The 288,358-nt window shown below is 38.3% G+C and overlaps 4 protein-coding genes and 4 pseudogenes across 5 annotated transcripts in view; 3 read left to right on the top strand and 5 right to left on the bottom strand.

Annotated features, from left to right (window-relative positions):
* The window catches only part of LOC110302547 (methyl-CpG-binding domain protein 3-like 2B), a 6,543-nt gene extending 3,436 nt beyond the window's left edge, over positions 1–3,107 (bottom strand). The window contains exon 1 of the mRNA XM_021173356.2: positions 3,063–3,107. Within this exon, the coding sequence (XP_021029015.1) occupies positions 3,063–3,107 (45 nt within the window). The remainder of the gene's footprint in view (positions 1–3,062) is intronic.
* A 12,019-nt stretch (positions 3,108–15,126) lies between these two features.
* Positions 15,127–15,538, bottom strand: LOC110302550 (microtubule-associated protein 1 light chain 3 beta pseudogene; annotated as a pseudogene).
* Positions 15,539–38,164: 22,626 nt separating this feature from the next.
* On the bottom strand, positions 38,165–39,460 carry LOC110301448 (upstream-binding factor 1-like protein 1). The gene has a single exon (XM_021171915.1). It carries the CDS (start codon positions 39,458–39,460, stop codon positions 38,165–38,167), a length of 1,296 nt encoding a protein of 431 aa, XP_021027574.1.
* A 60-nt stretch (positions 39,461–39,520) lies between these two features.
* LOC110301447 (upstream-binding factor 1-like protein 1) lies at positions 39,521–48,596 on the bottom strand (annotated as a pseudogene).
* A 10,966-nt stretch (positions 48,597–59,562) lies between these two features.
* Positions 59,563–128,704, top strand: Naalad2 (N-acetylated alpha-linked acidic dipeptidase 2). Its single transcript, XM_021172007.3, has 21 exons — positions 59,563–59,625; positions 63,682–63,802; positions 66,161–66,276; positions 66,908–67,019; positions 71,030–71,216; positions 72,003–72,104; positions 73,272–73,397; positions 75,603–75,789; positions 87,517–87,610; positions 88,488–88,586; positions 98,497–98,582; positions 98,836–98,955; positions 99,059–99,141; positions 101,096–101,159; positions 102,500–102,567; positions 108,703–108,794; positions 114,156–114,246; positions 118,271–118,535; positions 123,473–123,554; positions 124,625–124,717; positions 127,241–128,704. The coding sequence occupies exons 2-21, from the start codon at positions 63,738–63,740 to the stop codon at positions 127,428–127,430; spliced, it is 2,322 nt and encodes a 773-aa protein (XP_021027666.1). The 5' UTR covers positions 59,563–59,625; positions 63,682–63,737; the 3' UTR covers positions 127,431–128,704.
* An 8,870-nt stretch (positions 128,705–137,574) lies between these two features.
* On the bottom strand, positions 137,575–159,850 carry Chordc1 (cysteine and histidine rich domain containing 1). Its single transcript, XM_021171825.3, has 11 exons — positions 159,629–159,850; positions 156,249–156,298; positions 150,478–150,534; positions 149,385–149,542; positions 147,178–147,281; positions 146,203–146,261; positions 142,761–142,831; positions 141,658–141,763; positions 139,523–139,642; positions 139,014–139,076; positions 137,575–138,800 (listed from the first exon to the last, which is right to left on the bottom strand). Exons 1-11 carry the CDS (start codon positions 159,690–159,692, stop codon positions 138,657–138,659), a joined length of 996 nt encoding a protein of 331 aa, XP_021027484.1. The 5' UTR covers positions 159,693–159,850; the 3' UTR covers positions 137,575–138,656.
* LOC110301373 (amyloid beta precursor protein binding family B member 1 pseudogene) lies at positions 150,713–152,798 on the top strand (annotated as a pseudogene).
* Positions 159,851–161,111: 1,261 nt separating the features above from the next.
* On the top strand, positions 161,112–196,043 carry LOC110302640 (ARL14 effector protein pseudogene; annotated as a pseudogene). Its single transcript, XR_002378827.3, has 3 exons — positions 161,112–163,238; positions 176,063–176,156; positions 195,879–196,043. The product of XR_002378827.3 is annotated as an ARL14 effector protein pseudogene (transcript).
* Positions 196,044–288,358: the final 92,315 nt, after the last annotated feature.

Here is a 288,358-nt window from a genome sequence, read left to right as displayed (position 1 = left end):
AACATAAATAATGGAAAGCCAACATTCACGTGGAAACTGAACAACACTCTTCTCAGTGATACCTTGATCAAGGAAGGAATAAAGAAAGAAATTAAAGACTTTTTAGAGTTTAATGAAAATGAAGACACAACATACCAAAACTTATGGGACACAATGAAAGCATTTCTAAAAGGTAAACTCATAGCTCTGAGTGCCTCCGAAAAGAAACTAGAGAGAGCACACACAAGCAGCTTGACAACACACCTAAAAGCTCTAGAACAAAAGGAAGCAAATTCACCCAAGAGGAGTAGATTGCAGGAAATAATCAAACACAGGGTGAAATCAACCAAGTGGAAACAAGAAAAACTGTTCAAAGAATCAACCAATCAAGGAGCTGGTTCTTTGAGAAAATCAACACAATAGATAAACCCTTAGCCAGATTCACTAGAGGGCACAGGGACAGCATCCCAATTAACAAAATCAGAAATGAAAAGGGAGACATAACAACAGATACTTAAGAAATACAAAACACCATCAGATCCTTCTACAAAGGGCTATAATCAACAAAACTGGAAAACCTGGATGAAATGGACAAATTTCTAGACAGATACCAGGTACTAAAGTTAAATCAGGATCAGGTTAATGATCTAAACAGTCCTATATCCCCTAAAGAAATAGAAGCAGTCATTAATAGTTTCCCAACCAAAAACTCCCCACGACCAGATGGGTTTAGTGCAGAGTTTTATCAGACCTTCAAAAGAAGAACTAATTCCAATTCTTCACAAACTATTCCACAAAATATAGGCAAAATATACTCTACCCAATTCATTCTATGAAGCCACAATTACTATGATACCTAAACAACAGAAAGACCCAACAAAGATAGAGAACTTCAGACCAATCTCCCTAATGAATATCAATGCAAATATCCTCAATAAAATTCTCACTAACCAAGAACACATCAAAACGATCATCCATCCTGACCAAGTAGGTTTCATTCCAGGGATGCAGGGATGGTTTAATATACGGAAATCCATCAACGTAATCCACTATATAAACAAACTCAAAGACAAAAACCACATGATCATCTCATTAGATGCAGAGAAAGCATTTGACAAAATCCAACACCCATTCATGGTAAAAGTCTTGGAAAGATCAGGAATTCAAGGCACATAACTAAACATAATAAAAGCAATCTACAGCAAACCAGTAGCCAAGATCTAAGTAAATGGCAAGAAGCTGGAAGCATTCCCACTAAAATCAGGGAGTAGACAAGGCTGCCCACTTTCTCCCTACTTATTCAACATTGTACTTGAAGTCCTAGTCAAAGCAATTCGACAACAAAAGGAGATCAAGGGAATACAAATTGGGAAGAAAGAAATCAAAATATCACTTTTTGCAGATGATATGATAGTATATATAAGTGACCCTAAAAATTCCACCAGAGAACTAAACCTGATAAACAGCTTTGGTGAAGTAGCTGAATATAAAATTAACTCAAAGAAGTCAATGGCCTTTCTCTACACAAAGGATAAACAGGCTGAGAAAGAAATTAGGGAAACAACACCCTTCTCAATAGTCACAAATAATATAAAATACCTTGGTGTGACTCTAACTAAAAAAGTGAAAGATCTATATGATAAGAACTTCAAGTCTCTGAGGCTGGTGAAATGGCTCAGTGGGTAAGAGCACCCAACTGCTCTTCCAAAGGTCTGGAGTTCAAATCCCAGCAACCACATGGTGGCTCACAACCATCTGACACCCTCTTCTGGTGTGTCTTAAGACAGCTACAGTGTACTCACATATAATAAATAAATAAATCTAAAAAAAAAAAAAGTAGTAAAAGAACTTCAAGTCTCTGAAGAGAGAAATTAAAGAAGATCTCTGAAGATGGAAAGATCTCATTAAAAAGAATTGGATGGATTACAGGGCCCCCAATGGAGGAGCTAGAGAAAATACCCAAGGAGCTAAAGGGGTCTGTAACCCTGTAGGTGGAACAACAAAATGAACTAACCAGTACCCCAGAGCTCATGTCTCTAGCTGCATATGTATCAGAAGATGGCCTAGTCAGCCATCATTAGAAAGAGAGGCCCATTGGTCTTGCAAACTTTATATGCCTCAGTATAGGGGAACTCCAGGGCCAAGAAGTGGGATTGGGGGTGATTGGGGGGGGTGTCTGGGTGACTTTTGGGATAGCACTGGAAATGTAAATGTAGAAAATACCTAATAAAAAATAAGAGTAAAAAATAATAATTAAATAAATAAATAAGAGTGTGATCCTACTCTAGCTCTCCAGCTGATGGCCATACAATCCATGGTGAATGGACACCTTAAATTGGAGTTTATAGGTTTATTTTTCTTTATACGTAGGCCACAAATTTTTGAATAGTTAAGGGACTTGGATCTTGGTGGAGTTGGGTGAGGTGTGTTTATGACCCACATATATTGTATGAAATTCTCAAAGTGTTAGTAATAAATAAACAAATAATAATAATAAAAAAAGTTGATCTCAATAAACCCTTTCCTACCCCCCCCCAAAAAAAAGTTTATGTATCTTCTACCAACTTTTTTCTCGGAAGAACTAGATCTCAGATCACAGCATGGCCTAGCTTCCCAAGACTGCTCCAATAAAGATTCTATTTCCCAGGCTTTTAGGATATCTAGTTCATGTGACTATCAAGGATAGGAAGTTGAGAGTCTCTATAAAACATGTTACACACAGATTTCCTCCATCCTCCTTTAAGGATGCTACTCTTTTCTTTGTTATGGTCACTGTGTGCTGATGCTCCAAACCTACCTCAGTGACACACTGGCATCTCTAGTGTCAAAGTACACTATTTTGTACAAGAACATTAGATATTCATACAAGGTCAAAAATCATCCGACAACAGAGCAAAGTCTGGTCATTTTAGACTGATGAGTACATTTTACATTTATCCCAGCAAATATTATCAAGTATTAACAGTTGTTCAAAGGACATCGACTTATGTCAAGTACAACTATGCACTAAATTAAGGAGGTTTAAATACAAAGAAAAAGGACAAGGATGAACAATCTACAATTAATGTGAATTAAGTACTCACTATCAAAGTCTGGCTTGAAAATGAGTTTCTTGAAGGCTCCTCCATGGTTGTAGAATTTGTCCTAAAGGCTTCACTGCAGAGATGCAGACAAGTCTTGAGTTGCTGGAAATGGCAGCGTCTATCTCACTTAATTCTCCTTTTATGTAAGAAAAGAGAGAGATAAGATAATCATCAGATAATCTAACCCAAAATAACCCAAAAACTGTCTATAAGGCAGGTGTGGTGTACACACCTTTAATCTCATGCACTTGGGAAGCAGGAGCTAGTGGATCTCTGTGAGTTCGAGGACAGCCTGGTCTACAGAGCTAGTTCAACTACATCCAAACTGTTACATAGAGAATCCCTGTCTCCAAAACCAAAATCAGAAAACAAGAGAATTGTCTATAAAGAATGATTCAATATTCTGTTCTATGTATACAGAGCAAAGACACAACTAACTACTCAGCATACACATTACCTCAGTGATGTTTTTATATCAACATTATATACCACCCATTTTTCTTTATGGTGCATTATCTCTAAATACATTCTAAAAGAATAGAAATAATTGTTTCTATATAAATAAATTTTCATACACATTTTTAAAACAGATTCCTCTGGGCTGGAGAGATGGCTCAGCGGTTAAGAGCCCTGAATGCACTTCCAGAGATCCTGAATTCAATTCCAAGCAATGACATGATAGCTCACAACCATTTGTGATGGAGATCTGATGCCCTCTTCTGGTGTGTCTGAAAACAGGGACAGTGCACTCACATACATGAAATAAATAAATCTTAAAACAACAAAAGTTTTATTAAAAAAAAAAAAAAAAAGACAGGTTCTTCCCATGGTACTCAGGCTGGTCTGGAACTCACACCAACTCCTGCTTCTGTCATCCCAATGTGGAGATTAAAGGTGTGCAGGGCCACACTCACGCTATCAGTTTTGTACAAGATAAAATTAGAAAATATTTTTATGCCAGGCATGGTGGCGCATGCCTTTAATCCCAGCGCTCAGAAGGCAGAGGCAGGTAGATTTCTGAGTTCAAGGCCAGCCTGGTCTACAAAGTGAGTTCCAGGACAGCCAGTATGTTCATTAGTGTTGGAGGTGGTGTTATACTCCTTTAATCCCAGCAATATGGAGGAAGAGACTGACAGATCTCTGAATTGACCATCCAGAGCTACATAGTGAAACCCTTTCTCAACAAACAAGCAAACAAAGAAACAAAATTAAAAAAAATAAATGCTTATTAATAAAGTACTTAAAACACTATATACATTATAGAAGTAACATATAGATATGTTAATATAACACATAGGTATTACAAGAGAAATTGCTTTTTTTCTATATTGACATTTCATGTCATTCCTGGTAAATCATGCTCATATCATAACCACTTATGAGTCCCTTGGTCAATTTTACTTTAATCCAACTTAGAATTATATACATATTTGGCTGTTCAAACATAGTTTCTCTGTGTTGCCCTGGCTGTTCTGAAATATACTCTGTAGACCAGGGTGGCCTCCACTGCTTGCCTCTGCTTCCTGAGTGCTAGGGTTAAATGCATATACCACTACTGCCCAGCTAGAATTACACATTATTATTCTACTTTTCGCTATATAAATATGGTATAATTATATACAGATCTATGTTCTTACCCTAATAACTAAGTCATTAATCCTTTACATACCTAAATACAAACATTTTAAAGACCCATGTCTAATGTTAAAGCTGTAGAAAAATTAATCCTATTTTGATCCTTCTTGATATCTGAATTTATATTATTATGAATCTTAATTCTAATATAATTTAATTCCAAAAGATCTAGAACAAAAAGAAGCAAATACACCCAAGAGGAATAGACAGCAGGAAAAAAAAAAAATCAAACTCAGGGCTGAAATCAACCAAATAGAAACAAAAGAACTATACAAAGAATCAACAAAACCAGGAGCTGGTTCTTTGAGAAAATTAACAAGATAGATAAACCTTTACACAGACTAACCAGAGGTTATAGAGACAATATTCAAATTAATAAAATCAGAAATGAAAAGGCAGACATGACAATGGAAACCATGGAAATTCAAAAAAAATCATCATATCCTACTACAAAAGCTTATACTCAAGAAAATTTAAAATCTGGAAGAAAGGGACAATTTTCTAGACAGATACCACGTACCAAAGTTTTAAAAAAATCATATAAACCATCTAAACAGTCCTGTTACCACTAAAGAAATAGAAGCAGTCATTAATAGTCTTCCAACCAAAAAATGCCCAGGACCAGGTAGGTTTATTAGAGAATTCTATCAGCCCTTCAAAGAAGACCTAATACCAATACTCTTCAAACTATTCCACAAAATAAAAACAGAAGGAACACTATCCAGTTCATTCATTCTATGAAACCATAATTATGCTTCTACCCGAACCACACAAATACCAGATAAAGAGGAAAAATTTCCCTTATGAACATTGATGCAAAAATACTCAACAAATTTATTTATTAGACATTTTCTTTATTTTCATTTCAAATGTTATCCCCTTTCTTGGTTTCCCCTCTGAAAACTCCCTATGCTATCCACCATCCCACTGTTCACCAAACCACCAGCCTCTCTTCCTTATTGGACATCAATGGGAAGAGAGGCCCTTGGTCCTGAGAAGGCTTGATACCCCAATGTAGGGGAATGCCAGGACAGGGACAAAGACACAATTCACAGACCACATGAAGCTCAAGAAGAAGGAAGACTAAAGGTGCTTTGGTCCTTCTTAGAAAGGGGAACAAAATACTCTCGAGAGTAAATATGGACACAAAATGTAGAACAGAGATTTAAGGAAAGACTATTCAGAGAGTGTCCCATCTGGGGATTGATCCCATATATAGTCACCAAACCCAGACACTATTGTGGATGCTAAGAAATGCTTGCTGGCAGGAGTCTGATATAGCTGTCTCCTGAGAGGCCTAATAGATCCTTACAAATACAGAGTTGGATGCTCTCAGCCAACAATTGGATTGAGTGTGGGGTCCCCAATGGAGGGGTTAGAGAAAGGACTGAAGGAGTTGAAGGGATTCACAACCCCATAGGAAGAACAACAGTATCAACCAACCAGAACCCCAGAGCTCCCAAAGACTAAGCCATCAACAAAGGAGCACACATGACTCCAGCTGCATATATAGCAGAGGATGACCTTGTCATGCATCAATGGGAGCAGAAGCCCTTGGTCCTATGAAGAGTGGAGAAATGCCCCAGTGTAGGGGAATCAAAGGTGGGGAGGTGGGAGTGAGTGGGTACGTGGAGGAACACACTTATAGAAGCAGTGGGATGGGGATGGGATAGGGTGTTTCCAGGAGGGGGGCACTGGGAAAGGGGATAACATTTAAAATATAAATAAAGAAAATATCCAATAAAAAAAATATTAAAAAAAAAGGAATTCAGATTTACATTTTTTCAGGAACAAAAAGATCCCTCTGAATGCCCCAATGAAGTAAATCTTTGTTTTTAGTTGTACCAAACATTGGTTTTCTGAAACATGGTCTCATAATCTCGTATTAGTACTTCCCCAAGTACAAGAGCTATTTGGAAGCCGGGTGTGGTGGCTCACTCCTTTAATCCCAGCACTTGGGAGGTGGGGACAGGCAGATTTCTGAGTTTGAAGCCAGCCTGGTCTACAAAGTGAGTTCCAGGACAGCCAGAGCTACAAAGAGAAACCCTGTCTTGAAAAAAAAAAAAAATTGTAGAGGCTCAGTCAATCATCCTCTCTCTGACCAAGGGTCATAGCTTCTCATGGTGACCAATCTCACTAGATCTTGGACTCTGTCTTTTTCAGCTGGAACTTTATCATATGTCACCACACATTGGAACCAGCATTGCCACTTTTTAAATTCCTTTCTGAAGTTTTTGAGAGTACCATTGTTAGAGTTGTGAGTAATCAGAAAATACATATTCCCACAGTAGAATTCCACAAGGGAGTGGCTCATTGTGACAAGTAAAGCCATGAAGATGTGTGACAGTGTAGTGAGAGGATTGCCAAAATAGGCCATGGGAAAGTCCACTACAGGACCCGTTATTTAGTACTGCTTTCTATTTTGTCTGTTTTGATATAGGGTCTCTCTTCAAAACACTGCCCAGACTAGGCTGGACCTCATAGAAATCTTATATCTGCCTCCTGAGTACTGGGATTAAAGTCTCCAACCACCACACCCAGCTGGCTACTACTTTCTTTATTCAGCTTGTTTATCCTGAGCCAGGTGTGGTGGCACATACCTTTAATCCCAGCACTCAGGAGGCAGGGCAGGTAGAGAGCTCTGTGAGTTCCAGGACAAGCAGAAGTACATAACAGAGAGACCATCTCAGCATACACACACACACACACAACGTAGACACACACACACGTAGACACACATGTACACACATGCACACAGTCCAAAGCCTTTACTACTTTTAAGTACTAAAGAGACAAGTTGCCTCAGCTGCTTTCTACTTTTGTTTTCCTAATGCCTAATTTTACTGGAATCATTAAAAGAAATATGCCTGCAATAAAAAGAAAATGAAACCAACTACTTCTGAGGTCAGTTGAGGTGGTTAGGGTCTTCAAAGCAATGCTAATGATGGTGCAAAGAACACCCAAGCTCATTTGTCAGTGCTGAGTCTTGACAGAAATCTGACATCAGTCTCAGAATTGCCATGTGTACAAAACACAGATTAATGAAAATTCTGGCTCCACTGCCTTTCATTGGAGTTTTGGGGGCATGCCTGGCCACTGATTTTGTCTCATGATCTATTGGTCTGGGATTTCAGACTGAAGTCCTGACATAGGCACCATCCTTGAGTGTGTACTAGGAACCAGCTCCCATGTATCTGTCTTTTGAGGTCAATATTGCTACTAGGTATAGAATTTTGTTCTGGTAAATTGTGTCTCATACTTTTATCTAATGTTAGCCACCAGTCCTTGTTCAGTTGTGTGATCAATGTTGTCTCATATTCCGTAAACACTTTATCATCCATTGCTATATCAGATTGTCATTGTCATCATCATCATAACAAATTGAACCCAGACCCTCCTGAGTCCTAGGAATAATGTCACTGACCCATGTCTCCAGTTTTCATTAGCATTGGTTTGTAGAACACAATATAGTTCAATATTGTTAACCTGGACTCCTTGAATTAGAAAATGTGGACTTGACTGAACACTCTGTTATTTCCCATGCTTTGGAATATACTTGTCTGTAGTGGGTTGTCTGTCTGTTTTGGCAATGGAGGAGTTTGAGTTTTACTTCTGGCTCATTTTATGTAGGACAGGGTTTCCCTCAATCTTGTTATAATTCCCATGTAGCCAGAGATGACCTTGTATGTCTGGTCCTCCTGCCTACACTGTCCAAATGATCAGATAAATGGCAAATAGTCTCTCATACAGAATGCTTGGGTATTTTTGTCATGATACTCAGTCTTTACCTTTAATCACATCTCACAGAATAACAAGTCACCCACTTCTAAATTTTAAATGGCCTTCATTCATTACTTTGCAATATTACAGATTGTTCTGCTTTCCAAACTTATGTCCAGATCAATCTCTTACTAATTTCTTCGTTAGAATTTTGGTTCTAAATAATCAATAGCTTTAATTTAAAAACAGAAGAATAGAAACTTTTCAATCAATGAGGAGAACATAAAAGCCTTGGGCACAAAAAATTAAAAAGACATAGGCAAAATTATAACTTATAACACATTAAGTATAATAGTGCTAATATTTATCAAACTAGATAAAAACAAATGTTATGGTCCGAACTACCCCTCCCAACCCTCCCCACCAGAGCAGCTGTAACCATTTTGTTCCATGCCTGCCAGCTATTTCATATTGTTGCTGTAACATGCCTGCCAGTCATTGACATAGAAAAGTGACTTGGCTCAAGGACATCCTGACCACATACTCTGTTTTGTTCTGTATGCTCTGAATGTTCTTTATGAGTTTTGCTAATCTTAATTCCACAAAGCTTTATCATCAAATCAAAGGTCAATATAAACTATTGTGTCTAAAATATCTAGATTCAGAGCTGACCACCAGGCTGTGGTTTTTGTGGCTGACACTGAAAAATGCTAATAAGCCAAAAAGTTATGATTATAATACTCACGCTCTGTTATCAATATGCTCTGAAATTGCTCTGTTCAACACCCCTCCACCATCTCCCTTACCTTACTCGGGACCAATCAGCTTAAAGGTTAGCTGATAATAATTTGTTTTGAGAGCCAACTGCTTCCCTTCTTGCACTTTCAACTTTTGAAGCTGTTTTTTTTTTCCCCCATAAAAAGGCCTACCCTGAGGGCAGACTAAGACTACAGTTCATTTTGAGATCCCAGACATTCAGTATTACGGTGTGTGTTCACCAAACTGCTTGCTTAAGTGAGATTGGTATATGTATACATGACAATTTCCTGGACCCAACATATCAAATAAAGTATATCAACAAAAATCATGAGAAATGATTTGGAAAATGGGTGGCAAATTGTTTAGTCCCTCCACAAAAGAAGAGAAAGGTGATCAATAAACAATGTTAAACTCTTTAAATTATGACAAATGTTTTTTAAAAAGTCACAGTAAAATCCTATTATACAGACATGATTTAGCTAAAATGAAAATGATAGCAATCATAAATGCTGAGATTATTCAAAGGAGGCTGGTGGGAATTTAGTTAGCCCATCTACCCTAACATTTGAGTAATGTTCATTAAAGCTATATAAACAATATAAGTAACTTATACCAGGCAAGGTTGGTTACGGCATCATCGGAAGGATAAGTGGCAGGGAAACTGCATGTTCCATTTCTCCCTGAGCTACATAATGGAATCCTGTCTCAGAGCTATACCATATTTCCTTACACACAGCCAGCCATCACTGCCAACACTGTTCTCATTATGCTTTGGCCATGGAAACTAGAATCATAATAGCCGTGAACTAGAATTTAAACAAAAATACTCAACAGCAAGAGAATGGATTTTAAAAATGTATCTATAACAGACAGAACTCCGAACAGCAAGAATTTACATAAAACAAGTGATGTAATATTAGGACAATCCGGGTCCATATTTCTCTTTTCTGGTCCTTCCCACTGGAGTACCTTTCTTCAGTCTGGACTTTGCCTTCTCTCTGCTCCTGCTTCATTTACACTAATGACAATGCATACACTAAACCTTCAACTGAGAAAGGTTAGAAGGGAATCAGCTCTTACTAAGGGCACTGGAATAGGAGTACTGTATTCTTAGTTAAATAGTACTAAGTACAAAATCACTGTTTATGATAGTGAAAAGACTTTATTGTAAACACCTCCTTTACTGTAATGTTTTTGTTAGGAAAGAGAAGATGTTGGGGGTGGGGATAATTTGCCTCCCTAACAGTCCTTTAAGCCTCAGTGCTGCCACAGCTGCCTTGATTAAAGGATTAGCACCCAGAGCAGCCAGCTTGACTACTCTGAGGCTTTGAAGTGTCCTAAGAAGCCTGAGTTCTGCAGTAGCACACTGACTGAACTACAAATGACCCTACATCCTATTTTACTCAGGTCAGAGGGGAGCACTTCCTGGACAGCCGCCAATGGGATGCATGTAACTGCTACAGTCACAGTGTTTTGATTTCATAAGGGGCAGTGCCAGGCTTGCTGCAAATTCTGCCCTTCCTTCACTTGAACATCGGCTATGTTTGCGGCAAATACCTCTATGGCATCCTCTTCTGGTTCTATAAGATATTCAGCTGAAATTACACCTTAGCTGGGAACCTTTCCTGCATTACCCTATGATAGTTCATCATTTTCTCAAACACCTTTTCCTGCCTACTTTTATTTTGTTTTGTATCACTGGCAGCCAACTCTGCCAGTGTCTGCCCGGTGTGTGCTTCATCTTAGCCAGCCCGAGCTCTACCGGGCGGTCTCTATCTCGACTAGCTTTGCCAAGCCAGAACTCTGAAATCACTCTCTCACCAGCCAACTACCCCAGAGCCAGCTCTGTCAGTGTCTGTCCCAGGCTGGCTCAGCTCCAACAAATAACTAGCTTAAGTTTTTCTCGAGAAAACTGCCTGTTCCTTCGTGCCCTTCCTCCAGCTGCCCGTTTCCTCTTCCAGCCCAACTTAATACCACAAATTGAAGACACCAGACAGTTTTAACACTATAAAACCAGCCAGGCCGAGCGGTGGTAGCGCACTTGGGAGGCAAAGGCAGGCGGATTTCTGAGTTTGAGGCCAGCCTGGTCTACAAATTGAGTTCCAGGACAGCCAGGAACCCTGTCTCGAAACAGCAAAAAACAAAAACAAAACAAAACACCAAACAAACAAACAAAAAACAGCCAGATGGTACAACTGCTGGGTGAAGAATATCCTGCCCCAACTTCCGTGGCCTCCGCAGGTTGCAGAGACCATAATCTATCGGTGCCTCCGGAAACCTACATGTCTGCAACATCTCCTCAGCCTGTGCCTGGTCTGACTACTAATGCTCCATCTTTCTCTTCCTGTCCTGCTCTGAAAATCTCTTCTCCGTATCTTTGCTCAGTGATTGGCTTTTGTCCTCTATGTTAGCCAATCAACAATTAGGGAAAGAATTAGGGAAAGAATTAAAGCAAATCTCCCTACAGGCTGATATAACTGGTCTCAGGTATTTAATAACCATACTTGTAGGTTATTCTAACATGCTTATAGAGATTAAAAGAGACTATTTTCCCCTTGCCCTCTAAGATCAGTGAGGCCCCAGGGGACTGTGAACCAACCCTATAAGGATTCCGGAACTGTAGGAAGTCACCTGTTCTCTTGTTCAAGAACATGGAGAGCCCACTCAGTTAATTCTAATCACTACCCTATCTATGAAAAGGAGGGAAACTCAGAGGAAAAATTCTCTCAGTACTTCTATGGACAGATAGAGCCTGGCTAAACAAGGCCTTTAACTTATTCTCTCATAGATAGACAGATGGTAAAGAAAAGCTTGAGGAGTCAGAGATGCCTCCAAAGACCAAATGACTTTGTCTTAGGGTTTCTGTTGCTGTGACAAAGCACCATGGCCAAAAAACAAGTTGGGGAGAAAAGGGTGTATTTGGCTTACACTTTCATATTATAATCCATCAGTGGAGCAAATCAGGACAGGAACTCAAGCAGGGCTAGAAGCTAGAGGCAGGAACTGATGCAGAGGTGATGAAAGGTTGCTGCTTGCTGGCTTGTTTCCCATGGCTTGCTTAGCCTGGATTCTTATAGAATCAAAGAAAATCAGCCCTGGGATGGACTGAGCCCTCCCCTGTTAATCACTAATTGAGAAAATACCTTACAGCTGGATCTCATTTGCTCGACCTTGGGTCCTTTCTTTCTGATAACTTTAGTGTCAAGTTGACACAAAAAACCAGTCAATACAGATCCCCTAAGGACTCGGTCTACAATTGATCCTAACAGGACAAAAACAAAGAATAATTTTGGTTACCTACAAGACTTTAAACATCCAGCAGAAAGATATAACCGAGATTAAAATTTTATACAGAGAGAGAGAGAGAGAGAGAGAGAGAGAGAGAGAGAGAGAGAGAGAGAGAGAGAACTAGCCTGCCTCCATATTGGATGATTCCCAATCTGTAACTTTAACTATAAATGGTTCCATGCTGTCTGTCTCAGCAATAGCAATCATGCCTTCCTTTCAAAAGTTACTTATAGCCATCTTACAATCCTACCTTTGTTTCAAAGGGTTATAAGACTACTTATGACTACCTTGTTAAGACTACCTTTCATGATTACTTTTTTTTGACCACCTGTTATGTTCTGCTCTTGTGAATTCACCTATATTTCCCCATTTAGAAACTCCCCTGCTCCTGAGGTATAAAAGCCTTGTTTCCTTCACATCTGCTACTGACTTCTCAAACCCTACCTTAGGGGGAGGCAGCCCGAGCACATGAATTAAAAAGCTTGCTTTAATTAATTGCTTTTTAAAATTAATTTGGCCATGATTTGGGTGAATGATCTTTCTTCTTTCATCTTTGGATTTACAGCACACACACACACACACACACACACTCGAGTGTACATAAAATCTCCCAGATATAAGACATGACTTATATAATTACCACTGTGTCTATCCACAGCTTAGAAAATGGGCTTATCTCCTTTAAAAAAGAGGTCACATCTAAAAGTTATTATGAAAGCACAAAGAGTTGAATGGAAACTATTCATGATGTGAAAAATAGAATTTAATGAAGAAATTGAAGCACTAAAAAAAAACCCAATTTGAAATAAAAGTGATAATGAAAGAATTAGGGAGTCAACAAAAAAACCTTAGCAGAAACCTTAGAGGAAACTCAACATCAGAGTAGAAGACATGGAAAATAGTATCTCAGGTGTTAAAGAACAGGTAGAAAAAATGGATACCCTAGTCAAAGAAAATGTTAAAAATAATAAAAGTCTATAGCAAAAATTATGGGGAAATATGGAATGCTATGAAAAGACAAAATAGATAATAATAGTGGAACACATGTACCAGATGTGCAACTCGGTCTTCATACAGATCCCCTAACAACTGGAACAGGGGATGTCCTTGAACCTGTTGCCTGCCTGTAGATCCAGTTCCCCTGGCTTGGCCTCCTTGTTTGGCCTAAGGTGAGGTAGTATAAGTGAGGGGGGTGCTCACTTCTCAGAGGATAAGGGAAGGAGGAATAGGGAAGAGTTGTATGTATGAGGAGGGACTAGGGGGCTGATATGGGGAAATGGTGTGAATAAATAAATTAATGAAAAGAAATAATAATAGGGGGAAAAAGCAAGGTTGAAAGCACAGAAAATACTTTCAACCAAAATCATAGAAGACAGTATCTAGATCCTTTTTTTTTTTTAAAGATTCACTTGTGCCTTTATTGACTTAGCACATCAGAGTGAACAGGTGACCTATAATGGAGGCCACCCTCCGAGCAGTATCTTTAAAGCAGTATTACAGGAATCCTTACTGATCGAACCATAGTTATAAAAACCAGGGACATAATGACGCACACAACCTACACAAGACAGAGCAGTGAGAATTTACAGTGTAAAATAACATTGAGGGTTAGCAAAGACAGCTGCATGCAGGGAAGGTGGGTGCCTGTGGGGAGCTAGTTGGGAAGTGGCTATGCTGGCTTCAGTCCATGACAGCAGGCAGCTCTGAGATCCTCAGACCACGAGTGAGTGAGTGACCAGGGATGGCCTGGTGTCACACAGCAGGCCACATGCAGGAAGCAGAGGCTAGCTTTAGCTGAAGTGGCATGTCTATCAAGAGCATGTCTCCTGTTGCTGTTGTCCTCACAGCTGACATATATGTACTGACATGAAATGGGGAAATCTCAACAGCTGTCAGAACCGCCCTTACAAAGACAGTTACACACCAACAAAGAGCTGTGAGCCAAGTCCAGAGCATTGGACTTCCAGTCTATCACTTGACAACCACATCCTAAAGCCAGCACTGCACACCTGCTTGCTCTCCCTGAAGCAGGCATGGACCAGACAAAATTCAAACCAGGAGAGAAACGCTTAGCTCTGCAGTCTCTTAAGCTGGATCAACAACCCCTGGACAAGCAGAGACCTGGCCTCAGCAGAGGTGTGTGTGGTAACATCTAGACAGCAGCGAGCACATGTCCCTGCACTGCTAAGTGAAAGGGTGTGACTGGGGTCAGGACCAGGACCCGGCTTAGAGCTATATCCTATAACACCAGACCTGTTTAGGGCAAAGCCAGAGCCCTCTGGGGGCCTCTGCTAGGCAACCTAGGCCTTTAAAGGGACTTCTCTCCTGAGTGGAAGCCCTTTTAGAGAAGGCAGCAGGTCCCACGAAGAGACTGCTCCTGACACTGCTCTTCTGTTTTAAGTCCCTACTAGGGAGAAAAATGTCAAAATAACTTGATCTTTTTATTGGCAACTTAGGATACAAAAAGTATTTTATTTTTAAACTCCTAAAGTTTGAACACAAAATAGCCTAATTTAGACGAGTTTCCAAGCTGAGTGCACTTGCACGGAGCTCAGTTTCTGGCTGATGAACAGTTCCTAATACCCTATGTGGGTGCCTACATTCTCATCTGTGGGTAGTGAGCCGTCCAGCGTCTGCTGGTAACATCCCTTTTTGCCTTGGTAAGGGCTTAACAACCATTAGGCGTTGTTGTAGTCTTACACAGCCATAGCTGTCCCGAATGTCTCCTGCGAGGCATAAATCATGTACAGGAAGCCGTCTTCATCTCTCTCACTCTCGTACACTTCGGAGATGGGCGTGGACACACTCACCATGTTGTGCCCATTCACCAGTAGGAAGAAGGCTTGGTTAGCATTGAGCTGCAAGCGCTGTCTAATTATCTTGATGAGCTCGCTCATGTTCACGTGATTAGGTACCAGGAACTTCGTCTTGTCCAGGACCGGCAGCTGCTTCTCCCCCTTGTATCGCTCTATAATCACTGGGATCTTGGTGGGGTGCTGCTCCCGGATGAGCCGGACATCTTCCACTCTTTGTTCAAAGCTCCTGCGCTGCTTGAAGGTCTTCTGGGACGGCATACCTCGCGGGGGTCCCGAGTCAGACGATCTGGCTCCGGCGACGATCACTTCCCTTGTGTGTGTCTCAGCCCGTAGCCGAGTCCAGTTTCTAGATCCTTAAGGAGATGATTATAAAGATACAAGAAACATCCCAAACACTAAATAAACAGGACAAGAAATTTCCCACAACACATAATAAAAACACTATTGATACCAGATCAAGTAATATATATTAAAAGCTGCAATGGGAAAAAAGTAACATACAAAGGCAGACTTATTAGAGAATAACACCTGACTTCTGAAAGGAGACTCTGAAAGTCAGATGTCCTGGGTGGATGCTTTATAAACTCTAAGAGACCACAGGTATCAGCACAAACTACTTCCTATACCTATCAAGAATATCAACTGCAATAAATGAGGAAGATAAACATTTTAAGATAAAACAAAATCTAAGCAGGATTTATCTACAAATCCAGCTCTAATAAAAACAAAACAAAACAAAACAGCAACAAAAACAAAAACCTAAAAGGAAAACTTCAGTTTGAAGAGCTAAACATTGGGAGGCCAAATCTTTTAAATTCAGACTCCATTTTAGACAACCTGACCTAAGTTTGAACTAAGGAAAACTAACATGCACCTCGCATTGGTTTCCAAGTTACCCCCCAACAAAACCCGAACCTAGCTCCAGTCTCTAGGCTCACCCCCAACAAGACCTGTGTATATAGGTTACACCCTGAACAACAACAACATCCCCAGGTTATAACCACAATAGATCTATATCCCCACCCTATAAGCCCACCCCCTGCCTAATGACCAGTAATGCAGAGGGAAATAGAAATTAAATTTATAATATGACTCCCAACACCAGGCAATTATGTTAAAAGCCATTGCAACTTCCCAAATAGATTGGGAACAACAATCTTACTTGCCGCTTACTATAACGTCTTATGCCAATAGACATTTGGGACTCCTCATCACCAAAACCATCATGCAAGACAGTAGTGTCCTGGTGCACTGAGGGGCCCAAGCTAGCTCAAATAAAAAGGCCTTACTGTAATTGCATTAGAACGGCCTTTTGAGGGGATGGCTAACATTTTCCTGGCACTACACCATATCAAATAAAACAAACAAATAATCCCAGACCAGTAAACTAAAGAAAGGGGAATATCTCCACACAATAACAAAATAACAAGAATCAATAAACAATACTCATTGATAACTCTCAATATTAATTGTCTCAATTCCCCAATAAAAAGTCACAGACCAGCCGGGCGTGGTGGCACACGCCTTTAATCCCAGCACTTGGGAGGCAGAGGCAGACGGATTTCTGAGTTCCAGGCCAGCCTGGTCTACAGAGTGAATTTCAGGACAGCCAAGGCAATACAGAGAAACCCTGTCTCAAGAAAGAAAAAAAAAAGTCACAGACCAGAAAATTCAATTCAAAACAGAGTCCATCTTTCTGCTGCATTCAAGATGCACACCCTATCATCATCAGTAGATATTATCTTAGGATCTAAAGATTGAAAATGAAATTCCAAGCAAATGGACTCAAGGCTAAGCAGACATAGCTATTTTAGGATTCAACAAAACATACTTTAAACTAAAAGCAATCAAAAGGTATAGGGAAGGATACTACACACTCTTGCAGAAGAGGAGATGGAAAGATTATAAGAGACGGGGAAATGGATGACCCCAAGAAAACAATGTTTTCCAGCCACAGCATGATTGCTGCACATTTGAATTCACAGGAACTAGAACAGCATACACAAGGTCAGCACAGGTTCAAGTTAAACAGGGTCCTGTCTTAGGGATTTCTAGACTCACAGAATGCATGGGATGTTTGTCTATATTGAAGGAATTTATTATGATGACTTACAGTCAATAGTAGTCCAACTCCCCAAAAACAGTCAGCTATGAATTATAAGTCCAAGAATCTAGTAGTTACTCAGTCTCACAAAGCTAGTTGTTTCGGCTGGTCTTCTGTAGAAGTAGATTCTAACGGATGTGCTGGCAAGTAAATGAAATCTGGAAAGAAGAGCAAATCTTCCTTCTTTCAGTGTCCTTATGTAGGTCTCCAGCAGAAGGTGTGACCCAGATTAAAGGTGTGTACCACCATGCCTGGATCTGGGACTTGTTTTGTTCCAGGCTGACCTTGAACTCAGAGATCTCCTTGCCTTAGTCTCCTGGGATAAAAGGCATATATTACCTTGCTGGGCCTAAGATTTTCATAGCCACTATGCATCAAGAACTTCATGTCGCCGGACGTGGTGACACACACCTTTAATCCCAGCACTTGGGAGGCAGAGGCAGGTGAATTTCTGAGTTTGAGGCCAGCCTGGTCTACAGAGTGAGTTCCAGGACAGCCAGGGCTACACAGAGAAACCCTGTCTCAGAAAACAAAAAAAAAAACAAAAAAAAAAAAAAAAAAAAAAAAAACTTCATGTCAAGATCCAGGTTACAAACCTTTTTTTTTTTAATTTTTAATATTTTTATTACATATTTTCCTCACTTACATTTCCAATGCTATCCCAAAAGTCCCCCATAGCACCCCCCACTTCCCTACCCACCCATTCCCATTCTTTTGGCCCTGGCATTCCCCTATATTGGGGCATATAAAGTTTGCAAGTCCAATGGGCCTCTCTTTCCAGTGATGGCCGACTAGGCCATCTTTCCATACATATGCAGCTAGAGACAAGAGCTCCGGGGTACTGGTTAGTTCATCATGTTGTTCCAACTATAGGGTTGCAGATCCCTTTAGCTCCTTGGGTACTTTCTCTAGCTTCTCCATTGGGAGCCCTGTGATACATCCAATAGCTGACTGTGAGCATCCACTCCTGTGTTTGCTAGGCTCCGGCATCATCTCACAAGAGACAGCTATATTTGGGTCCTTTCAGCAAAATCTTGCTAGTGTATGCAATGGTGTCAGCGTTTAGAAGCTGATTATGGGATGGATCCCTGGATACGGCAGTCTCTAAATGGTCCATCCTTTCATCACAGCTACGAACTTTGTCTCTGTAACTCCTTCCCTGGATGTTTTGTTCCCAATTCTAAGAAGGGGCACAGTGTCCACACTTTGGTCTTCATTCTTCTTGAGTTTCATGCGTTTAGCAAATTGTATCTTATATCTTGGGTATCCTAAGTTTTGGGCTAATATCCACTTATCAGTGAATACATATTGTGTGAGTTCTTTTGTGATTGTGTTACTTCACTCAAGATGATGCCCTCCAGGTCCATCCATTTGGCTAGGAATTTCATAAATTCATTCTTTTTAATAGCTGAGTAGTACTCCATTGTGTAAATGTACCATAATTTCTGTATCCATTCCTCTGTTGAGGGACATCTGGGTTCTTTCCAGCTTCTGCCTATTATAAATAGGGCTGCTATGAACATAGTGGAGCATGTGTCCTTTTTACCAGTTGGGACATCTTCTGGATATATGCCCAGGAGAGGTATTGCTGGATCCTCCGGTAGTACTATGTCCAATTTTCTGAGGAACCGCCAGACTGATTTCCAGAGTGGTTGTACACGCTTGCAATCCCACCAACAATGGAGGAGTGTTCCTCTTTCTCCACATCCTCGCCAGCATCTGCTGTCACCTGAATTTTTGATCTTAGCCATTCTGACTGGTGTGAGGTGGAATCTCAGGGTTGTTTTGAGTTGCATTTCCCTGATGATTAAGGATGTTGAACATTTTTTCAGGTGCTTCTCTGCCATTCGGTATTCCTCAGGTGAGAATTCTTTGTTCAGTTCTGAGCCCCATTTTTTAATGGGGTTATTTGACTTTCTGGAGTCCACCTTCTTGACTTCTTTATATATATTGGATATTAGTCCCTTATCTGATTTAGGATAGGTAAAGATCCTTTCCCAATCTGTTGGTGGTTTTTTTGTCTTATTGATGGTGTCTTTTGCCTTGCAGAAGCTTTGCAGTTTCATGAGGTCCCACTTGTCAATTCTCGATCTTACAGCACAAGCCATTACTGTTCTATTCAAGAATTTTTCCCCTGTGCCCATATCTTCAAGGCTTTTCCCCACTTTCTCCTCTATAAGTTTCAGTGTCTCTGGTTTTATGTGAAGTTCCTTGATCCACTTAGACTTGACCTTAGAACAAGGAGATAGGAATGGGTCGATTCACATTCTTCTACATGTTAACAACCAGTTGTGCCAGGAACCATTTGTTTAAAATGCTGTCTTTCTTTCACTGGATGGTTTTAGCTCCCTTATCGAAGATCAAGTGACCGTAGGTGTGTGGGTTCATTTCTGGGTCTTCAATTCTATTCCATTGGTCTGCTTGTCTTTCACTATACCAGTACCACGCAGTTTTTATCACAATTGCTCTGTAGTAAAGCTTTAGGTCCGGCATGGTGATTCTACCAGAGGTTCTTTTATCCTTGAGAAGAGTTTTTGCTATCCTAGGTTTTTTGTTATTCCAGATGAATTTGCAGATTGCACTTTCTAATTCATTGAAGAATTGAGTTAGATTTTTGATGGGGATTGCATTGAATCTGTAGATTGCTTTTGGCAAGATAGCCATTTTTACAATGTAGATCCTACCAATCCATGAGCATGGGAGATCTTTCCATCTTCTGAGATCTTCTATAATTTCTTTCTTCAGAGACTTGAAGTTTTTATTATACAGATCTTTCACTTCCTTAGTTAGAGTCACGCCAAGATATTTTATATTATTTGTGACTATTGAGAAGGGTGTTGTTTCCCTAATTTCTTTCTCAGCCTGTTTATTCTTTGTGTAGAGAAAGGCCATTGATTTGTTTGAGTTAATTTTATATCCAGCTACTTCACCGAAGCTGTTTATCAGGCTTAGGAGTTCTCTGGTGGAATTTTTAGGGTCACTTATATATACTATCATATCATCTGCAACAAGTGATATTTTGACTTCATCTTTTCCAATTTGTATCCCTTTGATCTCCTTTTGTTGTCGAATTGCTCTGGCTAGGACTTCAAGTACAATGTTGAATAGGTATGGAGAAAGTGGACAGCCTTGTCTAGTCCCTGATTTTAGAGGGATTGCTTCAAGCTTCTCACCATTTACTTTGATGTTGGCTACTGGTTTGCTGTAGATTGCTTTTATCATGTTTAGGTATGGGCCTTGAATTCCTGATCTTTCCAAGACTTTTATCATGAATGGGTGTTGGATCTTGTCAAATGCTTTTTCCGCATCTAACGAGATGACCATGTGGTTTTTGTCTTTGAGTTTGTTTATATACTGGATTACGTTGATAGATTTCCTTATATTGAACCATCCCTGCATCCCTGGGATGAAACCTACTTGGTCAGGATGGATGATTGTTTTGATGTGTTCTTGGATTCGGTTAGCAAGAACTTTATTGAGGATTTTTGCATCAATATTCATAAGGGATATTGGTCTGAAGTTTTCTATCTTTGTTGGGTCTTTTTGTGGTTTAGGTATCAGAGTAATTGTGGCTTCATAGAATGAGTTGGGTAGAGTACCTTCTGTTTCTATTTTGTGGAATAGTTTGTGAAGAACTGGGATTAGATCTTCTTTGAAGGTCTGATAGAACTCTGCACTAAACCCATCTGGTCCTGGGCTTTTTTTGGTTGGGAGACTATTAATGACTGCTTCTATTTCTTTGGGGGATATAGGGCTGTTTAGATCATTAACCTGATCTTGATTCAACTTTGGTACCTGGTATCTGTCTAGGAACTTCTCCATTTCATCCAGGTTCTCCAGTTTTGTTGAGTATAGCCTTTGGTAGAAGGATCTGATGGTGTTTTGGATGTCATCAGGATCTGTTGTTATGTCTTCTTTTTCATTTCTGATTTTGTTAATTAGGATGCTTTCCCTGTGCCCTCTAGTGAGTCTGGCTAAGGGTTTATCTATCTTGTTGATTTTCTCAAAGAACCAGCTCCTTGATTGGTTGATTCTTTGAATAGTTCTTCTTGTTTCCACTTGGTTGATTTCGCCCCTGAGTTTGATTATTTCCTGCCGTCTACTCCTCTTGGGTGAATTTGCTTCCTTTTGTTCTAGTGCTTTTAGGTGTGTTGTCAAGCTGCTAATGTGTGTTCTCTCTAGTTTCTTTTTGGAGGCACTCAGAGCTATGAGTTTTCCTCTTAGAAATGCTTTCATTGCTTCCCATAAGTTTGGGTATGTTGTGGCTTCATTTTCATTGAACTCTAAAAAGTCCTTAATTTCTTTCTTTATTCCTTCCTTGACCAAGGTATCATTGAGAAGAGTGTTGTTCAGTTTCCACGTGAAGGTTGGTTTTCTATTATTTATTTTGTTATTGAAGATCAGCCTTAGTCCATGGTGATCTGATAGGATGCATGGGACAATTTCAATATTTTTGTATCTGTTGAGGCCTGTTTTGTGACCAATTATGTGGTCAATTTTGGAGAAGGTACCATGAGGTGCTGAGAAGAAGATATATCCTTTTGTTTTAGGATAGAATGTTCTGTAGATATCTGCCAGATCCATTTGATTCATAACTTCTGTTAGTTTCACTGTGTCCCTGTTTAGTTTCTGTTTCCATGATCTGTCCATTGGTGAAAGTGGTGTGTTGAAGTCTCCCACTATTATTGTATGAGGTGCAATGTGTGCTTTGAGATTTACTAAAGTTTCTTTAATGAATGTGGCTGCCTTTGTATTTGGAGCATAGATATTCAGGATTGATAGTTCCTCTTGGAATATTTTACCTTTGATGAGTATGAAGTGCCCCTCCCTGTCTTTTTTGATGACTTTGGGTTGGAAGTCAATCATATCAGATATTAGAATGGCTACTCCAGCTTGTTTCTTCAGACCATTTGCTTGCAAAATTGTTTTCCAGCCTTTCATTCTGAGGTAGTGTCTATCTTTTTCTCTGAGATGAGTTTCCTGTAAGCAGCAAAATGTTGGGTTTTGTTTGTGTAGCCAGTTTGTTAGTCTATGTCTTTTTATCGGGGAGTTGAGTCCATTGATATTAAGAGATATTAAGGAAAAGTAATTGTTGTTTCCTGTTATTTTTGTTGTTAACGTTGGCATTCTGTTCTTGTGGCCGTCTTCTTTTAGGTTTGTTGAGGGATTACCTTCTTGTTGTTTCTAGGGCGTGGTTCCTGTCCTTGTATTGGTTTTTTCCTGTTATTATCCTTTGAAGGGCTGGATTCGTGGAGAGATAATGTGTGAATTTGGTTTTGTCGTGGAATACTTTGGTTTCTCCATCTATGTTAATTGAGAGTTTGGCTGGGTATAGTAGCCTGGGCTGGAATTTGTGTTCTTTTAGTGTCTGTATAACATCTGTCCAGGATCTTCTGGCTTTCATAGTCTCTGGTGAAAAATCTGGTGTAATTCTGATAGGCTTGCCTTTATATGTTACTTGGCCTTTTTCTCTTACTGCTTTTAGTATTCTATCTTTATTTAGAGCATTTGTTGTTCTGATTATTATGTGTCGGGAGTTATTTCTTTTCTGGTCCAGTCTATTTGGAGTTCTGTAGGCTTCTTGTATGTTCATGGGCATCTCTTTCTTTAGATTTGGGAAGTTTTCTTCTATAATTTTGTTGAAGATGTTTGCTGGTCCTTTGAGTTGAAAATCTTCATTCTCATCCACTCCTATTATCCGTATGTTTGGTCTTCTCATTGTGTCCTATATTTCTTGGATGTTTTGAGTTAGGATCTTTTTGCGTTTTACATTTTCCTTGATTGTTGTGCCGATGTTCTCTATGGAATCTTCTGCATCTGAGATTCTCTCTTCCATCTCTTGTATTCTGTTGCTGATGCTCGTATCTATGGTTCCAGATTTCTTTCCTAGGGTTTCTATCTCCAGTGTTGCCTCATTTTGGGTTTTCTTTATTGTGTCTACTTCCTTTTTTAGGTCTAGTATGGTTTTGTTCATTTCCCTCATCTGTTTGGATGTGTTTTCCTGTTTTTCTTTAAGGACTTCTACCTGTTTGATTGTGTTATCCTGTTTTTCTTTAAGGACTTGTAACTCTTTAGCCATGTTCTCCTGTAATTCTTTAAGTGAGTTATTAAAGTCCTTCTTGAAGTCCTCTACCATCATCATGAGATATGCTTTTAGATCCGTGTCTAGCTTTTCCGGTGTGTTGGGGTGCCCTGGACTGGGCGAAGTGGGGGTGCTGGGTTCTGATGATGGTGAGTGGTCTTGGTTTCTGTTAGTAAGATTATTACGTTTACCTTTCGCAATCTGGTAATCTCTGGGGTTAGTTGTTATCGTTGTCACTGTTTAAGGATTGGAGCAGACTCTGTGTTCCACTCACCCGAAGTCTCAAAATCCTGTGGCGGGTGTCGTGGGTAGCTGGCGGGTGTCAGCCGACCCTGCGCCCTAGCTACCCTGGTGCTTTTCTGACTGGAAGAGGCTTGTGGCCCTACTCAGGCCGGATTTCTGCCTCCCCAACCAAAGCAGTCTCAGGTCCCGCGTGATTGGACTGGAGCAGAAGCTGTGTTCCACTCACCAGAAGTCTCAAAATCCTGTGGCGGTGGTCGTGAGTACCTGGCGGGTGTCAGCGGTCCCTGCACCCTAGCTACCCTGGTGCTGTTCTCCAGGTTACAAACCTTATAAACAGCTTCAGTGCATTAGCTGGATATAAAATTAAATCAAACAAGTCAATGGCCTTTCTCTACACAAAGGATAAACAGGCTGAGAAAGAATTAGGGAAACAACACCCTTCACAGTAGTCACAAATAATATAAAATACCTTGGCGTGACTCTAACTAAGGAAGTGAAAGATCTGTATGATAAGAACTTCAAGTCTCTGAAGAAAGAAATTAAAGAAGATCTCAGAAAATGGAAAGATCTCCCATGCTCATGGATTGGCAGGATTAATATAGTCAAAATGGCTATCTTACTGAAAGCAATCTACAGATCCAATTCAATCCCCATCAAAATTCCAACTCAATTTTTCACTGAGTTAGAAAGGGCAATTTGAAAATTCATCTGGAATAACAAAAAACCTAGGATAGCGAAAACTATTCTCAACAATAAAACAACCTCTGGTTGAATCACCATGCCTGACCTCAAACTGTACTACAGAACAGTTGTGATTAAAAACTGCATTGCATTCCAGAAAAAAGTTTGGAGCTGAGAAGAAAGAATGGACCATCCAGAGACTGCCCCACCTGGGGATCCACCCCATAATCAGCCACCAAATGCAGACACTATTGCATATACCAGCAAGATTTTGCTGACAGGACCCTGATATAGCTGTCTCTTGTGAGGCTATGCCAGTACCTGGCAAATACAGAAGTGGATGCTCACAGTCATCTATTGGATGGACCACAGGGCCCCCAATGGAGGAGCTAGAGAAAACGCTCAGGGAGCTGGAGGTGTCTGCACCTCTATAGGTGGAACAACAACATGAACTTACCAGTACCCCCAGAGCTCGTGTCTCTAGCTGTGTATGTAGCAGAAGATGGCTTAGTTGGCCATCATTGGGAAGAGAGGACCCTTGGTCTTGCAAACTTTATATGCCCCAGTACAGGGGAATGCCAGGGCCAAGAAGCAGGAGTGGTTGGTTTGGGGAGCAGGGCAGGGCAGGGTTATAGGGGATTTTCAGATTAGCATTTCAGATTAGAAAATGTCTCTCACTTTCTGGCAATGATGAGGGAATTCAGTTTTATTAAACTGTTTTCTTCCAAAAAATCAAAAACAAAAACAAACAAACAAACCCCAAGATCTAGTTTACAAACTTGTGTCTTCCAGCCTCAAGATCTGAATCACAGGTGAGCCCTCCAATTTTGTGTTGTAGCTCATTCCAGATATAGTCAAGTTGACAATCAGAAATAGCCATTACAGGTCCTAACACTGAAAAGAGCAACTAAACACAGGCTGCCTCCCCTAACCAAGAAGGTATCTCCAGTTGACATCTACTTGAAAAGGAAAAATTAATTCTCTCCAACAGAGTTTCACAGGGTATAGTTACCACTCTTTAGAGTAGGTAAGCCCCGTTCCTAGCAGTAGGTGGCCAACATAAAAGGACAAAAATATTTTCACTCAGTAGTATTTTTGCAGATCCTTTTTGGTCTCATATTCTTTTGCTTGGGTATTTTTTTTTTTTTTTTTGTCTTGCTGCCTTGAATACAGTTTTCAGTTTTGTGCTTTTATGGATTTTGCTTTTGTAAGTGTGTGTGTGTGTGTGCATGTGTGAGTTACTTGGATTTTTAACATTATATTATTTTTGCTTGTCTTTAAAGAGAGAGAGAAAAATATAAGTCATGGAGTTGTGTGTGGGGGAAAGTGGGAAGGTAGGGTTGAGAAGGATTTGAGGGAGGGGAAACTGTGATCAGCAAATATTCTATGAACAATATTTTCAGTAAAAAAGTAAAAAAAGAAAAAGATGTTATCATGAAAACCATATATTTACAATTAATTACAAGTAAAAAGTTAGAAATATCTAAAGAAAGATAATAAGGATATGGAAGACTAAAACCTTCTGATATTAATAAACAATTGGAAGCTAGGCATGCTGTTGAATGCCTTAATCCCACCAGTATGGAGGCTTAGGCTGGAGAATCACAAGCCTGAAGAAGATCTGAACTACAACATAAATTGAAGGACAGTCTGAGCCTTGTCTCAGAACAACAACAACAAAAAAAAAAAACCATAGATACAATTCTATGAGAAGATAGGGTGCTATATGTTTCTCTATGTGACAGTGCACGTGTGGGACCTTAATTTGAAACATCTGTGAAATGCAGTCTGAATGTAACTCTTGTGGACATGTAGAGGTTTGGGTTTACAGCACGTATTGTAAAATATAACTCCCAAGACCCTCATTTCACAGGTAGGAAAATGGAGTTTTCCCCCCACTTAGAAACTGGGTGATGCACTGGACTCCAAAACCCAGCCCTTTCCTTCTTTGCTCTATACCAGAGAAATTTAAAACCAATTAAGGCCTAACACAGTTGCTTTGCATTAGGGAAGCATATATATTTACTCCAAGCATTTAGTCCCTGTGACTTTAAAATAGGCAAATTTCTCTTTCTGTGACTGTTATTGTGCCCTGTGCAAGATGTGAGAAAGTTAGTTGAGCTACCCATCTTGAGTCCTGACTCTTCCAACATTGGCCTGTGTTCTCTTTAGGCTATGTTTTACTAAGAAGCTTCCTTCTTTAGTGAGAATATACGGATTAAATTTGTGTTTTTTGGTTTTTTTTTTTTTTTTTTTTTTTTGGGTTTTTGATTTTTGGTTTTTCGAGACAGGGTTTCTCTGTGTAGCCCTGGCTGTCCTGGAACTCACTCTGTAGACCAGGCTGGACTCAGAAATCTGCCTGCCTGTGCCTCCCAAGTGCTGGGATTAAAGGCGTGCGCCACCACGCCCGGCTAAATTTGTGTTTTGAAGTTTGTTTGTTCATTGAGACATTGTCTCTTGGAGTTTAATCTGTCCTTGAAGTTGCTAGGTTTCTTAAGATCAACTTGAATGTCTTTATTCTCCCATTGCCACCTTGGAAACAGAGGCTTTTGGGTTTCAGAAGTCCAGAGACTTTCTCAGACTGCCTTTTGCAACTCAGGATATAAAGTTCTCAGCTACTTCACCACCATACATGCCTGCCTACTGCCATGCTCCCCGCCATGATTTTAATGGACAAACCCTCTGAAGCTGTAATCAAGTTCAGAATTAAATACTCTCTGTAAGTTGCTATGGTCATGGTGGTATCTTTTCACAGTAATAGACACTGACTAAGCCACTCTCAGCAAATGTCTATAAATTTGTCATGGTAAGGGACTGATGGTTTAAAGGACTGGATTTTTAAAAATAAGAGGAAAGAAAACCTTAGATACTTAAAGAAAGAAAAAAACTTTTTAAAAAAATACAGATATGGCCGGTTGTGGTGGAGCACAACTGTAGGATTTGTTGAAGGAGGCAGAGGCAGGAGATCACGAGTTTGAGGCGAGCCTGAATTACACATTTTTATAAGGGCTAGAGAGATGGCTCAGAGGTTATGAGTACTGACTGTGAAAGACCCACGGAGGGAGACCCTCACTCAAGTCTCGGGACAGCCGCGAACCCAAGAAGACGCTGAGACCGAACTCAGAATATAGGAAGGAAAATTTAATAGAGCAACAACAAGCAAGCACATGAACCAGAGCTCTGGGGCCGAAACTCATACACCAAGCATGGTGTAGAGGAGAATCGACCCCGACACAAATTTTTCACAGGCTTATATAGGAAAATACCAAGGGGGAAGCAGGGCAGGGAAAGTACAAGTTTGCGTCACTAAGGGGTTTTGCCAAGGGTTTTTCCAAGGGGCTTTCCAAGGGGCTTTCCGTAACCAAGGGGTCGTGTCCTATATTTGGCAATGTACCCGATCTATTGGAACATTCTGAGGTTGTTCTCTTATCTCAAAAATGTTCTTGGGGTTGCTCCAGGAAGCCTTTATCTAAAAAATGTTCCTGGAACAGTCCTCAATTGGGAGGGGGTCAAACTCTGAGTTGAAGAGTTCAGGAATGTACTCTGGGGTGAAGAGTTCAGGAGTGTTCCGGGAACAATCTCAGATGGGAGGGGTAGGACTCTGGGGTGAAGAGTTCAGGAGTTCAGTAATTTTCCTCCTTCAACTGCTTTCCAGAAGTCCTCATTCAGTGCTCAGCAACCACATGGTGGCTCACAAGCATCTATAATGGGGTCTGATGCACTCTTCTGGTGTGTGTCTGAAGACAGCTACTGTGTACTCATCATATAAATAAAAATAAATAAATAATATTTTTTAAAAGTACAGATATGTAAGCTAGGCGTGGTGGCACATGCCTTTAATCCCAGCACTCAGGAAGCAGAGGCAGGCGGATTTCTGAGTTCGAGGCCAGCCTGGTCTATAAAGTGAGTTCCAGGACAGCCAGGGCTACACAGAGAAACCCTGTCTTGAAAAACCAAAAAAAAAAAAAAAAAAAAAAAAAAAGTACAGATATGTAGGTTTAATAGCAGATGGAAAATGGCAGGACAGGCTATGGTTGTGAAACCTGGTTCTCAGGCAGGCTTGAGGAGCATCAATAAACCTCAGAGTCTTGAGGGGTTGATTGGCAGCCAGGGACCAGAGCTCTGGACATTAGTCCTGTCTTTCCTACTCAGTCCTGCTTGGCAGGCCATGTGCTGTCATCCACCACATGACTATTTTAAAGAGAACGTATGTGGGTAAGGAACAGAGTGCATGGCTCAAATTCCTATCCTTCACATGAGACACAACGTTATTAAATTTCTCATTGAATATACGCCTATTACTAAAATAAAGTAAGTCCCAGGGAGTTTAAAACTAATCACCAAGGACACTCCAAATCCTGCCAAATTAAAAGCAAATGGCTATGGCTGCTCTCCAGCTAAGTTCCAGTAGTGACGGACTAGGAGGTAGATTCCACAAGGTGGCAGAAAGGGGCCATGACTAGGTAAAGATGGCAAGCTTCCAAGGTATCTAGCTGTTTCCTCCTCAGACAAATGTCTGGCAGCTTGAAACTAAGGCCTGATGGACTCTTCTGGTAGCAATCCAACCCTCTCCCTGCTACTGTCATTGTGGGCCCAGCAGAGGAAAATAGGCCAGGGAGTGTTCCTACTGGGACCCGTATAGCATGAGACCAACCTGGAGGGAAGATTCAAAAGCCCCACTTCTAGCTAGAACTTAGGCCTGGAATATATTGTTTACCGGTGTTCTCTTCAAACACTTTCTCTGAAAAATATGGGGCTGCTCACATTTGCTTCCTAGACCTTTGCATGGAACTAAGGATAGCGCTTGCCAGAGGAGCCACCATAGTTACAAGTCTGGAGGTTCCTGATCACCTCTCCTACTCTCATATATCAATTAAACATCTCCACTTTCCTTCTTTATTTCTTTGGGGAAAAGGATGCACTCTTGGTGATGCCTCCCAGTCTTTCAGAGTATATATACAGCACCAGGGGGCAGGAACCCCATTTTCAGCTAGCCCTTGTCTTAACCAAACATAGGCCTTGCCTCCCCAGAAACATGAAATGAGGAGTCTCTGTGTTTGAAACATGTAGAAGTGACCTCACCTGCTATGAAGACATTTTATGATGCTGGGATACATTTTTGGTTATTGAGTTGTGAGGAGAAGGTATCTAACATTGCTCTGATGTCAACAGAGACAATGACTGATACATAGTCATTTATGTGCCTGAGGCATTCTTTCCAGAGTACATGACTTGGACAAATACAGAATTCTTGAGTTCAGCTCAGAAGATAGTTTAAGGACAAGCTTGTGTGAAAGAAAGGTACAGTTTATGGAAAGAGGATTTAATACAGATTTCAAGCACAGGAATTACAAGAAAGAGGCATGACACACCCCAGAGTAGGTATGTGGAATTGCCAAGGATAATAGTATCCTTTTCCTTTCTTCTTCTTCTTCTTCTTCTTCTTCTTCTTCTTCTTCTTCTTCTTCTTCTTCTTCTTCTTCTTCTTCTTCTTCTTCTTCTTCTTCTACTTTTCTCTCTCTCTTTCTTTTCTTTCTTTCTTTCTTCTTTCTTTTCTTTCTTTCTTTCTTCTTTCTTTCTTTCTTTCTTTCTTTCTTTCTTTCTTTCTTTCTTTCTTTCTTTGATACAGTGTCTCCCTCTGTGACCACAACTGTCCTAGAATGCATACTGTAGACCTGGCTGGCCTTGAATTCATGGATAACTGCTTGCCTCTGCATCCTGACTACTGGGATTGAAGGCTTGTGCCAAACAGTTTTTATTTTTTTTCTTTTTACCATTTTTATTGGATATATTTTTATTCCCATTTTAAATGTTATTCCCTTTCCTCATTTCCGAACCAAAAACCCCCTACCCCCTACCCCTGCTCACCAATCCACCCCCTCCTGCTTCCCGGCCTTGGCATTCCTCTATACTAGGGCATAGAACCTTCACAGGACCAAGTGCCTCTTTTCCCATTGATGACCAACTAGGCCATCCTCTGCTACATAGGCAGCTAGAGCCGTGAGTTCCATGATATGTTTTCTTTAGTTGGTGGTTTAGTCCCAGGGAGCCCTGGGGATACTGGTTAGTTTACATTGTTATTCCTCCTAGATGGCTGCAACCCCTTAAGCTCCTTCGGTACTTTCTCTAGCTCCTTCACTGGGGACCCTGTGATCTATCCAATGGATGGCTGTGAGCATCTACTTCTGTATTTGCCAGGCACTGGCAGAGCCTCCCAGGAGCCAGCTATATTAGGCTTCTGTCAGCAAGTTCTTGTTGGCATTCACAATAGGGTCTGGTTTTGGTGGTTGTTTATGGGATGGATCCCCAGGTGGGGCAGTCTCTGGATGGTCATTCCTTTAGTCTCTGTTCCATGTCAATGTAATGCTTAACACATTTTAAGCATAACAGTTTAAGGGAAGAAAAGATAGTCAGAGAAGTGGGTGTGGGCTTCTCAAGAGAATTCAACTGTGTCTTAGTATTAATAATTATATATTCTATTTTGTTGACTCTCAAGTTATATCTCAAAGCATTGCTAAGAAACTCTCTTCCCATTCTTCCTTTTTCAATTTTTTTAGAGGGCTAATCTGATGGCTAATTTTGTCATTTGACCACATCTGGAATCAAGCAAAACCCAAGCATCTGGGCACAATTATGATGGATTATTCTTGCTTTTTTGTTTTTGATTTGTTTTTCAAGACAAGGTTTCTCTGTGTAGCTCTGAATATTCTGGACCTAACAAAGTAGACCAGGCTAGCCTTGAACTCAGAGATAAGCCTTCCTCTCTTCCTAAGTGCTGGGATGAAAGACAGGAGGCCACCACCTCTCAGAAATGGATCGTTTTTGATCTGATCATTTGAGGTTGTAAGACCAACCCTAAATCAATCTGCATCCCACCTTTTTTGGTAGCAGCATACATAAAAGGAAATTGAAAAAGCTTTTGCTTTCTCCTAATTCTCATTCTTGTCCTCACTCTCATTCTTTTCCTCACTCTCATTGCCAAGTTCATTTATCCTCCTTCTAAGGCATTTCTTAGCTAGTGTTAAAGACTGAGGTATCAAATCTTTTAAGTTCAGACTATTTTAGAGAACTTAAATTCAGGTAAACTAAGATGCCTAGCTCCCATTGCTTGGCTAACTCCATCAAGACCTGCCTCTCCAGGTTAATATCTCCTCACAAATTCAGCATTTCCAGGTTAATCCCCAACAAGCCTGGCCCTGACTAACACACAGCAATGCAGATGGTGGCAGAAGTTAAGTTTATGATTTGATTCCCAGCATCCCAGCAGTAAACAATTATGCTAATGGCCATAATAGCTCTTTAATTGGATGATTGCCAGGCTGGAAACACTCTCACTCCTATTTGAAGCTATCTACAAAACCTTATCCTATATATATATTCTAGACTCCTCTCCTCCAAAACCTTCCTAAACTTGAGATTGAATAAAAGCCCTGGTGTGATTGCCTTAGGTTTGCTTCTGTCTGGTCTTTTGAGGTTCACTAATACTTCCTTGGCAATACAAGACTACTTCACAATTCCAGTGAATACTGAAGATCAGCTGAGGTATTCACACTCACTGAAGAACTGAACAACTCTTGTATTCTTGTTCTTATTAAGGAGGAGACAGCTACTGTTCCCCTAGCCAAACCATAGACTGGAAGTCATGCTAACAAATCTTTTATGCTAGACATTGTAGCACATCCCTTTAATCGAGCACTTTGGAATCAGAGGCAGGTGAATTTCTGAGTCTGAGGCCAGCCTTGTCTACAGAATGAAATTTAAGACAATCAGGGCTACACAGAAAAACTTCTCTTGAAACACTGAATAAATAAATAAATAAATAAATAAATAAATAAATAAATAAATAACCTTTAAAAATATTTTTTGATTTCCCTATCATTTATGTTCCTCTAGAGAATGCAGACTAATTGAGAGGGTCTTGCTGTTTGGAAATTAGTTTTATTCTTGCTCTGCAGACCAAGCTGTTGTCAATTTTACAGAAATTTACCTGTTTCTGCTTCCTGAGTTTTTGGATTAAAGGCCTGTGCTACCATACTGGGATCTCTTCTGTCTTTTTGATATCAGATTGTGGGATGATTCTGTAAGTTCTTTGCCTGGGAGTACATAAAGGTTAAATAACACCAAGGATCACTAGACTTACCCTAGTAGTTAGGACATCCAATTGTTGCTGTGCCAACACTTTGAGATGTTACAATTGCTCACCATTTATTGACCACTATCAACTCAAATAGGGGAATCAGTCAACCATATTATGAGAATAGCATGAATCTGTATTTGTGAATTATCAATGATCATTTTTATAAATTTGGCTATCTTTTACCAAATCTACAAAACCCTAAACCATCTTCAACTTTTTCCAAACTTAGAAGCAAAGGTATATTAATTCTATTGAAAGATAGTAACTTCTATTTTAGACGACATTTTCCCCCCATATTTTAAAGAAATATCTGCTACAAATGGTTGTATGGGTCCCATACATTTTCATCTCTCTATTTTAGTATTTCAGAACTTTTTCTTATCAAGACTGGTGAACAAAGGCCACTTAAAATGGAAGATGGTCACCGAGTAGGCCATTTTTGTGGGCTTAAAGGACAAACAATAATAGTATTATCAGTAATAGTATTGGTAAGACTAGAAAAAGGTTTGTCCTCTAAGTACAGAGTTAAAGAAGGTTGTTCCCTCATAATGTATTGTGGTCATGTGATATGACAGCTTCCTCTATTTCTCTCTGGTACTCTTTCTAAACTTTTGGTTCTTGGGAACATGAAGTTAACATCAGTTGAGGAATAGAACATCCTTTGTCAATAGAAAATGTTCTACTGATAGTTAGAAGATATTACTATTTTAAATTTTTTTTGGTTATAGTCTTCATCAATTACACCAAGAACATAAGTAATTAGACTACTTTCCCACAGTTAATCCCATTGTTCCTGGGACAATAGATCCCCAAATTCCTATAGACATGGTTTGAATGCCCATTGCAAATGTAGGAACCACATTTCTAGAGCATGTCAAGTCTAATGCTGCACACACTGGAGTTGCTAGTGAGAGAGATAAAATACTCTTTTGTCCACTGGCTATACCCCTGAATTGTTGCTGACCCTTGGAGACAGCACTTGAAGTTACATTTTAATCTCAGGGGTCAAAGGGGGTTGACATCCTCATCCAATTTGAATGTATTGATTAGCTCAATGAGTCTCCTTATGGCACATGGGCACATCTCTGGTGGGGGATGTACAGAATTGGGCATGTTAAACTTAATATTGGTCTTGGAACCACAAGGGCATTTTTACAATCGTTTCACAGGTGTCTTAGCTTCCCACTATTCATGAAAGCTGCTTTAGTCAGTCTAAGTGCTTTCCATAGTGCTGAAGCAAAGACAGTGTTATATGTTGCTGTGTTACAATTAGTCTTACTCAGATGTAATTCGTGATAGTGCCTTTTTGTCCAGAATATGGCCAAAACTCCATGGACACTCATAGTAATGTTTTTTTAAAAGATTTACTTATTTATTTATTATATGTAAGCACACTGTAGCTGTCTTCAGACACACCAGAAGAGGGCTTCAGATCTCATTATGGATGGTTGGGAGCCACCATGTGGTTGCTGGGATTTGAACTTGGGACCTTTAAAAGAGCAGTCGGTGCTCTTAACTGCTGAGCCATCTCCCCAGCCCCCATATTAATGTTTTCTAAAGCTAATTGTTTTATTAGGATACATACTGACTGAGAAATGGCTTTTCCTTTTCTTGCTTTTGTAACTTATTAAAGAAAGTTAACAAAATTTTTTTAAAGAGCCCTGTAATATTTTAGGAAGATTTGTGTAGGCACCAGGGTTCAGGCATATTTTGATATGCTCTTGTTGAAAACTATGTCCATGGCATTTGCTATATCCATTGTAATATTTTTAGTAACCACAGCCTCCATTTATTTAAACAGACAGTGCAAGGGAGCCAATTAATGATGGCAATGTAATAAAATTCGTTTTTTCAGCCCCATTTTTACATACCAATCAAGCCCATGTTCATGTGCCATTGTGATGCAGATAGCAGAGCTCATTTCATGAAATATGACTCAAGAGTATAGAATTCGAAGTTTCAGGAGGTTAAGTTGGTCACCAAAAGAGTCTGCAAGATCATCAATGGATACAGAATATTTTTTGTTCTGAACTCATCTCAGGAGTAACTACATGCCAAGATATTATATAACCCTTTAACCAAGGTTACTAGGTGTAGAAGATCCTACTTAATAGATCACCATGGAGAAAAAGACAAGTAAATGTGAGTACAAAAATATATGGGAATATAACAAGCCTGTACATCTTAGGAAATCACTCATTCCAGATTTCTAAAGTACTACATCTCTTGTACACATCATTCCCCTTTGCCCTTCTATACCGTGCCTTTGTCATGGTATTTTATCAAAGAAACAGAAAATTAACTAATACAGAAGTTGGTACCAGAGACTATGTTATTGTTTTTATTGTTGGTGGTGGTGTTTGTTGTTGTTATGGTTGTTCTCTTGCCTCCACCCACCAAGGATTGTGCAAGTCTTTTTGAATTTTGGACTAGAAAAATAATGGAACACTGCCAAAAGCTGTTCTAGTAGAGCCTGGAGAAATGTAATGTTAAGCAGAGTGGGAACTTTGGAGCTATTCCTCCAGAAGTAAGTTTCAATAGTAAACAAAATTGAAAACTGGACTGGGGAGAGTTCTCATGTTTTGGCAAAATATCTAGCTGCTTTCTGCTCTCAATATAATAGTTTGCCTGGAGTGAAAGTAAAGAGTAATGGACTAATTTCTTTAGGCACACAAAATGTCAAGTCTACATAATGATTGATGCCAGGTACTGTGATACACACTGTGTTAATCCTATCACTTGGGAGGCAAAAGTAGGTGAATCTCTGTAAGTTCAAGGCAAGACGGGAAAGCCATGGTTATGAAATACCATGGGATTTGTCTAAAAATCAAACAAAAGACTCTAGAATGCTGAATCTTTAATATGGGTTTATTGATAACACACTGGTCTACAGTAAAAAGGAGAAAATATGGCAATACAAAAAGAAATAAATCACATGCTGGAGAGAAATGAGAGCATGAGAAATCTTTTTACAATTTTTATCTACTTATTTTATTATTTCCATTTCAAATATTATCCCAGTCCTGGTTACCTCTCCACAAATTCCCTCTCCCATCCCTCTCTCCACCCAGCTTCTGATGGTGGTCCCCCACCCACCCACCCACCCAGCCACTCCTGCCTCACTGCCCTAGCATTCCACTATACTGGAACATATAGCCTTCACAGGACCAAGGGCATCCCCTTCCATTGATGCCAGACAAGGCTTCATATGCTTCATATGCAACTGGAGCCATTTGTCCCTCAGTGTGTATTCTTTGGTTGGGATCATCAGGAAATTTAATGCCACAACTGAGGTATGTGCTAGAAGAAAGGCTGGAATTTTTAAGGAGATTATCATCTTAAGAAAAGGTTGTTTCGGGGGCTGGAGAGATGGCTTAGTGGTTAAGAGCACTGATTGCTCTTCCAGAGGTCCTGAGTTCAAATCCCAGCAACTACATGGTGGCTCACAACCATCCGTAATGAGATCTGATGCACTCTTCTGGTGCATCTGAAGACACCTACAGTGTACTTAGATATTATAATAATAAACAAATCTTAGAAAGAAAGAAAGAAAGAAAGAAAGAAAGAAAGAAAGAAAGAAAGAAAGAAAGAAAGAAAGAAAGAAAGAAAAGATTGTCTCGTTGGTATACTCAGCCCTAAATGGGATGTCTCTCGCAAATCCCTCCCCTTAGAGCTCAGGGAACAGAATAGATGAGGAGGCAGGAGAATGGGAAAAATACTGGGTGGCTGGAGAAAAATAAGAAAACAAGTCCCTCAAGGTCAACATGATCAATTTTCATGTGAACTCAGAGACTGAGGCAGCATGAATGCATAGGACCTGCAATGGTCTGCACAGGTCTTCTGTAGGCATGTTGTGACTTCCACTTTGGTGCTTTTAGGGGACTTTGCAGTGTGGTCTCTGATTCTTGTGCCATCTCTTGGTCTCTTTTCTGTTTGTCTTGTCCAACTCCAAGGTTTTGTTTTATCTTATTGTATTTTACTATTGTCCTTTAGAAGCCTGTTTTCTAATGAGAAAAGGAGAGTGAGTGGATCTTGATGGAAGTGGATCTAGGTAGGAACTGGAAGAGTAGATTGGGCGATATATGAAAACATATTCAGAATAGATGATGTGATAGGAAAAAAACTATTTTCAATTTAAAAAAAATCTTGTTTTTGTATTGGAATAAAGGGAAGGATGCACTCAAGGCAAGACTTCATGTAGCTAAGGTTCCAAATTCTGGAAAGGAGCCTAAAATTCCTCTGTTTCTGTTAAGTACTGGATACACAAGCTATTGTTAATGTGGCTCAAGGATGGCATGGTCCAACTGAGGCTGGCAGCTGCTAGACAGCCAGAATTCAGCATGGACATTTTATTTTACTTGACCTTAGGCTACGATTTATATCACAGTCTCATTCCCAGGCCTTCAGAGGCAAACTACACTGAATGAATGGCTCTCACTAGGAAGTAGATAGTAAGGTTTCTCAACCTTCATAATTATAGTTCTCAACATGTACCCATTGACCTTTTCACTCTCTGTGTATCTCCAGAGTACACTATAGAGAAATTCCATCCTTATATGTTTAAAGTAGGACAAAATTAATAATCATCATTTATTAAAGTTCTTTAATTGTATAAGTAAATTGTATAAGTAAATGCTATAACTTAATTCAAATTCATATATCAACACAAATTTATGGTAGCAAATCCTGTAAATTTTAGCTAAAATTAAAAAAAAAAAACAGGCAGGAATTTATCACTATTATCTTTTGATATTGTTATTTATACTTAATCCAACATCTCTGGAAGACTAAGCAATTCAGAGGTAAAAAATTAGAAATGTTGCAAAATATACATAAAGATAATTATTTCCTTGAGAGAACAAATAAACAATGATTCATGAATATATGAGGGATAATGTACTATAAATTTTAAAATGTAAATTTCAACTTAAATATACAAACATATGAAGAGAAACACATTTAACCTGATTTATACATTATACTTTGTAAATATTTATAAAAATATTTTAATGATCTATTAATATGTACAAATTTTAAAACATAGGTGAACTAAAATAAAGAAAATGAATATTTAGACACAAAAATAAAATTTCAAAGGTTTATAACTGTTCTAAAGTTAATATTCATAAAAACAGCTTGGCGTATTTACAAGCAAAATGGTGAGAAGTTAACATTAAATATGTTTAAGATTCAACTAATCAATTTAATTACAGAAATGTGGTACTGGAGAATGTATTACAGACAAATCAGTTATGGCCATAAAATAGGATTTATCTATATCTAAGTCTTTGTGTTTTTACTTACTCTGAATACCAGAGGTGATATTTACCATTTGCAACAGCAAAGATTAAGAGACCTTCCTAAAATCTATATGCAGTGCTTCACTTTGTAAGACCTGTTTTATAGTTTGTTCAAATAAAATGTAAATATTTTATATGCTGTTTCCGTTGGGTCTCTCCCTAAGCCTAGGAATCTGATGTAGGCAGTACTATGGCAAACTCTCTTCTCCCCAAACTAAGAGAGAAAAGCAAGAGAGTACAACAATACAAAGAGGACAGAATCTGTTGAGAATGTCCTGGGTTTTGCTTGGATGGTTCTAAACAATGACTTAGAATATGAAAGTGGCTAAAATGGAGTCTAAATCTGAGGGTTCCCCTGAGGAAGATTTTCATCATCTTCATCTGTACTACTAGAAACTGAGGAGGTGCTAGAGTCTTCCTCTTCCCTATCATCCTGAGGAAGATTTTCATCATCTTCATCTGTACTACTATAATCTGAGGAGATGCTAGAGTCTTCTTCTTCACTGTCATCCGTGATATCTTGCCTGGATGACTGGGAGCCATCATGATGACCCTGAATAGTCTCTGAGGAATCTGTCCCAGGATCTAATAGCTCCTCTACCTCTCCAGGCTTTATTTGAAGCCCTTTCTCTGAGGAGGACTGCAGATCATCTGTTCGTCCAAACTTGGGGCTTCTGCCTCCAGACATGCTCATGTTCTTTCGCTTACCACAGGTAGCCTTTGCCTCTTTGTATGCAGCATATTCCTCAGGAGATAATCTCTTGAGCCAGCGATCCAGCTTCACCCTGTATTGTTTCTGTAGCCTCTTAACCTGATTGCTATAATGCTCTTTCTCGTTCTCTGGGACTTGATGCCAACGCCTGCTAATTTCAACCCAGCGCTTCCTAAAGGACAGATGCCTCAGCTCCGGACTTGACCATGAATCTTGGTGAAATTTGTGATATGCATTCATAGGGGGTTTCCTGGGTTCTCCCTGAAATTTCATATCTGAAGAAACTGTTTTGGGAGATTCTGTTTTTACAAGAGACTTTACATTTTTTATATCTCCTTGTGACTTCATAGGGACTTTGGTTGGGTGACTGTGGGGCACCACAGATTTCTTAGGATACCCTGAAACAGGATGGTTTTTCTTGAATTGACTCATCTTTTCCTGAAAGTCTTGTTTCTCCTTCTTGAAGTCCATGATATATCTCTGCTTTATCTCTGCTGGCAGCTGATGGTATTTCTCAGCCAGGATTTTGGTCAGCTGTGCGTTGTTGTACTTAGGGTACATCTGACAGTATTTGGCTCTCTGCTCCTTGTAAAAGCGCAGATAGGCAGTCAAGGGTCTTTTGGGTCGGTCAGGATGCTCCTTGACGGTTTTATTTTTGTGAGTTTTTTTTGTAAGTTCCTTGGCTTCTTGCACTAATTCTCTCAGTGTGCGGAACGTCCTTAAATTACAAGAAATCTCCATCCATTTCTGCTTGCACATTTCTCCTGAAAACAGCCCAAAAGCTACTTTGCTCCAGTCGAGATCAGCCTGGCTCTTTTGGAATTCTCTGGAGTCATCTGATGGGATATTATGCTTCATGCATTCCAGTAACTTCAGAATGTCTTTTTCAGACCAAAGGCCTTGCTTATCAAGTGATGTCATTAGTGCAAACAGGATAAAACAGTAGCTTGAACTGATTAGACACACACACAGGGAGACAACTTAGTAGATATCTTCTAAAATCCACAGTCTGATGAATCTGTATTTCTGAGGTGAAACAAAAAGAATGTTGGACTTTATCATTGGAATTTATGAAAAAAAATTCCTTTAAAATGTGTTTAAAATTCCTTTAAAATATAATTAATTTACTATTAACAATATAAGTGGATAATCACCTTTTGAAATAAAAGTTGTTTGCTTATATGTGATACAGGTATATCCTCTTTTGCTTTCTTTTGAAATCTTACTAGAACTTGCCTAAAAATTAAGGGAATAAAGTTGGTTGTGGTGGTGCATACCTATAATCCCAGAACTATGAAGGCAGATCTCTGTAAATTCAAGGGCAGCCTGGTGTATATCTCAAATTCTAGGACAATCATGATGACAAAGAGAGATGCAGAAAATAAAGGAAAACAAAGTAAACACCAGGCTGAGAAGACAGAGAAGGAGGAGGAGGAGAAGAAAGCAAAGCAAAGAAAAAGCAGGCCTGGGATTGGAATAAAATGACAAAATAAAAAGAATATGACTACAAGGAAAAGAATAGAGCCAAGACGTTCATAAGTTACACTCAAATGAGCTGAAAACAGGAGGCAAGACACTGAAGTTCCTAGACATCGATCTATGGCATTTCCATGGTTTGAATGTGAAATCTGTAATAAAGGATGGATTTACATAGTCTTCAGGACTTTGCACGCATATAAGAGCTTTATGCTGCCGGGTGTGGTGGCACACGCCTTTAATCCCAGCACTTGGGAGGCAGAAGCAGGCGAATTTCTGAGTTCGAGGCCAGCCTGGTCTACAGAGTGAGTTCCAGGACAGCCAGGGCTATACGGAGAAACCCTGTCTCAGAAAAAAAAAAAAAAAAAAAAAAAAAAAAAAGCTTTATGCTGAATCATCTTGTGTAGGTTTCAAAAATTCATTTGCAGTTTTCTTTGGCCACTCATTCTACAGACATCAGCCTCCATAAAAGCATTGCCTCTTTCATAAAGATTCTGTAAAAGAACTGGAACCTAGAACTTGAACACATAGCAACAGCTCTGAGGGTTGTTATTCTTTCACCACTATTGTTCTTTCTAGTGTAATTTTTCTGGAATGTAGTTCAAAAGAACACTCTGAATATTCTCATAATTTTTTAAAAAATGTGCTCTGAAACTTAACTAGTCTATGTTATAAGCAATTTGCTGAGTCCGTTGTTGCTTGTGTATATATAGTTTCAGGGATAAATGCTCTGCGTTGGTTAACCTATAAGAGGGATCATCCCTGCAACAGACTCATTCTCCTGAGGGAAAAATCTTAAGAGTAAACTTCTGAATATTTGAGAAGAACACTGCAAATTATTTTTAAGTAAAACAACGTAAAAACTATACATATATCCATTATTTTAAAACTCCCTATAATGAGAATTGATTTCAACATCAGCTAGATCTAAATAGAAAACTTACCTTAAATTTTGAAAATTGATTCAAAATCAAAATTATCACCAAGCTTGCTTCATATTCAGGATTTCCTGCCTGAACCATACAAGGAGCAACCAACAAAACTGAGTGGTTTCATTTATTTTTTGTTTCCTTTTCTTAGTGGTAGGGACAGAGCACAATATGTGCTAGGCAACCTATTAATGAGCTAAGTCCACCAGAAGGAGCTCACTAAATATATAATGTCACTAAACAAATGTGTCATAAAATAATGCACAGTAAAATATTCTTATGGATTTGAAAAACAAGACTGTAACTTCTTTTTCTGTGGAAGGTTTTATACACTCAGCCCTTCTACAAATCCTGTAATGTGCAGTGGTTCAATACCATGCTAAATATAGAAATGCATGGTATAGCCATACAATTAAAATTCAGATTTACAAGGAACATAAAATAAATGGAAAAACCATATTAATCTTAAATTTTAAAGTCATAATAGATCAAAATTTTGTAGCTCAACATCAAACTGAAAATGGTCACATTCTCTTATATTAGCTATAATCACTAATTATTTATTTATTTATTATACATAGATATACTCTAGCTGCTTTTAGACACACCAGAAGAGTTTGTCAGATCTTATTACAGATGGTTGTGAGCCACCTTGCGTTTGCTGGGATTTGAACTCAGGACCTTCTGAAGAGCAGTCAGTGCTCTTAACTACTGAGCCATCTCACCATCCCTAAAACCTTGTTTGGTTTGGTTTGCTTTTTCAAAACAGGGTTTCTCTGTGCAGCCCTGGCTGACCTGGAACTCACTCTGTAGACCAGGCTGGCCTTGAACTGAAGAGATCCACCTGCGTTTGGAATTAAAGGAATGTGCCACCACTGCCCAGCACTCTTACTTGAGAATCTTTGAAGTCAGAGAAAATAAAAGTATATGTATCCAGGATTTCAAATTACCTCTAGATCCTCTGGTCTCCTCAATGCTTGCAGGAAAGTTTGCTCTTTGCTTCAGGGATGATATATATTCTGGACTCTCTAGATGACAGTTGTGACTTGAAGAAGGTAACCACAGTAGTCACCTTCATGTGCCTCTGAACTGAGTTCAGAAGTCTTTATAGAGGAGAACTGGAAGCCCCGCCCTAAGGTGGAGTCTTTACATATTTGCATGAATCAACTAACTTTTATAAAGTCCTCCCTTAACCCTCTGCCCCCCCATCCCTGAGTGGTGTGTTAGTCTCACCCTATCTTCCTGTTGTGCTATGGAGGATGTAGATCCTCTCATCGATGAGGTGTTAATAAATTCAAAGAAACTTACTGTATGATGGTGAAGCCATCTAAGCCTGTGGGCACTCCAGTAAGGAGTTCTCTGTAGACTGACTTTAACTCAGTGATCTGCATACCTGTCTCCTAATGAAAGATCCTGACAGAATGTAAAAGGACACAAAAGCCCTGAAATTGGCAAGATAGATGTCAGTGTTAGCAGAACTAGCTTCACTGATTTAGAAAAATAGAGGTACACAATGCTCTGGCCACTCCTTGAACCTGTGTGTCTGCCAATGTTTTGACCATTCCTTGACCCATGTGTGTGCCCACTGATGAAGCCCATTGCCAGGTGTTTGTGATATTGGTTGCTGAGAAAGAGTCAGAAAATCTCCCCAGCAACCACAGCCCGGCCAATCCTGAGTTGCTACACCTGCACCAGACTCTTTCCTTGTACCCCTCCCATACCCATTTCTTGAGAATAGACATTGTTTAGATCTGGAAATCCCCTACTCCCCTCTTCTCCTTTCCCCCCTGAGGGCCTATAAAAACTGGGACCTCTTTCCCCTCGAAGTCGACTCCTCTACCCCTGCATGGGATATGAGTCCTCCCCAGAGCTCTGGCTTTCCCCGAATAAAGCCTCATGTGGTTTGCAACAAGCTCAGTCTATTGTGAGTTCTTGGGTGTCCGCTTTGTCCTGAGGCCTGAGCGAGGGGCTCCTCTCAGAGTCTTTCACTACCACTGGGATTAAACGTGTTGGCCACCAAACCTGGATTTAAGTTTTTCTTTACCTAGAACTTGCTCTGTTCTAGGCTGGCCTTGAACTTAAATATCTTGTCTTTGCCTCCTGGAATTAAAGGCTTGTACTACCATGCCTGAATCTAAATTTACCTGGGTGGAATCTTGCCACAAGGTCAGTACTCCTATAATCTCCTAGAACACAGCATCCAACTCCATTTAACTTCCTGATGTCCCTTTAATACTCAAACCATATATTTTATATTTTTTCTTTCTAAGCTGGCTACACTTGTTCAAAATGCTCTTCATGAGACTTAATCAGAGAATGAAGTCTCTGCTGGTTTTTGTTTTTTTTTGTTGTTGTTGTTTTGTTTTGTTTTTTTGTTTTGGAGACTTATTTTGTCAATGCAATGAATAAAAATCTCTTTACCTTAGTCTGTAGTAGATTTTTCAGACAAGGGCAAAAAGCAGCCACATTCTTCACCAAAATACCACAAAAACAGTCTTTAGCCTACATTCTGAAATTCTTCTCCTCTGAAACCTCTTGGGTCAGTTTAGCACAGTTTAAATTTCTCCCATCAACAAAGTCTTCCATATTCCTACCAGAATGACCCATTAAGCCCCATTTAAAGCAGTCCACTGCTTTCCAAATCCAAAGTCCCCAAATTCACATTCTTCCAAACAAAAGCATGGTTAGGCCTAGCACAGCAATACCCCAGTCCCTGGTACCAACTTCTGTATTAGTCAAGGTTCTCTAGAGTCACAAGTAGTAAGAAATTTATGACTTACAGTCCATAGTCCAACTCCCAATAATGGTCAGCAGCAAGTGTGAATGGAAGTCCAAGGATCTAGCAGTTGCTCAGTTCCACAAGGCAAGCAGTTGAAGAAGACAGTGTTCTAGACTGGACATTGTGAGGAGAGTTAGTTTTAACTGTTGTCTTAGTTAGGGTTTTACTGCTGTGAACAGACACCTTGGCCAAGGCAAGTCTTATAAAGGACATTTAATTGAGGCTGGCTTACATGTTCAGAGTCTCAGAACAGTATCATCAAAGTGGGAACATGACAGCATCCAGCCAGGAATTGTGCAGGAGGAGCTGAGAGTTCTATGTCTTCATCTGAAGGTTGCTAGCAGAATATTGACTTCCAGGCAGCAAGGCTGAAGTCTACATCCAAAGATACACCTACTCCGACAAGGCCATACCTCCTAAGAGTGCCACTTCCTGGGTCAAGCATATTCAAGCCATCACACTCCTTGATGAAGCTTTCCCATGAAGGGAGGTGAAATTTAAAACTAGATCATGAGACTTTGGTACCCACTGTTACAAGTCTGGATTTTGATTATAAATTTAGAGAGAGGCTTTGGAGTAAGCTGATTGTTGCTTTAGAAGGAACATTAACTTTAGTCAAATATTGGTGCTCTCTATATGCAGTAGCTAGAAGAATGCTGGAAAAGGTGGCAAGCAGCTGTGGTTTGGATTGCAGAATCATTGCAGCCTTCTGAAGGTTTGGATATGAGATGTAAAAGAAACTGAGGAGTAGGTCTCTATCACATGGCAAATGTACTGCATAGAGATCTCAAGTCAGCTAATCTTTTTTTTTTTTTTTTTTTTTTTTTTTTTTTGTCTTTTCGAGACAGGGTTTATCTGTGTAGTCCTGGCTGTCCTGGAACTCACTTTGTAGAGTAGGCTGGCCTCGAACTCAGAAATCTGCCTGCCTCTGCCTCCCAAGTGCTGGGATTAAAGGTGTGCGTCACCACACCCGGCCAGAGCATCTCATCACAGATGGTTGTGAGCCACCATGTGGTTGCTGGGATTTGAACTCAGGACCTTTTGGAAGAGCAGCCAGTGCTCTTACCCACTGAGCCATCTCTCCAGCCCCTAATCTTTTCATTAACACTGAAGACTTGGTGCTGAAGATGGGTGACTTTGGCCTGGAACGGATCGTGGATCCTCATTATTCCCATATTAGTCATCTTTCTGAAGGACTGATTATGTGGTGCCAGGGAAATGTTAATGATCTCCCAAAAGCAGACAGGAGTCAATCTGATACAACTCACAGCAAGGTCTTTATTCCATTTGAGCTACCTCACCTCCTACCCCCCACCCCCATCCCAATGCACCACCATTACACAGGACAGTTTTGGTGGAGGGGGAGCCCCGAATGTCTATGGGGCAAGGCTTTATATTATAGTAAGCAGCAAGCAGGGAATATGTGTGCAAGTATCTAATTGGAAAGTTACTGTGGCCTTTAACATAATTGGCTGGTGCTGGGAGTCACATCACAAACTTAACTTCTGTTCCCCTCTGCATTGGTGGTCAATAGGCAAGGGGTGGGCTTGTGACCTGGTGTAGTGGCTATTCCTGGTTGTCAACTTGACTATATTTGGAATGAACTACAATCCAGAATTGGAAGGCTCACTGGTGACCCTTATCTGGAGGCTTGGAGATAGAAGTTTCTGATCTGGATCTTGGTATGGAGATCTTGAGGCATTGTGGCTATGGATTCCAGAAGATTAAATCTCCGAGTTTAAGGTCATCTGGGATTAAAGGTGTTGTGGAACACACCTTTAATCTGGGCTACACCTTCTGCTGGAGACAATATAAGGACATTGGAAGAAGGGAGTCTCGCTCTTGCTCCCTCACCTGCTTGCCTTGTGGGACTGAGTAACTGCTAGATCCTTGGACTTCCATTCACAGCTACTACTGAACCATTGTTGGGAATTGGTCTGCAGACTGTTGTGAGGAGTGGGTGTGGCAGCAGTCCCAAGATGGCGCCCGGGACTGCAGCTAAGTCTTATGACTTGCACCTGACTTCCTCATACACCTGAAAATAAGCCACGACCATCCTGAGAGCTGTGCAGGTGCACCATGTTACTGGCGAATCCATATTTGGTGGAGACATGCTCCTGCCACCCTGATTAGCTGAAGCTGCGTGCCTGGTGAGGTGACGTGGCCTGCCGTGAGTGGATGGGGGCTGAGAGTATCTAAGAGTGAGGGGCCCGGGTTAGATAGATAAAGTGGAAGGATAAAGCTGAAGCGAGAGAGATGAAGACTAAAATTTGATGAATAAACTGCTGTTAGAAGGACTGGTGGTCGTGTTGTTCTTGCTGGTCGAGAGCGGACGTGACAGACTGTAAGTCATCATCTGTTCGTCCAAACTTGGGGCTGCTGCCTCCAGATATGCTTATGTTCTTTCATTTACTACAGGTGGCCTTTTCCTCTTTGTATGCAGCATATTCCTCAGGAGACAATCTCTCTCTCTCTCTCTTTTTTTTTTTTTTTTTTTTGGTTTTTCCAGACAAGGTTTCTCTGTATAGCCCTGGCTGTCCTGGAACTCACTTTGTAGACCAGGCTGGCCTCAAACTCAAAAATCCGCCTGCCTCTACCTCCCGAGTGCTGGGATTAAAGGCGTGCGCCACCACGCCCGGCACAGGAGACAATCTCTTGAGCCAGAGGTCCTGTATTGTTTCTGTAGCCTCTCAACCTGATTGCTATAATGCTCTTTCTCATTCTCCAGGACTTGATGCCAACGCCTGCTAATTTCAACCCAGCGCTTCCAAAGGTCAGATGCCTCAGTTCCAGACTTGACCATGGATCTTGGTGAAATTTGTGATGTGCATTTATAGGGGGTTTCCTGGTTTCTCCCTGAAATTTCATACCTGAGGAAACTGTTTTGGGAAATTTCTTTTTTACTGGAGACTTTGTTTTTCATATATCCTTGTGACTTTGGTTGGGTGACTCCAGGCACCACAGATTTTTTTTTTTAAGATATTTTCTTTATTTACATTTCAAATGCTATCCCGAAAGTCCCCTGTACACTCCCCCGCTCTGCTTCCAACCCACCCACTCCTGCTTCCTGGCCCAGGCTTTCCCCTATACTGGGGCATATAATCTTCGCAAGACCAAGAGTCTCTCCTCCCATTGATGGCCGTCTAGGCCATCCTCCGCTACATATTCAACCTAAGACACAAGCTCTGGGTTCATATTGTTGTTCCTCCTATAGGGTTGCAGACCCCGTTAGCTCCTTAGGTACTTTCTCTAGCTCCTCCATAGGGTGCCCTGTGATCCATCTTATAGATGACTGTGAGCATCCATTTCTGTATTTGCCAGGCACTGGTATAGCCTCACAAGAGACAGCTATATCAGGGTCCTGTCAGCAAAATCTTGCTGGAATATGCAATAGCGTTTGGATTTGGTGGTTGTTTATGGGATGAATCCTCGGGTGGGGCAGTCTCTGGATGGTCCTTCCTTCTGTCTCAGCTCCGAACTTTGTCTCTGTAACTCCCTCCATGGGTATTTTGCTCCCCATTCGAAGAAGGAGCGAAGTATCCACACTCTGGTCTTCCTTCTTCTTTATTTTTATTTTATGTATGCATTTATTTATTATTTGGTTTTTCGAGACAGGGTTTGTCTGTGTAGTCCTGGCTGTCCTGGAACTGTAGACCAGGATGGCCTCAAACTCAGAAATCTGCCTGCCTCTGCCTGGCAAGTGCTGGGATTAATGGCATGTGCCACCATGCTCGGCTGGTCTTCCTTCTCTTGAGTTTCATGTGTTTTGCTTTTTTTTTTTTATTTTTTTGTTTTTTTGTTTTGTTTTTTGTTTTTATTTGTTTGTTTGTTTGTTTTTGGTTTTTGTTTGTTTTGAGACAGGTTTCTCTGTGTAGCCCTAGCTGTCCTGGAACTTACTCTGTAGACCAGGCTGGCCTCGAACTCAGAAACCCACCTGCCTCTGCATCCCAAGTCCTGGGATTAAAGGCGTGTGCCACTACTGCCCGGCTATGCTTTGCAAATTGTATCTTGGATATTTCAGAGTTTTGGGGCTAATATCCACTTATCAGTCAGTGCATATCATGTGTGTTCTTTTGTGAGTAGGTTACCTCACTCAGGATAATATCCTCCAGAACCATCCATTTGCCTAAGCATTTCATGAATTCATTGTTTTTAATAGCTGAGTAGTACTCATTGTGTAAATGTACCACATTTTCTGTTATCCATTCCTCTGTTGAGGGGCATCTGGGTTCTTTCCAGCTTCTGGCTATTATAAATAAGGCTGCTATGAACATAGTGGAGCATGTGTCCTTATTACAAGTTGGAACTTCTTCTGGCTATATGCCCAGGAGAGGTATTGCTGGATCTTAGGATGCCCTAAAACAGGATGGTTTTTCTTGAATTGACTCTTTTCCTGAAAGTCTTGTTTCTCCTTCTTGAAGTCCATGATATATCTCTGCCTGGCAGCTGATGGTATTTCTCAGCCAGGATTTTGGTCAGCTGTGCGTTGTTGTACTTAGGGTACATCTGACAGTATTTGGCTCTCTGTTCCTTGTAAAAGCGAAGATATGACGCCGCAGTAAAGGATCTTTTGAATTTGTCAGGATGCTGCTTGACTGTTTAATTTTTGCAAGTTTTTTTTCATAAGTTCCTTGGCTTCTAGCACTAATTCTATCAGTGTGCAGAATGTCCTTAAATTACAAGAAATCTCCATCCATTTCTGCTTGCACATTTCTCCTGAAAACAGCCCAAAAGCTACTTTGTTCCAGTCTAGATCCGCCTTGCTGCTTTTGAATTCTCTGGAGTCATCTGATCAGATATAATATTTCATGCATTCCAGTAACGTCACAATGTCTATTTCAGACCATAGATCTTGGCTATCAGATGATGCCATTAGTAGCTTAACTTCTGTGCCCACTAATATCTCAGTTGTACAAACAGGTCCACAGCAGCTTGAAATGCTGAGACACTCAGAGAGAGGACCTAGTAGATAGCTTCTGATTTCCATAGTCTGTGTGAATCTGTATTTCTGAGGAGAAACAAAAAGAATGTTAGACTTCATCATTGGAATTCATGAAAAAAAATCAGATATCCATTTACAATGTGTTGCTTATACATTTAATTTACTTTTAATAATGTAAATGGCTACTTTCTCTTTTTGAAATGAAAGTTGTTTGCTTTTATGTGATATAGATATACCCTCTTTTGCTTCCTTTTGAAATCCTACTAGAAGCCTGGTGTATATCTCAAATTCTAGACAATCAGGATGACACAGTGCGACTCAGAAAATTAAGGAAAAGGAAATAAATACCAGACTGGAGAAGCTTAGCTGACAAAAACAAAACAAAACAACAACAAACAGCTCTGGGGGTGGAATAAAAGGATAAAATAAATAGAATAAAAAGGATATGACTAAAGGGAATAGAATAGAGCCAAGATGTTCATCAGTTACACTCAAATGACCTGAAAACAGGGTTCAAGGCATTGAACTCCCTAGACATCCACCAGTGGCGTCTCCATGGTTTGAATGTGAAATCTGTAATAAAGGAAGGATTTTCATAGTCTTCAGGACTCTGCACACATATAAGAGCTTTATGCTGAATCATCTTGTGTAGGTTTCAAAAATTCATTTGCAGTTTTCTTTGGCCACTCATTCTATAGACATCAGCCTCCATAAAAGCATTGCCTCTTTCATAAAGAGTCTGTAAAAAACTGGAATCTAGAACTTGAACACATAGCAACAGCTCTGAGGGTTGCTATTCTTTCACCACTATTGTTTTTTCTAGTGTAATTTCTCTGGAATGTAGTTCAACAGAACACTCTTGAATATTCTCATAATTTTTTCAAAGAATGTGCTCTGAAACTTAACTAGTCTATGTTTATAAGCAATTGCTGAGTCTGTTGTTGTTTGTGTATAGATAGTTTCAGGGATAAATGCTCTCTGTTAGATATCCTGTAAGAGGGCTCATCCTAGAAGAGACTCATTCTCTTTTTATTATTATTAGATATTTTCTTTATTTACATTTCAAATGTTATCCCCTTTCCTAGTTTCCCCTCTGAAAATCCCCTATTCCCTTCCCCCTTCCCCTGCTCCCCAACCCACCCACTCCCATTCCCAGTCCTAGCCTTCCCCTATCCTGGGGCATAGAACCTTCACAGGACATAGGGCCTCTCCTCCCATTGATGACTGAGTAGCACATCCTCAGCTACATATACAGCTAGAGCCACATGTCCCACCATGTATTTTCTTTGATTGGTGGTTTAGTTCCAAGTAGCTCTGGGGTTACTGGTTAGTTCATGTTGTTCCTCCTATGGGGCTTCAGACTCCTTCAGCTCCTTAGGTACTTTCTCTAGCTGCCTCATTGGGGAACTTTGTGCTCAGTCCAATGGATGATTGTGAGCATCCACTTCTGTATTTGCTAGGCACTGACAGAGGCCCTCAGAAGACAGCTATATCAGGCTCCTGTCAGCAGGCTCTTGTTGGCATTGGCCATAGTGTCTGGGTTTGGAGGCTGTTTATGGGATGGATTCCCAAGTTGGGCAGTCTCTGGATAGTCATTCCTTCAGACTTTGCTCTGAACTTTGTCTCTGTAACTCCTTCCATGGATAATTTGTTTCCCCTTCTACGAAGGATTCTGATCTTCTGGGCTAATAGCCACTTATCAGTGAGTGTATATCATGTGTCACCTTTGGTGACTGGGTTACCTCACTCAAGATGATATCCACCAGATCAATCCATTTGTCTAAGAACTTCATAAACTCATTGTTTTAAACTGATTAGTACTCCATCATTTAAATGTACCACATTTTCTGTATCTATTCCTCTGTTGAGTGACATCTGGGTTCTTTCCAGCTTCTGGCTATTATAAATAAGGCTGCCACATAAAACCAGAGACACTGAAACTTCTAGAGGAGAAAGTGGGGACAAGCCTCAAAGATATGAGCACAGGAGAAAGATTCTTGAACAGAATGCCAATGGCTTGATATGTAAGATCAAGAATCGACAAATGGTACCACATAAAATTGCAAAGCTTCTGTAAGGCAAAGGACATGGTCAATAAGATCAAAAGGCAACCAATATATTGGGAAAAGATTTTTACCAATCCTAAATTTGATAGGGGCCTAATATCCAATATATATAAAGAACTCAAGAAGTTGGACTCTGGAAAATCAAATAACCCAATTAAAAAATGAGGTACAGAGCTAAACAAAGAATTCTCAACTGAGGAATACTGAATGTCTCAGAAGCATCTAAAAATAACGTTCAACATCCTTAATCATCAGGGAAATACAAATCAAAATAACCCTGAGATTTCACTTCACACCAGTCAGAATGGCTAAGATCAAAAATTCAGGTGACAGCAGATGCTGTCTAGGATGTGGTGAAAGAGAAACACTCCTTCATTGCTGGTGAGACTGTAAGCTGGTACAACCACTCTGGAAAATCAGTTTGGTGGTTCCTCAGAAAATTGGACATAGTTCTACAAGAAGATCCAGCAATACCATTCCTGAGCATATACCCAGAAGATGTTCCAACATGTAATAAGGACACATACTCCACTATGTTCATAGCGAGACTCACTCTCTTGAGGGAGAAATCTTAAGAGTAAACTATTGAATATTTGAGAAGAACACTGCAAATTATTTCTAAGTAAAACAATGTAAAAAAACTATACATACATCTATTATTTGTGGGTTGGTGAGCAGGGCAGGGGGAGGGTATAGGGGGCTTAGGGGATAGCATTTGAAATGTAAATGAAGAAAATATCTAATAAAAAATACCTTTAAAAAAAAAGCCTCCCTATGACAAGAATTGATTTCAATGTCAGTTGGATCTAAACAGAAAACTTACCTTAAATTTTCAAAATTGAATCAAAATCAACACTATCAAACTTGCTTCATATTCAGGGTCTTCCTGCCTGAACCATATACGTAGCAACCAACAAAACTGAGTGGTTTCATTTATTTGATTCCTTTTCTTAGTGCTAGGGAAGAGCACAATATGTGCTAGCAACCTATTAATGAGCTGAGTCCACCAGAAGGACTAAGAATGTCACTAAACAAATGTGTCATAAAATAATACATCAGTAAAATATTTGTTTAATAAACTTTTTTAAAAATGCATTTGAGACAGAAGACTGTAACTTCTTTTTCTGTGGAAGTTTTAGCATACTCAGCCTTCTAGGAACCCTACAATGTGCATTGTTTTAGTCTACTCAGCCTTCTAGGAACCCTACAATGTGCATTGTTTTAGTCTACTCAGCCTTCGAGGAATCCTACAATGTGCATTGTTTTAGTCTACTCAGCCTTCGAGGAATCCTACAATGTGCATTGTTTTAGTCTACTCAGCTTTCTAGGAACCCAACAATGTGCATTGTTTTAGTATACTCAGCCTTCTAGAATCCTACAATGTGCATTGTTTTAGTCTACTCAGCCTTCTAGGAATCCTACAATGTGCATTGTTTTAGTCTACTCAGCCTTCGAGGAATCCTACAATGTGCATTGTTTTAGTCTACTCAGCCTTCTAGGAATCCTACAATGTGCTTTGTTTTAGTATACTCAGCCTTCGAGGAATCCTAAAATGTGCATTGTTTTAGTATACTCAGCCTTCGAGGAATCCTAAAATGTGCATTGTTTTAGTATACTCAGCCTTCTAGGAATCCTACAATGTGCATTGTTTTAGTATACTCAGCCTTCTAGGAATCCTACAATGTGCATTGCTTTAGTATACTCAGCCTTCGAGGAATCCTACAATGTGCATTGTTTTAGTATACTCAGCCTTCTAGGAATCCTATAATGTGCATTGCTTCAATACCATACTAAAAATAGAAATGCAAAGTATGACCATATAATTAAAATTCAGATTCACAAGAGATATACAATAAATGGAAAAACATTAATCTTAAATTTCATAGTCATGATAGATTAAATTCTGTAGATTACCAGTAAAATGAAAACAGTCACATTCTCTTTATTATCTATAACCAGTACTTTTACTTGAGAATCTTTGAAGTCAGAAAAAATAAAAGTGTATGTACCCAGGATTTCAAATTACCTCCAGATCCTCTGGTCTCCTCAATGCTTGCAGGAAAGTTTGCTCTTTGCTTCAGGGATGATATATATTCTGGACTCTCTAGATGACAGTTGTGACTAAAGAAGGTAACTACAGTAGTCACCTTCATGTGCCTCTGAACTGAGTTCAGAAGTCTTTATATGGGAACACTGGTGGCCCTGCCCTAAGGTGGAGTCTTTACATATTTGCATGATTCAATTTCCTTTTATAATATCCTTCTTTACCCCTCTGGGCCCACCCTGAGTGTTGTTTTATTCTCATGCCCATTTTTCTGTTCTACTATGGAGGATGTAGGGTTTATCATAGATTCTCTCATTGATGAGGTGTTAATAAATTCAAAGAAACTTACTGTGATGGTGAAGCTTCGTTCAGTTAAGTCTAAGCTTGTGGGCACCCCAGTAAGGAGTTCTCTCCCTTCCTGTCCTCTGTAAAATACTGTCTTTATATTACATAGCTCTGACTGTTCTAGAACTCACTATGCAGACCAGATTGGCCTTCAATTCACAGAGATATATCTGCTTCTGTTTCGCATGTGCTGAGATCAAAGGCATGTGCCAAGACCCTTATCTGAGTACTAATTTTCTTACTCAGATAATTTGAAGTAGTCATATTCAGTGTGATCGTGGACCACAGTGTCTGGTGGCAGCCCACATAAAAGGACATGAAAGAAGCTTTTGCTTATTGCTTGCTAGCCCTAAGATGTGACAGTTTTGTCTATCGTATTGATGTGGCTAATATTAAATTCATCTTCATCAGGATTCTCACATATACTGAGGACAACTAGCTCTTTAGAAATCCTACAGAACCCCAGGGCCATATTTGTAATGCAGAGATATTCAGCCTCATGTGCTGAAACATTACTAGATTCTCAACCGTCTGGTTGTGAGATAGCATTTTTTGGCTACTCTGACCACATCCCTTATTCCAAACTCATAAACCTCCTGTTAATTTTACAGTCATCTTATCTGTTATGTTCCTTTATAGAACCCAGAAATTTTAGAGAAGTTATGATTTCAAATGTCACAATTACACCCACTCTTCTATAATTAATAAATACCAATTTGATAACTGTGTTTCTTTGAGGATAGACTGTGTATTTTGAAGCTTACAAAAGCTAGCATTGAACAGAGCTGATCTTTGTGCAGGTCAGAAATTATTGATTGAATCAGCTACATCTCAGTTTGTTGGACCCCACCATGATCCCCTTACTCCTTTTCTCTCCTTCCCTTCTTTATTTTCTTCACCTATTATTCCAGATTCAGAGTCTGCTATAATTTTATCATCTAATGATAGTAAGAACTGAAAAGGTCTAGCAAGGAGAAGCCATGTCTCAGGTGGTTTATGAGTCTAGAATTAACACTCAATCCTAATTATTGACAGTACAACTTTCAAAAATAGAGGGATTGTTATAGTGTCTGGAAGAATGGGGATTATAGTCCAATTAAATGAAGTAGGCTGTTTTCAGTCAATCCAGTTGCTCATGAAGACTATTTAATGAAAACATTTTTAGATCAATGGAATAAAAGTAAAAAAATTATTTAACATTTCCAATATAAAATCATCAGCTACTCTCTCTTTTATTTTGCCTTTTGTTGGGGGATTCCTGAAAAATGCTTCAAAATAAAGCCAGGGGATTTTTTAGCTATTTACCATATTACAATGTCTCCTTCACCTGAAGACATGCATACTGGTACTGTCACTAGGAAAGCATGGCCCCACAGTGCCTTCACTGGGTTTGTGGGCTTCTTTATGATGCTAGTGATCTGTCTACACAGGGTTGCCTAGTCTACATGTGCTGGTTTAACATTTATCTCCTGGACGAAGCTTTCTCATGAAGGGAGGTGAAGTTTAAAACTAGATCACGAGACTTTGGTACCCACTGTTACAAGTCTGGATTTTGATTATAAGTTTAGAGGGAGGTTTTGGAGTGAGCTGATTGTTGCTTTAGAAGGAACATTAACTTTAGTCAAATATTGGTGCTCTCTATATGCAGTAGCTAGAAGAATGCTGGAAAAGGTGGCAAGCAGTTGTGGTTTGGATTGCAGAATCCTTCTGAAGGTTTAGATACGAGATGTGAAAGAAACTTAGGAATAATATGAGAAACTGGGGTCAAAGGTGAGGTGAATATTAAACTTAATCCACAGCCTTACCAACCACAGGAAAGGTAACAGAGGATCCCGGTGCTCAGCTTACAGGAAGGGTACAAACAGAAAGCAAATATCCAAAAGTGACTTCAAAAGAAACTGCAGAGCAGAAAAATGAGGCAGAAAAAGGTCTGTTTCACTTCTGACTTCTGATTAGGACTGAGCAGGAAAAGAAAAGTGACTGGTTAGCTAGCTTTCAGGAAATGGTATCATCATTTGATACCATCATTTGATGATACCATTCTGATAGATATCAGAAAAAGAGAGTGTTATAGAGGATATAGAGGCAGTGTATCACAAGAGTCACTGAAGCAATGTTGAGAACACAGAAAGAAAAGACACCAGGATAGTTAATACTGGCAGAGTCATGGGTAACAGGCTGGATGTATGTGTTAATGGTGAGGGAATAAGGGTACTAAATTAGAAGGCTGGGTTAAAGGTTGATTTATAAAACATACCAGTATTCTACTTCCAACTGGAATGGCTGCTTGACAGCAACCATGAGCCAGCCAGGGGAACCCCCTCTCCACTTGAACTAGAGGGATGTTCCCTAATTTCTACATTTATTGTTGAGCAAAGTAATTGTGACATCAGAAGAAATCCATCCAATCATAGTTTCTGCTTTCTCTAAATTCCTTTTCCCTTTTTCTAGTTTTTTTCTCACTACTTCAATTTCATCTCTCATCTGTCCAATATGTCTCTGTATATTAATCAGTATGCTAACACTATAACGCCTCAATATATATTTGTAATGAATATTGTACCTAGAGTCCAAGAAGTGCTCAGCTGGAATGCCTCTTTTCTCCTGATATTCAAGATACTAAACATTTGGGTTTTGGAAAGTAAGCATTGCTGTCTCAATGACCATATCATGTGGTCTATGGCCATTTCTATAGAAGTTCTACCTTATGACATCATTAATGGCTTGATATTTGTAATTATAAAGGGAACATCTATAATAAGGCTATATCTTCTAATAAAGGATAGAATTTATTCTGTGTGTGTGTGTGTGTGTGTGTGGCAGCCACTGTTGAGACTGTGGATATGACAAGTATCCAGTCACCCAACTCTTTTAATACTTTATAATTTTTATTTTATTTTTATGTTTTAATTTTTTAATTTCTTATTTATTTTTCATTTACTTATTTTTCTTTTCTTTTTTTACTGGATATTTTCTTTATTTACATTTCAAATGTTGTCCCATTTCCCAGTTTCCTCTACCCCAGAAACCCCCTATTCCATCTTGCCTCCCCCTGCCCCTCTGTGGGTGCTGTTCCACCTGCCCACCCATTCTGACCTCCCTACCCTGGCACTTTCCTACACTGGGGTATTGACCCTTCCCAGGACCAAGGGCCTCTCCTCCCATTGATGTCTGACAAGTCCATCGTCTGCTTCCTATGCTGCTGGAGCCATGGGTCCCTCCATGTGTACCCTTTGGTTGGTGGTTTAGTCCCTGGGAGATCTGGGAGGGGAGGGGATTTGGTTGGTTGATATTGTTGTTTTTCCTATGGGGTTGCAAACCTCTCAGGTTCCTTCATTCCTTGGAATTTCTATAACTTCTTCATTGGGGACCCAGTGCTCAGTCCAATGGTTGGCTGAGAGTATCCACCTCTGTATTTGTCAGGCACTGGCAGATCCTCTCAGGAGACAGCTATATCAGGCTCCTTTCAGGAAGCACTTGTTGGCATCTGCAATAGTGTCTGAGTTTGGTCTGTATATGGGATGGATGCCCACATGGGGCAGTCTCTGTATGGCCTTTATTTACTTCAGTCTCTGCTCCACACTTTGTCTTCGTGATTCCTCCCTTGAGTATTTTGTTCCCCCTTCTAAGAAGGACTGAAGCATCCAAACTTTGGTCTTCCTTCTTCTTGATCTTCATATGGCCTGTGAATTGTATCTTGGATATTTCGGAGTTTTGGGGCTAATATCCACTTATCAGTAAGTGCATACCACATGTGTTCTTTTGTGACTTGGTTACCTCACTAAAGATGATATTTTCTGATTCCATCCATTTGCCTAAGACTTTCATGAATTCATTGTTTTTAATAGCTGAGTAGTACTCCATTGTATAAATGTACTACATTTTCTGTACCCATTCCTCTGTTGAGAGATATCTGTTTTCTTTCCAGCTTCTGGCTATTATAAGTAAGTCTGCTATGAATATAGTGGAGCATGTGTCCTTGTTATATGTTGGAACACCTGGGTCCTCAGGTAGCACCATGTTCAATTTTCTGAGGCACTGCCAGATTGATTTCTACAGTGGTTGTAGCAGATTGCAATCCCACCAGCAATGGAGGAGTGTTCCTCTTTCTCCACATCCTCGCCAGCATCTGCTGTCACCTGAGTTTTTAACATTAGCCATTCTCACTGGTGTGAGGTGGAATCTCAGGGTTGATTTAATTTGCATTTCCCTGATGACTAAGGATGGTGACCATTTCTTTAGGTGCTTCTTGGCCATTCGGTATTCCTCAGGTGAGAATTCTTTGTTTATCTCTCTACCCCATTTATTTTTTAACATTTTAAAGATATGTTTATTAATTCTTTTTTAAAGATTTTTTCAAAGCACCTTAAAAAATATCCTCCAACATGTAAAGGGACATATGGCCCACTATGTTCATAGTAGCCATACTTAAGAAACTGGAAACAACCCAGATGTCCCTCAACAGAGGAATGTATACAGAAAATGAGGTACATTTACATAACGGAATACTATTCAACTATAAAAAATTTTTTGTTCAGTTCTGTACCCCATTTTAATGTGGTTATTTGTTATTAGATATTAGATATTTGTCAATTCCTGAACTTAGAGCACAAGCCATTGGTGTTCTATTCAGGAAATTTTACCCAGTGCCCATATGTTCAAGACCCTTCCCCACTTTCTCTTCTATTAGTTTTTGTGTATCTGGTTTTATGTGGAGGTCCTTGATCCACTTGGAATTGACATTTGTACAGGGAGATAAGAATGGATCAGCCACCAAACCCAGACACTATTGCATATGCCAGCAAGATTTTGCTGAAGGGACTCTGATATTGCTGTCATATATGAGGCTATGCCAGTGCTTGGCAAAAACTATGAAAACTTGAGTTGGAATTTTGATGTGGATTGCATTGAATCTGTAGATTGCATTTGGCAAGATGGCCATTTTTACTATATTAATCCTGTTAATCCATGATCATGGGATATCTTTCCATCTTCTGAGGTCTTTTTCTATTTATTTCTTCAGACTTGAAGTTCGTATCATGCAGATCTTTCACTTGTTTGGTTAGAGTCACAAGATATTTTATATCCTTTGTGACTATTGTGAAGGGCATCCTTTTCCTAATTTCTTTCTCACCCTGTTTATCCTTTGAATGTAGAAACGTTCCTGATTTGCTTGAGTTAATTTTATATCCAGCCACTTTCCTGAAGTTGTTTATCAGCTGTAGGAGTTTGCTGGTGGAGTTTTTGGAGTCACTTAAGTATACTATCATATCATCTGCAAATAGTGATATTTTGACTTCTTCCTTTCCAATTTATATCCCTCTGACCTTGTTTTGTTGTCCAAATGCTCTTGCTAGAACTTCAAATACTATATTGAATAGGTAGGGGAGAGGCTGCAGCCTTGTCTAGTCCCTGATTTTAGTGAGATTGCATCATTTTTCTCTATTTAGTTTGATGTTGGCTATTGGTTTGCTGTGTATTGCTTTTACTATGGTTAGGTATGGAACTTGAAATCCTGGTGTTTCCCAGACTTTTAACATAAAGGGATGTTGAATTTTGTGAAATGCTTTTTCAGCAGCTAATGAAATGATCACGTGTTTTTTTTCTTTGTGTTTCTTCATGTAGTGGATTACATTGATGGATTTCTTTATATTGAATCATCCCTGCACACCTGGGATAAATCCTACTTGATCATGGGGAATGATCATTTTGATGTGTTCTTGGATTCAGTTTGCAAGAATTTTGTGTATTTTTGCAGCAATATTTACAAGGGAAATTGGTCTGAGGTTGTCTTTCTTTTTTGGGTTTTTGTGAGGTTTTGTATCAGCATAACCGTCATTTCATAGAACAAATTGGGTAGCGTTCCTTCTGTTTTTATTTTGTGGAATAGTTTGGAGAGTATTGGTATTAAGTCTTTTTTGAAGGGCTGATAGAATTCTTCACTAAACCCATCTGGTCCTGGGCTTTTTTAGGTTGGGAGACTATTAATGACTGTTTTTATTTCTTTAGGGGTTATGGGAAGGTTTAAATGGTTTATCTGATCCTGATTTCACTTTGGTATTTGGTATCTGCCTAGAAAATTATCCATTTCATCCAGATTTTCCAGGTTTGTTGAGTATAGGCTTTTGTAGTAGGATCTAGTGATTTTTTTAATTTCCTCAGTTTTTGTTGTTATATCTCCCTTTTCATCTCTGATTTTGTTAATTTGGATACAGTCTCTGTGCCCTCTGGTTAATCTGGTTAATGATTTATCTATCTTGTTGATTTTCTCAAAGAACCAGTTCCTGGTTTTGTTGATTCTTTGTACAGGTTTTTTTGTTTTGGTTTGGTTTTTTGGGTTTTTTTTCTACTTGGTTATTTTTCACCCTGAGTTTGATTTTTTTTTTTCCTGCCATCTACTCCTCTTGGGTGTATTTGTTTCTTTTTGTTCTAGAGATTTATTTCAGGTGTGCTGTTAAGCTGCTAGTGTATGCTCTCTCCAGTTTCTTTTTGGAGGCTTTCAGAGGTATGCGTTTTCCTCTTAGGACTGCTTTCATTGTGTCCCATAAGTTTGGGTATGTTATACCTTCATTTTCATTAAATTCTAAAATCTCTTTAATTTCTTTCTTTATTTCCTCCTTGACCAAGTTATCATTGAGTAGAGTGTTTTTCAGCTTCCATGTGTATGTAGGCTTTCTGTTATTTCTTTTGCTTTTGAAGATCAGCCTTGATTTGTAGTGATCTGATAAGATGCATGGAATTATTTCAATCTTATATCTGTTGAGGTCTGTTTTGTGATGGATTATATAGTCAATTTTGGAGAAGTTACCATGAGGTAACTGGTAATAAGGTATATTCTTTTGATTTAGGGTGAAATGTTCCATAGATATCTGTTAAATCTATTTGGTTCATAACTTTTGTTAGTTTCACTATTCCTCTGTTTAGTTTGTGTTTCCATGATCCCTCCGTTGATGAGAGTTGGGTGTTGAAGTCTCCCACTCTTATTGTGTGAGGTGTAATGTGTGCTTTGAGCTTTAGTAAAGTTTCTTTTATGAATATGGGTCCCCTTGCATTTGGAACATAAATAAATATTCAGAATTGAGAGTTCTTCTTGGCAGATTTTCCTTTGACCAGTATGAAGCGTCCTTCCTTATCCTTTTTGATCCCTTTTGGTTAAAAGTCTATTTTATCCAATATTAGAATGGTTACTCTAGGTTGTTTCTTGGGACCATTTGCTTGGAAAATTGTTTTACAGCCCTTTACTCTGAGGTAGTGTCTGTCTTTGACACTGAGGTGTATTTCCAGCATGCAGCAAAATGTTGGGTCCTGTTTACATATCCACTCTGTTAGTCTATGTCTTTTTTTTTTAATTAGGTATTTTCTTCATTTACATTTCCAATGCTATCCCAAAAGTCCCCCATACCCCCCCCCAACTTCCCTACCCACCCATTCCCACTTCTTGGCCCTGGCATTCCCCTGTTCTGAGGCATATAAAGTTTGCAAGACCAAGGAGCCTCTCTTCCCAATGACGGCCAACTAGGCCATCTTCTGCTATATATGCAGCTAGAGACACAAGCTCTCGGGGGTACTGGCTAGTTCATATTGTTGTTCCACCTATAGGGTAGTCTATGTCTTTTTATTGGGGAATTGACTCAATTGATGTTGAGATAATAAGGAACAGTGATAGTTGCTTCCTGTTTTCTTTTTATGTTATTTTTGTTTGTATGGCTATTTTCTTTTGTGTTTGTTGAAAGAAGATTACTTTCTTGCTTTTTCTAGTGTGTAGTTTCCATCATTGTGTTGGCATTTTCCATTTATTATCTTTTGTATGGCTCTATTTGTGGAAAGATATTGTGTAAATTTGCTTTTGTCATCATGGAATATCTTGGTTTCTCCATCAATGGTAATTGAGAGTTTTGCTGGAATAGTAACCTGGGTTGGCATTTGTTTTCTTTTAGGGTCTGTATGAGATCTGCCCAGGATCTTCTAGCTTTCATAGTCTCTGATGAAAAGTCTGCTGTAATTCTGATAGGTCTGCCTTTATATGTTACTTGACCTTTTCCCTTATTGTTTCTGATATTCTTTCTTTGTTTTTTGTATTTGATGTTTTGACTCTTATGTGATGGGAGGAATTTATTTTCTGATCCAGTCTATTTGGAGTTTTGTAGGCCTCATGTATGTTCATGGGCATCTCTTTCTTTAGGTTAGGGAAGTTTTTTTTTCTGTAATTTTGTTGAAGATATTTACTGGTCCTTTAACTTGGGAGTTTTCACTCTCTTCTGTAACTATTATCCTTAGGTTTGGTCTTCTCCTTATGTCCTGGAATTCCTGGATGTTTTGAGTTAGCACCTTTTTGCATTTTGCATTTTCTTTGACTGTTGTGTCAATGTTTTCTATGGTATATTCTGCCCCTGAGATTCTCTCTTCTGTCTCTTGGATGCTGTTGGTGACTCTTGATCACTTTCCTAGGATTTCTTTCTCCAGGGTTGTCTCCCTTTGTGATTTCTTTACTGTTTTCATCTCCACTTTTAGACCCTGGATGGTTTTGTTCAATTCCTTCACCTGTTTGATTGTGTTTCCTGTAATTCTTTAAGGAATTTTTGTGTTTCCTCTATATGGGATTCTATGTGTTCTCCTGTATCTCTTAAAGAGAGTTATTTATGTCCTTCTTAGAGTCCTCTGTCATCATCATCATGACATGTGATTTTAAATGAGAGTCTTACTTTTCTTGTGTGTTGGGGTATCTAGAGCTCACTGTGGTGGTAGCACTGGGTTCTGATGATGCCAGATATCCTTGGTTTCTGTTGCTTATGTTTTTGCTCTTGCTTCTCGCCACATGGGTATCTCTGGTGGTAGCTGGTTTTGCTGTGTCTGACTGTGGCTTGTCCTTCATCTGCTCACAGTTGTGTCAGCACTCCTGGGAGACCAGATGTCCCCTGGCAGTATTTGGGTACAGGGCTGGGTATAGGATCAGTTCCAGACATTGTGGCTGCATCCTATTTTTAATAGGGTTATTTCATTCTCTGGAGTCTAACTTCTTGAGTTCTTTGTATATATTGGATATTAGTCCTCTCGCTAATGTAGGGTTGGTAAAGATCTTTTCCCAATGTCTTGGTTGCCGTTTTGTCCTATTGACAGTGTTGTTTGCCTTATAGAAGCTAATAGTTTTATATATATATATATATATATATATATAATTTATATATTATATGTATTATATATTATATTATATATTATATATTACACTAAATATATATAATATGTTAAATATATATTTAATTATATATTCAATCACATATGTTTAATTATATTTGTATATAATTTTTATATAATTATATAGTTATTATATATAACATTAAATATACAATATATTAAATATATTTAATTACTATTTATATATAATGTATTATTTATATAATTATTATATAATATATTAAATATATGTAATATAGTAAATATGTGTATTTATTATATATTATATATTTATTATGTTATATTATATTTTCTATATTATGTATATTATATATTTATTATATATATTAAATATATAAAATAATTATAGCTATATATTCAATATTATTGAATATTATTATTATATTATAATTATATTATTATATATAATATATTTAATATATGTAATATATTTAATATATATAGCTTCATTCATACACATTTCACATTGGTTTTGGTCTTGGTTTAAGAATAGCGTCTATGTATTTCAGACTAGATTGGAATTCATTACGTAGCCCAGAATGTCTTTCAAGTTTTTATGGTAAATCTCCTCTCAGCCTCTTGAGTCTTGGTATTAAATTAAACCATAGGGGTCCCTACCTTCTGTCCTTTGGTAGGGTGCTAGTATCTGCGTCTGACTCTTTCAAGTTGCTTGTTAGGCCTCTCAGAGGACAGCCATGCTAGATTCCTGCCTGTAAGTATACCACAGCATCACTAACAGTGTCAGACCTGGGGTCTCCCCTTGAGCTGGATCCCGATTTGGGCCTGTCACTGAACCTCCTTTCTTTCAGGCTTTTCTCCACTTTTTTTTTTTTTTCCTGCAGTTCCTTTAGACAGGAACAATTCTGGGTCAGAGCTTTCCACTGTAGGATGACAACCCCATCCTTTTACTTGATGTCCTGTCCTTCTACTCTACAAGTTCCCCTTCCCCACTGTAGAGCACTTCATCCCTTGGAGTCCTGAGAGACTCTCACCTCCCAGGTTTCTGGTACATTCTAGAGGGTTCCCCACCTCCTACCTCTTGAGGTTGCCTGTTTCCATTCTTTCTGTTGCTCCTCAGGCCTTCAGTCCTGCCCCACCCCCCGTTCTCCCCACCCCCTGCCAATACCTGATCATGTTCCCCATTTCTCTTCCCTGTCCCCTCTTCCACCCAACTCCTCCCTTCCTCTACCCTCACCCATGATTGCTTTCTTCTCCTTCTCAAGTGTTATTGAGGCATTTGAGGGGAAAAGCTTGTTAAAGGTTAGCAAAGAGCAATAATATCTGCCAAGATGCCAATAATTAGCAAGAGTTACTAGACAGCAGCCTTTTGTGATACACTTAACAAAGCTGAACTTCTATATGCTTACAGATTCCATATTAATAAAAGGCCAAAGACTCTGGAACCCGCCAATCACACCTTTTACAATGGATTTTCAGGACTCAGACTGCAGATGCCGTCTGATAGGGCATCGGCAACGTTCCTATTGCAGGTAATACTGTTTTTCTTTAGAACTTGTTATACAAAATCATTTCTTTAGTGCTTACTTTATCAGTCCACCATCGGCCTGGTAATGGTAGGTATCCCACCCTTAAGAATTTGTACAATTTGTATCATTCTATAACTCTTTAGTAAATGCTGACTAAATTATTCTAAAATATTCCAATTTTAATTTTGGAAGATCAATCAAATTGACAAACTGATAAATGATGTATCAATTTCTCCTGTCTGTCAAAATTGAGACAGGGTGGGAAGCATTAACATTTGAAAGTAATTAAGTTACTTTAATCATTAGTTTCTACCTTTCCTCTCTTATAGTATTTTTGTGTACTTTTAGCTAAAGCCAACAGTCTGGAAACTAACAAATTATTTAATCAATTCTTGAAATGTTTATGTGGAATACAAAAAACATTTGATACTATTTGTGAATGGGGTAATTCCTATCCTACCTGTTACATAGGTTATTTAAAATTATATATTTATCTGGGCATAGTAGTGCATGTCTTTGTTCCCAGCATGTAAGAAGCAAAGGCAGGCAGAGGTTAAGTTCAAGGACTACCTGGTCTGTAAGTTCCAGGACAGAGAAACCTTGTCTCAAAAAAAAAATAAATAAATAAATAAATAAATAAAACAATGCCCCTCCTCCTCTAAACTTTATATTTCTTATTTATGTAACAGATAAAATCAACAATTCCAATATGAAATAATTATTTATTATTCATGTTTTGCAAATGATAAAAATTCATATGTTGAAAAAATTATTTTGTCTGCTCTGTGGCAGTATTTCTTAAGATATATATGAGGAGTATATCTACATGGCAATCTGTTGCATCTTTGAAATAACTTTATTTTAATTTTCTATGTATTCACCTATTTGTAGCAGGGTTAATTTTGATATAATAATATATTTTTAACAGTGTTATTTGCAAATAAGGATATCAGAGGTATTGGTTTAGGATTGTCCGAAGAGCCAGTATTAAAGGAGCTGATATTACCAGGGGCTTTAAAGTTTATAAACATTTAAAAATAAGTTGTCAGGCCTCGGGATGTGGTGAAATTGGTACAAGGCACATCAAACATGGAAAAAGACTTGGGTTCACTTCCCACAACCATATAAACTGTGTTTGGTGTCTCATTCCTTGAGAGTTCTAGGTTGTCCTTGTTGGTTTGCCAAAGTTTCCAAAGAAAAGCTATTTTGCAGAGCCATCAAAAGTGACAACCAAGAGAAAGACATGAGGAGCTTCCAGAAACTTACTGGAAGCAAGGTGCCTTTTCCAAGGCCATTAGGTACTGCTCAGGACACAGAGAAGGGCAGGACATAGCCTAGAGATGTCACTGCTTTCGGTGTCCACTCAGGAATTTAGTTTTGGTTGCAAAATCATTTCTGACCTGGGCTGAAAAGTCAGTTATAATTTGTTAGAATGTTCCCTTTGAGTGAGAGAGATACAGAAATTCTATTTGCAAGACCTGCTATTTTGAGAACATTCTAAACCCCTTGAAAGGGAAATGCTTTTTCTGTTTGTTTGGGTTTTTTTGTTTTTTGTTTTTGTTTTTTGAGACAAGGTTTCTCTGTGTAGCCCTGGCTGTCCTGGAGCTCACTTTGTAGACCAGGGTGGCCTCCAACTCAGAAATCTGCCTGCCTCTGCCTCCTGAGTGCTGGGATTAAAGGCGTTTGCCACCACCACCCGGCTTTTTTTTTTTTTTTTTTTTTTTTTTTAATGCTTTTAAATTTTAACAGAGAGACAGGGACAAGGTTAGGAGTGAGGTTTTGAATTTACTGCATTAAATAATGCAAGGCCCTTGGAAAGATGAATTTTGTGCATTAGCAGCTGCAATATTCCAGTGAGGTTTGTTTTTTAAAAATGTGCTATAAGAGCACAGAAATGTGGAGTTTTGTCCAGTGCGTGGGAGTTGGGGTAGCGATGGGAGTAGGATTGGGGTCGTGTGGGGATGGGATGAGGCCTGGGATAAACTCTTAATCTCTGGAGTTTTGGTGTTAATATAATTTGAGGCACCAGGTTGTTGCTGAAACAATCGAGGACACACTATCCCCTAATGTGAGCAGGTATCTATTGGAACAGAGAACCTGGAAGCTGAATAAGGAACACTTGTGTGAGCTTTGCAGTGAAAACACCATTCTTGAGATGCAGTTGACAAAAAGGCCCCGATCTCTCTTTAGGAAATAATCAGAGCTCTTGGAAGCAGCTCCGCCTGCTGCCCTGCCTTCCACTGCTGGCAGACTCAACAGGAAGCAGTCTGCTCCCCTGGGGCTTCCAACTCCTCTCTAGAGTTTCTCTTGTCTCTGGATCTTTGCAAAATTCCTCTTCTTATCTTAGCTATCTATCTGCAGTCACAGTCAGAGGCACTCCCTGACCCAAAAAGGCATGGCGAGGCCTAGGTATCTCCGTGGCCTGGGGATGTGCATTACCGCGGTGCTGGCCTCCTTCATCGCGGGCTTTACTGTGGGTAAGTGTGAACGCAGGGACAAGGAGACCTCATCGCAGGGAGGAGAAGCCCAGGGTGGAGGGCTGGGATGTGTTCCGAGGAGTTCCCAAAAGAGTACAGCAAACGTAGAGAGCGAATACAATGAAGTTCAGTCAGAATTCAACTTTATTAAGGATCTTTTGAGTGTAGACTACTGCTGTAGCCTGCTGAGATTACTCGAGCTGTCATTATCTATGGGGTTGGAAAAAACATAATTTCCAAGTAATTATGGGTTGAAACCGTTGTTTTAATGAATGTTTTGGGAGTGCTCCTTCTGTGTCAGGAAGAGCCGGAAATGCGGTGCTTCGCGTATTCATAGCACCAGAGAAAGGTCCTTAAGTAAACCTATTATATTGTGTATGAGAATTTTTAAAAGTTTTCTGCAATTAGTGTGTTCGTTGTTGTTGTTTTGGTTTGTTTTTTGTTTTTTTTTTTTTTCTCCCAAGCCTGCACAATGATCTGTTGGTTGGTTATAATTATGTTCTTATTTTAATTTGGTGTCTCCTTTAATAGTCAGAAGCAATCAATGTGCACGTGTTTGTGTGTTTTTATGTGTGTATCTCTGTGAGTTGTTTGTACCTGTAATTCCACTCCACCTGCCTCCCTCCCCCAGGCTGGTTTATTAAGCCTCTCAAAGAAACAACTACTTCAGCTGGTTATCATCAAAGTATACAACAGAAACTCTTATCTGAAATGAAAGCTGAAAACATCAGATCATTTCTTCGGTAAGTTTGTTTTGCATTTTTATCTTAGAAATGGTGTTTTTTGCATGAGCAAGCGTATTAAAACTTGACCAACCTTTATTTATATGTGAAATTATAAATTGCTTATCAGTTCATCGATTTTTGAAATGTGTCTATATCACTGGGGATGAAAGCCACAGCCTGTTGTAGAGAAGCCTTTTCTCTCCTCTCTAACTTCATCCTACAGAAAAGTATCTGGTTGCTGTATTTACAGACGTTTCACCTTCACGTGACCTTGCACTGGAATTGAATGGCATTGTTTTGTTCCGTGTATATTGGATTTAATCACCATTCTGGATTAAATCAGAAAAATCTTATTCTCCTCAAAATCCCTTCCATTACTGCATTCTGCAGGGAAGAGATAGGACACTGGAAGACTAATGACTTAGTAGAAAGGAGACTTGTCTTTCTGGTTGTGATTGTCTTACATTTTTTTCTCATTTTGCCAAATTTATTTTTGTTTAAACACAGCACTAACTCACAACAATAAAGATAATGTAAACTTTTTAAGCTTCTCTTTGAAGACAGTTACTATAACATGTTGTGTTCAGGCTACTTCAAAATAGAGTGCCACTAACAAATCAGATTTATTGAATTATAATTTACATAAACTATAGCTTCAAAACCTATGATTTCAGAGATTTTACAGATGTGTTATAGTAAACGAACCACATGTCCTACTAGGATCTTTCTTTTCTCTAGTCATTAGTCTAAGAAGGGATATGAGATACACCTGAGCTTCATGAAAGGTGAGAGAAGCTGTTGAAGGAAAAAATGCAAGAGAGAATGCTGTGCATTTGTACTTTACTGTTCAACTTGGACCATGAGGGGAAACTCGATTGTTAGTCTGCTTTGTTTTCTTCTGTTTCACTTCTGTGTTCCACTTCATTGAGCCCTCTCTCCTATAAGATGAGAAGTACACACGTGTGACCAACTGCCTCTCCCCCTTTAAACAAATACAGTGAGTTTTTTTCTAATTGCAAAAATAGTCCATTGTAGAAAGTAACACAAAAATGAACTATTGTCATTGAAAGATTTCTGTTGTTGTGATAAACACCATTAGTAAAAGTCACTTGGTGAGGAAGGACTTTCTTCATCTTAGAACTCTCAGGACATAATCCGTCACTGAGGTGAGTCAGGTTAGGAACTCAAGGGAGGAACCTGGTAGCAGAAACCAAACTATAAATCATGAATGAGGCTTGCCAGCTTCCTCCCCCTGGATTTCTCACTTTGCTTCTTATTGATTTCAATACCACCTGCCCAGGAATGGCACTGCCCACTGTGGCTAGTGCCCTTCTCCCCATTTCAATCATTAGTCAAGAAAATGGCTCACAGAATTGCTTCCACTCCAGTCTGATGGAGGCAATTTCTCAGTTGAGATTCCCTGGTCTAGATGACTCTAGGTTGTCAAGTTGAAAACAAAACAAAAAACAAAACAAGAAATCCCGCCTCTAATGTGGTGGTTTGAGTAGGTATTCTCCCCTCCCCCGCACCAGACTCATGTGTTTGAATGCTTACACCATGGGGAGTGGCACTATTAGGAGGTGTGACCTTGTTGGAGGAAGTGTTCCACTATGAGGATAGACTTTGAAGTCCTGTATGCTCAAATTCAGCCCAGTGTGGAAATACAGTTCTCTTCTGCTGCCTTTGGATCAGCTCCCAGTTCCCTTTCCACAATCATTTCTGCCTGGGTTCTGCTATGCTATGCTATGCTATGCTATGCTATGCTATGCCATGATGATAATGGATTAAAGTTCTGAAACTGTAAGCCAGCAGCAATTAAATGTTGTCCTTTATAAGAGTTACTCTGGCCAGGCAGTGGTGGTGCATGCCTTTAATCCCAGCACTTGGGAGGCAGAGGCAGGTGGATTTCTGAGTTCAAGGCCAGCCTGGTCTACAAAGTGAGTTCCAGGACAGCTAGGGCTCACTGAGAAACCCTGTCTTCAAAAACAAAAACAACAAAAAGGAGTTGCTCTGGCCCCAGGGAGTGGGAAGTCCTGGCAGGGGGCAGGGTGGGGATACCCCCTTGGAAACGGGGGTGGGGGGTGGGGGTGGGGTGGAGGGGGGGCGCGGGAGGAGGAATGGGATAAGGAACTGTTGGAGGTCAGATTGGGAGGGGGTCATCAATGAAGTATAAATAAAATTAATTAAAAAAAAAAGAGTTGCTCTGGTCATGATGTGTCTTCACAGCAATAAAACCCTAAGACACCTAACCAACACAATTATTTAAAGTAGAAATTAAATATACCTAGCATCAATGTTTTTTCCTCTAGTTGTAAGATAACTTGTCTTAACTCATTTGTACTTTAAAAAAATATATTTGATATATTAAACATCTGTAGCCTGTAGTTTTTACTTAATGATGTGGAGAAAGAAAGTTTTCTAGAACTTGATATTTAAGATTTTGTGGGTTGATAATAATTTTCAGATAGGCTAGGTAAACTATTCAAGTACATGAAGAAATATTTAAGTGTGGGAAGAAGGCCTCTTTCAAAGTCTAAAAAGGCTGAAAAGGGAAGAAAGTGGAAATACCCACTGCTGTTGAGCAGAAGCTTGTGAGCACAGTAACAGTGACTATGGCTAAAAGGTGGAAGGATGGAGCAGATGTATTTTGGGATTTGAGCATTATAGTTTTAACATACAAGACTGTCCAAGCATCACAAGCAATGGTATAATAATGTCACATCTACTATTGAGGAATACTATTTTTCTGAGTCAGAAAGTTATAATTTTAGGTGTGAGCCCAAGCATTTATTAGCTGTAAAACTGAACTACTTTTCCAGTTCCTTTATTTGCAAAATAGTGGAAAGAAAGAAGGGTTGTGAGGATGGAGCTGAAATGTGAAAGTGTACACACAGGGTTTTCACTGAAAATTCATCTTCATGTCCATGGATTTGGTTTGTTGTGGTTTTGTTTTGTTTGGCAATTGGTTATCCTTTAGTTAGCTTTAACATTAATTTACAAAGTTGTTTATTTGTTCCATACCGATGTAAGTGGGAAAGAAAAGAAACTTTAAACCTATTATTCATCTAAAGCAGAGTAAATCTCCCCAATAGCTGAACTGTGTTTTTTCGGTCATTAAGATGCTGTGGCTTGATTTACACCCCAAAACTATGAAAACATCCTTCAAAAGCAGAACAGCAGATTTGTGCTTCTCATGTCATGAACAAGACCTCAACATTAGAGAATACAAAAGTTCATGGACCTTAATTTCAATAAAATGAATACAGTGCTACCTGCGTGTTACAGTTGACAGAAACATCTCTGCCAAATGCAGAGCACTTGGCTGGCTCTGGGCAAACATTAAGACTTCTCCCTCAAAATGTTACAAGGGTGTTGCATCCTTGCTTCAGAGCTGTGACATTTTTAAAGGGGTCTTTTTACATTTGGTACATTTGGTCCTGTGCTATTATTTTGTTTTGTTTTTTTTTTTTTTTACAATGGATGATTTTTTTTCTAGAGGAAGGATAACATGGATATTGTAGTTGTGCTTAATTACTTTAAATAGTCTAGCTCTCTCTTCTTTTCTTCTCTCTCTCTCTCTCTCTCTCTGTATACTTTTTCTGTTTCTCTCTCCCTCTCCCACTGTTCCCCATAGGAATTGCCCTGGCTTCAGTCCTTGGGACCAGAGAACTTGCTTGCCAGAGAGCAGCTTCCCAGTAAACCTGAGTTTATTTTTTTTTTAATTTTATTTTATATATATGAGTAATGTAGCTATCTTCAGACACACCAGAAGGAAGGCATCAGATTCCATTACAGCTGGTTGTGAGCCACCATGTGGTTGCTGGGAGTTGAACTCAGGATGTCTGGAAAAGCAATCAGTACTCTTAAGTGCTAAGTCGTCTATCCAGCCCCCTACACCTGCCTTTAATATTAAAAAAAAGGCATGTCCAGAAATTAATATATCCAGGTAAGAATTTTCTATGTCTGACACATAATTGATACTTGTCTGACTGCTCTTTTAATTCTTACTTTTATTCCTTTCATTTTAGTTCCTTTACAAAACTTCCCCATCTGGCAGGAACGGAACAAAATTTACTTCTTGCCAAGAAAATCCAAAAACAGTGGAAGAAATTTGGATTAGATTCAGCTAACCTGGTTCATTACGATGTTCTTTTGTCTTACCCAAATGAGACCAGTGCAAACTATGTATCCATTGTGGATGAGCATGGAGTTGAGGTGATGTAGCATTATTGAGAATTTTCATATGTTGTAATGTCTGGCTTGCACTTTGCCTTTGTGACAGGATCTCACCTTTTAGCTCTTGCTGGGCTGAAATCTGCTGCATGAACCAGACTGGCTCCAAATTAGTGGCAATCCTCTTGTCTCTGCTTCCCGAGTTCTGGGATTACAGGTGCACACAGTCACGCATAGTTCATTGCTTGCTTTTGCTTCTTTATTGATTGGAATTCCGAGTCAAGTAGCCTTAGAATTGTGTTATTAGTGCAGTACCACTTATGTGACTCAGAAAAGCTGATACACTGCCAACTCCTCAGGGTCTATTTCTGTTAAGTGTGGTAAGCTTTCTCAGGCCAGGATGAAGATTTAGATATGGCTCTTTCTTTAAGTAAGGTGAGGCATACAAAGGGATACATCATTTAAAGTCAGTAGAGTAAGCGCTGGGGATAGAGAACTAAGGTTCATCATCTACACAGGAACAGGTCATTTAGACTAAAGATGGAGATAAAAGGTGTTCCTGGAGGGCTTCATTTATGGTCCAAAGAAGGGAATAAGAATTTAACCACATGAAATGCAAGCCAGGTAAGAGAATTCTAGTCCGAGGAAATCACTGGCCATGCATAGTGATGTAAAACCTGCTCGCTGTTGTCAGTAGGGTTTGTCTATTTCCGAAGCCTTGTCTTACGATATGCAACCCCATGTGTAACTCAGGGGGCAATATGGGCAGTGCCTCACTTGTGATCTGGGATTGTTCCATGTAACATGACCTGTTTGAATTCTTGCTAGATTTTTAAAACATCATACCTTGAACCACCACCAGACGGATATGAGAATGTTACAAACATCATACCACCATACAATGCGTTTGCAGCCAGTGGCATGCCAGAGGTAAAAAGCTACATTTTTAAAGAAGCATGGCTCTGCATCTTTCTTTGCATATGAAAGCCTGTGAAGAGAAATATGACTGAGGAAACATGGAGGCCGAATATGTGTATTCATTGTTGTTCAGTATTATGAACATCTTCAAAAATTAAAAATACTTTCTTTTTTAGTTATAAAAATGAACATAAGGAAAAGCAAAGCAAACAAATGCCCTAAAAGATATGGCTCCAAGAAGCAACAGTTATGGAATGTATTTAGTTTCAGCAGCTTTCCCCACTGATTACAATGTGAATTTTAAATTATTTTTATCCATCCATCTTTGTAATTCATACTATAGATCTTCTTAAAATAATGTTGTAGTTGAAAATTAAACATTTGGAATTTTAGGAGCCATCTCCAATTAATAGCCACTTGCAAATGAAAAATGGTTTTTATTTCTGTGAAAGTCTTACTGAGGAAACAAACCTCACTTAAGGTTGGCTGCATGCCCAGTAGTAGATTGGGGATACAAAACCTTACAGGTCCGTTCCATGTATAGTATGGCTTTCTGTTTTGTGTTTAGATGCAATTCCTGTGTGTACAAATATATGTATCTCTGTATCTATATGCATTTATTGTGCTTTTTCTTTGCTCTTTTTGCTGTTTTATTGTTTTATGCTATTCTGGTTTGCTTGTTCTATTTTATCTTACTGAGTTTTATGTTATTATTATTCCTCAGATGCTTGTTTGTTTTCTTTTAAAAAAATTTTTTTTATTAGGTATTTTCTTCGTTTACATTTCAAATGTCCCAAAAGTCCCCCATACCCACCCACTCCCACTTCTTGGCCCTGGAGGGGTCTGCAACCCTATAGGTGGAACAACAATATGAACTAACCAGTTCCCCCAGAGCTCGTGTTTCTAGCTGCATATGTAGCAGAAGATGGCCTAGTTGGCCACCATTGGGAAGAGAGGCCCCTTGGTCTTGCAAACTTTATATGCCTCAGTACAGGGGAACACTTGTTTGTTTTCTAAGGAGAGAGAAAGTGTGTGCATCTAGATGGGAGGGGTGATGGGGAAGAATGGGAAAGAAGAGGGAGAAGGGAAATTGTAATTAGAATATGTTATGTGAAAAAACTATTTAAAATTTTGAAAATAGAAGGCAGCGGCGTATGTAACTTTCCCATTTCCCTGTAGGGAGAGCTTGTGTATGTCAACTATGCTCGTACTGAGGATTTCTTCAAACTAGAAAGAGAGATGAACATCAACTGCACCGGCAAGATTGTTATCGCAAGATATGGGAAAATCTTTAGAGGAAACAAAGTACAGTATTCTTCTTTCGAGGGGAAAGGGGAGAGGTTTGATCTCACAAATGTAAATGGTCAGTTATATTCACTCTCTGAAGATGCTCTTAATTTTGTTTATTTTTTGGTTGTTCTCCCTGGGTACACAGAAGACTTTATTTTTATATAACTTGATATTTCCTGAAAGAAAATTATTTTTATTAGCCAAGTAGTATTTGTTTTTTAAAAGTCAATAGGAGAAAATCTATATCAGTAAAAAGGAGCACTTCCTCTGTACTACCCAACTTAATTTTCTAATATAATCAATTTTAGTTACCCTCTCCCTATTGAATTCTCTGAATTTTAAATATTTTCACATGTACACTTTATGTAGTCATTATGATTAGACTTTAAAGAGGCCTTGATACACTCTCTGTTCTGTAACAGTGTTCTCACTCAGCTGTTCATGACATAACCATGTAAACACACTGAGGACTGTACAGTATAGTAGCTGCTAAGTGGCTGGGGTACTAGCTTCACACCTGGCCCAGGTAGACTTTTTCTTTTTTTTTTTTTTTTTTTTTTTTTGGTTTTTTGAGACAGGGTTTCTCTGTGTAGCCCTGGCTGTCCTGGCACTCACTTTGTAGACCAGGCTGGCCTCGAACTCAGAAATCTGCCTGCCTCTGCCTCCCCTGTGCTGGGATTAAAGGCGTGCGCCACCACGCCCGGCCCCAGGTAGACTTTTTCATTGTCATTTGCTCTCTCTATGCCAGTGCCCTTATGAGTAGAATAGGAATGCTAATAAAAACCAGCCTCATAAACTTCTTCATAGGATCCTAGTCTGTACTGGAAAGCACCTCAGTAGAAAACCAATACTAGTAATTTCAATATGACTATTAAATGCTTCATTAATTTAAATGTGGACATAATATTTTTCAGAATCAATAAAAAGTTTAATCGTTTTCCTATTAATATTTTCCTTAGTTGAACTTTAATATGTTACTACTATAAATAATTCCATTTAAATAATTTACATGTACTTCAAATATTTATATATATATTATTTGTTATTTAGATTAATAAAAATGTTCTTTCAGAGTTTTGATAAAATAATTAATTGCCTTTCCAGAAGGCTGGGACACTGACATGGCTGAGTACTTTCTTAATGTTGCAATGCATGTGAGAGAGCCAAGAGTGACAGTTACCTACATACCTGCCTTCTGCTATACTTCTGATGATTAGGAATTCATTTCTCTCATTGGATAAAATTCCATATTCTTAGCAATATCCAGATGGTTAGATGCTTACAAAGTCACTTGAAGGTCACACTGTGTCTGTTCTAGACAGAGTTAAAAACCTGTTTATGTAAGTATTTGTAAAGTGCTTACTCAATGATGTGCAAGATTTGGTGGGTAGTTTTTTCAGAGACTAGCATTCTTCACATTCTATAAAACACACTCATTTTAGCAGGGGAGACAAACACTTGAAAGCTATTTTAATATATTATGAACTGACCTATGATAGAAATATATATTTCTATCATTTATATATAAAGTATAAAGAAGAAGGGAGACTTCAGTTTTTAAGATTTGGGGATGACAGGAACAGTTCATAGCAAATAATTTAGTTAAGGTTTTGTAAGATAAATGACCATTTATTAAGTTTAGCAAGAAGTGTAAGACTCCCGAAGTTGGGCCTCCGCTCAAGTCGGGGGATGAGCTGGCCAGCACCCCAGTGTCCCGAGAGGAAACCACACCTGATGCAAACTGCAAGAAGTTTTATTATCAGCTAGCTGAGGATGAACTCCCTGCACTATGCAGGGCAGGGGAGTTCGACCCCCAGCTGTAACAGTAGGGGGCTTTTAACAGCTAGCTGAGGAATTGGGAGGAGTTGGGAGGAGAGTTCTTTTCTGCAGTTTGTCCTTGGTAAAATTACAATTATTGCATCTCTGGCTGTAAGGCTCAGAAACAAAAAGGTCTTTTGCTGGCTATAGAGAACAAAGAGCTTCTTTCTGGCTCTATTTTTAAAGATCAGGGAAAACAAGCTTGGGGAACATCCAGGGGCTTTACCTTCCAGGGAGAAACGCTCTAAGTCGGGGGGGGGGGGGGTCCTCACAGAAGGGAATTAGTTTGAAGCAAAGATAACAAACATATAACAACACCATTGAAAGTATGTATTTAACTACTTTTGTAGGAATTAGCCAGCCATTTGTATTCCTGCATCATGTTACATATTGCCCTTACAGGTCAAAAATGCCATGCTAGCTGGGGCCATGGGAATCATTCTGTACTCTGATCCAGCTGACTACTTTGCCCCTGAAGTGCAGCCATATCCCAAAGGATGGAACCTTCCTGGAGCTGCAGCCCAGAGAGGAAATGTCTTAAATCTGAATGGGGCAGGTGACCCACTCACTCCAGGCTATCCAGCTAAAGGTAATAGTGAAATTTGTCAGTTTACTCCTGCAATATATTCCTTGCTATTCTAGGTGCATAAAAACAAAGACACACTAAAATAAGAATTACAGCAGAACTAAAATTATATATGCCTTTATGTCATTGGATTTTGATTGCTAGGAAATAAGTAATTTCTCCTGAATTATTTTGGTTTTAAACTTCCACCAGATTTAGACATGGGAAGACAGTTTCATCTGATTTTTCTTTTCTCAAAGCAGGATGTTCAGAAAACCTGATATTCATAATTAAAAGAATGAAGAATTTTAATCTTATAAGTTATATTTCTAAATGACCTAAGGGTTTTGTTATTTAGTCGTAAATTTCCTTTTCTTTTTTTTTAAATTAGTTTTTAAAATTTACTTGAAATGACCTTTATGGGAGGCACAGGCAGGCAGATCTCTGTCAGTTTGAGTCCAGTTTGGTCTACAGATTTCCAGAACAGCCAAGGCTACACAGAGAAACTTTGTCTCAAATAATTAAAGTATGAAAAATGAAAACAAACAAAGAGGTTACTTTAAGTGTAAAATTTTTGGCAAATGTGAAGCTGTGAAATTGTGTATCTCTACAATTAGATAATGTCTACAACCACTCCCTTTTCAGACAGTTTCTTTTTATTCCATTTCTTGCAATTTTTACTTCCCAGTACCCATCTCTAGGCAATCAATGATCTACTTTTGAAACATTAGCAGTAGCCGGGTGTGGTGACGCACGCCTTTAATCCCAGCACTCGGGAAGCAGAGGCAGGTGGATTTCTGAGTTCGAGGCCAGCCTGGTCTACAAAGTAAGTTCCAGGACAGCCGGGGCTACACAGAGAAACCCTGTCTCGAAAAACCAAAAAAAAAAAGAAACATTAGCAGTTCTTTTTGAGATCCAGACATGCTGGCATCTGTTTTTACTTATTTGTTTCTATTATTGCATTGATTGGCTATGCTATAGTTTATCCATATACGTATGCTGGGTATTTGAGTTTTTTCTATTTTGAAGCTTCTATAATGAATGTATATAAGTTTTTATGTAATTTATGTAGTTTGCTTTTACTTTCCTTATGCAAATACTTGGAAATCAAAGGGAAAAATACAATGTTAGATGTATAATGTTTCAAGAAAAATTTCAACTGGTGACGTACTTGCTACAGCCTTGTCAATAGTGTGGTGATACTATTTAGTTCTGTGTTCTAATAGGTAGTCAAATCCTCAAATTCTTTTTCTTCTTTATACAGTATATTTTCCATATGTTCATTGAGGATTTTGCATATACATACAATGTATTTTGATTATATTTACCCCTCCCCCAACTTTTCTGAACCTAGGCTTTCTCCTGTGTTCCCCTCCCAACGTCATGATTTTGGCTTCTTTGTTTTTTGAAGCATGATCTCAATATCTGTCTTTGAACTGTAGACCAAACTGGCCTCAAATTAAAAGAGAGATCCACTTGCCTCTGCTTCCAAAGTGCTGGGATTAAAGGCATCTGCCACCATATTTACCTTTTTAAATTTTAATTAATAACTCACTGAATTCAGTTAGTGCTACTCATATATACATAGGTATGGGACTTCTTTTTTCAAAAAACTATTGTGGATTTTTAGTTCTTCATCATGTGAATTTTAAAACTAGTTTAATTTACTTATTTTTTTTTTTCAGACAGGGTCTCTCTGTTTCCCTGGCTATTGTGAAAACTTTCTATAGATGCAGAAATGTTTTTAATTTTTCCATTTTTTATTTTTGTGTGTATGCATGTGTGTACTTGCTTGCATAGCCATAAACATGCATGTATGTGGATGTTTATTCTGTGGTAATAATGTGGAAGTATATGTGTGTGTGCATGCTCATGCGTGCATATGCATGTTCGTCCTTCTGTGCTAGTGTAGCAGTCAAAGAACAAATTTTTTTTTTATTTAGTTTTCTCCTTCTATTATGTACCTGATAGGGACTGAATCTAGCTCATTAAAGTTTGGAAAAAGTGCCCTAACCCACTGAGCTACTTCACCACACTGAAGCAACTAGATGATTTCTGAAAACAAAACAAAACAAAATAAATAAAGAAGACCCCAAAATAAACAAAACAAATTTCCTTGGAATTTGAGAGTGAATGAAATTTGTATACTAATGCAGGGAGAAATGCTATGTTAAAATTTGGAGCATTCTGATGTGGAGACAGAATGGACTCTCCATTCTTTAATTTCTTTCAGGAATGTTCTATAGTTACATTGTACACATCATTCTTTTATCAGATTTATTCAAAATCATACCATAGAACTATGATTTTTGAATTATACTTTAAAACTCAATTCTAATTTCTCATTATTAATAGACACATGATATTGTGTAGGAAATGAATGTATCTTGTATTCTACAAACTCACTGATTTGACCAATCAGCTCTAAGCCTCTGTAATTTTGTTAGTTGTGACACAGATGACATTATCTGCAAATTAAGATGATTCTTTTTGTTTATAGTATGCTCATGTTTTGCTTCTTTTTCTTCCCTTACTAATTATACTTATCAGCATATCCACTGGCTATCCTCATTTTTACTATAACAGAAAAGCATCCTCTTAAATATCATTTTAGCTCTAGATGTTTTGCCAGCTGAGAAAGGCTTCTTGCACACTAATATGACTAGAGGATGCCCAGGATGCCATTTTTTTGTGAATTGAGATATTCATCTCAGTATGTTTTTACTTCTGCTGTAACATACTGATTTTCTGAATTAAAAAAAAAAAACTGTAAATGTTATGGTAAGCCGTAACTTGGTCCCAGTGTATTGTGATTTAAAAAATATAAGTGCTGCGGACTGGCCTCAGTCGGCCCCTCAGCCTCCTGGAGAATCAGGGTCCCAGTATTCAGGTGGGCAGGGAGTTGGCGGGGTAACAAACAGATGCAAACACAAGGGAGTATCGATCCGAATGTAATTTCTTAAAGTGAGAACCAGACTTATAAGTGACTTTTACACAAAACAGAAGAATGCATACATAAAAGCTAACAGGAACCAACTGGGATAAAAATCAATGTTAACAACTGGGGTCAAAAGCAGACCCACTTAAGGGCAGCTTATTCTTAGAAGCCAGGGGCAAGGGCTTCATGCCCTTGGCATAGTTCCAATTCTAGTCTATGTATAATCCACCTTCCCCTTAGGCCATTGGAAATTTCTGTGTATGGAAGTAACTTAGCTATTGTTCTAAGTATTTACTTTAGTTCCTTCTTAGACCACAACCTTCCTCCTTCCTAGGCCATTGTAAATTCCTGTGTATGGGAATGACTCAGCTATTGTTCTAAGTATACTTAGTAGACTAGCCCTGAGATTTCTAGCTCTATTCCAGTAAATTGTAATGCCTGATTTCTTTCACTGTCTCTCTGTCAACACTGGAGACTTTTCATCTTAATAACATTCTTACAAAAATTAAAGCCCAAGATTGGCTCAACAATTTCATAGGCTATTGGAACACTGGTGGAGGATAATCTAACTTAGCTATATGTCAAAATCAATCTTTAGAGTCACTTATAATAAAACAATATTGAAAGAAAGCTCACAGATCCAGTCACCGACTAACACAGGGACAGGTTTGGAGACTTTGTTTTACAAGATGCCAAGGTTCCAGGAGACTGAGTTTCCATGAAACATTTTGCCTCGGGACTGTGTCCAAGCTTTTGGGCCTGTCACACAGTCACTATTGGAATGGGTGTGGTCTTTTCTCCTTTTTTTGTTTTTTAGACAAAGTCCCAGAATGCCCTGCCTCATCATAGCTACAGATCTCAGAAGAAATCTAAAGATGAGTGGAAACACAACAATTACTAATAAAATAATGCCAATAATAATAGCAAGCAAGATTATATATTGAACTCAATCTTAGGGATTCAGTGCACCTAGGTTATTTTTAAAAACTCTGACTAATTCATCAGTGTTCCAAGTATTCAAATGACTTCTGCTAATATCTGAAATTTCTGCCTTTAACGGCTCCATGTCATGTGAAATATCTGTATCTCTCCACACTTCCTGCAAATGAGCTTAGTTTTTCCCCCAATCGAATGGTTGCATTATAAGGTAATGGAGTGACACAAATATATTGAAATGAAGCATGACATTTAGTAGCTAACCTAACCTTAATATTTGCTATATCCTGTCCCATTGCTAAAACTACTTCTTCTAAAGCATTAACCTTTACCTTCAATTTCTTATCTATAATGTGTTGCTCTGACAAAGCTATGGAAATATTCTTATGCATATCATTAACAGTATGCAGCTGCTGAACTAAATCTGTGGGAGATAATGCAAAAGAAGTTAAAATTGTAATTAAAGTAGTAATCTCTAAAATCAGAGCTGCAACACATCTCTTTGGTCTAATAAGCTTATTCAATCTCTTTAAAGTTTGCATTCCCAAATTCTTAAACCCAGGATCACTTCCTAAATGTACAGGCAGCAGAACATAAGCAGGTCTCTTTAACAAAATCATAACAGCAGATTGCTTATCTAAATTAGGATCTACACAATTAGTTAATTGACATGTGGTCTGTGAGTTTTATAATGGGTATTCCATGCTCTTTGCCTAATATCAACTTATTAGTATATACCATGTGTGTTCTTTTGTGACTGGGTTACCTCACTCAGGATATTTTCAAGTTCCATCCATTTGCCTGCAAATACCATGAAGTCATTGTTTTTAATAGCTGAGTAGTATTCCATTGTGTAAATGTACCACATTTTCTGTATTCATTCCTCTGTGGAGAGACATCTGAGTTGTTTTCAGCTTCTGGCTATTATAAATATGGCTGCTATGAACATAGTGGAACATGTGTTCTTATTGCATGTTGGAGCATCTTCTGGTTATATACCTAGGAATGGTATATCTGAGTCATCAGGTAGTACTATGTCCAATTTTCAGAGGAATTACCAGACTGATTTCCAGAGTGGTTGTACCAGCTTCCAATCCCACCAGCAATGGAGGAGTGTTCCTCTTTCTTCACACCCTTGCCAGTATCTGCTGTTATCTGAGTTTTTGATCTTAGCCATTCTGACTGGTGTGAGGTGGAATCTCAGGGTCATTTTGATTTTCGTTTCCCGGATGATTAAGGATGTTGAACATTTCTTTAGGTGCTTCTTGGCCAATTTGAGTTTCCTCAGTTGAAAATTCTCTGTTTAGCTCTGATCCCTATTTTTAAATTGGGTTTTTTGATTCTCTGGAGTCTAACTTCTTGAGTTCTTTGTATATATTGGATATCAGACCTATATCAGATGTAGGATTAGTAAAGTTAAACAACTTCAGCAAAGTGGCCGTGTATAAAATTAACTCAAACAAATCAGTAGCCTACCTATATTACAAGGACTAACAGACCATGAAAGAAATTAGGAAGATGACATCCTTCACAATAGTCACAAATCATACAAAATATGTTGGTGTGACTATAATCAAACAAGTGAAAGGTCTCTCTAAGACAAGAACTTCATGTCTCTGAAGGAAGAAATTGAAGAAAATGTAAGATGGAAAGGTCTCCCATGCTCATGGATTGACAAGAGCAAGAATTTCATTGAGTATTTTTGCATTGATATTCATAAGGGAAATTGGTCTGAAGTTCTCTTTCTTTGTTGGGTCTTTGGCTCATTTTGGTATTAGCATAACTGTGGCTTCATAAAACAAATAAGGTAGATAGTTTCTGTTTCTATTTTAGGGGGTCATGGGACTGTTTAGATGGTTTATCTGATCCTGATTTAACTTTGCTGCCTGGCATCTGTCTAGAAAATTGTCCATTTCATCCAGAATTTCCAGTGTTGTTGAGTATAGGCTTTTGTAGTAGGATCTGGTGATTTTAGGATTTTCTTGGTTTCTGTTGTTATAGGTCCCTTTTCATTTCTGATTTTGTTAATATAGGTACTGTCTCTGTGCCCTCTGGTTAGTCTGGATAATGGTTTATCTATCTTGTTGATTTTCTCAAAGAATCAGCTCCTGGTTTTGTTGATCTTTGTATAGTTCTATTTGTTTCTAATTGGTTGATTTCAGCCACGCGTTTGATCATTTCTTGCTGTCTCCTCCTTTTGGGTATACTTGCTTCTTTTTGTTCTAGAGCTTTTAGGTGTGCTGTTAAGCTGGTAGAGTATACTCTCCAGTTTCCTTTTGGAGGCACTCAGAGGTATGAGTTTTCCTCTTATAACTGCTTTCATTGTGCTGCTTAAGTTTGGGTATGTTGTACCTTCATTTTCATTAAATTCTAAAAAGTCTTTAATTTCTTTCTTCCTTCCTTCCTTCCTTCCTTCCTTCCTCCCTCCCTCCCTCCCTCCCTCCCTCCCTCCCTCCCTCCCTCTCTTCCTTCCCTCCCTCCCTCCCTCTCTTCCTTCCCTCCCTCCCTCCCTCTCTTCCTTCCCTCCCTCCCTCCCTCCCTCCTCCCCCCTTTCTTTCTTTCATTCCTCCTTAACCAAGTTATCATTGAGTAGAGGGTTGTTCAGCTTCCATGTGTATGTGGGCTTTCTGTTGTTTTTGTTGTTATTGAAGACCAGCTTTAGTCCTTGGTGATCTGTTAAGGTGCATGGGATTATTTCAATCTTCTTGTATGTGTTGAGGCCTGTTTTCTCACTGAATTTTGGTCAGTTTTGCAGGAGGTACTATGAGGTACTGGGAAGAAGGTATATTCGTTTGTTTTAGGATATAAATTTGTATAGATATCTGCAAAATCCATTTGGTTAATAACTTCTGTTAGTTTCAATGTGCCTCTGTTTAGTTTGTGTTTCCATAATCTGTGTCCATTGATGAGAGTGGCATGTTGAAGTCTCCCACTATAATTGTGTGAGGTGCAATGTGTGCTTTGAGTTTTAGTAAAGTTTCTTTTATGAATGTGGGTGTCTTTGCATTTGGAGCATAAATGTTCAGAATTGAGAGTTCTTTTTGGTAGATTTTTTTCCTTTAATGAGTCCTTTAATCTTTTTGATAAATTTTGGTTGAAAATCCATTTTATCAGATATTAGAATGTCTATTCTCACTTGTTTCTTGGGACCATTGGCTTAAAATTATTTTTTTCTAGTCTTTTACTCTGAGGTACTGCTGTCCTTGTTATTGAGGTGTGTTTCTTGTATGCAGCAAAATGCTGGGTTCTGTTTATGTATCCAGTGTGCTGGTCTATGTTTTTTTTATTAAAGAATTGAGTCCATTGATGTTAAGAGATATTAAGGAAAAAGTGATTGTTACTTCCTTTTATTTTTGTTGTTAGAGGTAAAATTGTTTGGCTATCTTCTTTTGGGTTTGTTGAAAGAAGATTACTTTCTTACTTTTCCTATGATGTCATTTCTCTCCTTGTGTTGGAGTTTACCATCTATTATTCTTTGTAGGGCTGGCTTTGAGGAAAGATATTTTGTAAATTTAGTTTTGTCATGAAATATCTAAGTTTCTCCATCTATAGTATTTGAGTGTTTTGTTGGGTATAGTAGACTGGGCTGACATTAATGTTCTCTTAGGATCTGAATGACATCTGCCTAGGATCTTCTAGCTCTTATAGTCTCTGCTGAGGAGTCTTGTGCAATTCTTATAGGTCTGCCTTTATATGTTATTTGACCTTTTTCTCTTACTGCTTTTAATACTCCTTCTTTGTTTTGTGCATTTGGTATTGTGATGGGAGGAATTTCTTTTCTGTTCCAGTCTATTTGGAGTTCTGGAGGCTTCTTGTGTGTTTATGGCAATCTCTTTCTTTAGGTTAGGGAAGTTTTCTTCTATAATTTTGTTGAAGATATTTACTGACCCTTCAAGTTCGGAATCTTTGCTCTCTTCTATATCTTTTATCCTTGACTTTGATCTTCTCATTGTGTCCTGGATTTCCTGGATGTTTTGGGTTAGGAGCTTGGTGTGTTTTGCATTTTCTTTAACTGCTGGGTCAATGTTTTCTATGGTATCTTCTGCCCCTGAGATTCAATCTCTCTCTCTCTCTCTTTTTTATTTTTTCCGAGGCAGGGTTTTTCTGTGTAGCCCTGGCTGTCCTGGAACTCACTTTGTAGACCAGGCTGGCCTGGAACTCAGAAATCCGCCTGCCTCTGCCTCCCAAGTGCTGGGATCAAAGGTGTTCGCCACCATGCCTGGCGAGATTCTCTCTTCTATTTCTTGTATTCTGTTGGTGATGCTTGCATCTATGACTCCTGATCTCTTCCCTAAGTTTCTATTTCCAGGGTTGTCTCCCTTTGTGATTTCTTTATTGTTTTTATCTCCATTTTTAGACCATGGATGGTTTTGTGTTTATTCCTTCAACTGTTCTCCTGTATTTCTTTAAGGTTGTTATTTATGTCCTTCTTAAAGTCCTCTATCATCATCATCAGCTGGTCTAGTATGATGCTTGGAGTTATTTCAATTTTCCTATATCTGTTGAGACTTGCTTTGTGCCTGAGTATGTGTTCAGTTTTGTAGAAAGTTTTATGAGGTGTAGAGAAGAATTAATATTCTTTTTTTGGGTAAAATCTTTTATAAATATCTATTAGGTTCATCTGATTTACAATGTCTGTTCCAGTATTTCTCTTTATAGTTTGTCTGGATGACCTGTACATAAGTGAGATCGGGTTACTGAAGCCTTTCACTGTTAGTGTGTATGTGTGTGTGTGTGTGTGAATATATGCTTTCATCTGTAGTGGTGATTTTTTTGTTTGTTTGTTCATTTAAACATGTATGCCCTTATATTTGGGGCATTGATGTTAAGAAATGGAATTTCATCTTGATGGATTTTCCTTTGATGAGTATGTAGTGTCTTTTTCCATTTACTTTGGTTAGTTTTGGTTTGAAGTCTATTTTGTAGATATTAAAATGGCTACAGTAGCTTGTTCTTTTGTTCCATTTGCTTGAAACTGGGAAACAGGAGTATTTGGAAAGGTGTCGATCTGCTGTCAGCCTGCTTGTTGTCCTGGAATGAGAGTCCATTGGGTTAGCATAGCCTGTTGGGATTGGGGCTGAGGTTAAGAAAATAGAGGAAGAGAAGTGTTAGAAGAACTTTGAGATCCACAGGAGATGGGAGAAGGAGTTGGAGAGTCTGTCAAAATTTTCTGATGTAGAGCTGGATATGAAACTGATGACTGGAACTGGGGGAATAGAGAGAAGAGAGAGGCCTGTAGGGAACCTACCTAGTTCTCTGGCAAGCATGACTTGTGGGTTAGCATGGAGTGCCTGCTGGTTGGGGGGGGGGGGTTGGAAAAAAAAACACAAGGAATGGAGGGATGTTAGAAAGGGATGATCTGTTGGGATTAACCTGAGATGTTAGCGAGGAGGTATGGTAGTAGGGAAGGCTGCCATGGGTGTTCTACTGCAGAGATGGGGATGAGACTCTGGTATTGGATCTTGGGGAACACAGAAAGAGTAGATCTGAAGAAAGTCTACATGGTATTTTGGAGGGTGTGGCATTATGGGTTAGTAGGGGGAACATGCTGGAGTTCATGGCTGGGAAAGCGCAAGTGTGGGGAACAAGGTTAAAAGGGGATAAGGGATCCACAGGAGATGGGAACAAGGAGATGTGGAATATTGCCAAAGATGTTCTGTTGTTGAGACTATGGGTTGGATCTGGGTTAAGAGAGAAAGAAAAGAAAGTCTGAAGGGAGCCCATCTAGTTTTCTGGTAGGCATAGCTTATGTGGGTTAGCTTGGGCTTGTCTCCTAGAGTTAGTGGCCACTTCCTTGTTCTCCTAGTCTTGTGTGTCCTCAGTCAGTGAATGCCTGCTGGTATTGGATGCTGGAATAAAGGGGTGAATTGGGGGAAGGAGTGTTAGGGTTGGATATTTTTGCTTCATTGTACTGGAGTCAGAGAGGAAATGGAGACTGCAATATATTTCCTGCTACAAGGCTAGGAATGATCAACTGGGTGGTAGGTGGGTTTCTGGATAGGTGTAGGTGTCTCTTTACCCTGGTTGCTCTGGATGGAGAGGCCATCCAGATGGAGGGTTAGCAGGGGTGTATGCTGAGGTTGGAGTCTGGGGCAAAGTAATGGAGTAGAGGAAGGTTAGATGGGAGAAGATCTGCGAAATCCACAGGAGATGGGTATAAGTCTCAGGGGGGCTGCCAAGGGTGTTCTATTATAGAGCTGGAGATGAGAATAGGGATTTGGAACTGTGAGGACAGGGCGATAAGAGATCTGCAGGCAGCCTCCCTGGTTTTCTGTGAGTTAGCAGGGAATCCAACTATTGGGTTCTTAACTTATCAAGAATTTTGGAGGTATTTTTTTCATTGTTGATTTCTAATTCCACTATAGTCAAGCAATAAACTTTGTATAAATTTTACACTTAGTGGAATATGTTTTATTGTCCACAATATTGTCTTTTGAATATGTGTTGTTCCCCCACCCAAATATCCCCACCACACACACACACACACACACACACACACACACGTAGTCACACAGTAAATTCTTCACTAAGATGTGCTATTCTAGCAGGGCAGTGGTTTACCTCCTAGCACTTGGGAGGCAAAGGCAGGTGGATTTCTGAGTTCAAGGCCAGCCTGGTCTACAGAGTGAGTTATAGGACAGCCAGGGCTACAGAGAAACCCTGTCTCAAAACAAAAACAAAAACAAAACAAAACAAAACAAAAAATGTGCTATTTTCTGCTCAAATTTTATTTTCTTCATTTACATTTCAAATACAATCCCCAAAGCCCCCTATACTCTCCCCCAGCCCTGCTCCCCAACATACCCACTCCCACTTTCTGACCCTGGCATTCCCCTGTACTGAGGCATATGATCTTCACAAGACCAAGGGCCTCTCCTCCAAGGGCCTACTAGGGCATCCTCTGCTACATATGCAACTAAAGACACAAGCTCTGGCGGGTACTGGTTATTTCATGTTGTTGTTCCTCCTTATGGTTGCAGATCCCTTTAGCTCCTTGGGTGCTTTCTCTAGCTCCTTCATTAGGGGCCTGTGTTCCATCCAATAGATGACTGTGAGCATCCACTTCTGTATTTGCCAGGCACTGGCATAGCCTCACAAGAGACAGCTATATCAGGGTCCTGTCGGCAAAATCTTTCTGGCATATGCAATGGTGTCTGGGTTTGGTGGTTGTATATGGGATGGATCCCCAGGTGTGGCAGTCTCTGGATGGTACTTGCTGATTTCTTTGTATAATTATATTTTTAAGCTTTTTGTTTCAAGAGCCAATTATAAAAATAGTTAAATAATAAGGAAAACTCTTAGAACTGTTATCTCGTATGTCTTGTCACTTATAAGTTGTTTCAGAAATGAGAATGAAGGCGTTCTTTTTAGTCTCTCTTGCTTGATAGCTAGGCCTAAAATGGTCAGGCTGACAGCACCTCACTATCTTCCTCTGTAGAAAATATTGTCTTATTATTTGGATAAATGTAATTATTTCTCAAAATCTCATAATTTTTTTCTCCTGTTATATGTGGCTTTAGAATATTTAGACACATTTTCCAAGCCTACAATTTACTGGAGTTTCTATAATAGTAATTCACAATGTCTTTTGAGCAAATAAAATAATCTTAGAAAGTTTTAGATAATTATTTAAAGTGTTTAGTTTAAAGGTCTACAATCTCCATGATCTTATTTACCTTAAAATGTAAATGTCTTGTTTTTTTACTGCTGACTCAAACAGAGCAGTTTATATACAATTTGACTTTTTGGTAAGCTTTAATTTTACTTTAATTGTAAACATAGAAGAAATCTGCAATAATAATACAAGGATTTCTTGCATAATCTTGACCTCACTTATATCGTCTAATAGTTTTAACTTATATTTTTAATTCTTGCAGAATACACCTTCAGACTTCCTGTTGAAGAAGCAGTGGGGATTCCAAACATACCTGTACATCCTATTGGATATAATGATGCAGAGAGACTATTACGGTATAGTCTTTTAGCTGGATATTAATGTTGACCTTGCTCTAAGATGTTTATGTCTACTCTATAACTCAGTAACATTAAGAGTAACTATCTATCAAAATAAATATTGAAGTAGGAACACCATTTTCATGAGAACAGTTTAAGTAATAAGAAAAATAATTTAAAATTCTCTGCTCAGATGCAATTCTCAAATATGAAACTCTATCCAAAGCTTAAAATCACCAATTGTTTGAAAACAATTAAATACTTTCATGTCCTTAGTTGTTCATAGGCTAGCTACATTTCTATGGTTTAAATACACAATCATCCTGGCCACCAGATGTGTGATCTTATACAAGTTACTTTCTCATGGTCTGATTTCATTTTCTTACCTGAAAATGAGAACTGTGCTGTGTCCTGAATCACAGCAGAGGGAAGTGTGTGCACTGCAGCGAGCATTGATTTAATATTTGCTGGTAGTGTTATCTGTATTTCATTGCCTATTTCTCAACTTCCATTTCCTAAATGACTCTACCTCAATAACTTTATTGTTCCTTAATAGGTGCTTCCTATGTAGTCAGCAGTTTCTTTAAAAAGTCAGTGCTTTTTTATCACAATCTTTAATGTTCCCTCTTTTGGATGTCTTCAACTCTCAGCTTCTCTAAGTATAACAAGTATGACAAGGGTATTGCTATTTTTCTGTCCTTTGGATTTTTTTTCCCCTCTTCAGCTTTGTAACTAACATGTCACATGTTACTTATTTGTCTATGCTATGAATCTTTCCAGAGTGAAAGCTCCAAGAGGAACCTTTTTGTAAAGACTTTCCACATATATGTTATCACTACCAATCTAATTGTTTCTTCAAAATCAGTATTTTTGTTCTTTCATGTACTTTTGACAGCAACTTGGGAGGAACTGCTCCACCAGACAAAAGCTGGAAGGGAAGTCTAAATGTCAGTTACAATATCGGGCCTGGCTTTACAGGAAGTGAATATTCCAGGTAATTTTGTGTTCTTTAATAGCCCTGATAAGTTTTATTTTAACAGAAAAATGTCAAGATAATGTTCTACCAGATAAAGTGTGCCTTTCTTTTTTTTTCCTTCCCACTAGTGAGTAACAGATCATTTTTTACCAACACAAAAAGACTTACAGAACAAACTACTGAATTCTTCAGAGATGATATCATAATACAAGATGAAATATTACTATGTTTGAGTTTAGTCTGATAACATTTGGAGCAGTTTTTTTTTTAACTTCCATTTTTAAGTTAATGTTTAAATAAATTTTCCTAATAACTTTTATGATGGGTAAATTGAGAGACAGTAAAAGGAGCACAGGGAAAGAAATCACTTATGGTTTATCCTTTACCACATGGCATAAATAAGCTAAAATGAGGAAACCATGTGATACAACAATTCTCAATGGGTGTATCATTGTAATCACTATTTTTTAAAATATTTTTTTATTATGTATTTTCCTCAATTACATTTCCAATGCTATCCCAAAAGTTCCCCATACCCTCCCCCCCCACTCCCCTACCCACCCATTCCCACTTTTTGGCCCTGGCGTTCCCCTGTACTGGGGCATATAAAGTTTGCAAGTCCAATGGGCCTCTCTTTCCAGTGATGGCCTGTAATCACTATTTTTTCATGTTTCTTTTTAAAGACAGTGTTGAAAGACTCTGCGTAGTCCTGAATATCCTAGAACTTGTTTTGTAGACCAGGTTAGCCTTGATCTCATAGATCTTCCTGTATCTGCCTCCCAAGTGCTAGGATTAAAGGTATGCACCACCACTGTCCAGCTATAATTTGAATTGTTTTAACATGAGGCTGTTGTAGAAGAGTGATCATATATGCTTGTTGGTCTGAGTAAAAGCAGACAGAGAGTGTAGTTGTGGAAACACAGGCCATGGTACAAAGTTCAATTTACCTGAAAGATTTGAGAAATGGAAATGTTAATGCTGGTAAGTCAGAGTGTACTCTGATGCTCAGAATATGTTTTTATTGTTCAGATTGGTTTGTTTCAGAAAATTTAAGGTGACAGTTTAGTTTTCTTAGTTTTGTAGGAATTTAGAATTTGAATTACTTACAGACTTTATATTATAATTCAATCAGAACAGTTATAAATTATAAATTATAAAGTTTACTATTCTACAGAGGGAGGGAAAGGTAACATAGTTATACAAGATAAAGGCTTTGAAAAAATTTAAGTGCAGAAACAGACAGATATGGACAAAATACATCCATAATTTCTCTTTGTTTCCTCAGGGGTCTGGAGAGATCACTTGTTAATAAGTGCTATCCCAGCTCTCATAGAGGGCTGGAGTTCAGTTCCCAGTACTCATGTTGGCACACAGATGGCTGTAACTCCAGCTCTAGGGAATCTAACTCCCTCTTCTCTCTTCTGTCTTCCTTGGCCCATCTCTACACACATACACACATGCACACTCACACACACACACCACATACACACACTATATTACAATAATATATATTATGTATATATGTATATGTATATGTATACATACACACACACACACATAGATCTAGCTGCATATGTATCAAAAGATGGCCTAGTTGGCCATCACTGGAAAGAGAGTCTCATTGGACTTGCAAACTTTATATGCCCCAGTACAGGGGAACGCCAGGGCCAAAAAGTGGGAGTGGGTGGGTAGGGGAGTGGGGAGGAGGGTATGGGGGACTTTTGGGATAGCATTGGAAATGTAAATGAGGAAAATACCTAATTAAAAAAAATCTTGTTTTATATATATATATATATATATATATATATATATATATATATATATAAAAAAATGAGGAAACCATGTGATACAACAATTCTCAATGGGTGTATCATTGTAATCACTATTTTTTAAAATATTTTTTTATTATGTATTTTCCTCAATTACATTTCCAATGCTATCCCAAAAGTTCCCCATACCCTCCCCCCCCACTCCCCTACCCACCCATTCCCACTTTTTGGCCCTGGCGTTATATTATATATATTATATTATATATATATATATATATATATATATATATATATATATATTATATATATTATATATTATATATATATATATAATAAACAGAAAAGCTTACGGCATACCGAGACTAGAATCTGGTTATCCAACACTGTTCTCATTTATTGTTATGTTTTTAGTTAAAAATGGATAGAAACAGGGCTGGTGAGATGGCTCAGTGGGTAAGAGCACCCGACTGCTCTTCCGAAGGTCCAAAGTTCAAATCCCAGCAACCACATGGTGGCTCACAACCATCCGCAACGAGATCTGGCGCCCTTTTCTGGAGTGTCTGAAGACAGCTACAGTGTACTTACATATAATAAATAAATAAAATCTTTAAAAAAAAAAGAAAGAACTGTTTAAAAAAAATGGATAGAAACAACAACAAAATCCTTAAAAATTTTCTTCCCTTTGACCTCATAGACTTGATAATTTATTTGTCCATTTAGGAATATTATCAAATAATAATACATAAGACCAGTTCCTCATGTTGCTTGTATTAATAAAGAATAATTTTATCTTTCCCAAGAAAAATGAAAATACAATTGAACACAAAGTCAGCAGGGCAAAATTAAAGCTAAACACACAGGTATATAAAATATGGATTTTTAACTGCCTGTACTGCTTCTTCAAGATGAAGCTATGGTATATACAGATGGACTTCCAAAATTGGTAAAGGATAATTTAAAGAGATAACTGTTAGGTATGAAATGAAAATTTATTCTGTATTTCATTAGACTCATTAGTTAATAAAAGAGCTAGGAGTTGGTGTTAAAATCGGTTCAAAGAATGTTTAAGGATATACATATACATATATACATATATATATATATATAACTAGAGGAAAATTTTATTTGATTATTATTTATTTATGATTAGGATTAGGATTAATTATGCATTCAGAAATTTTTTAGGAGCATCTTCAGTTCAAATTATGCAAGCTTGGCAACCGAATCCTTCCTTCTATTAATTAAGCACAGATAACAAATTATAGTTCTTTCTATATCTACAGTCAATAATGGCTTGTTTTTCTGTTCCTGTGGGGAATAAACAACTCAATATTTATACAAGTCATTCTGGGACATAGTGTGTATGTGGCCTTTGGGATGGAGGACATCTGACTATGGTTGCCTGAATTTATCCTGGCCTTTAAATTAGTTATACCCTGAATGAATGTTAAAGTCCAGCCTAAATCAAAATCAAAATGGTTGGCCCATGGAAGTTCCACTATGTAATTATCCACTAAGTACAACTCTTCAAATTCTTATTTAGCAATAGAATTTATCATATTCTTCAGGTATTCCTAAGGCCAAATTTAAATAATACATTTATAGACCACTTTCCCAATCATGAAGAAAGTTATTGAGCGGCAAATATTACTATAAATATAACCACATACCACTTTAACTGGGGCATATATTTTGAGAAATGTGTTACCTGTAGAACATCAGAGTGTACTTATGTACACATAAATGGATTGATCAGTCACTGAGTGTGGCTTCTTGATGCCATTCAGAGATGATTTAAACAAAGAGAATGAGACTGCTGTTGGTTTAATATGGCTTTTTGTGTTAAAGGAAACATTTTCATTTTTTATTGGTTATTTTATTCATTTACATTTCAAATGTTATTCCCCTTCCCAGTTTCTCCTCCACAAATCCTCTATCCCCTCCTCCTGCCTCTTTGATGCCACACACTCCTGCCTCAGTGCTCTAGCATTCCCCTCACCCGGGTCATCAAGCCTCCACAAGACCAAGGGGCTCCCCTCCCAGTGATGCCAGATAAGGCATCTCCTCTGCTACATATCCAGTTGGAGCCATGGGTCTCCCCATAGGTACTTTTTGGTTGCTGATTTAGTCCCTGGGAGCTTTGGTTGGGGCAGGGGGTGGTTCTGGTTGGTTGATATTGTTGTTCTTCCTATGGGGTTGCAAACTCCTTCAGCTCCTTCACTCCTTACCCTAACTTCGCCATTGGAGTCTCCACAATCAATCCAATGGTTGGCTGTGTGCATTTGCATATTTTTTTGCCAGACAGTTATACCAGGTTCCTCTAAGCAAGCAATAGTGTCTGGATGGTCTTTCCTTCAGTTTCTGCTCCACACTTTATCCCTGTATTTCCTTTTGACAGGACAAATTATGTATTAATATTTTTGAGATGGGTGGGTGGCTCATCCCTCAACCAGGGGCCGTGCCTATTGACTAGATCTGGTCTCTAGAGGTTCCATAATACCTTTGTTGGGTATTTTGCTAATGACCTTCCTGTTGGGTCCTGGGAAACTCTTGGGTCCTTGGCATCTGGGACTTTCTAGTGGCTAACCCCAGGTCCCTTTCCCCCATTGCTACTGTCCTTTCAAATTCCTGACCCTCTGCACTTCTCTCCCATCTCTTCCAGTATCCGAACCAGACCCCTGTTTTCCCTCCTTCTCCTTTCTCCAACCCAGATCCCTCTTTCCCTCTACTTTCCCAAATTATTTTCTTCTCCCTTCTGAGTAGAACTATAGCATCCACACTTTGGGATGATCTTCTTTCTTCTTGGGTTTCATATGGTCTGTGAGTTGTATTGTGGGTATTCTGAGCTTCTTTTGTGTTTTATTTTTTGTGACTGGGTTATCTCACTCAGGATGATATTTCTGATTCCATCCATTTGCCTGTGAATTTCATGAAGTCATTGTTTTAAAAGCTAAGTACTACTCCATTGAGTAAATGTACCACATTTTATGAATCCATTTCTCTGTTGAGAGGCATCTGGGTTGTTTCCAGCTTCTGACAGTTATAAATATGGCTGCTATGAACATAATGGTGCATGTGTTCTTATTACATGTTGAAGCATATACATGGGTATATACATGGGTATATGCCCAGGAGTGGTATAGCTGGATCCCCAGGTATAACTATTTCCAGTTTTCTGAGGAACCACTCTGGTTTCAAGAGTGGTTGTAGCAGTTTGCAATCCCACCAGCAATGGAAGAGTGTTCCTCTTTCTCTACATCCTCGCCAGCATCTACTGTCACCTGAGTTTTTGATCTTAGCCATTCTGACTGGTGTAAGGTGGAATCTCAGGTTTGTTTTTGTTTGCATTTACCTGATGACTAAGGATGTTGAACATTTCTTTAAGTGTTTCCCAGCCATTCAAGATTCCTTAGTTGAGAATTCTATTTATCTCTCTACCCCATTTTTAATAGGGTGATTTGGTGTTCTGGAGTCTAACTTCTAGAGTTCTTTATATATTTTGGATGTTAACCCTCTAACAGATGGAGGATGGGAAACCACCTTTTCCCAATCTGTTGGTTTATGTTTTTTCCTATTGTCAGTGTCCTTTGCCTTACAGAAGCTTTGCAATTTTATAAGGTCCCCATTTGTCAATACTTGATCTTAGAGCATAAGCTATTGGTGTTTTATTTAGGAAAATTTCCCCTGTGTTTGAGGTTCTTTCCCACTTTTTCTTCTATTAGATTCATTGTATCTGGTTTTATGTGGAGGTTCTTGATCCACCTGGACCTTGTACAGAGAGATAAGAATGGATCAATTTTCATTCTTCTACATGTTGACTGCCAGTTGAACCAGCACCATTTGTTGAAAATGCTGTCCCCCCCCCCCCGCCCCCTCAGAAGGGATGGTTTTGGTTCCTTTGTCAAAGATCAAATGACCATAGGTGTGTGGATTCATTTCTGGGTCTTCAATTCTATTCCATTGATCTACCTGCCTGTCTCTGTACCAGTATAATGAAGTTTTTATCACTATGTCTCTGCAATACAGCTTGAGGTCAGGAATTCCCCAATAAGTTCTTTTATTGTTTAGAATGGTTTTTGCTATCCTGGGATTTTGTTATTCCAGATAAATTTGAGAACTGCTGTTTCTAACTCTATGAAAATTGAGTTGGAATTTTTATGGGGATTGCATTGAATCTTAAGATTCCTTTTTGTAGGATGGCCATTTTTACTCTGTTAATCCTGCCAATCCATCAGCATGGGAGATCTTCTCACCTTCTGAGATCTTCTTCAGTTTCTTTCTTCAGAGACTTGAGGTTCTTGACAAACAGATCTTTCACTTGCTTGGTTGGTGTCACACCAAGTTATTCTATATTATTTGTGACTACTGTAAAAGGTTTCATTTCCCTAACTTCTATTTCAGCCCATTTTTTCCTTTTTTTAAAATTAGGTATTTATTTCATTTACATTTCCAATCCTATCCCAAAAGTCCCCCACGTGCTCCCCCACCCACCCATTCCCACTTCTTGGCCCTGGCGTTCTCTGGTACCGAGGCATATAAAGTTTGTAAGACCAATGGGCTTCTCTTTCCACTGATGGCTGACTAGGCCATCTGCTGATACATATGCAGCTAGAGACACAAGCTCGGGGAGGGGGGGGAGTGGGGGTACTGGTTAGTTCATATTGTTGTTCCACCTATAGGATTGCAGATCCCTTTAGCTCCTTGGTTACTTTCTCTAGCTCCTCCATTGGAGGCCCTGTGATCCATCCAATAGCTGACTGTGAGCATCCACTTCTGTGTTTGCTAGGCCCCTGCATAGTCTCACCAGAGACGGCTATATCTGGGTCCTTTCAGCAAAATCTTGCTAGTGTATGCAATGGTGTCAGTGTTTGGAAGCTGATTATGGGATGGATCCCCGGATATGGCAGTTTCTAGATGGTCCATCCTTTCGTCTCAGCCCCAAACTTTGTCTCTGTAACTCCTTCCATGGGTGTTTTGTTCCCAATTCTAAGAAGGGGCAAACTGTCCACACTTTGGTCTTCGTTCTTCTTGAGTTTCCTGTGTTTTGCAAATTGTATCTTATATCTTGGGTATTCTAAGTTTCTGGACTAATATCCACTTATCAGTGAGTACATATTGTGTGAGTTCTTTTGTGATTGGGTTACCTCACTCAGGATAATGTCCTCCAGGTCCATCCATTTGCCTAGGAATTTCATAAATTCATTCATTTGGGGCATTAGATGTTCAAAATTGAGAATTTTTCTTAGTATGTTTTTCCTTTGATGAGTATGTAGTGTCCTTCCTCATCTTTTCTGATAACTTTTTGTTGAAAGTCTATTTCATTGGATACTTGGATTGCTACTCCAGCTTGTTTCTTGGGACCATTATCCTGGAATGTTTTTTCCAGTCTTTGAGTTACTGCCTGTCACTGTCACTGAGTTATATTTCCTGTATGCAGCTAAATGCTGGGTCCTCTTTATGTATCCAACCTGTTACTCTGTCTTTTTATTGGGGGAATTGAGTCCATTGATGTTCAGATATATTAAGGACCAATGATTGTTGCTTCCTGTTGTTTTTGTTGTTAGAGGTGGAATTATGCTTGTATGATTCTCTTTGGGGAGGGGGTTGTTATGAAATTAGTTTCTTGCTTTTTCTTGGGTCTAGTTTCCTTCCTTGTGTTGGGTTTCCTTCTGTTATCCTCTGTAGGGCTGGACTGGTGGAAAGATACTTTTTAAATTCGGGTTTGTCATGGAATATTTTGGTTTCTCCCTTTATGGTAATTGAGAATTTTGCTAGATATAGTAGCCTGTGCTGGCATTTTTGTTTTCTTAGTGTCTGTGTGACATCTGCACAAGATCTTCTTGCTTTTAGAGTCTCTGTTGAGAAGTCTGGTGTAATTATAATCAGTCTCTGTTTATATGTTACTTGACCTTTTTCCCTTATTGCTTTCAATATTCTTTCTTTGTTTTGTGTTTTTGATGTTTAAATTATTATGTGATGTTAGGAGTTTCTTTTCTGGTCCCATCCATTTGGTGTTCTATAAGCTTCTTATATGTGTATGGGCATCTTTTTATCTTAGGGAGGTTTTCTTCTATCATTTTGTTGAAGATGTTTCCTGATCCTTTGGGTTGGGAATCTTCACTCTCTTCTATACCTATTATTCTTAGGTTCAGTCTGTTCATTGTGTCCTGGATTTATTGAATGTTTTGAGTTAGGAGCTTTTTGTATTTTCTTTCACTGTTGTGTCAATGTCTTCTAGGGTATATTCTATGCATGAGATTTTCTCTTCTATCTCTTGTATTCTGATGCTTGTATTTGTGACTCCTAATCTTTTTCCTTGATTTTCCATCTCCAGCGTTGTCTCCTTTGTGTGTTTTTTTCATTATTTATATTTCCATTTTTAAATCCTGGACAGTTTTTTTTTTCCAATTCCTTCATCTGTTAGTTTGTTTACCTGTATTTCTTTAAGAGGTTTATTTGTTTCTTCTATAAGGGCTTCTACTTTTACCTGTGTTCTATATTTCTTTAAGGGTGTTTATGTACTTCTAAAATTCCTCTATAATATTCATGAGATGGAATTTTAAATCTGAATCTGGCTTTTCAGGTGTGTTGGGGTATCCAGGGATTGATATTTTGGAAAAAACTGGGTTCTGATATTGTCAAGTAGCATTGGTTTCTATTGCTTATGGTCTTGTGCCTGCCTCTTGCCATCTTATTATCTCTATTGCTAACTACTCTTGCTGTCTCTGACTAGAGCCTGTCAGTCATGTGATCCTGTTATTCTATGATCCTGTGATCCTGAGATCCTGAGATCCTGAGTGTGACAGAGCTCCTGGGAGTTAAGCTGTCTCTGGGATCTTTTGATCCTGGTGTGTTTGAGTTGTTGAGATCCTGGTGTGTCAAAACACCTGGAAGTTGAGCTTCCTCTGGGTGTTATGAGAGTGAGTGAGAAGCCAGCACCCTGGTCACAGGTTCAAACTAGAAGGAACCTCTGCTTCTGGATGGACAGAGATTTCTGCATCCCTGGATCCTGGGGATCCCAGTTATACCAGGTGATGGGGCTGATGTTGTGGCCTCACCTGTGATCCTGAGTGTGTCAGAACACCTGGGAGTCTAGCTCCCTTTGAGTGTTATAGGAGTAGGTGTGGAGACAGTGCTCTGGGTCCACTCTGGGCACTGGTGCAAACCATGCCTCTGGCTGGGCATGGTTCCTGCATCCTTGGATCCAGGGGGTCCCAGTTACACTGAGTGTTGTGGCAGATGTTGTGGCCTCACCTGTGATCCTGGATGTGTCAGAGCGCCTGGAACCAAGAAACTCTTTTTTAGTAAGTAAAAAACTTTTGAAGTTAACAATGAAAGTACACAATGCATTGTACATAACTGCATTGCTCTACATTAATGACTGTCAATACAATGTCTGTTTATATTAGTATTATCACAAATATATAAGTAATTCATTATACTATGACATCATGACAGCCTCAGTGTCAATGGTGCTTTTAGTTCCTTTGTAATCTTAGGTACACTCTCACATATGTGGTTTGTTATTGACTTAAACAACACTTCTTTTTCTTTTTTCTTTTTTCTTTTTTTTTGTTTTGTTTGCTTGTTTGTTTGTTTTTTGGAGACAGGGTTTTTCTGTATAGCTGTCCTAAACTCACTTTGTAGACCAGACTGGCCTTGAACTCAGAAATCCGCCTGCCTCTGCCTCCCAAGTGCTGGGATTAAAGGCATGCACCACCACTGCCCGGCTTAAACAACACTTCTGTACAGGGATTTTTACAAATATATGTTCAAACAATAGATTTATCTTTCTAGTTATTGCACAACACACTGTCACTCCTGTGAAGTGAGAGTATAAAGTTTAAAGAAAAAAGTTAAGGCATTTGATAGTGTATTTTGAGTTAGAAGTAAAAATCAGTAACAGTACTAGAAGGAAAATATAAAATATTGTTTTTAAAAGTTGGCTTTCAGGTACATGCCTAAATCCATATGAAAAAAAATTGTAATAATGCATTGTAAGTGTCTCAAATAACCCAGTTTTTGAGATGGCAGAGATATGTGCATTCAGTGTCCCATTGAACAGTTTTTTATAGTTTTGGGGTTTTTTTTCAATGTTATGTTAAATAAAATAAATACAATGCTCTGTATGAACTAACTTATTCTTTTCAAATTTTTAGGAACGTTAGAATGCATGTTAATAACATTAACAAAATCACAAGAATTTACAATGTAATTGGAACTATCAGAGGGTCTACAGAGCCTGGTGAGTAATTAAAATTTTAAAAACATTTTCTTTTTAAAAAATTAAAAAAGATGAAATTCTGTCAATAACGTACTATTTTGGCTGACTTGACACTGAAATTCGGGGGAAGGTTGTTACCATTCTAAAAGATTTTACTTTACATTGTTGGTTGTCTTCTGTGGAGAAAACTCATACAGGAGAAAGTTTAATTAAATACACAATGACAAATGCCTGTAATGTGTGCTAGTTGAAGCTCTCTGGAACACTTGTCCAGACAGGTATGTCATTCTCGGAGGTCATCGTGACTCCTGGGTGTTTGGAGGGATTGACCCAACCACTGGGACAGCAGTTTTGCAAGAGATTGCGCAGAGTTTTGGGAAACTTGTGAATGGAGGTAACTAACAATTCTCTGGTCACTGGTAATTGAAAGAGCCTTGTTTAATATTCCCATAGCTGTAGATGGCCATAGCTAATCAAGTACACTAACATGATTGCAGGCTGGAGACCTAGGAGAACTATCATTTTTGCCAGCTGGGATGCAGAGGAGTTTGGGCTCCTGGGGTCAACTGAATGGGCTGAAGTAAGTAGCATGGAAGGTACTTATTATAATATTGTATAGATTATATCTTACCTAATAGGGAATGACTCAAGCTAAATTTACAAATACATAATTTTTTACTCTCATGTTTGTTTTGCAAATCAGAGTCATTTTTTTATGTTAACACTATTAGCAAATCAGAATAATTTTTTAAGTTAACACTATTATCAAAATATTTTTTCTGTATTTGTATTGTGAAAATAAAGTCAGTAAACTCAAAATAATGTGAATTTACAAGCTGTGAATTTGTCTTGCCTTTCATAACAGTTATAATGTTAATTATAAAATGATAATACTGTAAATTAAATCATTTTAGTGGAGTAGCTGAATGTAGTATTTCATAGAGTTGTCTTTTTTTATTATTTCTTACAGGCTCTTAACTCTTAAAGAGCCTCTCCTAGGCATCTTCTTTCTTCTTTCCAGTTCTCCTTTGTTGGTAATATCTAAGTTTTTTACTAAAATGTCTAAAGTGAGCATATACATTTTCATAAAGTTAGATATGACTTGTGGTATTTGCTTTGTCTACCATCTGTTTATCACATATAAGTATCAATTTTATCCATATGATCTAAAGTAAAGTATGCATATCTGTGTATAGTTTTAAAAATGCCTTCCTCTGACTCATTTTTCCTTATATCACTGTAAACTAATAATATGAAGCAATATCACAAATAGTTACTTATCTGATATTACTTAACTTTGTTAATTCTGTACATGTTGTAAAGTTTAATTTTGATGCTAGTATTATAAATATACAATTTGAAAGTAGAACATTAATTTAGAGTGGTCAAATATTACTGATCATGGTAATTTTTGTAGACTGTGTGACTTCTTATAATATACATGTACATGTTTGTTCCTTTGATTTCAGAAATTTAAAATAATAATCAAAGACATCTAAGATTTATGTTAGTAAATTTGCATTGATAAATGTATGGATTCAGAAATCATTGCAACATTCTTCCTAGCTTTCTATAAGAGGTGTTATTATATTCAGTAGCACATCTAACTAACTTCTGTAAGAACATAGATGAAGATGTATGGTGATGCTCACCTTAGTTCCTGCACTCAGGCAGCAGAGGCAGGAAGGTCTCTAAATTTGAGGCACACCAAGTTTATATGAATTCTAGTCCAACCCTGGGTACAGAGTGAGACCCTGCAAATGCTGTAATAGAGACTTTGATTATAATCAAGGCAACTGTATTACTTTTCTAGTTGTTAGAACACTTTGCCTGAGAAAAGCAACTCAAGGTAGAAAAAGTTTATTCTGCTTATAGTTCCAAGGTACAATCTATCATGCTAGGAAAGCAGGGAGGGAAGGTATGGGAAGCAATTGATGACATTATATCCACAGGCAGGAAGCTGAAAAAGCTGGTGCTGGTTGTTCAACCAGGACCTGAGCACATAGAATGGGCATTTTACTCTTTATTTTATTCTTTCACTTCTCTATAGATTTTTATAAAAATACATAAATGGACTTTTATATTTTTCACCCTTATACTATACTTAGGAATCCACTTAGTGGATCTCAAACTTCATAGATATAAGGATCAATTGCTAGGGACATTTGTTAGAAAACAGATTCCAGCCCTCACTTCGACAGTTCAGATTCAGCAGATTTTGGGTACAGCTGCCAAAACTTATACCCTAATTTCAGAATATTCTGATACAGAGAATCAAGGAATTACACCTGACATTATTTTTGTTGGACCATTTGCTTTTAGTACACAGCTTCATAATATTCTCATTTTCTTATTTTAATCTTATTGCTATCATCAATTAAGCAGTTATTAAATTTTTCTTTAAACTTGTGGTTGTGGGCAGGTACTGTATTTGACATATAAACATCAGTAGACTTTTTGGTGGAAGATTGTTGTCATTACTTTGTTTATATGTGCATAGAATAGTGTGATTAACAACTTTGCTTCAACTGCAGGAGAATGCAAAGATCCTACAGGAGAGAAGCATTGCTTACATCAACTCAGATTCTGCTATAGAAGGTACATCTTCTTTCATTGTCAAATACAGTGTTTAAAAAGTAAGTCCTCCCCCTACCCCCGAGCTCCTGGAGACTGGACCACCAACCCAATAGTACACCTGGAGGGACCCATGGCTCCAGCTGCATATGTGGCAGAGGATGGACTTGTTGGACATCAGTGTGAGGAACGGCCCTTGGGCCTGAGGGGGTTTGATGCCCCATTGTAGGGGAATGTCAGGGCTGGAAGACGGGAGTGGGTGGATGGATGGGGGAGTACCCTCATAGAGGCAGGGGGAGGGTGATGGGATAGGGGGTTTCCAGAGGGGAGACCTAGAGAGGAGATAACATTTGAAATGTAAATAAAGAAAATATCCAATAAAAGGGGGGAAAAAGAGTAAGTTCCATTTTCAGTAATTCATTTCTGGCTAGTATAGTTTTTGTTTCTTTGGTCTTCTTTTAGCCTGTCTTGAGACCAGAGTCTCATAGATTGCCTCAAACATGTTGGTGGCCATGACCTACATGCTCTATCCTCCCACCTCTGCCTCCTCACCACTAGGATTATAGGAGTGCTCCAGAGTGTCTGAAATTTTTTTAATTTAAAAATTTTTTAATTATATAAATTCAAATTTAATATATCTCAAATCTTTTGTTTAGACAAGACTATTCAGTAATTTAGTTTTTAATTTTACTATAAGAAAAATAATTCCTATCAATCATTAGGACTTACAGCTGAGCTCTGAATCCTAGTTTTCTTGCTCTATCTTTGGTTTATATTTGCTTGTCCTGGATGGCTACTTAAAGTATCTACCACACTTTTCTTGTGCAAGAATTCATGAAATTTGGCTGGAATATTTCAAGAGAAATATTCTGCAGAAAATATTGTACAGAAATTATTTTCTTCCTAAAACATTTTCTTGAAAACTAAAATAGCATTTTCCCTATTTATTGGAACTGCTTTTGAATGGACACATTGTATTTACCTCAAGATTTTCAGTGCAGTTTTGTTTATTGGCCCTGAAGCTGTTATAACATACAGCATGTCTAATAAATTGATCTAAATTACTGATTCGAATGAAAGAATGAAAAATGTGTTCTCTAGTATTAATGCTTTCTTTGACACTGTCCTCTGAGAAGTGTTGCTACAAGGAAAGTTGACTGCTGGTTGTGGGAGCTACAACCTCAGCCACTAGAGTCCACCATTCCTTTATCACTTTAAACAATGCACTGCAGCCTTTCTCACTCCTCAGGAGCATTTTGAATTAAAAATTGTTACATTACATTTTAAATAAGAAGTTGCAACTAAGCATAAATGTATTTCATTTGGTTGCTGAAATAATACTTTTGTGTTGAAATATTCTTCAGGTAATTACACTCTTCGAGTTGATTGTACTCCTCTTCTAAACCAGCTGGTTTACAAAGTGGCAAGAGAGGTAAATGATAATACCTGGCTTCACTACTTCATGAGGAATGGAGAGCACATCTGTCTTCATTAGCTACATTTATTTTTAAATTGATATCAGGAAACTGATGAGGCAATTAAGTAGCAACTTACTTAATTTTGAGGAAAAAATGTAATAAATAACTTATTTCCTGTTGTCATTGTGACAATGCTAAGAAATGAAGTATTAAAAATAAGCCAAGGAAGTTAGAAATTGGTCATTGTAGAAATCATTGGAATTTATCACCACATAGTTCACTGTATGTCAAGGTAGTGAGTAGAATGGACACTAGTTAGTCCAAAGGCAAAAGGGAGACTATCTGCAACTGGTGATTACACAGAAACCCTCTAAGAATTAGACTTATCATATATTAAATGCTCTTGAGAACTAAAGCACATTGAATTTCAAAATAAGATCTGATAATGTACTCATACTGTCTGTACCCTTTATTTGAGTAGTTCTGCTGTACAGAGAGCAGATCTTACAGAAGTGTCGGAGATGAGCTCAGTGGTTAAGAGCACCTCCCGATATTTCGGAGGACATGAGTCTGGTCTCCCAGCACCAACAATTGCCTGTAATTCCAGCCCCAAGGGATCTGACCTTTTATACTTCAATAGGCACCTTAACACACATGGTGCATACACACACACACACACACATACACACACACACACACACACACACACGAACCAACCAAACCACCACACATCAATACAAGCAACATGAATATTTAAAACAAAAGAATATAACTGTAAAATTGTTTGCTGCTTTAAGGTCAGCCTTAATGAAAAAGTGCCATGTTATTAGAGGTTCTTTTTCCTAATCTCTTTAATCTTGCTCTACCTGCCTGTTTACTGCTAATATCTCTAAAAGCAGGCTTTTTCCCTCAAACAAATGTGCTCTTTTTCCTCTTGATGGTAACCTTACCCTTTTGTTTAAACTTATTTCCAGTTCTTTTATAGGAAGGTCTCACAATAGTATCTTTCCTAAAAGCAAGTGTAAAGTGAATCTTTATGATTCAATACTTCAGAATATGTTTTTATGATCTGTACTGTAGTAGAAAAATAGTTCTTGTCTTTGATGTCAGAGGTGATAAGAACTTTTGAATCAGTAACTAGAAGTTTTTGTTTGTGAACCTTGTGCAAAAGCATGAAGTGAATATCGATGGCCATACAAAGACCCTGGCAGCTAATGTGGCACTTCCACCATCCTGTAAACCAGTTATTATAATTTCTTCCACACCTGGTATCTTAGTTACTTTTCTATTGCCATAAAGAGACACCTTGACCCAAGAAACTTATAGAAGAAAGAGTTTCCTAAGGGCTGACTGTTTCAGAGGGTGAGTCTGTAACCATATGGCAGTAGGCAGGCAGGCAGGCAGGCAGGCAGGCAGGTACTGGAGCAGTAGCTGAACACTTACATCCTTACCTGCAAGTACAAGGCAGAGGGAGCATTGCAAGTATAACCTTAAAGCCCACCCCAAGTGAGACACCTCCTCCTTAAACAGTTCCACCAACTGGGGGTCAAACATTGAAATATATGAGCCTAGGGAGGTATTCTCATTCAAACCACCACCCCTACTAAGTCAAATCATCAAGGTGACACTAGAAGTGTAAAGAAAAGCAGTTGCCTGACTCAGCAAGGAATGGAGCAAATCCTACTAATGCAGATAGTGCATCTGGTGGAAGTAGTTCAGATTGACCATGGCTGAAGGCCACAAGGATGGGTCATAAGCCAGTAGTATACTGGACATTATGACTCTAGAAAATGAAGAGTATACCTACCCTTCCACCCACCCCATCAGCCTTCTTCCCTTTTCTCATATTTATGCCTCTTTGGATCTTTAACCCACTGAGTTTAAACAGGGCTATCCTTATGAACATGCTGTAGTAGTAGCCACTAGAGCTTGCTGGACTCACCAATAGGTACAGAAATAAAGATAATAAATTCTCTTCTTCCTGTATACATGAATAACCTTGAACTTATTTCCCTTCTATTATTGACTACTTATAGTCCTAGTCTTATGCAGGCCTAATGCAGGCAACTGCAAACACGATTATTTTAAGTTCATTCTATGACTTGTCATACCAAGGAAATAACATTTTGAATTCTGTCTTAATCAGGGCTTCTGTTGCTATGATAAAGCACCATGACCAAATAGTAAGTTGGGGAGGAAAGGTTTTATACGTTCAAATCACTTTTCATCCTCAAAAGAAGTCAGGACAGGAACTCAAACATGGCAGAAACCTGAAGGTAGGAGCTAATTAAGAAGCCATAGAGGTTGCTTTTTACTGGAATGCTTCCCATGACTTGCTCAGCTTGCCTTTTTTTTTTTTTTTTTTTTTCTTTCTTCGAGACAAGGTTTCTCTGTATAGCTCTGGTTGTCCTGGAACTCACTTTGTAGATCAGGCTGGCCTCGAACTCAGAGATCTGCCTGCCTTTGCCTCTCTAGTGCTGGGATTAAAGGCGTGAGCCACCACGCCCAGCCTCAACTTGCTTTCTTATGGAACATAGGATTACCACACCAGGGAGTGGCCCCATGATAGGCTGGGTCTTGATCATCAATCACTAATTAAGAAAATCCTCTACAGGCTTGCTTATAGCCCAATCTCCTGAAGACATTTTCTCAATTGGGGTTCCCTCCTGTTCTATGGCTCTAGCTTATATCAAGTTGAATTAAATTTGGCAGTGCAGATCTGTTCTCTTTATATTCAGCTCTTACTTTGACTCTGTGCCATGTTGCATAATACTCCTGGAATCTTGGAGTAGGAGTATAAGTATCCTGTTGTAGGATGGCCACTTCACAGTTACTTATCCTCAGAACTTGGGGCAGCCATAAACCTCTATATTCACTGCCATCTCCTACTTAGAGAAGCTTTTCTGATCAAGGTTTAAAGTAACAATTGTCTATGGATATAGACATAAAAATTTAGAAAGTAGTTTGACACAATGTCAAGTTAGCAAAAGGAACCACAGGTTTGACAACACTTAACATACAAATCATGCATTTACCAACCTGTGGGAATGGCCTCAAATGCAGTTAGAGAACTGTTGGTTAACCCCACAACCATGATGCCACTATTGTACTAGTGTGTAAATCTTGGTGGGTTAATGTTGAACCTTTCAGGTTCACAATCACTTATGACTATGGATAACTTTACTATGTCCTACTATCAAGATGTATGGTGGTGTCAGCAATGTCTCCCCATTTAATTCTGTTGGGCAGCCTTGATATTTGAAAGAGAAGTATTTCTCATAGTTTCTGGCATTTGAATTCTCGGTCCCCACTTGATGGCACTTATTGGGGGGTTTAGGAGGTGTGGCTTTTCTGGAGGAAGTATATTACTGACATCGGGCTTAGGAGCCTTAAGGTCTTGCCCTACTCCTGGTTTGCTTTCTCTGTTTCATGCTTGCTGTTCAAGACGTGACTCCTCAGCTTCTTCTCCAGCTGCAGTCTCTTAATCTTCTAAAATTGTAAGTCCAAATAGGCTTTCTTCTATTAGTTGGCTTGCTCATGATGCTTCATCAGAAGAATAGGAAAGTAACTAATGTATCAACCAGAGTGACACTAATAACCTATGTTGTTGGGGCATGGGGAGGCTTCTTGCACTTTCCAGACCAAAAAATCATAGGGAGAGACTCCACTCTTGGTATTGCGAGTTTCTTTCTTCTTTCTTTCTTTTAAATGAATTTTATTTTCATGAAAATTATTTTGGTCACAGTTTTTCTGTTCCAAACCCCTTACCCTCCCAACTCTATGCCTTTGTTCTCTCTCTCCTCAGTATTTCTCTCTTGCTCTCAAAATATAACAAAATCAAAATAAAACAACAAACAAATTAAGATTAAATACAAATGAACAAAATAACAAAACAAAAAAATCCAAAGAACCCTCCAAAAACCCACCCAAACCAAAAACTAGCAAGCAAATAGAGCAAACCAAAATGAAAAAAAAAATCAAAGAAAAAGCACAGGAAACATGCACTCACAAAAGAAAAATATCCAAACAAAACAATATGAAAAAATATAATTGAATTCATTTTGAGTTAGCCATGTACTGCTGGACATCAGGCCTACCCTTAAGCGTGGTTAATATGTACACCAAGACACCAGGGGGGAAAACTAATTTTTCCTTTGTAAGTGGATATTAATTGGAGATAGCTTCTTCGTTAGGGGTGGAAGCTTGTGTTCGTTCCCCTTCTTAGCTCTGAGAGTTTTGATTGTGTTGGTTTCTAGAGTTGGCATTATCCACTTGTTATATAAGGTATCTATGTCTATTCAAACTCTTTTAAGATTTGTTTTAATGTATATGAGTGTTTTGTTTGAATGTCTGTATGTATACCATGTGCATGCAATGCCCACAGAGACCAGAAGAAGGTATTAAATCCCTTGGAATTGGAGTTATAGAATGCTGTGAACTACCAAGTGGGTCTTGAGAATTGAAACTGGGTCCTTTGCAAGAAAAGCAAGTGCTGCTTAGCTGCTGAGCCATTCCTCAGCCATATTCTTTTCTTTTTTTAAATTATTATTAGATATTTTCTTCATTTACATCTCAAATGCTATCCCCTTTTCCTAGTTTCCTCTCTGAAAGTCCCCTATAACCGCCTCCCCCCCACACACACCCTGCTCTTCAACCCACCCACTCCCGCTTCCTGGCCTAGGCTTTCCCCTGTTCTGAGGCATATAATCTTTGCAAGACCAAGGACCTCTCCTCCCATTGATGGCCAATTAGGCCATCCTCTGCTACATATGCAACTAAAGACACAAGCTCTGGGGGGTTCTGGTTAGTTCATATTCTTATTCCTCCTATAGGGTTACAGACCCCTTTAGCTCCTAGGGTACTTTCTCTAGCACCTTCATTAGGGGCCCTGTGTTCCATCCAATAAATTACTGTGAGCATCCACTTCTGTATTTGCCAGGCACTGGCATAACCGCACACAAGACACCTATATCAGGGTCCTATCAGCAAAATCTTTCTGGCATATGCAATAGTGTCTGGGTTTGGTGGTTAAATACAAAATTAAACTCAAAGGTATGATATATATATATACACACACACACATACATACATATATATCAACTCATGGTATTTGGCTTTCTGGGCCTGAATTACCTCATTTAGACTAGTTTTCCCCCCAATTCTGTTCACTTTCCTACAAATTTTAATTTTCTTTGGTGTTAAATGGAATTGCGTTTTATATATGTCCCATATTTTCATTTATTATTTTATTTCATTGCAGACTTTATTTTTATTTATTTATTTATTATTTCATTTCTTCATTATTTCATTGCCTGCTTTATAAGTTGAAGGGCATCTACTTCGATTCCATCTCTAGCTACTGTGAAGAGGGCAGCAATGAACACAAATATACAAGTATCTTTATTGTTAGGTGTTTGGGCATATGTGCAGGGCTTGTGTAGCTGAGTTAGATGCAGATCTATCTTTGATTTTGAGAAAACTCCACACCTGTAGTATATAAGTGTATAACTGTACAGTGTACAAGGGCTCCCCTTTCCTCACAGTAAAAAAAAAAAAAATGCTGCTTTGCTTAAGCATAATTTAAAAACTCTAAGTACTACTACTGCTGACTTATTTTCCAGCAAAGCAAGAGCTTGTCTGGTTGGATAAAAGGAATTTATTAAATATATGTACATTTTCTCCACTATCTTTACCGAAACAATTTAAAAATTTTATTTAAAATGTTAAAAAAATGAAATTGCCTTTTAAGTAATTGGCAAAGTTATCAACAACAGCCATCGTAAATGAAGTATTTGAGCTAGTTTTTTCTTTTTATTTATTTTTTTTCTACTCCTTTTTTGTTTGTTTGTTTTTGTTTTTTGAGACAGGGTTTCTCTGTATAGTTTTGGCTGTTCTCAAACTCACTTTATAAACCAGGCTGGCCTTGAACTCAGAAATCTGCCTGCGTCTGCCTCCTGAGTGCTGGGATTGAAGGCATATGCCACCACCGCCTGGCTTGATAGTTTTTTTCTTATCAGTTGCAAAGCATATTTTTGTATACTAGAACATGACATGTATCCACGCAATGAAAGTTGATACTAATGTGCACATAGAGTTATATTGGTTATATACTTGCTCCAGATCCTGATACCCGCTGATTGATTTTCTAGATCTCCAGTCCTGATGATGGTTTTGAAAGTAAATCACTTTATGAAAGCTGGCTGGAAAAAGACCCTTCACCTGAAAATAAAGAGTGTCCTAGGTAAATTCATGTATGCAGATTTTCTACCCTGGGATAAATATAAATAAGGATTCCCCTTTTCTCTTGCTTCTCCAAACATGCAATTCTTGGATGGCTCATTAATAATTTAAATGGATTTAATAAAGCTGTCCACTCAGCTGCTGTTTTGCTTACTAATCATCTCAAACACGTTTTGTTGTTGTTGTTGTTGTTGTTTTGGTTTTACTTTGCTTTGCTTTTTCAAGACAGGCTTTCTCTATGTAACAGAGGCCTTGGAGTCCTGGTCTCACTTCATAGTCCAGACTGGCCTTGAATTCACAGACATCCGCCTGCCTCTCCCTCCCAAGTGCTGAGATTAAAGTTGTGTACCACCTTAGCTGGCTGGCTTCAGACATGTTTTTTGTTTTTGTTTTTGATGTGCAGTGTAACACAGATAAATATTGTTTTGAAATTTTTCAATTAAACTGATTTTGTGGTGGCTTGACACATGGCTCAGCAATTAAGAGTGCTTGCTGCTCTACTATCTACTAGAAGACCCAAGTTCAGTTCCCAGCACCCAGAGGATCCAATAGTTTCTTCTGGCTTTTGTGGGAATCTAAGTACACTGTAGCTGTCTTCAGACACTCCAGAAGAGGGAGTCAGATCTCGTTTTGGATGGTTGTGAGCCACCATGTGGTTGCTGGGATTTGAACCCTGGACCTTTGGAAGAGCAGTCCAGTGCTCTTACCCACTGAGCCATCTCACCAGCCCTTTTGTGGGAATCTAAACATCATGTTACATACATACATACATACATACATACATACACATATGAGTATAAGTAAGATGATGCATATGGTGATTTTGCTATATATTTCTCATTATCTAACATTCTTATGTAACTTTAATTTCAGATATGTAGTAAGTGCTTTAAATAATAGTGTAACTGTGTGATAATAATGTAAAAATGTATTGTGTGTGTTCATGTGTTTGGATATGCATATGTATATGCATATTTGTGTGTGTGTATGTGTTGTGTGTACATGGTGTATTTATGTGTGTGTGTGTGTTGTGTGTACATGGTGTATTTATGTGTGTGTTGGTTGATGCTGGGTATTTTCTTTCATTGATTTCCAACTTATCTTTTAATTTTATAAAAAGATTTATTTTTAAATTATATGTGTATATGTGTATCTGTGTGGGTATATACATGTGCCCTTGGAGGTTAAGTAAGTTGGATAAACTAAAACTGGAATTTACATCCAGTTTTGAGCCACCTGATATGATTCCTGGGAACTGAACTCATGTCCTCTAGAAGATTTGTATGTGTGTGCTTTCAGTCACTGAGCCATCTCTCCACCTGCTCAACCTTACTCATTTTTACTTTTTCATGGTAGATGATTCATTGAATCATCTGGTGTGGTTGTGAATTTCCAGTACCTAATTGTCTCTGCCTCTGACTCCCAACACTGGGGTTTGAGATGTGAGTGGCTAAGACTGGCTTTTATGTGAACTGTGCATAGCAAGCACTTTGTCTACTGAGTCATCTCCTTAGATTCCTGTATTTTTATTTTATATTTAATAAAGGAACATTATCAATAACCACCTATTTGTGTGCTTTCCTGTAATCAGTTTAGATTTTTACTCTTTTTACCTTATCTCATTCATGCTGTAGTAACTTTTTGAATTTATTATATGTTTATCCGTTTTTATTACAATGATTACAGAATGGCAATTCCTAAAATTAGTGGAAAGTGTTTATGACTTCATTCTATTTTCTAAAGTTTTCTTTAAAATATATAATTACTCCATTTCCCCCTTTCCTTTCTTCCCTCCAGCCTTTCCCATGTACTCTTTTAAATCCATGGTCTCTTTATCTTTAATTGGTGTTACATATATGTCTGTGTGTAGATGTGCACAAACAATTCAATCTATACAGCATGAGCTGTTTATTTTTTCTGGACTGGCCATTTGGTTCTGAATGACCAGTTGGTGTGTTGTTTCCTGGGAGAAGACTATCTTCTGCTCTCATCTTTTCTTAGTTGTCTGGAGGTTTTTGTCTATGGCTAATCCTTCTTAAGCTTTTCTTCTTCCAATATTAGCATATCTACAGGTGTTTTCCATATTTAGGCAGCCATGTTGGTGAGACTTCCTGGGAGTAGATTTTCTGGCATTTCCTGTTCTCTGGATCTTAAAACCTTCCTCTCTCCTTTTCCACAATGATCCCTGAGCCTTAGGTTCAGGGGTTGTGTTGTAGATATATTAGTTGGGACTGGGCTCCCCTGTTGATCAGGCATTGTTTTCTGTACTGTATCCTGTGACATTCCTGAAACTGTTTAAAATTTCTATAAGTTTTCTGGTCGAATTATAGAGATCTCTAAGTATCATATTATGTCATCTTCTAAAAGGGATAGTTTGATTTCGTTCCTATTTGTGTTCTGATAATTTCCTTCTCTTTCATTATAACTCCATCTAGTGCTTCTAACACAATATTGAAAAGAAGTAGTGATAGCATAAATCCCTGGGATTTCTTTAATTTTTTTTCTCCATTTAGAATGATGCTGGTTGTGGGTTTGTTCTCTCCAGTCCCACTCATTCTATGACTTTTATCATCAAGGCATGCTGAATTTTGGCAAAGAAATGCTGGATTTTCTGTATCTATTAAGTGTGATTGTACCTTTTCTGTCAATTTCTTTGCCATATGACATATTTTGACTTTGTATGTTGAACCATCTCGGCATCTCAGAGACAGAGCCAACTTGGTCATAATGGGTAACATTTTTGATGCATGTCTGTATTTGTTTTACCCATATTTTATTGACTATGTTCATCAGAAAATGTTGACTTGAGGTTTTCTTCTATTTGCTACACCTTTATCTGATTCGGGTATTAGAGTGATACCGGCTTCATGGAAGGAGTTTGGGAACACTCTGGTTCTATTTTATAGAATAGTTAAGGTCTTCTTTGATACTCTTACAGAATTCTCTTTTGATCCTTCTTGCCAAGGACTTCTTATAATTGGTGGTCTTTTTATAACTATTTCAAAATCCTTATTTGCTGTGGTCTCTTTAACCTGTCCATCTCTTATCTTACTGGCATAATTTTGGTGATTTAGATGAACACAGAAATATATCCATTTCTTTTAGGTTTTCAAAATTATTGGAATACAAGCTATTAAATTATTCCCATATAATATTCTTATTTTTTGATGTCTGTTTTAATGTTTCACTGTTCATTTCTGATTTCTGTTAAATTAGTTCTGGTTTTGTTTTGTTTTCTTTTCTTTTTTGTGGGGGTGGAGTTAATAGGGCTAAGAGTCTGTTGATCTTTTTTATCTTCTCAAAGGGCCAACTTTTCAATTCATCATCTTTTTTTTTTTTTTGGATTTTTTTTCTCTTTCTTGCTTCCTTCCTTCTTTCCTTCCATCCTTCCTTTCTTTTTTCATTTCATTACTTTCTGTTCTGAATTTTATTATTTCTTGCTGCTGACTTTGTTCTTTTTTTTTTTTTTCTAAATTAGAGAATGGCATCATTAAATAATTTATGTACTTTCTGACTTTTGAATGTTGACACTTAGAGGTTTAAATTGCATAGGACTGCTTTTAGGTCCTAGGATCCCTCAGAGATTTTGTGGTATTGTAATATTTTGATTTTCACTTAATTCCAGGAAATGTTTTCTTTTGATTTCTTCTTGTATGCATTCATAACTCAGTAATACGTTGTTTAATCTCCATGAATTTGTGTATTTATTAGGGTTTTGTTCACTATTGGTTTTAGATTTCTTTTGTCAGAGATGTTACATGGAATATTTCAAATTTTCTGATTTTGTAAGAATTTGTTTTGAACCAAGAATATGGGAAAAAGAGTGTTCCTGTGCTTGTTTAGTTAAATATATTTTCTTCAGTGTTTTCCTGGATTTTTAATAGATATCTTCTAGGTCCATTTGATATATTATGTCATTTAATTTTGTATTTCTCTTATTTTTGTCCTTCTAGCTGAGTGTCATTTTGTTTTTTCAATACTGTCTTCATTTCTGCTATAGTCCTTGTCTTAGGGTTTCTATTCCTGCACAAACATTATGACCAAGAAGCAAGATGGGGAGGAAAGGATTTATTCAGCTTACATTTCCACATTGCTGTTCATCACTAAAGGAAGTCAGGACTGGAACTCAAGAACATTAGGAAGTAGGAGTTGATGCAGAGGCCATGGAAAGGTGTTTCTTACTGACTTGTTTCCTCTGGCTTGCTCAGCTTGTTTTCTTATAGAACCCAAGACTACCAGCCCAGAGATGGTCCCACCCACCAGAGACCCTCCCCCCTTGATCACTAATTGAGAAAATGCCTTATAGCTGGATCTCATATAGGCATTTCCTCACCTGAAGCTCCTTTCTCTGTGATAATTCCAGCTTGTGTCAAGTTGACACAAAACCAGCCAGTATAGTCCTCTTCAATGTTTCTCTTTATTGAATGTTGTTTTCACAATCTGGATTGTCGCCATAATTTCAGTCTTACATTTGTATTTTATGAGAGATTACTCAGGCATTTATTCTTTTTAAGTTCACTGAGCTACTTCTTTCTTTCTTAAACCCTTTGAAATTTTGATGAAATTTATCACTGTTCTTTGAATTGCATCCTGGGATTTATCTAAGTAATTCTCACTAGCTGAACTGATGGATTCTCATTCATTCATTCTCTCTCTGTATGTATATATATATATATATATATATACATATATATGTATATATATATATGTATGTATATATATGTTGGGGGGTACTACCTTGATATTTCAGGATACTATGTGTATTTTGTGATGAGATCTGGGCATTGTGCTATTTATTTTCACTTTCTCGCTCTTTTTCCCTCTTTGTCTCTCTGACTCTGTCTCTTTCTCTCTGTTTCTCTGTATGTGGGTATGTCTGTGTCCTTTCATATAACACTTGGCTTATTGGCAAGTGTCATTATCCTCTAAGCTAGCTTGCTGGTCCCTAAATCAGTCTTGGAAAGAACAAAAACAAAAACAAAAACAAAACTTTAAATGTGTTTGTCCCATTATAAAAGTTTCATATGCTTATTCAGCAGAAAATAATAGACTCTTTCTGTACACAGCTTGAGGTGGACTATGAAAATGGTTCATTAAGTGGTTTTAACCTTTCTGTTCATTAAATTTTTTTTTTTTTTTTGGCTGTAGTGTTCTACAGTACTGCCAAACTCTGGTCATATTCAGTGAGCTTATCACATTAATATTCTAGCAAATAATAGAAAAGCTTCAAGATTGTTTAACTTTTACTAATTCCTATAATAATTTGCTATGAAAATTCTTAGCTACTCTTGAAGTAGGATTCGTTTTCCCATCTGTTTGACTTGGCACTATTTATTATTTTATGCACATATTCTATACCTAGAATCAATAAGCTGGGATCTGGGAGTGATTTTGAGGCTTACTTCCAAAGACTTGGAATTGCTTCAGGCAGAGCTCGCTACACTAAGAACAAGGTAAGCCATGTAATCTTTTCTAATATGCAGTGCATGTGTTAACTCTTCATTACTTTAACAAGATATCTGAAATAATCATCTCCTAAAAATATTGTTTTGGTTCATGGTTTCAATGGTCTCAGTCTATAATGTTTATCTTGGTACTTGTGGGATTGTGGTGAGTCAGCACATCATGGTGGGCAGATATAGTGAGGAAAGCTGCTCACCTTAGAGCAGACAGGAAGCAAAGAGAGATTGGAAGAGGTTGGATTAGCGCTTACTCTTCAAGGGCATTTCCTCAATATCTTTTTCTGAGGACAGTTCATTTTAACTATGAAATAGTGGGTTTTGTTATGACATTTTCATATATGTATACAAGGAACTGTAATGATGCTTGCTTATCCCCTCTTGTACTTTCTTCATCCCATCATAATCCCCCAGTCTTTCATCTACTTTCATGTCTTTTCTTTACATTTAGATGTCTGTATGTAGAGAAAACATTCCATTCTTGTTATTCTCTGTATGGTTTATTTTGTTTAACATGATGATTTCAAGCTTCATCCATTTCCTTTAACACTTAAGACATTTTAAGAGTGTCACACTGGAGTACTTGAACTCACAAGTTTCTTTTTGGGGTTATGGAGTGTGCAGCAGATATTCCATATGTAAACCATAGCAACATTTTACTAATATGAATTGTAATTGGCATCAGTCAATAGGTGGACACAGGACCCAAGAATTCCAGGCATACAGACAGACTGCATGCTCCTGCTCCTTTGTAGACATACTATGTAAGGGAGTGGGCTGTTCTGTGAATTCAGTACCACTAAGGTTTTCCAGTGAAATGGTAATTCATACAGAAATGCCAGATTTGTAGCTGGTTATACATGCTAATCATTTATACCCTTTTCTCAAAACAAAATTTGTAGGAAAAATCTTATTTTGTTCTGGGGATGTAGCTCAGTTAGTAGAGTGCTTGCCTAGGATGCATGAAGCCCTTGGTTCCATTTCCTAAAATGGAATACGTTAGGACATCCCTGAAATCTAAGTACTTGGATCGAAACCAATGTGGAACAGAAAGTCAAGGTTTGCCGGGCAGTGGTGTTGCACGTCTTGTTCGAGTTCCAGACCAGCCTGGTCTACAGAGTGAGTTCCAGGACAGCCAGGGCCACACAGAGAAACCCTGTCTCGAAAAATTAAAAAAAAAAAAAAAAAAAAAAAAGTCAAGGTCATCCTTGGTTACACAGAGTTTAACATCAACCTGGACTAAACTCTAACTTAAAAATAAATAAGTAAAATCTTATTTTGTAGTCTAATTATGTAGATCTTATATATATTTTAAATTTTATTTATTTATTTTATGAATGAGTACAGTGTAGCTACCTTCGGACACACCAGAGGAGGACATCAGATCCCATTACAGATGGTTGTGAGCCACCATGTGGCTGCTGGGGGTTGAACTTAGGACCTCTGGAAGAGCATTCATTGCTTTTAACTGCTGAGCCACCTCTCCACCTCTTATATGCTTTTATTGTTATTGTTGCTTTGGTTTGGTTTGGTTTGGTTTGGTTTGGTTTGGTGCTTTTCCCCCTTAGTGGAAATGTTTTGTTTGAGGAACATGCTGAGCTAGGGTTGAGTGTTATCAGTTGCCCTTCCATATATTCCCATTGTTACCTATCATGAGGCAAGGTCTGTGGGTAGTGAATAAAGCAAGTTTCTTCCACATTTTAATGTTTGTCTTTTCACTAGTTTGTACTGGATAGTCTATCTCACTGTCATTCAACTGTTCTGATGATTGCAAGTACTTAGATATGGTGAACATGTGCTATGTTATTTTGATAACGTCACAAGTTATATGTCAAACATTAGTAGACTTAGATTCTTTAAATATTAGTCAATTCCAAGCCCAAAGTACAATATACTGATATTTGGCATGTACATAATGCACATTGGATGCAATTTGACTATCTAAAATACAGCCAATGAGAAAGAAGCAAAGATAGAACCAGAATAGTGCAAATTAGATAAATAAGCACTGTATGTTAATATTCACTATTTACTACAGCTGACCACCAAATAACCTGGGTTTAAATGGTCCTTTTACATGCAAATATTGTTTGAGATTTTCCTACAATTTGGAAAAAATTACAGATTACATACTCTAGAAATATGAAGATAAAGAAAAGGTAGGCCAATTTTATATAAAATATATGTAGATAAGTGTATCTCATCTTTTACTGCCATGAAATATATATAAATTAATGCAAAAATTTAAATTATCCAAGTTGTGTACATAATTATACATGGTACCATTTGCATATAATGAATTGTAAGTAAATGTAAAGATGTCACATTAAGTTATAACTGTATAAAACTAAATATAGGGGCTCACAACCACCCGTAATGAGATCTGATGCCCTCTTCTGGTGCTTCTGAAGACAGCTACAGTGTACTTAGATATAATAATAAATAAATCTTTAAAAACAAAAAAACAAACAACAAAAAAACCTAAATATAGTACACAATATACTACTAAAGTAGTTTTATGGCTATGTCCTGTCACACACTTGTGGTGTGGTGTGATTATTTGTAGTATTTCCCGAAAGTGCCATGTGACACTAATCGTCTGTGCTTGAGCTCTTTACTTCTCTAGCAAGTTGCATATTATAGTAAAAAGTGATCTTTCATGGGTCTTTCATATTTTCACCATACAGAATGCACAGAGTGTTGTATGTAATTTTTGAAAACACACTTCCCCTTGCCCGGTCTCCTTGCCCAGTGCTGTGGCCCCTCAGGACATAGCTCTGAGACACAGCCTCTGCTGGCTCCACTTCCACCTGCCCCTTCCTCCTGAGGACACCTGGAGCCGTGGCTCGTGCTCTACCCACCCCAGCTGCTGGTCTTGCCACCACCAATGGCCACCAGAATCTTACCCAGCACTTTTTAGCCCCGTGAACGTAAAACATTGGAGACTTTATATTTTAAAACTGATCAAATAACTAAAAGGCTGGACGAAGAATATCCTGCCAATCCTCCATGGGCTTCACCATTGCCTGCAGAGGCCACAAACTATTGGTGCCCGGAGAAACCTACACTTCTGGAGCTCCTTATCCACTCCCCGTTTGTCTGACTCGAATCCTCTCCCTCCCCTCTTCCTGTCCTGCCCGGAAATCCTGCCTTCTCTTTTGCCCAGCTTCTGCCATCTTTATTTTGCCAGTCAACAATTAGGGAAACAGGGAAACTCCCCCAACAACCGAGCATACAAAATATATGTTGCTTATATTATTAGTAGTTTGACACATGTACTTTCAACTATATGGCAATTAAGTTGGTTCTCCCAAACTTCTATGTGAATCATGGGTCAACTGTGCATGAAAAGTGTGACTTAGCTTTTTATCACTCTGTTCAATATTACACTCTGTCACCAGTTTGAACAAAGTTGGATAGTATTCAGGAATACAGTACATTAGAAACACAGGACTGGAAGAAGTGGGGTTGAGGATGATGAATCAGGATGGAATTTTTGTGAACAAGTAGCAGTAAGAACGACAGTCCTGTAAAAAGATAGAAGATGGTAAAAAACTACAGTTAGGATACAGAGACCAAAGACCTCACTCTACTTCTACATTATAGTAACATGTGTTAACGTGTTCATTACAGATACTCCCAGGATGTTATCAAGGGCTAACAGCATTTGATTGAACACTATTTGGTTAGAAAAATAATGCATTACCTTTGAGCTCTGTAAACATTAAGCTACCCAGAACTTTTTATACCCTTGATCAGTTCATAATTTTTATTGTTCTGGTTTGAATACATATTTCTTTATTTATTAAGACTAAAAGGTTGAATGATGGTTACATATAATATAAAGACAGAAATATAAAAATACAAATCACTGAGCATTTTGGCTCTGTTTAGATTTTAAATTTGTTAAATTGGTGAAATCAGGGCTGTCATACATGTATTTTTAATTATTTCTATGATTAAAATACTATAAATTGAACATTTAATTTTTGTTTATTTCTCAACTCCTCCATTTTAGAAAACAGATAAATACAGTAGCTATCCTGTATATCATACCATCTATGAGACGTTTGAATTAGTACAGAACTTTTATGACCCCACATTTAAAAAGCAGCTGTCTGTGGCTCAGTTACGAGGAGCATTGGTATATGAGCTTGCAGACTCTGTGGTCATTCCTTTCAACATTCAAGACTATGCAAAAGCCTTGAAAAACTATGCAGCAAGTATTTTCAACTTATCCAAGAAACATGACCAGCAATTGAGAAACCATGGAGTGTCATTTGGTAAGATATTTTTATATAGTTTAATGTAAATCTTTTTAGCTCCTATCATGGTCAGTGCATTCTAGAAGGGATCTGTGCTAATTTACTGTTGGGAGCCATCCCCTGGCTCACATGGACCAGGGTTACTCCTGGGAGGCAAACTGGGGCTGAAAAGACAGAAACTAGGAGGTTGAGAGAAAAATGGAAGCCAAGACAAGGTTCCTGATCAAGGCTCAAAAGTTTAATAAAAATCTGTGCTTATAAAGGGGGAAACCCATCCCCTGCCCCGCTGAGTTTCTTGATGTCCTGATGCCAAGTTGTCAACACAGCCTTTTAGCAGTAAGTCGCCAATTTCACAGGTTACAGTTAACCCAGGAAAATCTTGGGAGGACCAATTCAGCCTCTCAGCAGGTGGCAGGCAGTGTCACACAAAGGAAACCAACTGAGTCAGAAGAGCTGCACCGCAGGTGGTCTGCCTCAGTGGCCTAAAGTCTGAACCAGCCTGCTTTAGGCTGGAGGAAGTTACAATTTACTAATTATTTTTGCTAAAAACTTAAATACTGACTTAGGGATCTGACTTAATATGAAATGTCTATGATGAATCCATTACTCATTAAATAGTACTACAAACATTAAGTTGTGTAAATATTTTTCTATATTATTGCTTTTATTAATATCCCTACATAGTAAAAATTATAATCACAAGTCCTATTATGTATATATTATTATTGCCAAATATATTCATCAATATTTGCATATATGAAGGTGTTTTGCTTAGATATAGTCAGTATTTCCTTTTAGAACTCGCTGCTAGTAACCTGCTTTTTAGAAAGTAGGGATGAAATACAGCACAATTCTGTGATATTAAACACAGGATCTGGAAGGAGTTGGCCTGACTCAGTTATTCTCTCTTCCATTTACTATCTGTGATCTTTAGAACATGCCTAAACTTCCTTCCTTCCTTTCTTCTTTCTCCTGCTCCCCACTTTCTGGTTTTTTAATGACAGGGTTTCTCTGTGTATTCCTAGATGTCCTGGAACTCACTCTGTAGACTAGGCTAGCCTTGAACTCAAGAGATCTGCCTGCCTCTCTGACCCATGACTGCTGTGATTAAAGGCATGTACCACCACCACTCCGGTATTGCCAGTTTCCTAAGCATGAATAAATACAACACAACAGAGTATTAGGAAATATATGGATCAGTAGTGATTGACCCTAAGTGGTTAGTGAATGTTGCCTACTGGCACTAATTATAACTACTTTCTCTCCTGCCTTTTAGATATTCTTAGTATATGAAACATTATTAGAGTAACAAGAAGTGCAACTAAAATCAGAGAGAGAATAGAATTTGTTATTAGTGATATTTCGATGTTATTTTGATTATTATATAGGATTAGTAATCTTTCTGAGGTAATAAAGAACAGCAAGTATTTTACTCATTTTAAATTAAAAATTACATTTCTTAAAGTCATAGATGTCATATAATACTATGTAAATGTGAATATCAGAGGACAATTTGTGGGAGTTGGTTTTCTCCTAGAATGTAAGTCTCAGGCATTTAATCAGGCATGGCAGCAAGTGTGCTTACCCAGTGACCCATCCTGCCAGCCCACATGTATTTCTTTTTTTTTTTTTTTTTAATTTAAATCTCTTTTTTTTTAAAATATTTTTTATTACATCTTTTCCTCAATTACATTTCCAATGCTATCCCAAAAGTCCCCCATACCCTCCCCCCCACCCATTTCCAGTTTTTTTTTTTTTTTTTTTTTTTTTTTTTTTTGGGCCCTGGTGTTCCCCTGTACTGGGGCATATAAAGTTTGCATGTCCAATGGGCCTCTCTTTCCAGTGATGGCCACCACATGTATTTCAATTTGAACATAAATTGAAATAAAAGCCAGGTGTGCAGGTCCATATCTGTAATCCCAGCAGTTGGAGGATTGTGGCAGAACGATCACAAGCCTGGGCTACTTAGCAAGATTGCCCCCGCTCCCCGAAAAAAAAAAAAAGAGAATAAATAAAAGGGGAAAAGAAGAGTCTCTCTGGCATGGTGAGGGAGATGAAGAGATGAAATTGGAGAAAAAGACAAGACTCTGCTAAGGACAGATGTTAACAGTTGTGCAGCTATGTAGCATGTCCTAAACATCTTGAGTATCTCTGGGTGAAATGCCTCTTCTACATTTGCATAGGTTGAAATCCAGTCAAGAGAAAAGCTATGCAAGCTCAGTGGCAGGGCCTTAAGACCAAATTAATTTCTCCCTCCACTTACCTGCTTATAGACCATTCTTCCCGTTAATGCCATTTTTCTGCTTTGTTTGTTACTTATTCACTTTACATCCAGCTCACTGCCCTTCCAGGTCACTCCCTCCCAAAATCTGTCTCCCATACCTTTCTCCTCTGACCAGGTGGGGCTGCCCAGGTATTCCCCAACCCTGGCACAAAAAGTCTTTGAGGTTAGGCACATCCTCATCCACTGAGGCCACAAGAAGCTAGAAGAACATATAGCACCAATAGGCAACAGCTTTTGGGATAGGTCCCGTTCCACTTATTTAGACACACATGAAGACCAAGCTGTACATCTGCTACATATGTGCAGGTATGCCTAGGTCAAGCCCCTGTATGTTCTTTGGTTGATGGTTCAGTCTCAAGGGACCCAAGGGTCCAGGTTAGTTGACTGTGCTCTTTCTGTGGAGTTTCTATTCCCTTTGGGGGTTCACAATCCTTCCTCTTATTCTATAAGAGCCCCCAGACTCCACCCACTGTTAGGTTGTAGGTGTCTGCATTCGTTTGAGTCAGCTGGTGGGTGGAGCCTCTCATAGGACAACCATGATAGACTCTTGTCTGCAAGCATAACAGAGTATCATTAATAGTGTCAGGATTGGTGCTTGCCCATGGGATGGGTCTCAAGTTGGACTGGTTATTGGTTGGCCATTCCCTCAGTCTCTGTTCCATCTTTGTCCCTGCATTTCTAGTAGACAGAATAAATTTTGAGTTGAAAGTTTTGTAGGTAGGTTGGTTTCCTTATTGGTCCAATGGGGTTCCTGTCTGGCTACAGGAGATGGTCTCTTCAGGTTTCATATCCCCAATGTTGTATGTATCACCTCCTAGTGATTCTTGGGCTAGTATCACCTCCACTGATTCTTGGGCACCTCCCTTATCTCAGGTCTCAGTCTCTTCCTGGAGATACCCCCACTTTCCCAGTCCCATTAGTTGCAGATTTCCATTCATTCTCATGGCCATCTGGCCATCTCTACTATCTCTCCCCACACCTGATCTTGATCTCCCCCTCCCATTCCCCTCTCCATGGCCTCTCTCATCTAGTTCTGTCCCCTCAATCTGCCTCTTATGAATATTTTACTCCCCCTTCTAAGTGAGATTCAAGCTTCCTCATTTTGTTCTTAAGCTTCTTGGGTCTGTGTCATATGTCATGGGTATCCTGTATTTTATGGCTAATATTCACTTTTAAGTGAGTACACACCATGATGTCTTTTTTTTTAAACATCCATGTCTTTGCTGCTGAATATTCATCAAATGGTATATCTCTTCCAGAATTTGTCTCTTGCCCCCACTCTCTTCACAACTGAAATTCCCCACTTGCGTCAAGAATATATTTGAATAAAGAATGTTTTTCTGTTGAATGAATGAAAACATACTCTACATTTCTAGTTCTTTATGTTCTATTAAACAAGTCACTGTGCTCTATATAACTGCTACTACCCTGAAAATATTCTTTCTGATCAACATCTCTTATAATTGATCAGTGTCACTGAATCTTACTGACACATTTCAGTTTTTATCTTGACTTCTATATTATACTTGTAATTTAAATTTCCTTCTTCTACATACACTTCCTTTGCTTCCATCATACCCACTATTAGATTACTTGAACATGTTTTAAACAAAGCTTAACAATGTTGATGACTGGCTTTTTTGAAAACACTAAATGTATTTATATTGAAGGTTCCTCCTCCTTGACAGATGATGCAGTAGTCCTGTAACCAGACCTACAAGAACTTGATCTGCAAAACAGATATAAATGCAAGAAGCAGTAAATCAATCATGTATGTCAAAGTCCTACTTAGAACTTAGGAAACATGCATGATAGGTTGCTGTAATAAAAATATATGCTAAGAATATAATTACATTTTTCTAACATAATATTCTTGATTATTGTGCCCACCCCTCGCCACCAAAAAAAAAAAAAAAAAGAATAAAAAAAAAAGTTCTATATATCCACTGAGCATGGTCAAACTATCAGTGGCCAGCCCCTTAAAGAAAACTGAGTCCTTTGGAAACTTTACATATCTTAGAAAAATATGGCCAGATCAAAGCTGATGTTTCCATGCCTAGTTATAATCAATTTTTCACAAGTCACCCTTTGAGCAAGATTTTAAGTGTATAGTATCATTTGAAAGTACAAATTGGTTTTGTTTTAATCTTGTAATAATTGCAGAGATAATATCTTATCCCTTTCTCCAGTGGCTAACATAATTGTTCCAATAAATGTATTCAATGAATGAATGCTGGGGTTTAGGTAAATAACTGAGGAATTATTTTTTCCTTATATTTCTGAAAGAATTCTCTTAATCAATTTAGGAGATCTGGAGAGTAGTTAAGAGCTCTTTACAATCTATCAGGAGGAAAGGCCTTCCTATCTGAAGAGTCATGGTATATGGATCTTGTGTACCTGCAACTCTAACTCCAAGAGATCCTGCACTCTCTTCTAATTTTCAAGGGCACACGAACACACACACACACACATACCTCCACAATTTGACTACTTTTAAAATTCACATCTTTCCTCCCATCCCCCCACACCCAATACTTTTCATGAATTTATAGGAAGGGTCACAAAAAATACTGGTTTCCCCTGCTTGTTCTGTCCTATCATGGAGAGGACAGGAATGTGTACCTCAAAATGTGAACCACTAACTTATTTCCCTTTTATTTGTCTATGAAAGATCCCTTATTTTCTGCTGTGAAGAACTTTTCAGAGGCTGCTTCAGATTTTCACAGAAGACTTACACAAGTTGATCTTAATAAGTAAGTTCCAGATGAAGTATCTTACTGAAAAAAAGAATGGATTATGTTCCCAAACATATGTGTAGAACTCCTCCAAGTCATCACTGCTTAAAATATGGTCTTCACCATTCCATCATCAGCACAACTGCTAGCGTGTTAGAAAGCAGGACATACTTAAGAGTTATCTTTATAATTTAACTTGTTTGAATTTCATACATCATTTCCAACTACTCCTTTAATTCTTCCCTCACTTCATTCTCTAGTTCACGGCCTGTTTTTCCATGACAAGGGCCCTCAGTTATATTTTTAAATAACACTGTAGACAACTGCACTAATGATTAAGTTGAATTTGGGATGAGAGTTACACTTGGTAATTCACAACTCTATAAGCTCAGGTGATTTTGAATGTATTTCTATACAGTCTCAATATTCCCATTCACTCATCAGCCATTCCCTTCTGTATACTTTTTCCTAAAAATTTTTTGTTATTGCCATATTTAGGTAGAAAATAATTTTAATCAGCAAGCTTTGTCAGTCATTTCGAGGAGGTTTTCTTCTCCCTTGGATTGTGTGACAGCTCAGACATGCAGTTAGCTCCTCAGAGAGCAGCGAAAGGACTGTGAATGTGAAAGGACCTCCTTTAGTTACCACCCAAAGCTGCCCCTGCCTTTCTCATAGTTCAGAATTCGATTTTTGTTGTTGTTTTTATTTATTCTTAATTGTTTCCCTTATCTTTATTCTGTTTTTTTTTTTTTTATTCAGCTCAGACATGGTGAGGTTGTGTGACTTATAAAGAATAACTTGGTAGTTTCTGTCGTTCTGGGAGGTCTGGTTATCATCCAGAGAAGTAAAGATTATCTTTTCTTTCTTTTTCACCCTACTGTAACCTTGAAAGGTAAAATGAATCACTTTTCAATAGCATTCTATGTTTAGTATAAACGCTAGTGAGATGGCCCTGCTGTTATATGTCGCTTGTTCTATAACACATTATTTTGTTAATAGTTTACTGATTCTTCCCACGCCTTATGTTCATTTTAGTTGAATTGGGATGACTATAAGAGGGTTTAATGATATGTTTCTTATTCTCCAAGTGCTATTGCAGTGAGAATTATGAACGACCAGCAGATGCTTCTTGAAAGAGCATTCATTGATCCTCTTGGCTTACCTGGGAGGAAGTTCTACAGGTAAGGAAAAGATGGGAACACCACGGAAGGCAGAAACACCTCACTATAATCCAAGAAGTGTACATATTAAATACACAACATACTAAATATACTAAATGTAATATAAATGGTAAATGTAATATGAGTAAGATTACATATCAAGTAATGGTATAATATGTAGTATCAGAGCAATATATTTCATATCAATTAGTTCTTCAGTATGTGCCCATGATAGCTATAAGAAAGAACATGAACAAAACATTCAAGCCACAGAGTTCTAAAGGGAACTTAGAAATCATTTAGTCAACAATCTAATGGATCCTTCTTGCGAGCTTCCAGGTAAGTAAATATTCAGTCAGTTTCATACTTAGTGATGGAAAGCTTACTGCTTCATAAAGAAGCTCATTCTATTTTATTTAAAGACATAGTTATTAGAAAATTTCTTTCATAAAGATCTCAAATCTTAATCCTGTAATGTTCTCATCTGATCTGATTGCTCTTCCTAAATAAAGGTTAGCTTTTATTCCTTATGATTTAGGTTGTTAGGATTGCTGCCATGTTCCTAGAATCAAAGTTTTGTTTAGTTCTTGGTTACTACTACCACTACTACTGCTACTGCTACTGCTACTACTACTATTTTGTATTTATGTCATATTTTCTTTAGTATCTTGGCTTTCAGTTTCCAAAGTCAATTTTCTTAGGGTCCTTTAAAAAATAATTCCTTGTGACTGGAGAGATAGCTTAGTGATTAAGAGCACTCAGCCGTTAAGAGCACTGACTCACTGATTGCTCTTCCGAGGCCCTCAGTTCAGTTCTCAGCAACCACATGATGGCTCATGAACCATTTGTAATGGGATCCAATGCCCTCTTCTGGTGGGTCTGAAGTAAGCAGCAGTGCACTCACACACATAAAATAAAATCTTTTAAAACGGAGTACCTGTTGCTCTTGTAGAGGGCTCAGATTTAGTTCTTGGCATCCACACGGTACCTCACAAGCATATGAAACTTCATCTACTCTGCAAGCACCAGGTATGCATGAAGAACAAACAGATACAATGAGGCAAAGCATTCACACACATAGCAAGGTAAACAAACAAATCTAAACAATATTTTAAATGGTCCCCTGATGGAAATTAAGAAGGTCTGACCATTTAATTAAGGTCGGAAAAGTCAGTGATTCTGTTCATGCAGGTTTAGGATTATGTCTGTTTCACAGTTCTGTGATGTGAACATGCCATTTCTAGGATTTGCCTGTCTGAATTAAGATAATGAATACTATTTTATAAAGCTAGCTATCACTCTCCTAAATGTTAGTGGTTAGCACTAACACTCAAATATTATAAACAGAGCTTCTAGAGCTCAGATCTTCCACTCTGACCTGGGAAACTATTTTTCTAAGCCTTGGTTTCTCAGGCACAAATGGAGATTTCAGCTTTTCACCTGAGGCCTGTAGAATTAAGGTATTTGAAGGTTATGCTAAAAAAGGGAGGTACTCTGGAATGTGATCTGTGTTTATAAATGTTTATTCATTGTTATAAATAGGAGCTATTATGATTATATATGTGTATGTATATAAAAAGTAAGAAATATCCACAATTCTAGTCCTTTTTTGGAAGTTACTAGTCTATTAATCCCTTTAGAAATAATTTTTATAATGAAAATGCACTTTTAACAATGTTCAGACTCTGAAGCATGTAGTAGTGACAATTCTACTTCATCAGCTCACTCAACTTCATATCTACTTCTGCTATTTTTTTTTTTTCAGGGAAAATCAACATTGGGTGATGTGTTAACACAATTATATAATGTGAATGTATGTCTGAAAAAATGTACATATTATGTTTCATGTAACTATATATATATTTATGGGTAACTGCTTACTATATTCATACATTTGTATTTAAATATGGACATTTTCTATACATAGACACACACACACACACACACACACCTTTAAGTACAGAAACATTTATATTTATACAAACAGAGCCATACTTTTTCCCTAAGAGATCCATCTAATGATATCAGCATAGATGACTTTACAACATTAATCCCCTATATAGTACTTCACTGTTAGGCTTCCACTTACAGTTTTAATGACTTATCGTTGAGATTAGATGAGCTTCTCTCAACCAGTATTAAATACACTTCCTTAAGATGTCCTTGTATTCTATTTGAACACTTATAAATATTAATATTCTTATAATCAGGCCCTGGTATTTCAGTGCCCCAAAAAGAGAACACAGTTTAAAAATCTGAAGAGAATAAATCAAGATGTCTCCCAAAACACTATCCTGTTTTTTTTAAATACATTTTGATTAATTGAATATTTAGATACTTGAATATTGAAGTAGTTCATATTGCTGTTTCAGTCTACAGGAGTGTTCTACAATAAATCTACTATACTGCTGTAAAGAAGTTGTAGGATGGCTGTATGACATATTGCACACTTATTTTACCTAACAACTTCTTAGATAAATGTAGCTCTGACATCTATTTTTCTTTTGTTTTAAAAGCAAGCAATTATTTTGTTTGTTTGTTTAGGCACATCATCTTTGCTCCAAGCAGCCACAACAAATATGCCGGAGAATCGTTCCCTGGGATTTATGATGCCATGTTTGATATTGAAAATAAGGCAGACCCTTACTTGGCCTGGGCAGAAGTGAAGAAACATATATCTATTGCAGCTTTTACAATTCAGGCAGCAGCGGGGACGCTGACCAACGTGTTATAGGAAGGCTTCTGTCAAGTAGCTTCATCAATGGAAAAGTACTGCGTGGTGCCTGAGAGTGAAACTGATGGAGAGTGGGTCTTGGCCAAATGGATTCCCTGCTGACGGTACTGCTGGGAATCTGAAGAAAAAAGGGCATCTTTTCCTTTGATGATTTATGAAACCTGACAATCCTAAAACTGTGATTGTCATGACTCGTTTTGTCCTTCTACCTTATTTATCTATAAAGAGGGCTTCTTAACTCTTATATGCATATCCCGTGGACGTGACAGTGAAAGAGGAAGCAACCCCAGTGCTCACAGGCAGATGATTGGATTCACTGTAGTGTATACACATAGCATGCATGCATTCTTATATCAAGTAAGCTTGGTTCTTTACTTCACCAAATAATTGAAAATAAAAAATTATTTAATTTTCTCTGTTAGCATCAAGAAACATCAAAGGAGAGGGTATGAACAGAATATAAGAGTCAGAGAATGTGAAATGGTAATCTGGACATTATCATTGCACACATGAACTGTACAACTGTGTTATCTACACATAACCAAGCAAAAGATTCTAGAACAGGCAGGACATTGACTCAAAGGTCCCACTCGCAAATGAACAACTACTGGTAGTTAATAGCTAGGGGAGAGGAAGCTAGTTTTTAAGGTCTATAGCCACTGGTAAGTTGTCCACTGTTCAGTAAACAGATGCACTACCACGAACATGCAAGCAAATCTAATTAAATTTAATGTATTTAAAAAAAAAAGCCATGGAAGTAGTAGAGAGTGTTGGGAAGACAGGTTTTGAAGGGAATGGGAGAGTAGTAAGAGATGGGACTTGGGGGTGAATATTCTCAAAGTATATTATGCACATGCAGGAAATTATTAAAGAATAAAAAATTAACCTTAGAAGAGCACACTAAAATAGTAAGCAACAGCTAAGCTTGAGCACAGGAAGAAAGGATCGCACTACTCTTCCATCTTGGCTAACAAGACAGTGATTTAATGAGTGTGGAGTGTCAGACAGACACAAAGCTGCTGAACCCCCTTACGATGTACATGAGACAGGTCAGAAAGACAAGGACAAGGCAACTTAGAAAAGAAAGGGAGTCCCTCAGTCAGAGGCTGGTTGAAGTCGTGAAGGATTACACACTAACAAAGCTTGCTGTTAAGATTGCCTACATGGATAGTATTATGTATATAGAGCTGTTTTAGTTAAAAATGTTAAAGTGGTATTAAGACATGCTTAGATTTAGGATGAGAATATGACTTTTTGAGTTTGGGTTTATTACTTTGCCACTTATAAACCTGTAATATTTCAAGGATTTCATAAGACTATAATAAACTGTGTTTGCAGTAAAAACGTATATAAATTTTATTGTGATTTAAAATCCTGGTGAACTATGGTTTTGTGATATCGGCCTATAATCTTGTCCGATGTACCCTTGGGTGCCATCCAATATTAATTACAGCAATCAAAAGGAAAACAAAAGTATTGACAACCCTTTGTACAATGTAACTTCAGAAACCACCAAAATCTAACCTGGCTATTTGTTAATGCTTAAGCGTGCCTTATTCCGTGGGAGTCCTCACCTGCCCTCTAGTGTGCTCTATTTTTTCCTCTAATGTCTAGAATTTGTAGTTAAAGAGGGACACTGAAGCCGGGCAGTGGTGGCGCACACTTGGAGAAAGGGACAGGCGGATTTCTGAGTTCGAGGCTAGTCTGGTCTACAGAGTGAGTTCCAGGACAGCCAGGGCTACACAGAGAAACCCTGTCTCAAAATAAATAAATAAAAAGAGGGACACTGAAGCTGTTGTCCTTTTGGGTAAAGATCCATTAGGAAGGTTGAGAACCACTGGTTTACAGGGTGAAATCCTATGCCTTATAGTTAATAAGCCATAGGCTGCAATGTTCCTAGTGACAAAGGAGGGGGTGGGGGGAAGGTTTCAATTTTTTATAGTTAATGAAGCCATTCAACAGTGACCTCAAACGATTAGGTTGTTTGATAAACTTCTTTGGGGAAGTGACTTGGTCAGTCAGCTCCCTGTAGCAGTGGAAGCAGAGTCAGCTATGAAGGTAGGACAATATCAGCAGAAGAGCATGGCCAAGCCACATTATGTTTGGAATCTGATACCTTTCCACTAATAGTTATCCTTAAATCTGTGTTAAGAGCTCACCTTAATCACATATTTGCCTCATACTGGCTTCACCTGAATGGAGGGAGGTCTCTGGAAGAACCATTCCAGCTGATGCAGGAGGCAGTGAGATGCTATTCCGAGCCCCACTCCTGCTGTTTACACTTCCCACTATCCAAGTCAATGACACACTACACATTTCTAAATATGTTTACAGGAGATAAAGGACAAAATTCTTGAAACTTCTGAGAATTACACCTGGTAGGAGCTTTCCTGGAAAACAAGGCTGCCAAACAACACCATGACTAGCAATAGGAGTTAGGGGTAAGTAGTAAAACTTCCAACTTAGTATTCTGAATTCATTATTTTGTTAATTTTAGTAAACAGGTGATCATTAGTGACAGAATGTATTATGCCAGATGCACTGTGAACACCCTTAACTCCAGAGGATATATGATACTGTTAATAGGCTAGTTTAAAATTAGAGGCTTTGCAGGTCACCCAAGATGGACCTCTCCATCATCATCAGTTTTGGGGGAAGTGAAAATTAGTAATGTGTGAAGGAGTATCACAAAAGCCTCTCCTTGAGGTTTAAAATACCATATGAAAAGGAGGAAAGCAGCTATAGGACACTTGTAAGCCATTAAGGATAGTGTCTACTATAAATCATGCCTATTTTATAAACTAAATATTATTTATGCATATGAGTGTTTTGTCTAAATGTAGGTGTCTGCACTACATGTGTGCCTGTTGCCCTCCAAGTCAGAGGACGGCACTGGACCCTCTGGACTTACATAGGCAGCTGTGAGTTGCTACATGGTGTTGGGGACTGACTTCTGGTTCTCTGCAAGAGCAGTGAATTCTTCTGAGACAACCTTCTAAGACTCAAATATGGTTAGTTTTAGAAATTCTTCTTTTTTAAAATTCTTTAGTTACTTTTAGACAATTTTTTCTTCCCCCCAAAAGGTTAAGACGTGACAAGTTCCACACCTAGCTGAGAAGCTGTTAGTAACTAATGACTGCTGGAGGGGAAGAGGGGATGAAAACAGTCTTAATAAAACTGAGACCCTACCCATGCTCTGGTAGTTAGCTCTATACCCACGCATGCAGTACAATGTGACAGTACTAAGTGAACTCAGAGGGCTTAAGGGGGAAAAGAACAACTCCAAAACATGAAATAAGAGGGAATGCTGGTGACAGAATAGGGGGAAATGAGGGGTGGGAGTGTGTGTGCTTACTTGATCCAAACACGCTGTACACGTGTACACAATTCTTAAAGAAAAAAAGGACCTGAAGTCTTATCTCTGGCTTTGGCTTTTTGGTAGAGGATTAGGAGTTAATACAAATAGGCCTGTCAATTAGTGGGCATGTAAGAAAGACTCTTACACTGGGAAGCCCATTGGGACAGACAGACAATTCATTAAGTAGTATGAAGCTGTTGAGATCAGGCTTTACTCTGCTTTAAGAAAATGTTTTCCCCTTGTCACGGGGCATACTTGCTAATGTTCCACTAATAAGAACCTACTTTACATCGATGAACTGAGTGCTGTTGCCTGATACATTACTATTCAATTTTGAAGCCCTGCTTCTGCTGCTTAATGTACTGACAGTTCAGAAACATGGACACCTCACAGAGATGTAGAGCATTCTAGACGAGATGATCACAGCCAAGGTTCTTTACATGCAGAAGCCTTTAGAACTGTAGGAAAGAAACTAGTCAACAAGGCCTCTTTACAATATCAATATTTATGTCAACTGTCCTTATAAGCTCTGAGAAAGTATACTATCTGACTACTTCCTATCTTCACTTACTGCTATGATAAAGCACCCTGACAAAACAACTCAAGAGGAACTAAGGGGCTCATTGTGGCTCACAGATCCAGGTTTTATTGGCTGGTTTTGTGTGTCAACTTGACACAGCTGGAGTTATCACAGAGAAAGGAGCTTCAGTTGGGGAAATGCCTCCATGAGATCCAACTGTAAGGCATTTTCTCAATTAGTGATCAAGGGGGAAAGGCCCCTTGTGGGTGGGACCATCTCTGGGCTGGTAGTCTTGGGTTCTATAAGAGAGCAGGCTGAGCAAGCCAGGGGAGGCAAGCCAGTAAAGAACATCCCTCCATGGCCTCTGCCATCAGCTCCTGCTTCCTAACCTTCTTGAGTTCCAGTCCTGACTTCCTTTGGTGATGAACAGCAATGTGAAAGTGTAAGCTGAATAAACCCTTTCCTCCCCAACTTGCTTCTTGGTCATGATGTTTTGTCCAGGAATAGAAATCCTGACTAAACCACAGGTCAAACTCTTTATCACTGTGAGGAAGTACAGTGACAGGAGCAAGAGCAAAGAGTACATACATATTGCTACTCAGCCCACTGTTACTGAGTCCAAGATCCCAGAGTCTTCTCACCTCAACTAATGTAATCAAGACTTCTCTTAGTATCTGCCCATAGGATAACACAATCGAGACAATCCCTCAGTAAGACTCTCCTTTCTAGGTGGATCCAGGACATGACAATTGATACTTATAACTACTGCTATCACAACTAGTACAACTCAAACCATGCTCACATTTAAGGATAATTCTGCTATTTGATATAAGAAAGGCAGAAATAAACATCAATTTTAATTCCGATTGTGCATGTTATCTTTAGGGTCATGGCTAAGTTTAAGGACTTTGAGGGCTAAGGCCCTTCCTCATGTTAAATTGAATTGCACTTTATTCCATCTGTGATTTTAGACAAATTACACGTTTCCCTCTAAATATGAAGTAATCTAATCATAACATAAAATACTGGGCAAAGTGTTTGATACACACTGAATAATCCCTTAGTTTGATTAAGCCTAAAACTGCTTAATTCCTAAACCTAGTCACAATCAGCAAGCATTTCTGAAATGCTTACTTCATCTACCTGAGAACAAAAACAAACCCCTTGAGATCTGTATTTCATCAACTACCTTTCAATTCTGATTTTCTCTCATTTCACTGCTTTAGAAAGACTTCCTGCATTGTAAAGATTATTTCCTCTGCTCACTACTGTCTCTTTTGGGGAGAGGCAAGGAGACAGGAAGAAATCTTAATGTATCCAAATAGCCAAGATGGCTTTTAACAGGATGAAGATAGCTTGGGATCTGTTTCAATCTGGCTTTAACTACCAGAAAACCATTTAAAGGTTTTTTTTTGTTGTTGTTTTTTGCTTTTAAATTGTGTAATAATACCAATCTTATTATGACCAATCCAAAGTACCAAATATTTATGTTTGTGTAATTTGACACAACTTCCATTTTCCTTAAGAATGTATTGATTGTTTTATTACTGACTGAATCCAGGCCTGAAATGCACTGGCTTGTTTTCCCATTCATCTTCCTTTTTCATTCTTCCTTCCTATAGGAGGGACATTACATATGGCTTGGAGTATCGGTCAAACATTTGATGTACGCATGTAAATGAATCTTTTACTCAACTGGTTTACTGAAATGTTTTCATTTATTTTATGCCTGTCCTATCTGTAGTGTGTTATCACTTTTCTCAGAATGAAATAGTTTCCTCAAAGTTGACCAGAATCCTCTCAATGCTACATCCTCAGGTTGTAGAATCTTCTTACATCCTGCTGATTTATTCACAATTTCCAAATCTGACAGAGCCTCACTACAGAATCTCCTTACAGCCTGGGTAACTTGATTTGATTTGTGATTCAGAAATCTCCTTGAGAACCAGTCACTTCCAGAATCTATTATCTGCCTGCTTTGGGCTCTTCCTCATTTCTCAAACCTCGAGGAACTATTCAGAAACTTATTCTCTAATTCCCAATTCAAAATTGTTGTTTCTTACTCCTTCCTACTGCTATTGTATTCCTCCCTGCCTCTTTCTCCTACCTACAAATGCCTTGTATCAAACTGATCTAAGATGTGAGTTGTGTTATTATTATGAAAAAAAATGGATACAAAAGGAACTCAACTTTGACCTATAGGCATCTCACAACACATGATGTATTTCAAAATAATCAAAACAGACTTAAAGTCCCAGGATATAAATATGTCTGAGCAGTGGCTAAAGAGATGGAAATGGTTATTACCTTGATATGACTCATATACTATAACCATGAAACACGGTAATGCACCACATGAAGACAAATTCAGTAAGTTAAAATATTGTTTTACTTCTGAACTTCAAATTATTTTGTAATCTGAGGTCTCGTTTCCAGTTTCTACCTTAGTATTTAGAGTTGGGGACCAAGAATTTTCATTTCTAGCCAATTTTTACTGATAGGTGATTAATCTAGTCTAGAAAGAGTATTCTGACTACCATTGGTTGAAAGAAAAGGACAAAAACTAAAGATCTGTAGTTGTTTGGTTCTAACTACCTATTGCTAAACTAGGAATATGTTCTATGTCCTCCAAATTCTGTCATTATTTTTAAATAGATCTTACATTAATGGCTAAAACAACGGGACATTTACTGCTGTTTGAATGTAGGTCCCAGCTTCTACAAGGTATGTAACATTTCTTGAATAGTAATGGAAACCATTATGATTTCTTGCATTGAGGATTTTGAGGTTTCTTTCAAAGATGTTTGGAGAAACCACAGACTCTTAAGAGGTGACAAATCACTGAGTTTTTAATAGGCTATTAATCAAAATCACCCACACAAAATGACATTTTGTGAAATTATTTTCTAACATGACATCTGACATGCCATGTGCCAGTACTTTTTAAAAAGCTATTCATTCAACTGTTGAGCAGCACAGAGGATGTCTGGGCAGAGGCAAAGACAAAGGCACAGGCACAGGGATCAAATTCAAAGTGCCTGACTGAATCTACAATCTCTGCTGAACAGCTTAGTGATTTCAACTCTGCAAGAGTTGAACCAATGGGATATGAATCCCTTTCCTCACTGGTATTACAGGACAACACACCTTACTGGGAAGCCATTAGCAGTAAGTTCATATTCACCGATGTTCTTAAAACAATGCTAGGCCATTATGTTATATGCCTGTCATTAACAGCTACCCAAATATGCCAAAAACTACAGCAGAAAATAGGCATTAGTTAGCTGACCAAAACAAAAATAGCAAATATAATTTGCAGGCAGCAAAAAGACTATAACAAATAATATACATAGAACAGGAATATTCTTATACAATGTCTTTGTTGCAAAGAAGACCGTGTTCTCAACCTTTGGGAAGTTTTCCCTTTTTCATGTTTAATCATTAGTCTGTAATTAGGAAAATTTTTGAAAAGATAGTTTTTTAATTTATTCATTTGAATAGTATATTTGCTTAGTGAAAAATGAGTAACAAATCCCGCTATTTTAATACAAAATCTTTAAATGACATGAAATGTTTAAAGATCACTAATGAAAATAAAAGTCTTTGAAAGTTTCTTCACATCTAAAAATCCCCATAAAAACTAAAAAACAAAAATATATACATATATATGTACATACATATATGTATATAAGATACATACATAAATGTAAAAACTTGGCAAGATAGGTATTTTAGAGAGAATGCTATATAGCCAATAATATGAGAAGCTATCATTAATTAAAAGGTCCATGAAAGATGAGGAGAATTACAGTGGTAAGAACATGACCTTCTACTGATAAGAAAGAAATCAAAGAGACAGACCAATAAAACCTTTCTAAAAAAAATAAAAACAAAAACAAAACCCAGGTTGACCTTGAAAGCTCATACGTCAGAATAAGGCCATAAAACAATACTGAATGAACGAACATAGATTAAAGTAAAATAAAATAACCTGAACAAAACAGTAGCACAAACCAATTCTTACTTTTCAAAGTTCAAAAGTGGAGTTGTTTAAAACAAAGACAAAACAGAAATAAAAATGATGTGTGTGTGTGTGTGTGTGTGTGTATACATACACACACACACACACACACACACACCCTAAGTACCTGTCAGTGAATACTAGATCTCTTAATGAGCTTTTAAAGTTTCCCGTAGGTGTATACAAGACCCAAATTTCAGAGTAATTTTTGTTTTAAAAATTTTCTCTTTATGAGTGCTCACAAAAAATGCTGAAAGAAAGCATTACATCCTTTGGAGTTAAAGTCATAAGTAGTTGTTAAGTGCCCAAAGTTGGTGCTGGAAAGCTGTGTCCAGAGGAATGAATAGCAAGTGCTCTTAACCACTTTCTATTCTTTTTCCAGCCCCCAGGGTAATCTTAACGAAGAGGGTTAATAAGTATCTCAGGACTCTCTCAGGACTCACAATATTGGCAAGAACATTTTAATGATTCTCTTCATTCTGATGAATAACTAGTATTAGAAAATCAAACAAATATGAAATAAAGACAAAATTACATAAAATAAGATACAAATGTCACAGCTGAATCATTGTACTGACAGTGTGCTACTCCAAAAGATGTACACAATCAATCTATAAACATCTGATTTCAATTTAGTTTTGTATATCACTGGCTTAGGTTTTACAATAGGTTTCAAGAATTATTACCCTTTAAGGGTTCCACTAAAATGTTTAAAATTAAACATTCCTACTTTAAAATGTTATACCAAGGTTAATGTCTTAGTTTTGTAAAATACATGTAAGATTTTAACACAGGGAGACAATATTCTTATTATAAAAAAACCTCCTGCACTATTTTTATAATTCCACCAACATAAAGTTACTACTGCAAAATAAAAGGTTAGGAAAGACAGGTCAACTTATTACTTCCTTTGTGCAAGCAAAAGCTAGACAAGAAAAACTGCATTTTAAATTTCCCATGATAAATTGAGTTCCAATGTGTATAAATTTTATCTAGGTTTGATTGTTTTGATGCTATAATAAAAGAAAGACATATATCTAATAGAAATAACTTCTCAAAGCTAACAAGCATTTTTATTAACTGTAGGGTAAAACACTCTTTCTTAAAAATACTGCAGCATGAGAGTTAAGGTAAATTTTACTTAATTTTTATCTGAATGCCATGCAGAAGTTCTGAAACAATAATTAAATGGTCACAAACTATGCACAACTATGGAAGAAATATGTTGTGCAATCATGTCTAAAGTTAGAAAACTTGCTCTAACAGTGACATCAAAACAAAGTTGTTATTCAAAAGAAAACAAAACCACCCCAACAAGGAAGTGATACAGATATAATTATTATTTTGAATCAAATTGTTTCAACCTCTTTCCTCAGGTAGTACACAAGATCTCCTTTTCTTTTTCTCTTTTTGGATTTTCAAGAGTTTCTGTGTAGCCCTCGCTGTCCTGGAACTCACTTTGTAGACCAGGCTGGCCTCGAACTCAAGAGATCCACCTGCCTTTGCCTCCCAAATGCTGGGATTAAAGGCATGCGCCAAAATTGCCAGGCAAGATCTCTTTTTCTAAATGCATTCCCTTTTAACTATAAACTTAGAAACACTATTTGGATACCAGTTTTTTATTGCCAAAAAATGTCTAGTATGTTCTTGCTTCATCAAAGCCTGAAGGCTAGATTAGTATCTTTATACTTGTTGCCTGAGGCTCATAGTATCTTTAATAGTTATCTGCTAATAGCAGTATGATAATTCGTGCAAATAGGTTGCTTGCTGTATCAAAGAGCACAGTATAACTGACTGATGCCCATGGAGGCCAGAAGAAGGTCCTGTGTGTGAAGTGAAGATCCTCAAGTATTTAAGATGCCACGTGGATGCAGGGAATTGAACCCATTAACTAGTGCCCTTAAAGGAGCTGTCTCTCCAGCCCCCATACAGATCCTTTATTAACTAAAACAATAGACTAATGAAACTTTGTTAGGATTCTATTAACACCAAAGAGTTTGAGAAATAAAGACTTTCAACTTTCATTTTGATCTAAGTTTATCTGTGTCATCTACAACTAATGAAAATGAAGTATAACACATAACCATTATATGTAAAACTCTTCATGAAACCCTTAAAATGGCTCCCAAGAATTAAACTACTAAATTAATTTAACACATAACATTCAGGTATTCTAAAATACAGACTGTAATTTTCCCGTTGTATATTACTTTTCTTGTCTTGACCAAAACATGACAGAAACAACTCAAGGGAGGTAAGGTTTATTTTGGCTCACGGTTTCAGAGGATACAATCTATAATGGCTGAGGAGGCAGCAGTGGGAGTATGGGACAGAGGTGGTTCATATGTCCTGACTGGATCAGACCAGCAGGAGTGTATGATCCTTAAAGGCTCACCCCTCAATATGCTAAAGGTTTCACAGCCTTCAAAATAGAGCCCTAAGTTGAAAGACCAACAGCTCAAAACAAGCCTCCAGGTACATTTCAGATTCAAGCCGCAACACACACCTTAATGTATTTCAACGAAGCTACACATTCACAATTTAACAGATACAGTTTTTCATCAGGGATTCATCAGATATCACCCATAGCAGTGTTTAGACTGTAAATCAGATATAATTTTGTCAAAACACCATAAAGAGTCCTTTAAATAATCAGGAAAGAGATTTTAACATTATTGCTTACTCTTATGATGAATTTTAACCAAATTGTAATTCTATAATCTTAGTTTATTTCCTATAGACTTAAATTATACTGCTTGCCAGGTAATGCAAGTATTGAAGCAACTTTCTAAAATTAATTTAACTGCAAATGAATTATAAACTCAGCCAGCACACACAGACGGTTTGACTCCACTGCTTCAGAATTAGTACTACAAAAAGTAACCACTGCATAGGAAGAAACAAAGTCTTTTCCTTAAAGATTTTCAAGAATTATAATAATAAAAGTTCATGGAGAGGCCAACTCAGTTTTTTATATACCACTTTGCTTTCCCATTTAAGGGAAAAAGAAGTTATCAGGATTAAACAAAACAAAACTTCTTTCACTTCCTGCTTATAATAATTTATACTAAAAAATACTGCAATTATACTTATGGTTTCTTTCCCTCCCTTCAAGTGTAAGGGCAACAACTATAGTTCTAGTGAGGAGACTTGAATAATCATATTATGCAACTCGAAAGGAAGATAGAGGCACAAAAATTGAACAGACTTTGGCTTTGAAGAACCTCATGATAACCCCAAATGACAGACTAGAAACAACGAAAGATTACAGCAGCAAGCAACCATCTCTCACATACACACACGTTAAGAATTCCGTTCCTCTTCTAATCAATCAGCTATATCTTTTTGTTTCTCCTGCTTTTTGGTTGTAGGTAGCTCAAGACTTGCCCACTGCATGGGTTCCGCCTTTCTCATAGTGATCTCAATCTTTGTTGCAGTCATCGTTACGTAACTTCGTTTAACATCAATTACCTACAACACATCAAGAGTAAGAGTTAACCTGGTGCTTTTATTGTTCTCAGAAAAACACATCTTGTTTAATTTCAAAATCAAGCTTCTGGGGCCATTTTAGTGCAATTTAATTATCTTGATAAAGCATGTTAAGGTTATATTCATGAACTTTACATAAGCATTCTAAAAATGATCTTAAGAATCAGGAAAAATTGATGGATTCATAATACTTACACCCCACAGTTTCACATTTTGATGAAATTCTTTCTCTCCTTCAAATACAATGTGTACATTTAACTGAAATAGATAATGTATTGTCATTATTTTGGTGCTAAGTATTGAAAATATGACCATAATACACACTAACCATGCAGTGAAACATTGAACCACACCAAGTCAAGAGTAGACTAAGTACTAATTATAAAGACAATACTGGTATTGCTCAAGCTAGGACAAAATGTCAATGTTGAGCCCCACTGTTTCATTTAAGAAAATGATTAACAGGAAAAATTAGCTAGAAGATTGATACTGAGAAACAAATATGTATTTTGTGATTTTTCTAAGCTACTATACTTCTAGATAACTTTGGAATAAAGTCTACTACACTGTGAGTTTCACTTAAAATATTGTTTCTATGAAAGTCATTTGTGATTTTCTGATCAGAATGAAGAACTTTTGAGAAAATGTTTATATATAAACAACGCGTTTAAGGTAATTTCTACTGAGTTACTTAATATACTTACCAAAGTACTATTTGCTTCTACTTGACTGAGTTCTGGTAGGGAATTTTTAGCATACACTGAGATGGTAACTTCACCCCCAGTCTGATGCCAGTCGTGTCTACACGGAACAACTTTTTTCCCCTGTAATGTAAGGAAAACTTTGTAATCTTAAAAACCACTACACAATCACTGTTTTAAAAAGAACTGGGTCAGTTAATGTGCAAAACTTATTATGCACAACGAAGCACTTCATGCATTCAAGGCTACAACTTCTAAAGATCCTAGAGAGGCTTAAATAAATTATATCACAAAATATCTTAACAGTTTATGATGTGAGTACCCTCGTTTCTCCAATTTGGTTTTCCTTCTTTAAGGTTACATTGTTACTGTCCATTTAGGAGATATTTTACAGGCCTCATTAAACTTTTATTCTATTTTGATATACTAAGTACTGAAGACAGAAATGAGAAGACATTTGTATGGTAAGAGACAACTATGAACTTGAGAGCATGAGAAGCTTAAGTTTATTTTGAATGAATGAACGTTTTGGGGATGTTACGATTGGAAATATGGTTCTGCCGGTACTGTGCCTGCTTTCCAAGCATGAAGCCTGAGTTTGGAACACCAGCACCCACATAAAGATGTTCATCTGTGCTGGAATGGATCTGCAGCCCTAATGCTGGAGGACTGAGCACAGACCCCACAACTGAACTGATGTGCTGCTCTAGCCTCAGGGAAAGACCATATTTCATGAAATAAATTGGCCAAACTTGGAACGTTCACACACGTGTACACACACACACACACACACACACACACACACATTGTAAGCTAATAACTATTCTTATGATTATTAAATTTCCTAGTCCTTTCTTATTAACATGCAGATAATGTCACACCTTACAGAAATCATCTTCTGACTGCTCTTATCAAAAGGAGCTATTTTCCATTGTTACACTATGTATGCTATCAGTAAATTGAAAAACAAACAAACAAATGGTGATGTTTTCTAAGTAAACTGCTCTAAGAAAGAACAAATTAGCCAAAAAATTCAGGGAACTCTGAAATACTTATTTTTTTAAAGTATAAATTGTTAAGGTTTGACAATAGAGAAAAATGTCTGAGCAAGCCTCACTTTCTTTTTTTTTTCCAAACCTCACTTTCTGCTAGTAAAAAATTTCTTCAAGTTTTATGGTCAGTAAACTATAATTCAAAAGCAAGAACAATGAGATACCCAAATATTGAATATCCTTGAGTTAAAGCCTTGAGTTACAGATACAAGTTTTATGAACTAGAAAGGATTAAAAAAATGTCAGTAGTAACAGCATAACACAAAGGATTTGTTTATATTAATGATATTGTTAAAATGATAACAACATCTTTGTTTATATTAATGATGTTATTACCTTAATTTACATTAATATAAACAATTTACCTTTGTTTATATTAATGATGTTGTTAAGGTAATAACAACATCATTAATATAAACCCTTATTTAGCAACAAACCGGTTTCCTGTTTTTAACTTAAAGGACTATAAGGAACTATGTTCATAGGCCTAAGACTTTTGGCCACTAGATAGAGATTTTATGTATGTATGAATAATTTTGTAGCAAAAAAAAAAAAAAAATCAGATTTAAATATTGGTTTAGTAACACTAAATTAATAGGAAGTGGTTTTATAAAACAGTTTTAAGAATTGGAAAAGGTTGTGAAACTAATTTTTTAAAGAAATGTTTTTTAGATTTCTTCTGTGTGGATGAGTGCTTTCCTGCATGTGGTCTGTGTACCACACACATTCATGTGATGAGCCTTGCGGATGCTGGGAACCAAACCCTGGTCCTTTGCAAGAACAAGAGCACTTAACCACTTAGCCAACTCTCCAGCTCCCCTGTAGCCAGTGCTAGTAAGACAAAGAGCTTTCAATTTTGGCAGGTTGAGGATAGTATTGAAAACTTATATACCTGAATCAATACATACAAGGATTATTTTGTCAATAGTTATTGCTGAGGTATTAAGATTAACTACTTTGTACACATGACAATATTTAACCCTGTAAGAGAGCTACTTTTTTAATATGAACACATAGTAACTCATATCTCTTAAAAACCATTTAGATGAATACAGATCAGCATATTACTTTGAAAAAGTTACTTACTGCATCTTTTTTAGTCCATACATGCTTCCCTCTTGTACAGCCCTCTTGGGCTAAGAATGTATTAAAATCTGAAGTTTTTCTTCTACAACAGCTCCAATATTTCATCCTTTAAATTAGACAATGAATTAAAGCCAATATTTTCATTATAACAAATGTAATTAAGAAATAAAAACTCCAACTTTAAATATCTTGCAAGTACTTAACTGCTAAAATACATACATACTAGGGAAACTCTTAAAAACCAGGGTGTTATTTATTGTAATAATTCAGCTTTTGACTAAATATACAGAACTACTTGGAGTCCAGGTCTGTTTTCTCATGGAGAATGTACACCTATTCCCTCATGAAGCTACCAAAATGTGGTATGACCAAAGATACTAATATTCATATTTCAATAACAGTAAAGAACATGGAGCAAAGTAGAATCTAGTGTTTCCATACATGATGGCCAATCACAAGGAAGGTAAAACCACTACTAAAGAAACAACCCTGCACAGGGAATAAAAATCATAGATCTCCAAGTTAAAAATCCTGAAACACGTGGAAACAGTTGAAAACTCTAATATAGTAAAGTTTCTATACATTAATTGTATATAATTATATTACAATGTACAAACAAACTGTTAATTGAGAGTTATGGAAAAGCGTGGCCTTTCTTGGTTACTGCTTTCATTGCTCCACAGCTAAAAAGACTAATGTCCTTAAACTGAATGTCAGTCCTTTACAAAAGAAGAGTAAGTCAGGCTATACAGCAGGACATGCCTGTAAGCGGTGCCACAGGAGGCCAAGGCCTGAGCATCCCGAGGTAGAGGCTGTCTGCATAACCAGTAGAACCCTGCCTCAGATTAAACACAAACAAACAAAAAACCCAAACAAGTCCAAGTAAGATCGCACTGCAGAATCACGATGATTACTTAAAAGCTGTAACCCTGTTTTCTCCTGTGTTTAAAAAGGCAACTGCACCTCCCCACTTTCTTAGGTTATTATAAGGATTAAATGGTATTAATGTAGGTAATAACTACACTGCAGTGTTTAAAGATATAAAGGTTTAATTAATATTTTGAATCAATACTATAAATATTTTAATTAGGTATATAAGTTACCCCTCGTGGAAAATAGGTACTCCAGAATGATATACACAGACTTCTTCTAGACTCTGTAGACCCTGGTATGTCTATAAAACAAAGACACAGAGGAAAAACATTAGCTGTTTATCTCACACTTGCATCTTATAATACCTATCTGACACATAAGGCCTTCATATAATACTAACAGCAGCTACAAGAACACTGTTAAGTTCATCAAGGAATGGAAAGTGACCCTCTTTTGGACATGGTTAAACTCTAGATCTCTGGAAAGAAAGCAAACAGAAAGGTAGGCAATTTATATATAAGATGGTTTTAGCCTTTTAGGCATGAAGTTACACTGATTTATATTTAAATATTCAAATTCACAGAAACATGTTGGAATCAAGGGACTTGTACTCTCACCAGAAACATGATTATATGTACAGTATATTCACTCTGTGTGGGCATTACAAATTAATATGGGAAGTCTAATAATCATTTCTGAAGTTTCAGTAGAATACTGATTTCTTATCCCTACAAATGGTAAAATGAGCTGCAGACCTATATATACATCCATGGTTTGTCTGGAAGATCCGGGCCCCACTGCTGCTGTACGTGAAGGCTCTACAGGTGAATTCACAAAAAGTCATGTTAATAAAACATGGATGCAGCTTGCAGTATATTCTCTACTTTTGTATTCATATTAACTAAAGTATAGAAGACCAAAATTTTTGGTTTCATTTTTGTTAAGTACGAAGTGCTAGGAGTTTATCTCCTTAAGTATATATGTTAGAATCTGAACTTAGTACTGCCACCTAAAAATGTGTCTTTTCTCATCTTATTCAATGGCACCAAGTGTACTCACAGATGTCTTCCACATCTGAATCAGTAAGTCTGTCCCCTCTACCTCTAACGTTACCACAAAATCTTGTCAAATTCAATGCAAATTCAAACAACATATCAGTTTAACCTCACTCAAGAACTAGCAAATGCACTATTTCCATTTCCCACTTCTCAATTTCTCTTCTCTCCTTGGTACAATTTTCTAATTACTACCATTCTTCTCAAATTCCTTTGATTAAAAACACCATCATATTCAGTTATAGGTGTTTCACACATTTCTCTCTGCATAACAAAATGACTGTAGCTCAGTATTTCTTAAATAAGGAGAACAACAGAAAAAAAGACAAAACTTCATTGCATGAAAATTAAAAGTCCCTCTGTTTATCAATGACATCATCAGGTCAGTGTGAATCATATAAAATATCTGACAAAGGATTTGGCAGCTGTAAGATATGAAGATTTCCTACAAAATTATTAAGAAAAAGATGACCAAAAAGTAGGTGAGAGATTACATACATTTAACCCGAGAAGAAAGAACTAGTCAGCTTAAGAAAAGGACTCGGGGCTGGAGAGATGGCTCAGTGGTTAAGAGCACTGACTGCTCTTCCAGAGGTCCTGAGTTCAATTCCCAGCAACTATATGGTGGCTCACAACTAACTGCAATAGGATCTGATGCCCTTTTCTGGTGTATAAATAAATAAATCCTAAAAAAAGAAAGAAAGAAAAGGTCTCAACCTTAACACCAGTGAAGAAGTAAAAAGCAAGGAAGAAAAAAAGATTCTAGTGTGTAGACAACCCGGTGGATACTATAAGCATTTGCCTCCATTCAGCTAAAATTGAACATACATACAATTCCATTTCTAGTCACTAAAGTTACACACTGAAATATTTAGAGTGACATTATTAAAAAAAATAGGAAGGAAAAAATCAATTATCAATTGATAACCTCAGAGTCCCAAAATGGGTCAGACCATGGCTACATCCCATAAAACAAAGAAATTAAGAAAGATAACAAGTTTTATTATTCCTTTTACATTGACATCAGTAACAAGCAAAAAATAAATGCTGAGAGAGATTTTTGGAAGAAAAATGTCAAATAGTAGTTAAGCTGTCTTTTTTAATACTGTCATGTTCATTTTGAAAGCTCATAAGTTTTGAGTATCCCCCACCCCCACCCTCAAGGAATCTCAGACCAGAGGAATAGAAGGCCAAAATCCAGTACCAAATCAAATGGAAAGGCCAAATCATAATGAGTTTATGGTAGGTGGGACCATACCTGACTGCAACTGCTTTATTATATATTATTTCTAGCCCCCTATTTAAGCCTTAATCTCACTCAGCCAAAATGGACTTTGGGTGGATGCTGTTGGATCTTTGTCCCTCTCCTTAGTGTGATCACATGAATAAAAGCTCTTTAATGTTTTTCACTATTAATTTATCTGTTTTAACTAAATTATCAAAGATGAGCTTGGCTTCTTGGGACATAGGCTGACTTTAAGTCCACCAATTACCAAGGTTCTTGAATGCCCAACTCTTCTTATACCATTAATTGTACACATATGAGCTCTATGCCATTCACATAGCTAAGCACTCAAAATAAAACAAAAAGCAAACAAAACCGTATTATAATCCTTACCATGAGATGGAGGTAGTTAGGAACAGAATGAATGAGTCAAGTAAAGGTAAAGTGTCATAGAGGAGAAAGCATGAAAAGGTAGACAGAACAGACAGCAAAAGCTCTCACGGTGATTAGCCACACTCTACATTTAGTCATTCAGCAACCTACTCTCTGGAATAACACTACCTGTTTTTTTAATAGGGGTGAAGCTGTTTTCCCTCCTTCTGACTTATCACAGAGCTCTCTTCCTGAATTGGGTATGGTAGTACACAACTGTAATCCTAACACTCAGCTGAGGGAAAGGACTGGAGTTTGAGGCCAGGTTGGGATAGAATAACTTGCTTCAAAAAACAAAACAAAATACTTCCCTGAAGCAGATAACGGCTTACCATCAGTTTGAAGTAGCCCAGCCCCTTGTCCTGGGTTAGGCCTTTCCCCACGTCTACTTCTTCACCCACTCCTTTCAGATTATTGCCCAAGCCCCATGACCTCCCCATCTGCTGAGCAACATATCTCTAAAGCCACTATACTTGTATGGTTCCCTCTGTGGATAGCAACTCCCAGGGTAATCACCATCCCCTGCCCTCACCCCTGAATTTTAACTAGGGCCACTGACAAATCTTATCTAAGTAGCCCACAAGTGGAACCACACTAGTTGCTAGGTTTATTCTATTTATTTTAGGTCTGTCTAAATTAATTATTCAATGGCCTACTTTTATCTTCCTGTCCACATTAGAAAATGCTCTATAGGATGAGATTTTTGTTTAATTTGATACTATTATCTTCAGTCTGAAACTTGTTGTATAGCACATAACAAGTGCTTATTAAATGTTAATCAAATTAGATTTATCCCAATTATTTTATCCGATGTTTCTCTTAGAAGTCTTACTGAATTTATAACCCTAGTTTTCAGCAAACATGTAAGTAGCACACAACTATTTGGCAACTTTAGAGCGAACTTCAGTCCTCTGAATATTAACATTTTACTGCATATATCCAAAGTTTTATAATATATACCTTTGAACACCCTCCATTTTTACAGGAAGTCCCAACCTTAATTTCATCACTGTCTTCTTCTGCAATGAAGAAAAAAGAAAGGTAACATGAGGTTTCATAACTATATTCTTTTTGAAACAAGAGTAATAAAACTACAATAATAAAATAGTACCTCCACTGGTTTTTTTGTTTGTTTGTTTTGTTTTTCGAGACAGGGTTTCTCTGTGTAGCCCTGGCTGTCCTGGAACTCACTTTTTAGACCAGGCTGGCCTTGAACTCAGAAATCCGCCTGCCTCTGCCTCCCGAGTGCTGAGATTAAAGGCGTGCGTGCCACCATGCCCGGCTATGTTGTATTATTCTTAAAAAGTATCCTTTCTTTTAAAAAGTCTAATTCAAGGAAGACAATGAGATAAGGACAAAGGCACATCCTAGCACTTGAAAGGATGGGGCAGATGATTATGAGTTTTAAGTCATCCTAGATCACACAAGCAACATCCAGAATTGCTGGTGCTACTGGTCTTCTTGTCTCAAAACAAAAAGCCTTATCCCTACTTTTTGCCTATATGCTGTCAAATAATATATATTATGTTTCAGTCTACAATGCAGTGATCATCCAATCTTCTAAAATCCTATATTCTCTTGTGAAACAGAAGTCATGGATGATATTTTTGTCCTTTGATATTAGGCAGAAATCAAATGGATAATAAAAAATATTTTATATGGTATACAAAGAAACATCTTAGCTGAAGAAATTTAACTGATAAAATATTTAAGGAATCATAAGTTTGAGCAAAGGCATCATTAATGGACCAAATGCTACTTCTCCGGTGTTATTTGCATTTGGGAAGGAAGGAAGTTCTCTGCTACAATATGTTACATTTTCACACAGTGCAATGTAGCTATTTCTTTTGACAGAAAATTACTAAATTTTATGTCTATTACTTAGACAGAAAATTACTAAAAACAAATAAACAATCCAAAAAAAAAAAGTCTTACCTTTTTTATCTTCTTCACTCCCGGATGACAGTTTAAGTTTATCAAGTGCTTGTTTTAGGGAAGCAGATATTTTTAACTCCAAGTTTGTCATTGGTTCATCTGGGCTAGAGAATTTTGAAGTTTTATCATCAATAGACCAAAGTACTTCTTTGTACTTAAAATTGATAACCTTAATAATCTCCCATATGAGATGTTAATTGTCTGTGCATTACATTCTTTCCAATTAAAAGTATTTCATGAATAAAGGCCATAACTGACCAACACTCTAATTTTCAATAAAATGCTGCATCTATTAAGAAATTAAGTTTCAAATTTTCATGCCATTGCTAGCATAAAGATACCACTACACAGTGGACTATAAGAAGGAAGGAAAGACTAGAGATTCAAGCTTGTAAAGATGAGTAAGCCCCATGTAAAGGACTGTAGAATCCTTTTCACTTCATCCTCAAGCACTAAGTGAACACAAACTCATCTGTACGAGTTGAGTCAATTTACTTATGTGAAGAGTATAGACTTTTCAATTTAGATAAAATTTTATGACTGTGTAAAACCACCACCATCTTCTAGTGCTTCTTAATAATTTATATATATATATACATAATATATATATACACACACACATATAATTTAAGCCTATTCTGTAAACAATTATGGTTATTAATAAATGTAGCAATAAAAAGATGATAGGTTATTCACTCTGCATTTACAATAACTTGTAAAACATTAATGAAGTACACTAGAATCTGTAACTCATGTATCATATAGATTTAAAATAAAACAGTTCAGTGCTGGAGAGCTAATTCAGTGGTTTAGAGGAGTGTTCTTCCAGAGGATTGGGGTTTGATTCCCAGAACCCATAACGATGGCTCAAAAACTGTTTATAATTTCTGTTCGAGGGGAAACAGTTGTTTTCCATGGGTTCAGGGATGCAAGTAGTCAGACACACATGCAGGCAAAACATGCCCTTACAGATAAAACAAAATGAAAAATTAAAATACACTTACTTTTTCTCATAGCCTCTTATGTAAAGCTTATATATCTGTGTAGTCCATCATTTAAAGAAATGGTAATAACTCATATTGGCATTAAATTCTAATAGACTGTACTGAGATGTAACAGATTTAAAGATGAACTGTACTGTAACAAAACTGCTGTTCTTTTCTGGTATTCGTGTAACTGTGTAAACTAGTGTTTGATAGTCTCTTAAGACTGAATTAATACTGTAGGAAGAATAAAAGCATTTTGATCTTTAATTACAGCCTATACCTCAAAATGCTAATAAGCAAATGAACATCAAAAGTAAGGATTTTTATTTTGGGGCTATATTATGTAATGATCTATTAATTTATTTAAACATAATAAAAGGAAGAGTTGGAAACACTGTAAATTTATAATGTGAATACAGCTTCTATTGGTTGTGATGATTTTTCAGGCTTGCACTTAAACACAATTCACGTGAGGAACAAATCTGGAGCCCAAATTCTGTATTTATATTTTACAGTCACTATTTAGGTGCAGATTGAAGATCTTGCCTTACAGGAGTAAACCCATTAATAATATAGTGGTTCTCAAACCATGGGTCATGACTCCTTTGGGGGTGGGGTCAAACAACCCTTTCAAAGGAGCTGCCTAACACCACTGGAAAACAGATATTTACATTATGATTCATAACAGCAGCAAAATTGCAGTTATGAAGTAGCAATGAAATAATTTTATGGTTGGCAGGTCCCTATAACACAAGGAACTGTATTAAAGAGTCACAGCATTAGGAACCACTGAATTAATGCATTTTAAAATATAGTCTGGTTTGAACAGGAGGTGAACAATCTACTTCTAGTTCAAGGTGAGCAAAAGCAATTTTTAAACTATTTTGACACTGAGGGTATCCTAACTCAAACTCCCTAGTACAAATCTGAAAGTAAAGTAAGTGACTAGGCCTCTGTGGCTCTTCAATTCAAACTAACTATATAAAATGACAAGTCTTTTACCAAATCTCACCATGCCTTCATGAGAATGTTACACCAGAAAACAGAGCTATATAACCCTCCAACTGTGAGAACATACCCTCAAAAATTAAAGGGTTACTACCAAAGGAAAAAACACGAGTGGACCCTGCAAATGTCTTTATACAAAATGCTAAAAGAAAATACCACCAGCAAATTCCAGTATGATACTGTCACAAATATAAGTAGCTGTATAGATTATACCTTGGCCTTTTTATTGCTTCTACTGGCTTAGGGGCTTGAATGATGTGCTCCTGAAATTTGGGTTTTAATTCAGATAGTTCCTTCTTCTCAGTAGTCTTGACTTCAGGCTTTACCGGTTCAGGTGGCTTCTCACTATTATGCCTACCTTTTGTACAGCCCTGTTAGTAAAAGATATGAAGTTATGCTTTGACCTACTTTATGTATGTATGTTTGTATTTTGGGTGTTTCAAAGGCCTTTTCTAATTATACATGCCAAAGTTCTTTATTCAAAAAGGCCTCAGTTTGTAGTATCAGTTATTAGAGTGCTTGTCTAGCATGTACAAAGCCCTAGATTTGACTTCCAACACTACTAAGCCTGGCATGGTGCCACCTCTAATCTTACCACTTGTATTTGAAGGCAGGAAGATCAGGAGTTCAAGGTTATCCCTGGCAACCCAAGGATGCTATGCTATCCTTATGCATCCTTGGGCTGCATAAGACCCTGCTTGACATAACATAAGCAAAAACAATCTGAGCTTCCCCTTTCCTATTAAGCTGAAATATGGCCTTAACCCAAATAATTTATTAAAATTTATTTTCTCATCTAAAACACTGAAATAATGATTGTTCTTTCTTGGTGCCATATAAAACAAAGGACCATTTCACTGATGTCTTAATGAAATTTACTGCCTCTAATTAAGATTGCTTATATTATTTATTTATATACTCTCTATCCCAATTATCAGCCTCCCCTCTCCTCTCAGTACTCCCTCTCCCAGATCTTTCCCCCATTCCTCCTCTTCCTCACCCCCTCACATACTACACCCTGCGCCTCCCTAAAGTCACTGCAGTGCTAGGAGCATCCGCACTGCCTACAATCATTGCCTGCCTACAAATTCCTTCCTGATGTTCTCTTCAAGAATACCAAAATAAAGGACATAAAATGACAAATGGTTAGCATAATAAACTCGTAATTTTTCAAGGCAAAATTCTCCAAGGCAAAGATTTTTGAGGTTATGGAGGAGATGCAGCCCCTTTATAAAGTATGGTACAGTCTGATATTTGAATAATGTACTTTTAGGGAAACAATACAGAGGACTAAACTAGTACTTACTACAATGCTTAAGAAGTCAGAGAAATCAGTTGTCCTTCTTTTACAGCAAGACCAACCCTATAAAACAAGGAAAAACATCAAATTAAAAAAAAAAAAAAACCTTAAAACTGTGTTACACTTATTTCTTTGAATCCTGAAATTACATACACACCAGTTCAACTTTTGTACGCTGTTTCCTAATCACACAAAACGATCTTATTTAAAAAAATAAACAATGACTTCCTTAAAATAGAAAATCAATCGTGGTACAAGGCTCTGCGTGGCCTGCGAGCTCTTGGGCGAGGGATATTGTGATGGAGAAGCTGCAGTGTTGCTGGGACCCTGCAGGTTGAGCCACCTTGGCCAACTGGGCCCGGGGCCTCACCGCACAGGATCTACCAAGGCCATCTGCCCCATCATCCCTGAACCAGTTGGCCATTAATGCAAACAGCCACAGAGGCCCTGCACTCAGCTTCCCCTTACCCCTGCACGCTGCCCATTACCAGCTGCTCAATGCCAAGCTGCAAGCTACAGCTGTGGTACCCAAGGACTTTCGAAGTGCTATGGGAGAGGGTAGTGTGCCTGAACCAAGCCCTGCCAATGCCAAGTGGTTAAAGGAAGGCCAGAACCAGCTTCGGACGGCTGCTACAGCCCACCGAGACCAGAACCGAAATGTGACCTTGACCTTGGCAGAGGAGGCCAGCAAGGAGGCTAAGACAGCACCTTTGGGTCCCAAAGGCTTAATGCATCTATTCTCTGAGCTGGAGCTCTTGGCCCCCAATGCTGCCAACAGAGGATTTCATGGGTCCGCCTTGATCATCAGCACCAGGAACAGGGACCAGATGAAGGAGAGAAAGCAGCAGGAGAGGCTGAGGAGGATGATGAAGAGGAGAAAGAGGATGAGGACTTATCTTCTCCTACAGGGCCACCTGAGCCTCTGGATAATGTGGAAGTCCCCTCTGGGCCCCGGCCCTCACAGATAGCCCCCGGGAACATAGCAAGAGCACTAGCCTCAAAGCTGGACCACCTTATCACACAGATTTCTTCTGGAACCACAACGCTTTCCAGACATATTCAGATCTACCGACTTGAATGGATAAGGGTCCAGGACACCTGAGGGACCTACTATTGGCACATCCCAACGGGGACCACCCAGTGGGAACCCCCAGGCAGGGCCTCCCCCTCACAGGGGAGCAGTCCCCAAGAAGAGTCCCAGCTCACCTGGACTGGCTTTGTTCACCAAGAAGACTTTGAAGAAGGAGAGTTTTGGAAGGATGAACCCAGTGAGGAGACTCCAATGGAGTTGGAACTAAAGGACCCTGATTGTTCTTCCCAGCCCAGAGCCTCAGCCCAGAACCAGTGCCCCAAGAGGAAGAAAAGCTGTCCCAAACGAAGGCCAACCCAGGGATCAAGTGTTTCACCGTGGGCTACCTAGACTGGGTAGAGATGACAGAGGAGGAGCTGGCCCCAGGATGCAGCAGGGTGGCAGTCAACAACTGTATCTGAGAGCTCTACCACAAAAAATGATCTATATTATCTGAAGGCTGGGGGCTGGGGAGAGAAAAAAGATCTGCTGCTCCAGCAGTAGCATGAGACTCTAAAGCATGCATGTGTGGGGCACTGGGCTAGACAGTGGAAGGGACTTTGCTACGTAGCTTGTGATAAGCTGACCAAGAAGCTCAAGTGCCACGTGTTTCACTGTGAGGCACCTGCCAAGAACATCACCACCAGCCTGCATGAGATCTCCAAGATCATGTCTGAACGGCGCAATGCTCGCTGCTTGGTAAATGGACTCTCCCTGGACCCGTGGATGTCCTTTTCCAAGTGGAATTGCCAGAACCAAAGAATGAGCTGGTGCAGAAGGTTCCAAGTCTATTATCTGGGGAATGTGCCCACTGCTAAACCTGTTGGAGTAGATGTGATTAATGGGGCCCTGCAGTCAGTTCTGTCTTCCAGTAGCTATGAGTAGTGGACTCCAAGTCACATCAGCGTGGCCCATGCCACACTCACCATCTTGCACCAGCAGACAGAAGCTGTGCTGGGGAAGTGTCGGGTGCAGTTTCTCTCCTTCCTGGATGTGGGCAGATACGTGCACATGTTTGCATGCATCATGTCTGCTGGCCTAGCCTCCTTCTGCTGTCACACGTTTTGGTGTGAGTCCAGTGCTGCCAATCTCTCAGAGGCTGTGTAGGCTGCATGCATGCTCCCGCTACCAGACCTCCACCTCCACCTCCTGCCTCCCAGCACCCCCTGGGGAGTCAGTTGCAAGACATGTAGGTAGGGGTGTTCAATGACTGTGGGGTTCCCTCAAACCCAACCATCTAGGATCCCAGACCCCATGAAGAACTCCCATCCTTCCTCTGCCTGCTTGCTTGGGGCCCCAGGGAACTCAAGGGTTTGGGGCAGGTAGGGAGAGGCTGTGGATGTCCTTCCTACACCCCATGTCCCCTGGGCTGCCCTTCCTCAGTAGCTGGGGTTCCCTACCTAGGGGCTGGGAGAGAGACATTGAATTCCTTCACAGAAGTCTTTACACTGGACTGATGATACAAGGGGCCAGAAGCAAAGCCAGCCTTGGGCTCTCCATCCCCAGAGTTTGAGGTGGAGCAGGAGGAACTGGCCCCATCCTCAATGGCCCAGCAGGGCCAGGAGGGGACTGGTGTTGGCATGGATCTCCTTTCCCCTGTTATACGGGCACCTCTGCTGTACTGATATCAATAATATAGTCTGTCTGCTGGGGGGTTGGGGGTGGGCGAAGAAAAAAGAAAAAGAAAATCAGGGGCTGCTTTTAAGAATAGTATTTAAGTTTTTGGAAAAAAAAAAGTTTTTTAACACCATCTATTGGATGAGGGAATGTAACTCACTGGAAGAGCTCTTGCCAGTGTACACAAGACCCCATTTCAATTTCCAACATCCTCTCTCTAATTCATGTATTTAAAGGATCTGAGGAGTAAGGTGATTTACCTGGGGAGGGGGGGAATCTACTAAGTAATAATTATAGTCCTTTAGTTTTTATTTTTTTAAAGATTTATTTATTTATCATATGTAAGTACACTGTAGCTGTCTTTAGACGCACCAGAAGAGGGCATCAGATCTCTCATTACGGATGGTTGTGAGCCACCATGTGGTTGCTGGGAATTGAACTCAGGACCTTTGGAAGAGCAGTCAGTGCTCTTAACCGCTGAGCCATCTCTCCAGCCCAGTCCTTTGGTTTTTAAAGTAAACTAGCCTTATAGCCAGAAGCAGAACAGACAGAAGCAACTGAGATATGTGCAGTTTTAACAAACTATCAAGGGCTGCCTGGGTATTAAAGCAAGGAGCCACAAAATTAGGGAAGGAGACAGACTGATATTGTCCTCTACCTACCAACTTAAAGTAAGCCAGCACAGAACACTTTTAATGATTTATCAGCATGGAGGCTTTAGTTAATCCAGAGCTTAATAGGCCCATAGTAATAAATAATTTTAGTCTTTTTCCATCGTAAACATACATCCTCAGTTTCAGGTAATAAGAGAAGTCCTTAACTGAGTAGAACATTAAACCAATGAAAATGAAGTAAGGTTAAATAATTCCCCCTTGGTTACCCAGAAAAGTGACTGCTTTGGTATTTAGATGCCTTTATCATCTTGATTCTTTCTTAACTCTCAATAAAAGGCATGAGGAACAAAAACCAGAGGCCCCTGGTTCTGAAGCTCTCTCCCTGTGTTGTTTGCCTTACCTCCACCTGTAAGATTTACTATTTGTTCTTTCACTGTATTCTGGTTTTACTAAGAGCTTGCCTGGCCTTTCTTCTGGCCTTCATCTTTTCTGTGTCTGGTGCAATACCACTGAAGACGTCTCATAATTATTTCACTCAAAAAACAGATAGTTTACATAGTTTATCAGGAACAGCTTACTGAGGTTGCTTTTAGTTATTTTTAGTTCCAATGTAGTAGAAAGTAAAGAAATAGAAATACAATATCCTTGTGTCCCTAAGATAATATTAAACTCACATGGGTAGTTTCTTACAGCATAGAAGTTTTGGTAGTGTTTTTTAAAAACACTATATGCTCTTTTAGGGTTCTCTCTGGTTTTTAGAGGGAAAAACTGAATACCCTGTAATTTTTTTTTTTTTTTTTGGGAGACTCTTAGATTGAGATGCACATAACCAATTACCAATCTTACGTAGTTTAAAGTGTGCTGATATTATCTGTAGTCTTCAAAAAAATGTACTGTCAGAGGGCTTTTACATGCATACATACATACATACATAAAATTATGTTAGATATTTAGCATTTAATTGATACATGAAAAAAATCTAAACAAAGGTGCAATCTGCTAAGTTCTATGACAAGGAAACCATGTTCCAGGGCCCTTTCCTCAGGTTCTTGCTTTGCTCTTTTTAGCCTCGAATCGTCTTTAATGTGTTAAAACTGATTATGGACGTATACTTCTCTTTCTTGGAAAAGAATTATTTTTTGATTACTGTCCATTACCTTTCTTACTGTACTTTATTTCGTATTTTTCCCTTTTAGTATTTCTGATCTCCTATCCATTGGAATGATTGCTTCCAATTTTTTGCAAGCCCATTCATTTGTATACTCAAGTTGTCACCTGCCGGTGATTCTCAGAACACATTCGAATGGATGTGTCCTACAGACAATATCAAACCATTTCACATCAACTGAAATACTTTTTATTACCCTCAGTTTTGCAGTTGTATTTACTAGTTTTTATTTACTCAGTTTATTATGTGTTCAGGTGTGTGCCCTATATTTCTTTTAATCTAACTTTTTGAGTCAAGGTCTCTCACAGAACCTAGAGCTTGACAATTCATCTAGACTGGCTCGCACAGAGAAGCATAAGGACCCACTTTTCTCAGCCCTAATGTAAAGATACTCCTTTCACCCTGATTTTATGTAGGTGCTAGGGAACAAATTTAGGTCGTCCTCTTGCTCAGATGGCAAGTGACGTCACTGATAATAATTCTCTAGGTTCTTGTTGTCTGACAGTATTCTATAAATATCTACTGCAAACCTTGGCTTTCCAGTCCGCTGGATTCCATGGCCTAGTAAATTTCAAGTAGTACAAGCATTATATGGCTTGCTAGTTTCATATTTAACTAAATGAGTAGTTAAATTTATATTAACAAAAATATTCTAATGTCATAAGGTGAATATTCGGAGAAAAAGTTTTGTTTATATTAATTAATACTCAAGGAAAGACAGAAAGTAACCTGATATTCTCAAATTTATCCTGTTTTAAAAATGTGTAAGTCACTAAGAATTTACATACCTATTATTCATAAAAGTTTTTTTAAACAGGTAACATTAAACATTTGGTCAGAAAAACAAACAAATAGCCCACAAACAAGAAATCCATTCTCCCATTTCTCTGATTCTTCAGCTTGCTAGAAAATAAAAGAGAAAATGAGGTATCATGTTTCCAGTAAACAAGTCCAACTAAATGTGTGTAAGCATTAAACACCTGAGGCAACACCTTCTAATACCTAAGGGAAGCCTTTCTTGTTAGTCACAGTGACAGAATAAAGACTGAGACCAATATGACTGCTTTAATTCAAGTTCAAACTTAGGAAGGGAATAAATCATTAGGAAAGTGGTTGGAATATAAATAACTTTATAACTGGAAAACATCACTGTCAACTATCTCTGTCTTTAGACAATCTGCTTAAAGTACCCCAAAATGGTCATTAGGAAAGAAAAACTAACAATCTATGGAAGAAAAGAAAAGGTTTTATTACATCTTTCAATTTATTATACAAATAAAAAGAAATTGAAAAGGTATCTTGTACCTACCTTTAGGGCATCATGAAAGACAGGAACACCTGGGTGGTATGTGCAAGCATCTGTTCAAAACAGGAAAGGGAAATCACACAAATGCTGATAAACAGAAGTGTATATATCACTTCTTCCTTTAGGCGTCAGGGTTTCACCCTTTTTCCAAAATCGGGCAAATTCCTTAAAACTTTATTAATTCCTTGTATTAAAAATATTACGTTAAATCTCTAGGAGTATGAAACATGGACAAAATGAATCCAGAATTGTTAAAGGGTAATGCTCAGAAATACTCTGTATCGGGTCTTACCCTTCCTAATACTGTGACCCTCATGTGGTGACCACCAACTATAAAATTATTTTGGTTGCTACTTCATAACTGCAATTTTGCTAGTACTACCACTGCTCTATATTCTGTCATTTTTTTTTTTTAGTAAAATTTGTCTATTAATAAAACTTTAAATTCCAGTGATTCTGGCAATATTATTTTTTATTCTCTAAAAATCTCATACATGTATACAATGTATGTCAGTAAGAACCAGCACTCTTACCTGCTATGCTACCTACACCCACCAACCCATCTCATTTGCCCTGAACTTTACCTCCACTAGAACCAGTTAGTGCTGCCTGAATGCATATTCACCTGGCTAGCCACTCCCCTGAAGCAAAGTAACTCCTTCCCCTGCAGCAGCCAACAGCCAGCAGACCCTCAGCTTAGCCTAAGGGACCAAGGCCCCTACTCTCTCTGTGCTAGTTTGTAACTAGCTGACCAGTCTCAGCACTCCTCCCCATCTTCTGTTTGGCCCTATCTTTGCATGAAAGCAAACTGAAGTATACTTATAAACCTATCCACACAAGTTTCCCAAGAAATTCTCTAATAAAGAGTTTGGGAAAAACAAAAACAAAAAACAAAAAAAAAACCCATCACCACCACCACCACCAAAACCAAAAAACCACCTCAACATTTTAGTAACTGCTGTAATATCTAATTACTAAATTAGCATTTTAACCAATTCCTAGATACAAATCATAGATTTCTACAGTCTTTTTCATTAGTGCTATTATTTTATATTTCCTGTCTCTCTTCTCATTACAGAATAAAAGTTTTAATTTATTTTGTTCTTATACAAAATACATTTATTACCACCAGCAATGTGGAGTGTTTTGTTTAAAACAATCAGATAACAGGCACACTTATTTCCTGACAACAGTGGCATGAGGGTAGGGAAAGGTTTCTTTCTTCTGTAAATGTCTTAACTCACTCAACTTTCCAAATTTAATTCCCTACAATCCAATTCCTAGTGTTGCCATGAGATCTGTCTACCCTCTGCTACTAAGTTAATATTACCGTCTTAGTAACTGCTATGTATACAAAATAGTAGTTAATGCAATGGAACAAAAAGAGGCTATTAATTACGTACAATGAGTTAGAATATAGAAGTTCAGAATAAAAACCTGTATGTACAAAGATATGCAGAAGAGAGGGAACCATTTAAAATTGAATTTAAAGTACAGACACTACTAAAGTATATAATGTATAAACACAGCCAAGTCCAGGATGTCAGAAGCAGCTAGATCTTCATGGTGTAACTGGCATGAATGAAATGGGAAAAACCACCATTTTCAAAAGAAAATGACAGTTAGATAGACATTTCTTCTCTAGCATTTATGACATTTAACAGTTTTCCTGAAATTCATATTTAATGATGGGAATAGACAACACATTAGTGGTTAAGTTTGGAGGGCTTTTTTAGAAAGGTTTAGCTGAAATTTTCATTTGTCACTCATAACTGCTGTGCTGTTTGCAAAAGTCTGTCTACTTTAGCTGCTTAACACATGTAAGTTACAATTCACTATTCTTTTTAACATGTACTTGAATTACATACTAAATTGCCCTATCATCTTGAAAAGAGTCTAATTTTCATACACAGGCAAAACAAAACAACATAAATCGACATGAAATAAGGCAATAAGCATGGAACATATACTATATCACTAAGAGCAGGAGGACTGGATATAGACTGGCAGCTTCTTACAAGTAAAACATCTATCACTGTACTCCTTGAAAACCAGAACATATTGGTATCTTCTGCACTAATCTTTTAATTTGTAATTTTAATGTGTAAAGTCAAATGATTCCCATTCTAAATAGCTTTCTCCTAAATCCAGTGTTATCAACTGCCACTCATTCAACCAATTTACTTGGCATTTATCCCTACTTTCTAAAACACTTCCCCATTTGGTCAGCTGACTGGTGTTCCCTTGATGTATGTGCCCCAAATTGATGACTGTCTATTTTCTCGTGGCTTTCCTAGCCTCTGATTCCATTTCACACACACAAAGACAGATAAACTTCCAACAACAAGCTGGTATCTCTCCTGAACTTTGGTCAGGAATTTAGTACCCTAAAAATATTGCCTCAGGCTACAACGCATCAATGTATTCAGTACTGAAGTAGAATACGCACATATCATGACAGTTAAACGTGTGTTCATACACTGGCTGTGCTGCATCTTTCCCTTTAAATCCTGTCCCAGTCTCATTTTGAAAGCTACCAGTTTACTTGTGTACCAAGATCACTACCTACAGAACTGGTCTTAACCTCTTTTACAAAGCTGATCTGTGTTAACACGTGGTGTTCCAGTCTCTGATGAAATACTTCAGTGTGGTTCAGTTATATAATGAGTATATATATATATATATATATATATATATATATATATACATATATGTATATATATATGAATGGATATAAAGACCATACTATACATACTAGATGAATCGGAGATAAGTGTTGTTTATTCCTGCAATAGCCCAGTTATCTGCATAAATACTCCACTCAATAATGAGATTCATTCACACCTCTGGTTTCACCCAGCATTGGTGCTTGCTTTCATTGTGCATTCCAAATTAGACCACACTGGCTTTTGGAACAGCACTAGGGGATCATTTTATGCTGGAATAGCGTAGTTTAAAGCTGTAGGCCCCAGTAAAAGCATGCCGAAAACGTTATTGTGGAACGGATGTGTAACAGTCATTTCCGCAGCCCAGCACGGTTTTTTTAAAAGCAAGTAATTTGACAAGTGACAACACGCTTTCCACTAGTACTCAAACGCAACAAGAAGTCTAATAGTGTGCACCTCTTTATACCTCTTACGCCCAGGAATCACAGCGGTGACTGTGTAAACCGGGTCTGGATAGCCTAGAATTGAGCAAGTGCAGGGGATGCCCACTGAGGAATGAGGGGCGCCGGGGACACCGAAGCGTCCGGTCCTGCGCTCCCAGAGAGGGTGAGAGACCAGGGAGGCTCCCGGGGACCGCAAGAGGTGAAGCCAGGTGAAGGAGGCCAAGGGTCGGGAGAGGGAGGCCGGGAGAAAGCTGCGGGCCACGGTCCTCCTTACCGTCCGAGTTGGCCTCTGGGTCGAAACGCTGGCCACAGCCGCGGTTGTAACACAAGAGCGCCATTCCGTCTTCCCGGCGAAATCCAGACCACCCGGGACTAGAAGTGAACCACCGCAGCAATCACCAGCCCTACTGTTCAGGCCGCAGCTAGCTTCCGGAAGCCGCCGGTACTGCTTCAGGAATTTTCCCGAACGTTCCGGTTGCACAGGCGCAGAAGAGACCGGAAGACGGGCCAGCGCCGGGCGGTGGACAGATTTCCTACCGGACTGCCACAGGTGAGCACAGTCGGGTGGACCCGGACAGTTATGGATGAGACACCCAGGGGAGAAAGCGGAAGACTCGGCGATCTCTTTGTGTTCCGCCCCGCATTCTCCCGGCGTGCTTTGTGTTCCGCGGCACGCCGAGTTCACCGCGCAGCCGCGCTCGCTTGCCAGAGGGTGAGTGAGGGGTGCGGCCCGCCCCTTTTCCGGTCCCTCGGTCCAGGTTTGTGCAACATCAGAACCTTTGCTCCTATGCTCCTCTGGGACTGCGTCAGTTACTAAAAATTGAGGTTAAGTCGTCTTAAAAAGACAGGACTTTAAAATGAGCAAACTTATGTTTTTTTAGTGCAATCCTAGAGTCAACCACAATTCTAAATTGAAATTTCACGTTAGTCATAACGTAACCTACGTTCAATCTTTCAGTAGGTCTTGTAACATTTTTAGTGTGCAAAACACATTATTGCATTAATGGGCAACTTGCAAACAGTACTGTCCTCAGCGCATGCTTTCTATATGATGCTTTTGAAATAGCAGAGTGTTTTGATGACGGAAAGTAGTTGTAATTTTACCAATCATCCCAAGTTTATTAATGAAGATCTATTCACAACCTTCCCATCCCATTAATAAAAGAATTCTCATTTTCTGTATCTTTTTATGCCTAGAAATATCAAACTTATGTGTTACTACAACAAAAAAATGTATTTATTTAAGCTAATAGAATTTTCATTTTATGCCATTGTTAAGTCATTTATAGCCATTGTTATGAATGTGAAAAAATATAACATAAAAGCAAAATTCTAGGCCTTTAGGCCCAGGCTTGAGACTGTGACCTCTATGACTCAATGCTCCAAGATATGCTAATCATAAAACAAATAGCGACATTCCTCCACCCACCCGCTTCCTGGGTTCAAGGAGTGTTCATTCAAAGAAAATCATCCTGATCCACCCTGACCATTGCTGGAACCCGCTATGCAAATATGCTATTGTTAGGGGCTCTTAGAAACTGTATTGAGAAATAACCCCCACAATTACCAGGTATTCATTGTGACTCGTGATTTTGCACTTCCTTGTGACTTTTAACTGGTATTTTTGGTATTTTCCAACAACGTCCTCCCCACCTCCTTGAGTTGTGGTTTCTTCCCTTAAATACCCCCTTACCCAGCTACTCAGGGCGCCACGGTCCTCTACTCCTGCATGGTGTATGACCGTGAGTGCTCTTGAATTAAAAGTCCTCTTGCAGTTTGCAGCAAGACTGTTTCTGGTGAGTGATTTGGGGTGTCGCCTCTCCTGAGTCAGAACATGGGGAAGTCCTCACGTTGTGGGTGTTTCAAATGATGGAATATGTTGAATTCTGTCATTTTTCACTCTCTCCTATAATCTCACCAATTTAATTATGCCCAAGTCAATAATCAATTTACTGCGTATTGCTCCCCTCCCCCACTTTCAAAGTAGCTAATACTGTGTGAAGGGCATAATCCTTTTAAATACTTCTAAATTTTAAAAAGACTATATATTGCCAATTGATTTCTAAAAGGTGGTATCAATTTTCACTTTAGCCATGGATAGCTACTATAATTGACCATAGAAATTAATCATAAATAATAAGAAATGGATAAAGCACTCTAAAAAATTTTTATGACCAGTTCCAACATTGCATATCAGTGTCACAACATCATTAATGGGATTATTAGATGAGTTGTTTAGGTAAGCTTACCATTTAGCATCCGTAGTTTTTTACTGATAAAAATTTACATTCAGTAAATAATTTCTTATAGTATATAAACTGAAAATACAAGAATATGATATCAAAATGAGCAATTCTACCACTGAGAAATAACTGTAGAATTGTTAAAATAACTGATAAATTAATTTTCATTACTCATACAAAGTATTTATACTTATAGATGTTAAAACAAAACAAAACACCAAGAGGTACCAGGATGGCTTAGTGAGTAAACATGCTTGCTGCCAAGCCTCAAGACCAGAACTAGATTCCTAAGACCCAAGTGGTAGGACAGAATTGACTCCTAGTTTTCCTCTGACCTCCAAACATGTTCTGCGATGTGCACATGGGTCACGAACATATGCCACAAATGTATGTGATTAAAAACTTACTTTGAAAACATGGTGCTTCCGGAGCCCAATGGAGAACCCATGGCAGCTCAAGTGGGCTGGGCCGTTCGACTTTTCTAGCCCAGACTGGCCTCCAGGGAAGTAGCTGAGGATGATCTTGAGTTTCTGATCATTCAGTCTCCCAGGTGCTGAGAGGGTTGACCTATCAAAGATTTTTCTAGACAAAATAAAACGGGAAAAATGATAGATTCAAGGACAATGGATCTGTGTTCAGTTGGAGTCCAGCTTTGTACCACACACGACTGCCATAAAGCCTTTTATACTCAAGACATTGAAAGAGTTGTCATCAAAAATGACATGTTTTCACTTCAGCTTAGAACTGGAATGATACTTTCTGGGAATAATACAATTTTTCTCCATCATGTAAAAATGTATATTGACAGATTTGAAGAGTTGCAGAAGTTATTTGTGACCCATTTAACTTACACAAGAAGCTAGCTCAAAAGGATCTGCATGTAATTGACTTAGATGATGTCACTTTTATGAGCACAAAGTTTGGGAGACAATTCGTACCTGATTGAAAGCTTTGTCCAAAATGTACCCAGATTACCAATGGAAGTGTGGATGTTGATTCAGATGACTGCCAGAGATGGAAACCTGAGTCAGATGGAAGGACTGCTAAAGCTCTGAGGTCACTACAGTTTACAAACCCAGGAAAGCAAACTGAATTTGCTTTGGAAAGTGGTAAAAGTGAGAAAAGAAAGCTCACCAAAAATTCATGCACTGCTTCCAACAGACAAATTATTCCAGCAAAGAGTACAGTGTATGACTGCCAGGGCCTGCTGATTTTCAGTGGCATGAACCTCTGTGACTGCCTGGACGAGGACTGCTTGGGATGTTTCTATGCCTGCCCCACTTGTGGCTCTACCAAATGTGGTGCCGAGTGCCACTGCAACTGCAAGTGGCTATATGAGCAGAGAGAGTTTGAAGGAGGAGAGATAATCCACAATAAACATGGTGGAAAAGCATATGGCCTGTTATCTCCCTGTCACCCATATGATATTTTACAAAGATGATCATCCAAATATTGACCAGCAAAGACAAAAATGAGGCAAAGAAATAAACAGTGACATTTCTGGAAGTGAAGTTTGGATCAGTCGTAAATGGAATTGTAGACATCTCCACTAGTCCAGAGTGTTGATTACCATTGCTGTTCTGGAGACAGATGTACATCAGAGGAACCTGATGATGGAAACTTACCACATTGTCAAGAGAAGTAAGTGGCTGGGATGAACAAGAAGATGGTCCTAGACAAAGTTATGGTAAAAACTTAACGTTACAGGCTGCTTATTGTAAATAGATAGCTTCACAACATTGCAATGGTTAGAAAGGTTCCTTTTCAATGTTGCTAACAAAACAAATGCTGTTCAGACAACTTTTAGGCAAGACAATAAAACTCCAGTTCTCAATACTTTAATTTTCTTGTCCATTTGTAACTACAAGTTTTTAAACATTTATTTATTTATTTATTATTTATTTATTTATTATATGTAAGTACACTGTAGCTGTCTTCAGAGGGAGTCAGATCTCCTTATGGATGGTTGTGAGCCTCCATGTGGTTGCTGGGATTTGAACTCAGGACCTTCAGAAGAGCAGTCTGGCACTCTTACCTGCTGAGCCATTTCACCAGCCCTGTAACTACAAGTTTTTAATGTTTTGATGTATATCTAAGGTCATACAGCAATCCTCTTTCCTCTTTTAGCATTTCTTTGGTGCATGGCCTCAAAGTGCTGTGTAAATGGCCCAGCCCTTAGCTGGAAGCAGGGCCTGTGACACAGAAAATTGATCTCCATGCAATACAATAGGTGGACATTTTGAAAAGAAGCTGGATACCTAAGTGCTAAAATACAGTTCTTCCAACTAGAGATGAACATGAATGTCCATCACACCATCAGCCATTCAGTTCTTCATCTATGCATTCTTGGTGAAAATTTGTTCTTGAAGAAAAATTTGTTCCTCTTTTTACATTTAAAACATGAGTGTATGGTACATAAGTGGCTGCACATTTGTCTCAGTCACAGCTTCATTGCTGTGAAGAGATACCATGACCAAGGAAGCATTGTATTGAGGGCTTGCTTGGGGTTTCAGAGGCTTAGCCCATTACCATCATGGCAGGGAGCATGGTGGTATCTCTGAAGTATCACCATATCTTTAAAGTAAGACAGATGTGTCAGTGTCTGAGATAATTATGTCCTTACCCATAGGCAAGAGAGCCTGGGCCTGGCCTGGCTTTTGAAACCTCAGGGCTCACTAACAATGACATACTTTTCCAACAAGGCTATCCCTCCTAACTCTTATCAAACAGTATCTCCTGCTGGTAAATAAGCATTCAAGTGTATGATGAGCATATGGGGACCCTTATTCAAATCATCACAGCAGTATTTCTGGCTGTTAAAACTGTGGATAGATGTGAGGATTGAGACTTCTAAAAATGTCCCTTAAGAGAATGATGAAAAATTGGAGAAGCTGGGACTTGTCAGATAGAAACAGGGCTTCTACTGATGAAGCCTTCTGAGAAGTCCGAATGGAAGCAGCTCCAGCACTTCTTACTTAGCCTTTGGTAAGCTCTTGTAGCCTCCAAGGTTCTGATGTGCCTGAGTCTTTAGCAGCTTAAAATATTTGGAAGGATGAAAGCCAGTTTGAATTTTCCAGTACAATAGTATTTTTGTTTAGTTGGTTATCTCTACACTTGCTTGCTTTTCTTTGATAAAATGCCATCTCCAACTTGGAATTAAATGTGCTTTCATGTAGGGTTTTTCTTTGAACCAAGTGTCAGAAACCTAATGAGCAAATCATTAGATCTGAATGTCAGCTCACTGTTGTAAAAAAAACTTTTTTCACTATATTTTTAAATTAAACGGTAGAATTATTTACTTTTTCTAAATTAAGGAAATGTTTTGCAGAGCTAAAGATAGACTCTAGTTTTATCTGAACCCTTAGAATTCTTTGGTTTTAGTCATTTATTTATTGTCTCTTTTTGTTCCAAAGTGTGTGTTAGGGCTCTTTTTTTTAAATTTTTAATATTTTTATTACATATTTTCCTCAATTACATTTCCAATGCTATCCCAAAAGTCCCCCATAGCGCCCCCCACTTCCCTACCCACCCATTCCCATTCTTTTGGCCCTGGCATTCCCCTATATTTGGGCATATAAAGTTTGCAAGTCCAATGGGCCTCCCTTTCCAGTGATGGCCGACTAGGCCATCTTTCGATACATATGCAGCTAGAGACAAGAGCTCCGGGGTTCTGGTTAGTACATCATGTTGTTCCAACAATAGGGTTGCAGATCCCTTTAGCTCCTTGGGTACTTTCTCTAGCTTCTCCATTGGGAGCCCTGTGATACATCCAATAGCTGACTGTGAGCATCCACTCCTGTGTTTGCTAGGCCCCAGCATCGTCTCACAAGAGACAGCTATATTTGGGTCCTTTCAGCAAAATCTTGCTAGTGTATGCAATGGTGTCAGCTTTTAGAAGCTGATTATGGGATGGATCCCTGGATACGGCAGTCTCTAAATGGTCCATCCTTTCATCACAGCTATGAACTTTGTCTCTGTAACTCCTTCCCTGGGTGTTTTGTTCCCAATTCTAAGAAGGGGCACGGTGTCCACACTTTGGTCTTCATTCTTCTTGAGTTTCATGCATTTAGCAAACTGTATCTTATATCTCGGGTATCCTAAGTTTTGGGCTAATATCCACTTATCAGTGAATACATATTGTGTGAGTTCTTTTGTGATTGTGTTACCTCACTCAAGATGATGCCCTCCAGGTCCATCCATTTGGCTAGGAATTTCATAAATTCATTCTTTTTAATAGCTGAGTAGTACTCCATTGTGTAAATGTACCATAATTTCTGTATCCATTCCTCTGTTGAGGGACATCTGGGTTCTTTCCAGCTTCTGGCTATTATAAATAGGGCTGCTATGAACATAGTGGAGCATGTGTCCTTTTTACCGGTTGGGACATCTTCTGGATATATGCCCAGGAGAGGTATTGCTGGATCCTCCGTTAGTACTATGTCCAATTTTCTGAGGAACCGCCAGACTGATTTCCAGAGTGGTTGTACAAGCTTGCAATCCCACCAACAATGGAGGAGTGTTCCTCTTTCTCCACATCCTCGCCAGCATCTGCTGTCACCTGAATTTTTGATCTTAGTCATTCTGACTGGTGTGAGGTGGAATCTCAGGGTTGTTTTGATTTGCATTTCCCTGATGATTAAGGATGTTGAACATTTTTTCAGGTGCTTCTCTGCCATTCGGTATTCCTCAGGTGAGAATTCTTTGTTCAGTTCTGAGCCCCATTTTTTAATGGGGTTATTTGACTTTCTGGAGTCCACCTTCTTGAGTTCTTTATATATATTGGATATTAGTCCCTTATCTGATTTAGGATAGGTGAAGATCCTTTCCCAATCTGTTGGTGGTTTTTTTGTCTTATTGATGGTGTCTTTTGCCTTGCAGAAGCTTTGCAGTTTCATGAGGTCCCACTTGTCAATTCTCGATCTTACAGCACAAGCCATTGCTGTTCTATTCAAGAATTTTTCCCCTGTGCCCATATCTTCAAGGCTTTCCCCCACTATCTCCTCTATAAGTTTCAGTGTCTCTGGTTTTATGTGAAGTTCCTTGATCCACTTAGACTTGACCTTAGTACAAGGAGATAGGAATGGATCGATTCCCATTCTTCTACATGTTAACAACCAGTTGTGCCAGCACCATTTGTTGAAAATGGTGTCTTGGGGCTGGTGAGATGGCTCAGTGGGAAAGAGCACCCAACTGCTCCTCCGAAGGTCCAGGGTTCAAATCCCAGCAACCACATGGTGGCTCACAACCATCTGTAATGAGATCTGATGCCCTCTTCTGGAGTGTCTGAAGACAGCTACAGTGTACTTACTTATATAATAAATAAATAAATAAATAAATCTTAAAAAAAAAACCAAAAAAAAAAAAACAAAAAAAAGAAAATGGTGTCTTTCTTCCACTGGATGTTTTTAGCTCCCTTGTCGAAGATCAAGTGACCATAGGTGTGTGGGTTCATTTCTGGGTCTTCAATTCTATTCCATTGGTCTATTTGTCTGTCACTATACCAGTACCATGCAGTTTTTATCACAATTGCTCTGTAGTAAAGCTTTAGGTCCGGCATGGTGATTCCACCAGAGGTTCTTTTATCCTTGAGAAGAGTTTTTGCTATCCTAGGTTTTTTGTTATTCCAGATGAATTTGCAGATTGCACTTTCTAATTCGTTGAAGAATTGATTTGGAATTTTGATGGGGATTGCATTGAATCTGTAGATTGCTTTTGGCAAGATAGCCATTTTTACAATGTTGATCCTGCCAATCAATGAGCATGGGAGATCTTTCCATCTTCTGAGATCTTCTATAATTTCTTTCTTCAGAGACTTGAAGTTTTTATTATACAGATCTTTCACTTCCTTAGTTAGAGTCACGCCAAGATATTTTATATTATTTGTGACTATTGAGAAGGGTGTTGTTTCCCTAATTTCTTTCTCAGCCTGTTTATTCTTTGTGTAGAGAAAGGCCATTGATTTGTTTGAGTTAATTTTATATCCAGCTACTTCACCGAAGCTGTTTATCAGGCTTAGGAGTTCTCTGGTGGAATTTTTAGGGTCACTTATATATACTATCATATCATCTGCAAAAAGTGATATTTTGACTTCATCTTTTCCAATTTGTATCCCTTTGATCTCCTTTTGTTGTCAAATTGCTCTGGCTAGGACTTCAAGTACAATGTTGAATAGGTATGGAGATAGTGAACAGCCTTGTCTAGTCCCTGATTTTAGAGGGATTGCTTCAAGCTTCTCACCATTTACTTTGATGTTGGCTACTGGTTTGCTGTAGATTGCTTTTATCATGTTAAGGTATGGGCCTTGAATTCCTGATCTTTCCAAGACTTTTATCATGAATGGGTGTTGGATCTTGTCAAATGCTTTTTCTGCATCTAACGAGATGACCATGTGGTTTTTGTCTTTGAGTTTGTTTATATACTGGATTACGTTGATGGATTTCCGTATATTGAACCATCCCTGCATCCCTGGGATGAAACCTACTTGGTCAGGATGGATGATTGTTTTGATGTGTTCTTGGATTCGGTTAGCAAGAACTTTATTGAGGATTTTTGCATCAATATTCATAAGGGATATTGGTCTGAAGTTTTCTATCTTTGTTGGGTCTTTTTGTGGTTTAGGTATCAGAGTAATTGTGGCTTCATAGAATGAGTTGGGTAGAGTACCTTCTGTTTCTATTTTGTGGAATAGTTTGTGAAGAACTGGGATTAGATCTTCTTTGAAGGTCTGATAGAACTCTGCACTAAACCCATGTGGTCCTGGGCTTTTTTTAGTTGGGAGACTATTAATGACTGCTTCTATTTCTTTGGGGGATATAGGGCTGTTTAGATCATTAACCTGATCTTGATTCAACTTTGGTACCTGGTATCTGTCTAGGAACTTCTCCATTTCATCCAGGTTCTCCAGTTTTGTTGAGTATAGCCTTTGGTAGAAGGATCTGATGGTGTTTTGGATGTCTTCAGGATCTGTTGTTATGTCTCCTTTTTCATTTCTGATTTTGTTAATTAGGATGCTTTCCCTGTGCCCTCTAGTGAGTCTGGCTAAGGGTTTATCTATCTTGTTGATTTTCTCAAAGAACCAGCTCCTTGATTGGTTGATTCTTTGAATAGTTCTTCTTGTTTCCACTTGGTTGATTTCGCCCCTGAGTTTGATTATTTTCTGCCGTCTACTCCTCTGGGGTGAATTTGCTTCCTTTTGTTTTAGTGCTTTTAGGTATGTTTGCTCTCTCTAGTTTCCTTTTGGAGGCACTCAGAGCTATGAGTTTTCCTCTTAGAAATGCTTTCATTCCGTCCCATAAGTTTGGGTATGTTGTGGCTTCATTTTCATTGAACTCTAAAAAGTCCTTAATTTCTTTCTTTATTCCTTCCTTGACCAAGGTATCATTGAGAAGAGTGTTGTTCAGTTTCCACGTGAAGGTTGGCTTTCTATTATTTATTTTGTTATTGAAGATCAGCCTTAGTCCATGGTGATCTGATAGGATGCATGGGACAATTTCAATATTTTTGTATCTGTTGAGGCCTGTTTTGGGACCAATTATGTGGTCAATTCTGGAGAAGGTACCATGAGGTGCTGAGAAGAAGGTATATCCTTTTGTTTTAGGATAGAATGTTCTGTAGATATCTGCCAGATCCATTTGATTTATAATTTCTGTTAGTTTCACTGTGTCCCTGTTTAGTTTCTGTTTCCATGATCTGTCCATTGGTGAAAGTGGTGTGTTGAAGTCTCCCACTATTATTGTATGAGGTGCAATGTGTGCTTTGAGATTTACTAAAGTTTCTTTAATGAATGAGGCTGCCTTTGTATTTGGAGCATAGATATTCAGGATTGATAGTTCCTCTTGGAGGATTTTACCTTTGATGAGTATGAAGTGCCCCTCCCTGTCTTTTTTGATGACTTTGGGTTGGAAGTCAATCTTATCAGATATTAGAATGGCTACTCCAGCTTGTTTCTTCATACCATTTGCTTGGAAAATTGTTTTCCAGCCTTTCATTCTGAGGTAGTGTCTATCTTTTTCTCTGAGATGAGTTTCCTGTAAGCAACAACATGTTGGGTCTTGTTTGTGTAGCCAGTTTGTTAGTCTATGTCTTTTTATTGGGGAGTTGAGTCCATTGATATGAAGAGATATTAAGGAAAAGTAATTGTTGTTCCTGTTATTTTTGTTGTTAAAGTTGGCATTCTGTTCTTGTGGCTGCCTTCTTTTAGGTTTGTTGAGGGATTACCTTCTTGTTGTTTCTAGGGTGTGGTTCCTGTCCTTGTATTAGATTTTTTCTGTTATTATCCTTTGAAGGGCTGGATTCGTGGAGAGATAATGTGTGAATTTGGTTTTGTCGTGGAATACTTTGGTTTCTCCATCTATGTTAATTGAGAGTTTGGCTGGGTATAGTAGCCTGGGCTGGAATTTGTGTTCTTTTAGTGTCTGTATAACATCTGTCCAGGATCTTCTGGCTTTCATAGTCTCTGGTGAAAAATCTGGTGTAATTCTGATAGGCTTGCCTTTATATGTTACTTGGCCTTTTTCTCTTACTGCTTTTAGTATTTTATCTTAATTTAGAGCATTTGTTGTTCTGATTATTATGTGTCGGGAGGTATTTCTTTTCTGGTCCAGTCTATTTGGAGTTCTGTAGGCTTCTTGTATGTTCATGGGCATCTCTTTCTTTAGATTTGGGAAGTTTTCTTCTATAATTTTGTTGAAGATGTTTGCTGGTCCTTTGAGTTGAAAATCTTCATTCTCATCCACTCCTATTATCCGTAGGTTTGGTCTTCTCATTGTGTCCTGTATTTCTTGGATGTTTTGAGTTAGGATCTTTTTGCGTTTTACATTTTCCTTGATTGTTGTGCCAATGATCTCTATGGAATCTTCTGCACCTGAGATTCTCTCTTCCATCTCTTGTATTCTGTTGCTGATGCTGGTATCTATGGTTCCAGATTTCTTTCCTAGGGTTTCTATCTCCAGTGTTGCCTCATTTTGGGTTTTCTTTATTGTGTCTACTTACCTTTTTAGGTCTAGTATGGTTTTGTTCATTTCCATCATCTGTTTGGATGTGTTTTCCTGTTTTTCTTTAAGGACTTCTACCTGTTTGATTATGTTATCCTGTTTTTCTTTAACGATTTGTAACTCTTTAGCAGTGTTCTCCTGCAATTCTTTAAGGGATTTTTGTGCTTCCTCTTTAATGTCTTCTACCTGTTTACCAGTGTTCCTTTGTATTTCTTTAAGTGTGTTATTAAAGTCCTTCTTGAAGTCCTCTACCATCTTCATGAGATATGCTTTTAGATCCGTGTCTAGCTTTTCCGGTGTGTTGGGGTGCCCTGGACTGGGCGAAGTGGGAGTGCTGGGTTCTGATGATGGTGAGTGGTCTTGGTTTCTGTTAGTAAGATTATTACGTTTACCTTTCGCCATCTGGTAATCTCTGGGGTTAGTTGTTGTCGTTGTCAGTGTTTAAAGATTGGAGGAGAAGCTGTGTTCCACTCACCAGAAGTCTCAAAATCCTGTGGCCGGTGTTGTGGGTAGCTGGCGAGTATCAGCTGACCCTGCGCCCTAGCAACCCGGTGCTTTTCTGACCGGAAGAGGCTTGTGGCCCTACTCAGGCCGGATTTCTGCCTCCCCAACCAAAGCAGTCTCAGGTCCAGCGTGATTGGACTGGAACAGAAACGGTGTTCCACTCACCAGCAGTCTCAAAATCCTGTCGTGGGGGGTCGTGGGTAGCTGGCGGGTGTCAGCCGACCCTGCGCTCTAGCTACCCTGGTGCTGGTCTGGCCGGAAGAGGCCTGTGGCCCTACTCAGACCGGTTTTCTGCTTCCCTAACTAATGCAGTCTCAGGTCCTGCGCGCAATTGGATTGGAGCAGAAGCTGTGTTCCACTCACCAGAAGTCTTAAGATCCTGTGGCCGGTGTTGTGGGTAGCTGGCGAGTGTCAGCCGACCCTGGGTCCTAGCTACCCTGGTGCTTTTCTGACCGCAAGAGCGTTAGGGCTCTTGAGAAGAAACTTTTGTGTGTTTTCTTTCATTCTGTTTTCCTTGCAGCAAGGCTTTGTAAAGTAACCCAGGCTGGACCTGGACATCTGCAGCCTTTGTACCACAGCCTCTTTCCTGCTGGGATGGCATGCATGTGCTACCATGCTGCTAAAATTAAAGTTTGAGGCATTTATTTTTACTTACAACAGGAGTACATTTATAATGGTGTAAAGACTTTATATGAAAATGACTATATTTAATCACTCTTTCAAACAGATCTGTTCTTTTTTGTAAACAGAATAACACACACACACACACACACACATTAGATATTTTCTTTATTTACATTTCAAATGTTATCTCCTTTCCTAGTTTCCCCTCTGAAAATCCCTATGCCCTCCCTCCTCCTACTGCTTACTAACTCACCCACTCCCATTCCCAGTCCTGGTATTTCCCTATACTGGGGCACAGAGCCTTCACAGGACCTAGGGCCTCTCCATTGATGACTGACTAGGCCATCCTCTGCTACGTATACAGATAGAGCCACAAGTCCCACCATGTGTTTTCTTTGATTGGTGGTTTAGTTCCAAGGAGCTTTGGGGTACAGGTTAGTTCATATTGAAATTCCTCCTATGGGGCTTCTGAATCCTTCAGCTCCCTGGGTACTTTCTCTAGCTCCTTCATATGGACCTTGTGCTCCATCCAACTGATGATTGTGAGCATCAACTTTGGTTTTTGCTAGGCACTGGCAGAGGCCATCAGGAGACAGCTATATCAGACTCTTGTCAGCGGGTTCTTGTAGGCATCTGCCATAGCGTCTGGGTTTGGTAGTTGTTTATGGGTTGGATCCCCAAGTGGGGCAGTCTCTGGATGGTCGTTCGTTTAGTCTCTGCTCTGAACTTTGTCTCTGTAACACATTCCATGGGTATTTTGTTCCCCTTTCTAAGAAGAATTCTGAGCTTCTGGGCTACTATCCCATGTGTGTTTTTTTGTGATTGGGTTACCTCACTCAAGATGATATCCTCAAGATCCATCCATTTGGCTAGGAATTTCATAAATTAATTGTTTTTGATATCTGAGTAGTACTCCATTGTGTAAATGTATCATGTTTTCTTTATCCATTCCTCTGTTGTGGGACATCTGGGTTCTTTCCAGCTTCTGGCTATTATAAACAAGGCTGCTATGAATATAGTGGAGCATGTGTCCTTATTAAGTTGGAACATCTTCTGGGTATATGACCAGGAGAGGTATTGCTGGATCTTCTGTCAGAACTATGTCCAATTTTCTGAGGAACCACCAAACTGATTTCCAGAGTGGATGTACCAGCTTGCAGTCCCACCAGCAATGGAGGAGTGTTCCTCTTTCTCCACATCCTTGCCAGCATCTGCTGTCACCTTTTTTTTTTTTTTTTTTATCTTTGCCATTCTGACTGGCTTGAGGTGGAATCTCAGGGTTGTTTTGATTTGCATTTCCCTGATGATTAAGGATGTTGAACATTTTTTTTTTTTTAGGTGCTTCTCAGCCATTTGGTATTTCTCAGTTGAGAATTCTTTGTTTAGCTCTATACCCCGTTTTTAATAGGGTTATTTGGTTTTCTGGAGTCCAACTTCTTGAGATATATTTGGATATTAGTCCCCCATCGGATTGTGGATTGGTAAAAATCTGTTCCCAATGTGCTGTTGGTTGCCTTTTGGTCTTATTGACAGTGTCCTTTGCCTTACAGAAGCTTTGAAATTTTAAGAGGTTCCATTTGTAAGTTCTTGATCTTACAGATCAAGCCATTGGTGTCTGTTCAGGAATCTTTCCCCTGTGCCCATATCTTCGAGACTCTTCCCCACTTTCTCCTCTATAAGTTTCAGTGTCTCTGGTTTTATGTGGAGTTCCTTAATACCCTTGTACTTGTGCTTTGTACAAGGAGAAAAAAATGGATCAATTCGAGTTCTTCTACATGATAACTGCCAGTTGAGCCAGCACCATTTGTTGAAGATTCGGTCTTCTTTCCTCTGGATGGTTTTACCTCCTTTGTCAAAGATCAGGTGACCAGAGCTGTGTGGGTTCATTTCTGAGACTTCAATTCTGTTCCATTGATCTACCTATCTGTCATTGTACCAGTACCATGCAGTTTTTTTTTTTTTTTTTTTTGTTTTTTTTTTTTTTTTTTTTTTTTTTCGAGACAGGGTTTCTCTGTATAGCTCTGGCTGTCCTGGAACTCACTTTGTAGACCAGGCTGGCCTCGAACTCAGAAATCCGCCTGCCTCTGCCTCCCGAGTGCTGGGATTAAAGGCGTGCGCCACCACGCCCGGCTTTTTTTTTTTTTTTTTTTTGTTTTTTTTTTTTTTTTTTTTTTTTTTTTTTTTACCATGCAGTTTTAATCATAACTACTGTGTAGTATAGCCTGAGGTTGGGGATGGTGATTCCACCAGAGGTTCTTTAATTGATGTGAATAGTTTTTGCTATCCTAGGATTTTTGTTATTCCAAATGAATTTGAAAATTTCTCTTTCTAACTCTGTGAAGAACTGAGTTGGAATTTTGATGGGAATTGCACTGAATCTGTAGATTGCTTTTGACAAGATAGCCATTTTTACTATATTAATCCTGCCAATCCATGAATATGGGAGATCTTTCCATCTTCTGAGATCTTCTTCGATTTCTTTCTTCAGAGATTTGAAGTTCTTGTCATACAGATCTTTCCCTTAGTTAGAGTCACACCAAGATATTTTGTATTATTTGTGACTATTTTGAAGGGTGTTGTTTCCTTAATAACTTTCTCAGCCTGTTTATCCTTTGTATAGAGAAAGGCCACTTGTTTGAGTTAAGTTTATATCAAGCTACTTCACTGAAGTTATTTATCAGGTTTAGGCATTCTCTGGTTGCATTTTTGGGGTCACTTATATATACTATCATGTCATCTACAATTAGTGATATTTTGACCTCTTCCTTTCCAATTTGTATTCCTTTGATCTCCTTTTGTTGTCTAATTCCTCTGGCTAGGACTTCAAGTACTGTATTGAATAGGTAGGGAGAGAGTGGGCAGCCTTGTGTAGTCCGTGATTTTAGTGGGATTGCTTCCAGTTTCTCACCATTTAGTTTGATGTTGGCTACTGGTTTACTGTAGATTGCTTTTATTGTGTTTATGTATGGGCCTTGAATTCCTGACCTTTCCAAGTCTTTTATCATGAATGGGTGTTGGATTTTGTCAAATGCTTTCTCAGCATCTAATGAGATGATCACCTGGATTTTGTCTTTGAGTTTGTTTATATAGTGAATTATGTTGATGGGTTTCCATATATTGAACCATCCTTGCATCCCTGGGATGAAGCCTACTTGATAATGATGGATGATCATTTTGATGTGCTCTTGGATTCAGTTTGCAAGAATTTTATTGAGTATTTTTGCATCAATATTCATAAAGGAAAGTGGTCTGAAGTTCTCTTTCTTTGTTGGGTGTTTGTGTGGTTTAGGTATCAGAGTAATTGTGGCTTCATAGAATGAATTGGGTAGAGTACCTTCTGCTTCTATTTTGTGGAATAGTTTGGAGGAGTATTGGAATTAGGTCCTCTTTGAAGGTCTGATAGAACTCTGCACTAATGGTCCTGGGCTTTTTTTGGTTGGAAGACTATTAATGACTGCTTCTATTTCTTTAGGGGATATGGGACTATTTAGATGGTTAATCTGATCCTGATTTAACTTTGTTACCTGGTATCTATCTAGAAAATTGTCCATTTCATCCAGCTTTTCCAGTTTTGTTGAGTATAGCCTTTTGTAGTAGGATCTGATGATTTTTTTTGTATTTCCTCAGATTCTGTTGTTATATCTCCCTTTTCATTTCTGATATTGTTAATTAGGATACTGTTCCTGTGCCTCTAGTTAGTCTGGCTAGGGGTTTATCTATCTTGTTGATTTTCGCAAAGAACCAGCTCCTGGTTTGGTTGATTAGATAGTACTTTTTGTTTCCACTTGGTTGATTTCATCCCTGAATTTAATTATTTCCTGCCTTTTACTCCTCTTTGGTGAATTTCCTCCTTTTTGTTCAGGTGTGCAGTCAAGCTGCTAGTGTATGCACACTCCAGCTTCCTTTTGGAGGCACTCAGAGCTATGCATTTTCCTCTTAGGATTGCTTTCATTGTGTTCCATAAATTTGGGTATGTTGTATCTTCATTTTCATTAAACTTGACAAAGTCTTTAATTTCTTTGTTTCTTCTTTGACTGAGTTATCATTGAGTACATTGTTGTTCAGCTTCCACATATATGTCAGCTTTCTATTATTTATGTTGTTATTGAAGATCATCCTTAGTCTGTGGTGATCTGATAGAGTGCATGGGATTATTTCCTTATTTTTGTATCTGCTGAGGCCTGTTTTGTGCAATTATATGGTCAATTTTGGAGAAGGTACCATGAGATGCTGAAAAGAAGGAATATCCTTTTGTTTTAGGATGAAATGTTCTATAGATATCTGTTAAATCCATTTGTTTCATAAATTCTGTTTGTTTTACTGTGTCTCTGTTACTGTTTCCAGGATCTGTCTGCAAACTTGGTGGAAGTTCCCATGGTCCCCAGAGGACTCTCCACACAGCAGGCACCTTAGCATGCTCAGGATCTTAGGATTACTGGTGAGTCAAATGCAACATCTGTTCCACAACCACCATGAGGAGCCTGTGCCAGCAGGGGCAGAGACCCTGGAAACCCACCTGACCATCAGCTCAGGTTCCTTCAGGTCGGCACCAGCCCGGGGCCACCTTAGGCGTGAACACGGTGGATTGTCCCAGGGTCTCCAGGGACTCTCCACGCTGCAGGTGCCCTAGCTCGCCCAGGATCTTAGGTCACTGATGAGTTGAAGGCAACATCTGTTCCAAAACAACTGTGAGGGGCCTGTGATGGTCCTGTGATAGCAGGAGTAAGGACACATGAGCCCTGCTTGACCAGTGGCTCAGGTTCCTTCTGGTAAGTGCTAGTCTACCTTGGTTTCCAACACAGCTAAAGCCCCAAGGTCCCCAGAGGAGGTACCACTTCCAGGCACTGTAACACACCCAGGATCTTAAGATCCCAGGATCCCAGCACCCCAGGAGCTTAGTCACACCAGGATTTCAGGATCTCAGAGGAAGCTTGACTGCCAAGAACTCTGACACACCCAGAATATAAGGTTCACAGGATCCCAGAATCACAGGATAACAGAGAAACCTGGACTCTGAGGAGTTCTGAATCAACTGGGATTTCAGGAAGGACAGGCTCCAATCAGATATACTGAGGGTATCGAGCACTTGAGATAATCAGATGGCGGGAGGCAAGCATAAGAACAGAAGGAACAGAAACCAAGGTTAATTGACATCATCAGAAGCAAACTCTCCCACCATAACAAGTCCTGGATACATCATCATACCAGAAAAGCAAGACATGGATTTAAAGTCACTTCTCATGATGATGATGGAGGACTATAAGAAGAAAATAAATAACTCCCTTAAAGAAATACAGAAGAACAAATCCAAACAGGTGAAAGAATTGAATAAAACCATCCAGGATCTAAAAATAGAAGTAGAAACATTAAAGAAATTGCAAAGGGAGACCACTCTGGAAATTGAAATCCTAGGAAAGAAGTCAGGAGTCACTGATGCAAGCATAACCAACAGAATATAAGAGATAGAAGAGAGAATCTCAGGTTCAGAAGATACCATAGAAAACATTGACACAACAATCAGAGAATAACTTTTTTCAAGGGGAAAGTTCTCAACAGTTTTGCTGTTTGCTCTTTGTGTTTTTTGGGGGAACAAACATACTGTATAGTTTATAGATAAAAGTATATCTGACCTTGAGTAAACTATTAAAGACTATTTTAGAAATAACAATTTTGGCTTACTGTTTAATTTTTAAGTATGTATGTGTGTGTGTGAGAGAGAGATCTTATGTAAACTAATAAAGACTATTTTAGAAATAACAATGCAGAGTTACTGTTTATTTTTTTAAAATATGTGTGATCTTGAGTAAATTAATATAGTATTTTAGAAATAAAAAACTTACTTTAAAAAGAGTGGAATGAGAAATAATGTGATAGTGTATAGAGAACTTCATCTTCTTGACGTTTTAAGAAATTGAAATTTGTTGTTTTTAAAAATTTCTTTGTTTTGTTTTAGCCATATATAAACTCTTTTCTATGTAGATTTACACTTCCACCTCCATTCTTCTTGCCAATGTTAATTACTATTCCGAAAGAAACTTTTTAGTATGTGTATAATTTATACACATGGTAATGTATGCAATTCCTCAATTAAATGCTTTCTTTTATAAGAGTCTCCTTGGTCCTGGTGTCTCTTCACAACAAAAGAATACTGACCAGGACACTCTAGCTGAGACTCTAAATGTTAGAACGTGCAGAATTTTTCATTTTTGTTCCTGTATAATGTTGGTAACTTTTACATTCTTGGTGAATGGTTGGCTACCCAGCAACATCTCCAGCTCTAGTATTTATATTTTTGGACTTTATTTCCCGTAGCATAACATAATCATAGGATTTTTCTTGTCAAGAATGGCAAGATTTTCTTCTTTTCTTGGCTGAATAACATACTTTTGTGTTTGTGTATATAATCCTGTGCTATTTATAGAGTCATTTGTCTGTGGACAATTAATTTGTAATTATGTCTCGGCTATTGTGAATAGTGCTATAATTAGCATAGGAGTACAGGGATGCTTTTAATATGATTACCTTTTCATAGAATATATAAAAAGGAAGTAGAAGCTCTTGTGGTTCTTGACATTATTACTGGTATTTGATAATATCATACTGAGATTTTAATTTATGTTTCCTGACTTTTTCACATTTGAACGCTTTTTGCATTTATTATGCTTTAAATTTCTTCTTTATTGAAGTGACTAGGTTCTTTGCCCATTGATTCATACTTTTTACACATTTTATGTGATTTTATAAAACCTGGCGGACCACTTAGAATTGCTGAATATCTTTAAATATATGACAGTTTGAATTGCTACAAAACTTTAAGATTTCAAAGTTTTATACAGTTGCTTTTTTCTCCTTTGGACGCAGGATTTCATGTAGTGCACACTGGGCTCATTTTTGCTGTACTCCTTTACTCAGCCTTGGCTCAGGTAACACTGCAGAACAAGGGGCCAACATTTCGAATGATGTAGAGGAGTGTTGTGAAACATTGTCTTCAAGTGTGACATTGTTGACCCAGCCTCTCAATCTATGGGTGATGGGGCGGGGGTCACCAATACCCACCCCCATCTGAGGAATTATTTGGTGATTAGTGACTAATGGAGAAGGGTGAAATTTCTCCCAGAGTGGAAAAGACCACTGATAGGTTCCCCATGTCTTACTTTAGCCCCATATCCATGAATTTGTTGTGTTGGAGGTCACAATTAGGACCCCTGAGATGTGATTGGTTAGGATCAAGATACATTGTGTATATGTATGAAATTGTTAAAGAGTAAATAGAACACTGCTAGAAAATACTATCTAATCAGTCAGCTAAGTCACATAGAAAAAGTTTACCATCACAAACCTGGCAGTACAAGAGTAGAAGTATAAAATGGTGAAACCTTTACCCAACCTATGGTTTGGAACTGTAGGGAAACACTCTGTGCTCTCTGTCTAAAGCTGACTACAGGCAGAAGCTGATGTCTGTTCATTTGGTAAGCCATAAAATACTTGTGTAAGTTAATGATTGAGCTCTAGCAGATACCACAGGAATCAGAGTGATCTATAACAGACTTGCCTTTACTTTCCCTTTCTTCTCAGTTTTGTAATCTTCTTTTCAGTATCTTCTTAAAATGAATTATTTGCTTAAAACTTTTGTCTTCAGCTTTGCCTTTGGAGAAGACCCAGACAAAAATAAATTAATATGTTTAAATAAGGGCATTTTTTACTGAATGTCTTTTTAAAAATTAAAACTTCAAAATTGAAATTTATCATAGCTCATTTTTTTTGGATTAAAAGTTCTACAGATAGGGGAACAATAATTTGCAGACAACATTTTAAGCTGTTATCGGTTAGGATTGACTTCCTTAGACATTAATGGCACACATTGTCTGGAAATTACTGTTTTTTTTTTTTTTCAAAAATTTTTAGATATTTTCTATTTTTTTAATTAGGTATTTTCTTCATTTACATTTCCAATGCTATCACAAAAGTCCCCCATACCCTACCCCCCCACTCCCCTACCCACCCACTCCCACTTCTTGGCCCTGGCATTCCCCTGTACTGAGGCATATAAAGTTTGTAAGACCAATGGGCCTCTCTTTCCAATGATGGCTGACTAGGCCATCTTCTGATACATATGCAGCTAGAGACACGAGCTCTGGGGGGGGGGGTACTGGTTACTTCATATTGTTGTTCCACCTATAGGGTTGCAGACCCCTTTAGCTCCTTGGGTACTTTCTCTAGCTCCTCCATTGGGGGCCCTGTGATCCATCCAATAGCTGACTGTGAGCATCCACTTCTGCATTTGCTAGGCCCCAGCATAGCCTCACAAGAGACAGCTATATCAGGGTCCTTTCAGCAAAATCTTGATAGTGTATGCAATGGTGTCAGCGTTTGGAGGCTGACTCTGGTATGGCAGTCTCTAGATGGTCCATCCTTTCATCTCAGCTCCAAACTTTGTCTCTGTAACTCCTTCCATGGGTGTTTTGTTCCCAATTCTAAAAAGGGGCAAAGTGTCCACACTTTGGTCTTTGTTCTTCTTGAGTTTCATGTGTTTTGCAAATTGTATCTTGTATCTTGGGTATTCTAAGTTTCTGGGCTAATATCCACTTATCAATGAGTACATATCATGTGAGTTCTTTTGTGATTGGGTTACCACACTCAGGATGATGCCCTCCAGGTCCATCCATTTGCCTAGGAATTTCATAAATTCATTCTTTGTAATAGCTGAGAAGTACTCCATTGTGTAAATGTACCACATTTTCCACATAAAACCAGAGACAGTGAAACTTATAGAGGAGAAAGTGGGGAAAAGCCTTGAAGATATGGGCACAGGGGAAAAATTCCTGAATAGAACAGCAATGGCTTGTACTGTAAGATCGAGAATCGACAAATGGGACCTCATAAAATTACAAAGCTTCTGCAAGGCAAAAGACACCATCAATAAGACAAAAAGGCCGCCAACAGATTGGGAAAGGATTTTTACCAATCCTAAATCAGATAGGTGACTAATATCCAATACATATAAAGAACTCAAGAAGGTGGACTCTAGAAAATCAAATAACCCCATTAAAAATGGGGCTCAGAGGTAACAAAGAATTCTCACCTGAGGAATACCGAATGGCTGAGAAGCACCTGGAAAAATGTTCAGCATCCTTAGTCATCAGGGAAATGCAAATCAAAACAACCTTGAGATTCCACCTCACACCAGTCAGAATGGCTAAGATCAAAAATTCAGGTGACAGCAGGTGCTGGCGAGGATGTGCAGAAAGAGGAACACTCCTCTATTGTTGGTGGGATTGCAAGCTCATACAACCACTCTGGAAATCAGTCTGGTGGTTCCTCAGAAAATTGGACATAGTGGTACTGGAGGATCCCGCAATACCTCTCCTCAGCATATATCCAGAAGATGTCCCAACTGGTAAGAAGGACACATGCTCCACTATGTTGATAGTAGCCTTATTTATAATAGCCAGAAGCTGGAAAGAACCCGATGTCCCTCAACAGTGGAATGGATATTTTCTTCATTTACATTTCAAATGCTATCCCAAAGTCCCCTATACACTCCCCCTGCCCTGCTCCCCTACCCACCTACTCCCACTTCTTGGCCCTGGCGTTCCCCTGTAGTGGGGCATATCAAGTTTGCAAGACCAAGGGGCCTCTCTTCCCAATGGTGGCCGACTAGGCCATCTTCTGATACATATACAGTTAGAGACACGAGCTCTGGGGGTACTGGTTAGTTCATATTGTTTTTCCACCTATAAGGTTGCAGACCCCTTAGCTGCTTGGGTACTTTCTCTAGCTCCTTTAGGGTTCCTGAGTTCCATCCAATAGATGACTGTGAGCATCCACTTCTGTGTTTGCCAGGCACTGGTATAGCCTCACAAGTGACAGCTATATGGAAATTACTGTTTTATTATCTAAAAAACTCAGCTGTTTAAAAACTATTTCAATTTTATCAAAATTTACCTCTGATGATATATATATATATATATATATATATATATATATATATATTAGACAGTTTGTCATGTTGAGATTTAAATAAATTAGCCAAAATTTGAATTTTAATATTAATGTCTATATTTGTATTTTTCTGAAATCTCATCAATGCATTAAATTTTATTTAGCTTCTACATTTCATATTCCTGACTCTAATTTTGAAGTATTCTGAATTATACTTTTTCAAGAAACAGATTGTGTGTCTTACAGTTTTCTGTTAAACTAGGAATGTATTGTGCAGTTTGTTGTGTGAAACAAACACATTTTAAGAAACTATAAGGACATTCAAATATACTTTATGTCTCACTAAACTCTAACTTGTAGAAAGCATGAATTTTCTTTTTTTTTGCATTATTATGTTATTATTTCCTGAGTTGTTACTGCATTGAGTGACATGGCACCTAATATATGTTGAGTAAATTTTGCTCATTTATTTAAACCTCAACATGACAATTTGTCTACCATTTATGGGTATCATCAGAGATAAATTTTGATAAAAACAGAAATAATTTTTAACAGTGAATATTTTAAATAATAAAAGGTAATATATAAAATACATATATATATATATATACATATTTAGTATGAAATGAAGCCAATATTCATCATGAAAAATTTTCTTAGTCCATTGAATTTGGACCAAAATTAAAATGAAATAAAGGAATTAGTTTAGAAATATAACTAATGAAGCAATATATTAGACTCCAAAGTGTATAAATGAAAATGTGATGTGATTTTCATGAATGCAGCAGAAGGAATATTCAAATATCTTTTTTTTTTTTTTTTTTTTTTTTTTTTTTTTTTTTGGTTTTTCGAGACAGGGTTTCTCTGTGTAGCCCTGGCTGTCCTGGAACTCACTTTGTAGACCAGGCTGGCCTCGAACTCAGAAATCCGCCTGCCTCTGCCTCCCGAGTGCTGGGACTAAAGGCGTGCGCCACCACGCCCGGCGGAATATTCAAATATCAAGAGATAATTTGAAATTTCCTTTTAAGTAATGAAGAATATAAGTGGAGATAGCTATATACTGTAAATCTTACCCTGCTCAACTACATAGATGAAATAAATCTTTGTTCCACAAGATGGCAGCAAAGATTTATTTTACCACCACCAAACAAATAGTCATTACTCCAAATGATGCTTATCTATAAAAATTAAGGTATCAGGATCAAAGTGGCATTTGCTGTCTTGCTTTATCCTTTGCTGTTTCTTACCAGCAATTTCATTACAAGATTTTATGCTCTGTCCTTATACTTTTGATGTCTTTTAATAACTCCCTCTGCATACTCTCCATGTCTGTTTAATTTATAGAATCCATATAAGCATATTTATATGTTTAATGATGTTTCTGTGAATGGCAGGCAATACATACACACATATGACATCATAATAAAACCAAAGTTTTCTCTCCTGGTAGCACTGAATTTGAATGATTGCCCATGTGTTGTTGATGATGCTAATATAAACAGGCAATGCTGCCAACTATATTAGGTAGCACGAGCAGGTCTTTATAATACAAGATACTTGGTAATGACAGTAAATGACTGTTACTAGTTCATATATTTCCGGTCGTGTGATTTTAGGATATATGTCTACTCATTGTCAGAGTTTACAGCAACATGCAGTGTTATGCTTGCAACAGCTTCATAAATCTTGTGTCTATTATGTCTCTTGTTTCTTCCAAGGGGGCATGGCAAACAGTTGACTTAAGTCATTTATCATTTAGCTTCTGGAAAAAAACACACTATTATCTTTACCTAACAGTGAAGCTGTTAAATGCCACATTTCTCAAAATGTGCCCGATTGCTAAGCAGCAAATGACTATATATCTAAGTTTAATATAAATTTAAATATACTGAACTCAACTAAATTGCTTTAGCTATTCCTTAAACCATGAAAAATTAAGAATAATTCCTCAAGTTAAACTTCCCAGTTAGCTAATGCTCATAGGTGTGTTCTGTTTACAAGGCCCTATGTATGTAAGTACTAAGAAAACATGATTAATTCAGGAGCTTTCCACTTGTGAACCAGGTACTATGATGTTACAGCTGCAGTAGAGGACTTACTAGGTGGAAGTTTGCTTGAAAATGGAAAGTATGATGGAGTAAGGGATGAATTTGAATTATATTTTCTGGAGAAATAGATGGTTGTCTTGTGGTTTTCTGCAGTTTGTTATGGGAAATACTAGTTTGGGAACTAAAAATGTAATTGTAAATATTATAACTATTGGGTATTTATTGTTGTTTTCTCAGTTTCAAAATTATGTCATAATTCTAAAAGTGATGAAAATGATATTTATTCACATTATCTCCTCTAGTATTTTCAGACATGTTCACATTGTATTTCTACGGAAACACAATATAGTGTCACTTTCTGAACTTCCATGTTTCTCAGTGTGTAGATAGTATGGGACCATAATCTGCATCCTTTAGTTGAAACTGAAATTCATGTAACAATAAGTGAATAAAGAAGCAGTGGAGGGGATGGCAATGGAACAGAAAAGGCATGGTCTGAAGGCTGAGTAACCACCATGAATGATAAGCATTGAAAGGCTTTTGGATAAGGAATAATTTCATATTAAGTGTTACTAAGTTATTAACAGGTAAAAGAGATTAGATTTGGCATTTAGCATGCCAAATAGTGTCCACTGCCAAATAGAAAAGTTGAAACATTGTTTCTCTGAGTCAGCAAAAAGGAACAAAGAAGTAGTGGCAAGACTCTTGAGCAGGGAAGGTACTTTCAGAAAAAAGCATATGAGCTTTCTGTCGCCTCCCCACAGCATTACCCCACATTCTTACATTTTATATTGAACTCTTCTCTTCTTTTCTTCTTTTTTGGAGTCCTATTTGTTCTGGAGTCTAGTTTGGCACTGGAAGTGCTATATGCCTCATTGTCCCAAGTGCTGGGATTATAGGCATGTGCCTGTATTCTTGTCATTTTTATATCATGTTAACAGGCATGAGGTGCAGATGTCACTACAGTTTTGGGTTGTGTTTCCTTGGTTAAAGACATTGAATACTATCATATGTCTCTCTGAACATCTGAATGTGTTCACTTCAAGCATGTCTATTGAGAATCTTTGTCTATCTTGAAACATTCTTATGCATATTTGGGGTATTGAGTTATATTTATTCCTTTTCTGTTCGTGTATTTTTATTATCTTATTAATTAAGTTTGGTCTTTGACATTTTCACACATGTCTAAATTTTATTCTAATTATCCTCCAGTAGTCCCCATCTTTCTTGGAAATCTGTTTCTTACATTTATCTATTTTTATTTGTTTGTTTTCTTTCAGAGCACACTGAGTTTTACCAAGGTCATGTGTTAATTCTTTAGATATAAAACAGTTACCTTCAAATAATGGTAATTTCAAGGATTGGTTTATTGTATAGGTGAGTCCCTATCAACCTTGGTACTGGGAACTGAACCCAGGACCTTGCTTTGTTAGGCGAACATTCTACCACTGAGTCATAACATAGCAAAGTTTTCAACTCAGTTTTAAAATTCTGCTGTATTTATACTTTACTCTTCTTTTAAAACTATACAAATGTCTCTTTTGTAAGTATTCACTTGATACTAACAAGTCATATATTTGTCCAGTTGTCAATGATTTGAGTATTATGTGCTCAGGCTTAACTCATTTCTTGAGTAGGTGTTACTATAATTTGTGAAAAATAGTAGTGGCAAAATATGCAGTAGCTGATCATAAGACAGATGAGTGACAAGTTTCATGAAGGCAAATGTGCAGTGTACATGAACAACCGAAGAGATATAGTGTTATGGAAAAGTTTTCAATAAATGTTAGTTTTAGGAACAGTGCTCCACTGCTAAAATTATTCTGGCAATATACTCCCATGGGAAGTATGAGAATTCAGTTATTCAAAACTAGCCTGGAAATATCATTAAAAACTCAACTTCTGGGAGTAGTATTACGTGGTGGCTGAATTTCCTAGGAGTCTAACAGGCATAACCACATCTTCTTTGTGTAGTGGAAGTAAAATGACAGTTTTTACATAGTAAAGGATGTGGCTATTACAGGTAAAGTGCTCTTTTAATGAAATACAGCAACATTTTACTAACATCAAATTAGAGGAATGTTGATTAACTTCAAAGAATTTTGAAAATAAAATGTGTTATAAAGTATTGGCAGGCTTTATTACATGTTTTGAGTCATACATATCTTTCTGGAGAAATAATTGTATAAAATGAAAAGTAGGAGAGGAAGAGTGCTAGTAAAATGAAGAGGAAAAAATTAATAGAAGAGAAGACAGAAAACATCTGTTAACCACTTTACAGGGCATTAGCTTGAATAGTAGTAGTTCAAGTAGAATTTGTTCACATTAAATTAAAAATGAACTCCATATGTTCCTATTCCACATATGCTGAAGAAAACATTTAGTACTCCCTTTAAAGATGAGTTTTTGTAGCATTAGTTTTCAAGACCACAGATAAAAGATAGATCATTTGTTAAACATTTATTTTTCATTATTTTTGGTTTTCTATTATCATTGAAAACTAAGCAAATAGTTTTGAAAGTCAGTGATGTAAATTATAATCCAAACACCTATTTCAACTAGCATCTACGTCTATAATATTGTGTCATTTCAAGCTATAAAAAGGTAGATAGTATTTTTTCAAAACAGCAACAAGTAAAAATGTTTAAATATATACATTTGATTCATTTGTATAATATAAAATTATTTCTCAGCACATGTATTTCCATGACATGAATGGTTTAGAGACTGACCATGGGAATGAAGAAAGACAGACACATAGAAAAGCTGGCATCAGGTGAGCTATGCTCTGAGATGAACATGTACGAGCAGCAGCCTGTTTATTTTTACATCTGAACTGAGGAGTAGGGTTTACTATATGCAGCTGAACAGGGAGGTAGGCTTAGTTAATCGCAGTAGGAAATCTCTATTTGAGAGCAGTCTTAGGCTGTAAACTTGTGTAAACACTGTCAACATTCACAAATGGACCAGAGAATCCTTTTTATTTCACTGAGCCTGACTTATTGAAGACTTTGCCGTTCTTATGAGTCTGATATGTTGTGGTCTTTGATATGGCTCGTGAGTTCATCTGCTCTCCACAATATATCCTTATATGTTATGGTACTTTATATAATACATAGGAATAGTAAAAAAATATAGTTTTGTTGCATGTTATTGTTAATGATAGGTGAGAAGACAAAATTATTCTATTTATATATGATAGTTATTGTATTTTACAATAAAATTTTAGTGCTTACTCTGTTCCAGGATTTCCTTCTAATTTCCATAAAAACTGACACAGATGCATAGTTATGTATATTATTTTAGGTTACAAAGATGAAGTATAAATAACTCACTCAACTTAAGTTGTTATAGTGGTTGGATTACAAAGATGTAATTCAAACCTAGGTATTGGGTATACAGAATTCATGTACTTGATTATTTATAACCAAATAATTTTAAATTTGCTTATTATACTGGTAGAAATTGTGTCAAACTTTAGTCTTTGATTGTTTTTTAAGTGCCCAATATAATGTTATCTTGTAATACTGTGGATACACACATGTGCACCCTGAATAAATTACATATTAAACTTTCTGAAAGAACGTGATGCATCATTTCAAAACTACTTTTATTCTGTAGAATAACTCTTTTAAAAAGATATATTTTATTTTTATTTATGAGAATATGAGGACTTGGTATGTGCACATGCATGTAACTAGTGCCCTGAGAGTCCAGAAGAGGGTATTGGACCCCCTGAATCTGGAGTCATAGGATTTTTGATTTTAACTAGAGTCACATAGTTGCTGAACCAGAGTCCTTTGCAAAACAAGTTTTTTTTTCTTTTTTTTTAAAGATTTATTTATTTATTATATGTAAGTACACTGTCGCTGTCTTCAGACACACCAGAAGAGGGCGTCAGATCATTACGGATGGTTGTGAGCCACCATGTGACTGCTGGGATTTGAACTCCGGACCTTTGGAAGAGCTAAGAGCTGTCGGGTGCTCTTACCCACTGAGCCATCTCACCAGCCCAAGTTTTTTTTCTTAATCACTGAGCCACCTCACCATAACTCTATGAAGTAACTTTTTAAAGTTATCTTTTAGTTTTGGGATGATTGAAGATACAGAAGCTGCTATAAAATAACTGCTGTGATAGTAATATTAAAACTTGTATACCTTTTACCTGAGTTTCCCTATGGCAGCATCTTGCTACACTATTGTCTTAGTTAGGGTTTTGCTGCTGTGAACAGACACCATGACCACAGCAAGTCTTATTAAAAACAACATGTAATTGGGGCTGGCTTACAGGTTCAGAGGTTCAGTGCATTATCATTAAGGTGGGAACATGGCAGCATCCAGGCAGGCATGGTGCAGGAGGAGCTGAGAGTTCTGTCTTCATCCAAAGGCTTCTAGTGGAAGACTGACTTCCAGGCAACTAGGGTGAGGATCTTATGCCCACACTCACAGTGACACACCTACTCCAACCAGGTCACACCTATTTCAAAAAGCCATACCTCCAAATGGTGCCACTCCCTGGTCCAAGAATATACAAAACATCACAACTATAGTATAAATACTATGATGAAGAAGATAACACTTATCTAAACCATCCCTCTCAGTCAAATAACTTTATATATACAGCCAAATGTTGATTAATAACATGGACATAAAATATGTTTAAAAAATAAATTTGTCATTGTGTGATATAGTGTATTTTTATATAACATAGATTACTTAGTTTACTATACACCACAGCTATATTATAAATACACATGTGATATGTATATACCTACTGCTCATAGAGCCATAATGAGTAAAACAGCATCAAAACTTTGTTTTGTTCTAATAAGCAAAAAGAAAATAATGAATTCAAGTGTCATAAAATAAGATGTATGAGAAGAGTTCTGGTCTGAGATGGCGTACTATTTAACTTTTAAAGAGCAAATATCTGAGATTGGGTGCTCCACCTTCCCCCACATGCCCAGAGACAGCCTGACTCCCAGGAAGTCTGTCATAACCAGGCTCACAGGTGAGACCCCCTTATCCGAATACCTGGCCTAACTGGGATCCCCATGGAGACCAGAAGATGTGGGACCTATCCATCCTGCCAGAGACACATCTTCTTTCAGGTCTGCAACTCTACCTGGGGCAGATCAGGCAATCCAGCCCCACTCCCAACCCCCACCCAGAGGTAGCCTGACTCCCAGGAGGTCTGTCATAACCAGGTTCACAGCTCAGAAAGCTCCACCTGCCTACAAAGAGGAACAGGCCCCAGTCAGAGACAGCAAGACCACTTAACACCAGAATAACCAGATGGCAAGAGGCAAGCACAAGACAAAAAGCAACAGAAACCAATGCTACTTGGTACCATCAGAACCTAATTCTCCCAGTACAGCAAGCCTGGGATACCCTAATGCACAGTTTAAATGCAAGATTCTGACCTAAAATTCCATCTCATGAGGCTGATAGGGGACTTTAAGAAGGACATAAATATCTTCCTTAAAAAAATACAGGAGAATACAGGTAAATAGCAGCCCTTAAAGAGGAAAAACATAAATCCCTTAGAGAAATACAGGAAAACAGAAACAGGTGAAGGAGTTAAACAAAACAGCTCAGGATCTATAAATGGAAATAGAATAAGGAAATCACAAATGGAGCAACCCTGGAGATAGAAGCCCTTAAAGAGGAAAAACATAAATCCCTTAGAGAAATACAGGAAAACAGAAACAGGTTAAACAAAACAGCTCAGGATCTATAAATGGAAATAGAATAAAGAAATCACAAATGGAGCAACCCTGGAGATAGAAAACCTAAGATATCAGGAGTTGGGTGGCAAGGATCACCAAAAGAATACCAGAGAGAGAAGAGAGAATCTCAGATGTAGAAGATACCATAGAAGTTATTGGCACAACAGTGAAAATACACAGTGCAAAAAGTGCCTAATCCAAAACATCCAGGAAATTCAGGACACAAAAGGCCAAACCTAAGATTAATAGGAATAGAAGAGAGAAGATTCACAATGCAAAGGGCCAGGACACATCTTCAACAAAATCATTGAAGAAAACTTCCCTAACCAAAAGAAAGAGATGCCCATAAGAAGCCTTGACCAAGCTAGCTCAGTCAGTCAACAGGTTCTCCAGGACAGGAGTGAGGGTTAAAAAGAAAAAAGACAACTAGACAACACTGTAGCATGACCGCAGGCAGTTCTGAGGCTGAAACTGGTTTATCTATTTCCAGTATGCTTTTATACCATTTTAACTACATGCAAGTAATAAGGTCAGTTCTAGGTTAAGGAACAAGCAAGACAATAAGCACAAATAGTTAAGGAACAAGCAAGTCAATAAACAAAGTCCCATGATCACTGTTTCTAGTGGTTGACCCTAGAAACCCCTAGGTTATATCAGGGTGACCAAGATATCTGAGCCTACTTTCCTGTCCTAATCCAAAGTCAAACTCTTGCCTGAAGCCTACTTCTTTGTTTTAATATAAAATGAGATTCCTGCCTGAGTTTACTTCCATGTTCTGAACCATTATCAGATTCCTGCCTGCCTGAAACCTACTTCCTTGTCTTCCCAAGTGGCATCCCAGCACCCCAGCAGTGAGGCAGTATTCAGAACCCTTGGAAATTAAGTTTAAATTTCTTATGTATAGCAATACTTCATTTCTTTTTATAGCTGAGTATCATTCTTTGATATCTGCCACAATTTCTTCAACCATTTAAACATAGGAAGATGTTTATTTTTTCGGTTTGTATTTAATAAAAGTGAAGCTGCTAGGAACATTTCTTTTCACGTGATTTCTACCTGACTGAACAGGTAAATACACGTACCCTCTGAAAGTGCGTCTTTAGGCCATCTGATAACTGCATAACTACCAAATCACCATGACAGATGTTCTGCTTTGCATTACCACCAGAGAGATGAGTAATGCCTCACTTGATAGCATTTTGTATATTAATTGAAATTTTAACTTTAGCTATTTTAGTACACAGCAACAACTTACTGTGATTTTTAACATTCTCTAACAAGTGATTTAAACAACTTTGCAAATGTTACCACTTTAATACACATGTGTATTAATTAATTTTACATATGTACATAATTGTCATTTTTACTTCTTATTTATATGCAAATGTCTTTATGAAATTAATTACTATGTACAAAACAGATACTGATTAAAAATCTATGTTAAAATACGATAAAATTTATGTTAGCCATCAAATTTTTATTTTGCCAGATTCTATTCTATGTTCCTCACATATATTACACCAAGTAACCCTGCAAAGAGCTTTACAAAGTTATTATTATTATTATTATTATTATTATCAATTTTTAAATAAAAGTAACTAATGCACAGAGTTTCAAAACCTTGTTCAAGGTCTCATAGGTAATAACTGGCACCATTCAAACCCTGACCCAGTGGCCCATGTCTCCATTGCTCTTTACTCAATATTACTTCTTCCAGAATGGAAATAAAATCATTATTAGTTTAGGGTTTTAAGGGTCAAAATATAAGTCACTTGAATCTGTGACTTATATTTGAATGTCTTGTAATCCAGTAAGTACATTGGCACACAACCTTTTCTACATTATTTACCTAGGACACATATTGGGTTGTTATACTTCCAAAATGTGATTCTGTATTTATGAAATGGTTCTACTACATAAACAATCTAAATGAGTAAGAGTGGTCAGATTCAGAAGCATACCAGCAATGTATGCGTGTGTGTGTGTGTGTGTGTGTGTGTGTGTGTGTGTGTGTGTGTGAAAATACTTTTGTTTTATAACCATGAATACCTGGAAATGGTTCAGAAGAAACTTTGAGTTCCACATTATTGAAACCATTCCTGTATTATTCTGCTGTGTGTGTGTGTGTGGGGGGGTATTACAAATTGCCTACTTTGTAAAGCTTAAAATTTCCCTAAAACTGTTACAAGAATGAGCATCAGAGGATGGACCTGAGATGCTGAGAAAGAAGGGCAAAATGTGCAAGTGCTCTTCAATGTTTTACATCCCAACTCTGTAGCAAACAGTAGGAGGGTCTGAAGAAGGGTATGCAGAGAGAAGGAAGAACACAGGAAGCAAACTGTGACATGAAACTGAAAACAAAGAGCGTCCTGTCTGCCAAACATAGTTTCTGGGTAACTAAATAAGCTGATCCATTGAGCATGACATGGAATTTCATCAGAAGAAACAGAGACATTTAGAAAATTGATTTGTGGAGTGGTGGAGTATGAGCAAGATCACTGCTCTAAGGAGTTAGCTAGATACTAACTTCCTTATAAATCTAAACATGCAAAAATATGAGATGGTGAATCTGGTAGTGAGAGATTTAGTTTTTAGGATTTGGGGTAAAATAGCTCAGGGTTAAAGTTATAGAGGAATAATAAGTGTTTTAAACTACAAGGAGAAGTAAAGATGGGAAAATACCAATTGTTTATACCTAGTATGGTAATTTTATATTATGAACTTTTTTTGTATGTAAACACAAAGAGTGTTTTATTCTGCCAAAGTCCAGCATGCTGGGATCTACCATCTATGATGATGGAGATCTATTATGAAGTCTTTACTTTCATTATTTATATAAACCATTAACTAAAACAATAAAAACAAAGTTTACAAGTTACTTATACATAGTGTGTGGAAAACATAAAGTATGTATAAAATTTTAATGTATTTTAATGTATAACATGTACATTAGGTTGTCATGATATATCACATGTACCACATAATATGATATATTTACACAGGGGTAATAGTAAAAAATACTTTTTGAAAATAAATGAATTAAATATTAACATAGGCTATGGAGACTGAAGTAAAGGATTGTGCATCAGATAACATGTAAAGAAACTGCATTTGCAAAAGACAAACATATACTACTTTTTAAAATCAGAAACACTGGAGGAAAATACTGAAACCAAAACAATGACTGGCAGATCTGAGAACAGAATGTTTAAGGGATTCCTGTTTGATGGCCAACCTAAAGAATTCCTGTCTGATGGCTGTCCCATTGTGTTACTTAAGCACAATTAGATTATCTGTTAAGAAGAAAGAGTAACAGGGAAGTCATTAATGTATTCAATAATAGAAGATGTTTTAGAATACTTTTAATGTAACTTAGATGAAGGTATTCAGAATATTGAGATTTTGGGTAAGTCAGGATCTTGGTAGAATTATAAAAATGATACTTTGTTTACTCACATTCATTTATTTGAGTGTAGACACAGAAACAGTACCAATGGACTCTTGATTCTAGTTGGAGGTATTGAGCAGTCTAACAATGAAGATTCAGGGTAGCAATGACAGAGTGACTAAAATGAAAGGTTTGATAAATAGGAAGCATGCAGAATTCAAAGGCTGTAACTGCAGAAAATGGAGAGGGTGACAGACCTGGATCCTCAAAGTGGTTACTTGAGCAATCAGTGGGAATCTTCATGAAAATAGAATGCTTGCGTTTTTAGAAGAAAAAAAACTTTCAGTCTGATATACATAATAAATCTTGAGGAATACTGAGAGTCATCAAAATATGATGCTGAATAGGTTTTTCATGTGACCACTCAATTTCCAAGGTCTATGGCAATAAGAGAAGAACGGCATCATTTGAGCTAACTACTAAAATTCTTAGTGAATGTGATGAATTTTTCAGGATATTGGTAGATGAAAACAACCCCAAACAAGGGTTTTAAGAAAGTAAAAATAGAACTATGTCCAATTTTCTGAGGAACCTCCAGATTGATTTCCAGAGTGGTTGTACCAGTTTGCAATCCCACCAGCAATGGAGGAGTGTTCCTCTTTCTCCACATCCTTGAGGTTTTGATCTTAGCCATTCTGATTGGTGTAAGGTGAAATCTCCGGTAATTTTGATTTGCATTTCTCTGATCACTAAGGAATTTGAACATTTCTTTAGGTGCTTGTCAGCCATTTGAGATTCCACTGTTGTGAATTTTTGGTTTAGTTCTGTACCCCATTTTTTGATTGGGTTATTTGGTTTTTTGATGGTTAGCTTCTTGAGTTCTTTATATATATATTTTTTTTAATTTTTAATATTTTTATTACATATTTTCCTCAGTTACATTTCCAATGCTATCCCAAAAGTCCCCCATAGCGCCCCCCACTTCCCTACCCACCCATTCCCATTCTTTTGGCCCTGGCATTCCCCTATATTGGGGCATATAAAGTTTGCAAGTCCAATGGGCCTCTCTTTCCAGTGATGGCCGACTAGGCCATCTTTCAATACATATGCAGCTAGAGACAAGAGCTCCGGGGTTCTGGTTAGTACATCCTGTTGTTCCAACAATAGGATTGCAGATCCCTTTAGCTCCTTGGGTACTTTCTCTAGCTTCTCCATTGGGAGCCCTGTGATACATCCAATAGCTGACTGTGAACATCCATTCCTGTGTTTGCTAGGCCCTGGCATCGTCTCACAAGAGACAACTATATTTGGGTCCTTTCAGCAAAATCTTGCTAGTGTATGCAATGGTGTCAGCGTTTAGAAGCTGCTTATGGGATGGATCCCTGGATACGGCAGTCTCTAAATGGTCCATCCTTTCATCACAGCTATGGAGTTCTTTATATATTTTGAATATTATCCCTCTATCAGATGTGGGGTTAGTGAAGATTTTTTTTTCCCAATCTGTAGGTTGCTGATTTGTCTTATTAACTATGTCCTTTGCCTTGCAGAAGCTTTCCAGTTTCATGAGGTCCCATTTATCAATTCTTGATCTTAGAGTATGAGCCATTGGAGTTCTATCTAGGAAATTTCCCCTGTGCCAATGAGTTCAAGGCTCTTTCCCACTTTCTCTTCGATTAGAGTCAGTATGTCTGGTTTTATGTTGAGGTCCTTAATCCACTTGGACTTGAGTTTTGTGCAAGGTGAAAATATGGGTCTATTTTCACTTTTCTACATACAGATAGCCAGGTAGACCAGCACCATTTATTGAAGATGCTTTCTTATTTCCTTTGTATCTTTTTGGCGTTTTTGTCAAATATCAAGTGCCCATAAATGTAAAGTTTTATTTCTGTGCCTTCAATTCTATTCCACTGATTATTGTGTCTGTCTCTGTACCAATACCATGCAGTTTTTAATCACTGTTGCTCTGTAGTAAAACTTGAGGTCAGGGATGGTGATTCTCCCAGCCATTCTTTTATTGTTAAGAATTATTCTCACTATTCCGTTTTTTTTTTTTTTTCCTTTCCAGATGAATTTGAGAATTGCTATTTTCATGTCTTTGAAGAATGGTGTTGGAATTTTTATGGGGATTGCACTGAATTTGTTGATTGCCTTTGGTAGGATGGCCATTTTTACTATATTAATTCTGACAATCAATGAGCATGGAGATCTCTCCATTTTCTGAGATTTTCTTCAATTTCTTTCTTGAGAGACTTGAAGTGATTGTCATTGTCAAGGTCTTTCACTTGTTTGGTTAGAGTTACCCCAAGATATTTTATATGTGACTATTGTGAAGGGAGTTGTTTCCCTAATTTCTTTGTCAGCCTGTTTATCATTTGTATAAAGGAAGGCTACTAATTTATTTGAGTTAATTTTGGATCCAACCATTTTTCTGAAGTTGTTTATTAGCTAGAGAAGTTCTCTTATAGAATTTTTGGGGTCATATATATACCATCATATCATCTGCAAATAGTGATACCTTTATTTCTTCTTTACCAAGTTGCATTTCATAGATGTCTTTTTGTTACCTTATTTTTCTAGCTAGCATTTGAGTATTATATTTAATAGATATGTGGAGAGTGGCCATCCTTGTCTTGTTCCTGATTTTAGTGAGATTGCTTCAAGTATGTCTCCATTTAATTTCATATTGGCTGTTGGTTTGCAGTAAATTGCTTTTATTATGTTAAGGAATGGACCTTGAATTCCTGATTTCTCCAATACTTTTAACATGAAGGGGTGTTGTATTTTGTCAAATGCTTTTTCTGCATTTTAGGAGATAGTCATGTGATTTTTTTCCTTTGAGTTTCTTTATATAGTGGATTACATTAATGGATTTCTGTATATTGAACCAACCTTGCATCGCTGGAATGAAGCCTCCTTGATTATGGTGAATGATGGTTTTGATGTGTTTCCTGGATTCAGTTTGCAAGAATTTTATTAAGTATTTTTGCATTGAAACTCATAACTGAGATTGGTCTGAAGTTCTCTTTTTTTGGTTGTGTCCTTCTGTGGTTTAGGTATCAGAGTAATTGTTGCTGCACAGAATGAGTTACCAGAAGACCCAGCAATACCACTCTTGGGAATATACCCAAAAGATGCCCTACTATGCCACAGGGGCACATGTTCCACTATGTTCATAGTGACCTTATTTGTGATAAACCAGAAACTGGAAACAACCCATATGTCCCAGGAAAGAATAATGGATACAGAAAGTGTGGTTCATTTATTCAGTGGAATATTTCTCATCTATTAAGATTGAGGATATCCTGAGTTTTGCAGACAAATGGATGGAACTAGAAAATATCATCCTGAGTGAGGTAACTCAGACCCAAAAGGACATGCATGGTATGTACTCACTAATAAGTGGATGCTGGCTAAGAAAAAAAAAAGTGCAGAATACCCAAGACACAGTCCACAGAACTCAAAAAGGTCAAAAAGTCGATGAACCCAAGTGAGGATGCCTCAGTCCCACTTGGGAGGGAGAAGAAAGCAATCACAAGTGGGGAGGGAGGGAGGGACCTGGGAGGGAAAGTAGATGGGCGTGGGAGATGGGAGGGGAACCTGATTTAGTATTGGGTGAGGGAAAAGGACTGAAGCCCTGAGGACCAGCAGAAAGAATGGAAACAGGCAACATTGGGAAGTGGGAGGTTGTGGGGACCCTCCAGAATTTTCCAGAGACCTGGGAGGTGAGAGACTCTCAGTACTCAAAGGGAGGGACCCTAGATGAAATATCCTATAGTGGGGAGAGGAAACTTGTAGAGCCCACCTCCACAGAAAGACAGGGCATCAAGTGAGGGATGGGGTTGCCTTCCCACAGTCAAAACTCTGACCCGTAATAGTTCCTGTCTGAAAGAACTACAGGGATGGAAATAGAGAGGATTCTGAGGAAAAGATGGTCCAGTGACAGGCCCAAAGTGGGATCCAGCTCAAGGGGAGGTCCCAAGGCCTGACACTATTACTGAGGGTACAGAATGCTCACAAAAAGTGACCCTGCATGGCTGCATTCTGAAAGACCCAACAGGCAGATGAAAAGAGTTTGATGCAGTTATTTGCACTCAACCAAGCTGCTGACTCCTGTGGTTGAATTAGGGGAAAGGCTGGAAGAAAATGAGGAGGAGGGCAACCCTGTAGGAGGATCAGCAGTCTCAATTAATATGATTAACTGAGGATCCAAGATCTCTCAAACACTGGACCACCAAACAGTCAATATGCAGTAGCTGATATGAGGCCACCAACAGCAGAGGATTGCCGGATCTGTGTTCAATCAGAGATGATGCACCTAACCCTCAAGAGACTGGAGGCCAGCCGGGCATGGTGGCGCATGCCTTTAATCCCAGCATTTGGGAGGCAGAGGCAGGTGAATTTCTGAGTTCGAGGCCAGCCTGGTCTACAGAGTGAGTTCCAGGTCAGCCAGGGCTACACAGAGAAACCCTGTCTCAAAAAACAAAAACAAAAAAAAAAAAACCCCAAAACAAAACAAAACAAAAAAGAGACTGGAGGCCACAAGGAGTTTAGAGGTCTGGTGGGGGTGCAGATGGGGGTGGGGACATCCTCGTGGAGATGGGGTGGTGAGGAGGTATGGGATGTGGAACAGTTGGAGGGTGGACTGAGGGGGTAGAAATAAAACCTGGAGTGTAAAAAAATAAATAAGTACAAGAAAAAAAGAAAAAAGGAAAAAGTAATTTGACAGTAGCATGCTCACCTAAGATGCTCCTGCCCTGGGTTTAAATGGCTAGTACAACAACAACAACAACAACAACAACAACAGAACAAACTAAAACAAACAAAAAACTAGAAGACTTTTTGTAGAATAAGACTGTAATGAGAATTCTTAGTCTCAGTTTAACGTATGAGCCACCTATGACAAAGACATTACTTAAAAATACCAGCACTAGATTCAGATAGTCTAGATTCTATTACTGGTTCCATAATTTTTTGCATATCTGTGACTTTGAGAAGTGTTTAATGTCATTATGATTCAGTTTTATGTGTGGACAGTATGGACAAAATTATGTAACTTGAGAGATTGCTGTGATGACTAAAATAAATTCATGAAATTTATTTGTTCCTATGTGGCCTATATTAGGAGCTGCAGCATGTCCATTTTTCATATTGCCCAAGGTCTAATAAGTATTTGTGCCCTTTGCTCTAATCTTGATAATGTATTTCTATAAGCTCGTTACCATTTCACTTTTCTTTGCTGTTCTGTTAGAATGTGAAATACATAGGGATAGATTGCCTTTTTCATTTAGCATACTATCTCTCCTGTCCAGATACTGGTTGGCATTTAAATAAAGATTCTCCTTTCATTGAATTTAAGAGATTTATATTACATTAAAATGCTATATGTGGAATTATTTTGCTTAATACAAATAAATTGCTAGTAAGTATCTACTTTAGGTTAGTCATCATTTTGAATATACTATTTTTATGTTAGAAAAACATGAAAATATTGGGAGTCATTAAAGCACAAACTAACCTTCCACACTATATACAGAACTGCATTCTCTCTAAGTATAGAATTGTTTCTGTGATGCTTCACACATTTTGGTCACTTCATAAGTCCTCAGTTAACAAATAACATTTGGTTCATCCAAGATGCTGGACTTGAAAATAGGCAAAGGGAATATGACAGGTTACCAGTATTTTCCTCAATAAACTGTTCCTTCTCTGTGACAGCTTCTTGACATACATCCCTCAGAAAATTAAAACTAAAACGAGTTTCAGGGCTGGGAAGTCCCAGTAGCTTCATGAAGTGTTCAGAATTTCCACTGTTACATTTTTGGAGAGCCATAATCAAATGGTCAATTTTTGTCAGTGAAGTTGAAAAATATTTTAATGAAACATTTTTCTGGATAATTATAAAATGGAAGCTCTCAAGACATTTATATTTGTAATTCTTTTTTTTTAATTTTTAATATTTTTATTACATATTTTCCTCAGTTACATTTCCAATGCTATCCCAAAAGTCCCCCATAACACCCCCCACTTCCCTACCACCCATTCCCATTCTTTTGGCCCTGGCATTCCCCTATATTGGGGCATATAAAGTTTGCAAGTCCAATGGGCCTCTTTTTCCAGTAATGGCCGACTAGGCCATCTTTCGATACATATGCAGCTAGAGACAAGAGCTCCGGGGTTCTGGTTAGTACATCATGTTGTTCCAACAATAGGGTTGCAGATCCCTTTAGCTCCTTGGGTACTTTCTCTAGCTTCTCCATTGGGAGCCCTGTGATACATCCAATAGCTGACTGTGAACATCCACTCCTGTGTTTGCTAGGCCCCGGCATCCTCTCACAAGAGACAGCTATATTTGGGTCCTTTCAGCAAAATCTTGCTAGTGTATGCAATGGTGTCAGCGTTTAGAAGCTGCTTATGGGATGGATCCCTGGATACGGCAGTCTCTAAATGGTCCATCCTTTCATCACAGCTACGAACTTTGTCTCTGTAACTCCTTCCCTGGGTGTTTTGTTCCCAATTCTAAGAAGGGGCACAGTGTCCACACTTTGGTCTTCATTCTTCTTGAGTTTCATGCGTTTAGTAAATTGTATCTTATATCTTGGGTATCCTAAGTTTTGGGCTAATATCCACTTATCAGTGAATACATATTGTGTGAGTTCTTTTGTGATTGTGTTACTTCACTCAAGATGATGCCCTCCAGGTCCATCCATTTGGCTAGGAATTTCATAAATTCATTCTTTTTAATAGCTGAGTAGTACTCCATTGTGTAAATGTACCATAATTTCTATATCCATTCCTCTGTTGAGGGACATCTGGGTTCTTTCCAGGTTCTGGCTATTATAAATAGGGCTGCTATGAACATAGTGGAGCATGTGTCCTTTTTACCGGTTGGGACATCTTCTGGATATATGCCCAGGAGAGGTATTGCTGGATCCTCCGGTAGTACTATGTCCAATTTTCTGAGGAACCACCAAACTGATTTCCAGAGTGGTTGTACAAGCTTGCAATCCCACCAACAATGGAGGAGTGTTCCTCTATCTCCACATCCTCGCCAGCATCTGCTGTCACCTGAATTTTTGATCTTAGCCATTCTGACTGGTGTGAGGTGGAATCTCAGGGTTGTTTTGATTTGCATTTCCCTGATGATTAAGGATGTTGAACATTTTTTCAGGTGCTTCTCTGCCATTCGGTATTCCTCAGGTGAGAATTCTTTGTTCAGTTCTGAGCCCCATTTTTTAATGGGGTTATTTGACTTTCTGGAGTCCACCTTCTTGAGTTCTTTATATATATTGGATATTAGTCCCTTATCTGATTTAGGATAGGTGAAGATCCTTTCCCAATCTGTTGGTGGTTTTTTTGTCTTATTGATGGTGTCTTTAGCCTTGCAGAAGCTTTGCAGTTTCATGAGATCCCACTTGTCAATTCTCGATCTTACAGCACAAGCCATTACTGTTCTATTCAAGAATTTTTCCCCTGTGCCCATATCTTCAAGGCTTTTCCCCACTTTCTCCTCTATAAGTTTCAGTGTCTCTGGTTTTATGTGAAGTTCCTTGATCCACTTAGACTTGACCTTAGTACAAGGAGATAGGAATGGATCGATTCGCATTCTTCTACATGTTAACAACCAGTTGTGCCAGCACCATTTGTTGAAAATGCTGTCTTTCTTCCACTTGATGGTTTTAGCTCCCTTGTCGAAGATCAAGTGACCATAGGTGTGTGGGTTCATTTCTGGGTCTTCAATTCTATTCCATTGGTCTATTTGTCTGTCACTATACCAGTACCATGCAGTTTTTATCACAATTGCTCTGTAGTAAAGCTTTAGGTCCGGCATGGTGATTCCACCAGAGGTTATTTTATCCTTGAGAAGAGTTTTTGCTATCCTAGGTTTTTTGTTATTCCAGATGAATTTGCAGATTGCACTTTCTAATTCGTTGAAGAATTGATTTGGAATTTTGATGGGGATTGCATTGAATCTGTAGATTGCTTTTGGCAAGATAGCCATTTTTACAATGTTGATCCTGCCAATCCATGAGCAGGGGAGATCTTTCCATCTTCTGAGATCTTCTATAATTTCTTTCTTCAGAGACTTGAAGTTTTTATTATACAGATCTTTCACTTCCTTAGTTAGAGTCACGCCAAGATATTTTATATTATTTGTGACTATTGAGAAGGGTGTTGTTTCCCTAATTTCTTTCTCAGCCTGTTTATTCTTTGTGTAGAGAAAGGCCATTGATTTGTTTGAGTTAATTTTATATCCAGCTACTTCACCGAAGCTGTTTATCAGGCTTAGGAGTTCTCTGGTGGAATTTTTAGGGTCACTTATATATACTATCATATCATCTGCAAAAAGTGATATTTTGACTTCATCTTTTCCAATTTGTATCCCTTTGATCTCCTTTTGTTGTCGAATTGCTCTGGCTAGGACTTCAAGTACAATGTTGAATAGGTATGGAGAAAGTGGACAGCCTTGTCTAGTCCCTGATTTTAGAGGGATTGCTTCAAGCTTCTCACCATTTACTTTGATGTTGACTACTGGTTTGCTATAGATTGCTTTTATCATGTTTAGGTATGGGCCTTGAATTCCTGATCTTTCCAAGACTTTTATCATGAATGGGTGTTGGATCTTGTCAAATGCTTTTTCCGCATCTAACGAGATGACCATGTGGTTTTTGTCTTTGAGTTTGTTTATATACTGGATTACGTTGATGGATTTCCGTATATTGAACCATCCCTGCATCCCTGGGATGAAACCTACTTGGTCAGGATGGATGATTGTTTTGATGTGTTCTTGGATTCTGTTAGCAAGAACTTTATTGAGGATTTTTGCATCAATATTCATAAGGGATATTGGTCTGAAGTTTTCTATCTTTGTTGGGTCTTTTTGTGGTTTAGGTATCAGAGTAATTGTGGCTTCATAGAATGAGTTGGGTAGAGTACCTTCTGTTTCTATTTTGTGGAATAGTTTGTGAAGAACTGGGATTAGATCTTCTTTGAAGATCTGTTAGAACTCTGCACTAAACCCATCTGGTCCTGGGCTTTTTTTAGTTGGGAGACTATTAATGACTGCTTCTATTTCTTTGGGGGATATAGGGCTGTTTAGATCATTAACCTGATCTTGATTCAACTTTGGTACCTGGTATCTGTCTAGGAACTTCTCCATTTCATCCAGGTTCTCCAGTTTTGTTGAGTATAGCCTTTGGTAGAAGGATCTGATGGTGTTTTGGATGTCTTCAGGATCTGTTGTTATGTCTCCTTTTTCATTTCTGATTTTGTTAATTAGGATGCTTTCCCTGTGCCCTCTAGTGAGTCTGGCTAAGGGTTTATCTATCTTGTTGATTTTCTCAAAGAACCAGCTCCTTGATTGGTTGATTCTTTGAATAGTTTTTCTTGTTTCCACTTGGTTGATTTCGCCCCTGAGTTTGATTATTTCCTGCCGTCTACTCCTCTTGGGTGAATTTGCTTCCTTTTGTTCTAGTGCTTTTAGGTATGTTGTCAAGCTGCTAATGTGTGCTCTCTCTAGTTTCCTTTTGGAGGCACTCAGATTCTAAGGAAGTCTAGATGGCCACTTTAGTATAAAGACATTATTTAATACTTTAATTGAGCATCTGTTAAAAATGAATATTTTTAAATTTCTACAAGTAAAAGGGTATAATGAATAGTGACAACTTCTATCCTTAGTCTTCTGTTCCATTTTACTGGCTTATGGTCTATTTATAGGACTATTTCAACACTGAATTGGAAATGGCATTGTTTTGTGCCAGTAACATTCATTAATGTAAAACTGAAAAATGATCACTAGATCTGAGCCCCCTTGAGATCTCTTTTATAATCACTCCTCAACTCATCCCATGCACACAGCCCATGCCAAAATCTTAAGATTCAGATTCACACACAATTACTCAGAAAAGATTGAAACATGCCAATAGTATAGAGTTAGCAAATGCAAGAACAGGTTTGTTGACTTCATTTTTTGCTAGTTGTATGTTTATTCCCCTATACTGTTTGGCACCATTTATCCAATCACATATTCCAAAGTTGAAGTATTTCTATTCATCATTTTGTCTGTCCTATTAAAAATCAGCCAACATACATTAGTGATGTGTTTACTAGTGCATACTCTTCTATGTTCCTCCCTTTGAAATGAATCTACCATCCTTTTCTAGATCAGTCAAGTTTCTTCTAATTTTATTGACTTGAGTTTTGTTAAACTTTCCTTCCCAGTTTTGGTATAGTGACACATGGCATTTTCATTTTTCCTACATCCTAATTATTTCACAGTTAATAAAGATCTCTTGAATCAAATTTCAATTCTATTAACAATCCAGAATAAAATCTTGTGCCCATCTTTTCTTCCCTCTTTTGTTTTGTTTTGTTTTGTTTTGTTTTGTTTTGTTTTGTTTTGTTTTGTTTTTCTCTGTGAAGGGTCTCTGCAAACACCAGGGCCATGACGCAAGAAGGAAATTAATGCAATATAACTCAATAGCCAGTGTTGTTTCAAACACCGTGTGGTTTATTTTAGGCACATTTAAGTACAGTACAATTTGGGAAAAAATTTCCTGGTATAACACAGTCCTGTGAGTCATAATTATATTGAAACTGCTTTCTTTTCTTCTTCTTCATCTTCTTCTTCTTCTTCTTCTTCTTCTTCTTCTTCTTCTTCTTCTTCTTCTTCTTCTTCTTCTTCTTCTTCTTCCTTTTTTTTTCTTTTTTCTGAGACAGGGTTTCTCTGTGTAGCCCTGGCTACCCTGGAACTCACTCTGTAGACCAGGCTGGCTTTGAACTCAGAAATCCTCCTGCCTCTGCCTCCCAAATGCTGGGATTAAAGGTGTGCACCACCACTGCCCAGCTTGAATCTATTTTCAAAGTACATGCTACTACTTCTATGAATATGTGTTCTATAGATAGGCTACATGTATCATATTAAGGGCTTAGGGGAGGATTTAATGTGGTCTCTGTCATGCAGACAGTGCAGAGGTCACCCGGGCTCTTAACTATCTCCAAGTCCTGGTTGTGGGAGATTAGGGGAAGCAGGTTGTGGCCTGGCCCTACAGATAGCTTAGAGAGAGATTACCCAGGTTATTAACCATGTTCATTTTCAGGATTTTGGGTGGAAAATATGTTATATGTGTCTTCCTTTGAATAGACAATGTTCCATGTTAACATTCTTGATTTCTGCAGGCTTGTCTTTGAGTGAAAGGACCTTTGTGCTTCCAACATTGCTTTTGTTCTCTCTCTCTCTCTTCCTCCATCTCTCTCTCTCTCTCTCTCTCTCTCTCTCTCTCTTCCTCCATCTCTCTCTCTTTCTTTCTTTCTTTCTTTCTTTCTTTCTTTCTTTCTTTCTTTCTTTCTTTCTTTCTTTCTTTCTTTCTTTCTTTTGACAGGTTCTTTTCTGTAGTTCTGGTTGTTTTGTTGACCAGGCTGTGTGCTTTTCCTGTATCTGCCTCTCAAGTGCTGGGGTTAAATGTGTGTGCCACCATATCTGGGTCTTTTTGTTTTCTTTAGTCAAGAAAAGTTATGTGGAATTCAAGTAAAGTGCATCTCACCCAAACCATAGTGAGACAGAGAAGGTAAAGATTAGTTTGTAAAGGAGCATAAAGACATTATTCCTTGGAGATTCCATTGCAGGAGGTTACTACTTCATTCCTAAAACGGCCCCCTTTACAATTACAATCATTTTTCCCTTTATTTTCTACCCTCCCCCAACCTGATCACGCACATCGAGTCCACCATTGCAACTTATTTTAATTTCTTCTTCCAGAGAGATCCTTGTATCCCTTCTTAGGCCTTCCTTGTTACTTAGCCTTTCTTGATCTGTGGATTATAGCATGGTTATCCTATACTTTACAGATGATATCCATTTATAAGTGAGTACATACCTGTTTGTCTTTCCGGTTCTGGGTTAGAGTAGCCCTAGCAAAATTACTTAATAATGGGAGACATGGAGCCTGAACTTGCCATCTTCTATAACCAATTTGAGGCAAGGCCTCAATTGTACGGATTGGGACGCCAATGCAGCCACAAAACCTGTGAACTACAGTTTGCCCTGCTTGTAGAGTGCTCTGGTACAAGAGCTAAGTGTAACCATTATCAGAGAGAGCAGAGAGACTTCATCCAACATCTGATGGGAGCGGTTGCAGAGTCTTACAGCAAAACATTAGGCAGACCTCTGGGGGTCATGTGGAGGAGCAGGAGGAAGGATCAGCAGAAGGGTCAGGTACACCATAAGAATATGGCTGGGACTCATCAACTGACCAGGACTCATGGGTGCTCGAAGAGATCAGGAAGCCCTTAGAGGTAGGACTTAGGTTCTTTTTGTGTGTGTGTGTGTGTGTGTTTGTATATATATACACACATACTGGTTTAGTAGCTAGGTGTTCTTATATGATTCCTAACAGTGGGAGTGGGGGCTGTCTCTGACTCTTTTGCTTGCTTGTGAGACCCTTCTCCTACTGGTTTGTCTTTTCAAGCCTTGATGTGATGGTAATTGCCTGATTTTATGCCTGAGAGCCTGTTTGGTTGATGTCCTTGGGAGGCCTGCATTTTCTGAAGGAAGCTGGAGGTAAATCTGGGGAAGAAAAAAGGTGGGGGAGAGAGACTATGGGGAGGAAAGGGAGGGGGTACTGCAGTTGGGTTGTAATATATGAGAGAATAATAATAATAAAAACATTGTCAAGGGAAGGGAAAAGGAGTATTGGAAAGGTCAAACCAATGACCTCAACTTGTTCTTGTCGTCCATTATTATGGACTGAATTATGTCTATGATTCATGTTGAAACACAAACCTACCAATATGATAGCATTTGGAGATGAGGACTTAAATAAAAAATGTGAAGAGAAGGTTGTTGCATAGAGTATTCTAGGTTAGTACCTGTAGTTTTTTTAGAGGTTGCAGAATATCTGTTCAGACACTTCTAGCTTTTAGAGTCTCTTTTGAGAAGTTGGGTGTAATGCAGATAGGTCTGTCTTTATATGTTACTTGTCCTTTTCCCCTTTGCTGCTTTTAATATTCTTTCTTTTTTTCTGTAGATACAGTGTTTTGATTATTATGTGTTGGGAGGATTTTCTTCTAGTTGGTGTTCTCTAAGCTTATTGTGTATTTATAGGCTTCTATTACTTTAGGTTGGGAAAGTTTTCTTCTATAATTTTGTTGAGAATTTTTCTGGGCCTGGGAGCTGGGATACTTCACCTTCTTCTATTCCTTTTATTCTTAGGTTAGGTCTTTACATGGTATCCCAGATTTCCTGGATGTTTTGTGTCAGGAATTTTTTAGCTTTTACATTTTCTTTGACTGATGAATCAATTTCTTATATGTATATAGAATGCCTGAGATTCTCTCTTGCATTTCCTGTATTCTGTTGGTGACGTTTGCATATGTTGATCTTGTCTTCCCTAGGTTTTCCATCTCCAGGGGAATATTTCTTCATTGCTGGTGGGAGTGCAAACTTATACAACCACTTTGGAAATCAATTTGGCATTTTCTCAAGACCTAGATATACAACTCTTGGTCATATACCCAAAAGATGCTCCAACATTCCACAAAGACACTTGTTCAACTTTGTACATAGCAGCTTTATTCGTAATAGTAAAAAACTGGAAATAACCTAGATGTCCCTCACCTAAAGAATGCATAAAGAAAATGTGGTACACCTACGCATTGGATTACTATTCTACTATTAAAAATCAAGACATGAGTTTTGTATGCAAATGGATGGAACTTGAATATATCATCTTGAGTGAAGTAACACAGTCCTAAAAGGATGTGTTCAGTATGTATTCACTTACAAGTGGATATTGGCCATAAAATAAAAGATGCCCATGCTACACTCCACAGACACAAAGAAGCGAAACAAAATGGAATACCCAAGTAAGGAAACTTGAGTCTCACTTAGAAGGGGGAATAAAATAGTCATAAGAGCCAGATAAAGGGAGGGAGCTTGAAGGGAGAGGTTTCGGAGGGGTATGGGAGATTCAGGATCAGGGGAAGGATAGGAGAGATGGCTAGTTGGCCATGAAAATGAATGGAAATCTGCAACTAATGGGGTTGTAACTGAGCTGTAACTCACTACATTGGAGATATGGAACTTGAAGAAGCCACCTCCTATATCCAGGTAGGAACCCCAGTGGAGCAATAGAGACAGCAACCTACCCACAAAAGTTCCAACACAAATTTATCCTGTCTACAAAAAATGAGGCAACAGAGGATAAAGCAGAGAATGAGGGAATGGCCAACCAATAGCCCAACTTGAGACCCATTTAATGATCAATCTCTAGCTCTATTAATGATATTCTGTTATGCTTATAGACAGGAACATTTTGTCCTCTGAGAGGCTCCACCCAGCAGATGACAGTCAGATACAGACACCCTAGCCAAACAGTTCAAGGAGCTTGGGGACTCTTATGGAAGAATAGGAGGAAGGATTTCAGGCCTGATAGGACTCTACAGGAAGGTCAACTAACCTGGACTTTGAGGATCTCAGAGTCTGAACCAACAACCAAAGAGAATACACAGGCTGGACCTAGGCATATGTAGAAGATATGCAGCTTTGCCTTCATGTGGGCCCTAAACAATTGGAACAGGAGCTATACCAAAAGCTGATGCTTGTACATGGGATATATTTACTAGCTGAGCTGCCATGTCTAGATTCAGTAGGAGAGAACGTACTTAGCCTCTGGCAGACTTGAAGTGCCAGGATGGAGAAAATACCAAGGGGGAGCACCCACTTAGAGGAGAAGAAGAGGGGAGCAAGGAGAAGGATTATGGGAAGAGGTTACTTGGAGGGGGCAGTGAGCAGGAAGTAAATAGAATACATAAAATAATTTTAAAAATGTGAAGAGAAGGGAGACCTCATGATGGTTAGTCCCTTTCTCAGAATAATCTTCCCCCATTCCATGAGGATACAGGAAAAAGATGACAAAGCAGAATACTTGCCCTCATAAGGACCGTTATAATCAACATGGTATCATCATCTTGAACTCCTAAATTGGAAAGAAAGAGAGAGAGAGAGAGAGAGAGAGAGAGAGAGAGAGAGAGAGAGAGAGAGAGAGAGAGAGAGAGAGAGAGAGAGAGAAAGGAAGGAAGAAAGAAAGGAAGAAAGGTAAACAACTGCCGCTTAAGTTTCTCTATAATGCATTCTTACTGCCATCCATGCAGATAAAGTCACATTGTATAATAGAGTTTGCACACCTCAGACAGTATGCCCATTTTTAAAACTCAAGTAAGACCATTACTACTAAAAGGAATGTAATAGTCCTTTTGTATTTAGCATATATGTGAAACAGATTTTTGTCTACTACAAGGTTCCATGTAAGCTGAAACCTGCCTGCCTGTCACTTTTTGCCATTTTATTCCTCATATACCACACTCCGATGAAAATGGTGTGCATACCTGTGGATGACCTTGAACTCTGGATTACCTTCACCCTCCTAGTGTTGAGATGAGATGAGAGGAATGAATTGCTGTGGGTTAAATTCAGGGCAGTGAGCCTGCTAGCTAAGCACTCTACTCTAGCATTGTGAGTGGGTTTCATGAAAGATTCTGTCCCAACATCAGGATATGTGTTCTTTCTGTGGTCACTACCTGGACACCTACTTTTTTATCTTAACCTTCATTTCTCAGCTCAGTTTCAGTCCTTCAGAGATGCTCTCTGCATCTCTATCTACTCCTATATTCATAAATTTTTTTCCAGCATTAAGTATTTTTTTCTGGCTTGTTCTTCTCAAAAGATCTGAGGATTAGTTATTACTATTTCTCCAAAGTAGAAGACATGGTTCACAAATAAAGAATTATGTTTGTGTCCTTCCCATTGCCAGACCTTACCATAATCTCCAGGTCAGTTTGGTGTAAGTCACAGAATCCTTAAGAGTTTTTTTTTCTTTCAGAAATCCTTTTAAAGAAAATAATCCAAAAAATATCTGCATAGTAATAGATAGATGTTTTGAGTAAGCATTACATCTTCAGAAGAAATTTTTTTATTATGAATGTTAGTGAAATGTGAAAAGTGGCTATTCATAGTCTCTGACAAACATTTTGATTTTTTGAAGTCTTAGACGCTTGTAAAAGATTTGGTAGACTGAGTTCACTGCATAAATATGTCAATGTTTATGCCTTTTGATCACAGAAGAAAAAGACCTGGCTCTTGACTACAAATTAAAGAAGTCATTTTAGCCTATTGTAATAAGATTATTTTCTTATTTTCCAAATGGTTCAATTGCTGTGAAACCATTTTTATTTCACGTTTTGTATTGTTTCTCTGTAATGTCACCATGTTCACCTGTGGCTGCCAATGAATTTATTATTTTGGTTTTGTATCCCTAATCTCTTTAGTTTTTTATGTTAAAGTAATAATAAATAATATACCTGAGTAGAAAAAGGTAAGAAATGAAGGAATATGGGTTCATAGTAATCCTATCCTCAAATGCATTATTCTGTCTCTTGTAATCAGATGTCTCAATGACTTTTCACCTCAGAGCAGGGAATGGTGTTGCTATAACAATATATGCCATTTGTCACTGTCATTATGTATGCTATAGCTGTTTTATGGAATTGGTAAATTGCCACCTTTTAAAAGATAGGATGTTGACATTGACAGGAGTCCTTGGGACGATATAAGACTTTGGTGTCAGACATTCAGTTTTTCCACTGCCTCAAAGGGGCCTGGAAGGTGAAGAATATATGATTTCACACTCTGTCCCAAATCTCCATTGCCAGCTGAATATGTAAGTAACATTTTAATTTGAATTTTAAATATACATATTACCCTAATAGCAGCTATTTCTGTGGTCTGAAAGGCTAAATGTATTAAATACCTATTTTAAAACAGCCAGTTATCTTAGACAGACAGATCCCTATTTCTGTTATACATTGAAATTTAATAGGATTTCAACAAAATCTGTTCAGATTTTAATATATTTCACAAAGTGCAACATTTTCAAAGTGCAGATGAAGTAACAAGAGAAAATGCATTTCAATCAGTATACAAAATTTCAGAGTTTTGGAGTATTGTGACAGTCTACAGGATGAATGTTTGAGATATCTTTACCTTTATATTAATAATGGAAAGAGCTCAAAGATTTATGTTCACAACAGTAACATGAATTGCAAACTGTTACTAAAATGTTATATAAATCCTGGGGTGCTAGCTGCAAGGAAGCCATATGGAGTGAGCTGTGGTGTGGGAGACAGTTGAATTGCATGTGAACTACCACTGGCTTAAGGCTAATGTTGCAGCTACTTTTCTAACTCTGTTTCACATTGCATGTTTTCTGTGTGTGTGTGTGTGTGTGTGTGTGTGTGTAAAAATGGCAGTTGGCTAGGCATTACTCAATAAAATGAAGAGCCTTTGCCTGGCATCATGTATGAGGCATGGAGTTTGATTTCAGCACTATTGAATAACAAATGGAAAAGCCAAATAGTTCCTGTAAGGAAACATGGGAGAAAAATTCTATGCCCCTGAGCTTGTCTCTATGAAACTAATCAACTATCAACACAGTTATAGATAAATGGTCACATGAATACATTGTCTTTCAACATCACCTTACCAACAAAGGAGGCAGCTGGATTTGGCCAACCATCTGTTGTTTTCTTTTTTTCTTTTCTTTTTTTTAATTAAGGCATTTTTTATTAGATATTTTCTTAATTTACATTTCAAATGCTTTCCACAAAGCCCCCTATACACCCCCCCTGCCCTGCTCCACAACCCATCCACTCCTGCTTCCTGTCCCTAGCAGTCCCCTGTACTGGGGCATATGATCTTCACAATACCAAAGGCCTCTCCTCCCACTGATGGCCAACTAGGCCAACCTCTGCTACATATGCAACAAGAGACTCTGGGAGGTCCTGGTTGGTTCATATTGTTGTTCCTCCTATAGGGTTGCAGACCCCTTTAGCTCCATGGGTACTTTCTCTAGATCGTCATTAGGGGACCTGTGTTCCATCCAATAGGTGACTGTCACCATCTACTTCTATATTTGCCAGGCATTGGCATAGCCTCACAAGAGAGAGCTATGTCAGGGTCCTGTCAGCAAAATCTTTCTGACATATGCAATAGTCTCTGCGTTTGGTGGTTGTATATGGGATGAATCCTGGGGTGGGACAGTCTCTGGATGGTCATTCCTTCTGTCTCAACTCTGAACTTTGTCTCTGTAACTCCTTCCATGGGTATTTTGTTTCCCATTCTAATAAGGAGCGAAGTATCCACACTTCGGTCTTCATTCTTGTTGAGATTCATGTGTTTTGCAAATTGTATCTTGGATATTCTAAGTTTCTGGACTAATATCCACTTATCAGTGAGTGCATATCATATGACTTCTTTTGTGACTGTGTTACCTCACTCAGGATGATATCTTCCACTTGCCTAAGAATTTCATGGATTCATTGTTTTTAATAGCTGAGTAGTACTCCATTGTGTAAATGTACCACATTTTCTGTATCCATTCCTCTATTGAGGGACAGCTGGGTTCTTTCCAGCTTCTGACTATTAGAAATAAGGCTGCTATGAACATAGTGGAGCATGTGTCCTCATTACAAGTTGGGACACTTTCTGGGTATATGTCCAGGAGAGGAATTGCTGGATCTTCCAGTAGTACGAAGTCTAATTTTCTGAGGAACCTCCAGACTGATTTCCAGAGTGGTTGTACAAGCTTGCAATTCCACCAAAAATGGAGGATTGTCCCTCTTTCTCCACATCCTTTCGAGCATCTGCTGTTACCTGAATTTTTGTTCTTAACCATTCTGACTGATGTGAGGTGTAATCTCAGGGTTATTTTGATTTGCATTTCCCTGATGATTAAGGATGTTGAAGATTTTTTTCAGGTGCTTCTGAGACATTTGGTATTCCTCAGTTGGGAATTCTCCGTTTAGCACTGTGCCCCATTTTTAATAGGGATATTTGATTTTCTGGATTCTATCTTCTTGAGTTCTTTATATATATTGGCTATTAGCTTGCTATCTGATTTAGGATTGGTAAAGATCCTTTCCAAATCTGTGGTGGCCTTCTTGTCTTATTGACAGTGTCTTTTGCCTTGCAGAAGCTTTGCAATTTTATGATGTCCCATTTGTCAATCCTTGATCTTACAGTACAAGCCATTGCTGTTCTTTTCAGGAATTTTTCCCTGTGCCCACATCTTCGAGGATTTACCCCACTTTCTTCTCTATAAGTTTCAGTGTCTCTGGTTTTATGTGGAGTTCCTTAATCCACTTAGATTTGAGCTTTGTACAAGGAGATAAGAATGGATCAATTTGCATTCTTCTACATGATAACCACCAGTTGTGCCAGCACTATTTGTTGAAAATGCTGTCTTTTTTCCACTGGATGATATTAGCTCCTTTTTCAAAGATCAAGTGACCATAGGTGTATGGGTTCGTTTCTGGGTCTTCAATTCTATTCCATTGGTCTACCTGTCTGTTGCAATGGGTTTTTCTTTTCATTTGTTTGTTTTTTGTTTTTGTTTTTGTTTTTCACAATTGCTCTGTATAGTACAGCTTTAGGTCAGTCATGGTGATTCCACCGGACTATCTTTTATTATGAAGAATTTTTGCTATCCTTGTTTTTTTTGTTATTTCAGATTGATTTGCACATTGCCCTTTCTAATTCATTGAAGAATTGAGTTGGAATTTTTATGGAAATTGCATTGAATCTGTAGATTGCTTTCAGCAAGATAGCCATTTTTACTATATTGATCTTGCCAACCCATGAGCATGGGATATCTTTCCATCTTCTGAGATCTTCTTGGATTTCTTTCTTCAGAGAATTGAAGTTCTTATCATACAGACCTTTTACTTCCTTAGAGTCACACCAAGGTATTTTATATTATTTGTGACTATTGTGAAGTGTATTGTTCCCCCAATTTCTTTCTCAGCCTGTTTATTCTTTGTGTAGAGAAAGGCCACTGATTTGTTTGAGGTAATTTTATATCCAGATACTTCACTAAAGCTGTTTATCAGGTTTAGGAGTTCTCTGGTGGAATTTTTAGGGTCACTTAAATATACTTTCATATTCTCTGCAAATAGTGATATTTTGACTTCTTCCTTTCCATTTTGATTACCCTTGTCCTCCTTTTGTTGTCTAATTGCAGTGGCTAGGACTTTGAGTACTATATTGAATATGTAGGGAGAAAGTGGGCAGCCTTGTCTAGTCCCTGATTTTAGTGGGATTGCTTCCAGCTTCTCACCATTTAGTTTGATGTTGGCTACTAGTTTGCTGTAGATTTCTTTTATCATGTTTAGGTATGGGCCTTGAATTAATGATTTTTCCAAAACTTTTATTATGAATGGGTGTTGAATTTTGTCAAATGCTTTCTCCCCATCTAAAGAGATGATCATGTGGTTTATGTGTTTGAGTTTGTTTGTATAGTGGATTACGTTGATGGATTTCCATATATTAAACCATCTCTGCATCTCTGGAATGAAACCTACTTGGTCAGGATGGATGATTATTTTGATGTGTTCTTGGATTTGGTTAGCAAGAATTTATTGAGTATTTTTGCATCGATATTCATAAGGGATATTGGTCTGAAGTTTTCTATCTTTGTTGGGTCTTTCTGTGGTTTAGGTATCAGAGTAATTGTGGCTTCATAGAATGAGTTGGGTAGAGTACCTTCTGCTTCTATTTTGTGGAATAGTTTGAGGAGAATTGAAATTAGGTCTTCTTTGAAGGTCTGATAGAACTCTGCACTAAACCCATCTGGTCCAGGGCTTTTTTTGGTTGGGAGACTTTTAATGACTGCTTCTATTCTTTTAGGGGATACGGGATGGTTTAGATAATTAATCTGATCCTGATTTAACTTTGGTAACTGGTATCTGTCTAGAAATTTTTCGATTTCATCTAGGTTTTCCAGTTTTGTTGAGTATAGCCTTTTGTAGTAGGATCTGATGATGGTTTGGATTCCCTCAATTTCTGTTGTTATGTCTCCCAATTCATTTCTGATCTTGTTAGTTAGGATGCTGTCCCTGTGCCCTCTAGTGATTCTGACTAAGTGTTTATCTATCTTGTCGATTTTCTCAAAAAAAACAAACAAAAAAAAACCAAACAAACAAAAAAAAACCCAAAACAGCTCCTGATTTGGTTGATTCTTTGTATAGTTCTTTATATTTCCACTTGGTTGATTTCAGCCCTGAGTTTGGATATTTCCTGCTCTCTACTCCTCTTGGGTGAATTTGCTTCCTTTTGTTCTAGAGCTTTCAGGTGTTCTCTTAAGCTGCTAGTATATGCTCTCTCCATTTTCTTTTGGGAGACACTCAGAGCTGAGTTTTCCTTTTAGCACTACTTTCATTTTGTCCCATAAGTTTGGGTATGTTGTGGCTTCATTTTCATTAAACTCTAAAAAGTCATTAATTTTTTTCTTTATTTCTTCCTTGACCAAGGTATCATTGAGAAGAGTGTTCTTCAGCTTCCACATGAATATTGGCTTTCTATTATTTATGTAGTTATTGAAGATCAGCCTTAATCCGTGGTGATCTTATAGGATGCATGGGATAATTTCAATATTTTTGTATTTGTTGAGGCCTCCTTTTTGACCAATTATATGGTCAATTTTGGAGAAGGTGCCATGAGGTGCTGCGAAGAAGGTATATCCTTTTTTTTTTTTTTTTTTTTTTTTTTTTAGGATAAAATATTCTGTAAATATCTGTTAAATCCATTTCTTTCATAACTTCTGTTAGTTCTAATGTATATGTTTAGTTTCTGTTTCCAGGATCTGTATATTGATGAGAGTGGGGTTTTGAAGTTTCCTACTATTATTGTGTGAGGTGTAATATGTGCTTTGAGCTTTACTATAGTTTCTTTAATGAATGTGGATGCCCTTGCATTTGGAACATAGATATTCAGAATTGAGAGTTCATATTGGAAAATTTTACCTGTGAAGAGTATGAAGTGCCCCTCCTTGGTTTTTTTTTTTTTTTTGATAACTTTGGGTTGGAAGTCGATTCTATTTGATATTAGAATGGCTACTCCAGCATGTTTCTTTGGTCCATTTGCTTGGAAAATTGTTTTCCAATCTTTTACCCTGAGGTAGTGTCTGTCTTTTTCCCTGAGGTGAGTTTCTTGTAAGTAGCAAAAAGTTGTGTCCTGTTTATGTAGTCAGTCTTTTTGTTTGGGAATTAAATCCATTTATATTAAGAGATATTAAGGAAAAGTAATTGTTCCTTCCCGTTATTTTTGTTGTTAGAGTTGGGATCCTGTTCTTTCGGCCGTCTTCTTTTAGGTTTGTTGAAGGATTACTTTCTTGCTTTTTCTAGGGCGTGGTTTCCGTCCTTGTGTTGGTGTTTTCCCTTTATTACCCTTTGAAGGGCTGGATTTGTGCAAAGATATTGTGTGAATTTGGTTTTGTCATGGAATACTTTGGTTTCTCCATCTATGGTGATTGAGAATTTTGCTGGGTATAATTGCCTGGGCTGGCATTTGTGTTCTCTTAAGGTTGTATAACATCAGTTCAGGATCTTCTGGCTTTCATAGTCTCTGGTGAAAAGTCTGGTGTAATTATAATAGGTCTGCCTTTATATGTTACTTGACCTTTTTCTTTTACTGCTTTTAATATTCCATTCACCAGTGATCTCAAGGTCCTCAGTGTGCTAGGGTGTCAGCAGCATGGAGAGTCCTCTGGGGACCTTGGGACCTTCCGCCAAGATGGTGCCCAAGATCTGTTGTTTTCTGTTGTAGCATTTAGAGTAACACTTTCAAAGTCAGATCTTCAGCTCTTGCTTGGTTCAGAGTATTAATATGAAAAAATATCTATGAAAAAATATCTTTATGTCATCACTCAAGAAATTTATATAACATGTAGTAGACATTAGACCCCATCAAACTTTATAGAAGCTACAGCGATTAAAGACATACAACTTTTTTCTTCTGTTCTTACTTTGTCAAATTCACAGGTGGTAAATCTATAAAGAAGCAAATAAATGATGATACATAATTTGAAGTTAAGGATGCAAATGTAATTATGTGAATATAAGGTGCAAGTGAAGCTTGGAATGGAGGTGATGTGAGAGAGGTACAGAGGGTCAGGAAATTGAACAAAAATAGGTAGCAGGGGGGATGAGGAACTGTTGATAGTTATTGTAGGATCCCAGACAGTACAGAAAAGTGAGGATCCTAGGACCCAATGGGGATGACTTTAGTCGAAATGCACAGATAGAACTTGTTGAGACCACCTCCAGTAGATAGGCACAGTTCCCAGTCGAGGGATAGGACCACCCAATCATCTCAAAGTTTTTAACCAATGTTGCTGTCCAAAGGAAGAACAGAGACAAAAATATGGAACAGAGACTGAAGGAGGGACCAAACATGGACTGTCCATTCGGGATCCATCATGTCTGCAGACACTAAAACCAACACTGTTGCCCTGGTCAAGAGACTGCTGACAGGAACCTAGTGTGGCAGTTCCTTGGGAGATCTGGCTAGCATATGACCACAGCATATGTGGATGCTTGGGGCCAACCATCAGACTGAGTTAAAGAAACCTGGTGGGGGACCTTGCAGAAGAACTGGAGAAGTGGAGAGGGATTCCAATCCTGTTGGAAGAACAATGTCCACTGGCCCAACCACCAAGTGCTCCCAGAGTCTAAACCACCAACCAAGGAGTGTACCTGGAGGGATCCATGTCTCCAGATACATATGCAGAGGATGGCCTTACCTGACAGGAATAGGATAGGAGTTCGTTGTTCCCAGGGAGGTTTGATGCCCCAGCATTGGGAGGATTCTGGAGCATTGGGGTAGGAGAGTGTGGGTAGTTAGGGGAGCACCCTCATACAGGCCAAAGAGAGAGGGATGGCAGATGTGAAATGTGGTGGTGGTGGAGAGGTAGCTGGGAAGTGGAATATCATTTGAGACAGATAAATAGAATGATTAGTAAAAAAAAAAAAAAATGGGTGTTCGAGAAATATGCCCTGGACAGTGGAGAATACATATGAATTAGAACAAAGTATAGTCACATGTTTATAAAAAAATACACCATGATGAAACACATGACTTTGTATACTAACTATGTTCATAGCAGCCTTATTTATAATAGCCAGAAGCTGGAAAGAACCCAGATGCCCCTCAACAGAGGAATGGATACAGAAAATGTGGTACATTTACACAATGGAGTACTACTCAGCTATTAAAAAGAATGAATTTATGAAATTCCTAGGCAAATGGATGGACCTGGATGGCATCATCCTGAGTGAGGTTACCCAATCACAAAGGAACTCACACAATATGTACTCACTGATAAGTGGATATTAGCCCAGAAACTTAGGATACCCAAGATATAAGATACAATTTGCTAAACACATGAAACCCAAGAAGAACGAAGACCAAAGTGTGGACACTTTGCCCCTTCTTAGAATTGGAAACAAAACACCCATGGAAGGAGTTACAGAGACAAAGTTTGGAGCTGTGACAAAAAGATGGACCATCTAGAGACTGCCATATCCGGGGGTCCATCCCATAATCAGCTTCCAAATGCTGACACCATTGCACACACCAGCAAGATTTTGATGAAAGGACCCAGATATAGCTGTCTCTTGTGAGGCTATGCCAGGGCCTAGCAAACACAGAAGTGGATGCTCACAGTCAGCTATTGGATGGATCACAGGGCCCCCAATGGAGGAGCTAGAGAAAGTACCCAAGGAGCTAAAGGGATCTGCAACCCTATAGGTGGAACAACATTATGAACTAACCAGTACCCCTGAGCTCTTGACTCTAGCTGCATATAAATCAAAAGATGGCCTAGTTGGCCATCACTGGAAAGAGAGGCCCATTGGACTTGCAAACTTTATATGCTCCAGTACAGAGGAATGCCAGGGCCAAAAAGTAGGAGTTGGTGGGTAGGGGATTGGGGGGGAGGAGGGTATGGGGGACTTTTGGGATAGCATTGGAAATGTAAATGAGGAAAATACCTAATAAAAGTATTAAAAAATATTTAAAAAATGATTTTTGAAAAAGTGACATTTAATTTAAAACTTGAATGATGAATAGCCACATCACGAGCCAGGGAAAAGATTGCTTTGAAGAACCTTGAATAATCATTAACCTAACTGTTGAATGTATTACTGGCCAAGGGGCAACGTTTTCCAGTGTTGTTTAACTTTTCAAGCCTATTGGCTATCAACTCCACACTTCCGTCTCTCCCTGTTTTGATTTGCTCAGCTTGATGACACAGATACCTTGAATCTGTATTTAATAAAGATTCTATATTATATCTCACTATCTCACTAAGTTTCTACATTGATGGAGTCAGTAAAGTAGTAGGTATTATAGGAGGGTTACTGAAATCCTAGAGTGTGCTAAATATTTTTGTTATGTATCAGTATCAAAGTAATGAAATTAGTATGTGTATTTTGGGAGCATTTCCAGTACTTCTATTTTGTGTCCCCTGCTCCTGTTAAGGAACCAATTAATTTGAGCTACATTTATGTCCTTCATTCCTTGGTAAATGGTGATATTTAAAAGAGTCATTAAATATATTGAAATAGGTGGTCTGAATTTTGAATGAGCAAAGAAAGAATTATTTATTACATTTGTGTACTTTTGGCATGCTCTCGTGAAAAAAAAAATTTCAGTGGACTTTAAATATTCTATCTTTTGTAGGAATAATATCCAAAGTCTCAATCCATTAGTCAATCAAATGCATGCTACAAAACATATTTGTATACTATTGACAATACACAAGAAGAGGGAATTGATTTTCTACCAAGAACTATGACTTAGAGAACTCCGCATTCTATGTCGTTAGCTTAGTTCTTGGTAGTACCATCTCACTTGAAATTTGATTTATTGAAAAAAGTAAGAGAATAAACACATGATTATATTAGCCAGGCTTTCATTTTTAGAATTTAGTCACCACTTTTTTTTTTTTTTTTTTCCATTTTAACACCTGGCAGTGTTTATGCATGCTTCCTATATACCACTAGATGGCAGCCCCTCATCACTTACCATTCTCCTTTAAAACAGAAAAAAGAGATTTCAAAAGATGAAAATGGAAAGAGAAAAAGATGAGGCTTTAAATTTAGTACACTGTCCTTATTAAATTGTATAAGTAGGTTTTAAAAGTGAGCTGCTAGGTTGTAGGGAAAAGGAAACCTGTCTTAATTGGAAATAAGCTGTCACAGTCAGTTGACTTTGTGCCAACAGATCATGTTTCATATTAATGAATTATATTTTGATTATATGACACTGTTTTCCTTTCTGAAAATAAGCTTATTGATGGCTATATCGCATGTTCAATTTCTCCTGCAAATGTTAGCCGTTCTGTTGCCAAGTTGGGTATTCTGGTGATGGTGCCTTCCGATTTTAAGGTTTGGTGTCTATTTTGTTCCTAGCCTGATGCCTTTGAGGCTACTTATAGAGAACTGAAAACTATTTTTGTTTTCTAAAATATTTAAATTTTGTTGAATATCTTGGGATGCTGCAGATATCTGATGAATACATGCATTTACTGACAATGAAGTCATAATACATAATACCTCCCCAACTGGAGCACAATACACATTTCCACAGTGGTTTCAATACGTGAAACACATTGATGCATTTAAATTGCATCTCCACTACAGGAGTTGACTGTAAGAATTGGTAGAGAGCAAACTGAGACCACCAGTTTTCTTTCCTTTAGAGAATATCTTTATTTGAAACCAAAATAATGTGTTTCAGAGTAATTTCCCCAACCTATCCTCTCATTGCATTTATCATTCCCGCATCTCTTTTAGATCTTTTGTACTGACACCATTGCAATGGGGAAAATGACTAAAATCCAGAAAACAATTTAAGCTTTCAAGTACTGGATATAGTTTCCAATAGAATTTCTGATGTCTTCTCATGTTGTAAAAGAATAACAGTTCTTTAACATTGTTCTAATATACTATCATTTAATGATGATGGTAAAGATGGTGGGTGTTTATGTAATGATAGCTTGCATATATTCTAAAGCTCTCTAAGTAGTCCTTGTTTTTCTTGATTAGGTGACAAAGTACATGTTAAGCAGCTTAAACAATGAGCATTTGTTTCAGGTCATGCTTTGGGAGTACAGATCTTCTTGGAATGGAAGGCATGACACAAGCAGTATGAGGTGGCTGATTCTATTGTATACTCTGTTGGGTGATTGAGACAGATGAAGATGCTGCTTCACTTTCTTTAGTTACTCAGTGGAGGACTTCCCCCATGCAATGGTGTCACCCACCTAATTTAAACCCTTCAGTAAACATCCTCATGGACACATTTGGAGGTATGCTTCATTGATAATTCTAAATCCAGCTCAACTGCCAACAAAGTTGAATCATCATGTTCCGTTTTACCAGTTTAGCTAACTGTTTGTTGTATCCAACCTTTTATTTTTTGGCTATTGACATTTGTGGTTATATAAAACAAACTATATAGTTATATAGAAACAGAAGAGTGCAGGGATGATATATATAATTAGAAAGAGATAGAAAGATATAGATAGATATTTCATATTTTTTATGAATATTATAATTCAGAGTTATCTGGAAGTATTAAACCTCAAATACACATGCATCAACTTTACTTATTTATGTATTTTTATTTATATAAAGGGTCTCACATATAGTCCAAATTGGCCTCAATCTGCTGATATTCATTCCTTCATCTTCAAATGGTGAAATTAAAACTATGTGCTAGCCGGAGGACAGTGACCTGCCCTGCAGAGAGCGCCATCTTGGCTCCGGGACTCCGCCGAACTTAGTCTGTACAGGTTAGAGTGAGGACCACAGAGGCAGACAGCTTCTGGGACAGGCGGGAGCCACAGAGCCGCTGAGGCAGCACCCTTTTGGGGCCGCAGACATCCGGCACCCTCCCAGTCGGAGGACAGTGACCTGCCCTGCAGGGAGCGCCATCTTGGCTCCGGGACTCCGCCGAGCTTAGTCTGTACAGGTCAGAGTGGGGACCACGGGGGCAGACGGCTTCTGGGACAGGCGGGAGCCACAGAGCTGCTGAGGCAGCACCCTTTTGGGGCCGCAGACATCCGGCACCCTCCCAGCCGGAGGACAGTGACCTGCCCTGCAGGGAGCGCCATCTTGGCTCCGGGACTCCACCGAACTTAGTCTGTACAGGTTAGAGTGAGGACCACAGAGGCAGACAGCTTCTGGGACAGGCGGGAGCCACAGAGCCGCTGAGGCAGCACCCTTTTGGGGCCGCAGACTTCCGGCACCCTCCCAGCCGGAGGACAGTGACCTGCTCTGCAGGGAGCGCCATCTTGGCTCCGGGACTCCGCCGAACTTAGTCTGTACAGGTCAGAGTGAGGACCACAGAGGCAGACAGCTTCTGGGACAGGCGGGAGCAACAGAGCCGCTGAGGCAGCACCCTTTTGGGGCCGCAGACATCCGGCACCCTCCCAGCCGGAGGACAGTGACCTGCCCTGCAGGGAGCGCCATCTTGGCTCCGGGACTCCGCCGAACTTAGTCTGTACAGGTAAGACTGAGGACCACAGAGGCAGACAGCTTCTGGGACAGGCGGGAGCCACAGAGCCGCTGAGGCAGCACCCTTTTGGGGCCACAGACATCCGGCACCCTCCTAGCTGGAAGACAGTGGTCTGCCCTGCACAGGAGCCCTCTGCCTCAGGAGCAGGGAGCACATCTTGGATCCAGGACTCCACTGAACTTAGGAACTTAGTCTGCACAGCTGAGAGTGTGTACCACAGAAGCCTACAGCTTCTGTGACCTGCCAAAGCAACACAGCATCTGGGAAAGGTCCTGTTTTCCGCCTTCTTCTTCGGCCAGGAGGAGGTCCAAACGCCAGATATCTGTACACCTTCCCTTTAAGAGGAAAGCTTGTCAGCAGGGAGTGCTCTAACCACTGAAACTCAGAGGAGAGAGCCTGTCTCCCAGGTCTGCTGACAGAGAATACTCAGAATCACCAGAAGAACAACCTCTGAACAGAGACAACTATAACAACTCCAGAGATTACCAGATGGCGAGAGGTAAAGGTAAGAATCTTACTAACAGAAACCAAGACCACTCACCATCATCAGGACCCAGCACTCCCACTTTGCCCAGTCCAGGGCACCCCAACACACCTGAAAAACTAGACCTGGATTTAAAAGCATATCTCATGATGATGGTAGAGGACATCAAGAAGGACTTTAAAGAACTACAGGAGAACATGGCTAAAGAGTTACAAGTTCTTAAAGAAAAACAGGAAAACACAACCAAACTGGTAGAAGTCCTTAAAGAGAAACAGGAAAACACATCCAATCAGATGATGGAAATGAACAAAACCATACTAGACCTAAAAAGGGAAGTAGACACAATAAAGAAAACCCAAAATGAGGCAACACTGGAGATAGAAACCCTAGGAAAGAAATCTGGAACCATAGATGCAAGCATCAGCAAAGGAATACAAGAGATGGAAGAGAGAATCTCAGGTGCAGAAGATTCCATAGAGAACATGGGCACAACAATCAAGGAAAATGGAAAATGCAAAAAGATCCTAACTCAAAACATCCAGGAAATACAGGACACAATGAGAAGACCAAACCTACGGATAATAGGAGTGGATGAGAATGAAGATTTTCAACTCAAAGGACCAGCAAACATCTTCAACAAAATTATAGAAGAAAACTTCCCAAATCTAAAGAAAGAGATGCCCATGAACATACAAGAAGCCTACAGAACTCCAAATAGGCTGGACCAGAAAAGAAATACCTCCCGACACATAATAATCAGAACAACAAATGCACTAAATAAAGATAGAATACTAAAAGCAGTAAGAGAAAAAGGCCAAGTAACATATAAAGGCAAGCCTATCAGAATTACACCAGATTTTTCACCAGAGACTATGAAAGCCAGAAGATCCTGGACAGATGTTATACAGACACTAAAAGAACACAAATTCCAGCCCAGGCTACTATACCCAGCCAAACTCTCAATTAACATAGATGGAGAAACCAAAGTATTCCACGACAAAACCAAATTCACACATTATCTCTCCACAAATCCAGACCTTCAAAGGATAATAACAGAAAAAAACCAATACAAGGACAGGAACCACGCCCTAGAAACAACAAGAAGGTAATCCCTCAACAAACCGAAAAGAAGACATCCACAAGAACAGAATGCCAACTTTAACAACAAAAATAACAGGAAACAACAATTACTTTTCCTTAATATCTCTTAATATCAATGGACTCAACTCCCCGATAAAAAGACATAGACTAACAAACTGGCTACACAAACAAGACCCAACATTTTGCTGCTTACAAGAAACTCATCTCAGAGAAAAAGATAGACACTACCTCAGAATGAAAGGCTGGAAAACAATTTTCCAAGCAAATGGTCTGAAGAAACAAGCTGGAGTAGCCATTCTAATATCAGATAAGATTGACTTCCAACCCAAAGTCATCAAAAAAGACAGGGAGGGGCACTTCATACTCATCAAAGGTAAAATCCTCCAAGAGGAACTATCAATCCTGAATATCTATGCTCCAAATACAAAGGCAGCCTCATTCATTAAAGAAACTTTAGTAAATCTCAAAGCACACATTGCACCTCATACAATAATAGTGGGAGACTTCAACACACCACTTTCACCAATGGACAGATCATGGAAACAGAAACTAAACAGGGACACAGTGAAACTAACAGAAGTTATGGATCAAATGGATCTGGCAGATATCTACAGAACATTTTACCCTAAAACAAAAGGATACACCTTCTTCTCAGCACCTCATGGTACCTTCTCCAAAATTGACCACGTAATTGGGCACAAAACAGGACTCAACAGATACAAAAACATTGAAATTTTCCCATGCATCCTATCAGATCACCATGGACTAAGGCTGATCTTCAATAACAAAATAAATAATAGAAAGCCAACATTCACGTGGAAACTGAACAACACTCTTCTCAATGATACCTTGGTCAAGGAAGGAATAAAGAAAGAAATTAAGGACTTTTGAGAGTTCAATGAAAATGAAGCCACAACATACCCAAACTTATGGGACGCAATGAAAGCATTTCTAAGAGGAAAACTCATAGCTCTGAGTGCCTCCAAAAGGAAACTAGAAAGAGCACACATTAGCAGCTTGACAACACACCTAAAAGCACTAGAACAAAAGGAAGCCAATTCACCCAAGAGGAGTAGACGGCAGGAAATAATCAAACTCAGGGGCGAAATCAATCAAGTGGAAACAAGAAGAACTATTCAAAGAATCAACCAATCAAGGAGCTGGTTCTTTGAGAAAATCAACACGATAGATAAACCCTTAGCCAGACTAACTAGAGGGCACAGGGAAAGTATTCTAATTAACAAAATCAGAAATGAAAAAGGAGACATAACAACAGATCCTGAAGACATCCAAAACACCATCAGATCCTTCTACCAAAGGCTATACTCAACAAAACTGGAGAACCTGGATGAAATGGAGAAGTTCCTAGACAGATACCAGGTACCAAAGTTGAACCAAGATCAGGTTAATGATCTAAACAACCCTATATCCCCCAAAGAAATAGAAGCAGTCATTAATAGTCTCCCAACCAAAAAAAGCCCAGGACCAGATGGGTTTAGTGCAGAGTTCTATCAGACCTTCAAAGAAGATCTAATCCCAGTTCTTCACAAACTATTCCACAAAATAGAAACAGAAGGTACTCTACCCAACTCATTCTATGAAGCCACAATTACTCTGATACCTAAACCACAAAAAGACCCAACAAAGATAGAAAACTTCAGACCAATATCCCTTATGAATATTGATGCAAAAATCCTCAATAAAGTTCTTGCTAACCGAATCCAAGAACACATCAAAACAATCATCCATCCTGACCAAGTAGGTTTCATCCCAGGGATGCAGGGATGGTTCAATATACGGAAATCCATCAACGTAATCCAGTATATAAACAAACTCAAAGACAAAAACCACATGGTCATCTCGTTAGATGCAGAAAAAGCATTTGACAAGATCCAACACCCATTCATGATAAAAGTCTTGGAAAGATCAGGAATTCAAGGCCCATACCTAAACATGATAAAAGCAATATACAGCAAACCAGTAGCCAACATCAAAGTAAATGGTGAGAAGCTTGAAGCAATCCCTCTAAAATCAGGGACTAGACAAGGCTGTCCACTTTCTCCATACCTATTCAACATAGTACTTGAAGTCCTAGCCAGAGCAATTCGACAACAAAAGGAGATCAAAGGGATACAAATTGGAAAAGATGAAGTCAAAATATCACTTTTTGCAGATGATATGATAGTATATATAAGTGACCCTAAAAATTCCACCAGAGAACTCCTAAACCTGATAAACAGCTTCGGTGAAGTAGCTGGATATAAAATTAACTCAAACAAATCAATGGCCTTTCTCTACACAAAGAATAAACAGGCTGAGAAAGAAATTAGGGAAACAACACCCTTCTCAATAGTCACAAATAATATAAAATATCTTGGTGTGACTCTAACTAAGGAAGTGAAAGATCTGTATAATAAGAACTTCAAGTCTCTGAAGAAAGAAATTCTAGAAGATCTCAGAAGATGGAAAGATCTTCCATGCTCATGGATTGGCAGGATCAACATTTTAAAAATGGCTATCTTGCCAAAAGCAATCTACAGATTCAATGCAATCCCCATCAAAATTCCAACTCAATTCTTCAACGAATTAGAAAGTGCAATCTGCAAATTCATCTGGAATAACAAAAAACCTAGGATAGCAAAAACTCTTCTCAAGGATAAAAGAACCTCTGGTGGAATCACCATGCCAGACCTAAAGCTTTACTACAGAGCAATTGTGATAAAAACTGCATGGTACTGGTATAGTGACAGACAAATAGACCAATGGAATAGAATTGAAGACCCAGAAATGAACCCACACACCTACGGTCACTTGATCTTCGACAAGGGAGCTAAAAACATCCAGTGGAAGAAAGACAGCATTTTCAACAAATGGTGCTGGCACAACTGGTTGTTATCATGTAGAAGAATGCGAATCGATCCATTCCTATCTCCTTGTACTAAGGTCAAGTCTAAGTGGATCAAGGAACTTCACATAAAACCAGAGACACTGAAACTTATAGAGGAGAAAGTGGGGAAAAGCCTTGAAGATATGGGCACAGGGGAAAAATTCTTGAATAGAACAGCAATGGCTTGTGCTGTAAGATCGAGAATTGACAAGTGGGACCTCATGAAACTGCAAAGCTTCTGCAAGGCAAAAGACACCATCAATAAGACAAAAAAACCACCAACAGATTGGGAAAGGATCTTTACCTATCCTAAATCAGATAAGGGTCTAATATCCAATATATATAAGGAACTCAAGAAGGTGGACTCCAGAAAGTCAAATAACCCCATTAAAAAATGGGGCTCAGAATTGAACAAAGAATTCTCACCTGAAGAATACCAAATGGCAGAGAAGCACCTGAAAAAATGTTCAACATCCTTAATCATCAGGGAAATGCAAATCAAAACAACCCTGAGATTCCACCTCACACCAGTCAGAATGGCTAAGATCAAAAATTCAGGTGACAGCAGATGCTGGCGGGGATGTGGAGAAAGAGGAACACTCCTGCATTGTTGGTGTGATTGCAAGCTTGTACAACCACTCTGGAAATCAGTCTGGCGGTTCCTCAGAAAATTGGACATAGTACTACCGGAGGATCCAGCAATACCTCTTCTGGGCATATATCCAGAAGATGTCCCAATCGGTAAGAAGGACACATGCTCCACTATGTTCATAGCAGCCCTATTTATAATAGCCAGAAGCTGGAAAGAACCCAGATGTCCCTCAACAGAGGAATGGATACAGAAATTATGGTACATTTACACAATGGAGTACTACTCAGCTATTAAAAAGAATGAATTTATGAAATTCCTAGCCAAATGGATGGACCTGGAGGGCATCATCTTGAATGAGGTAACACAATCACAAAGGAACTCACACAATATGTATTCACTGATAAGTGGATATTAGCCCAAAACTTAGGATACCCAAGATATAAGATACAATTTGGTAAACGCATGAAACTCAAGAGAATGAAGACCAAAATGTGGACACTGTGCCCCTTCTTAGAATTGGGAACAAAACACCCAGGGAAGGAGTTACAGAGACAAAGTTCGGAGCTGTGATGAAAGGATGGACCATCTAGAGACTGCCGTATCCAGGGATCCATCCCATAAGCAGCTTCTAAACGCTGACACCATTGCATACACTAGCAAGATTTTGCTGAAAGGTCCCAAAGATAGCTGTCTCTTGTGAGACTATGCAGGGGCCTATCAAACACAGGAGTGGATGTTCACAGTCAGCTATTGGATGGATCACAGGGCTCTCAATGGAGAAGCTAGAGAAAGTACCCAAGGAGCTAAAGGGATCTGCAACCCTATAGTTGGAACAACATGATGAACTAACCAGTACCCCGGAGCTCTTGTCTCTAGCTGCATATGTATTGAAAGATGGCCTAGTTGGCCATCACTGGAAAGAGAGGCCCATTGGACTTGCAAACTTTATATGTCCCAATATAGGGGAATGCCAGGGCCAAAAGAATGGGAATGGGAGGGTAGGGAAGTGGGGGGCGGTATGGGGGACTTTTGGGATAGCATTGGAAATGTTATTGAGGGAAATATGTAATAAAAAAAACAGTGAAAAAAAAATAAAAATAAATTGTTAAAAAAAAAAAAAACTATGTGCTACTACCCTTGATTTTTTTTTATATCTTTTGTATTTGTTAAGCCAATTTAGGTTAAGAAAGTTTTCACATTATTTATGCAACCATTTATGTCATTCATTTATACTTATATTAACATTTTATTGACTGTTTGATATATGGCAAATAAAGTATGATTAAAACAGTTTCAACGTTTAGGAAACTTAAAATAAAGGTAAAATATCCACATGAAAATAAATAGAATAGAGCACTGACATCATTGTGGGACCACATGGCTACAGAGGAGTCAACAGGACATCAATTTTCCCTTTTTCTGGAGTTAGAAGAAGAAATGATACAAGCTTTATTAAATCACATTTGGAGTATTCTGAAAAATATGTAAAGATTCACTATGTAAGGTGCCAGGGAGAAGGAATATGTATATTGTATGTGTGTGTGTGTGTGTGTGTGTGAGAGAGAGAGAGAGAGAGAGAGAGAGAGAGAGAGAGAGAGAGAGAGAGAGAGAGAGAGAGAGAGAATTGCCAAGGGTGGTCCATAGTGTGGTTTATTTGAAACCTGAAGTAATTCATGTGGATAGTGCAAAAGGCACATCTGTTTACTAAAAATAAATTTGTAAAACCATGTGACCAGCTAAATTCTGATACCTTCCAATCCTCACTCTATGAGCTAATAGCTTCCCTTGGCTATTATGGACATTAACATCAGGTATGTTAATATTGGCATACAATTTATTCCTATATATTACTTCGGTTGTGCTCTCCAGAGAAATTTTAAATAATACATATTTTTTCTTTAATAAATATGTTTTAAAACCAGATAAGTTTTAATCTTAAGGCAAATCAAGTAAACTATCAATATTGTAAAACCTCATTTATCTATTCATATATGGATAATAAGTATTTTGAAGTCTAAATTTAACTTAGCAAGTGCCTCCCTTCCCATAAATCTTTTAGTGAGTAAAACATAGAAAGAAGAATGAAGGCACAACCTCTGCCCTTGAGAAATTTACAGTAAAATAGAATATTAAACTCCCAGAAATAAACACAGTGAAACACCGTGGCTGGATAGTAGCACAGTAATGCACAGGCTTTAGTAAGGAAACAAAATGAGACATCATTTTTGATTGTGAGTTTGTGGAAGAGATGTATGTACAACATCATAGAGAAGATAACATGCTGTTGTGAATGACCTGAGTGTGTTCATACAGTTCACAAAGTTGAAACAAATGCTAATTGTTGATAATAAATGTTTTCTGTACCTAATTTTAAATATCTCCCACTTTTAAGTATAATTTTCTTTTATTCTTCTCAGAAATACAAAATTAACAGTTATGTAGTAACCAAAACAATCATGCAAGTATATTTTTACTATATGATCTATTATTTATTCATGTGTACACGATACAAACACATGAAAACATCCAAGCAGTGACTATTGAGCTAGTCAGCACTGCTGCAGCATATAGACAAATTACAGAGAGCAGAAACTTAAAGGGTCAAAGGTTATCTTGACTCATAATTTGGAGGTATTACTCCATGTTTATCTGACTACATTGCACTGGAGTTGAGGTGAGGCAAAATATCATGGTGACAGGAGCATGTGGCAAAAGAGATAATTTATTCAGTGGCTTAGCAGGCAAAACAAAATAAAACCACTAAGCAGATAGGGAGGAAGGCACTGGGGACAGGGCATTGACTGCGTTCTAGTTTCATTTTTGTTGCTATAATAAAACACCATGACTAAAAGTAAATTATGGAATTATAAGGGCTATTTGGCTTACAGTTCCAGGTTTCAGTCCATCATTCCAGGAAAATCAAAGAGATAGGAGCTTGATACAAACAGTGTACCACCAACAAGAATGGAGAGGAATGAATGTTCCCGTGCTGCCTATCTTCTTCTTAATTTCTTCACTCATGCAGTTTAGAGATGAGAATAGGTCAGTATACTTCCAACAACCGCCTAGGCTTTCTAGTATCCATTAACAGCCTAGACATTGTCCTGCACACATATCCACAGGCCACTGGAACTGTTAGAGAACAGATTCTCTGGAATCTTATAGAATCTAAGACAATTCCTCAGTAAGATCACCCTTGCTGAGTAATCCTGAGTTCTACCAAGTTGAGAGTTATATATAATGAGCACTATATCTCTCAGTGGAATGTAGCCAGTGACACACTTCGCCCAAATGAACTCTGCTTTTCACAGTTTCTATCACCACTTCATAGTCCATTCAATTCTGAACATATTGAGGAGTAATTCAGAGTGAGATTAGAGCATGCAAGACAAGTGACTCCCCAAGATTTCATCATCTTGTAGTTTATGTGACAGAAATCAATTTAAGGGAGGAAAATCTTACTCTGTGTTATAATTTGAGGGCATCATTCCATCATTGGCTTCAGACAGGGAAGGCGTGATAACAGGAGCAGGAGGCCAGGAGAACATATTGCACCCCCAGTTAGGAAGCAGATGAAATCAGGAAGACAGGTGGCCTATAAAGCCTCAAGACCTGCTATAGTGGCTTACTTCTTCCAGCAAGACCTAAAGGTTTCATAATTTTCCAAAACAGTGCCACCAGCTGGCAACCATATGCTCAATCACATGAAGCTATGAGAGACAATTCATAGTCAAACCATCAATTACCTTTAATAAAATTGTCTTATATTTTTAATAAAATTTTATTTAACAAAATTGTCTGTATGAGCTCCATAATTATGCTATGAATACCATATGGGTTATATGATAAATTATATTTTAACAAGCTGTATTGCTTTGGAAAGTTGAATTCAGATATTTACTCGATTTTTGGGTCCTTCACCTGTGTGCCAACAATTTAAAATGTAGGAATTTCAGTTAGAAAAGATAAAACTCTAACCCTTAGGTACTACTCACCTAAAAATAAGAAACTATGAAGCAAGTTCGGTACAGCTGTCTGATCTCCCTTGCTCAGAAGACCAGTTTGGAAGGATTGTGAGTCTGAGACCATCTAAGATAGTTTAGGAAAGCCCTGCCTAAAACAAGTCATAAAGCCATACATACTACTAACTTTGACTTATTTGCCAGGAATAATTCTTTCAAACTTAGAAAGTGAGATAAATAAGAATACTTAAGTATATACTAGCTGATGTTATAGGCTTAAACATGAATTAGTTTAAAAAGATATTAGTCAAGTTAATGAAGAATAAAATAAGATTATGTTTAAGAACATCATTAAACTTTTAATTTTTTCTTTTTAAATAGCTATTTGTTTGAAGAAGTATCAGCCCAATTTAAAAAATATTGCCAATGTTTTGTAAGGCATGGTATTTTTACTTCAAATTTTTCTTATACTGTTGGGACTGGCCTGCGGCTCTCATGTCTGGGTTCGAATCTGGGAGGCATCTTGAAGCTGAAAGAAAGGGAAACTAGGCAGACGAGAGAGATGGAACCAAGACAGGATTCTGATCAAGGTTCAAATGTTTAATAATAAAATCTGAGCTTATAAAGAGGGGAAGCCCATCCCCAGTCACACCAAGTTTCTTGTGAAGTTGTCAGTACAGCCTTTTAGCAGAAACTCACCAAATTCACAGTTTTCAGTAAACTCCAGAAAACCTTGGCGAACCTGTTTGGTCTCAGGCAGGTGGCAGGCAGTGTCACATCAAAGGAGAGTGATGAGAAGCAGCACAGCAGGTGGCCCTGCCTCAGTGGTGAACAGTCTGAACCAGCCTGCCTAGGCTGAAGAAGAGCACACCCCCCCCCTTTAAATAATATTAAACAAAACTGGACTGAGGCATAAAATTTATTTATGCTTTATAGTCCTGCCTGGGAGTTATGGTGGCTGGCAGCCATGCCTGCCTTAGGATCTCAGATCTTCACGACCTCTTGGCATGTACCCTGTCTTAGATTGGTATGATTCCGTGATCTGGTTGCCCATCATTGACTAACTAGCCCTCATAGTACACCATACTCCCAATTCAGACCAAAGCCACAATATGTACTAGAATGCTTCTTGATGAAGAATAATAACTGCCACCTGCACTGTTGGAGGCAAGGTTTTACTCCTGCTGCAGTCAGGCTGAAGGGTGTGGCTGAACTGTTTGAGAAACAAAGGTGGGACAGTGAAAAGCAACAGTATAAAAGCTTCTTTGGAGAAGTCCAGGTACTCCATTCAGTTGCAATTTAGCAACAACCAAGCTCAGGCTCTGGCCTCCCGGTGTGGGGGAGCTGGCTTTGAGAATTAGCAGAAAGGCCAGAGATTCTCTGGAAATGGAGGTTGAGCTCCAAATTAACTTTGCTAGGTAATTAAGAATTTTAGCTATCTTCAATAGGAATCTCTAATATTGGAATTATTACTAGACCAGTCTAAGATTGAGTTAGAACAACTGGTCACATTGAAGAAAAAAGAAGAATCACTATGACTCTATTATATGACTAATCATTCTAAGTCAGAATACACAGTCTCTGATGTTCTTTTTACCATAAGGTTAAAAAGCTTGAAGCAAGGCAGCTTCGCTTGTCCAAACTGGAAAAATGGCAAGCATAGATGGGTCGAAAACATGTATGCAATTCAGCTTCCTAGTCACTACAGTCAGGGCACTGAGCGAACTCACCTGTCAGCCTGTCACACAAATTAGCCATCATGCTTCTACAGCGTTCTGTGGAGAAAACCTATGCTTTTCCCTTTCGTAATAAGGTAGTTCAGGATCAAGCCAATAAGTAGATCCTTTTAAGATACTATAAAGCATTTATTAAGTTCTTTGACATCCAAATTTCAAAATTCTAAAATAAAAGTATGATTTAAATAATGTGCACGGGAATGCACTGAATAATATGCACGGGGATATAATTTCCCCCTTCTTTGTCTTTTAAGAAGCTAAAGTTTTAAGGTTCTGCAATACCTTGTCCTTGAGAATTAATAATTTGTTGACAAAACATCTCAAACACTTGACTGTTATAGTCAGTTTTAATGTAACATGGGCAGTACTAATAGCACTTTCAATTGTTTCTCTTGAAGAGCGGTTGTAACTAGAAACATTGAAATTTTATTAATAGTCACATGTGCATAATTGTAAGTAGTCATTCAGATGACTAGACACGAACACTCATGAATTGAACACGTGGACAGACTGGTGCACCAGACATTAGACAACACTTTAGACAAAAACACAAAGAGTACAGAACTTCTGCTATAGGGCCCAGAGAGAATAAAGCTGGGCATCCCCAATTCTCTGTCTCTGGGAGAGTTTTCCTCCCGCCTGATGCAGCTCTTAGACTGCGGCCAATCCGCCTGATTATTAAATCCAAACCCTTTTATTTCTCTCACCTAAAAAGCAGCTTCTGGAAGCTGTGGTCGACTGCCTGTTGAGTTCCTAGTTCCCGATATCTCACTGCTGAACCTAAGTGAATCCAGCTCACGGGTTTAGTGCTGTTCCAGCTTAGCCCATAGCACCTTAGCAACCTTTTTGCCTGTTGCTTCTCCAGTACGGATTTTCTTTAATTCTTTTCTTCTTCCATGGAGCTCCAAACCAGCAGTGTTTCTTCCAGTGTCCTCTGCCTTTCCCAGGCCCCGCATAGGACGCCAAATTGTTGGGGCTGGCCTGCGGCTCTCATGTCTGTGTTTGAACCTGGGAGGCATCTTGGAGCTGAAAGAAAGGGAAACTAGGCGGACGAGAGAGATGGAACCAAGACAGGATTTTGATCAAGGTTCAAATTGTTAATAATAAAATCTGAGCTTATAAATAGGGGAAGCCCATTCCCAGTCACACCAAGTTTCTTGTGAAGTTGTCAGTACAGCCTTTTAGCAGAAACTCACCAAATTCACAGTTTTCAGTAAACTCCAGAAAACCTTGGCGAACCTGTTTGGTCTCAGGCAGGTGGCAGGCAGTGTCACATCAAAGGAGAGTGATGAGAAGCAGCACAGCAGGTGGCCCTGCCTCAGTGGTGAACCAGTCTGAACCAGTCTGCATAGGCTGAAGAAGGGTACATTATACTGTTTAGATCAGAGTCCTGACTAACCTACATTATACTGTGGCCATCCATGCTGTTTCCAAAATTGAACATTTCAAAAAGCTTGGAAGCCTATATTGGATATCTGTTACATCAAGGTCTCATCTTTAGGATAAGATTTTGTTTGTTTGTTGTTGTTTTTGTTTTCTAATGCAATTGTAATCTTTTTTTTTTTTTTGTATAACCATTAACTTTTGGTTATGTCTTATTCTTTCAGAGTTCTTCCCAAACACTACATATCTTCTGTCTTTTTTATGATAAACTTGTGTTTGTCTGTTTGTTGTTTGGGACAATTATCAGGCCATATAGACAGCACTCTGTGATGTCACTAATCTCATGGTGTGCTGATCAACTTGGAACAAACCAGTGTCACTTGGGAATACTAGACCTCTGCTGAAGAATTGCCACTATGAGGATGACACGTCTCTGGGCATTTTTATTTAACTTAATGAAGAAATCATTCTGGTTAGTATTGGAAATTGGTATATCTAATTCATTTATTATATGCTCACAATTATAATGGCAATATCAATATTTAAGAAAGACTTTGCCTATATATTAAATAAAACAACATCAAAAACTGTGGAAAATCACTTTTCTTTTATTACTCCTTTGGGAATCTCATAACTTCCTTTAAAATGCTGGTGTCCAAGTTGAGACAGTTCAACTAAGATTATTTGAACAACTGTGTTTGTATCCTTTGTTTTGCACAATAAAGGTTGCAACTCTACCTGAGGGTTTATGTGTGGGAAAAAGTCAATGACAGAGTTTTTACTTACTTCTGGGTTTTATTCTTTTACTTCTTTCCTTCTTTAGCAAACAGGAATTGGGGATTAGGAAATGGATAAGACTATTTTAATTTGACTGTACATTCTGAGATATTCATGACACATATCTAGAAATCAAAATGTTACCTTTGGGGTTATATATGAAACTATTGGAAATTAGGAGATGTTCTTGCTGGACAGTTTTATAGTTTCTAAAATATATGTTTTTTAGGTTTTAAAATTATAAATTATCTTATGCCCTTTTTTCTATTTCTTTTTCAACTCCTCCCATGTACTCTCCTCAAATTCATGGCCTTTAAAATATTATATGTGTAATATAATAGTTGTGGTTGCAAACTGAGACTTTAATGGCAGAGCCATCTTTCCAGTCCAGACTCCTGGTGTTCTTTGGGGTGACCTTTGTTCATACTGGTAGCAACTGGAGATATGGAGCAGGGGATATGAAAGATATGAAGAGTCCACCTCCTGTAGCCAGGTGGGACTTCCAATGAAGAGAGGTGGAGATGAACCCACCCACAAAACTTTCAATCCAAATTTTGTCTTGCCTGTAAGAAGTGCTGGGATAAAGATAGAGCAAAGATCGAGGGAATGGCCAATGACTGGCTGTCTTAGTTAGGGTTTTACTGCTGTGAACAGACACCATGACCAAGGCAAGTCTTATAAAAACCAACATTTAATTGGGGCTGGCCTACAGGTTCAGAGGTTCAGTCCATTAACATCAAGGTGGGAGCATGGAAGCATCCAGGCTGTCATGGTGCAGGCAGAGCTGAGAGTTCTACATCTGCATCCAAAGGCTGCTAGTGGAAGACTGACTTCCAGGCAACTGAGGTGAGAGTCTTAATCCCACACCCACAGTGACACACCTACACCAACCAGGTCACACCTATTCTAACAAGGCCACACCTCCAAATGGTGCCACTCACTGGTGCAAGAATGTACAAACCATCACATTCCACTCCCTGGCCCTCATAGTCTTGTTCAGAAACATGAGTCTATGGGGGCCATACTTAAACAGCATAATGCAAATGCATTTAATCCACCTTTCAAAGTCCTCATAGTCTATAGCAGTCTCAACAATGTTAAAAGTCCAAAGTTCACGGGCTCTTCTGAGACTCATCCAACTAATTAACTATAATCTCCAAAGCAAGGCAGGAAACCAGCTCGGCAAACTCCAAACTCTGCATCAACCATGGAGATGGCTGATGTCAAAGCAGTCTTCAGATCTCCATTCCTTTTTCATCTTTGTTGACTGCAACAAACTGTTTTCTCCTGGGCTAGTTCCACTCCCTGTTAGCAGCTTTCCTCAGCATGTATCCAATGGCTCTGGCATCTTTAACATCTTTGAGTCTCCAAGGGAATTTCAATGTTAGAGCTTCTTGTTTCAGTGTCTGGGATTCCACATGATCTTTTGGACTCCTCCTAAGGGCTGGCATCACTTCTCCAGCTCTGCCCTCTGTAGCACTCGAAGCTCAGGTTGATCAACTCCACTATGGCTACTGTTCTTGGTGATCACCCCATGATACTGACATCTCCAATACACTGGGGTGTTCCACTCCAACTAGGCTTCACCAATAGCCTCTCATAGGCTCTCTTCATGGTGCCAAGCATCAAATCTTTGCCTGACCCCTTCAGTCCTGGGCCATCAACAACAGCAGAGGCTACACCTTCTCCAATGGCCATCTATGAACTCTCACAGTACCGAGCCTCAGCTGTTCTTCATGACATCTTCATGCCTTCAAAACCAGTACCACCTGGGTGATTCTTACACATTACCAAGTCCAGCTGCAGCATGAGGTACAACCTTGACTATCTCTGGAACACAGCTTCTTTTTGCTCCCAGAAAACAACTCCCAGATTTCAATTCAGTGATGCTGGTCTCTTCTTAATCATTGCTAATGTCTTAGCTCCAGGTAACCAGCATCAATTGTCCCAGTAGTTCCTTCCATTCTTAACTCTAGAGCCAGAGCCACATGGCTGAAGCTGCCGAGTTCTGCTGCTTACAAGAACTAGAACATGATCCCCTTGTACTACTACATTATCACTGGCTTTATGTTTTCTAAATCCTTCACTGCCTAAGCTTGGCTATCCTGGATCTTGCTCTGTAGATTGTCCTTGAATGCAGAGATCAGCATGCCTGTCTCATGGGATTAAATGTGTGTACCACCATGCCAGGATCTAAATTCTGCTGGGTAGGATGTTGCCCCAAGGTCCCACTCCTTTAATCTGTTATTACCTAGAATACAGGACTTTGCTCCATTTCACTTCCTGATATGCCTTTAATACTCAAACCATATATTTTATATTTTGCCTTTCTAATCTTGCTATGCTTGTTCAAACTTCTCTTTGTGAGACTTAACCAGAGAACAAAGTCTCTGCTGGACTTTTTTGAAACTTCCTTTGTCAATGCAATTAATACAGTTAATCCAAGTCTCTTCACCTTAGCCTCAGGCAGACTTTTCAGACAAGAGCAAAAAGTAGCCACATTCTTCACCAAAATACCACAAAAACAGTCTTTATGCCACATACTGAAATTCTTCTCCTTTGAAATATCTTGGGCCAGGTCAACACAGTTCAAATTACTCCCAGCAACAAAGTCTTCCATATTCCTACTAGGATGACCTTTTAAGCCCCATTTAAAGCATTCCACTGAGTTCCAAATCCGAAGTACAAAAATCCACATTCTTTCAAATAAAAGCATGGCCAGGTCTATCACAGCAATACCCCACTCCTGGTCCCAACTTCTGTCTTAGTTAGGGTTTTACTGCTGTGAACAGACACCATGACCAAGGCAAGTCTTATAAAAACCAACATTTAATTGGGGCTGGCCTACAGGTTCAGAGGTTCAGTCCATTAACATCAAGGTGGGAGCATGGAAGCATCCAGGCTGTCATGGTGCAGGCAGAGCTGAGAGTTCTACATCTGCATCCAAAGGCTGCTAGTGGAAGACTGACTTCCAGGCAACTGGGGTGAGAGTCTTAATCCCACACCCATAGTGACACACCTACACCAATCAGGTCACACCTATTCTAACAAGGCCACACCTCCAAATGGTGCCACTCACTGGTCCAAGAATGTACAAACCATCACACTGGCCCAACTCGAGACTCATCCCATGGGAGAGTGCCAAACCCTGACACTCTTAATTATACTCTCGTATGCTTGCAGACTGGAGCCCAGCATAAGTGTCTTCTGAGAGGCTTCATCTAGTAGTTGATGGAAATAGATGTAGAAACCCATAGCCAAACAGGAGGTGGAGCTTGGAGAGTATTGAGGAAGATTGGGAAGAAGGAATGAGGGAGTAGTAATTCTATTCCTTGAGGAGTAGTCAAGGACACCACAAGAAAACCAGAGTATATTAACCTTAGTCCACACAGGCTCATGGGGATTGAACCACCAACCAAAGAGTATGCTTGGGCTGAACCTAGGCCCATTACATGTATTTAGCAGATAGGCAGCTTGTTCTTCATGTGGGATCCCTACAATTGGAGCAGCAGGTGTCTCTAATTCAGATGTGGGCCTTTAGATTCCTTTCTCATAATTGAGCTGCCTTGTTTGGCCTCAGTCATACACTTAGTACTGCTGTGACTTGATGGCATAGGGTTGGTAAGTACACATGAAGCGCCTCCTCCTCTCTGAGGAAAAAGGGAGAAGGCATTTGGAAGAGGGGGTATAAAGATGAGACTGGGAGGAGAGGAGAGAGGGTGCAATGATCACTGTAAAGTGAATAAATACATTGAAGGAGAAAAAAGAATAAATTTTTCTGCCAAAATAAATGAAAAATAACAGTTTATAGGCATTTCAGTTCTAAGTTTATATTTTAACAATACTAAAAATGTTACTACTTAGGAAGTGACCATTTAATTTGCATGTTAACACTTAGGAGAATGTATGTTTTTCAATCTGTTTGTCTTTATGTTAAATCTTTGTCATTAACAATTTATAGTTTTAGTAAATTTTAGTCACTGTAAAAAAAAATCAATGCAGGATCTTGTATCCCGGGTCTCTCAGAGACCAGTAAGCACTCAGGAGAACATGCAGGCTGCAGAAGCAACAGAGCTTCTTGGACAGGAGCCCTTCAGGCCTTCACCCTCAGCCAGGAAGAGGAGCTGACACCCAGACCTCTGTGCACCTTCCCTGCCAGAGGAGAGTCGGCATCCAGGGAGGGCTCTTATCCCAGGACTCAGGTGAGATCGCCATCTTGTATCCTGGGTCTCTCAGAGACCTGTCCATCCAGTAGCACATGTTGACCACAGAATCATCAGAGCTTCTTGGACAGGGTCCTTTCAGGACTTCATCTTCAGCCAGGAGATAGAGCTGAGCGCCAGACTTTTGTCCACCTTCCCTGCCAGAGGAGAGCTTGCCTGTAGAGAGTGCTCTGACCACTGGGACTCAGAAGAGAGTTGGACTCTCAGGACTGCTGATGGACGCTAACAGAATCACAGGAGGAACAAGCACTATCCACGGACAGCGAGAACATCTAACACCAGAGATTACCAGATGGTGAAAGGCAAACATAAGAATCTTACTAACAGAAACCAAGACCACTTGGTATCATTGGAACAGAGTTCTCCTACTACAACAAGTCCTGGATACCCCAACACACCTGAAAAGCAAGATTTGGACTTACAATCATATCTCTTGATGCTGGTAGAGGATTTTAAGAAGGGCATTAATAACTCACTTAAAGAAATAAAGGAGAACACTGCTAAACAAATAAAAGTACTTAAAGAGGAAGCACAAAAAAATCCTTAAAGAATTACAGGAAAACACAGCCAAACAGGTGATGGAATTGAACAAAAACATTCAAGATCTAAAAATGGAAGTAGAAACAATAAAGAAAACCCAAAGGGAGACAACTCTGAAGATATAAATCCTAGGAAAGAAATTAGGAACTATAGATTCGAGCATCAACATCAGAATACAAGAGATGGAAGACAGAATCTCAGGAACAGAAGATTCCATAGAAAACATGGACACAACAATAAAAGTAAATGCAAAATGCAAAAAAGATCATAATTCAAAACATCCAGGAAATTCAGGACACAATGAGAAGACCAAACCTAAAGATAATAGGTATAGATGAGAATGAAGATTTATAACTTAAAGGGCCAGTAAATATCTTCAACAAAATTATAGAAGAAAACTTCTCTAACCTAAAGAAAGAGATGCCCATGAACATACAAGAAGCCTACAGAACCCCAAATAGACTGGGCTAGAAAAGAAATTCCTCCTGACACATAATAGTCAGAACAACAAATGCACTAGATAAAGGTAGAATATTAAAAGCAGTAAGGAAGAAAGGTCAAATAACATATTGAACCTATTAGACTTGCATATGCCAGCAAGATTTTGCTGACAGGACCCTAATATAGCTATCTCTTATAAGGCTATGCCAATGCCTGGCAAATACAGAAGGGTATGCTCACAGTCATCTATTGGATGGAACCCAGAACCCCCAATGAAGGAGCTAGAGAAAGTACCCAAGGAGTTAAAGAGGTCTGCTACCCTATATGTGGAACAACAATATGAACTAACCAGTACTCCCAAGAGTTTGTGTCTCTAGTTGCATATGTAGCAGGGGATGGCCTCGTCGGCCATCAATGTGATTAGAGGCCCTTGGTCTTGCGAAGATTATATGCCACAGTACAGGGGAATGCCAGGGCTAGGAAGTAGTAGTGTGTGGTAGGGAGCAGCGAGTGGGGAGAGTATAGTGGACTCTTGGGATAGCATTTGAAATGTAAATGAAGAAAATATCTTATAAAATGCTGATAATAATATTCATAGCAGAATTGACTATAATAGTCTAAATCTTTAAATAACAAAAGCCACTATCTCTAATTGAATAAATAAATCATTTTTGGTGCTTTCTTATAATGGGTAGGATTTTAACAGCCAAAGATGATCAATAAGCTTGTTGTGAGTCTGTGTCACATAGAAGAGTCAGAGGTTATACCAGTGAAATCTCAGAGGTATCAGTGCCCCAACATGAGCTGAACAAGGACAGCAACAATAAACATGCCACAGTGGATAAAGAAAATGTCATGAGGCCTCAAACCTATACAAAAAAAAACACAGTTAATGAAGGAATAGAGAGAGCAAGAGAACAGTCTTCCCCATGAAATAGCACGCCAACTCTCGTCCAATACCAAATAATTAACCTCCAAACATACATTCAAGTAAGAGTATATAGACTGAGCTGGATATATTTAGAAATATTCATGTTTATATATACATACATATATATGAGTATATATATATGTATATATATATTAGAGATAGAGATAGAAATATGTATATGTATATGAATACAACAATTAATTGGTTTCTTATCTTCTTTGGAAACTTGTATGTTGCCTTCTATTTTGTGGAATGAAAGATGCTCCTCAAGGAGGAGGTATTTGGGTTAATACCAGATTAGCGGTCTTTGGAAAGTATGACTGTAATGTACAATGTCTTCAGCAATAGGAGTTTAGCTTCCATATCTGGTGTTCAAGCACAAGCAGTGGCAATAGTATTAAGAGAGCCTCTTGACCAACAACTCAAAGGAAGGTTTCACATGTCTGGTGATGAGATTTTTGTTAGATGGTATTTGGCGGTTAGATAGAACAATGCCAGTCCAAATATAAAGTTCCATTGCCTTAGTTATAGTTTCTATTGCTGTGACCAAATACCATGACATAGCTGCTGTTATAAAGGAAAACATTTAGTTGGGGCTGGCTTATAGATCAGTTATCATCATGAGAAACTGTCTTGGAGATGTAGCTGAGAGTTCTACATCTGGATCCACAGGAAGCAGGAAGTGACTGTGACACACTTTCTCCAACCAGGTCCTACCTACTTCAACAAGACCTCCTAATAGTGGCACTCTCTATGAGTCTATGGAGGCCATTTTCTTTCAAGCCAGCACATTCATTTCATTTGTACTATACATGAATTTATACACATCACATATATATTTTATTTATTTATTTTTGTCAAATATATATTTATTTCAAGTTAACACTGAGGAAGTCAGGAACTCAAAAACTGGACAGGAACCTGGAAGCAGGAGTTGATGCAGAGACCATCAAGAGTGCTGCAGCTCCCTGAGGTATCCTGAGTGAATATGGTTTCAGAGACTCAAATGGATTGGCACTATTGGGAGATGTGGCTTTGTTGGAGTAGCTGTGGTCTTGTTGGCCCAACTCAAAGGGCCAGTAAATATCTCCAACAAAATTATAGAAGAAACTTCCCTAACCTAAAGAAAGTGCTGCCCATATACATATAGGAAGCCTACAGAACCCCAAATAGATTACACCAGAAAAGAAATTCCTCCCATCACATAATGGTCAAAACACCAAGTGCACAAAGAAAAGAAAGATTATTAAAAGCAATAAGGGAGCCTGGCATGGTGGCACATGCCTTTAATCCCAGCACTCGGGAGGCAGAGGCAGGCGGATTTCTGATTTCAAGGCCAGCCTGATCTACAAAGTGAGTTCCAGGACAGCCAGGACTATACAGAAAAACCCTGTCTCGGGGAAAAACAAACCATGAGGAAAATGGTCAAGTAACATATCAAGGTGGACTTATCAAAATTACACTACACTTCTCACCAGATACTATGAAATCAAGAAGATTCTGGGTAGATGTCTTTGAGAAAATCAACAAGATACATAAATCCTTAGCCAGAATGACTAGAGGTCACAGGGATTATGTGGTATCTAACAAAATAAGAAATGAAAAAGGAGACAAAACAACAGAACCTGAAGAAGTCCAAAACATCATCAGATCCTACCACAAAAGGCTATGCTCAACAAAACTGGAAAACCTGGATGAAATGGACAATTTTCTAGACAGATACCAGGTATCAAAGTTAAATCAAGATCAGACTAATGATCTAAACAGTCCTATATCCCCTAAAGAAATAGAAGCAGTCATTAATAGTCTCCCAACCAAAACAAAGCCCAGGACCAGATGGGTTTAGTGCAGCGTTCTATCAGACCTTCAAAGAAGACCTAATTCCAATTCTCCTCAAACTATTCCACAAAATAGAAACAGAAGGTACTCTATCCAATTCATTCTATGAAGCCACAATTACTCTGATACCTAAACTACATAACAACCCAACAAAGAAAGAGAACTTCAGACCAATTTCCCTTATGAATATTGATGCAAAATACTCAATACAATTCTCACTAACCGAATCCAAGAACACATCAAAATGATCATCCATCATGATCAAGTAGGCTTCATCAAAGGAATACAGGGATGGTTTAATATATGGAAATCCATCAATGCAATCCACTATAAAAACAAACTCAAACATAAAAACCACATGATCATCTCATTAGATGCTGAGAAAGCATTTGACAAAATCCAACATCCATTCATGATAATAACCTTGGAAAGATCAGGAATTCAAGGCACATACCTAAACATAATAAAAGCAACATATAGCAAATCAGTAGACAACAACAAACTAAATGGAGAGAAATTTGAAGCAATCCCACTAAAATCAGAGACTAGACAAGACTGCCCACTTTCTTCCTTTCTATTCAACATAGTACTTGAAGTCCTAGCCAGAGCAATAAGACAACAAAATGAGATCAAGGGGATACAAATTGGAAAGAAAGAAGTCAAAATATCACTATTTGCAGATGATATAATAGTATATATAAGTGACCCTAAAAATGGATGGACCTGGAGGGCATCATCCTGAGTGAGGTAACCCAATCACAAAGGAACTCTCACAATATGTACTCACTGATAAGTGGATATTAGCCCAGAAACTTAGGATATCCAAGATATAAGATACAATTTGCTAAACGCATTAAACTCAAGAGAACGAAGACCAAAGTGTGGACACTTTGCCCCTTCTTAGAATTAGAAACAAAACACCCATGGAAGGAGTTACAGAGACAAAATTTGGAAGTGTGACGAAAGGATGGACCATCTAGTGATTGCCATATCCAGAGATCCATCCCATGATCAGCTTCCAAACGCTGACACCATTGCATACACTAGCAAGATTTTGCTGAAAGGACCCAGATATAGCTGTCTCTTGTGAGACTATGCCGGGGCCTAGCAAACACAGGAGTGGATGCTCACAGTCAGCTATTGAATGGATCACAGGGCCCCCAATGGAGGAGCTAGAGAAAGCACCCAAGGAGCTAAGGGGATATGCAACCCTATAGGTGGAACAACAATATGAACTAACCAGTACCCCGGAGCTCTTGACTCTAGCTGCATATGTATCAAAAGATGGCCTAATAGGCCATCACTTGAAAGAGAGGCCCATTGGACTTGCAAACTTTATATGCCCCAGTACAGGGGAATGCCAGGGCCAAAAAGGGGGAGTGTATGGGTAGGGGAGTGGCGGTGGGTGGGTATGGGGGACTTTTGGTATAGCATTTGAAATGTAAATGAGCTAAATACCTAATTTAAAAAAATGGAAAAAAAATTCCACCAGAAAACTTCTAAACCTGTTAAACAATTTCAGTGAAGGAGCTGGATATAAAATTAACTCAAACAAATCAGTGGCCTTTCTCTTCACAAAGGATAAAGAGGCTAAGAAAGAGAGAAACAACACCCTTTACAATAGACACAAATAATATAAAAATACCTTGGTGAGACTCTAACTAAGGAAGTAAAAGATCATGATAAAAACTTAAAATCTCTGAAGAAAGAAATCTAAGATCTCAGAAGATGGAAAGATCTCCAATGCTCATGGATTGGCAGGATTAATACAGTAAAAATAGCTATCTTGCTGAAAGCAAGATTCAATGCAACCCCATCAAAATTCCTACTCAATTCTTCAAAGAGTTAAAAAGGGCAATTTGCAAATTTATCTAGAATAACAAGAAACCTAGAATAGCAAAAACTCTTCTTAACCATAAAGGAATCTCTGGTGGAATCACCATGCCTGAACTCAAGCTATACTACACAGCAATTGTGATTAAAAAAAAAAAAAAAAAAAACCAACTGCATGGTACTGGTACAGTAACAGACAGATAGATCAATGGAATAGAATTGAAGACTCAGAAATGAACCCATACACCTATGATCACTTGATCTTTAACAAAGGATCTAAAATCATCCAGTGGAAAAAAAGATAACATTTTCAACAAATGGTGCTGGCTCAACTGGAGGTTATTATGTAGAAGAATGCAAATTGATCCATTCTTATCTCCTTTTAAAAAGCTCAAGTATAAGTGAATTAAGGAACTCCACATAAAACCAAAGACACTGAAACTTATAGAGGGGAAAGTGTTGAAAATCCTGGAAGATATGGGCACAAGGGAAAAACTACTCATCAGAACAGCAATGGCAAGTGCTGTAAAAGTGAGAATTGACAAATGGGACCTCATAAAATTGCAAATCTTCTGTAAGACAAAAGACACTGTCAATAAGAAAAAAGGACCATCAACAGATTAGGAAAGGATCTTTACCAATCCTAAATCCAATAGGGAACTAATATCCAATATATAAAAAGAACTCAAGAAGCTGGACTCTGGTCCCTCAACAGAAGAATGAATACAGAAAAACAATGGCTTTATGAAATTCTTAGGCAAAAGGATGTATCTGGAGGATATCATCCTGAGTGAGGTAACACAATCAAAAAAGAACACACATGATATGCACCCACTGATAAGTGGATATTAACACAGAAATATAGAATACCCAAGACACAATTGTCAAAACACATGAAATTCAAGAAGAAGGAAGACCAAAGTGTAGATACTTCATTCCTTCTTAGAATGTGGAACAAAATACCTATGGAAGGAGTTACAGAGACAAATTTTGGTGCTGAGTCAGAAGGAAGGACCATCCAGAGACTGCTCTATCCAGAAATCCATCCCATAAAAAATCACCAAACACAGACACTATATTGCATATGCCAGCAATATTTGCTGACAGGACCCAGATATAGCTGTCTCTTGGAAGGCTATGCCAGTGCCTGGCAAATACAGCAGTGGATGCTTAAAGTCATCTATTAGATGAAACACATGGTCCCCTATGAAGGAGTTAGAGAAAGTACCTAAGGAGCTAAAGGATTCTTCAAAAATATGCAGGAGGGACAACAATATGAACTAACCAAATACCCCTAGAGCTTGTGTCTTTAGTTGTATATGTAGCAGAGGATGGCCTACTAGACCATCAATGGGATGAAAGGCCCTTGGTCTTGCAAAGATTATATGCCCCAATACAGGAGAATGTCAGGGCTAGGAAGCAGGAGGGGTTGGGTTGGGGAGCAGGGTGGGGTGGCAGTATATGGGACTTTCAGGATAGCATTTGAAATGTATATGAAGAAAATATCTAATAAAAAAAAGAAAAAGAAAGAAAGAACATACAGTATCAAAGGCTTGGAAGATAGTGACCCCAGGTGTGCAGAGCAAAGCCCATACTTTTAAGGATGGTAGATATTAAAAAAAATATCAAAAGTAGTAGGAGCAATCAAACCATTTTATATAAAGGCAGAAGAATAATTTTTGTTCAATAAGATACCAAGCCACGACACCGTCAATAAGACAAAAAGACCACCAACAGATTGGGAAAGGATCGTTACCTATCCTAAATCAGATAGGGGACTAATATCCAATATATATAAAGAACTCAAGAAGGTGGACTCCAGAAAAATCAAATAACCCCGTTAAAAAATGGGGCTCAGAACTGAACAAAGAATTCTCACCTGAGGAATACCGAATGGCAGAGAAGCACCTGAAAAAATGTTCAACATCCTTAATCATCAGGGAAATGCAACTCAAAACAACCCTGAGATTCCACCTCACACCAGTCAGAATGGCTAAGATAAAAAATACAGGTGACAGCAGATGCTGGCGAGGATGTGGAGAAAGAGGAACACTCCTTCATTGTTGGTGGGATTGCAAGCTGGTACAACCACTCTGGAAATCAGTTTGGCAGTTCCTCAGAAAATTGGACATAATACTACCAGAGGATTCAGCAATACCTCTCCTGGGCATATATCCAGAAGATGTTCCAACCGGTAAGAAGGACACATGCTCCACTATGTTCATAGCAGCCTTATTTATAATAGCCAGAAGCTGGAAAGAACCCAGATGTCCCTCAACAGAGGAATGGATACAGAAAATGTGGTACATTTACACAATGGAGTACTACTCAGCTATTAAAAGGAATGAATTTATGAAATTCCTAGGCAAATGGATGGATCTGGAGGGCATCATCCTGAGTGAGGTAACATATTCACAAAGGAACTCACACAATATGTACTCACTGATAAGTGGATATTAGCCCAAAAACTTAGGATATCCAAGATATAAGATACAATTTGTTAAACGCATGAATCTCAAGAAGAACGAAGACCAAAGTGTGGACACTGTGCCCCTTCTTGGAATTGGGAACAAAACACCCATGGAAAGAGTTACAGAGATAAAGTTTGGAGCTATGAAGAAAGGATGGACCATCTAAAGAATGCCATATCCAGGGATCCATCCCATAATCAGCTTCCAAACGCTGACACCATTGCATACACTAGCAAGATTTTGCTGAAAGGACCCAGATATAGCTGTCTCTTGTGAGACAATGCCGGGGCCTAGCAAACACAGAAGTGGATGCTCACAGTCAGCTATTGGATGGATCACAGGGCCCCCAATGGAGGAGCTAGAGAAAGTACCCAAGGAGCTAAAGGGAACTGCAACCCCATAGGTGGAACATTATTATGAACTAACCAGTACCCCAGAGCTCTTGACTGTAGCTGCATTTGTATCAAAAGATGGCCTAGTCGGCCATCACTGGAAAGAGAGGCCCATTGGACTTGCCAACTTTATATGCCCCAGTACAGTGGAATGCCAGGGCCAAGGGGTGGGGGTGGGTGGGTGGGGGACTGGGGGGGGGAGTGTATTGGGGACTTTTTGGATAGCATTGGAAATGTAATTGAGGAAAATACCTAATTAAAAAAAAAGATACCAAGCCACTAGGGACAATTTATTGTAAATAAGGGTAAAGTAAGAGCTGTGCCAGTTGCTGAACAGTGGTGGTACATGCCTTTAGTCCTAGCAATTGGGAGGTTGACACAGGCAGATTTCTGAATTCAAGCCAGCCTGGTCTACAAGTGAGGTCAGACAGGGCTATACAGAAAAACCCTGTCTCAAAATAAATTTTTTAAAACTATTTTAAGAAAATAAGACTATAAGGAGAGACAGGTTTTAGAGATTAGATAGGAGTCTATTTATATTTCTCAGGGAGGAGATGATGATAATAGTATAACAAAGTGTTCTTGTATATAAAACAACATCTCCGTATCTTCAGACCTCTCAATTGCAGATCCCACCAATAGTGGATCAAAGTTGCTAAAAAATATTTTTATTATTCAATAATGAATAACACTGCTATGTACTGCATACTATTACACTGTGTCAGTCATTGTTTCCTAGTAAAAGGTCACTCTCAATGATCTAGTAACAGGCCTATAATCTATGTTAAACCAACTGAAGACCTTCACAAGTATTCACTGCTTTAAACTGGTGGTAATGAACCCTTTATTGTTGTTGGTTGTCAACAGTAAGAATGTACATTTTTGGGCTCCCTGCTGTTAGCACACAATCTTCTAAGTGGTGTGGTCAGTGGAACTTGGAGTAGCAAAGTCCAGAAAGATAAAACAAGTGAAATGATATATTTTCAATCCATAGTTGATCTCTTCTCTCTCAGGTCACAATTGGGGAGAAAAGAAAAGAAAAGAAAAGAAAAGAAAAGAAAAGAAAAGAAAAGAAAAGAAAAGAAAAGAAAAGAAAAGAAAAGAAAGAGAAGATTAAAGAGAAAAAAGAAGAAAGAAAAATGAGAAAAGAAGAAAAAAGAAAAAGAAAAGAGAAAAGAAAAGAATGGTTCGAAATGACAAAAATGTCTCTCTTTTTTCCCTCTCTTGGGTGTGGGAAAGAAACTAATATAAAAAAAGTAAAGTAACAGGATATACTTTGGGAAGTGCTGGTTTTAATTATATAGTCACTAAGAATATTTTTCTGTTTCTATTAGAATAAAAGCTTGTGTTTATGTGCTACAAACATAGAAATGTGATCCCATAGTTACTGCAAGGAGTTTCTTTTGCAAGACACAGACATGGTGCTGTCTTTAAAATACCATGTTAATGAGAAATTTGAATCCAGGGATGTTTAAATCTCCATGGTGTCCTGCATTACTTCATCATTAATGGAAATGGTAAAATGCTCAATGAGAATGACTTTCAGAACATGGATGACTATCACACTTTTAAACAAATGTCATATAAAAATAATTTACTTTACATAAAGCATAGACTATTGCTGATGACACACTTATAGTTAATTTTAGGGATTTCCTTATTTAGAGTGGGATGAATTCTAACAGGACATATATACCTTAGCCTCCCCCAGCCTTGAGCTGGCTGATTCAGACCTTGCCACCACTGTGAATGAGACCACCTGGGGTAAAGCCTTCCCACCTAGATTGTTCTATTGTTCTGTCACCACTGTTGTTCTTCTCCAAGACAATGCTACCTGCTGAGAGGCTGAACCTGCCTTCCTGAGAAATCCCTGAGACAGCAGGCAACTCAGTGATTGACACCTTACTGCCAACTTACTGCTGTCAGACAAATTGCTTACAGACTGGTGACAGGCATCAAGAATGGAGGGGTGGGGATTTCCCCCTTTATAAGCACAGACTCTTAGTAAACATTGGGCCTTGATCAGAAATCGGTCTTGGTCTTGTTTCTTCTCTCGCTGTTCCCTCCTTTACAGCTTCAGCCTCTCACTCAGGAACCTAGTTTGTGTGGCCGCAGGTAGCTACAATATACATTTTCTGAAAATTAAATCTATATAATCTCATATGTTGAAAATTATGACAAGATATGCTATGCAAGTGTTCTTCAGAATTTCAAGTCATCTCAAGGTATATGCAGGCATTAGAGATTTAAAATTGCTCAAATTAGGCAACCTTATGTCTTTTATACACAATTTAAACCAGCTTACTAAAATGAAGTCAGACTTAATTTCCTAAAAACTGTTGTTCACCAAAATTTCCACTATGTGATGAGTAGATCATATAGTCTTTGACATAAGCTATAAATATTTTTCCAAAGCTAGTTCCCTCTCAGCATAAATTTGTAAACAACGAAGAGCAGAGATATCAATTCATTCTTATGGATATAGTGAAGAGGCACTATGGCCAGCTAACAACATTGAATTCAAATCTCATTTTTCTACTTGAAGAGTAATTTAATTGGTATGACTTGAGTGCTCATCCCTCCAAAATTCAGGTTGAAACTTAATCCCCAGTACAATGAAGTTAAGAGGTGGGGACTTGGGTGGTGGTTAAGCAATATATGGGTTATCTTCTGAAAGACCAAGATGGTTCATCTCCTACCTTCTAAGGACACAGTATTTCCCCACTGTAGGAGATGCAAAGTAAGACCCTACCTTGAAAATATAGGTCCCTGTCAGACAGCAAATCTGTCTCCACAAGTGTGAAAAATAAACTTATTCTAGTGTAGTCCGAAGCAGCGTGCTAGAATACCAGAAAGGAGCTAAGGCATTAACCATAAGGAAGTTAGTAAGTTAGTTAGGGGGTTGACTAGATGCTCTACACAATTACACTGTACTGTCTGTAAAATTCTCCAAGCAAAACCTTTCTTCATTTCTCACCCTACTACAGATCAGAGACAGTGGGGTGAGGACACATGTCACACAAGAGCACCTTAGTTTCTCAATACTACATACTCATTTGAGAGTCATATTTAAATTACTGGTATCTAGTCGAGCTGAGGTTTGAATCCCGATGGTCATAATTCACCTACATGACACGGTAGGCATTCCCTCATGCTCCTGGAACTCTGGCCCCTGCCTAAGGTACCACGTCCCACAGTCCCCACAAGAGAAGCATGGCCAGTAGTCACGTGGCCAGTAGTCCCATAGACAATGGCCCAAGCTTCTGACCTTCAGGCTAAACTCCTCCCCAGTTACCTAGCAACAGTAAAGTCCATAAAGAGGGGTGTTCAGCCCCCACCTTGCTCTCTTACTCTCACTCCTTTGTTCCTTTACCTCTCACTACTCTCACTTCTCTCTCCTCTTCCCTTTCTCTTTGTCTTCTTCTCCCCTCCCCTCCCCTCCCCTCCCCTCCCCTCCCCTCCCCTCCCCTCCCCTCCCCTCCCCTCCCCTCCCCTCCCCTCCCCTCCCCTCTCCCCTCCCCTCCCCTCCCCTCCCCTCCTCTCCTCTCCTCTCCTCTCCTCTCCTCTCCTCTCTCTCTTTTCTCTCTTTCTCCCTCTCTTCTCTCTTTCTCCCTGCATTTCTATATTAAAGCTCTTAAACCATAGAGAGTCTCTGCTCCATCAAGATCTGCTGCACCACTCCAGTCAGTGTTGGGAACTTCTCCTATTCCTTCTCTCCTATAACCCCCAGGGCTACATGGTGTGGCCTCAGGTTCCTCGGTTTGGGGCTGCTCCTTCTCCACTCCCTGTCACATTGGTCAGAGGCTTAGATCTCCACTTGGGGTGTGTGGAAAGCACCTGGCAGTCTCCCCACGTCTGCCTGCCCACAGCACAGAAACTCTGGCTGTATGTGGCATATTTTTCCTCCCCCATGTCTCCCCGGCCTCCCCCTTTATTTGTTCCCTAGAATTGGGATAAAAACTTCATGGTACTGGTACAACAACAGAATTGAAGACCTAGAAATGAACCCACACACCTATGGTCACTTGATCTTTGACAAAGGAGCTAAAACCATCCAGTGAAAAAAAACAGCATTTTCAACTAATGGTGCTGGCTTAACTGGGGGTTATCATGTAGAAGAATGCAAATTGATCCATTCTTATCTCCTTGTACAAAGCTCAAGTCTAAGTTGATCAAAGACCTCTACATAAAACCAGAGACACTAAAACTTATAGAGGAGAAAGTGGGGAAAAGCCTCGAGATAAGGGCACAGGGGAAAAAATCCTGAACAGAACAGCAATGGCTTGTGCTATAAGATTGAGAATTGTCAAATGGAACCTCATAAAATTGCAAAGCTTCTGTAAGGCAAAAGACACTGCTTGAATTTCTTAGGCTATCTATTCCCTGTGCCTGGCCTGCAGAATGCCAGCTACCACACACTCAGCTTTCATTAGCCCCATGAAATGAAAACACTAGAGACTTATATTATACCAGCCAGATTTATATTGGGAAATCTCCAACCCCAAAATTCCCGTGCAAAGAACACACAACTCAATAATGTAATTACAAGCTGCACACTTAGATTGGACAAATATACCATTTCACTACTATATTACCCATCTATGAAATCCCTAGCTACTTGTGGCTCCTCCAGACTAAATATGTCTGTTCCATCTTCAACCTCTTCTTCCTCTATCTTCTCCCTCCTTCCTCCATCCCTCTTCTTCTCCTCCTTCTCTCTTTCTCTAAAACTTTCACCTCTGCTTTTTCCTTCCACTGCCTAATCAAAGGCTTATCTGACCAGTGAATATTTCACCTGACATCACCTGAGTCCATGATCTACTCCTAATCAGGGCACACCTCTTGAGGGAGCAGAAAATACAAACAACAATCCACAAATGTTAATATCTGAGATCAGGCCCTTAATATATTCTAGGAAGATCATATTTTTAACAGCAGGTAGAATTACATGATGAACTTTCATTCTTATGCCTCAAAAAATGTTCCTTTTTTAATGAAATATAATATACCATCATATAAAGATGGTCTCAGCCATCTTCCTACCATTACAGAATTTTCTTTCATATAATATTCAGACAGTATTTTGTCTAAATTTATGAATGCTAACTTTATGGAATCTGTGCCTTAATTCAATACTCCTGCAAACTGTGATTTTTTTTCCTCTGAAAGACACAAAGAAGTAGAGATTTATTTATTACAAAATCATACTTACTTATAAATTTTAGCTTCACAGTTTCTCTAAGGTTGTATGCTATACAACATGTTGCATGGGAGACATTTCGTTGCAAAATCCATTTAAAGAATATGATTCTCAAGCCATGTGTGGTAACACATGCCTTTAATCCCAGCACTCAGGAGGCAGAGGAGGGGGATTTCTGAGTTCAAGGTCAGCCTGTTCTACAAAGTGAGTTCCAGGACAGCCAAGGCTACAAAAAAAGAAAGAAAGAAAGAAAGAAAGAAAGAAAGAAAAAAAGGAAGGAAGGAAGGAAGGAAGGAAGGAAGGAAGGAAGGAAGAAAGAAAGAAAGAAAGAAAGAAAGAAAGAAAGAAAGAAAGAAAGAAAGAAAGAAAGAGAATATGATTCTATCATGATGAAATTAATTATTGCTATAATTTGTGTTTAGAGATGTATATGTGTGCAAAGTGTTTTTCTAAGCCCCAGGCATACTGTATTACTATCTTCAATGAGAAGGGTAATATTACATTCTTTCTGTCTTCTGCCACACAGCACTTAATTCCCTGTGTTTTAATCAGGAAATTCAACATCTACATGCAACAGGACATCCCAAAGAGACTGTTATGAACAGCAAACAATTGCAACCACTGTAATTTCAGATATGTCATTTCATTCTAAGAAAGAGTCTCATTATCACCCTTGTTTTTGATGCTTATGTCATGAAGCCCTGTTGTTAAGCACATCTCCCATAATAGACTCAGCATCTTATCTGACCCTTTGAGGTATTATAGTTAAATCTCAATTGCTATTTCTGAATGCATTTGCATTTTAGAGTTTAAATTACCTGAAATAAGCTCGTTTGTCTCCTTAATCTGTGACTTAGTGTTATGGCTAAGTCACAGATTTATAAGATGAAAGGATTGTTCTTTTGTAACCTTCACAATTTTAAATGTCAAGACTTCATTCTGTACTTTCCTATGCAGATTATCAGAATTTCTTCCACTTCTTCAGTCTCTTTGGATCATAGCTTCTCCGTTTTTCATTTTAAAATTTCAATTCTTTATAATTGAGTTATAGCATACCTGCTTATTCAAACATGTGCAGGTATGTACTGATGCAAGCATATGTGTGAGAAAGAGAGAGGGAGAGACAGAGACAGACAGAGACACTAACAGAGAGACAGAGACTGAGACAGAATTTTTCATAATATCTTAGTTTTTATTTCCTACTGAAAATTCACTCAGTGGAAAATCATTTGAATTGCAATGGGAGATGGAAAATCATGAGCTGCAGTAGAAAATAATCAGTGGATTCTTAGAGAGTTATTGGTTACCACAAATGTAGAAGTACTACTGTTGTATACTTAGACTTATTTTGCCATACTGGCTATCATTGAGGTGTTTTATAGGTATCACAGCTGGATAGAACTATTGCTTTCTTCCTTCCTTTGGAAGCTTGCATAGTGCCTTCTGCTACCCCTAAGGCTAATTCTCAGGGAATAGGATTGCAGGTGTGATATAACTCAGGTCCTCTGGGTCTTGTGCCCAAAGTTCATAGTGTCTTTAGCAATAAAGACTAAACTGAACCTCTTAAAGGCAAGCAAGGAAAACTAGAGTTTATATTTGGGGGAGTCCCTTAAACTATCCTGAACAAATAAATAATAAAATAAAATAATGCTGGGTAGTGGTGGCACATGTCTTTCATCCCAGCACTTGGGAAGCAGAGGCAGGCTGATCTCTGAGTTCAAGGCCAGGCTGGTCTACACAGTGAGTTCCAGGACATCCAGAACTACACAGAGAAACACTGTCTCAAAAAAAAAAAAAAAAAAAAAAAAAAAAAACCAAAGAAATAAAAAATAAATTAAAAACAAAATTAAATGAATAAACATTCCTGATCAACAACTTGAAGGAAAGTTTCTCTACTAGTATTGGCATTTTATAGTTAGGAATGACTCAGTAAGATGATTGTCAGCCTAAATGGGATTACTTCATTTGGAGTATATAGGAAACCATCACATATCTTGGTATTTCTTTTCCCATGTGCTTTTCTGTTACCTGTTTATTTTTTTTTCAAGTGGGGTATTTATTTATTGGAGTCTTGAACCATTTTTAGTTAATTTTCTTAACTTTGAATCTTTAGGGGTCTTGTCTATGTTGAACAATAGTCCTTTATCAAGTATATTTTCTATAGTCATTTTTCCTTATCTATGGCTTATCATGTCATTCTCTTGGCCATTGGTTTTACAGAACATAACTTGTAATTTTCATAAACCTCAGCTTATCATTTCTTTCTTCATAATTGTGCTTTTAATGTCATGAAAAAGATGTCATTACCAACATATGATCACCCAGAGTTGGTATTTTCTTTCATGAATTTTCTAGTTTTACACTTTTAACTTATGTTTTTGATTAATTTTGAGCCATTTTTTTCCTGAAGTTTATAAATCCTATATTTTATCCAGTGGACATCCATGTTGGTAGCCCCAACATATCCTTTTAGAAGAAGACATATATATATATATATATATATATATACTGAAAAGAGCACATAAAGAAGATATTTCCAGCCAAATAATGGCTAGTAATCTGTCAGTTAGACTGTATTAAGGATTAAAGGAGATTCAAGCCAGCTAACGTCATTTCTATGTACCCTATGAAAATGTTTCTGAAGAGATTATCATTTTATTCAGTGGCTTGAGTAAAGCATATCTACCTTTGTTAGTGTGGGGCAGAATCCAGACTCTTGAGGAACGACATAATAGAAGAAAAAAGAAGCAGAAAAAAATGCTCGCCTTGAAAAAAGGCAGCCATCTGGTTCTTGGATTAAACATTAGAGACTTGAGCTTCATTTGAAATGAACTATATGACTGGCTTCTTCTGCTTTCCAGCTTGTAGATAGCATACCATGAAGCTGAGCCCCCTTAACTGTAAGAGTTAGTTTTGTAAATAATAATTTGTAGATCTATCCATTGACTCAGCTCTGAAGAATTAAATCATATATGTCATCAAGGAAATACAAATTAAAATGACAATAAGGACCCATTGAACACTTACTAGAACCAAAATTTCTAAAATATTGAGTGTCACAGCTTCAATGCAATCCCCATCAAAATTTGAACTCAATTCTTCACAGAGTTAGAAAGGACAATTTGCAAATTGATCTGGAATAACAAAAAACCTAGGACAGCAAAAAGTATTCTCAACAATAAAAGAACCTCTGAGGGAATCACCATGCCTGACCCCAAGCTGTCCTACAGAGCAATTGTGAGATAAATACTGCATGGTACTGGCACAGTAAGATACAGGTAGGTCAATGGAATAGAATTGAAGACCCAGAAATGAACCCACACACCTATAGTCACTTGCATCTCTGGTTCCTAATTTCTTTCCTAGGTTTTCTAATCTCCAGAATTGTCTCTCTTTGTGTTATATTTATTGTTTCTACTTCTATTTTTAGATCTTGGATGGTTTTATTCAATTTCAGCATCTGTTTGGTTGTGTTTTCCTGTATTTCTTTAAGGGATTTTTTTGTGTTGCCTCTTTCAGGACTTCTACCTGTTTAGCAGTGTTTTCCTGTAATTCTTTGAGGAATTTTTGTGCTTCCTCTTTAAGGACTTCTACCATTTAACAGTGTTTTCCTGTATTTCTTTAAGTGAGTAATTAATGTCCTTCTTAAAATCCTCTACCAGCCTCATGAGATATTATTTTAATCAGAATCTTGCTTTTCGAGTTTTTTGGGTTATCCAGGACTGGCTGTGGTGGGAGTACTGGGTTCTGATGATGCTGAATATTCTTGGTTCCTGTTAGTAAGATTCTTTTGTTTGCTTTTTGTCATCTGGTAATCTCTGGTGTTAGATGGTTTAGGTGTCTCTTGCTAGAGATTGTTCCTCCTGTGATTCTGTTAGCCTCTGTCAGCACTACTGGGAATCCAACTCTCTCCTGAGTCCTAGTGGTCATAGCACTCTCTGCAGGCAAGCTCTTTTCTTGCATGGAAGGTGCACAGAGGTTTGGTGCTCAGATCTGCCTCCTGGCTGGGGATGAAGGCCTCGAGAGACCCTGTCCAAGAAACTGTTGCTTCTGTGGCCCACATGCTCTCCTGAGCAGACTGGTCTCTGAGAGACCCAGGATACAAGATGGTGCTCTCTCCTGAGTCCAGGGGTCAGAGCCCTCTCTGGAGGCCAACTCTCCTCAATAATCCCAGGATCCTGGGTGTGCTAGGGCACATGTGGTGTGGAGAGTCCTTTGGGAACCATGGTACTGTCTGCTGAGTTGCTGTCCAAGGTGTCCCAGGGCTGGCACTGACCAAAACGCTGTACCTTCTTTCTTTCTCTTTCTTTCTTATCAGATATATTCTTCATTTACATTTCAAATGCTATCACCAAAGACCCCTACACCCTCCCCGTGCCCTGCTTCCTCCCCCACTCCTGCTTCCTGGCTCTGGTATTCCCCTCTACTGGGGCATATGATCTTCAAAAGACCATGGGCCTCTCCTCCCATTGATGGCCTACTAGGCCATCCTCTGCTACATATGTAACTAAAGACAGCTCTGGGTAGTACTGGTTAGCTCATATCATTGTTCCTCCTATAGGGTTGCATATCCCTTTACTCCTTGGGAAATTTCTCTATCTCCTTCATTAGGTTCCCTGTGTTCCATCCAATAGATGACTGTGCACATCCACTTCTATATTTGCCCGGCACTTGCATAGCCTCACAAGATATGGGCACAGGGGGAAATTCCTGAACAGAAAAGCAGTGGCTTATGTTGTAAGATCAAGAATAAATGGGATCTCATAAAATTGCAAAGCTTCTATAAGGCAGAAGACACTATCAATAAGACAAAAAGGCCACCAACAGTTTGGGAAATGATCTTTATCAGTCCTAAATTAGATAGGGAACTAATATCCTATATATATATATATATATATATATATATATCAAGAAGATGGACTCTAGAAAATCAAATAACCATATTAAAAATGGTGTACAGAGATAAACAAATAATTCTCACCTGAGGAATACTGAATGGCTGAGAACTACCTGAAAAAATGTTCAACATCCTTAACCATCTGGAAAATGCAAATTAAAACAACCCTGAGATTGCACCTCACAGCAGTCAGAAAAATTCAGGTAACATCAGATGCTGGCGAGGATGTGGAGGAAGAAGAAAACTCTGCCATTGTTGGTGGGATTGCGAGTTGGTACAACCACTCTGGAAATCAGTGTGGCGGTTCCTCAGAAAACTGAACATTGTACTACCGGAGGAAGTTCCAGCAATTCCCCTCCTGGGCATCTACCCAGAAAATGTTCCAACTTATAATAAGAACACATGCTCTACTATGTTCATAGCAGCCTTATTTATTATAGCCAGAAGCTGGAAAGAACCCAGATATCCCTCAACTGAGGAATGGATACAGATAATGTGGTAGATTTACACAATGGAGTACTACTCAACAAATGGATGCATGAAATTCTTGGGCAAATGGATGTATCTGGAGGATATCATCCTGAGTTAGGTAACCCAATCACAAAAGAAGTCACTTGATATGCACTCACTGATAAGTGGATATTAGCCCAGAAACCTAGAATACCCAAGATACAATTTCCAAAACACAAGAAAATCAAGAAGGGTGATCAATGCATGGATACTTCATTCCTCCCTAGAATAGGGAATAAAAAAGCTACGGAAGGAGTTGCAGAGACAAAGTTTGGAGCTAAGATGAAAGGATGGACCATCCAGAGACTGCCCCACCCTGGTGTCTATCCCATAATCAGCCACCAAATGCAGGCACTATTGCATATGCCAGCAAGATTTTGCTGAAAGGACCCTGATATAGCTGTATCCTGTGAGACTTTGCCAGTGCCTGGCAAATACAGATGTGGATGCTCCCAGTCATCTATAGGATGGAACACAGGGCCCCCAATGTGGGAGCTAGAGAAAGTACCCAAGGATCTTAAGGGGTTTGCAACCCTATAGGTGGAACAACAATATAAACTAATCAGTACCCCCAGAGCTCATGTCTCTAGCTGCATATGTAGCAGAAGATGGCCTAATCAGCCATCATTGGAAAGAGAGGCCCCTTGGTCTAGCAAACTTTTTATACCCCACTACAGGGGAATGTCAGGGCCAAGAAGTGGGAGTGAGTGGGTAGGGGAACATTGAGGGGGGAGGGTATAGGAGACTTTTGGGATAGCATTTGAAATGTAAATGAAGAAAATATCTAATAAAAATTAAAAAAAAGAGGTATGGATACAGAAATTGTGATACATTTACACAATGGCGTACTACTCAGCAATTAAAAACAATGAATGCATGAAATTCTTAGACAAATGGATGGATCTGGAGGATAGCATCTTGAATGAGGTAAACCAATCACAAAAAAACACACAGGATATGCACTCACTGATAAGTGAATATTAGCTCAGAAACTTAGAATATCCATGATACAATTTGCAAAACACATGAATCTCAAGAAGAAGGAAGACCCAAGTGTTGATAGTTCAATCCTTAGAATGGGGAACAAAATACATGGAAGGAGTTACAAAGTTTGTAACTGAGTCAGAAGGAAGGACCATCCAGAGACTGCCCCACCTGAGTATCCATCCCAGATACAACCACCAAACTCAGACACTATTGCATATGCCAGGAAGATTCTGATGTATGTTCTTTCTTGAGTACCATTTAGAAAGATTTCCTATGGTCCATGATTTCTGCCCTTTTATCTTTCATCATTCTTTTCAACATATCAAGTAAATTAACACTTATCAAATAACTTAATCTCAAAGAAATTAACACCAATTTCACTCCATTTTCTCCTCTTCCCAACCTCCTCTGCCTCATTTGCTTTTCCCTTTTTTATGGAGATGAAGTTGGCAGTTGAGTTTGTAGAAAATTTAGTAGTTAGTATTAATCAATAATTTAAAATAAAAAAAACATTTAAAATCATGAAATGGGTGCCAGGTTGCCTTGGTATTTACACCTTGGCTTTTATTTACCCTCTCCATGTTCATTTTTCTTCTTAGCCATATTACATAAAGTTAACTAACTTAATGAGTCAGCACTTAAGTATTAAGAAAAGGAATGGATACTATTTAGCATCTCATAAACCAAGGTAACACATGAGTAATTTTGATGAAATTAAGTGTATTACTCATGACAGGTTCACAGATACACTCTGAATGTTATTCTGTGTTGACTGATGCTTTGCTTTATCTGGAAACAAAGCTAAGTATAAAGTTTGAGTCAGCTTAAGTTATGTAGTTCAGACTTTGCTTGAACTTGTTATCCTCCTGCCTTGTTCTGAGTCTCCAGGTATGCTCCAAGATTCGGAGCATGCAGCCAAGCTGACTTTATGTTTTTTTTTCACAATGTGTTTTGACCAAATTTACCACTTATGGTCTTCCCTTCAACTTCTACTAGAATTACCCTGCCATCTTTCCTTCCAAATTTCCAGTATGTTTTTTTAACCCAATAAGTCAACTTAATAATATCACTCTGTATCCATATAACCTCATAATTGAAAAATTGACAACTTACATGATGTCATACCCCAGAACAACACTAACTTTCACATCCTAAGAAGACTAAAGGAACTATTTGTTGTTGGATACTATTTTCAATTAACAAAATGATAGTCAATGGGTCTTCCTGAGGACCCATGACCAGTCCAGCCATAAACACTTATCTCAGTTAACAGTTCCAGGTATTTTTTGCATGTTACAGAGCAGGTATTAAATCTAATAAAAAAACGTAGTTAGTTATCCCTTTAACATTCATTACACTATTACATCAGGGGGCATATCTTGCCAGGCTGATCTTTTTTTTTTTTTTAATTTGCAGTGTTCATAGCTGGATATTGCTATTGATTACTTTTCACCTCCAGTGACCTGCATAGCATCTTTCAGCATTATGAAAACTAACCAGTTTGTTTCTTCCTGTCCCATGACTCAAGTATGTGTTGTTTAAGCAATATGATCTTATCATCAAATCTGATGGATTAAAAAAGAGACATGGCAATTACCTACATTATTTTGTAGTTTATTTTGTCCCACTGCACAACAACTTAAACGGTAGTAGTTCTTACCTGGCTCTGGAATTTTTGTTTTACATTGTGTAGCTTGTGGAAAGGGCATTATTCTTTCTTATAAACTCATCATTTTGTTAAGATCTAAACTGTTTCTATTTCATTGCTCTTGTCAATAGAGTAGCAATGGGCATGGATGTGCAAGTATCTCTATAATATGATATAAAATTCTTCTGGTATATGCCCAACAGTGCTTTGACTTGATCATATAGTACTTCTATTTATATTCTTTTGAGAAACATCTACATTTATTTCCATAGTGCCTGCATAATTTTGTACTCCTTCAATAAGAAGATTGAATAAATTGTTTCCTTTACATACATGCTATCATTTGTTTTCTTGATCTTAACCATACTGAGTATGATAGTTTTATTTACATTTCTCAAACAGTTAAAAATGTTGAAGATTTTAAAAACTATTTCTTAAGCATTTGCATTTTTCTTTTGAGAAATCTGTTTCATTCCATATACCATATTTAATTGGACTGTTTGATTTTTCGATGTTTAGTAATATATATATATATATATATATATATATATATATATATCAGACACCAGAATCCTATTCAAGGTGTAGCTGGCAACGACTTTTTTCCTATAATGTAGGTTGCCTTTCACATGATTGATGGTGTCCTTTGAGGTGCAGGGCCTTTTGTGATTTGAAGCTATTCTTGTCAACCTTGGAAGCCAGAGTAATGGCTTTCCTACACATTGTCAACTCATTGACCTTCTATTTCCCATGTACAATAATGTTAAAAATTCTACATAAATTTACTGAGAGACTACTTTCACCACAGTGATTGATGCTTTTGTAAGGGAAGTCAAGTAGATCATCTCAGACAGCATACTCTGCTCTAAGGAATTACCAAAAAAGGGATACCAAGGCTTTTCAAAATTGCTTGGTCTCATCTTACACATTCTTATATGAAATTTATTGCTGCCCAGAGGATATTTTATGATAATTTTTATCAGGAAATTATTTGCTTAGTAGACCACTTCTAGCAAGCCCATTTTGTATACATAGGAGATCATGGTTCTATATCTATGTGTGTTTGTACAGAATTTCTTTCATGGAATGAAAGAACCATATTTCCTTTCGGAAACATACCTCCTCTAATCTCAAACCCAGCATCTCTTATGTAGATCTGAATTTTCCTAATGTAGATTAAGCCAATTCCATATAGTCTGTCCCATTGGGGATAGAGAACAGCTGGCCACCATTTTTCATGTAATAAATCTTTATATGATTTAAATTATGTATCTCTGCACTTTCTTTGTCAACTTAACACACAACTGCCTCCCTATCTTAATATTGTTTTTTCCATTATTTTATATGTGTTTAATTCTCTGTCATCATATTATAAACTGAACAAAATTTCTGAGATTCTCATCCCTAAATTTCCCAAAATGTAGCAATTAAATGTGACATTAAACCATCTTTTGAATTACTTCACATAAAAATTACAACAATAATTCTAGATTGAATGTGCACTTGACAGTGAGTATGAATGTTATAGTAAAATTACAATGTACAGTTTGCTTTCTTACATGTAAGTGACACATGCCTTGATGAAACCCATGAATTCATATAATAATATAAAATTAATCTTTAAAATAGTTCAGGTAGTTGAGTATTGATGGTAACTGTTAAGTCGTTTTTTTGTTTGTTTGTTTGTTTGGTTTTTTTTTTTAAGATGTAGTGAGTAATTTGCTGCTATTGTCAAGTAATCTAAAAGGTTTGATGCAACTGCTTAACATACTAAGAAGGGCTGTAAAAATGGGTCAGGGATTAAAACCACATGATGTGTGTCTGTTTGTGTGTGTGTGTGTATAATATATATATATATATATATATATATATATATATATATGCATACATGCATATGTATATGTATGTATGTATGTATGTATGTGTATGTATCAGCAATCAAAGAAAAAGTGGCTATGAATTTGATTTGACAGAGATTGGAGAGACCAGTATTCGAGAAGGTTTGGAGGAAGAAAAAGGAAGGGGGAAATAATGTAATTATATCATAATTAAAAAAATAAAATTTATTTAGAAAATGATGCCATGAGATAATTTGTCTCTGGCCTTTTAACATCCCTATTTCACCAATTCATTACTTAAACAACCTTTGTAGTCATTTCTGTCTAAAAATTCTCATTCACAATGGATAACTTTAACCAATTAGACAGTTATTTTCCTAATGTAGTGATATTGCCATAAGTATTTAAAATTAAAACTCAAACAAAATCCTCAGATTTCAATATGCAGTGTCTTACATACTCTTTCAGTTAGATGTCTTTAAATTCTTTGTGATTTGATGCAAAACCTTTTCTTTTATGCATATACAATTATTAATAGAGCTGTGTAATTTTTTAAGTATTCCAGGTAAATGATTGGGGAATAACATAAGGAAGGAAATAGTTAAAATACTATTTTTAATTTGTAATGTTAGAAGATGATAATAAATGGTTTTTAAGAAAGCAAGAATGACCATAGTCACCAGCAGTCACTAACCACTCAAAAGAAGCTTTGTTGCTTCAGTTGTCTTGAGGATCCTGCTTTAACTTTAACATTGATGTCAGCAGCAACATTATATCACCTGTTGCAATGCTAAACTGTCCTAAGAAGGATAACAAACTTACTCAGAAGTGTGTCATAGCCTCTGTCATTTGTGTTGAAGTCAGGGCATGGGTGATGAAATCAGATTCTAGGCTCATGAAGTATTTCTGGAGAATGATTCAAAATGACAACAGACAGGTATTAGGTAAAAGAATGCATTAAGAGAAAATGTTACTCAGGATTGACTAGAAAGAATATTTTGGAAGAAAGAAAAAGTTTATGTGAAGTCATATAGATATAATTTTACATTGTTTCCTTGTTTTCTTCCTTTTGTTTTTTGTTTTTTTTTTGTTTTTTGAGACAGGGTTTCTCTGTATAATCCTGGCTGTTCTGGAACTCACTCTGTAGACCAAGCTGGCCTTGAACTCAGAAATCCACCTGCCTCTGCCTCCCAAGTGCTGGGATTAAAGGTGTGCACCACCATGCCCGGCTGTTTCCTTGTTTTCTAATATTACTAAAAGGATTATATATGTTTTAAGGTGATGAGAAATGAGAGGTAGTCTACTTGAGAGTTTATAAATAACTTTCCTTTGAGAAAATAATTCACATAACTTAGAAAAGAAAACTGGTTTCATGTGGACTACATATAATATGATAGATGGAGGCGGTTGCCAACAGCTTATGTGTTTCAAGTTCCAGCACAGTGGTGCTCAGAGGAGATGATGTGGAATGTAAAAAGATCATGGGTATCTGGAGAGGAAGGGGCAGGGGGAGGGTTAGAGGGACCAAGAGACATACAGAGAGATACACATACATAATACATGCATACACACACACACACACACACACACACACACAAACACTGTTGGTTAGGAGGCTATGAACCAATGGTTGTCAAGGTTTCTAATGCTGCGACCCTTTAACACAGTTCCAAATGTATGGTCATCCCCAATCATAAAATTCTGTGAAAGGGACTTTTCAATCACCAGGGTAATTACCTCTCTAGATCAGGATCTTGAGAGCTCTGGTTTCATCATTGGATATATCCCTTAAAATACTACTGTCATGATAATATTGATAGAGGGTAGTGGGAAAAGGTAAAGTCTAGGTAGGAGGAATTAGGTCACTAGAGGTGTGACCTGCATGGGCATATCTTGTCCCAGATCCCTTCTTCTTTTGTTCTCTCCTTCCTGTGCATCACACATGTCCCACTCATTATAAATTCTACCTCTTCACAGGTTGTAAGTATGGGATCTATGTGACCTTGGATGGAACCTTGTGTAACTGTGAATCAGAATAATCCTTCCTCCCTTATCTCTAGTATTTTATCACAGTGAAAAAGAACCAACTCAACTTGAAGTATATGATGAGTCAAAAGCCAGTTCTCCCTTCAAGAACCACATTGTAATAGTAAGAAATAATGTTTACCTCTTTCCTCAGTCCCCGACTGTGACCACAAAGTACTTTTACAAAGATGAATCTACTTCCTCCTCTGCCAGTGAGATTGTTTCCCTGGAGATGCATCTTATTCACTTTTGTTTGACCAGAAGCTAAAACTGTACCAATGTGATTTATATTGCTTTTAGACAGTTATTGGCTGAATAGACCATTCAGGCACGGTTCAAGTGAGAAAGAGTATGTGTGAGAGAAAGGAAGAATGAATTTCTGCTTTAGAAATTAAACAAACAGTAAGAAAATCTGAAATAAACTGTCCAACAGCTTGGTTTTCTTTTTTGCATGGGCCTATATTAAACTCTTTGTAGTGTTTAAAGAAGTTCATTAAAATATGGCACCTATAGAAATTTAAAGAACTTTCATAAGAGTTACTTATAATTGTAACATCAGTGAATTGTTTTGACGAATGTGGAAGTCTGTGACAAGAAGACATGAGATCAGGTGCAGACACAGAAAGTCTGTTGGTGCTAGGCATTTGTTTTTGATGTCTTGAGGAAAGATCTTGCTGTTGCAACCTAGGCTGGCCTCAAACTGAAAATGCTCTTACTTCTACTTCATGATGGTTTACAGAGTGTACATCACATCTGTCTCATGGTGTAGTTTTATTGAAAAGCTCTCTTTAGAAAATTTAGGAAATTCATTTCACCATATTTGATCTTTCCTACTTTGAGTCACACTGAAATTTTCTTGGAAAACTGCAAGATAAGCAGTTATTCTTCCTTTATTGAAATTCCTCTGATACAGCCTAGGTATTTATGACTTTGCACCATCTAAAAGTTTTCATAAGAAACTTCCATGAGAAGTGTAGCTACCAGCAAAGAAATTATACAATCTGAGTGAGCCTAGGAGCTTTCAGGGTGAACTGTTTGTGTCAAAACTAGAACAATATTTCGTAAAGAGAAAAGATTTTAAGGAAGACAGCTTAGTCCTATTTTCAAATATTAAAATCTATTGGATAGTTCTCTCTATTAAACACTCTATGTGGATTATTGAGATGATAAATAAGAAATTACTATATTTTAAACATGGTAAATATGACATCTGTTTATTAATAGTTCAGGTTATCCCTGATCAAGTCTGCCCCCCGCCTAACAAGCACCACCAATGCATAAGGAAGTAGGAGTTAAGTTTAAGGTTTGTCTCCCAGCACCAGTCAATTATGCTAAAGGCCACAGTAGTACTCCAATTAGATACTTGCCGGGCTAGAAACACTCGCCTCTTACTTGCTGCTTTCTATAAAACCTTGTCTCCATAAGTTTGGATCTCTTCTCCACCAACACTCTCCTACAGTTCTACGGGTCAGTGGTGGGCTGAGCCCAAGCTCAAGCTTGTAAATAAAGGCCCTGGTGTGATTGCATGGGGTTGGCTCCAGATTTGTCTTTTGGTTTGCACTAACACTTCCATGGCACTAGAGCATGAGACACTCTATGTGATGTTTTTTAAATTCTGTTTCATCTTCTCACCCTCTATGCTGGGTGGAGAGTATAGTATATTAGCCTACCAGTTGGACAACAACTTGTAACATCATCAGACTTCATTGATTTGAAAATCATTTTCTGTTGTAACAAGGATTTTCATCGCCATCTTTTAAAGGACACTCTTTTACGAATCTGGCATAAATCTGTAATTCGTCTTAAGATTTATGTACTATTATAAATTAATATTGACCTTTTTTTTCTTGAATCATGTCAAAACTGAGCTGATGGACAGTAATAATGAAATTGAGTTTCTTGAATATTTTTAAGTTATCAAAATAATTTATAATATTTAAATGCCTCTTAAATATACATGATATCTTCGGAAGCTAAAAGTAATGTGTACTCAACCAGTTTAAAAAATCTATTTGGAGCATTAAACATGATAGAAGTAGAAAATAAATCTCTTATGAAGTCTTCTATGAAAGGAAATAGACAAGTTCCTAATTAGACAGTAACCGTTCTATCTCCAAGGGAGAATACTCAGTATAACTGTAGCTTCATAGAATGAATTGGGTAGTGTTCCTTCTGTTTCTATTTTGAAAAATAACTTGAAGAGTACTGGTATTAGGTCCTCTTTGAAGGTCTAATAGAATTCTGCACTAAAACAATCTGGTCCTCGGCTTTTTTTGGTTGGGAGACATTAAAAGACTGCTTCTATTTCTTTAGGGGTTATGGGACTGTTTAGATGGTTTATCTGATCCTGATTTAAATTTGGTGCCTGGTATCTATCTAGAAAATTGTCCATTTCATCCAGGTTGTCCAGTTTTGTTGAATTTAGGCCTTTGTAGTACAATCTGAGTGTTTTTTTTTTTTAATTTCCTCAGTTTCTGGTGTTATTTCTCCCTTTTTACTTCTGATTTTGTTAATTTGGATAGTGTCTCTGTCTCTACTGGTTAGTCTGGCTAAGGGTTTGTTTATCTTGTTGATTTTCTCAAAGAACCAACTCCTGGTTTGGTTGATTCTTTGTATAGTTCTTTTTGTTTCTACTTGGTTGATTTCTGCCCTGAGTTTGATTATTTCCTGCTGTCTACTCCTCTTGGGTGTATTTGCTTCTTTTTGTTCTAGAGCTTTCAGGTGTGTTGTTAAGCTGCTAGTGTATGTTCTCTCCAGTTTCTTTCTGGAGGCACTCAGAGCTGAGTTTTCCTTTTAGCACTGCTTTCATTGTGTCCCATAAGTTTGGGCATGTTGTGGCTTCATTTTCATTAAATTCTAAAAAGTCTTTAATTTCTTTGTATATTTCTTCCTTGACCAAGTTATCATTGAGTAGAGTGTTGTTCAGCTTCCACATGTATGTGAGCTTTCTGGTTTTGTTGCTATTGAAGACCAGCCTTAGTCCGTGGTGATCTGATATGAGATTATTTCAATCTTCTTGTGTCTGTTGAGGCCTGTTTTATGACTGATTATATGGTTAATTTTATAGAAGTTTCTACTAGGTGCTGCTAAGAATGTATATTATCTTTAGGATGAAATGTTCTATAGATACCTGTTAAGTCCATTTGCTTCATAACTTCTGTTAGTTTCACTGTGTTTTTGTTTAGTTTCTGTTTCTGTGATATGTCCATTGATGAGAGTGGTTTGTTGAAGTCTCCTACTATTACTGTGTGAGGTGCAATGTGTGCTTAGAGCTTTAGTAAAATTTCTTTTATGAATGTGGATACCCTTGTATTTGGAGGATAGATGTTCAGAATTAAGAGTTCTTGGTAGATTTTTCCTTTGATGAGTATGAAGTGTTCTTCCTCATCCTTTTTGATAACATTTGGTTGAAAGTTGCTTTTATTCGATATTAGAATGGCTACTTCAGCTTGTTTCTTGGGACAATTTGCTTGTAAAAGTTTTTTCCAGCCTTTTACTCTGAGTTAGTGTCTGATTTTGACACTGAGATTCTTTTCCTGTATGCAGTAAAATGTTGGATCGTGTTTATGTATCCAGTCTGTTAGTCTGTCTTTTTATTGGGGAATTGAGTCCATTGATGTTAATATATATTAAGGAATAGTGATTGTTGCTTCCTATTATTTTTATGTTTACGTGGCTATCTTCTTTTGGGTTTGTTGAAAGATTACTTTTCTGCTTTTTCTAGCATGTAGTTTCCCTCCTTGTGCTGGCATTTTCCTTCTGTTTTCCTTTTTAGTACTAGATTTGTGTGGAAAATATTGCATAAATTTGTTTTTGTCATGGAATATCTTGGTTTTTCCACATATGTGAATTGAGAGTTTTGCTAGGTATAGTGGCCTGGGCTGGCATTTGTGTTTTCTTAGGGTCTATATGATATCTGCCCAAGATCTTCTAGCTTTCATAGTCTCTAATGAGAAGTCAGGTGCAGTTTTTTTTTAATTCTTAATATTTTTATTACATATTTTCCTCAATTACATTTCCAATGTTATCCCAAAAGTCCCCCATAGCGCCCCCCACTTCCCTACCCACCCATTCCCATTCTTTTGGCCCTGGCATTCCCCTATATTGGGGCATATAAAGTTTGCAAGTCCAATGGGCCTCTCTTTCCATTGATGGCCGACTAGACCATCTTTCGATACATATGCAGCTAGAGACAAGAGCTCCGGGGTTCTGGTTAGTACATCCTGTTGTTCCAACAATAGGGTTGTAGATCCCTTTAGCTCCTTGGGTACTTTCTCTAGCTTCTCCATTGGGAGCCCTGTGATACATCCAATAGCTGACTGTGAACATCCACTCCTGTGTTTGCTAGGCCCCTGCATCGTCTCACAAGAGACAGCTATATTTGGGTCCTTTCAGCAAAATCTTGCTAGTGTATGCAATGGTGTCAGCGTTTAGAAGCTCCTTATGGGATGGATCCCTGGATACGGCAGTCTCTAAATGGTCCATCCTTTCATCACAGCTACGAACTTTGTCTCTGTAACTCCTTCCCTGGGTGTTTTGTTCCCAATTCTAAGAAGGTGCACAGTGTCCACACTTTGGTCTTCATTCTTCTTGAGTTTCATGCGTTTAGCAAATTGTATCTCATATCTTGGGTATCCTAAGTTTTGGGCTAATATCCACTTATCAGTGAATACATATTGTGTGAGTTCTTTTGTGATTGTGTTACTTCACTCAAGATGATGCCCTCGAGGTCCATCCATTTGGCTAGGAATTTCATAAATTCATTCTTTTTAATAGCTGAGTAGTACTCCATTGTGTAAATGTACCATAATTTCTGTATCCATTCCTCTGTTGAGGGACATCTGGGTTCTTTCCAGCTTCTGGCTATTATAAATAGGGCTGCTATGAACATAGTGGAGCATGTGTCCTTTTTACCGGTTGGGACATCTTCTGGATATATGCCCAGGAGAGGTATTGCTGGATCCTCCGGTAGTACTATGTCCAATTTTCTGAGGAACCGCCAAACTGATTTACAGAGTGGTTGTACAAGCTTGCAATCCCACCAACAATGGAGGAGTGTTCCTCTTTCTCCACATCCTCGCCAGCATCTGCTGTCACCTGAATTTTTGATCTTAGCCATTCTGACTGGTGTGAGGTGGAATATCAGGGTTGTTTTGATTTGCATTTTCCCTGATGATTAAGGATGTTGAACATTTTTTCAGGTGCTTCTCTGCCATTCGGTATTCCTCAGGTGAGAATTCTTTGTTCAGTTCTGAGCCCCAATTTTTAATGGGGTTATTTGACTTTCTGGAGTCCACCTTCTTGAGTTCTTTATATATATTGGATATTAGTCCCTTATCTGATTTAGGATAGGTGAAGATCCTTTCCCAATCTGTTGGTGGTTTTTTTGTCTTATTGATGGTGTCTTTAGCCTTGCAGAAGCTTTGCAGTTTCATGAGGTCCCACTTGTCAATTCTCGATCTTACAGCACAAGCCATTACTGTTCTATTCAGGAATTTTTCCCCTGTGCCCATATCTTCAAGGCTTTTCCCCACTTTCTCCTCTATAAGTTTCAGTGTCTCTGGTTTTATGTGAAGTTCCTTGATCCACTTAGACTTGACCTTAGTACAAGGAGATAGGAATGGATCGATTCGCATTCTTCTACATGTTAACAACCAGTTGTGCCAGCACCATTTGTTGAAAATGCTGTCTTTCTTCCACTGGATGTTTTTAGCTCCCTTGTCGAAGATCAAGTGACCATAGGTGTGTGGGTTCATTTCTGGGTCTTCAATTCTATTCCATTGGTCTATTTGTCTGTCACTATACCAGTACCATGCAGTTTTTATCACAATTGCTCTGTAGTAAAGCTTTAGGTCCGGCATGGTGATTCCACCAGAGGTTCTTTTATCCTTGAGAAGAGTTTTTGCTATCCTAGGTTTTTTGTTATTCCAGATGAATTTGCAGATTGCACTTTCTAATTCGTTGAAGAATTGAGTTGGAATTTTGATGGGGATTGCATTGAATCTGTAGATTTCTTTTGGCAAGATAGCCATTTTTACAATGTTGATCCTGCCAATCCATGACCATGGGAGATCTTTCCATCTTCTGAGATCTTCTATAATTTCTTTCTTCAGATACTTGAAGTTTTTATTATACAGATCTTTCACTTCCTTAGTTAGAGTCACGCCAAGATATTTTATATTATTTGTGACTATTGAGAAGGGTGTTGTTTCCGTAATTTCTTTCTCAGCCTGTTTATTCTTTGTGTAGAGAAAGGCCATTGATTTGTTTGAGTTAATTTTATATCCAGCTACTTCACCGAAGCTGTTTATCAGGCTTAGGAGTTCTCTGGTGGAATTTTTAGGGTCACTTATATATACTATCATATCATCTGCAACAAGTGATATTTTGACTTCATCTTTTCCAATTTGTATCCCCTTGATTTCCTTTTGTTGTGGAATTGCTCCGGTTAGTACTTCAAGTACAATGTAGAATAGGTATGGAGAAAGTGGACAGCCTTGTCTAGTCCCTGATTTTAGAGGGATTGCTTCAAGCTTCTCACCATTTACTTTGATGTTGGCTACTGGTTTGCTGTAGATTCCTTTATCATGTTTAGGTATGGGCCTTGAATTCCTGATCTTTCCTTTTGTTCTAGTGCTTTTAGGTATGTTGTCAAGCTGCTAATGTGTGCTCTCTCTAGTTTCCTTTTGGAGGCACTCAGAGCTATGAGTTTTCCTCTTAGAAATGCTTTCATTGCGTCCCATAAGTTTGGGTATGTTGTGGCTTCGTTTTCATTGAACTCTAAAAAGTCCTTAATTTCTTTCTTTATTCCTTCCTTGACCAAGGTATCATTGAGAAGAGTGTTGTTCAGTTTCCACGTGAAGGTTGGCTTTCTATTATTTATTTTGTTATTGAAGATCAGCCTTAGTCCATGGTGATCTGATAGGATGCATGGGACAATTTCAATATTTTTGTATCTGTTGAGGCCTGTTTTGTGACCAATTATGTGGTCAATTTTGGAGAAAGTACCATGAGGTGCTGAGAAGAAGGTATATCCTTTTGTTTTAGGATAGAATGTTCTGTAGATATCTGCCAGATCCATTTGATTCATAACTTCTGTTAGTTTCACTGTGTCCCTGTTTAGTTTCTGTTTCCACGATCTGTCCATTGGTGAAAGTGGTGTGTTGAAGTCTCCCACTATTATTGTATGAGGTGCAATGTGTGCTTTGAGATTTACTAAAGTTTCTTTAATGAATGTGGCTGCCTTTGTATTTGGAGCATAGATATTCAGGATTGATAGTTCCTCTTGGAGGATTTTACCTTTGATGAGTATGAAGTGTCCCTCCCTGTCTTTTTTAATGACTTTGGGTTGGAAGTCAATCTTATCAGATATTAGAATGGCTACTCTAGCTTGTTTCTTCATACCATTTGCTTGGAAAATTGTTTTCCAGCCTTTCATTCTGAGGTAGTGTCTATCTTTTTCTCTGAGATGAGTTTCCTGTAAGCAGCAAAATGTTGGGTCTTGTTTGTGTAGCCAGTTTGTTAGTCTATGTCTTTTTATCGGGGAGTTGAGTCCATTGATATTAAGAGATATTAAGGAAAAGTAATTGTTGTTTCCTGTTATTTTTGTTGTTAAAGTTGGCATTCTGTTCTTGTGGCTGTCTTCTTTTAGGTTTGTTGAGGGATTACCTTCTTGTAGTTTCTAGGGCGTGGTTCCTGTCCTTGTATTGGTTTTTTTCTGTTATTATCCTTTGAAGGGCTGGATTCGTGGAGAGATAATGTGTGAATTTGGTTTTGTCGTGGAATACTTTGGTTTCTCCATCTATGTTAATTGAGAGTTTGGCTGGGTATAGTAGCCTGGGCTGGAATTTGTGTTCTTTTAGTGTCTGTATAACATCCGTCCAGGATCTTCTGGCTTTCATAGTCTCTGGTGAAAAATCTGGTGTAATTCTGATAGGCTTGCCTTTATATGTTACTTGGCCTTTTTCTCTTACTGCTTTTAGTATTCTATCTTTATTTAGAGCATTTGTTGTTCTGATTATTATGTGTCGGGAGGTATTTCTTTTCTGGTCCAGTCTATTTGGAGTTCTGTAGGCTTCTTGTATGTTCATGGGCATCTCTTTCTTTAGATTTGGGAAGTTTTCTTCTATAATTTTGTTGAAGATGTTTGCTGGTCCTTTGAGTTGAAAATCTTCATTTTCATCCACTCCTATTATCCGTAGGTTTGGTCTTCTCATTGTGTCCTGTATTTCTTGGATGTTTTGAGTTAGGATCTTTTTGCATTTTACATTTTCCTTGATTGTTGTGCCGATGTTCTCTATGGAATCTTCTGCACCTGAGATTCTCTCTTCCATCTCTTGTATTCTGTTGCTGATGCTGGTATCTATGGTTCCAGATTTCTTTCCTAGGGTTTCTATCTCCAGTGTTGCCTCATTTTGGGTTTTCTCTATTGTGTCTACTTCCCTTTTTAGGTCTAGTATGGTTTTGTTCATTTCCCTCATCTGTTTGGATGTGTTTTCCTGTTTTTCATTAAGTACTTCTACATGTTTGATTAGGTTATCCTGTTTTTTTAAGGATTTGTAACTCTTTAGCAGTGTTCTCCTGCAATTCTTTAAGGGATTTTTGTGCTTCCTCTTTAATGTCTTCTACCTGTTTAGCAGTGTTCTCCTGTATTTCTTTAAGTGTGTTATTAAAGTCCTTCTTGAAGTCCTCTACCATCATCAGTAGATATGCTTTTAGATCCGTGTCTAGCTTTTCCGGTGTGTTGGGGTGCCCTGGACTGGGCGAAGTGGGAGTGCTGGGTTCTGATGATGGTGAGTGGTCTTGGTTTCTGTTAGTAAGATTATTACGTTTACCTTTCGCCATCTGGTAATCTCTGGGGTTAGTTGTTGTCGTTGTCACTGTTTAAAGATTGGAGCAGAAGCTGTGTTCCACTCACCAGCAGTATCAAAATCCTGTGGCGGGGGTCGTGGGTAGCTGGCGGGTGTCAGCTGACCCTGCACTCTAGCTACACTGGTGATGTTCCGGCCGGATGAGGCCTGTGGCCCTACTCAGGCCGGTTTCTGCTTCCCTAACTAATGCAGTCTCAGGTCCCGCGCGCAATTGGATTGGAGCAGAAGCTGTGTTCCACTCACCAGAAGTCTTAAGATCCTGTGGTGGGTGTTGTGGGTAGCTGGCGATTGTCAGCCGACCCTGAGCCCTAGCTACCCCGGTGCTTTTCTGACCGGAAGAGGCTTGTGGCCCTACGTAGGCCGGATTTCTGCCTCCCCAACCAGAGCAGTCTCAGGTCCCGCGTGACTGGACTGGAGCAGAAGCTGTGTTCCACTCACCAGCAGTCTCAAAATCCTGTGGCGGGGGTCGTGGGTAGCTGGCGGGTGTCAGCCGACTCTGCGCCTTAGCTACCCCGGTGCTTTTCTGACCGGAAGAGCCAGGTGCAGTTTTGATAGATCTGCCTTTATATATTACTTGACCTTTTTCCCTTACTGCTTTAATCTTTTTTGTCTTGTGCATTTGGTGTTTTACCTATTATGTGATGGGAGGAATTTCTTTTCTTGTCCAAAATATTTTGAGTTCTGAAGGCCTCTAGTATATTTATGGGCATCACTTTCTTTAGATTAGGAAAGTTTTCTTCTATAATTTTGTTGAAGATATTTACTGGCCCTTTAAGTTGGGAATCTTCACTCTCTTCTATACCTATCATCCTTAGGTTTGGTCTTCTCATTGTGTCCTGTATTTTCTGGATGCTTTGGGTTAGAACCTTTTTACATTTTACATTTCCTTTGACTGTTGTGTCAATGTTTTAATGGTATCTTCTGCACCTGAGATTCTCTCTTCTATCTCTTGTATTCTGTTGATAATGCTTATATCTATGTCTCCTGGTCTCTTTCCTAGGTTTTCTAACTCCAGGGCTGTCGCCCTTTGTGATTTCTTTATTATTTCTATTTCCGTTTTTATATCCTGGATGGTTTTGTTCAATTACTTTGCTGATTATTTGTGTTTTCTTATAATTCTTTAAGGAACTTTGTGCGTTCTCTTTCTTTAAGGGCTTCTACCTGTTTGCTTGCATTTCTCCTGTATTTCTTTAAGGGAGTTATTTATTTTCTTCTTTAAATTGTCTATCAGCATCATGAGATGTGATTTTAAATCCAAATCTTTCTTTTCTAATGTGTTGGGTTATCCAGGACTTGCTGTAGTCAGAGAACTCGATTCTTTGGATTCTCTTCCTTTCTTTGTCTTCTGGTTTGCTACACAGTATTTTTGACATCATACTCTACCCACATGTACTTTTATATTCTAAAACTAAAAATTAAAATCGTGTTTCCTTCTTTTTCTCTAAAAGCTTAAGCCAGTGTTACAGTAACAGCTACAACAAAGAATTAGTAATATTCAAAATAATGGCCTCCTTTGTTCTCTGAGTTTAGAGGAGGCAAAAAAGGCCTTGCCCTGGAGTCTGGCAGGTGGGAGTTTGAAGCCTGGATCTACCACTTATCATAGCTTCAACCTAGTCTCAGGCTTTATATCAGGCTGCCTCAAAATCTTCATTTGCACATCAGGAAGAATCATGACATGTCTTAGCTATTGAGTATTCTTATACTTAGAGAATATAGTTCTGATTATTTTGCATTTAGTAAATAGTTTTTATTCTATTGTATTTAAAGTTTCACAAAAGAAACTTGAATATTTAAGTTGATCAGAGTCTGTATGGGAAAAACCTAAGCAGGAAAAAAATGTGTAGGAATCGTATTTAGACTTCTATAACTTAAAGTGTGCATTAAATTTTCACATAATGGATTGCTGTTTATTTTCTAGTTGCTTTTGTGAATAAATATGCACCATAAGCAAGTGTAACCCTGTACTGAAGCATATTTTTTTTTCAGGTAAGGTAGACATAGAAGCAATATTAGTTCTAACTCAAGGAAATAATAATGTGGACAGCCTATGCTAACTTGCACATTGTATCTCAGGAATTCAGACCTGATAATTTTAGAAGACTGAGTCTCTATTATCTGTGTGTCCTGCTATATTCTGTGGTCCCAAAGTGTGTGTTAGGTCTAGGGGTAGCTATGTAACTTTTTGCTTCATTATATTTTGAGAGACAAGACATCAAGCCAAGAATGACCTTCAAAACTAGTACTATTCTCTCTTTTTCTTCTATGTGTAACAACAGAAAACTGAGGGAGATTAGATTTCTGTTATATTGGCTCAGTGTATACTGATGTTGAATAGATCCTTCATATAAACCTGCCAGGAATACAGTGTGAGTTGAAGATGTTTTATTATTTCATAGTATTGAATTTTAGGCTATCTATTACAGCAACATACTCACCTATCCAGACTAAATGTTTTGCATTCACTGAATTAATTATTGGCTAAACATTTTTTAGTGTCTAATACTTTCAAAAAACTGTTATTTATTATAGACTGAAGCTGAACCTACATTTTTTTTTGTTTTTGCAAAAATGCAATCTATAATTATGCCCACAAAAGTAATTTATAAATTATAAATGAAAAGTATACAGCTATCTTCGAACCAGGGACAGATTCATTGAGCAGTTACTAGGCAACAGGGTTTATACAGGTCCTACTAAGAATGTGAAAGTAGAGGTATTAATTTAGTAATTCTTCAAATATTTACTAAGTGCCTACTATGAGCCAATCATTTAGCTAATGGCTCCTATTTTCAAAATATAATTTGTGAGTCTCTGCCTAGAAATTATATTTTAATTTCCACCAGGCTTAAAAACTTAAATCTACAAAGGAATTAAGGGAAGTAAAGTGTATTCTAATCTATTCTACTCTGTCCCTCTAAAGACACGTAGAGTTGAAAGTACATTTGATAGCTCCAATGTTGGCAAACTGACAAGGCTAGCCAGTTTCTACTCTAGAACAGTTTATTAGGTAAAAGAGTTGAGAGAAGTAAAAACTGAGTAGATTAGATACACACACTGGGGACTATGACAGTGGATGAGCTTGTCCTCGATAGAACCAAACTAGAACTAGGAATATGAAAATGTATAACTTGGAATAATTACTTTGTTTAAATTCCTTAACTTCCTTAATTGAATTTTCTTATGCTGAGCAGAATTACAAAAATCTCCTTTTCCCTCTTTGGACATAAACGAAGGAAATTATTCTGGAAAGTTAAGAAAATAAAATGCAGAAAGGAGTGACCACTTGGTACTGGATAATCATCCGGGAGATCTTCCCTGGGAAAGACTCTCCCTTCTCCCAGAATTTTTTATTTGCCTGTAGTTCTTTGTCTAGGAATGGGACTCTGTGAGAGTTCTACCTTCCATGATAGGTCTCTTACTGTATCCTTGTTCAAGTCTTGTTTGTTGAGATTATATGGGTATAGCTTCTCTGCTATGTTGCAGAAAATATTAAAAAAAGAAACCTGTAGGCTTCTCACACTACCATGGGAGGCCTGGCTGGCCATGCACTGGCAGACAAAGGTCAATGTAAAGTATTCTGGACTGTTTTCTGTTAACTACTCTCTGGCAATATTTGACCTGTTTTAATCTCGTGGAGACTCTGACTCAATGCTCCACAATCTTTCCACACAGCTCCCTAAGTTCCCACTGGCAGGTCATTACCATGCCAGCCCTGTGTTTCAAATCTTCCACAGCCTTTGTGGTACACCTTAGGCAAACCGACACTTTGCCCCTGTACCTTTTTCTTTTGAACCCAGATGAGCCACCATGTGAAGGAAAATTTGGGAAGGAAAACACAACACAAACTTAGTTCAGAAACAATGGTAACTCAATCTCTGAGTGCAACAACTAAAATCTAATCTTGTTAGCATTATTAAAATCTGATTCCACCAGTGGCAAATCCTTGTTGATCTGCCATGCTACTGGGAAACTCTAGCAGCTACATCTTACCCTTATGTTGTCCCAGTTCCAAAAGGACCTAACTCTCTCCTGCTTCCTCTATTCCTCTGTCCAACCAGGAAGTACCACCTATTCACCCAGTGATTGGCTCCTTTATTCATTAGGGGATTGGCTTACAAGGACAGCACCAGGTTCACCCACAACACTGCTATTTCAAGGATACACTTTCTCATAGCAGACAAACTATTCCTTTGGCTCATGAAATCTTTCTGCCTCCTTTTGCATGATGTTTCTCTGAACCTGAGGGCAGGAGCTGTGTTATGGGTGGATCAGTTGTAGTTGGATACCACAAAATTGCTTGTTATGTACATTTTGATCTGCATTTTTCTGTAATTGTCTCCCCTCTGTCTGTTGCAATGCAAAGTTTCTTTATAGAAAGGTAAGAGCTACACATATCTGTGGGTATAATGATTTATATACTTTGAACACAGGACTTGATGATATGAAAATCTCCTTCCCAAAGACCAGCTTTTATACTACACAAAGCTAAGTACAAATGGAAGCTTCCAAGGGTGGGGACCAGTCATTAATCTTACCCAGCTATGTTGCCTATGAGCTATACCTATGATTGACATGGCACAATACCCCTAAGGATATAGTTTTAGCACTCAGACCTTTGCAGTATTAAAAACTCTCTAATTAGTTTTAATTTCTACTCAATAAGAGAGAAATCATGCCTAGTACTGGAAACCTAATCAACTACATGCAGCTAGTGATATTATGGATCTTGTATGGGAATCTACAACTACATATTTACTAACCCCACATGATTCTAAAATGCATTCCATGTCTTTAACTACTATTAAAATTGAAACAGAACTTCATCATGGATGCCTTCCTCAATTAGTTTCAAGAGGGACCTTCCACATTTTTGTAGCTCCTCAGAGGTCACACATATCCACAAACATAATGGCTGCTATTATGAACTAACCTAAGGCATGGAGAATGACAATAGGCACAAAGACATAATTCTGTTGCTTTGATGACTGCAATTTTACTCAACTATTTGTTCACGTGCCTTTAGTGTTTATACTTGTTATTAAGCAATCAAACTTGTAGGCTTCCCATTGCAAGAACAACAACCATTAAATTCTGTAAGCTGAAAGCAACATGGTTTAGGGTCATACTTGATGTTCATGTGTGGTTTCTTGGAATATTGTATGCAGACCCATCTGTCAATTGGAAACATGCTAGTTTTACTAAGGCAATAATGCTAATTAAATGTTTTCATTAAGCAAGCTGCCTAAGGTACTACCTTCTTTCTGAGTTTTGTCTGTTTCTGGGTTGCCCCATAGATCAATACAATTTCAGTATTTCTCTCTCTCTCTCTCTCTCTCTCTCTCTCTCTCTCTCTCTCTCTCTCTCTCTCTCTCTCTCTCTCCTTCCCTCCCTTTCTTGCTTAGACATATGTCTTAAATACAAAAGGCAAGAACATTTTAAACTTTAGGTTTAGAGAATGCCAAGAGCAATATACATTGATCAGTTTATTTGGGGGAAAATGACAACTAAACTCATAGACATTTTAGAAAGAAAATGAAGTCTTTGTTTTAGATTTCATATTTTCTTTTTTTATAATTATCATGAAATTTTTGCTGAAGCACATGCAAATGGTATAAGGTATTAAATGCATAAAGTGACTAATCAATTAAATTTAAAGCATTATAGAGATAAAATTGATCAAGAGACCAGATTCCAGACCATTGATCAGAAATAAGTTGAAGGAGAGTTGCTGACCTGGGAAAAGATAACAATAAAATTTCACATATAATAGGTTAAATGATACTGAAATTACTCTTTTACATGAATAAATTTTAGAAATTCAATTAAAATCAATGTAGATTTATAAGTCATCTGTTTATATTAGAAGTAAGGCACAGCAGACAATGAGCAAATATTGGAGTAAACTTGATGATGGGCTTTAAGAGACATAATCTGATGAGGTGAGTTTTACAAAGAAGCAATTTATGTTTGAAATAAGGTTATGTGTGAAGAATAGATTGGAAAGTAATATGTTCTGAAAAATTCATGATTTCTTAACCTGAGTTAGCATCAAAGAAGATGAGCTGCATTTCCTAACATGTAAAATAACAGTCATGTTTCAACTTGGAGAGCTACATATTTTCCAAATGAATCACTGTGCATGACAGCAAGGATGTAGAAGTTTGTATTCTCAATGAATTTCCATAGTGGAACTCTCAAGAGCAGTGGTGAGATGCCAGAAACTCATGGGGGTCTGGAACAGCAGATGACTATCTCAGAAAGTTAAGCATGTCATCAACAGGAAAGATGCTTTAAACATCGGAAAGCTGATTAAGGAATTAAATTAGTAGACCATTTGTGGTAACACCATTATTGTGACAGAATATTTCTTTTGTATTTGTTACTTCAAGAATGTAAGTCTCTTAAAAAGAGATATAATTGTGAGATGTAAATTTGTTTGATAAATAAGTTTTAATAGACTAAAACTAGATAACCTCAAACTACCTCTTCATGGAACAATGACAAGAAAGAAGCCCTTTAATTATAAATAATAATAATATAATTTCAACATACAATTACATTTATTGGTATAATAATCACTGTGTACAGTTATGTTTCTTATATTCTTTTTTATGGTGAATGGAAGCAAAGAAATTTGAATATGTAAAAGTTTCTTCAACTTTATATTTCAAAATAATTTATAGAAAGTCTTGTGAAAAGGAGATATTTTCACATATTTTAAAAATAGACAAAAAAGAACCCTAACTAGTATAGGGGAAAACACATGAGCAATTAGAGTAGTGACAGCTGTGTGAAGGCATAGTTGGCTTGCTTTGATGAAGTTCAAGGATGAACCTGACACATCACCAAAATATGCACTACCTGAAAGAGGTTGGCTAAGCCTGAAGTAGCCAAAGAAGGACAAGTATGGCTTAAGTAGTAGGTTTTCTCTGTAAGTAGTGATAATTCTTTGCTATTTCATGGTCTTCCAATATTGTTAATGAGGAAATTATTGAATTATTACTTCAGCTTTTTCCCATTGGGTTATTTCATGTGCTTCTCTAGCCTCATTCCACGTTGGCTAAGGGTATTAGACTTTGTTGTATCTGTGTATCTGTGTATCTGTATATATACATATCTATATATCTATATATCTATATCTATCTCTATATACGTGTGTGTGTATCTATGGAGAAGTGTACTTAGATATTTGGTTTATAAGAAAAATTGTATTATGCAAATGTTCTATTAAAATTACCTTGAAATTGAATTTAAATTGTATCTTTCCTAATGTAATTAGGCATTGAAAAAATATGGATAAAATAAGAATAATGGAGTGGGTTTAAAGGAAGTGTTGATAGGAGGTGATCCATGACTAAAGAAAGGTTTACTTCTTTAAAATAAAGTCTAGAAGGATAGCCATTGGACTGCTTTCAGTGGGCATCTTTTGGAGGCAGAAATAGTACATCCTGCTTTCCAGATACAGCATGCTTTCTTTCTCATGGCCTCTCAGAATCAACAACCACAGGAGAGTAAAGGAGCCTCAAAGGATCACCAGCCTGGTGCCACAGAGCTGTCTCCTAGCCAGAGATGACCACCAATTCTGTACCATGGTGGCCACACAGGGAGCTAGGCTGAAACAACCACCAATTCAGAACTGTGAAGGCTCAGATAGGCAGATCATACTCTAAATGACCTCTTCTAGGTGCCATACTGCATGTATGGGGCCTAGCACACCTGAGACCACTCTTGAAGCCACCCTAGACACCCAGAGACCCTGGATGCTTCTAAGAGGAACCAATAAGTGGTGGATAAATGGAAGAGAAGCAGAAGAATACGTGCATAATGTTGAAAGCAGAACTGGAAACTTGAGGGTAGTGAGAAATACCTTGATGTGAGTAGCCAATGATGCCATCAAAGATCATTGTCCTGGCCTGTGCTGCCATGGTGGGCCAAGTCTGGGTCTATGGTCTTGCAGCAGTAGGTCTGTTATCATCAAAGTTCAGACAGACATCTCTGGTCTGGGCTCCCACCTGATGATGTGTTGATATCTGAGGGCTGTGCAAAACCGTGTTCACAGAAAACTGTGTTCCTGCCTGGGAATCATGGGAAAGCAAGTGTACTAGCCAGATGCACTACTCATGAATGCTTGGACCTGAACATCACCCAGGAAGCACAGAGCTGGCCCTGGTTGTTGGATTTGAAGGAGAGCTGGCCTCACAGTCATGAGAGCAGGAAAGATGTCACTGTCCCTCACCTGCTACAGCAGTTGGGAGAGCAGGCAATGCATCTAGAGTAGGCAGCACAGTAGAGATAACTCTGGTGGCAGAGGTGTAAGTAAGCTTTCCAAGAGAATGAGCATGGGAGAGCTGGTCTTGCAACTTGTCTGCTGTGTGGTGGCATAGATAGGAGAGAGATGCTCTCTCCTCTCCTCATTCCTTGCTACCTGCAGTGGGGTGGGAGAGTTACCTTTGCCCCTCACCTAATGCACCACTTAGGAGTTAGCCCTGTTTGGGAAGCACAGAAGATGGTCCTAGAGGTTGAGCCAACCAGTTCTGCCTGAGAGTATTGGGCACAGGAGAGTAGCTCGTAACTCTTAACTGCTGTGCAATGGCATGGGCAAGGGAGAGATGGTGTTACACCTTCTGCCTTTGCCAACAGCTAGACCTGGTGTCGTGAAAGCAGGAGAGATGGCCCTGCTCCTCACCTGCTGCAGCACATGGGAAATAAGCCCTAAATGTTTCCTGGGCAGCATAGTAGAGCTATCCCTGGTTTGGGGCAAGAAAGGGGAAATCTCATGGGTGAACCAGTCTTAAGGGTATGAGAATTGGGGAGCTGGTAAAGCCCCTTGCCTGCTTCACTTGCCTGGGCAGTACAGTAGAATTGGTCCTGATGGCATAGGTAGATGAAAGTGGGAGAGTTGGATCTGCTCCTTGTTGGCTAGCTGGCTACAGCATTGAATGAGCCAGCCTGGGCATGGCAAGAGACATGCCTCAGGGTGTGAGTAAGCTGGTGGGCAGAACCAGGTTTAGATCCATGGTTTGAGTTGACCTTCCCCTACATCTACCATATTGATGCACTGCTGCTGGTCTTACAGATTCCAAACTATAGGATCTCCATGACACAGGGGAAAAACAGGATCTCTGAGAACAGTCCCAACAAAGTTGTAGTAGTGATAGAGTAGCTGAAGCCATAGGCCTTGAACCAGACCAATAACTCATTACAATCAACATTTGCAAAAAAAGAAGTATGGTCAAAAGATATATTGAGGGATACACTGTGATACACTACAGCTTCCACAATGAGATTTTTTTCCTTTGGGGGGAAGGATAAAAGGGTGGAAGAGAGAAATGAAGTGATGAAGAAATGAGTGGGTGCATGATATGAAATTCATGAAGAACCAATAAAAAGTTAAACATTGATAAGGAAAGTCAATAATTAAAAAAAGGAAATGAATAGATCCAAAGCATCCTGAACACTGAAAAAGCCCTGTGATTCAGTCCTTTCAAAAAATATGCAATAGTAATGGAATAATGGGAGGAGAAGGTCAAAGGAAGGGAAGAAGCAAAGGAAGGAGAGAGGAAGGGAAGAATGGAGGGAGAGAGAGATTCATGTTAATTGAGTAGCCAGAGGGCCAATAACGGTTGATAAAACTATTTAAAAACATATTGTTACTATTTAGAGTGAAATTACCTAATTACATATTTAAACAATGACCTTATTTTATTGTTTCAACTCCCTTTGACCTTCAAGAGAAGTGCCACAAACTACTTTAAGAATACAAATAGGAAAATTACAGTTTTTCTACCATACTGATCATGTCCATTTAATTGGTCATCTAGAGGAGACGAATGAATTATCTGCCTGAGGATAACTACTGTTCTTAACTTTGCAAGACCCTCTATAACTGAATCAGCAATTTTATACATTGTTACAATGTGCCACATAGTGAGCTATGGGGTAGTAATAATAAACTGTTAAGTATAAAAACAAATATGTTAATTTATGCAATAAGATTATATTGGAGATGGAAGGGGGAAAATATGTTTGGGTTTTCTGCTAGGTAGAGATGCTGAAAAACAAACACACCCTTAAAATGGGGGCAGGAGATGTAGAAAGAAAACCACTCCCTTTCCGGTCCACTCAAGCACCAGGGTTCCTTGCTAGTGGAGTCTCAGGACACCTTCAAGGACCCGCACAGGATTCCCCACAGGATCTTAAGACCTTTGGTGAGTGGAACACAGCTTCTGCTCCAATCCAATTGAGCAGGACCTGAGACTGCATTAACTAGGGAAGCAGGCAACCCGGGATCTGCTGGGGCACAGGTTCCTTCTGGACCACTCAAGCACTCGGGTGCCTTGCCAGTGGAGTCTCCGGACACCTGCAAGGACCCACACAGGATTCCCCATGGGATCCTAAGACTTCTGGTGAGTGGAACACAACTTCTGCCAGGAGGCAGGTTCGAACACCAGATATCTGGGCACCTTCCCTGCAAGAATAGAGCTTGCCTGCAGAGAATACTCTGACCACTGAAACTAAGGAGAGAGCCAGCCTCCCATGTCTGCTGATAGAGGCCAACAGAGTCACCTGAGGAACAAGCTCTAACCAGAGACAACTATAACAGCTAGCTTCAGAGATTATCAGATGGTGAAAGGAAAATGTAAGAATCCTACTAACAGAAATCAAGACCACTCACCATCATCAGAATGCAGCACTCCCACTCCACCTAGTCCTGGGCACCCCAACACAACTGAAAATCTAGACCCAGATTTAAAAGCATATCTCATGATGATGGTAGAGGACATCAAGAAGGACTTTCATAACTCACTTAAAGAAATACAGGAGAGCACTGCTAAAGAGTTACAGGTCCTTAAAGAAAAATAGGAAAACACAACCAAACTGGTAGAAGTCCTTAAAGAAAAACAGGAAAACACATCCAAACAGGTGATGGAAATGAACAAAACCATACTAGACCTAAAAAGGGAAGTAGACACAATAAAGAAAACCCAAAGTGAGGCAATGCTGGAGATAGAAACTCTAGGAAAGAAATTTGGAACCATAGATGCAAGCATCAGCAACAGAATATAAGAGATGGAAGAGAGAATCTCAGGTGCAGAAGATTCCATAGAGAACATCGGCACAACAATCAAAGAAAATACAAAACGCAAAAGGATCCTAACTCAAAACATCCAGGAAATACAGGACACAATGAGAAGACCAAAATACGGATAATTGGAGTTGATGAGAATGAAGATTTTAAACTTAAAGGGCCAGCAAATATCTTCAACAAAATTATAGAAGAAAACTTCCCAATCCTAAAGAAAGAGATGCCCATGATCATACAAGAAGCCTACAGAAGTCCAAATAGACTGGACCAGAAAAGAAATTCCTCCCGACACATAATAATCAGAACAACAAATGCACTAAATAAAGATAGAATATTAAAAGCAGTAAGGGTGAAAGGTCAAGTAACATATAAAGGCAGGCCTATCAGAATTACACCAGACTTTTCACCAGAGACTATGAAAGCCAGAAGAGCCTGGACAGATGTTCTACAGACACTAAGAGAACACAAATGCCAGCCCAGGTTACTATACCCGGCCAAACTCTCAATTACCATAGATGGAGAAACCAAAGTATTCCATGACAAAACCAATTCACACATTATCTTTTCACGAATCCAGCCCTTCAACGGATAATAACAGAAAAAAAAAAATACAAGGACGGAAATCACGCCCTAGAAAAAGCAAGAAAATAATCCCTCAACGAACCTAAAAGAAGACTGCCACAAGAACAGAATGCCAACTCTAACAACAAAAATAAAAGGAAGCAACAATTGCTTTTCCTTAATGTCTCTTAATATCAATGGACTCAATTCCCCAATAAAAAGACATAGACTAACAGACTGGCTACACAAACAGGACCCAACATTCTGCCCCTTACAGGAAACCCATCTCAGGGAAAAAGACAGACACTACCTCAGAGTGAAAGGCTGGAAAACAATTTTCCAAGCAAATGGTCTGAAGAAACAAGCTGGAGTAGCCATTCTGATATCGAATAAGATCGACTTCCAACTCAAAGTTATCAAAAAAGACAAGGAGGGACACTTCATACTCATCAAAGGTAAAATCCTCCAAGAGGAACTCTCAATTCTGAATATCTATGCCCCAAATGCAAGGGCAACCACATTCATTAAAGACACGTTAGTAAAGCTCAAACCACACATTGCACCTCACACAATAATAGTGGGAGACTTCAACACACCATTTTCATCAATGGACAGATCCTGGAAAAAGAAACTAAACAGGGACACAGTGAAACTAACATAAGTTATGAAAAAATGGACTTAACAGATATCTAAAGAATATTTTACCCTAAAACAAAAGGATATACCTTCTCAGCACCTCACGGGACCTTCTCCAAAATTGACCATATAATTGGTCACAAAAGAGGCCTCAACAGATACAAAAATATTGAAATTGTCCCATGTATCCTAACAGACCACCATGGACTAAGGCTGATCTTCAATAAAAACATAAATAATGGAAAGCCAACATTCACGTGGAAACTGAATAACACTCTTCTCAATGAAAACTTGGTAAAGGATGGAAGAAAGAAAGAAATTAAAGACTTTTTACAGTTTAATGAAAATGAACCCACAACTTGCCCAAACTTATGGGACACAATGAAAGCATTTCCAAGAGGAAAACTCATAGCTCTGAGTGCCTCCAAAAAGAAACTAGAGAGAGAGCAAACTAGCAGCTTGACAACACATCTAAAAGCTCTAGAAAAAAGGAAGAAAATTCACCCAAGAGGAGTAGATAGCAGGAAATAATCAAACTCAGGGGTGAAATCAACCAAGTGAAAACAAGAACTATTCAAAGAATTAACCAAACGATGAGTTGGTTCTTTGAGAAAATCAACAAGATAGATAAACCCTTAGCTAGACTCACAAGAGGGCACAGGGACAACATCCTAATTAACAAAATCAGAAATGAAAAGGGAGACATAACAACAGACACTGAAATAATCCAAAACACCATCAGATCCTTCTACAAAAGGCTGTACTCAACAAAACTGGAAAACCTGGACGAAATGGACAAATTTCTGGACAGATACCAGGTACCAAAATTAAATCAGGATCAAGTTAACGAGCTAAACAGTCCCATATCCCCTGAAGAAATAGAAGCAGTCATTAATAATCTCCCAGCCAAAAAAAAAAAAAAAAAAAAAAAAACCCCAGGACCAGATGGGTTTAGTGCAGAATTCTACCAGACCTTCAAAGAAGATGTAATTCCAGTTCTGCACAAACTATTCCACAAAATAGAAGTAGAAGGAACTCTACCCAACTCGTTCTATGAAGCAACAATTACTCTGATACCTAAACCACAGAAACATACAACAAAGATAGAGTACTTTAGACCAATTTCCCTTATGAATATTGATGCAAAAATACTCAATAAAGTTCTCGCTAACCGAATCTAAGAACACATTAAAGCAATCATCCATCCTTACCAAGTAGGTTTTATTCCAGGGATACAGGGATGGCTTAATATACGGAAATCCATCAACGTAATCCATTATATAAACAAACTTAAGGACAAAAAGCACATGATCATCCCGTTAGATGCAGAAAAAGCATTCGATAAGATCCAACACCCATTCATGATAAAAGTCTTGGAAAGTTCAGGAATTTAAGGCCCATAACTAAACATGATAAAGGCAACCTACAGCAAACCAGTAGCCAACATCAAAATAAATGGTGAGAAACTTGAAGCAATCCCACTAAAATCAGGGACTAGACAAGGCTGTCCACTCTCTCCATACCTATTCAACATTGTACTTGAAGTCCTAGCCAGAGCAATTCTACAACAAAAGGAGATCAAAGGGATACAAATTGGAAAAGATGAAGTCAAAATATCACTTTTTGCAGATGATATGATAGTATATATAAGTGACCCTAAAAATTCCACCAGAGAACTCCTAAGCCTGATAAACAGCTTCGGTGAAGTAGCTGTATATAAAATTAACTCAAACAAATCAATGGCCTTTCTCTACACAAAGAATAAACAGGCTGAGAAAGAAATTAGGGAAACAACACCCTTCTCAATAGTCACAAATAATATAAAATATCTTGGTGTGACTGTAACTATGGAAGTGAAAGATCTGTATAATAAAAACTTCAAGTCTCTGAAGAAAGAACTTATAGAAGATCTCAGAAGATGGAAATATCTCCCATGCTCATGGATTGGCAGGATCAACATTGTAAAAATGGCTATCTTGCCAAAAGCAATCTACAGATTCAATGCAATCCCCATCAAAATTCCAAATCAATTCTTCAACAAATTAGAAAGAGCAATCTGCAAATTCATCTGGAATAACAAAAAACCTAGGATAGCAAAAACTCTTCTCAAGGATAAAAGAACCTCTGGTGGAATCACCATTCCTGACCTAAAGCTTTACTACAGAACAATTGTGACAAACACTGCATGGTACTGGTATAGTGACTGACAAGTAGACCAATGGAATAGAATTGAAGACCCAGAAATGAACCCACACACCTATGGTCACTTGATCTTTGACAAGGGAGCTAAAATCATCCAGGGGAAGAAAGACAGTATTTTCAACAAATGGTGCTGGTACAACTGGTTGTTATCCTGTAGAAGAATGTGAATTGATCCATTCCTATCTCCTTGTACTAAGGTCAAATTGAAGTGGATCAAGGAACTTCACATAAAACCAAAGACACTGAAACTTATAGAGCAGATAGTGGGGAAAAGCCTTGAAGATATGGGCACAGGGGAAAGATTCCAGAATAGAACAGTAATGGCTTGTGCTGTAAAATCGAGAATTGACAAATGGGATCTCATGAAACTGCAAAGCTTCTGCAACGCAAAAGTCACCATCAATAAGACAAAAAGGCCACCAACAGATTGGGAAAGGATCTTTACCTATCCTGAATCAGATAGGGGACTAATATCCAATATATATAAAGAACTCACGATGGTGAACTCCAGAAAATCAAATAATCCCATTAAAAGATGGGGCTCAGAATTGAACAAAGAATTCTCACCTGAGGAATACCGAATGGCAGAGAAGCACCTGAAAAAATGTTCAACATCCTTAATCACCAGAGAAATGCAAATCAAAACAACCCTGAGATTCCACCTCACACAGTCAGAATGGCTAAGATCAAAAATTCAGGTGACAGCAGATGCTAGCGAAAATGTGGAGAAAGAGGAACACTCCTCCATTGTTGGTGGGATTGCAAGCTTGTACAACCACTCTGGAAATCAGTCTGGCATTTCCTTAGAAAATTGGACATAGTACTTCTGGAGGATCCAACAATACCTCTCCTGGGCATAAATCCAGAAGATGTCCCAAACGGTAAGAAGGACACATGCTCCACTATGTTCATAGCAGCCTTCTTTATAATAAGCAGAAGCTGGAAAGAACCCAGATGCCCCTCAACAGAGGAATGGATACAGAAAATGTGGTACATTTACACAATGGAGTACTACTCAGCTATTAAAAAGAATGAATTTATGAAATTCCTAGCCAATTGGATGGACATGGAAG

Source organism: Mus caroli, unplaced genomic scaffold (assembly GCF_978045245.1).
Source record: "Mus caroli unplaced genomic scaffold, Mus_caroli_1 scaffold_11, whole genome shotgun sequence".
Taxonomy (NCBI): Eukaryota; Metazoa; Chordata; class Mammalia; order Rodentia; family Muridae; genus Mus; species Mus caroli.
Note: the sequence above shows the minus strand (reverse complement) of the source record. Positions and strands in the feature narration are given on the sequence as shown.

Coding starts and splice junctions, on each gene's coding strand:
- LOC110301448 (XM_021171915.1), bottom strand. CDS start 39,460: ATGACATCACTTGATAAGCAAGGCCTTTGGTCTGAAAAAGACATTCTG.
- Chordc1 (XM_021171825.3), bottom strand. CDS start 159,692: ATGGCGCTCTTGTGTTACAACCGCGGCTGTGGCCAGCGTTTCGACCCA. Junction 156,299..159,628: donor CCCAGAGGCCAACTCGGACG/GTAAGGAGGACC, acceptor TGTTTTGAACAG/ATGCTTGCACATACCACCCA. Junction 138,801..139,013: donor AAAATGTGAAACTGTGGGGT/GTAAGTATTATG, acceptor GATGTGTTGTAG/GTAATTGATGTTAAACGAAG.
- Naalad2 (XM_021172007.3), top strand. CDS start 63,738: ATGGATTTTCAGGACTCAGACTGCAGATGCCGTCTGATAGGGCATCGG. Junction 88,587..98,496: donor ACAGGAAGTGAATATTCCAG/GTAATTTTGTGT, acceptor TCAAATTTTTAG/GAACGTTAGAATGCATGTTA. Junction 123,555..124,624: donor ACACAAGTTGATCTTAATAA/GTAAGTTCCAGA, acceptor TTATTCTCCAAG/TGCTATTGCAGTGAGAATTA.